The 288,358-nt window shown below is 41.4% G+C and overlaps 5 protein-coding genes and 1 long non-coding RNA gene across 19 annotated transcripts; 3 read left to right on the top strand and 3 right to left on the bottom strand.

Moving 5' to 3' along the window:
- Nucleotides 1-73,318: 73,318 nt before the first annotated feature.
- LOC125455452 (ADP-ribosylation factor 6) lies at nucleotides 73,319-76,651 on the bottom strand. Its single transcript, XM_048537490.2, has one exon. The coding sequence runs from the start codon at nucleotides 76,220-76,222 to the stop codon at nucleotides 75,692-75,694; it is 531 nt and encodes a 176-aa protein (XP_048393447.1). The 5' UTR covers nucleotides 76,223-76,651; the 3' UTR covers nucleotides 73,319-75,691.
- A 311-nt stretch (nucleotides 76,652-76,962) lies between these two features.
- On the top strand, nucleotides 76,963-91,898 carry LOC125455453 (uncharacterized). The gene is made up of 4 exons (XR_007248254.2): nucleotides 76,963-77,157; nucleotides 82,459-82,578; nucleotides 86,322-87,212; nucleotides 88,055-91,898. It is a non-coding gene; the product is annotated as an uncharacterized LOC125455453 (long non-coding RNA).
- A 29,076-nt stretch (nucleotides 91,899-120,974) lies between these two features.
- On the bottom strand, nucleotides 120,975-149,606 carry LOC125449742 (immunoglobulin superfamily DCC subclass member 3-like). Its single transcript, XM_059649145.1, has 5 exons — nucleotides 149,584-149,606; nucleotides 122,866-122,970; nucleotides 122,650-122,782; nucleotides 122,242-122,389; nucleotides 120,975-122,156 (listed from the first exon to the last, which is right to left on the bottom strand). Exons 2-5 carry the CDS (start codon nucleotides 122,942-122,944, stop codon nucleotides 122,052-122,054), a joined length of 465 nt encoding a protein of 154 aa, XP_059505128.1. The 5' UTR covers nucleotides 122,945-122,970; nucleotides 149,584-149,606; the 3' UTR covers nucleotides 120,975-122,051.
- On the top strand, nucleotides 127,215-131,980 carry cdca4 (cell division cycle associated 4). 4 transcript variants are annotated; one of them, XM_048538485.1, is made up of 3 exons: nucleotides 127,215-127,376; nucleotides 129,089-129,123; nucleotides 129,844-131,980. In XM_048538485.1, exon 3 carries the CDS (start codon nucleotides 129,850-129,852, stop codon nucleotides 130,684-130,686), a length of 837 nt encoding a protein of 278 aa, XP_048394442.1. In that variant the 5' UTR covers nucleotides 127,215-127,376; nucleotides 129,089-129,123; nucleotides 129,844-129,849; the 3' UTR covers nucleotides 130,687-131,980. The 4 variants fall into 4 exon arrangements, with proteins under 4 accessions (XP_048394442.1, XP_048394443.1, XP_048394441.1 ...); XM_048538486.1 differs by having other exon boundaries at nucleotides 127,215-127,391; XM_048538484.1 differs by lacking the exon at nucleotides 129,089-129,123.
- Nucleotides 149,607-149,858: 252 nt separating the features above from the next.
- Nucleotides 149,859-192,815, top strand: LOC125455288 (SERTA domain-containing protein 2-like). 5 transcript variants are annotated; one of them, XM_059649440.1, is made up of 3 exons: nucleotides 149,859-150,112; nucleotides 164,266-164,378; nucleotides 190,714-192,815. In XM_059649440.1, the coding sequence occupies exon 3, from the start codon at nucleotides 190,718-190,720 to the stop codon at nucleotides 191,558-191,560; it is 843 nt and encodes a 280-aa protein (XP_059505423.1). In that variant the 5' UTR covers nucleotides 149,859-150,112; nucleotides 164,266-164,378; nucleotides 190,714-190,717; the 3' UTR covers nucleotides 191,561-192,815. The 5 variants fall into 5 exon arrangements, with proteins under 5 accessions (XP_059505423.1, XP_048392979.1, XP_059505424.1 ...); XM_059649439.1 differs by lacking the exon at nucleotides 149,859-150,112 and adding an exon at nucleotides 162,638-162,713; XM_048537022.2 differs by lacking the exon at nucleotides 164,266-164,378.
- A 15,603-nt stretch (nucleotides 192,816-208,418) lies between these two features.
- LOC125455306 (uncharacterized) lies at nucleotides 208,419-255,730 on the bottom strand. 7 transcript variants are annotated; one of them, XM_048537073.2, is made up of 8 exons: nucleotides 255,205-255,730; nucleotides 251,168-251,479; nucleotides 250,063-250,968; nucleotides 238,331-238,476; nucleotides 227,753-227,879; nucleotides 213,183-213,314; nucleotides 210,409-210,519; nucleotides 208,419-208,921 (listed from the first exon to the last, which is right to left on the bottom strand). In XM_048537073.2, exons 3-8 carry the CDS (start codon nucleotides 250,963-250,965, stop codon nucleotides 208,814-208,816), a joined length of 1,527 nt encoding a protein of 508 aa, XP_048393030.1. In that variant the 5' UTR covers nucleotides 250,966-250,968; nucleotides 251,168-251,479; nucleotides 255,205-255,730; the 3' UTR covers nucleotides 208,419-208,813. The 7 variants fall into 7 exon arrangements, with proteins under 7 accessions (XP_048393030.1, XP_048393027.1, XP_048393026.1 ...); XM_048537070.2 differs by adding an exon at nucleotides 254,042-254,108 and having other exon boundaries at nucleotides 250,063-251,479; nucleotides 255,258-255,730; XM_048537069.2 differs by lacking the exon at nucleotides 255,205-255,730 and adding exons at nucleotides 254,042-254,108; nucleotides 254,953-255,184 and having other exon boundaries at nucleotides 250,063-251,479.
- Nucleotides 255,731-288,358: the final 32,628 nt, after the last annotated feature.

The following is a 288,358-nucleotide window of genomic DNA, read 5'->3' as shown; positions in this document are numbered from 1 at the left end:
CTGCTGGACATGCATATGGTCACAGAAATTTGAGGGTGCATCCATGAGGATCAATGGTCGGCACAACATTGTGGGCTGAAGGGCCTGTTCTGTGCTGTACTGTTCTATGTTCTATGTTCTATGTTCTATTTCTGATGGAGGCATTTTATACCTGGACCTTTATCTCGTGCCTGGGACTCCCCCTGTTAGATGAACAACTTACCTTGCTTTATACCCCTGTAACACTAATTTGTAGCTTACTATCTGGTGAAGTATGCATGTGTCTAGACTTTACTTGGCACCGTTCCCAATGGCATCATATACCAGCTGCTTGGGAGGAGAAAATAAAAGAAGGGGAATTAGCCTTGAGAAATTCACAGAGCCTTCTGACTGTCAAATATACAGCCAGTGATGAAGGTCATATTGTATCCACATAACATGGTAAGTTGAGAATACTAGGCATCAATCTTTATAAATATGTTACAGCCCCATGAAATTCCAGTACTACGTCAACCCATGTAGGTTAACATTCGGCCTGCTCTTCAGTGGACACCGAAGGTGTACGTGTAAATACTGGAGTGGATTGAGAAGACTTTTTGCAAATGGTTATATCCTCATCAACTTCCTGAGGTTTGGGGTCTTTTCCTTCTGCCATTCTCACAACTGAAAACATACACTTTTTTATCTAGTGGATACAGCTCCACTGGAGCTACACCTAATGTTCTCTTCACGTCTTCTCATGCTAGCAACAGACAATGTAAATCTACAATTACAGAGCTCTGACACTGATATTTCTTATGTACCTAACATGGTAGGCAAGATCTAACACAGTAATTACACCATGACCTCAGTAAAAGAAAAATCTACTCAGAAACAAGCTTTGATCCAATGTATATAGGACAGGGGTTAGTTCAATTCCAGCCCAAAGTGGTTTTAAAAAGCTCCTTTTTCAGACACGTAAGCATCTTAAGTGAAATGTATTTCAGCAGTCTCTCCAGCATTGCTGTATTTGCTGCTTCTGTACAAAAGGGGAAGTCTTCTTTTCCTTCCTACTATTAAGCTTATCAACTGGATAAGCTTAACAATTGACCAAAATAACTTACCACATTTCATGATGATTCAGTTGACATAATCAGTTTAGTAAAAGGACATACAATAGAGTGCACATAGACCGCCATTTTGATAATTAATCAACAATGTACTTCTTAGTTGCGATATCTATGAATTCTCATGCTTAGGGCATGTTCATGTGGAAAATGTTAGAACATCACCTTTTGTATTTTCGTCTAAATTACCAACCACTTGAAGGAGCAGTGTGCATTTTGACTGGTGAATATAACAAGATAGGTTGTTAGAAACTATCATCTCACGTATTATGTATGACAACACACTTGAATTATTCTTCCAGACTTCTTTAGCCCACTAACACCCTGAACATCCTGAAATAAATTGAATCAAGGAGGAGTGGTTAACCTCTTCGATCCACATTTCCCAATATCGACATCAGCAGAGAAGTATGTTTATGGACACCATTTGGTGTCCTTGAATATAAGTACTCATTCTGAGATTCAGTCTGGCTTACAGTTTCATTAACTTCTGCTCAATGTGTTGTTTTGCATTATGGGAAACTTATATTCTAACATTTCCAATATCTTTCCAATAACAAAACAGAGACTCTGGTGAATCAGGTTTCACAGAAGGTATTTCTTCCTTCCATGCTCGTATTCATCCTACCTTATGGACAAGAACTGTGTCAGTAGGTTATGTTTCCAACACTGCCCAACGCCCTGTGCAAGGAAGCATTGGTGGAATATATCACTCAAATTCTCCGTATGAAATCATGCTCTGTTTTATGAACAGGAAACATTTCCATGTGATTAATGTTCTGTTAATAATGTGGTGTCAGTCTTATTATTGTTTCCAGTGGAAGTTATCCAGGGAGCTACTGAAATGCATTCATAACATGACAATTTACCACACCAATCTAAAGATTTATGGACATTATATCATTATGATTCCCTTGCAGTTTCTACACACAGAAATGATAGGTGGTATAAGGCCAATGGACTACAAGAATTGCCAGTGAACAATTAACCTGCCAAATAAACTACTATGGGCCATAGAGTAGGTCAGAGACTGGGTATCCTATAGTGAATGCCATACCTCTCAAAGCCTCTGAATGTTCAATTACCAGGGTGGTACAACACAAAATGCTCAACGCAATGTTGCATAAAGCAGCTCACTTCATGGCTAGCCCATTTCCCACCTTAAATAGTCTCTCCTTCCACCATTATACACATAGCTACAGTGAATACTGTCTGCATAATGCAGTGCAGCAGTTTTCAATAACACCTGTCAGCTGTGACCTCTGGCACTCAAAAGGACAAAGGCAACAAGCACATGAGTGCATATCTACGTGCAAGCTCCCTCCAAGTCACACTTTACTCCTTAGTCCCGACTTATTTATCATTGATCCTGGAGCTTCCCACTTAACAGCTCTTCAGGAGTATTGATAACAACAACAACTGTTGTGAATCAAGAAGTCTCATCATGTCCTTCTCAAGTGCAATTACTGAGGCTCAAAAGAATCATTGCAACATTTGCATATTATAGTAATCAATAATAGGAAGACGATGTTGATGAGAGTGTGGAAGGATTTCACTCTACACAGCATAAAGAAGGTACAGAAAAATGAGTAGAGAGGGGTCAATGTCACCTGCGATCACAGGCATAAGTTTCAGTTGACAATTGGTTGCTATTGTGTTATGTCACTCACCAGATATAACATTAAGGGACATGCTTATGCTGTCATAACTGTATTAAAGCATAATTATGGAGCAAAGCTGTCAGGGTGGTGATGACCTAGTGGTACTATCGCTAGACTATTAATGCAGAAACTCAGCCAATATTCTGGGGATAATGAAATGTGAGGCTGGATGAACACAGCAGGCCCAGCAGCATCTCAGGAGCACAAAAGCTGACATTTCAGGCCTAGACCCTTCATCAGAGAGGGGGATAGGGTGAGGGTTCTGGAATAAATAGGGAGAGAGGGGGAGGCGGACCGAAGATGGAGAGAAAAGAAGATAGTTGGAGAGGAGAGTATAGGTGGGGAGGTAGGGAGGGGATAGGTCAGTCCAGGGAAGATGGCTAGGTCAAGGAGGTGGGATGAGGTTAGTAGGTAGGAGATGGAGGTGCGGCTTGCGGAGGGAGGAAGGGATGGGTGAGAGGAAGAACAGGTTAGGGAGGCAGAGACAGGTTGGACTGGTTTTGGGATGCAGTAGGTGGAGGGGAAGAGCTGGGCTGGTTGTGTGGTGCAGTGGGGGGAGGGGACGAACTGACTGAAAGTGTTCAGCAAGTCTTAACTCACACCCTCACCATGATAAAATGCATAGCTTCTCTGGTATCCAATGCCAGGGCCCCTGAGGGTGAGATTACTGAGGCCTCAGAGGAAGCATTGAGATGACAACCTCTTGTGCCCCTTACCAGCCCAGATTCTGACACCTTGGTGGGCACATGATTATTAGAAAGTGTTGGAGTTCAAGCAGGTAAGCACCTCACTGTGATAGTTCTGCACTTGGCTAAGGCAAAAATGCCCCAGGCTGCTGTCTCCCAGAGGACTGATCAAGACCAGGCCTCTGCTCGGGCCCAGGCAGGAGAGAGCCCTGTTGTTCTGCAATCAGGGACTTCATCTGCATGCACAGGGAGGGGAGGAGTAGCACACAAGGAGGTGGAATGCATTCGCCCTCACTGCCCAGAAGCTGGAGCAGTGCAGAGAATTATATGATTGGTTGCCCCGAAAACATGTTGGTATACAGGTATTCTGGCCCTCAAAGGAATGCTTGCTTTACATTTTTAAAACTTCAAGATACTTTGTTTGCCATTAATTGTAAATTAATTGCGTCCTTAGAACTAATAACCTCCTGTTCAGTGTTGAAGTTGTGCAAGATTACAAGGGGGCTCAGTTGTTTGACTCGAACGACTCAAAGCTCAGTTTTCAAGAGATATTCATCTGTTACAGAGACATGGAGGAGCTAAACTCTTTTGATTGACTCCTAAAGTGTAAACATCCCACATTCCTGAGGTTACGTTCCTCCCAGAGAGCAGCAGAGAATGGCAGTCACAGTACTCTTTGCACTACTCCACATGATATACATGTGATAAAAACCAAAAGAGCTGCGGATGTTGAAATCAGGAACAGAAACAAAAGTTGCTGGAATGTTCAATGTACCCCATGAAGAGACAGACATAATTGGGGTCCATGCGGGTACCCATGGCCATCCCTCTTACCTGAAGAAAATGAGAGGAGTTAAAAAAGAGGTTGTTGAGGGTGATGGTGGGTGGGGACGGTTCAGACCTTTGCTCCAGGAAGAAGTGGAGAGCCCTAAAACCCTCCTGGTGGGGAATGGACGTGTAAAGGGATTGCATGTCCATGGTAAGGAGGAGGGGGCTGGAGGCTGCATACTAGCATAAAGTGTCAGAGGAATCATGGATGTATGTAGGCAGGGACTGGACCAGGGGAGAGAAGAGAGGTAAATCAAGGTAGGAAGAGATGAGTTCTGTGGATCTACCCAGACAGTTGTGTTTGTGGATTCTCGGAAGGAGGTAGAAGTGAGCCATGCAGGGCTGCGGGACGATCAGCTTGGAAGCAGAGGGGGGAGATCAGTTACCATAGTTGATACAATGGCCTGATGTGTCATGGTGGGGTCATGTCCAGGGGAAGGTAGGAGGAGGTATCTGAGAGCTGGCGCTTAGACTTTGCAAGATAGAGGTCAGTGCGCCAGACTAATGCAGCACCACTCTTATCGGCAGGCTTAATGACAGTCAGGGTTAGATCTAAGCACACAGAGCACAGTCATTTCAGAGGGAGATAGTTGGATTGCATGAGGGCTTCGACAGAGAAATTGAAGCGACCAATATTAAATTGACAGTTCTCAATGAACAGACAGAGTGCAGGCAAAAGACCAGAGGGAGGTGTCCAGGCGGAGGGAGAGTGTTGGAGTTGGGCAAAGGGATCTGTGGGTCAGGGACAGGACTCTTGCCCAAAGAAATGAGCACGGAGGTGAAGACGGTGGAAGAAGGGTTTAGCATCATGTTGTTCATGAAATTTGCTAAGGTGGGGATGCAGAGGGAATGAAGTTGAGACCTTTACTGAGTACAGAACATTCAGCATCGGACAGCGGAAGGTCAGAAGGGGTGGTGAATACCCGACAGGAGGTAGGAATGGGGAAGGGATAGTGTCAGAGGGAAGGGGAGGACAGGAAGGATCCAGAGGGCCATAGGTATCTTTGACATGTTGCATCTTGTGTTTCTTGATGCCTGAAAGGAAAAGAAAATGTTTCTTGTTAGCACAATGAATGAGCCAGAGGATGAAGTGGAACTGTGGAGCGGGCAGCCCTGAGCCAGCGTTGGAGAGAAAGGTTGAGAGTGTGCATTTGGTGCTGCATGGCACTGAGCGTGGATCTCAGGATGTGGTGAGAGCAGCTGTCCATGGAATATTGAACATCATGGAGGTGTCTGTGACCCTGGGAGGATTCAAAACATGAGGGATAAAACTTCAGTTGGAATCCACGTGGGGTGAGTCTGAGCCAGAGGCAGTCACTGAGGAATGTGATGGGGCTGTGGAAGCGAGTTTTAGCAAATACCTGGTCAAACACCAGAAGTGGCAGTGAAATTCAAGTTGGTGGGCCAGAAGAGAGATTGGAACAGAAATCCCGTCAGAGAGAGGAGCAGAACTTCTTCAAGGTGGGCATGCCTGGAAGAGATGTGGCAGTGAGTTAAATACTAAATAAAAACTGAAAGAACTGTGGATGCTGTAAATTAGGATCAGAAACAGAAGTTGATGGAAGATCTCAGCAGGTCTGGCAGCATCTGTGAAGAAAAAAAATCAGTTAATGTTTCAGGTCTGACGACGCTTCCACAGAACAGTTGGGTAGACAAAGAAGTTGACTAACAGTCAACAGCCATTAACAGTTATTCATCTCCTAGCCAGATTCTTATGAACTCATTTGTCTATCTAATGGCTCTTTGCTCGTTTTGGGCTTTATCCTTTATCCTGTCATTCACTCCCTACCCATGCCCCTCCCTATTTTCGGCACATAAACTGACATTTTTCTAGCTACCATCAGTTCTGGGGAAGGGTCACTGGACCCGCAATATTAAGTCTGATTTGTTCTTTCCAGACGCAGCCAGACCTGCTGGGTTTTTCCAGCAACTTCTATTTTGAAGTTGTACATAAAGGCATAATTACTTGTTAGTGTTGTGAGCTGCCATTTTTGGTGCTGGATATGCAGCTTGGAGGTTTTCTCACTTAGTGGCAACAGATATCCAACCTCCCCTAAAGTATAGGCAAGTTCCTCTTGCTGTCCTGCCAATTTAGGGCCTGCTCCTCGATTGTGTCAGAAGCCTTATGTCAGGCAACCATCACTTTGCATTTGGGCAAGTTTGTGCTCATTAGCCATGCCTTTCCGCAGAATGTGAGAAGCACTAAGAGACATTAGAACGAGCTCATGAGGACTATGGTTCGTTGATAGCGACGTTAGACAGATAGAAATAAACCTCCAGAGTTGTAATTGTCCATTCCCATTACTAGTGAAAAGATTGTGGTATGGGGAAGTTAGCTGTTAAAGAGCTCTATAAGAAAATTGCTTCAGTGTTCTCAATGAGCCACAGTTGACAAAGATTAAAAAAGCAATATTTGATGCGTGTGTGTGCAATACCTGTGAGGTGCTTGTTCTGAAACCGTAATTTTTGGTTGTCTATTTGTCCCATGTAAGCCTTTGTTGAGAAGCCATCATTTATTTACATTCTCAGAAAGGTCAGTGAGTTGATGGTGCTCAGGGTTGTAAATCTTTTTATGTTTTAAGTGTGAACCTTGGCACGCATCTAAGAAGCAGAGCTATTGTGGTGCTACGATAATATCTGCGATACGGCGGCAAACATTGATTGCACATGATAATGGCCTCACCATTGACTTCACTAGCTTCAAAATCCCTACATCCTGCAGCTTTGTCCCAATCCAGCCCTTCCCCGTCTTCCCTAACTTCTTGACCTGGCCCAACTTGCCCATCTTCCTACTCACCTATCCGCTCCACCCTTCCCACGGGCCAATCACAATAAACCACTAACTGCATCCAACTATCACCAACTCTCCTATCCTTCCCCCAGCCCTACCCCTCCCTCTATTTGTTTCTGGGCTCCCCTCCCCCTCCCCAGTCCTGAAAAAGCGTTTTGAACTGAAACGTTGACTTTCCTGCTCCTCAGATGCTGTCTGACATGCCGTGCTTTTCCAGCCTCACTCCTATAGCTTCAAGTAACTGATGAAGATGGCTGGTATCCTGTAACTTCATACTCACACAAAGCACTGAGCAAACAGTGATACATAGCACATAACATTTGCTCATTAATGTTTGGTACATTACCTCCTTATGCGTATGTAATAAGCTGAGGAGAATGTTATTCAAGAAAAACTGACCTATCCCCAAGTGGAAGTCCCTCCAGTTTTTAACCTTTTAACTTAAAAGGTCAAGATTCCACCTAATGATTCCTTAAATTCTCGATTTTTTTACTGAAACTAGCCTTTTTGGCGAGATGGAATTGTCAAATACACTACCTTTGTTTGTGCATTTACTTACAAATTTCCAACATAAGGGATTAATTTTGCATTCTGTTGTGATAGTCTATGGTGAAAGTAGATAAGAGACTAATCTGACTTCTTATAGCTCCATTGAAAGGAAACCTTTCTCTCTACTGCAGTTTTGTTACAAAACATTTAAAGTAGAATCACACAGCTGCTTGATAAACCTGACAGAAATCACTGGATTCCAGCAGTTTGGTTATGCTGTATTAAGGAACAACTAAAAACTGAAACTAAAGATATTCAAACTGCAAACTACGTGAGGATATAATGGATAACAAAGTGTGAAGCTGGATGAACACAGCAGGCCAAGCAGCATCTCAGGAGCACAAAAGCTGACGTTTCGGGCCTAGACCCTTCATCAAAGCTCTCTGATGAAGGGTCTAGGCCCGAAACGTCAGCTTTTGTGCTCCTGAGATGCTGCTTGGCCTGCTGTGTTCATCTAGCTTCACACTTTGTTATCTTGGAATCTCCAGCATCTGCAGTTCCCATTATTTCAGAGGATATAATGGACATTGTTTTCCAATACTGGGTTAATATTTCCTTTAAAAACATGTTCCAAACCAATCACCTCTACCATATAGAAAAAATGGGGGCACTGTGATGAGGGGTCGTGATATATTATTGTTATTTGAGAACTTGAGTTCTAAAGTGGACTTATTTTATATTTTTATATTGTGTGCTTTAGAGGGGGACGATATACCTCCAGTTTCCTTTTTGAGTTCTCTAAGTGGTGCAGATTGTTAGGAAATGAGTTTAATGAGGCTTTCACAGGAACCTTGAGGGGAGGATAGGAGTAGAGGAGAAAAACAAAGTTGGGCTTTTGCCTAACAACAAGGCGGCCTATGACACTGGGAGACAGGCACAGAAACAGGTTTTCTTTTCCAAAAACAGAGCAATCCAGAAGATTATAAAGGGAAAAATCCTAGAGTATCAACAAGTCATGGGGCACGATGGTTCAGTGGTTAGCACTACTGCCTCACAGGGCCAGGGACCTAAGTTCAATTATGGCCTCAATCAACTGTCTGTGTGAAGCTTACATGTTCTCTCTGTGTCTGCGTGGGTTTCTGCCAGGTGCTCCAGTTTCCTTCCAAAGTCCAAAGAGTTAGATGGATTGGCCATTCTAAATTACCCATAGTGTTCAGGGGTGTGTAGGTTAGGTGCATTAGCTATGGGAAATGCAGGTTTAGGGGCATTGGACTGGGTGGGCTGCTCTTCGGAGGGTCAGTGTGCACTTGTTGGGCCAAATGGCCTGTTTCCGCACAATCGAGATCTATGATTTTATGAAGTCAGTATAGGAGTCTCCAAAACAGTCAGAGCAGAAGAAAATGGGACTAGATCAGTTTAGGATATTTGGTCAGCAAGGGTGAGTTGGACCAAAGGGTATGACTCAATGATTCTATAAACGCAATCCTCAGTGACTCATACGTTAACAAGAGACCAAATATAGCTACAAGACTTTAAAGAGAGGAAAGGCCCACATCTCATGAATGACTTTTAAAAGATTAACGATGAGCAATAAATGCTGGTCTAACTAGTAATGCTAATACTCTGAGTACTAATACATAATAAAAACTAGAAACATGTATTTCAGGCCCTGAGATTTCACAGACTCGCTTTGCAGGAGGAAGTGGGCAGCAAATTCTCTGGTCATTCATGACAATGATTGCAGATCTGTGGGAATCACTAACATAATAAGGAAAGGAAGAAAGCTCCAAGGATGTTACAGTGGTGCCCACGTTGATGCCAGCCAAGAAAATTTGACCAATCCCAATCCGCTTCACTTTAATTTACATGTGTCCCACCTTCCATATGCCAGTGTTGGGCAGTGAGACATAAAAACCAGCCCAGCGAGTCTGCAAAGCTGATTAGATGTCTCTTCTTTGGTGCTCAGGTGATAAAACAGTGTTTTCAATAAGTTTTCATTCAACGTTCTATCTAAGCAGGCTATGAGCATTTGCCTCTAAGCAGTATGAGGGTAATGAAAATAGAAAGTGCTGTAGAAACTCAGCAGGTGTGACAGCATTTTTTTTGTTTGATTTTAGTATCAGAGCACATGGGCTTGTCTCTGAGCAGATTTCTTAGGAAGTTGTATCCTGCTCTCCAAACTATTCTCAATAACCTAGAAATAAAGGACACAGCTTAAAACATTACCATCTTAAAATGTCGAGCATTCTTGTTGATAAGCAGTATGCTTATTGACTCCCTTGCTAGTGTTCTCCTAAAAGCTATCTGCCAGAACACAATAAATAGAATCATAGCTGGTCCACTGAAAATTCATGCAAAACAGAGATTCAAGGTAATTGGGGAGGCCCCTACTAATCTAGTCAGAGATAGTAAGAACTGCTGACGCTGGAGTCAGAGATAACACAGTGTGAAGCTGGAGGAACACAGTAGGCCAGGCAGCATCAAAGGATCAGGAAAGCTGATGTTTCAGGTCGGGATCCTTCTTCAGAAATGGGGAAGGGAGAAGGCAGCTTTGAAATAATTAGGTAGAGGAAGGGTGGGGCTGGGGAAGGAAGGTGGGATGGTGATATGTGAGTGCAGGTGGGCAGTGGTGGGAATTAGTCAGTGAGTTGGGAGGGGCAGAAGGGTGGGAGAGAAGGTTGTGTCAGGACAAGGAGGTGGGGATGAGTGGGAAAGTTGGTCATGTGATGAGGCCGGGTCGTGGGGAAATTTTGAAACTAGTAAAGTTCACATTGAGACCATTGGGTTGTAGGCTCTCAAGGCGGAATATGAGGTGCTACCCCTCCAGTTTCCGAGTGGTGTCGTTGTGACACTGGAGGAGGCCCAGGATGGACATGTTGTCCAGGAGGTGGGAGGGTAGTTGAAGTGGTTGGCAACTGGAAGGTGTTGTTGTTTGTCGCTGTGTTCCTCCAGATCCACACTGTGTTACCCCTACTAACCTACATGTGTGCTCTGTTTTAAAGAGAAACAAAGGAATACATAGTGACAGAGTAAACATTACAAAAAATGTGTTTACATTTCAATTTGCTCACACTTGAGAATGGCCTGAACTTGTACTGTGAAAGCATTGAACAATGTTGGGAGTTAGCTCTGAAAAGATTCTGTAATCTATTTCTACTCAGTGTGCTCTCTGCAGATGAATGCGATAAAGTCCACCATATCAGTTCTGCAGTCAAATATCATTTCTGTGATTCCATGCTGCAATACAAAACCCCAACACATCTCTCTGGCCTCTGCAATTCTGCTAGGAAAACAGTTGGGGAAACATGTTCTTCAGGGTTAGCAACCTCCTCACGCTTCTTAGTTGAAGCATGTGCAGGGTATATGTTTGTCTCATCTGTCAGTTTCTTAGTGCAATGAACAACGTCATCAAACACACCATTAATTTCCATAGTTCTCAATGCTGGAGTTTCCATGTCATCTGTCTGCAGCTTGGTTGGTCTCATCAATCTCTCCTTCAGTCTCAGTGTTTTTACAGTACTTGTTTTCACAAAACCAGGATTGTGTAAGTGGTTAGGTATCGTCACTTCATTTACTATCTTCCATGCCTTCTTCATCACAAAGCTGGCACAAGAACAAATGGGTTCTACTCTTGCTTCTAGTCAATTGCCTTGATAAGAGATTAGTTGTCATTGGTAGTTTCAAGGTTGATAAGCATTCCAATGGTGGAGTTGGCCATTGTGTTGGGAGGCAAAAAATGGCAGCTTGACACTTCTCAGGTCAACAATGTCAAGGTGTATAGGGCAATTCTCTGTAATGGTGATAATCTTCCTTGTTTTTCAGTTAGTGCACCTTCACCACTTTTCTGATGTGTGCCTCTAAAATGCTGGAGATCTTCTGGATGGTTTTGTCAGCCGTTTGCTGCATGGATAATGCCTTGGTAATATGGCTCCTTCAATGTTCCTATCACAAGAATTGGCTGCTCCTCAGTGCCATGTCTCCAGATGAGAGCAGTGACGCATTCCATGTTTCACTTTCCACCATTACACAATTTAACTTAAAACACTAAAGAGTGATCTGTATTTAAAAAACCCAGTAAAACAGTCCAGTTTCATTCATATTTAAAATGTCCCTTGTTGCATACAAGATACGGATGAACCTGTTTTGCAATCGATCATCTGTCATTGCTGCTGTAACTACTGCCTGGTCTTCACTTACCATGTGTAAGGCAATGCCATGTCTTATCATAAATTGATCCACCAACTATTACTGCAGCTGAACTCCTTGTGATTTAACCTCTTTGACAGGGCAACGCCTTTCCAGCAAGATCGGACCAGAGCTGGATATGTTCTCTGCTTGAGCTGCCTGTACTACCAGAATGGAGCTTCTTCCTTGTTTCTACAGTTTGCTGTTCCCGACCTTTTCCTTGCTGGACAAACTACTTATTGAACTGTACAAAGATTTTCACTTTGTACTTCAGAATGGTTGATGTTTCGATGGTGAAATCTCCCACTCATAGTGATCTCCACTTTACACCACAGTCCTGCTTTGCACCACAGTTTTCCACCTGCTGTATCAACATTGTTTTCAATCAAGAGCACTTTAATTCTCTCACAAGTTTAGCCATACCTGCATGCTTTCACAGACCGATTGTAATGTTGAGTGATGGCTTTCCCTTGACTTGCTCTGCAGCACAGCTGAACTCCATTCTGATTTGTTGCAAGAGAAGTTTGTGAGAGCTTGGCTTGTTGAAAGCTACAGGTCTGGGACTTTGATTATCATGGCATCCTTCTATTGTATTTCAAATCCTGAGAATGGCTGATGACTCCAATGTGATCAAGTTCTGGGCTATCCGATTGGACTCATCATGATTTCACTGTAATCAGAAATGTCCAATTCTTCAGCATTTGATATGGACTCCCTGATCAACCACTATTACACCAATGTTTTGGCCATTATGGTATATTTTAATACCTTTTTAAAGTTGATATTAAAATAAAAGAGTTTTAGTGACAACTTCACCCTTCTGATCTTCTTAAATCACCAAGCATTTATACTAAAAAGTATAATTCCTCAATCAAAGGAACTGTATCTGTGATGTTTCCATTCATTTAATACATTGGAATGGAGAACATCAGTTCCTGGACATATACATAAGTCCTATTGTTTTCTTTATTATGCTTCTTTTACTTAAGTAGAAATTGATTTCCATTGTGCACACTTTCACAAAGGAGTACCAGGGCAAACAGTAGCAATTTTTGCCTTTTCGTTGCTAAGTAACAATGCTGACTGCTCATTTTAGCATCAGTATGTTTAATACTGGATGCAAGCGTAGCAGTAATGGTTAAAATTAGAATGTATGATGTCAATGTACTATTACAGCTTCAAATATCTCTGCTCTTTTTTTAGAATGGACAGTTCTGCTTTTCACCGAAAGTGTGACAGCAGGAAATTAGTTGAGCATTTAACTGGTCCCCAGCTTCTCGACACCCACAGACTAGACTACTGAGTTCTCAATATTAAAACATTTCTTCCAAATTCTCAATTATGGTATAAAAATACACACGTTTGGTTATAAGCACCTTTGCTTATCAATCCTGATCAACGTGAGGTGAGATTTAAAGCAAAAACAAGATATTTGGAGGCCAGGACATTAGATGCCTTCAAGGCAGAGATGGGCAAATTCTTGATCTCACAAGGAATCAAGGGCTACGGGGAGAGTGCAGGGAAGTGGAGTTGAAATGCCCATCAGCCATGATTTAAATGGTGGAGTGGACTTGATGGGCCGAATGGCCTTCCTGCCACTCCTATGTCTTATGGTCTTATTGTCTTATATTTACCTAATAACTGGAGCCAGCTACATGTAGGCTATCCTGAACAATCTTAATGGTGAGCTAATAATGTTTGTTCTGAAAGTTCACTTGATTTATAATCCTGGAATATTCTGCTTTGCATTTCAGACTGGATTTCGTTTGAAGTCATGGCCACATTCAATGGCATTTTCACTCAATGTATGGACTATTCAAAAATTTTTAGGCACTATTTGAACTATTCATCTTCACTGGTGGCCCCTCATAGATAAGGATGACTCTTCCGCTCTCAGGGTGAGTACTTAGGGGGCTGTACTATCAAATGTGGCTTCTACCGACCCTGCCAGACATGGGGCAGAAGGTGGTCATGGGAAGAGGTGGGTGGGACACTGGTGTGGCAGTGCACTCCTTATGGTATTTTTGCCTGGCTTCTGCTTTTTCCCAATGATAAGTCTCGAAGTGCTCGATGCTTTCCCAGATGGCCTTCCTTCACTTTCGACTATCATAGGCCAGTGTTTCACAGATTCTGTGGGAATGCTGCACTTTGCCATTGAGGCCTTGAGGGTGTCACTAAAGTGCTTCCTCTGTCCACTTGGAGCTCACCAGACATTTCAAAGCTAGGAGTATAGCACCTGTGTAGGGAGTCTTGTGTCAATCATGTGAATGATGTGCCCAGCCCATTGCAGCTGATCTAAGGTGGTCAGTGCATCGATGCTGGAGATGTTGGCCTGGTCGAGGACATTGGTGTTGGTACGTGTGTCTTCCCAGTGGATTCACAGGATCTTGTGCAGGCAGCATTGGTTGTACTGATCCAGTTTTTCTGTAGGTAGTTCACGTTTCAGAGCTGTATGGGAGGGTGGGATCTACCACAGTTCTGTAAAACCACGGACTTGGTGCTGGATCTGCCGTTGTTGCCCTCGACCACCCTTCTCCTCCGGTGGCCGAAAGCTGCACCAGGAGTCCAGACCCGAAACGTCAGCTTTCCTGCTCCTCTGATGCTGCTTGGCCTGCTGTGTTCCTCCAGCTCCAACCCTTGTTATCCCAGCACACTGGAGGCAGTGTTGGATCTCTTCCTCAATGACTGTTTTGGTCAACAGCACATTCCCGAGGACCTTAATCATCGTTGATTCACTCCACAATGCCAGGCCAGGCTGGTGGAGGACATTTATCTTGTGGGTGTTAAGGGTGAGACCCACGTTCCCATATGCCTATGTAAAGGTACTGATGATGGTCTGGTGTTCGTCCTCTGCACATACACAAGCATCATCCATGTGCTGCTCGATGACACTTGTTGGAATGACTTCTGTTTTGGCTTGAAGGTGGTGGAGGTTGAATAATTGTCCACAGGCTCCATAGGTTAGCTCCACTCCAGCAGGGAGCTTGATGGTGGCGAGCTGAAGCATTGCAGCAAGGTAGATGTAAAACAGTGTTGGGACGATGACACAGCCCAACTTGACATTGGTCCGACTGGGGAATGGGTCAGTGGTGGAGCCATTTGTCATTATCATGACTTACAAATCATCATGGAACAGGCAAAGGACAGTGACAAACTTCATGGTGGAGCCAATGTGAAGAAAGACTCTCCATAACGCTTCTCAATTGATGGTGTCAAAGGCCTTAATACTGGGGTAGGTTCCCTACTCTGCATTTCTCCTGCAGCTGTTGCACGGTGAAAATCAAGTCCCTCTGTGGCTGGAAGCCACGCTGTGATTCCGGGAGCAGTTCCTTAGCCACATAGAGGAGAAGGTTGAGGAGGACTGTAGCAATGACCGTAGCAACAACAGGGGGATCGTCCTGCAGTCAGACTTGTTCCCTTATTTGAAAATGCTCATGACTGCGGCATCTCGGAGTTCTCCCAGGATGCTCTCCTCCTTTCTTTGAACTATTAATCCAAGTATAAGTACACAACACATAACCACTTGCCTTCAAGCAGGTTTAAGTGTTGCTCTCATTTCAATTTGTCTGATCTCCAAATTCAAGTTTTCCTGATTTAAGCCTAAACGGTCAGGACCCGAACTGATGCAATGTCAGTTATTTAATTTTCCTTTATGCTAAATGAAAAGCAAGGATTGTCTTAACAGCAAATGCAAACAGCCTCAATATCTAGAGATTCAAGCTCTAGTGCTGAGTTAACAGCTGAAACAAACACGTTCAATGGCTCAAATCTGACACTAGCAACTGTTAAAAGCTGTAGGCTGTGAAATTGGGTTTGGTAGCACCTGGTATTTGAGTGCCACTAGTTCTGTTTGGAGCCAAAATAGTGTTCCATACATTTTAGTCCTCAACACGAGTAAGCTATATTTGTAATGAAATGTAAGAAATGTCCTTTACCCACATCATAAACAGAAATTCATCCATTTGCATAGGCAAACAATTGTCTTAATTTCCAAATTTCTGGTGCCTACGAAAATTTGGTTTGGTCCAGCTGTGGCAGACAATGTCAGTGCTTTACTGTCTTTGGGAGCACCAGTGCTGGACACCATCCACACATAAGTGATAAAAAGTAATACCTACCATAATCACAGCCATTCCCAGTTACATAGAACATAGAACATTACAGCACAGTACAGGCCCTTCGGCCCTCGATGTTGTGCTGACCTGAAGTTCAAATTTTTCTGACCTCATTCCAAACTCTGAGCTTTCTACACCAATTTTCCACAAGCCTTGACCTCCTGCACCCCTTGCATCATTCTTCCAACCACACAGCAGTTCGTCCATGGTGCAAGATCTTCTAGTTTGATTCGCATCAGCACCTCTGACCCCAAGATTGTACTCCTGAGACTAATGATCTTTCTGTATTACATTAAGATCATTTAAATTGAAATCAATGACATTTATGGTGTGCTGTTCATTTTCTAAAAGTATGAACAAGGATTTCAGCAGCAGGTATAATGAATATTACAGAGATACCAGGTATCAGTTTTATGGTGGGTACGAAGAACTCAACTCAAATCTGTCCGCAATTCTGTCTGCAACAAGAGGCTGCCAGACAAGCTGATAGTGTCAGAGGCAGAACTGCACAGTTTGCTGCAGGGAGCTTAGAATAAATCAGTTTGTGGTATTAATGTCAGGGATCAGAAGACAAGCACAAACAATTCAGGATTGGATGTTGAACAGATAGGATGATATTTCTGGAGTCAATGGCTATGTCAGAAAGCTGAATTCTTCATTCCCTCGGGGGATGGTAGGCACGTATTCAATCCCATGCTGCCAGCTGGTGTTTTGCTTAGACAGCCAACTCAACTAATTCAAGGCTGGATGAACACAGCAGGCTCAGCAGCATCCCAGGAGCACAAAAGCTGACATTTCGGGCCTAGACCCTTCAACAGAGAGGGGGATTGGGTGAGGGTTCTGGGATAAATAGGGAGAGAGGGGGAGGCGGACCGAAGATGGAGAGAAAAGAAGATAGGTGGAGAGGAGAGTATAGGTGGGGAGGTAGGGAGGGGATAGGTCAGTCCAGGGAAGATGGACAGGTCAAGGAGGTGGGATGAGGTTAGTAGGTAGGAGATGGAGGTGCGGCTTGGGGTGGGAGGAAGGGATGGGTGAGAGGAAGAACAGGTTAGGGAGGCAGAGACAGGTTGGACTGGTTTTGGGATGCAGTAGGTGGAGGGGAAGAGCTGGGCTGGTTGTGTGGTGCAGTGGGGGGAGGGGACGAACTGGGCTGGTTTTGGGATGCGGTGGGGGAAGGGGAGATTTTGAAGCTGGTGAAGTCCACATTGATTCCATTGGGCTGCAGGGTTCTCAGGCGGAATATGAGTTGCTGTTCCTGCAACCTTTGTGTGGCATCATTGTGGCACGCAGGAGGTCCATGATGGACATGTCATCTAAAGAATGGGAGGGGGAGTGGAAATGGTTTGCGACTGGGAGGTGCAGTTGTTTATTGCGAACGAGCGGAGGTGTTCTGCAAAGTGGTCCCCAAGCCTCCACTTGGTTTCCCCAATGTAGAGGAAGCCACACCGGGTACAGTGGATGCAGTATACCACATTGGCAGATGTGCAGGTGAACCTCTGCTTAATATGGAAAGTCATCTTGGGGCCTGGGATAGGGGTGAGGGAGGAGGTGTGGGGACAAGTGTAGCATTTCCTGCGGTTGCAGGGGAAGGTGCCGGGTGTGGTGGGGTTGGAGGGCAGTGTGGAGCGAACAAGGGAGTCACGGAGAGAGTGGTCTCTCCGGAAAACAGACACGGGTGGGGATGGAAAAATGTCTTGGGTGGTGGGGTCGGATTGTAGATGGCGGAAGTGTCGGAGGATGATGCGTTGTATCTGGAGGTTGGTGGGGTGGTGTGTGAGAATGAGGGGGATCCTCTTTGGGCGGTTGTGGCAGGGACGGAGTGTGAGGGATGTGTTGCGGGAATTGCAGGAGACGCAGTCAAGGGCGTTCTCAACCACTGCAAGGGAAAAGTTGCGGTCCTTTAAGAACTTGGACATCTGGGATGTGCGGGAGTGGAATGCCTCATCGTGGGAGAGGATGCGGTAGAAGCGGAGGAATTGGGAATAGGGATGGAATTTTTGCAGGAGGATGGGTGGGAGGAGGTGTATTCTAGGTAGCTGTGGGAGTTGGTGGGCTTGAAATGGACATCAGTTACTAGCTGGTTGCCTGAGATGGAGACTGAGAGGTCTAGGAAGGTGAGGGGTGTGTTGGAGATGGCCCAGGTGAACTTGAGGTTGGGGTGGAAAGTGTCGGTGAAGCGGATGAACTGTCCAAGCTCCTCTGGGGAGCAAGAGGTTTTGAGGTCCGCCTGGTTTCAGTTGCTGCTGCAACTGGCCCTGTGGAGCAACTTCACCCTGACAACCCAGGACGATGGCTAGCAGCAGAAGGGAATTTTTATCTTGAATTTTAGGTACAGATAATTATTGAGCTCAATACATTCAGCTGCACTGAGTGATCTACAAAAAACTTCTTCATTTACAATAGCCATAATCTCACAATTCACTTGAATAAAGATAATTACACTTAGAAATTTATTTACAATTATGGACTGTTAGCAGCTAGTTGCATAGCAACCGGCATAAAACAAACAAGACACTATATTACGTTAGAGATAATGGGAACTGCAGATGCTGGAGAATTCCAAGATAATAAAATGTGAGGCTGGATGAACACAGCAGGCCATGCAGCATCTCAGGAGCACAAAAGCTGACGTTTCGGGCCTAAACCCTTCATCAGAGAGGGGGATGGGGAGAGGGAACTGGAATAAATAGGGAGAGAGGGGGAGGCGGACCGAAGATGGAGAGTAAAGAAGATAGGTGGAGAGAGTATAGGTGGGGAGGTAGGGAGGGGATAGGTCAGTCCACGGAAGACAGACAGGTCAAGGAGGTGGGATGAGGTTAGTAGGTAGATGGGGGTGCGGCTTGGGGTGGGAGGAAGGGATGGGTGAGAGGAAGAACCGGTTAGGGAGGCAGAGACAGGTTGGACTGGTTTTGGGATGCAGTGGGTGGGGGGGAAGAGCTAGGCTGGTTGTGTGGTGCAGTGGGGGGAGGGGACGAACTGGGCTGGTTTAGGGATGCAGTGGGGGAAGGGGAGATTTTGAAACTGGTGAAGTCCACATTGATACCATTAGGCTGCAGGGTTCCCAGGCGGAATATGAGTTGCTGTTCCTGCAACCTTCGGGTGGCATCATTGTGGCAGTGCAGGAGGCCCATGATGGACATGTCATCTAGAGAATGGGAGGGGGAGTGGAAATGGTTTGCGACTGGGAGGTGCAGTTGTTTGTTGCGAACTGAGCGAAGGTGTTCTGCAAAGCGGTCTCCAAGCCTCCACTTGGTTTCCCCAATGTAGAGGAAGCCGCACCGGGTACAATGGATGCAGTATACCACATTGGCAGATGTGCAGGTGAACCTCTGCTTAATGTGGAATGTCATCTTGGGGCCTGGGATACGGGTGAGGGAGGAGGTGTGGGGACAAGTGTAGCATTTCCTGCGGTTGCAGGGGAAGGTGCCGGGTGTGGTGGGGTTGGAGGGCAGTGTGGAGCGAACAAGGGAGTCACGGAGAGAGTGGTCTCTCCGGAAAGCAGACAGGGGTGGGGATGGAAAAATGTCTTGGGTGGTGGGTTCGGATTGTAAATGGCGAAAGTGTCGGAGGATGATGCGTTGTATCCGGAGGTTGGTAGGGTGGTGTGTGAGAATGAGGGGGATCCTCTTAGGGCGGTTGTGACGGGGGCGGGGTGTGAGGGATGTGTTGCGGGAAATATGGGAGACGCGGTCAAGGGCGTTCTCGATCACTGTGGGGGGAAAGTTGCGGTCCTTAAAGAACTTGGACATCTGGGATGTGCGGGAGTGGAATGCCTTATCGTGGGAGCAGATGCGGCGGAGGCGGAGGAATTGGGAATAGGGGATGGAATTTTTGCAGGAGGGTGGGTGGGAGGAGGTGTATTCTAGGTAGCTGTGGGAGTCGGTGGGCTTGAAATGGACATCAGTTACAAGCTGGTTGCCTGAGATGGAGACTGAGAGGTCCAGGAAGGTGAGGGATGTGCTGGAGATGGCCCAGGTGAACTGAAGGTTGGGGTGGAAGGTGTTGGTGAAGCAAGGATGACTAATAAAGTATGTCATACTGTGCTTAATGGTGACTATCTGAATGGAATGTATGAACTATGTTAATGAATTTAATGGCATATTGTGACTGTACAGCCTGACACTGGAATTAATTTTAACCAGTAAACTGACTGCTATATTTACCCTGCTTATGCAACGGTTTTTGTTCCTACACGAACGTAGTAATGTGCCAAGCCAAAAGCTAGACCAAATGCCAAAACAACAAATTGGCGTCACGTAAATAAGACATCAGCCCAGAATTTTGTTCGCTGGTGTTCCTTTCACTCTAACCTCTAATTATGATCCTTTGCAGTTTGTCTTTGACTTGCAGATTCACTGACTGCAGTGCAATTGTATTGCAATGACACGAGAGCTTGATTTGATTTGATTTGATTTATTGTCACATGTACCTAAGTAAAATGAAAAGCTTTGTCTGCAAACAGGCATATCATAGTGAGCAAGGAAAGACAGAACATAGGGTGCTTGTACAGAGTGAAGCACACAGGTTACACTGCACTGGAGGTGAGCAAAGGAAGATCAACATTATCAACATTATTTGAAGTTAGAGAGCCCAGTTATACTTCTATTAATGGCAAGGAATAAGCTGTTCTTGAACCTGTTGGTGTGTATGCTCAAGCATCTATATCTTCTGCCTGAGAGAAGAGGTTTTAGGGGAGCATTACCAGGGCGGGGAAGGTCTTTGATGATATTGGAAGCCTTTCTGTGGCAGCGAGAAGTATAAATGGAGTCTATGGATGGAAGAGGTTAAACCTGTGATCAGAGATAACGGGAACCGCAGATGCTGGAGAATCCGAGATAACAAAGTGTGGAGCTGGATGAACACAGCAGGCCAAGCAGCATCTTAGGAGCAACACAGCAGGAAGAACAGATTAGGGAGGTGGGGACGAGCTGGGCTGGTTTTGGGATGCGGTAGGGTGAGGGGAGATTTTGAAGCTTGTGAGATCCACATTGATACCATTGGGCTGCAGGGTTCCCAAGCGGAATATGAGTTGCTGTTCCTGAAACCTACAGGTGGCATCATTATGGCACTGCAGGAGGCCCAGGATGGACATGTCGTCGAAGGAATGGGAGGGGGAGTGGAATGGTTCATGACTGGGAGGTGCAGTTGTTTATTGCGAACCGAGTGTAGTGATCTGCAAAGCGGTCCCCAAGCCTCCGCTTGGTTTCCACAACGTACAGGAAGCCACAACGTGTACAGTGGATGTTCTTCCTCTCACCTATCCCCCCCTCCCACCTCAAGCCGAACCTCCATTTCCTACCTACTAACCTCATCCCGCCTCCTTGACCTGTCCATCTTCCCTGGACTGACCTATCCCCTCCCTACCTCCCCACCTATACTCTCCTCTCCACCTATCTTCTTTTCTCTCCATCTTCGGTCCGCCTCCCCCTCTCTCCCTATTTATTTCAGAATCCTCTCCCCATCCCCCTCTCTGATGAAAGGTCTAGGTCGGAAACGTCAGCTTTTGTGCTCCTAAGATGCTGCTTGGCCTGCTGTGTTCATCCAGCTCCACACTTTGTTATCTAGGGAAAGTTTAAAGAGTTGTGCAAGACATGTTTTTTACACCGAGTGTAGTAGGTGCCTGGAACACACTGGCGGGGAGGTGGTAAAGGTAGATACAATAGCAACATTTCAGAAGCACTTAAACAGCACTTGAGCAGACAGGGGATAGAGTGAATTGGCCACATGCAGGCAGATAGGATTAGTTTAGAATGGCATCTGGTCAGCTCAGATATGGTGGGCCAAAGGGTTTGTTCTTAAGCTGTACGATGTTGAAAACAATTACTTACTCCAAGAAAAATTTTCACCGGTTTCTCTGACAACTAGAACACTGGCTAAGTCCTAGGATGGCGATCCCTAAATGGATCCCTGGATGCATCCCTACTGAACATCTTCTCAAAGGAAATCGGTAATAATTAACTAGACTTCAGTCATTTACTAGTAAGTCAAATGATGGTAAAATGCTGTCAGCGTTCAAAAGATGGGTTCTCAGCCAACACCTTGGAATTTTTGATAACAAAGTGTGGGGCTGGATGAACACAGCAGGCCAAGCAGCATCTCAGGAGCACAAAAGCTGACGTTTCAGGCCTAGACCCTTCATCAGAGAGGGGGATGGGGAGAGGGTTCTGGAATAAATAGGGAGAGAGGGGGAAGCGGACCGAAGATGGAGAGAAAAGAAGATAGGTGGAGAGGAGAGTATAGGTGGGGAGGTAGGGAGGGGATAGGTCAGTCCAGGGAAGATGGGCAGGTCTATCAAACATTAGTTGATTGGATCACCAATTTCCCTTAGATACCTTTTGAATACCAGTGGCTCTACCATGTTAACATTGTGCATGAATAATCATTTACTTTCTGCTGCTTCATCATTGTGACCTATATTAGTACCTTTTAGAAGTCACCTATAATTTTACAGATAAAGCATTTTTTTAACTGCTGGGCACTGCTTGTGCCTGAGAAGATTCCTTGCTCCACAATGGCTGACAGTAATCCTTTGTATTTGCCTATCCTTTGTGTTTACTTGTCAATTTAATGATTATAAAACTTATAAACTGAATATATTTGGTTACCCTTCTCCTCTTAGGGCTTCTCTTTCTATGTAATCTAAGTAGCTTTCTACAAGTCAAATCTTTTTTTGCTTGACAGCAAATTCTCATAATTTGAACAACAATTCTGACTACTATAAATTCTGATATCAAAACTTCATTATTAAAATTTTCCACTAATCTGTAAAGATCCTGAATAAACCTATTCACAGATTTCCCTGGATCCTGAATTCCTTTGCCAAGATCTTACTCTTTGAACAATATCAATGGTTAAGAATATTAATGGTTCTCAGATTAAAGGAATTGTCAAAACCTTTTTGAACTTTGTACGTTCTTTTATGACTTGGCAAGCTGTAATGTCATCTGCTGTAGGCCCTATTGAACACAATATTGCATTTGCTTGTCCAGCTTGTGATTTAACGTCTATCTTGAAAGCAGTTCTGTATTTTAATAACCATTTTCGCCAAAATGTCCAATCTAGTGTTTTGATTTGCCAACTGCAAAATTAAATCTGCCAGGCAACATTATTTCTCCTGCTATTTCTTCCCAACATGATTATTTGTCCTTCTTCAAAGCTTCTTCAATTCTGCAATATTTCAATCCAGCTTTCCTCTCTTTCCCAGGTAGACTTTGACTCTTCAGTTTAGCAGTGCCTTTTTATTATCCTTGTTGAGCGATCCTGTACCTCTCTAACATTTATTTGGGGGCTCCCCCATGCTTTTGCAGTCAAAATCAAGGTTTCCATCTTCTGCAGCCAAATGGGCTTTCCTGTGTTCTGGAGACAAAATGGAGGTTTGCTGCTTTTCACAATTTAATAGTAGTCGTAATCTTAACAAAGAACTTTCTCACATAAAACCTTAAATCTGCAACATTAATAAACATTTCCTGCCTGAAACAAAGTTTAAGTTATGGCTCATTTCTTTACTTCTTCTTTAAACTGTGTCCGTTTATGTTTTAATTGCTTTTTTGTGGCCTTTATTCTGATTTCACAACATTATTGATGCTGTGGCCATTGTTTAAATTACTTCAAGTGGCCCTTGGATCCTCTATTAAAGCTGTGCCATGTGGTATCTGTTTCTATGGTAGCAGCACTTATTGTGAGCTGTAAATACCATTCTTTAACTTCGAGCCTGATTTGCTCCTATTGCACTGTTGAATTAACGTTTTCTCTCTGCCCAACAACAATTTTTAATTTTACTAATGGGTGTCTGATGTCTGTTCATGTTCTAGCTGTATCTCTAACTAGGATTACTCTCACAGTTTCTTGCTTCCCACTAGAGCTTCTAACTACCAGATATCAGAACTTCTCACTCACACTTGCTTCTGTGCTTCTCTTCCTGGGTCTGAAATTTTACTATTGTCATTTCCCCCTTGTTGACCTTTCCATGCATTTGTCTGCAGGCTGTTTGACATTTCAGCGGCTGTAAAAGCTGACTCTCTGGACCTATTTCTGAAGAAGGGTCCTGACCCAAAACATCAACTTCCCTGCTCCTCTGATGCAGCCTGGCCTGCTGTGTTCTTTCAGCTCCACACTGTGTTGTCTCTGACTCCAACATCTGCAATTCTAGCTATCTTTGAGTGACTCTCGGGAGTAGTAGCTTTTAAAGCCATAAAGTCTTTAAAGCTGGAAAAGTCCAATGATGTTCCTGGGTCCACTGGAATCCTCGGTTGAGGAAGAAGGTGAACATTTTGGAGGCTCCCTTGTCGAAGTTGGTCTCACTGGAACATATACGACGGAGACAGAGGAACTGAGAGAATGGATTGGAGTCTTTGCAGGAAGCATGGTGTGAGGATGTATAGACCAACGGGTTTATAGTGCATATTAGTGACCAGTTTACCCCAGAAATAGAAACAGAAATGTTGAGGAGGGGAAGATAGACCAGGTGAAAGTAGGGGGAAGAGTATAAATTGGAAGCAAAATTGATGAAGTTTTCTAATTCGAGAGAGAGGGAAGCAGCACTGATGATGTCATCGATATATCAGAGAAAGAGTTGTGGGTGGGGGCCAGAATAGGACTGGAACAACCAAAGTTCCATGTACTCCACGAACAGAAAGGCATATCCAGGGCCTATGCAGGTACACATGGCCACCTCTCTGTCCTAAAGAAAATGAGAGGAGTTAAAAGAGAAGTTGTTGGGGGTGAGGGTGAGCTTGGCCAAGCGGAGCAGGGTGGTAGTGGGTGGGGGCAGTTCAGGTCTTTGCTCCAAGAAAAGTGGAGAGCCTTAAAACCCTCCTGGTGGGGAATGGACTTGTAAAAGGATTGCATGCTCATGGTAAAGAGGAGGTGGCTGGGACCTGCAAACTGGTAGTTTTGAAACTGGCATCAGAGGAATCATGGATGTACATGGGTAGGGACTGGGCCGGGGGAGAGAAGACTGAGTCAACTTAGGAAGAGATGGGTTTTGTGGGGCAGGACCAGGCTGAAACAATGGGCCTGCCCAGACAGTCCCGTTTGTGGACTTTTGGAAGAAAGTAGATATGAGCTATGTAGGGCAGCAGGACTATCAGCTTGGAAGCAGTGGAGGGGGAAGGTCACTGGATGAAATTAGATTAGTTACCATTGTGGATACAATGGCATGATGTGTCATGTTGGGGTCATGGTCCGGAGGAAGGTAGGAGGAGGCATCTGAGAGTTTTCGCTCAACCTCTGCAAGATAGACGTCAGTGCGCCTGGCTACAATAGCACCACCCTAATTGGCTGGCTTAATAACAAAGTCAGGGCTATGTCCGAGCACACAGAGTGCAGTCAGTTCAGAGGGAGATAGTTGAAGTGCGTGGTGGGGGGGGGCGCGGTGTGGGGAGGTCAGAGAAATTGAGGCGACTAATATCAGATCGACAGTTCTCAATGAACAGATAGAGTGCTGGTAAAAGGTTGGAGGGAGGGGTCCAGGTGGAGGGAAATTGTTGGAGTTGGGTGAAGGGGTCTTGTGGGACAGGGAGAGGACTCTTGCCCAAAGAAATGAGGACGGAGGTGAAGACGGTGGAAGAAGGGTTTAGCGTCATGTTGTTCATGAAATTTGTAAAGGTGAGGATGCAGTTGGAATAAAGTTGAGACCTCTACTGAGTACAGAACGTTCAGCATTGGACAATGGAAGTTTAGGAGGGATGGTGAATACCCGACAGGAGTTGGTTGGGGGTGGGTGGTGGTTGGACAGGGGATGGAATCAGAGGGAAGGGGAAGGGAGGAAGGTTCCAGAGGCCCCTAGGTATCTTTGAGATGCTGCATCTTGTGTCCCTTGATGCCTGAAAGGAAAATATAAAGTTTCTTGTTAGCACAATGAATGAGCCGGAGGATGAAGTGGAAATGCGGAGTGGTGCAGCCCTGAGCCAGTATGTTGTGATGCTGTTGGAGAGAAGGTTTGAGAGTATGCATGTGACACCACATGGCACGGAGTGTGGATCTCAGGATGTGGGGAGAGCAGCTGCCAATGGAACATTGAACATCATAGAGAAACCTGTGATCCTGGAAGGAATCAAAACGTGAGGGATGACGCTTCAGTTGGAATCCATGTGGGGTGATTCTGAGCCGGAGGCAATCACCGAGGAATGTGATATGGCTGTGGAAATGAGTTTCAGCAAATGCTAGGTCAAACACCAGGAGTGATAGTGTTGGTGGGCAAGAAGCAAGATTGGAATGGAAATCCCATTGGAGAGAGGAGCAGAACTTCTTCAAGGTGGGCATGCCTGGAAAAGATGTGGCAGTGAGTTAAATACTAAATAAAAACCAAAAGAATCGCAGATGCTGTAAATCAGGAACAGAAACAAAGTTGCTGGAAAAGCTCAGCATCTGTGAAGGAAAAATCAGAGTTAACATTTCGGACCCAGTGAGCCTTCCTCAGAACTGATGTTGGCTGGAAAAATATTAGTTTATATGTAGAAAATAGGGACGAGCACGGAGTAAACGGTAGGATAGAGCATAAAAAGAGAGAAGAGCAGTTGGACAGACAAAGGAATTGATAATGATCAGGCTGGGTGGGTGAATATTTGTTAATGGGGGACTACCTACCATCCCACCAGCATCCACATCCAGAAGATCATCAGACACCATTTCCACCACCTCAGTGAGATGCCAGCACCAGACACATATTCCCCTTCCTCCCTTGTCAGCCTTCCTCAGGGACCATTCCCTTCAGGACACTCTTGCCTAAACTTCCTTCACCCCCACTCCCACCTCCCTCCCCACTTCCAACCCCAACAGTCCCATGGCACCTTCTCCTGTAACTGAAGAAGGTGCAACACCTGTCCATTTATCTCCTCCCCCCCCAGTATCCAAGGACCCAAACATACCTTCCAGGTGAAGCAACACCTCGCCTGCACTTCTCAGACCCTAGTCTACATTCACTGCTCATAATGTGCTCTCCTCTACACTGGGGAAACACAGCATAGACTGGGTGACCACTTTGCAGTACATCTACATGCTGCTTGCAAAAAAGACCTCAAACTACCTGTTGCCTGCCACTTTAACACACCACCCTGTTCCCTGGCCAACATCACAGTCTTAGGCTTGCTGTAGTGTTCCAGTGAAGCTCAATGCAAGTTGGAAGAACAACACCTCATTTTCTGCTTCGGGACCCTGCAGCATTCTGGACTCAATGTCGAGTTCAGCAACTTTAAGGCCTAAACTCTCCCATGTCCCAGTGCCCTACCCATGACACCAGGCCTGCCATTACATATCGCCTGTTGTTAGTCACTTATAGCCCCCATTAACAACTATTCACCCTCCCAGCCTGATCATTACCAACTCCTTTATCTGTCCAAGTGTTCTTCTCTCCCTTTGGGCTCTACCCCATCCCCCTCCCCCTCCCCCTCCCCCTTTTTCTGCATCTCAACTGATATTTTTCTAGCCACCATCAGATCTGAGCAACGGTCACCGGACCCGAAACATTAACTCTGATGTTTTCTTCACAGATGCTGACAGACCTGCTGAGCTTTTCAGCAACTTTGTGGTTGTCCCTGATTTACAGCATCTGCAGTGCTTTTCTTTGTTTTGCGGTTCAGTAGAAGCCTGATTACGTTTAGAAGCAGGTACAATTTCCCTTCGAGGAAGAAGTGTTTTCAGAGCAGCAGTAAGTGACCTCGGTAGAATACTTTTGTTTATGCAACTTTCAGACCAGGCATGTTTGTTTCAAAGTTTGCAGGCTAGTTGAAAAAGTCTAAGCTTATAGCATTGATGAAAGAAACTTGCGCAGTACACAGGACCTGAGGAGAATCAATTCTGTCACAATTAAAGTTGTACTATAGAGGTATAATTTCTCTAGATTTGAATTGCTGCAAAATGATGTATGAGAAGTAGGTTGAAAGCTTATTTTGTTGGGAGTTTTGAGATTTTTCAACGATAGTCTATACTTTTTTTTGCTTTTGTCTCGTTTGAAATGAGCATGGAATGCGTGTTTGAAATGAGAGTCTCTTTAAAACTGAACTTTCATGGTATTCTTTCTGTAGCGTGAGATTCCATGTAACTGCTGTTAAATCATTTACTGGATTTCCAAATCCTCATATATAAGGACAAAAGGAAAGTACAAAAGAAAGGTCACAAGAATCATCAGGATCTTTGAGGTCACGATACTCTGTTGAAATGAGATCAAAGATTTATCTGGTGCCACACACACCCTATTATCAACGTGATGTTTGGGAAAATAAGAAGCCTTATCTTGAGAAAGAATGATAAGCTATCTATCAGAAGCAGGTGGAAAGGGGACAGAATTAATCCACACATCATGAGTAGTTGCCCCATTATCATTGACCTAAAGGATCCAGACAAGTGATTGAAGCACTGCAAACTATCAACTGCTTGAACATCAAAGGATCATAGTTAGAGGATAGACTGTCCCAGGTGTTCCTCAAAATTGGTAGTCCTTGTTAGGGAGCTGTCTTCTCAAGACAGATGATGAATTAGAGAATAGAGTAAAGACCCAGGGAAGAGTTCCTGATCACTTTGGCTAATGAACAGGGTGTTGCTGTCACAACTTTAGCGAGACTGAAACATTCCATTCCACATCTTGTTTATCCTCTCAAACAGTGAATCAGTCTCTATTGCCATGTAATAAACTTCCATTCTGGTCTTATAGAAACCCCTGTGACTCTTTTTCAGTGAATGACCACCACATTAACTAAAAGCAAATAAGCATATGATGTAGCAAGCCAGGGTTGAGTTGTCCAAGAGTTTCAGCATTTGGGATCATAACACCGTGCAGGCAGGTTGTCAGCAGTGAGGGGTGGGGATAAAAGAATGAGTGCTTTTGATTGAGGGACTAACCATAGGGCATGGAGTTGTCTGCTGACTACAAGGCCCTCCTTTTGCTTCTGACACCCTCACCCCTCTCTTTCTGAGCAACCACCCTGGCCCAGAAAACCCTCACTCACAATTCACTCACATTACACCTTGATCCTCCCCAGTACTGGCTGTCCTACCAGGGGCAACTACAGCTATATCTGTAGTGCTGCTGAGCACAAGAGCTGTCACTCTTTGATGGGCCAGCAGCTGTCACTGTGTTAACCCCAGATGAAGGCCAGCTGCTGATAGTGCCACTGCATTGGATTCAGCAGGCCATGCCTTAGCGAGCCAACCTGGATATCTTGCCAAGCTCTCCAGCTAGCTGACAATACCCTCTACTCTTCCTCAACAAGACTACACTGCCCTAAGGAAACAGCCAAGTAGCTATAAATTCCCTAAATAATCAGGCCAATGGCAGATGAAACTTTATGTGGTTAAGTGCAAGAAATTTAATGAGAGGAACATACATAGGCTCTATGAAGAATTAATTTGAAAAAAAAGCAACAAAAAAGAAAATGTTTAACTATTTATCTAAAAATGTAAAGGGCAAGATAGAAGTCATGTTCCAACCACAGCTTGTTCTGGTGATCACTAATTCACATTGAAGACACATATTGAAGATACCATAGAGAGCCATGACTCATGAATGTGATTCACAGAGTCAAAGAACTAAGTTATGGGGAAGATAGGACATACATGAATGTAAAATTAGGCTATTTTAATTATAGGAAAAGCATCCAGAGAAGCCTGAAAATAAAGGTTTACATTTTTGCTACATAGCAAAGGTATTTCATATGATTGTTTTCAAGAGTTTTTCTTTAATATTTATAGCTGAATTTCAGTTTAAGTATTAGGCTTTGATAACCTCAAGGAGGCAACTGGAAAGGGAACTTCATAGAGAATATAACAGAAAAGGAGAACAAAAAACTACAATAAATCATAAGTATGACAAAGATGGCAGAGAGGAGCTGAGCTCTCTGAAATACATTTCAACTCTAGTTTACTAGCTATCTAAAAGCCAATTGTCAATGTTAGAAATTAGAATAGAAATAGAGGAGGAAACAGTTCTGATGTTTTGGTCCCAAAAATGTGATTGTATGTTCTCTCCACAATGTTCATACACTTGTCCTGTATTTCCAGTGGCTGTTTTTTACTTTTGTATGTTGACTCTGGCCAAAACTTTATACTGTCACTCCGTTCATCCATTTTACTGTTCCCAGGTGCACAGAGCAACACCTCCTATTGACTGAACTGACCAGACCCTATTATCTTTAATATGCCACTTTGCACTGGATTGACTGAATTCAGTACTTTTCTTCCATCTTAAAAAAAGTGCTCATTAAATGAGAAGATCAACATTTATTGTCAATCCACATTGCCCTTTGCCAAGATGGTAGTAATCTGCTTCTTGAACTGCTGCAGACTATTTGCTCAAGGCATGATCATAATGCTGCTAGGAAAGGAGCTCCAGAATTTCAACAGTGACAATGAGGAAACGATGATAAATGTCTAAGTTGAGATGCTGTGTGACTTGGAAGGAAATTTGGAGCTTGGCGGCCCTGTTGCCTTATGTCTCTGCCTAGTAGAAGCTGCCACAGCTTGTAGATGGCAAACAATGCAACCCCTGTTGTTCTGGCGGTGAAGGGAGTGTACATATAAGGTAGGGAAGGGGTGTTGATTTATCCTGTGCTTTATCCTGAATGTTATTGAACTTCTTAAGTGCTATTGGATTCACATGCATCTAGGCTAATAGAGAATATTCTATTACACTCCTGACTTGAGTCTTGAGCACTCAAGAGGTAAGTCATTTCCTACAGAAGTCACAACTTTGACCTTCTTTTGTAGCCACAGCATCTATCTGACTAGTTAAGGTTTCTGGTCAAGTGATTCAGTGATATTAAAGCCTTTGAACATCAAAGAGAGGTTGTTAGACCCTCTCTCGTTTGAGATGGCTTTTGGCATTCACATAGCATGAATATTACAAATCACTTAGCAGCTCAAGCCTTAATGTAGACAGAGAAGGACTGTCTCAATATCTGAGGAATTTCATTTGGAACTAATTGCTGTGCAATCACTGAATATCCTGCTTCTCATCTTATGATAGGAGCTGGTCATTGATGAAGCAGCTAGAAATGATTGGGCCTCAGAACTCTTACAGGGTGGAACCAAAAATGGGCATTGGTGAGCAGGATATTGCTCCAAAGCCAAAAGTCAGAGTCCCCCAGTTGCTGTACCATCAGCTAATGGTGAAAGATTTTATTTGTCTACATATATATTTGAAACTGTTGGAATCTGCTACACCTGTGGTAAATCCTCTGTGAATGTGCTTTGCTCCAAGGAGAACAATGATTAAATTTAACATCCAACGAACACTGCTAACAAAAGTAAACAAAAATAAAATTTAAATAAAACTTAAATAACTAACATTATACAGATTTCAATGGGCCACAAATTGAAGCTTATCCTAAAGAAGTTACATCTCTCACATCTAGAAATCATATAGTAACAGTCAATACTTGAATTTTTCTGCAAATATTTTCTAGGCTTTGACAAATTCCTAACTAGTTTAGGGCACTGTTTCCAATTTGTATGCATTCTGCCATTGGAAGTGTAATTGTGAAGCAGTTTTAATTACAGAAGCTCTCACAGCTCTGTTTTGAACCGGCTCAATTTGGTTAATTCTGCAATTTTTCACTTCTGGACATAAATTGACAAACAAGCCTAATCCTCCCTCCATTGACCCCTTCACATGCCTCCAACACAAGTCATCCTCCTGGACACCACCCCAAGGCCTCCTACCCTCTCTTGACCTCTTCATCTCCAACTGCCATCGAGACATTAACCGCCTCAACCTCTCCACCCCTCTCACCCACTCCAACCTCTCCCCCGCAGAACGTGCAGCCCTCTGCTCCCTCCGCTCCAATCCCGACCTCACCATAAAACCCGCAGACAAGGGAGGCGCAGTTGTAGTATGGCGCACTAACCTCTACATTGCTGAGCCAGACACCAGATCTCCGACACCTCCTTCTACCGCTCCCAGGATCATGACCCCACCCCTGAGCACCAAACCATCCACCACCTCATCACCTCAGGTGACCTCCCATCCACAGCTCCAACCTCATTGTTCCCCAACCCTGCACCGCCCGCATCTATCTCCTTCCCAAAATCCACAAACCCGTCTGCCCTGGTCGACCCATTGTCTTCGCCTGCCCCTGTTCCACCAAACTCATCTCCACCTATCTGGACTCTATTTTCTCTCCCTTGGTCCAGGAACTCCCTACCTATGTCTGTGACACCACCCATGCCCTCCACCTCCTCCAGAACTTCCAATTCCCCAGTCCCCAACACCTCATTTTCACCATGGACGTTCAGTCCCTATACATTCCCCATGCATTCCCCATGCAGATGGCCTAAAGGTCCTCCGCTTCCTCCTGTCCCGCAGGCCCGACCAGTCCCCCTTCACCGACACCCTCATCTGCCTATCCAAATTCGTCCTCACCCTCAATAACATCTCTTTCGATTCCTCCCACTTTGTACAGACAAAGGGGATGGCCATGAGTACCCGCATGGGCCCAAGCTATGCCTGCCTCTTTGAAGGTTACATGGAACAATCCCTCTTCCGTACCTACACTAGCCCTAAACCCCACATCTTCCTCCGTTACATTGATGACTGTTTCAGCGCAGCCTCGTGCTCCCACGAGGAGCTCGAACAGTTCAACCACTTCACTAACACCTTCCATCCAAACCCCAAGTTCACCTGGACCATCTTCAACACATCCCTCACCTTCCTAGACCTCTCTGTCTCCATCTCAGGCAACCAGCTAGAAACCGAGATCCATTTCAAGCCCACCGACTCCCACAGCTACCTAGAACACACCTCCTCCCACCCACCCTCCTGGAAAAATTCCATCCCCTATTCCCAATTCCTTTGCCTCCGCCACATCTGCTCCCAGGATGAGGCATTCCACTCCCGCATATCCCAGATGACCTTGTTCTTCAAGGGCCGCAACTTCCCCACACAGTGGTCAAGAAAACCGTCAACCGTGTCTCCCGCATTTCCCACAACTCATCCCTCACACCCTGTCCCCGCAATAACCACCAAAAGAGAATCCCCCTTTCCCTCACATACCACCCCACCAACCTCCGGATCCAACGCATCATCCTCCGAAATTTCCACCATCTGCGATCTGACCCCACCACCAAAGAAATTTTCCCTTCCCCACCCTTATCTGCCTTCTGGAGAGACCACTCTCTCTGTGACTCCCTTGTCAGCTCCACACTCCCCTCCAACCCTACCACACCCGGCACTTTCCCCTGCAACCGCAGGAAGTATTACACTTGCCCCCACACCTCCTCCCTCACCCCTATCCCAGGCCCCAAGAATACTTTGCATATCAAGCAGATGTTCATCTGCACATCTGCGAATGTGGTATACTGCATCTGCTGTACCCGTTGTGGCCTTCTCTACATTGGGGAAACCAAGCGAAGGCTTGGGGACTGCTTTGCAGAACACCTACGCTCAGTTCACAATAAATAACTGCACCTTCCAGTCGCGAACCATTTCAACTCCCTCTCCCATTCCTTAGTCGACATGTCCAACCTGGGCGTCCTGCAGTGCCACAATGATGCCACCCGAAGGTTGCAGGAACAGCAACTCATATTCCACTTGGGAACCCTGCAGCCCAATGGTATCAATGTGGATTTCACAAGCTTCAAAATCTCCCCTCCCCCTACTGCATCCCACAACCAGCCCAGCTCATCCCCGCCTCCCTAACCTGTTCTTCCTCTCACCTATCCCCTCCTCCCTCCTCATTTGGTACCTACTAACCTCATCCCACCCCCTTGACCTATCCATCCTCCCTGGACTGACCTAGGCCCTCCCTACCTCCCCACATTCACTCACCTCTACTGGCTCCATCCCCACCTCTTTAACTTGTCTGTCTCCTCTCCACCTACCTTCCCCTCCATCCATCTTCGATACGCCTCCCCTTCTCTCCCTATTTATTTCACAACCCTCTCCACCTCCCCCCTTACTGATGAAGGGTCTAGGCCCGAAACGTCAGCTTTTGTGCTCAGATGCTGCTTGGCCTGCTGTGTTCATTCAACTTTAACTGGTCGTTTAATTGTATTGAAGACCTGTATCATATTTCATCCAAAGTTTTTGCTCCTGTGAAAAAAATATGTCATCACTTGAGCTATTCCTCAAACCCCAATCCCAAAACCAGAGTTCTGCTTATTTCCTTAGTCAATATCACAAACTGCCAAGTTATTATGACTATACACAATTGAGGTTACAGCAAACAAACCATATGAACAGCTGCAGTTGCAAGCAGCAAGTCCTACTATTGACAAACCTAGAGAAGTTTTAAGTTAAATCTATCACAAATATTTTAAAAGTGTCTCTTCATCATTTTAAACTTCTGTTCTACATAACCTATAAAATGAGAAATGTGATACACTGTTTTCAGATTCTGAATAAAACTCATATCAAGTTACACAATGCCTCAAATAAAATTAACACAATCCCTTTTCAGGCAACAGAAACTCTAATCCGTAGTTAAAGGTCACCTTTGGGATGAGCTAATGTCCTGAGGCAGAATTGTAGAACACTGTGAATAAAGTAAATTGCAGAGAACTGCTCATAGAGATCCTTTCATATATCTTAATGAACATGTGGGTTGAGACTGAATTACACATGTTAATGAATGACGATACATCATGAATCACTCAAGCACCATCAAAAGCAGCAACACATCTCATCTCTTTAGCTAGCAAGATACATCTGAACTAAAATTGTATTAGTTCAAAGAGCAAGTTTCTTTAAAATTAAAAATTAATTAATATAGAACTGAATGACCAACAGGATGAAAGTTTCTCATGTCGGCTGTTCGGACAAGTACCCTGTGAAATCTGTCTGGCTGTTTAAATTCAGATCCCATGTGTTCCAACAATGCAAAGCTATCTTTATTTCAGGACTAACTATCAGCATTCAGATACAGGCTTTAAAATGATTCATGCATGAATCAGAATATACAACACTGGGGCAGTGGTTGAATTTCTTTGAATATTGAAGCTGAAGTGAGAAATAGTAGGGAGCTTTACACTGCATCAAGCTGCATCATACTCAAATGGGAGGGCTCAATACGAGTGCTGGCTGCTTGAAATGTTTTGTCATCCACCAATACACACTCTCCATCTGATAGATATTCAAAAAATAAAATGTTTATACATTTTAAGTGAGCTGTTGATGTGACTATTAGATAAATAAAAAGCCGCCTATTCATCTGACAACTCAAAATGCACCCTCAGAATAATTCAAAATAGATGGAATTCCACAATGCCTCAGTTTAATTGAGAAAACAACAATTATTGCATTTATATATCACAGTTAAGGTTATTGACCTTGAAATGCTAACAACGTCTTTTTCTCGAGAGATGCAGAGTTTTTCCAACATTTTCAGCTTTTATTTTCCCTCAAGGTGCTACACAATATCATATAGAAACCTGTGGTACAAAGCTATATCAGGAGCTATTTGGGCAAATGGCCAAAAACTTAGTTAAAGAGATAAGTTTTGAGGACATCTTAAAGGAGGAAAGTATGGTAGCGAAGTGGGAAGGTGAGGTCTAGAGAGGGATTTTTAAATGTTAGGGCCTAGGCATTTGAAGACACAGCCTTGAATGATAGAGCAATTAAATTCAGGAATGCTCAAGAGGCTGGAATTAGATGAGTGCAAATAATCCAGACGATTATAGGATTGGAGGAGATCACAGAGATATGGAGGAAGGAGGAGATAAATGGATCTAAAAACAAGAATAAGAATTTTGAATTCAAAGCGTTACTTAACAAGAAGCCAGTGAGTATGAAGTGATGGGTGAACGGGACTTGGCATGAATAGCAGAGTCTTCAGTGATCTTAAATCTATAGAGGATTAAATGTGGATGGGCAGTCAAGAGTCTCAAAAGCATAGATGCAGCAGCAGGTACACTGACATTTAAAGATGAATCATGCGCAGTTATTTGTTTAATTTTATGCACAATTACTTTCTGAGGGATCACTAACATATGTTCCATTTTTCAGTGGGACTTGAGAGTGACATTAGTGTCAATGATTTTTCTGGATAGAATAATTGCACCAACTTGATTGTAAAACCAAATTGGATTCAATAGAGATGCCTTAAAGTATGTATCATCAGGTCATTTACAAAAAATTGGATCTACATTCAAGCTACATTCTGTTGACAGTCCTCAACATCTAACTGCTGCAGTTGCACAATTTGTTCATGTTAATCATTCAATCCAAGACAGCTGAGAAACAATAAATGGAGTAACTGGTGAAATTCATCAATATGAAAGATCCTAAATGTGTAAGGGTAAGGTCTTATCCAATAAATAATAACTTCAAAAAGGAAAATGCTTCTAATTCTGGCAGAAGCTTTTCACAGTACCTATTACAAATCTTATTCATTTATGCTTTGAAATGAGTGATTCTATTGCATCTGTGAAGACACAATAACCTGTAACTTGCTTTGAAATTTGTCACATATACTTCCTAACCAATCAGCAGAGTAAAATTTAATAACGTCGTGAAAAATTACATGCAACATGAAGGTGATTTTCCCGGATTAATACTCAAGATTTGTTTTACCAAGTTTAGAATCCTTCATATTGTACAGCAAAATACAAAGTGGATTCCACTCCAGGTGGGACAGCCTCGAATAAGAATGAGAGGAGGTAGGTTCAAAGCTGAGATGAGGAGAAACTACTTCTCTCAGAGGGTTGTGAATCAGTGGAACACTCTACCCCAAAGTGCAGCGGAGGCATAATCAATTCGAAGTTTCAAGAAAAAAATAGACGTGTTTCTAATGAAAGGTGGAATAAAGGGCAATGGAGAGCAGTCAGGAAAGTGGAGTTGAGAGCAGGATAAGATCAGCCATGATCATGTTAAATGTTTGAGTGGGCTCAAAGGGTTATATTGCCTACTCCAGGTCCTAATTCCTACGTTCCTATATATGTGCTATGACCAACTCTAACTTTTCAATATTTGCTCCTGGAAGCAAGCACAGGAAAATTGTCTTTTCTGTTGTCTGACATATTGTGATTGCATAGGCTCCATTGCTCAAATCATAATATGTTAAGAAGAAGATAGCTTGAATGTATTACAGCACTTCTAGGAAGAAACAAAAATAATGATTAATGGCAGGTCTTGCCAAGCATGAAGTTGCTGAATAAGTCACTTTCAGGCCCTGAGCCAACATTTCCAGATGCTGAATTAGCTTTCAACCAGAGATTCTGTTTTATTTCTGTAGAAGATGTAAGTTTCAGTGTGCACACCTGCCTTAAATATTGTGGCATTAGAAATGATATCATTGTGCATAAAACTCACAGAAGTTTTACACAAGAAAATCCACCACTTGGTAGAACAATTTTCAAAATATTAAGGCTTTAATGTACCTAAGTAGCCCTGACACTTGAAAAAGTGTGAATGCATTTTATGCATTTCTCAAATGCGTAGATTCTGCACAAAACATGGCAATTGATTGTAGTCATAAAGGGCAATAGGCATTGCTTTGCTTTAGAAATTTTTTACACATCTTGAAGGTCACCACCTCACATTCAAATATGCGACAAGGCTGGGGTGGGGGTGGGGGGGGGCCTTCATAAACAGTGACAGCTGGTACAGGTACTCTTAGTAGCAATCAGCATCACACTCTGGCCCCCAGTATGTCATATTCGTGCTAGTAAAAGGAATTTCCTTTTTGATTAAGGACATTGTAGGAATAAAAAATCAGATTAGACAACAATATTGACCCAGACTGGACAAAACGGCTTTAAAAAGTTTTCATCACATATTGTATTAACTCGTGGGTAAGATAAATAGTTCTTGTGGAGCGTATAGCAATTGACATCCAATGAGAAATACAGTAATTCAGTAAGGAAAGCAACTTCACAGATCAGAATTCAGGAAAAAGGGTAGAATACACATCTTTAAACGATGAATGGCAAGCTGTTCATAGATCTACCATATGATAGTTGTTTTCATTTAGCCATACAAGAAACAAAGGAACATGACTGTATGACATATAACAATAACTTGTATTAACATGCATCTGGTTCACTAAGGCCTGGCCTCTGTCTGACTTCAGGCCAACAGTAACATGGTTGACTCTTAACTGACCTCTGGGCAATAAATTCTTGTCTCACCAGGCACGCCCTCATCTACGAAATGAATGAAAAAAAGCCTAGAACAACATTTACAGAGGCGTATGCCAATGGTAGACTGGATGAAGAATGACTTCTAGTTGCTAGAGCTGCACATTCTACAACTAACCAGAATGCAGATTATACCAAACCGTTTTGTGTAATGTGACAGAATTAGTTAACAGCCTCAGAGGAAAGGTGCCTCTAGGTAGTACGGCCCACAATACGATTGAATGTTACATCTGATCTGAAAGGAAGAAAAGTCGGTCTAAGATTAACACTTAACCTGAATAAGGGCAACTATTTGGTGTGAAAGCTGAGCTACCTGAAGTGAACTGAGATAAATGGCTGGGGAACAGATCAATAGGAAGCAGGAGCAGATAGTTAAGGGGTAATTTCAGATTAATCGTAATAAAAAGATACAAAGTTATTCCTGCCCTAAAAATAGTTTCTAAGGGAAGGGCTCACCATCTGGTTAACTGAAGAAGATTTTAAAAAGTGTCAAATTTAATGAAAAAGCATATAATTGAATGGTAATTCCAGATGATTCGACAGAATATGAAGGACAGAAGAGAATCACTAAAAAAAATCAGTTCAGAGAACTAAACTTGAGCGTTTAGATTATTCAGATAATTTATTTATTATTTAGAGTATTCAGTATCCCAAGGTACAAAGTTGCTAGGTGCTGCTGGTCACCAGTCGGAAAACTGTAGTATGCTGGTGCAACAGGTAATTGGCGAGGGTAATAGCATGCTATTGTTTATTATGACAGAACTTGAATATGAAAGTAAGGAGTTACACAGTTATGCTTCAGTTATACGGGCATTAGTGAGGTCACAAGTTGAATACTATGTGCAGTTTTGGTCAGCTTATTTAAAGAAGGATATAAATGTATTGGAAGTGTTTTACTAGACTGACAACTAGAATGCGTGAAGAAAGGTTGGACAGATTGGGCTTGTTTCTGATGGATTTTAGAAGAGTCAAGGATTGCTTGACTGAAGAACATACGATCCTGAACAGTTTTGACATTGTGGACATAGAAAGAATATCTCCTCTTATGGTGAATCTAGGGCCAGGGAACACTTTTTACTAAGTAGAGCTCACACTTTCAGGACAGAGACGAGGTAAATTTGTTTCTCCTCAGAGGGTTATACAACTTTGGAACTCTGTGCCTCAGAAGACGATTGAAGAGGTGCCAATCAATATTTTTAAGATGGAGATAGATAGAATCTTGGTAAGGCAAGGGAATGAAAGGTTATCCAAGGTAGATGGAATGTGGGATTTGAAACACAAATAGATCAACTATGCTTTTTGAATGGTGTGGCTGGATCAAGGGGCCAAATGGCCTACTTATGCTCCTAAATCATAGGTTGGTATGTTCTTGTAAATAAAAACTGGATGCTGAAGCAAATATGGAAATATAAAGGAATTTAAGTTACAAGGTTAGTTTGGAGAAGCTGGGGTTTTTCCCATTAGTAACTAAGTAGATACATAATAGGGGTTTACAACATTATGACAGATTTGGACAAGGTTGACTGAGAAAAATGTTCTCGCTAGTGTTACAAGGACTTGAGGGTACAGATTTAAGATTTCAGCGAAAGATGTGGGGAATTATGAGAAAGGATCTTTTTACACAACAAGTGCTGAGACCTGGAACTTGTTGCTTCTAAGGGTAGTGGAATCAGACAGTAAAGAATTTAATAGGAATTGGAAAGGCACTTGAAAGAAAAAAACTTAGAGCAACAAGGCATAGAGCTGGTGAATGTATCTGACTGGGCTGCTCTCTTGATGAGTTAAAATGGCCTCCTTCTGTGCTATAATTATTCTATTCCAGGAGTGACAATATGCTTGACAAACCAGGCAAGCCTTAATGCAGAGGTTCTCAAAAGTGGGCCAAAACTTTAAGAAGATATTTTCTGGTTGTGTTTCCAGGATAGTAATGGCAGATGTGGAGAGAATGCTCAGTTTTGCGACCAGTTCTGAGGTGCTCCATTGCACACATCCAATTTCTCTCCCTGCTTTGGAGCTTACTGGAGGGAGTGACCATGTTTCCCAGAGGTGAAATCAGTGGAAATGCTGCTCAGAGGAACAGGAAGTGGGGATGGATGACATGTCACAATGGAGTGAAGACAGCATGGGCCTCTTTCCAGACTACTGGGGAGTCAGTGCGTGTATAAAACTCACAAACATCTCATTGACATAGTGCTCCTCAAATCTGCAGCTGACCAGGCTGACAGTGATATAGCAATTATTCACAGAGTTTCCACTTCCAGCAATAAGCCTTCTGACTATTTGCAAGTGAAAAACAAGAAACTAGGAAACATGTTGGGAAATACAATAATTGTTTTGCTGGAACCCAACCCTTTTTTAATGTCAGCCCAAAAAGCGGGATATGACCACTAGTGAAATTGAACAACTGATTGAAATTTCATGTGATTGATTTTTTGCAAAAAAACAGTTCCAGAGTTTCTCTGACAGAATTCTGATTTGGTATAAAGCTATCTTAACATTGCATTGCACACATTGTATGTGACGGTTTCCTTTGCCAGTAAGTATTTACATGAAGCTCGATTTAGCACACTGGTCTGCATCAAATCTTGATATGCGACAGAGATAATGGGGACTGCAGATGCTGGAGAATCCAAGATAACAAAGTGTGAAGCTAGATGAACACAGCAGGCCAAGCAGCATCTCAGGAGCACATATCGCATTGGAGACTAGATGTGCAACATAAGATTCTAAGGGACTTTGTCACAGCATGCGTGTGCACAGCTCTCACAAAGATAAGCACAGTGCTCTTTAATAGTACAGCAAAAAGAAGTTTTTATTCTGCTGTTTTTTCTTTATTTTGGTATTTAAATAACAAAATAACAAAGGGCCCTTTTGCTTTGTCTTGCTTTCGCACCACACTTCACCCTAAACAAAAGCTGAAGACGTACCTCCTACAATGCTCAAAACCATTGGAGTCATACCAGGTCTGAGGCAATAAAATGAGGTCACAGCAGGGAAGTGTTTAGGAAGCTCTGTGCTACAAAGCGGTAAAAATCATCTATTAATATACAACTTGATCATATAATTTGAATACCTGAGATCTTTCATGAGCTATCATTTTAAAAAAGAAAAATGGACCTAAAATGGCTGCAGAGGTCACCTGACCACAGATTTAGGCAAGCTTTGCGAAACCAATGTCAGATAAACAAATCCATCTGAGCAAAAATTTGCATTTTCAAGAGACAGTGCAACTCACTTCTATATTGCTTGTTTTAGTTGACATTTGCTTACATGCTGGGAGATAAAAGGATGTCTGCAGATTATCCAATTTACAAAAAAGTACAAAGCTATAGAAAATGAGAGAAGGAATAGGCCAATCAGTCCATCAAACCCACTCTGCCATTGAGTATGATCATGGCCGATCTTCTTGTCAATAGCATACTTGCACTCTTGTCCTATAGCTCTTGACAGTGAGTCAAGTGAAGGCAAGGGTGATAGTGTCACGCTACTTGGCTTGGTTTAATAACAAAATGCTTTTTTCAATAGAAAATTGAGTGTAATGTGCTCTTCTGTGGTAAGGCTCTGGAATCTGATAATTGTGCAGAAAGGTTTTCTATACAACCTGCTCCTCCTTCTGAAAGTGTGGTCAAAGGTTTGAGTGGGATTTCCAGCTCAGCCTTCCTGATGGCATCATCCCATGGCAACAAGCAGCAGTGCTGATGGAGCTGCTGGTGGAACCAGGAGCAGGAGTTATAGGGATCTTCAGAGCAGCATAGGGCTAACTTCAATATTTGTTATCACAATTACCGAGAAGTTTGGGATGCTGTGATAGGCACTGTGTCCACTTTAATGAGAGCCATGCACATGCATATTGTGACAAAGTCACTTTCATTTATTGTTCAACAGCAAACAAAGACTAGTATTTATCTTCTGGTCTTCACAAAGTCAGGAACCCAGAGTACTTCACAGCCAGTTGTGAGAGCAGTCTTGGAGTTTTGTCATCCCTGTTTCCCTGAGTGGTGCTAAAGAATGCATTAGGTCACTCATTGGTCCAGTCAAGAGATCACATTCCTGTCTTAGGCAGCCACTCTGGGCATTCATTTGAAAGTCACCTGACTGAATCATTGGGAAACATCACTCAAGCATCCATAAGATGCAGGTATCAGATTCTTGATGTTAAACCTTATTAAATCCAAATGGATCAGCAATATTTTTGTTGGAGGTTATTTATAACGTTGGTTATAAATCGATATATATCAACAGCTTATGTTTGAAAATGATTTATACCTTATGATTTTTATACTAAATCTTTTGATCTTAGTGAGTTTGCACTACTGTTAGTCAGCAGTATGGCTTAGTTACTGAGGATTGATTGAGAGGTCTGGCAGCAGAAGGACTGGTGGTATTGCAGAGATAAAAGCATGTAGTCCTTATGATGGAGAGGATACAAGGTTGGTATCTTTGCTTGTGGTCAACTGAAATGCAAAGATTGTAAATGTGTTAGTTCAACCTGAGATGATGGACAAGAATGGACATTGTTTTAGTGGGTAAGGATGTGGAATAATTACTTTAAGAAATTACATTCCTTTCTTGACTGAATATTGGACCACTGTATGATTGGTCAAGGGAGATCTCGATATTAAAAGAATATATTTGGATCCTGATTCTGATGAAGGGTCTAGGCCCGAAACGTCAGCTTTTGTCCTCCTGAGATGCTGCTTGGCCTGCTGTGTTCATCCAGCTTCACACTTTATGATGTTGGATTCTCCAGCATCTGCAGTTCCCATTATCACTCTATATATGCAGGTTTGCATGTAGGTAAGAAAAGAAAACTTCAAAAGGCAAGTATGCAGATAAACAATTGCTTGAAATCTTCAGGCTGTGATTACATAGTCAAGAAAGGGGCCAAGCAAGGTGACTCCCAATATGATTCCATATCAATTAGCTCACCAGATATTGCTATTGCCTATTGCTATTGCCCATTGCTAATTGCAGAGAATGGTGAGGAGTAACCTTTGCGAGTATAGAGTATTTAGCATTGTGAGTAGTTTACCAGGCTGTTTCAAAAGACAGTTTATACTCAATGTGGCTTATTCGAATCACATGTAAGCCAGGCCACATAAGGAGAGCAGATTTCCTTCTGTAAATAGTATTGGTGAATTAGATGTGTATTCATAACAATCTGGAATCATAATGGTCACTGTGATGTATACCATAATTTGACCTTTAAATTTCTGGTTATTTATTCTAAATCACATTACGTATATAAACTTTCTTAAATTCAGATCATTATATCATATTTACATACATTTCCTTTTGTCCCCTACAGTACACAATGAAATTCTTCGTCTTCAGTTAATTAAATAAACTTGTCTGTTCCCAAAATTTCCAGGTTATATAGTGGGGAAATGCACCATTGAACATTTGCAATCTTTGTCGTCTGTATGATGGAGTGTTGCTATTTTTACAACTTCAGCAAAATTTCCAGAAAGAAATGTTCTATTCTTACCTGACTAGTGTAGCCAAAAGCATCATAACCACAAACATTGGGAGCAATGTGGGGGTTCCAAATGAAAAACAACCAAGGATCCACCTTCAGCCCCTTCCTCATGCTCCTTGGCAATACCATCCATGCCAATGACTAGGAAAGGTTTAGCAGGATATGGGACAAATGTAGGCAAAATGGGGCTAGTTCACTTTGGTAAACCTGGTTGGCATGGACAAGTTGGACTAAAAGTTGTTTCCATTCTATATGCCATCTTACATAAACGTCACCTTGTCTAAAACTCTGTCATAGAACATTACAGCACAGTACAGGCCCTTCGGCCTTCGATGTTGTGCCGACCTGTCATACCAATCTGAAGCCCATCTAACCTACATATTCCACGTACGTCCATATGCTTGTCCAATGACAACTTAAAATGTACTTAAAGTTGGCGAATTACTACCGTTGCAGGCAAAGTGTTCCATTCCCTTACTACTCTGGGTAAAGAAACTACCTCTGACATCTGTCCTATATCTTTCACCCCTCAATTTAAAGCTATGCTTCCTCATGCTTACTGTCACCATCCTAGGAAAAAGGCTCTCCCTATCCAACCCTCTGATTATCTTATATGTCTCAATTAAGTCACCTCGCAACCTTCTTCTCTCTAACAAAAACAGCCACAAGTCCCTCAGCCTTTCCTCGTAAGACCTGCCCTCCATACCAGGCAACATCCTAGTAAATCTCCTCTGCACCCTTTCCAAAGCTTCCACATCCTTCTTATAATGCAGTGACCAGAACTGTACACAATACTCCAAGTGCGGCCGCACCAGAGTTTTGTACAGCTGCAGCATAACCTCTTTGTTCCGGAACTCGATCCCTCTATTAATAAAAGCTAAAACACTGTATGCCTTCTTAACAGCCCTGTCAACCTGGGTGGCAACTTTCAAGGATCTGTGTACATGGACACCGAGATCTCTCTGCTCATCTACACTACTAAGAATCTTACCATTAGTCCAGTACTTTGCCTTCCGGTTACTCCTACCAAAGTGCATCACCTCACGCTTGTCCGCATTAAAGTCCATTTGCCACCTCTCAGCCCAGCTCTGCAGCTTATCTATGTCTCTCTGCAACCTACAGCATCCTTCGTCACTATCCACAACTCCACCGACCTTAGTGTCGTCTGCAAATTTACTAACCCATCCTTCTACGTCCTCATCCAGGTCATTTATAAAAATGATGAACAGCAGTGGACCCAACACTGACCCTTGCGGTACAACACTAGTAACTAGTTATCATCTGGAACCTTAAACTTATTTAATGCCTGCTCCACCAACACTGCTATTATTGATGATCTGCATTGGCTACTGGTTTCCTTCCCATCCATGTATCAAACTTAAAATTTTCATCTTTGTATTTGACTTTCTATTTAGCTTCAGCTTTCCCTTTTTCTGTAAATTATCACAGCCCTAATGGTTCACCTCATTTGGTACTAGGTGCTATTCCTTCAGTTTCCTCTGGAATTCCTTCTGAAAACCATGTTTCGCTCCATCTCCTTTTCTTTCCTCAAGGCTATGATTTTGCATCCAGATTTTGGGCATTCCACTTGATATCACATTCTTATACCTCAGAAGCACTCTGGCATCTTTTTCCCTATGAAAATGCAATATTACAAAAAGGAGGAACATTGCAAAAGATTTTTGTCCTTTACTCCTCATGACAAATGCAAGAAAGCTAAATTTAAAATGGCCATAACAATTTATACTCCAGTTGGCAAGTTGATCCCAATTGGCTGAGACATGGCCTGGGAGAAAGCAATAGTTTCCTCTATGCCTCCGGGTAGTTAACAAAAGGGGCAAGGCTTGAACAAATTCGTTTTTGCAGAGAAGGGGCTCATGTATCAATATACAGGAAGATACAAGTTTAAGATGATCAGTTGAGCTCATAATGTGGATCATCTGACAACCCAGTTTAGACATATTTCATAGCTGAAAATTGGAAAAAAAGCAACAGACAGATAGCTGCAGAGATAATGGGAACTGCAGATGCTGGAGATTCCAAGATAATAAAATGTGAGGCTGGATGAACACAGCAGGCCAAGCAGCATCTCAGGAGCACAAAAGCTGACGTTTCGGGCCTAGACCCTTCATCAGAGAGGGGGATGGGGGGAGGGAACTGGAATAAATAGGGAGAGAGGGGGAGGCGGACCTAAGATGGAGAGTAAAGAAGATAGGTGGAGAGGGTGTAGGTGGGGAGGTAGGGAGGGGATAGGTCAGTCCAGGGAAGATGGACAGGTCAAGGAGGTGGGATGAGGTTAGTAGGTAGGAGATGGAGGTGCGGCTTGGGGTGGGAGGAAGGGATGGGTGAGAGGAAGAACAGGTTAGGGAGGCAGAGACAGGTTGGACTGGTTTTGGGATGCAGTGGGTTGGGGGGGGGTGGAAGAGCTGGGCTGGTTGTGTGGTGAGTGGGGGGAGGAGACGAACTGGGCTGGTTTAGGGATGCAGTAGGGGAAGGGGAGATTTTGAAACTGGTGAAATCCACATTGATACCATATGGCTGCAGGGTTCCCAGGCGGAATATGAGTTGCTGTTCCTGCAACCTTTGGGTGGCATCATGGTGACTTCACCAGTTTCAAAATCTCCCCTTCCCCTACTGCATCCCTAAACCAGCCCAGTTCATCCCCTCCCACCACTGCACCACACAACCAGCCCAGCTCTTCCCCCCCACCCACTGCATCCCAAAACCAGTCCAACCTGTCTCTGCCTCCCTAACCGGTTCTTCCTCTCACCCATCCCTTCCTCCCACCCCAAGCCGCACCCCCAGCTACCTACTAACCTCATCCCACCTCCTTGACCTGTCCGTCTTCCCTGGACTGACCTATCCCCTCCCTACCTCCCCACCTACACCCTCTCCACCTATCTTCTTTACTCTCCATCTTCGGTCCGCCTCCCCCTCTCTCCCTATTTATTCCAGTTCCCTCCCCCCATCCCCCTCTCTGATGAAGGGTCTAGGTCCGAAACGTCAGCTTTTGTGCTCCTGAGATGCTGCTTGGCCTGCTGTGTTCATCCAGCCTCACATTTTATTATCTTAGACAGATAGCTGCTGCCATTTTTAATATATTTCTATTTCAGCCTGCAAGCCAGAAATTCCCTTTGATAATGATTTTATGTCACATAGAATTCCAAATCTACAATACTTGGATGAACATGAAATGATAGGCTTTCATTGATGTTAACTATTGATTATCTTTTATTCTGTCAAATAATTCACTGTTGTTGAGGAATTTGTGTTCTGTTTACTTTCTTTCAACACAAGTCTTTGCCCTTGCACAGAGTCACTGCAAGAAAATATGGCAGCACTGATCACCCTTGTATCACAGCACTGATTGTACTCCAAATGAATCAATTCTCATGGTAAATGCAAATCACTGTAGCCTCGGGTATTCAAATTAGACTAAAGTTGTATATTGATAGATGACTTTTAACACTTTGCAGCACAGACCTTCCTAAACACTGCCCTGCTGTGATCTCATTTAGAGACAATGTGACAAATGGTGGTATTCTGGAACTCCACCTGTAAGGGTGGTAGAGGCAGAAAACCTCAAATATTTATACCTCATAACAAAGTGCACTTACAATGCCAAGATATACAAGGTTATGGGCCAAATGCTGATAAAATGGGATTAGAACATTTAGGTGGTTGTTCGTGACCAACACAGACTCAATAGTTCAAAGACCCTTTTTTCTGTATTGTAAGGGTAGTCAGCATGATCTTATCAAACCATGCTCTCATTGCAGAGGGACAACTGGTGGTATTTTAACCGGAGGGTCACCATGCCTCAGGTGAGGGAGAAGTTGAGAAGGAGAACCCTTCATAGTAACCTTAGCCAGTGTGGTATTACTCTGCATCATGAACCAGCCATCCAGCCAACTGATCTCTCTATGATTCTGTGGCGCATGGAGTGTTGGATCCAAAAGAACTTGGTAGCTTGCAAATTAATTTTGGAAACTTTTACTGACAGTTATTTGAGCAGATTTTGTTAAAATTTGGAAATGTTTAACTCATTTCTCTTGAGTTTTTAAAAGCTTTTATAAGAAAGGTATTTTTAGATAAAGTGTTCTCAGTAACACGCATCTGGGACTGCTCAGGAACTTTGGTAGCACATCAGAAATGGGCTCGAGAGAAGTGCATAAATAGCACTAATGATGACAGTGTGAAAGAGGTCACCCAAATTCTAAATCAGCATTGTAAATTAGGAGCAGTGAGGTTTGAGCTATAGGGTTACAAAATACTTTTGATTTTTGAGTTTCATTCTCAAATATAGCCTTTGTTTAAGCCTCAAAGCAATTGGGAATGTAATTGCCAGCAACTGACTCTTTGAGATTTTCAGCATGAACAGGGATGCCATTTGATGCTATGTTTTTAAACTGATCACAATGGGCATGAAAGAAAAGAAACAGTGGTCCCCCTTAGTAAACAATTTCCATTACTTGCGCATCAGAAAGCAGTGCACAAAGCAAGTGCACGGACTGCTCTATTTCAGTGTCAGAAGACCAAAATGACTTGTGATCAAAACTTAAGTGAAATTTTGAAAAAAGGAGAATTGCTGTTGGTACTAAAAACGTGCTAACATACATTAAGAGACCACTAAAAGCAGTCTTTTATCTGACAGAACCATATACATGTTGCTAGCCAAGCTATTCAAGTAGAGCTGCAACATAGAGTTCTAGCCAACAATATGGAAAATTCCCAAGATTAAGCCATCCACAAAAAACAACCAAACTGAAACCATCCTGTTGGTCCAAGTTATCAACAAAACAACAGGAGGTATTGCCATTGGAGCTAAAAAGGCAGCACTAACACATGGTAACTTGCTCACTGATACACAGTTTTCATTCCATCCCAGTCACTCAGCTTCAGATCACTTTACAACCTTGAATTAAACATGGACAAAAAAAAAATTAAATTCTAAAGTCAAGGTAAGAATAATTACTTTTGGATGCGAAGACAACATTTGGCAACATTTGGCAAAATGTGGCCTCAAGGAGCCTCCGAAATATCGATGTCAATGGATATCAGGCATAAAAACTTTCCACTGCTGGGGTCATACCATTACAAAGGGAAGTGGTGGGGATTGTTTGAAGCCAATCATCTCGATGCCTAGACTTGCCAAGTGTCCCTGACAATAGCATCCTTGACCTATTGTCTTCAGTTGCCACAATGAATGTCTCTCATCATAAGGTCAGAAGTGGAGATATTCATTGATGAAGTGTTTGATTCCAGTTGTAATTCCTCAGATTCTGAAACAATCCTCATCTGTATGCAAGATAACAAAATGTGAGGCTGGATGAACACAGCAGGCCAAGCAGATGCTGCTTGGCCTGCTGTGTTCATCCAGCCTCACATTTTATTATCTTGGAATCTCCAGCATCTGCAGTTCCCATTATCTCATCTGTAAGCAGCAGGGCTAGGACAACGTTCAGGTTAAAGTGGTCAAAGTTGGTAACTCCGTGGCAGGTACTGAGCTCCCTACTTCCCAAAGTCAAGGCACAAGTCAGTTGAGTGACCAAATAAGTCTTTACTTTTGTAGATGCCCTTGGTCTTTGTGGGATAATAGGTCAGCACAAAATCGTGGGCCAGAGGGCCTGTATTTTGCTGTACTGTTCTATGTTCTACAATTTATGACTAAATGCTCAAGATGTTTGACACCATCCAGGGCAAAGAAACCTATTTAATTGGCACCCAATCGACCAATTTAAACATTTATTCCCTCACTCACTGGCACATTTTAGCAGCAGCATATTGCTACTACAAAGATAGAACTGCAAAAATTTGCCAAAAAAAAAATTTGACAAGGCTCCTTTGACAGCACTTTACCAACCAGTGTCCTAGACCACCTGAAAAGCAAGTGCATGGAAACAATATCATGAAGTTTCCCACCAAGTCACATACCACCCTGACTTGGAATTATCATCTCCATTCCTTCACTGCGGCTGGGGCATTATTCTAGAACTGCGTTCCTAACAGCATTGACTATTTGCCCACTACATGAACTGCAGAAATTTGAGATACCAGCAAACCATCTCAATAGTAACTAAGATAAACATTAAACTTCAACCTTGCCAGTGATGCTATAATTTCCATGATGAATAAAAATTACTTAATAATTAGATGCCTTTTGGCTCTTTTCTCTGATGGCAGGGAGACTTGACAGCAGGGTGAACCAGTAACAGGAAGAACTGCTTGTCTAGGCATTTGCCACCTTGTCCAAAACAAAATTGGCAACAAGAATAAGTCATGCTTTATGAGTAGCCGACAGTATTCACTTTAGGCATGAGAGATAATGGGAACTGCAGATGCTGGAGAATTCCAAGATAATAAAATGTGAGGCTGGATGAACACAGCAGGCCAAGCAGCATCTCAGGAGCACAAAAGCTGACGTTTCGGGCCTAGACCCTTCATCAGAGAGGGGGATGGGGAGAGGGAACTGCAATAAATAGGGAGAGAGGGGGAGGCGGACCGAAGATGGAGAGTAAAGAAGATAGGTGGAGAGAGTGTAGGTGGGGAGGTAGGGAGGGGATAGGTCAGTCCAGGGAAGACGGACAGGTCAAGGAGGTGGGATGAGGTTAGTAGGTAGCTGGGGATGCGGCTTGGGGTGGGAGGAAGGGATGGGTGTGAGGAAGAACCGGTTAGGGAGGCAGAGACAGGTTGGACTGGTTTTGGGATGCAGTGGGTTGGGGGGGGGGGAAGAGCTGGGCTGGTTGTGTGGTGAGTGGGGGGAGGAGACGAACTGGGCTGGTTTAGGGATGCAGTAGGGGAAGGGGAGATTTTGAAACTGGTGAAATCCACATTGATACCATATGGCTGCAGGGTTCCCAGGCGGAATATGAGTTGCTGTTCCTGCAACCTTCGGGTGGCATCATTGTGGCAGTGCAGGAGGCCCATGATGGACATGTCATCAAGAGAATGGGAGGGGGAGTGGAAATGGTTTGCGACTGGGAGGTGCAGTTGTTTGTTGCGAACCGAGCGTAGGTGTTCTGCAAAGCGGTCCCCAAGCCTCCACTTGGTTTCCCCAATGTAGAGGAAGCCGCACCGGGTACAGTGGATGCAGTATACCACATTGGCAGATGTGCAGGTGAACCTCTGCTTAATGTGGAATGTCATCTTGGGGCCTGGGATGGGGGTGAGGGAGGAGGTGTGGGGACAACTGTAGCATTTCCTGCGGTTGCAGGGGAAGCTGCCGGGTGTGGTGGGGTTGGAGGGCAGTGTGGAGCGAACAAGGGAGTCACGGAGAGAGTGGTCTCTCCGGAAAGCAGACAGGGGAGGGGATGGAAAAATGTCTTGGGTGGTGGGGTCAGATTGTAAATGGCGGAAGTGTCGGAGGATAATGCGTTGTATCCGGAGGTTGGTAGGGTGGTGTGTGAGAATGAGGGGGATCCTCTTGGGGCGGTTGTGGCGGGGGCGGGGTGTGAGGGATGTGTTGCGGGAAATACGGGAGACGCGGTCAAGGGCGTTCTCGACCACTGTGGGGGGAAAGTTGCGGTCCTTAAAGAACTTGGACATCTGGAATGTGCGGGAGTGGAATGTCTTATCGTGGGAGCAGATGTGGCGGAGGTGGAGGAATTGGGAATAGTGGATGGAATTTTTGCAGGAGGCTGGGTGGGAGGAGGTGTATTCTAGGTAGCTGTGGGAGTCGGTGGGCTTGAAATGGACATCAGTTACAAGCTGGTTGCCTGAGATGGAGACTGAGAGGCCCAGGAAGGTGAGGGATGTGCTGGAGATGGCCCAGGTGAACTGAAGGTTGGGGTGGAAGGTGTTGGTGAAGTGGATGAACTGTTCGAGCTCCTCTGGGGAGCAAGAGGCGGCGCCGATACAGTCATCAATGTATCGGAGGAAGAGGTGGGGTTTGGGGCCTGTGTAGGTGCGGAAGAGGGACTGTTCCACGTAACCTACAAAGAGGCAGGCATAGCTGGGGCCCATACGGGTGCCCATGGCCACTCCCTTAGTCTGTAGGAAGTGGGAGGAGTCAAAAGAGAAGTTGTTGAGTGTGAGGACGAGTTCAGCTAGGCGGATGAGAGTGTCGGTGGAGGGGGACTGGTCGGGCCTGCGGGACAGGAAGAAGCGGAGGGCCTTGAGGCCATCTCCATGTGGAATGCAGGTGTACAGGGACTGGACATCCATGGTGAATATGAGGTGTTGGGGGCCAGGGAATTGGAAGCCCTGGAGGAGGTGGAGGGCGTGGGTGGTGTCACGGACGTAGGTGGGGAGTTCCTGGACCAAAGGGGAGAAAATGGAGTCCAGATACGTGGAGATGAGTTCGGTGGGGCAGGAGCAGGCTGAGACGATGGGTCGACCAGGGCAGGCAGGTTTGTGGATTTTGGGACGGAGATAGAAACGGGCCGTGCGGGGTTGGGGAACAATGAGGTTGGAGGCTGTGGGTAGGAGGTCCCCTGAGGTGATGAGGTCGTGAATGGTGTTGGAGATGATGGTTTGGTGCTCGGGTGTGGGGTCATGATCGAGGAGGCGGTAGGAGGTGGTGTCGGAGAGTTGGCGTCTGGCCTCGGCGATGTGGAGATAAGTGCGCCATACTACCACTGCGCCACCCTTGTCTGCGGGTTTGATGGTGAGGTTGGGGTTGGAACGGAGGGAGCGGAGGGCTGCCCATTCTGCGGGGGAGAGGTTGGAGTGGGTGAGAGGGGTGGAGAGGTTGAGGCGGTTAATGTCTCAACGGCAGTTGGAGATGAAGAGGTCAAGGGAGGGTAGGAGGCCTGGGGGTGGTGTCCAGGAGGAGGACTTGTGTTGGAAGCGGGTGAAGGGGTCAGTGGAAGGAGGGTTGGGTTCCCGGTTGAAGAAGTAGGCATGGAGGCAAAGACGGCGGAAAAACTGCGCTATGTCCTAACCTCCGGATACAACGCATTATCCTCCGACACTTCCGCCATTTACAATCCGACCCCTCCACCCAAGACATTTTTCCATCCCCTCCCCTGTCTGCTTTCCGGAGAGACCACTCTCTCCATGACTCCCTTGTTCGCTCCACACTGCCCTCCAACCCCACCACACCCGACAGCTTCCCCTGCAACCGCAGGAAATGCTACACTTGTCCCCACACCTCCTCCCTCACCCCCATCACAGGCCCCAAGATGACATTCCACATTAAGCAGATGTTCACCTGCACATCTGCCAATGTGGTATACTGCATCCACTGTACCCGGTGCGGCTTCCCCTACATTGGGGAAACCAAGCGGAGGCTTGGGGACCGCTTTGCAGAACACCTCCGCTCAGTTCGCAACAAACAACTGCACCACCCAGTCGCAAATCATTTCCACTCCCCCTCCCATTCTCTTGATGACATGTCCATCATGGGCCTCCTGCACTGCCACAATGATGCCACCCGAAGGTTGCAGGAACAGCAACTCATATTCCGCCTGGGAACCCTGCAGCCATATGGTATCAATGTGGACTTCACCAGTTTCAAAATCTCCCCTTCCCCTACTGCATCCCTAAACCAGCCCAGTTCGTCCCCTCCCCCCACTGCACCATACAACCAGCCCAGCTCTTCCCCCCCACCCACTGCATCCCAAAGCCAGTCCAACCTGTCTCTGCCTCCCTAACCGGTTCTTCCTCTCACCCATCCCTTCCTCCCACCCGAAGCCGCACCCCCAGCTACCTACTAACCTCATCCCACCTCCTTGACCTGTCCGTCTTCCCTGGACTGACCTATCCCCTCCCTACCTCCCCACCTATACTCTCCTCTCCACCTATCTTCTTTACTCTCCATCTCTCCACCTATCTTCTTTACTCTCCATCTTCGGTCCGCCTCCCCCTCTCTCCCTATTTATTCCAGTTCCCTCTCCCCATCCCCCTCTCTGATGAAGGGTCTAAGCCCGAAACGTCAGCTTTTGTGCTCCTGAGATGCTGCTTGGCCTGCTGTGTTCATCCAGCCTCACATTCACTTTAGGCATCACTGGTGCAAACTCCACACAGACAGTTGCCTGAGGGTGGAATCGAACCCAGGTCCCTGGTGCTGTGAGGCAGCAGTGCTAAGCACAGCCACCATGCCACCCCTACTGCAAATCATTAATGGTCTACATTTAATTAAAATGTAAAAAAGGTTGTGATTTGTGTAATCTGAGTCAGCATATCTGGGAGATGATTAAGTGATGCTCATGTTGTCTCTGGAAATAAAATGCATACTGCAAGATTGAGCATGTACTTAATCATATTGATTACCTCCAACCTACTAGCCAGTGATTATTTAAGCTGATTCACTGTCATAACATGGCATAGAAACATTATTCTCAATGCAACTATGGGCAAAAGGCAGAAATTAGTTTCTGAGCAGTTCTAAAATGCTGGTCTCATTTGGTAGTTATAGGCATCATTGTAGTAAATATTTTCTACTTTGCTGGTTGGGAAGAAGCACTTGTTTCAAAACGCAACTTTCAATTATTTTAATTCTTTTCTTTCCTGTTCAGTTCTCCATGGGAAGTGTTGCTAAGAAAAAAGTCGATTTATCGGATTAAACCATGTACTAAGCAGTAAGAGTGTCCTACAGCATTTAGTATCCTAGTATAATGGAGTAATGACTGCAGCTTTCAACCACTAAACGTGCTTAGTGCACAAGCATATTTAGCTATTATCACTATACAAATAAACAGCTTTATCTCATTCTATTTTCTGCTCTGATAAGTACACCATCTTTGGAGATCTAACCCACAAGGGGACCACTGTATACGAATAATACCAAACACCAGGGAGCTTGTATTTACTAGAGGTCATAGAAACATTTACATGCCTGACTGAAAACAATACACATTAAAACAATTGGGTAACTAAAACATGGCCTCTTGGCTTTGTTGGGAAACTCCTCTAAAAATCAAAGATTAACACTAATACCTATGCAATCAATTTACATTATTAATTCTTTGATAATTTCAGTCAGAATAAAGTCTACCATGTATTGAATATTCAAAAGGTATTCACTGTAGTGCATTTCAGAATTTACAGTGCCCTAAATTACCGAATTATAAACAAAGCATTAAGACTGGAAGTTAAGATGATCAAGTTGGAGTCAGCATTTGAATGACATCCACTCTTATATTGCATAGATAATCCTTTAGACATTTTAAATCCCAACTAGTTGTAAATTCTGTTAGCACTTAACTTTTTGAAACACTTACTTGTGGAGCTTTTAAATTAAAACTGAAGTGACCTTGTATTTGCACATTTATAGTAGCAATATTGAATCTATTCTAAATGGATTGAGAATTAGCTTAATCTTGTGTGCACTGATCATAAACAATTGTAAGTGCAATAATTGGCATGTTTCAAACTGGAAATTCTTCTTTGCTGCCTATTATCCCCTAAGATTCATTCCTATTTGTTTTCTTCATCTGTTAATGCCCTGGAGAATGATTCATGCTCAGGCTTCAGCTACTGTTTCTCAGGCAATTGTTGGGAGGTTTACCAATAACAATTCTTCCTCAAAACTTCCCTTTGCTTATAACTATTGTTGTAAGATCTAGCAGAGGGAGCAATTAGATGTGGATCTCAGTTGCAGTATGGTGTTATAAAAGGCGAAAACAACATTCATTTCAAGTAGCACTATACTGGTTAACCAGATATGAAAAAGACTAAGATAATAAAATGTGAGGCTGGATGAACACAGCAGGCCAAGCAGCATCTCAGGAGCACAAAAGCTGACGTTTCGGGCCCAGACCCTTCATCAGAGAGGGGGATGGGGAGAGGGAACTGCAATAAATAGGGAGAGAGGGGGAGGCGGACCGAAGATGGAGAGTAAAGAAGATAGGTGGAGAGAGTGTAGGTGGGGAGGTAGGGAGGGGATAGGTCAGTCCAGGGAAGACGGACAGGTCAAGGAGGTGGGATGAGGTTAGTAGGTAGATGGGGGTGCGAGGAAGGGATGGGTGAGAGGAAGAACCGGTTAGGGAGGCAGAGACAGGTTGGACTGGTTTTGGGATGCAGTGGGTGGAGGGGAAGAGCTGGGCTGGTTGTGTGGTGCAGTGGGGGGAGGGGACGAACTGGGCTGGTTTAGGGATGCAGTAGGGGAAGGGGAGATTTTGAAACTGGTGAAGTCCACATTGATACCATTAGGCTGCAGGGTTCCCAGGCAGAATATGAGTTGCTGTTCCTGCAACCTTCGGCTCGTCCCCTCCCCCCACTGCACCACACAACCAGCCCAGCTCTTCCCCCCCCACTGCATCCCAAAACCAGTCCAACCTGTCTCTGCCTCCCTAACCGGTTCTTCCTCTCACCCATCCCTTCCTCCCACCCCAAGCCGCACCCCCATCTACCTACTAACCTCATCCCACCTCCTTGACCTGTCCGTCTTCCCTGGACTGACCTATCCCCTCCCTACCTCCTCACCTATACTATCTCCACCTATCTTCTTTACTCTCCATCTTCGGTCCGCCTTCCCCTCTCTCCCTATTTATTCCAGTTCCCTCTCCCCATCCCCCTCTCTGATGAAGGGTCTAGGCCCGAAACGTCAGCTTTTGTGCTCCTGAGATGCTGCTTGGCCTGCTGTGTTCATCCAGCCTCAAATTTTATTATCTTGGAATTCTCCAGCATCTGCAGTTCCCATTATCTATGAAAAAGACTACTTAAGATGTTGAGTGTAGTAGTCCAGAGCACCTTACCAAAGGCAGCTAGGGATGAACAATAAGTGCCAGCCCAACCAGTAATGCCCACATCCCTATAATGATTTATTTTAAAAAAGTTCCTTGCTCCTCTCAGGGAATCAAGCTATATGAGGCATGGACATGTTAGTGGAGTTGAAGCAGAACATCAGCTATGATTGGGCTGAATAGCAGAGTGGGTTCAAGGACAAGAGTGTCATATTGTCATACAGCATGGAAACAGATCCATCAGTCCAACTCATTCATGCCAACCAAGTTACCCGGACTAAACTAGTACCACTTGCTTGGGGTTTGGCCCATATCCCTCTAAACCTTCTCTATTCATGTACCTGTCTGAAAGTCTTTTAAATGTTGTACCTGTACCTTCATCCACCACTTCATCTTGTAGTTTATGCCACAAAGGAGGGGAACCAATGGTCAAATGGTATTATCACTAGACTGTTAATCCGGAGACCCTGATAACATTCTGGGGACCCAGGTTTGAATCACACCACAGAAGATGGTGGAATTTGAATTCAACAAAAAAAAAATCTGGAAGTGGGAATCTAAAGACAACTATGAATCCTTTGTCAATTGTCAGGGAAAAATCCATCTGGTTCATTAATGTCCTTTTGGGAAGGAAATTGCCACCCTCACCTGGTCTGACCTACATGTGACACCAGATTCACAGCAATGTGGTTGACTTTCAACTGCCCTCTGGGCAATTAGGGATGGGCAATGAATACTGCCTAGCCAGTGACACCCTCATCCCATGAATGAATAAAGAAAAAAATGCCCACTATGTGGAAAAATTGCCCAAGTTCCTTTTAGATGTTTTTCCTCTCACTTTACAGTTATGCTCCCTCATTGTGAACTCCAAAAAGAAAAAAAGACTTTTGCTTTACACCTTATTTAGGCCCCTCATTAATTTTATAAATTTGTACAAGGTAACCTCCTATGCTCCAGTGAGGAAGTCCCAGCCGATTCAGTTTCTCTTTATAACTTGAACTCTCCAGTCCCTGTAACATCCTGGTAAATCTTTTCTGAACTCTCTCCAATTGAGAGAACATAGAACATAGAACAGTACAGCACAGAACAGGCCCTTCAGCCCACAATGTTGTGCCGACCATTGATCCTCATGTATGCACCCTCAAATTTCTGTGACCATATGCATGTCCAGCAGTCTCTTAAATGACCCCAATGACCTTGCTTCCACAACTGCTGCTGGCAACGCATTCCATGCTCTCACAACTCTCTGCGTAAAGAACCTGCCTCCGACATCCCCTCTATACTTTCCACCAACCAGCTTAAAACTATGACCCCTCGTGCTAGCCATTTCTGCCCTGGGAAATAGTCTCTGGCTATCAACTCTATCTATGCCTCTCATTATCTTGTATACCTCAATTAGGTCCCCTCTCCTCCTCCTTTTCTCCAATGAAAAGAGACCGAGTTCAGTCAACCTCTCTTCATAAGATAAGCCCTCCAGTCCAGGCAGCATCCTGGTAAACCTCCTCTGAACCCTCTCCAAAGCATCCACATCTTTCCTATAATAGGGCGCCCAGAACTGGACGCAGTATTCCAAGTGCGGTCTAACCAAAGTTTTATAGAGCTGCAACAAGATCTCACGACTCTTAAACTCAATCCCCCTGTTAATGAAAGCCAAAACACCATATGCTTTCTTAACAACCCTGTCCACTTGGGTGGCCATTTTAAGGGATCTATGTATCTGCACACCAAGATCCCTCTGTTCCTCCACGCTGCCAAGAATCCTATCCTTAATCCTGTACTCAGCTTTCAAATTCGACCTTCCAAAATGCATCACCTCGCATTTATCCAGGTTGAACTCCATCTGCCACCTCTCAGCCCATCTCTGCATCCTGTCAATGTCCCGCTGCAGCCTACAACAGCCCTCTATACTGTCAACGACACCTCCGACCTTTGTGTCGTCTACAAACTTGCTGACCCATCCTTCAATTCCCTCGTCCAAGTCATTAATAAAAATTACAAACAGTAGAGGCCCAAGGACAGAGCCCTGTGGAACCCCACTCACCACTGACTTCCAGGCAGAATATTTTCCTTCTACTACCACTCGCTGTCTTCTGTTGGCCAGCCAATTCTGTATCCAAGCAGCTAAGTTCCCCTGTATCCCATTCCTCCTGACCTTCTGAATGAGCCTTCCATGGGGAACCTTATCAAATGCCTTACTGAAGTCCATATACACCACATCCACAGCTCGACCCTCATCAACCTTTCTAGTCACATCCTCAAAAAACTCGATAAGGTTTGTAAGGCATGACCTACCCCTCACAAAGCCGTGTTGACTGTATTTGATCAAGCCATGCTCTTCCAGATGGTCATAAATCTTATCCCTCAGAATCCTTTCTAACACCTTGCAGACGACAGACGTGAGACTTACCGGTCTATAATTGCCGGGGATTTCCCTATTTCCTTTCTTGAAGAGAGGAATTACATTTGCCTCTCTCCAGTCCTCAGGTACGACTCCAGTGGAGAGCGAGGATGCAAAGATCTTCGCAAGTGGCGAAGCAATTGCATTTCTCGCTTCCCAAAGCAGCCGAGGACAAATCTGATCCGGGCCTGGCGACTTGTCAATCTTAATGTTTGACAAAATTTTCAGCACATCAGCTTCGTCTATCTCTATCCATTCCAGCATGCACACCTGCTCTTCAAAGGTTTCATTCACTACAAAGTTGGTTTCTTTCGTAAAGACAGAAGCAAAAAACTCATTTAGGGCTTCCCCTACCTCCTCAGGCTCCACACACAAGTTCCCTATGCTATCCCTGATCGGCCCTACTCTTTCTTTGACCATTCTCTTATTCCTCACATAAGTGTAAAATGCCTTTGTGTTTTCCCGGATTCCTTCTGCCAAGCCTTTCTCGTGCCCCCTCCTGGCTCTCCTCAGACCATTTTTGAGCTCCTTCCTTGCCTGCATGTAATCCTCTCTAGCTGAACTTGACCCTAGCTTCCTCCACCTTATGTAAGCTACCTTCTTCCTTTTCACTAGAAGCTCCACCGCTCTCGTCATCCAAGGTTCCTTAATCTTACCCCTTCTTGCCTGTCTCAGAGGGACATATTTACTCATCACTCCCAACAACTGTTCCTTAAACCATCTCCACATGTCTATAGTTCCCTTACCATGGAACAACTGCTCCCAGTCCATGCTTCCTAACTCATGTCTAATCGCATCATAGTTTCCTCTTCCCCAATTAAATATCCTCCCATTCTGCCTAATCCTCTCCTTCTCCATAGCTATGTAAAATGTGAGGCAGTTATGGTCACTATCACCAAAATGCTCTCCCACCACAAGATCTGATACCTGCCCCGGCTTGTTTCCGAGCACCAAGTCTAGAATGGCCTCTCCCCTCGTCGGCCTGTCAACGTACTGCGTTAGGAAACCCTCCTGAACACACCTTACAAAAACAGCTCCATTCAAATCTTCTGCTCGAAGGAGGTTCCAATCAATATTAGGAAAGTTAAAGTCACCCATTACAACAACCCCACTGCGTCCACACTTTTCCAAAATCTGTCGACCTATGCTTACTTCAATCTCCCTGCTGCTATTGGGGGGCCTGTAGTAAACCCCTAACGAGGTGACTACTCCCTTGCTGTTCCTAATTTCCACCCATACTGACTCAGTAGGCAGATCTTCCTCGACAAAGGAAGCTTCTGTAGCTGTGATACCCTCTCTGATTAGTAGTGCTACACCCCCTCCTCTTTTTCCCCCCTCCCTATTCTTTTTAAATGTTCTAAACCCTGGAAGATCCAGCAACCATTCCTGCCCATGAGAAACCCATGTCTCTGTTATGGCCACAACATCATAGCACCAGGTACTGATCCATGCTCTAAGTTCATCACTTTTATTCCTGATACTCCTTGCATTAAAGCAAACACACTTTAACCGATCCCTTGGTTCCTTCCCAGGAAAATCCTTCCCACTAGCTGGTCTACCTCTTGCTACTGCCTCACCTGCATCAACGCTCACCTCTGGTATACAGCTCAGGTTCCCACCCCCCTGCCATACTAGTTTAAACCCTCTCGAACTACTCGAGCAAACCTTCCACCCAGGACATTGGTCCCCTTCCAGTTCAGATGCAACCCGTCCTTCTTGTACAGGTCCCACCTTCCCCAGAAGGCATCCCAATTATCAACATATCTGAAGCCCTCCCTCCTACACCAGCTGCGTAGCCACGTGTTCAGCTGCGCCCGCTCCCTGTTCCTCACCTCGCTATCTCGTGGCACCGGTAGTAAACCAGAGAACACTACTCTGTTCGTCCTGCTCTGCAGCTTCCATCCTAACTCCCTGAAATCACTTTTTATATCCTCAAACCTATTTCTGGCTATATCATTTGTGCCAATATGTAACACGATTTCTGGCTGTTCGCCCTCCCCTTTCAGAACTTTATACACCCGATCGGAGACGTCCCGGACCCTGGCACCAGGGAGGCAACATACCTTCCGGGAATCCCGATCATCATAGGTAGTTGAATAGACAGATGAATGGTAACATATTGCACATATTAAAAAGCAATAATCAATGGCCAGAGATAAGAGAAGACCATTGGTGCTCATGAAACGATGTCCTAGGAAAAATGTCACAGCCCAAAGATGGGAAGAGCAGATCATTGTCAAGATGAATTAAATGTGAAATACCCACAACCAAGCAAATTAACTCTTGCTAGTTTACTCAAACTCCCTATGGAAGAATTTAATAATACCCTTCCTATAGCAGGGCAATCTGAACTGCACACTGTACTCCAAAAGTGGCCTGAGCACCCCAGTGTACAGTCTCAACATGACATCCTAACTCCTATGCTTAATGGTCTGAGCAATGAAGGCAAGAGTGCTAAATGCCTCCTTAATGGCCCGACTTCTATGTAATGCAACTTTCAAAGAACTAGGTATCTGAGCCCCGAGGTCTCTGTTTAACATTGTCCATTGACCTCTAATGAACCATACAATGCCTGCCCTTTGTTTTGCTAAAATGCTATAAACTCACACTTATCCAAAATTAAAATTCCACCTGTCACTCTTCAGCCCATTGGCCCAAATTTTCTTCACAGTCCACTAAACAACCAATTTTGATGTTATCTGCAAACTTACAAATCATGATTCCTAAATTTTCATCCAAATCACTTATATAAATGCCGAACAATTGGACCCAGCACTGACCCAGAGTCTATTCCTTCTACTTATGTTCTTATACGGGATGGTACTCAGATGATATACAAAGGTGAGAAAGTGAAGTTAATAAAGCCCAAGTACCCTAAATTCAAATCAATGTTTTGAAAGAATTGCTTTGCATTTGTGTGATATATTAATGTTATGTATAATATACATAAGTCAAGACACCCACACTGCATGTTTAAATTAATTATATGCAATATCATTATTAGCTGTTTAATGAAAATGTTGAATAAAGTGGAAGACCAAACTAGAAACCAACATTGTATTATCCTAGAATTATGGTAGAAGTTTGAATTAATGAAATAATTGATTTTGAAGCCACTAGGCTCATTCTTTTGAAAATTATTTGACAGCATTGGGGTTGCCTCATAAAACCATTACCTATGGGACTGATGCTACCTGATCTTAAGGAATTAAACACTAAGATGGAGGGATTGGGTTTATAGCGAGTTTCTATGCAACTTTTGACAGCTATTGTATAGGTAATTATTTTAATAGTTAAATAAAAAGTGAAAACAACTTAGTGTTCCTGTAATCTTGTGAAATTAGAACAATAAGACAAAAGGCAACATGCCAAGTGGAAAGGGTATATGAAATAGAATATTTATGGCTGTGAAGGGTAATTGTGGAGTTTAAAGCAGTTGAGAGGGTTGATGCATTGCGCTTTTACAAAATGCAGTTTTAATGCATAGCATCTGGCAGCTTTGTGGAGAATGGAACAGTTGATTTTTCCGTTCAGTTACTTTCACCAATTCTGCCAGATTTCAAACAAGTACACAAACAGGGACAGTGAGTAGTCGTCTGCAATGAAGGGGGCACAAAGGAAAAAGATTCATGGAAGTTTTTTTAAAGTTTAGATTCCCTACTGTGTGGAAACAGGGCCTTCGGCCCAACAAGTCCACACCGCCCCTTGAAACATCCCACCCAGACCCATCCCCCTTTCACCCATGTGCCCCTGAACACTACAGACAATTTAGCACAGCCAATCCACCTAGCCTGCACGTCTTTGGACTGTGGGAGGAGACCCACGCAGACACGGGGAGAACGTGCAAACTCCGCACAGACAGTCGCCCGAGGCTAGAATCAAACCTGGATCGAACCAGGGCACCTGGTGCTGTGAGGCTGCAGTGCTAACCACTGAGCCACCGTGCCGCCCCTATATGCAGGTACAATTACAATATTTAAAAAACATTGGGTGGGTACATGAAGATAAAGAGGTTTGCACCAAACACACAGCAATTGAATTGGGACTAGTTTAGTTTAGGAAACTTGGTTAGCATGGACTAAAGTTTAAGCAAAGACAAGTATGATTTCCCAGGCACAATTAAATTTGAAAAATATGTTGGTGCAAGGCCAAAAGAAATGCTAATGGAAGTAAAAGATGAATGAGAGGAAGTGTAAGTTTAAATAGCTGATTTATCAAAGGTAGCAAGTTAGTGATCAAAGTTGAAAATGCTTATAGCCTATGAGTAAATAAGGAAAAACTACAAACAATTCAGACAGACATAATAGGTAGTTGAATAGACAGATGAATGGTAACATATTGCACATATTAAAAAGCAATAATCAATGGCCAGAGATAAGAGAAGACCATTGGTGCTCATGAAACGATGTCCTAGGAAAAATGTCACAGCCCAAAGATGGGAAGAGCAGATCATTGTCAAGATGAATTAAATGTGAAATACCCACAACCAAGCAAATTAACTCTTGCTAGTTTACTCAAACTCCCTATGGAAGGATTGTTCTAGTTGAAGTTAATTGATTCAATTAATTCACAAATTTGAAAAAATCCAAATGATATTTTACTCCATTTGCAAATTGAATATTACGTTTAAAAGTAACATTTGTCTAGCACTAAAAGACAGAATACCTATTCAACTGCAAAATGTTTTAGTGAGGATTTAAAATAAAAAAAACTCATTTGCTAAAGTGGCTAGTACACAATGTCCCACAAGTACTGGGCAGGGTCACATGTGGTTTCATTTCAATCACTGTTTCTAAACTGCAATACTCTACACAGACATGCAAGTGTGGCAACTGCTGTTTTTGTAAAGAGTGACAGTGCTGAAAAGAGTTTGAGATTTCCTTTCAATTTGAGAGATGTGTTAAATATACTAGCATCTTTTCTCGAGCTTGGCTTATAACAAATTACAAGGTGTGTTGTTTTTAATCAGAATAAGCATGGTGCAATGCTGTTGAGAAACAACTAAGGCTGACTTTTAAGGGCAGTTTGAAGGTAATGTCAGTAGGAAATGTTTCTTTGCAACTGTAAGTCATTTGTAAAAATTTCCATTTTAAAATTGGAAAACACATGCTTTTGTGTGCAATCCCTGAAACAGGCTAATATAGTAACACCATTTATAAATTAAAATTGATATATATAATAGCATAGCAGGATTAGGGATTCAGCCTTTATAGTCTGCTCTGTCATTCGACACAACCATGGCCAATCATCAATCTCAATGCTTTTTTCGTTCGTACTGACCCCATGTTCCTGAATATCATTGAGAGATTACTAAACACAAGTCTGTAATTTACATTTGAGAACATTTTATTTAGTAAAGCTTATTGCTTTTATTGCACTGTGTAGAATCTGCATGGTTAATAGTGACAGTTGCTCCATGTCCTTTTTAAATTTAATAAAGGATGAAATTTTGAAGTCACTAATTTGCTAATCTTGGTTTAATATTCCCAACAAAATATCTGAAATTCAGTGCACAGTATGTATTCAAAATCCAAAATGTACCATTTCATCTGATTACCTATGTTTCCCAGTTTATCAAGTGTGGCAAAGAATTTGGACACTTTAATCTGGAAAATGGCAAATTACAAACATGACTCCTAATGCATTGAACAGAGTGAGAGCAAAGGACGTTGTTTCAACTGTTTTCATCCCATTCCCACCAGATTTCAATAAAAATTTCAAGATTGGCTTAGTTCATTCCATTACTTGAATTTCACACTAAAGTGTGCACACCAAAAATCTAAGTCAGTCAAGATCAGGACTCTAACTTATTTTTGTTTGTTATCTTTTACTATAACAAAACTGAAGTGCCCTACGTAGAATCACCACTTGACCTAATCTCTTGTTCATGGCTGCACAATGATCAACTTGGATTACTTCATTTGGTTAATACTGAACAATTAATGTTTTAATACAGTTACATAACATTGTTTTGAGATAGATTAAATACATGAAAACCAGTATTTCTTTTGATAGAACAGTTTTGTGGACTACATACATTTACAGGATTTTAAACTTCATCTTTAATGCAGAAAACAAGTTGAGGGCATCTTCAAATCAAGTCTGTTTTCAATTTCAATAAAGTATCTTGCAAACAAACAACAGAAAACGTGTGGGACAATTGTATCTAGGTACTAAACATTTCCAGCGTTTGATATTTACACAGCATCCTTCAGTTTAAAATGCAAACAAATTTCAAGATAAAAAAGAACATGAATCTCAAGGGGACAAAATGAGTTGATAGAATGGACAGATAAGTGGCAGACACCCTTCATGCCAATTTTGAACTGATTCAATTGGTAGGATGTATGAAGGAAGTCAATATATAATTGAGGTTACAATACCAGGGGAGTGGAAGTACACAAATCATTGAAGCAGACAGGAGTGGGGACATAGTGACAATGCAGTTGATAAAGCATTAAAAGAAAAGGATTCAGAAATGTGGCTCCTGACTTGAGAATAGATTGAAACTTGTGCTGTTCTCCTTCAAAAGGGAAAGCTGAGATTTGATGGATATGTTCAAAATTACAAAAGGAGCCTGATCAGAGTAAATGGAGGCAAATATTTCCTGGTTGCAGAAGGATCGAGAACTAGAGCACAGTGATTTCAGGTGACTTGAGGAAAAACTAAACTTCATTTTTCAGCATCTAATTGAGATCTAGAAAACACAGCCAAAGTGTGATTGAGACAGATTGAAAACAGAGTTCTAAGTAATAAGTGAAAATAATTTTGCAGCTGCATTGAAAAGATTGGGGGGGGGGGCGGCGCGGTGGTGGAAGGGCGGGTTGTGGTACAAGGTTTGCCAGGCTACTGAGCGCCTTTTTTTGTGCTGTAACCATTCTATAAATCCAAATTTGTAATTTTGCACAATTAAATATTTACAGGTGGAGATCGAAAGATTTACACTGTAGGAACCAGCCTAACTGAAGCTGTTTTTTCCTCTAAAAAATGTCTTATCACTGTGCCCACATAATTAGCCTAAAATGTTCCTTGGAAATTCAAAGACTATTTCCTCTTCAGTGATTTCAAATTGACCCAAAGCGCTTTGAATTCGATTTGAAGCAGAAAAGTAGTTACGAAAAGCTCTTCACAATTATTGAAAATTGAGACCTTTTGGGTTTTAAATAGCAAGCTGTAACTAGTGGGGTGCCACAGGTTTCGGTCCTCAGCTCTAACTGATCCAAGCCATCTGATATAGATTGTATGTAGTGATGGGATAACTAGGATGCACAATAGAAAAGTTTGAAATTTGTGGTTAATTAAATTGCAATTAAGTAATAAGACAAATCGATATGGATCAGCTAGGTGAATGGGCCAAAAAGTGGCAGATGGAGTTTAACGCGATGTGTGAGGTTATCAATTTTAGTTCAAATAATAAAAAGTCAAATTAGTTAAGTGGAGAAAAACTACAAAATGCTTTGGTGCAAAGGTTAAAAAATGGCTAAATGTGTAATAAGCAGCAACGCAGAGGGATAAGACTGTTCTTGTTCATGAACTGCAGAAAGCTAATGTGCAGGCGCAGCAAGTATCAAGGAGGGCAGATGGAAACTGGCGTTTATTCCTAAAGTGTATAAAAACTGGTAAGTGTTGCTGCAACAGTACAATGCATTGGTGAGACAGCATCTGGAGTACAATTACACTCTTTCTTAAGAAAGGGACTAATTGAACTGCCTCCAATGCAAACAAGTTTCACAAGGTTAATTGCAAAGATAAAAGGCTTGGAGATTTTGAACAGTTTAGACCCAACTGTGTTTAGAAGAATTAGTGAAGATTTAAGTCAGCTATACAAGATGTTAAAGGAATTGACAAAGTAGATGTAAAGCAGATGTTTTCTGGTGGAACAATCTCGAATGAGGTGTCATAGTTTTAAGTTAAGGATGGTAGATTTTAAAAAGGAGGAAAAATTACTTCTTTCAAAACAAGGTCACAAATCTGTAGAATTTATTACCCAAGAAATCAGAGGTCAGGATAGTCAATAAATATTTGGAGAGAGATGCTTTAAATTAGTATTGGCTTAAATGTTTGGGGAGCAGGCAGGAACTTGTAGTTGAAGCTGAGTTCAGCCATGATTGTATTGAAACAGCAGAGGTAATGAGGGGCAGAATTGCCTCCTCTGGCTTCCTAACTTTTAGGAATCTGATTAGCTTTAAAAAATGAAGTTGTTATAACGTGTTAATTACAAAAGTTTTTAAAACTGAAACTATTCTTGATAGCTTGTCACTGAAAACTTTCAAAGCTGTATGGAAACAAGCTTGATACCAGATTTTTAAAATCAGCTTGTTTACATTGATTGGGTAGATTTCTCTAAAACAAAAAGCCATTAGGTTTAAAAGAAATGATTACTCTATGTCACAGTTGTCAGTTCTGCTTGACAGCATGACCTAAACAGAAGGGACAGTTGTTTCAGAATATCAACTAAAAAGAAATCAAAATACTAAAAGGCATGTTTAAAATCCTCTGCAATTGCATTTTTGTGTAATCACCAGCTTTGAATTCAATGTGATAGAATATTTTTAATATACAATTATTCTCTATTGCAAGTCATTTTCCAAAGAACCTCAATAAAGAGGTAGCTAGATGTTACTTCAGTCCTTTCAGATTGTCCTTGGCCTAATGTTTTAAGTTTCAAAATTCAGGAGTCTGGGGGAAAAGAGGAAAAACATTTCAGTTAAGATAGGGTTGGAGTAAATGAGATACACTTTCAAAACTAGTATTCTATACGCTGATCAATCATGTACCATTGGTGAAAATGATATTTACTTTTCTGAAAAAGAATTCTAAAGTGCATATAATATTTCCTCATCAGACCAACTTCTTTGCTGTAGTAGTATATTTTGTCCATTTTAGAGGCTTCGCATACCTTGTTCCTATACATTGATCATCTAAATTCATGAATAGGTCTGACAAAAACTGAAAGCTTATGCAGCTCTCAAAACCGGCAATTACCAAATGCTAGAAGTAACAAAGATCTTAAATGATATGTATTAAAAAGATAGAATTCTGACTGCAGTCAAGAGAAACAAAACCATTATTCACATTCAGTCCCTTTATTCTGATATTGGTAGCTGAATGAATAGTTTAGCAGAGTAAATCTTTAATAACCAAAAACGTTCAACAAAGTATGGGATGAGGCAACACTTTGTGCCATACTTATCTCAAGCAAGCTACAGAACTCAAGACATGTACACTTTATTACCCTCATGTTATTTGAAATCCTAGCGCTGTTAATGAAATGGTGTCAAAATAATGTTTTTTTTGGCATAGTAAACATCAGGCAAAAAAAGTTAATAAATCAACCTGTGCAATCACAGGAGTAACGATCATCCTCTAGATCAACATTAAATGGCTATTCCAATTGCCCTTAAAAAGGTGTCAAGTAGCCTTCTGCATTGTGAGTACACCTACAGTACTACTTGATAGGTGTATTTAGCCAGCCAGGAATGGAAATAACATGAGGGCATGCTCCCCACAGGGGAACTTGCAGATTTTGACTGTTCCCTTATTTTAGTTGAGAAAGATTGCAGGTTGAGGTACAGTTGACAAGTTCATGCTGTGCGTTTTAAAAATGTATACATAGCAATCATTTTGTAAATATGTTGGAGGGGATGAAGTTTAAAGGTGCAGGATTGGGGGGAGATATTGGCACCTGGCTGGCAGCAAGCTTGAATTGTTGTCAGCTGCATACACTGTACATTAGCAAAAGGTAAGATACGGCTTGAAAACCAGTCATAAAATCATTTACATTGGCAACAGAGGAGAGGAATACTGCACATCAAAAAGGTAGTAGCTTTGCTTATAGTATCAATGTATCTTGGATGTAAATTGTATGCTAAAGACATCATCTATACAAGACAAAAGCTATGTAGCATCAAGACAGATGGAAGGTGATAACACCTTGAATACATCGTGCATTAGATGAGTCTGTTAAGTATTGAACCCTTAGGGACGTTCCAATAAACAAAACCAGTGTTTTAATTACCATTACATAGTGAAAGCCAGTATTTATGCAAAAACACAGAATCTTGCACAAACCAGTTTCCAATTTCTTTCAAAAAGAACAGTACTTTTAATACATAAAAAAGATCAGGCTGGCAACTATTCAATACTCTGCTACCTAATTTAGCAGAACTATCAAGCTAAACTAAAAGCTCAACTAGTGGTGTGCACCTCATGGCTATAACATCTTAAAAGCAGTCATCTAATAATATGCCTTCAAAAAGTGATTACTAAGAAAGGCCTAGAATTCTAAATTGCATTCTTGTCACAAAGACTTCAGAAAGTACAGTGGAACATGAAATTTGCATACCGTTTGAATTTTGATTGTTTTCAGTCATTTCAAGCATTAGTTGTGTTGCATACCAGAATGAAATAAAGCAATAAAGAAAAAATCAAGCAGGAAGATAAAGTGTGGAGCTGGATGAACACAGCAGGCCAAGCAACATCTTAGGAGCACAACAACTGATGTTCCGGGCCTAGACCCTTTAGGCCTGAAATGTCAGCTTTTGTGCTCTTAAGACGCTGCTTGGCCTGCTGTGTTCATCCAGCTCTACATTTTGTTATCTCGGATTCTCCAGCATCTGCAGTCCCCATTATCTCTGATCAAGCAGGAAGAAGCCAGCTCTGAGCCTGTTGGTTACTAGCAAAATTTAAATTAGTAAGTCTGCATCATCCAAATGGGATTCTTTTGACCAGCATCCCACCTCCAGTTTTTTGGAGTTAATCAATCAATCTGTTCAGACATGTTCCAACACACTGCTGGTCCAGAAAAAAAAAAGTCAACACTATCACAACAAGATCTCTTCTACCCTTGTGTAAACCTGGTTGTCCAAAATTTGTTTGTATCTTAACTTGCACCACATCCTATGCCCCCACCATCCATTTTGCTGACTCATTCTCATTGTCAAGTTTCTCCCTATTCTCAACTATTGCACCCCACATTTTAAACTCCACAACTTTGAAATCTGCTTTCACCTAATTCTAGCACAGCACTTCAATTTTAATTATTTCACTATCAGTGGCCACATCTTTGCTGCCAAGGCTCTATAACCTCATCCCAAACTCTTACCTTGAACTCTCTAACTAACCATTAATCACATCATTTAAAAATCAAGCCACATAATAGATTACTTTTGTTCTAATGTTTGCAAAGCATCTTGGGATGTCTTACTTGAAAGCACTATCAATTCAAGTGCTTGATGTGGTGATGAAAATTGTTATGCATAAGTATACACAGATAATTTTACTTTTAGACAATGTACTATACCTGCCATTCCTGGTCTAGTTGCTGATCACTAGAAACTTCATGTATGATATCTACCTCAAATTTTATTAATCTATATTTCTTGGAGATACATCAGGCAGAAAAAATATATCTTGTGAAAAACGATTGAAGATATTCAAACTGCAGAGGTAGAGCAGTCAAAATTTTACAGGTTTACATTAATGTTAGCAGCTGTTGTGAACTAAATTTATCATGTCTCTTCAAATAGAACTGCAATCCCTGAATAAGTAGTAATTGGCTGGCATTCTAAGCTATGCTGTGCTCGTGCAAAAAGTATATTTTGCGTGTTGCTAGACATAACTGCTATGACCATATGAATGTGCTTTATCGCCCCTCAAGTTTTACCTACAGAACCCAACAGATCATCCTTTACACAGGTCAGGAACAAACAGCCCCAAGTCTTTTAAATAATGAGTTGAGCTTAGAGATTATGAAGACGTTTTACTTTAAGTAACTGGAGAAAGCCGTCTCTAGAGTACAACATTGCTACTTACAGGGACTTATTTTTTCCAAGTAACATTTAAATTGATAAAAAAAGTTTACTGATTATATAGTCAGCAAAGCCCCAATTGTACATTAATCACCAATCATGGGCTCATGAAAGTCAAGTTTACACCCTGCAGAGAGAATTACTTTCAAATATAGTGTCTTCATCTTTTCTGTAAGAAAGATTCATTGCATTCTGGACTTAGTTGATATTGGATCACCTTGCTGGAAAAATAATTAATTGCATTTTTTTATTCATTAACAGGACATGGACATTGCTGACTAGCCCAGCACTTACTGCCCATCCTAATTGCTAAGAATCACATTGCTGAGCATCTGGAATCACATGCAGACCAGATCAGGTAAGGATGGCGTATTTCCACCCGAAAGAGGTAATTAGCAACCAAATACATTTTCTTGACAATTGACAGTGTTTTCATGGTCACTATTAGACTTAATGCCAAATTTTGTTTAAAAAATTGAATTCAAGGTCCATTATTTGCCATGGCAGGATTTGAACCTAGGTGCCTAGAACATTACTTGGGTCTCTGGCTTATTGTGTTAATTTCCACAAACTATGTTTAAGTTAGTTATGTCTGAGATTTCCAAATACAATTACTAAAACAACTACTTAAACATTATTGCATGCAGCAGCCAAAATAAGACCCCTCAAACAAGACAGACATTCAACTTAGCTATCAGTGTTAGAATTTAGCTTTAAATACACCCAACAGCATGTATCGCTGTAAGTGTCAAGGGTTCAATCTTGTTCATGGTGTTCTTTGACGTTCTGCTATTGAACAATCCTGAAGTTGAACTATTACAGAATTTTCTTCCCCATTTCCCAACAAGATCCCTGCCTATCAATTAAATCAGTGCTCAAGGAAGGGTAACTAACAAACGGGTTGACAAAGAATTGCTTAATCCATTTGAGCACCTAGGATTCTATTTGGACTGTCAGAAAGCTGCAATACTGGGACTGTTTTTATTTCAGACTTCTCGTAAACTGCTGGAGAAACTCCGGCCTGACAGCATCTGCTGAAACGTAAACAGTTAACATTAAGCGTCATAGTGGGCTCTTGAAGGAAGATGTGCAAGAAAAATTTTGGAAACAGTCGTATACATTAATGAAGCTGATAACATTACATTTTCTGATACCCCAAGAAAATTTTCTGATCAACACCTCTGGAGCTGGTAGGACTTTTGAACCAAGGTCTCCTGGCTCAAGGAAGGGATACTACCATTGTTCTACAAGGACCCTCCAATATCTGATAATGGTCTCATGTTTTAGGATCTTGAACTAATGCATACAGTAAAGGGATTTCAGCTGCAAAATTACTGCAGAAAACCCCTTTCCAATGGTAATTATTGTCATCTAATTGTATCCTGCAGCAGCACAATAATTTAATTTGGTTTAACTGGCAGAAAAATTAAAAGTTTTCCAAAAAGCTCAAGTGCTATTTATGGCAACTGTCCCACAATCTTACCATGAAAATGCAGCGACGTGGTGGCTCAGTGGTTAGCACTGCTGCTTCAGATCCAGGAACCCAGGTTTGACTCCAGCCTTGGGCAACTGTGTGGAACTTGCACATCCCCCCACAGTCCGAGGATGTACAGATTAGATGGTTTAGCCATGATAGATGCAGGGTCACGGGGTAAGGTAGGACGATGGATCTGGGTGGGATGCTCTTAGGAGGGTCAGTTCAGACTTGATGGGCCTGATCCAAAATGTCAACTTTCCAGCTCCTCTCTTGCTGCTTGGCCTGCTCTGCTCCTCCAGCTCCACACCGTGTTGTTCCCATATTAAAATGTGAATCTGTTTCACAATTCGAGATTGGATGTTGTGACTTTCTGCCAAATCATCTGCATTTCAAAATACCACTCTTTAATACCATTTACTACATAAAAAGGCATGAGAAAACTTTAACCATTACTTTGGATTTTTGCACTCAGGTGAGCAGTCATCTGCACAAACACTAACTACTTTCTAACATATCTAATTTGTGAAACAACCCCAAAAAGTTTAGAAGTCAAGATGTGTGGGGGAATAAAATTTGCATATTTCTTTCCACAAGTACTTTGAAACATCAGCCTTACTTTTAAACTAAACATCAACAGTTTGACCTCAGGTCAACAGCTCCATTTTGAAGAAATGGAACAAAAGCCAAATTAAAATTGAAACAGGTTGAAGTTATACTGCAAAAACTATAACTCTTTCCAACATATGTAAGTTTTAACTCTTAAGATGCTATCTTAAGACATTACCACCCACATTTCTTTTAAATTAAATTGCTAAACAAATCAAATGAAATGTAAATTGCTGGATAGATAACAATAGGTAATGTAACAGAAACTGGGATAAAGGTTAAAAAAGGTACAATTAGCCACATTGGCTAGAGAGGCAGTAAAAAGTCCAACCCACGATATAAAAAAATCCACACACCTCAAAAACTAGAAAAGGCAATGGTTTCTATTCACAGAAGGCTCAAATTCAAAGTGGTTCAAATCTAAATCCTTACATTCAAGTAGCATGTTAAAGGGTAATCAATCAAGAATTTCTAACATTTATAGATCCAGGGTTAGCTCAGTATGTTCTGTAGAGTCATCTCCAATATCAATGCATTTTTGAACTTCAAGTGCTCAAAAGAGCATAGATTATATGATAGTTAATGAACAAAATACTTTAGAGCTGTTGTAGCAGCAAGAATTACAGTTTGTGACAGAGGGTGCAAGTTCAAATCCATCTTGGCATATTACGGTAAATGAATCCAACGCATTTAAATTATGGACTAATTGCAAGTAAAACAAAGGTCTACAGTAGAGTGAAAAACTAATTTTTTCATTCTAATCTTGAAGCAAAATACAATATATTCTCAGTCTTGTTTTTAACATTATTCTTGTTGACATGTAGTTGACTAAATGACTTGCAGCAACAAATGGCATTAAGTGATACCTTGCAAACAACGTCTGCACCCCACGAAAAATGCTGTAAAAGTGAATAGAAATGTTGTACAAGGAAAATATGAATACAATTTAAATCAGCTAAAAGATAGAAAACTAGACAAAGCTTGCTTATATCAAATTGTAAATAACTGAAGACATGCTTCAAGTTTGAGGATAAAGTTTATTTTAGTACCTTTCTACAGAAACATTTTGTCTGTCCTGTGCTTTGAACAGAGTCAAATATTTTTCTTTGAAAAAGAGAATGCTCACATATAATAATCAATGTTGAAAAAGTCGCAATATAAAATTGTGTCCACCCATACATACATTTACTCACTGCCCCTTTTCCTTCAGAAAATAAAGAACTTATTACTGAGCGGTGGATTCTTTGTTCACCCCATTTTCCATGTCAGGTCAAGACCGCAAACTAATTTCAAATTAGTTATTATGTGCTCCAACCCATTTGACAATTGTCTAATTCACTTCAAGCCTTGCTAGCCTGAAGAGGCCACTACTATTTCATTTCTCAAGTCTTAAAGGTTCAAGAATAAAAAGCTTTAATACTACTATTCTAGCCCTCTTAATCTGATATTTTATAAATTTGCACAGCTTCTCCCATCCTGGCTGTACTGAGCATGAAGTTAATGTAACAGACATTTCAGTTATATTTCTCCCCTTTGGATAATTAGCACACATACTGATTAGATCTGAAGTCTTTACCAACACAGTGGTTGTAAGCAGTTACTGTACCAATTGAATAACTATTCTCAGAATAGAGTCTGAAAAGTCTTGTCAAGGCTACAGTGCAAATTACTTGAAGCTCAAAATAATTGGTTTAAAATACAGCTCCATTTAATTCAATTGAATATAGTTGTTTTAGTACAAAATTAATTTTATGAATTTGATGATCAGTATTTCAACTAAGCATTTGAAATACTAACTGCCATCAGCTCAGTGAAAATAATTTAAATGCAAACAAAATGACCTGGTTATTACAAATCACTTAAAACCTTGATTCAAGTTTCTAGACAACATTTAGGAAATCCATGTAAGATATTAATTTGGAAAATAAGATCTAATATTTATTCAAAGTGTAAAGTGATTTAAGAAAGTAGTTTAAAGTTATTCAAAAGTTAGCACAACTATAAAAGCCAGGAGGTTTTATTAAAAACCATTTGAACAATACAATTAAGAGCAGAAATGATTTAATTCCTGCAGATCTTACTTTTTCAAAATACTGAACCTTCAAATCTGTGCTGTAATTCTTTTCCCTGTTTAGCAGCAACTTTTAATAATCAGATATAAAACTGCCCTTACCTCTCCAAGACCTTTATTCTCTCTTCTGCGGAAAACCACAGACACAGGAAATTGCATGTCAGCACTCAAAATACTAAGAAAATATCAACTGAACTATGGCTGCTTTATAGTAATCAAAGACTGCAATGCGTATCCTTAATTTCACAAATATTACCAATAATGTGTTAAATGCCTGCCTTGAAATGCAGGGCACCCCGAAGCATACATTTAGAATTTGGTGTTTTTCATGTTTCTTGACATTTGCCATATTACTCATGTGGTTTGCCCCATTATCACCGAACCTTGCAGCAAATTAATTGTTTTGCATCGGGAACCAAGTGAAACTGGAATCATATGAAAATACATACAAGTTACAACAAAAACAAATTTAGTTCAATTCATCCATGTCAGTATTTATCACTCCACATGAATAAGTAGTCACAATCACATTTCCCACCCTTTTGTCTCTTCCTTCAGCAAATGCAAATTAATTTTGGGCGTGCTGTATCTTCACCAGTGGTGGTATACAGTATGGATGTTAAAACCAATGCGTTAGAGCATTTAAAATCAGCCCTACATAAACTGATTATACAAGCATTTAGCATACAAGATTATTTTTCCATTGTATATGAATACTGAAACATTTTCTCGACACATTCACTTGCTTTGCTAGTCTGAATTACAGCAGATGGGAATACAGGCAGAAGCATACGTTTCATAGGGACACACCCTACACAGAATCAAAATGAAACATTTCAACCGACTCCACAAAAAAAAACAAGTTTAGAAATGGCAGGGCTCTTAAATATACGCTGGAGATGAATCAAAGAAACAAAGTCAAATAATTATACGTGACTAAAATTTGTTCAAATAAACTTTAAGTTTACTAATTGTAAGAGACCCAACATCGTCGCTTTTCATGAACGTAAAATCGGCGATCTAAAGCAAGGCATTAAAAAGAACTCGAAACTGAGTATAAAAAGTGTTGAAAAGCCCAAATCGAATACAGAAAGAGGAAGTCATTCAAATAATGGCAAATGGTTTAAAGAAAGACCTTTCAAAATACTTAACATTCGATTCTTGCTCAAGATTAGTTCAGCGCATTTATATGAAAACGTTCTAACGCAAAGCCAAACGAGATAGCAAAGAAATGCAGACAGGTGATTAGTAGAGTCAAGATTACTTTCGTTGATGTCCCGAGGCAACTGATTTTTTTTAAGCTAAAACAGTTTTTATGTTCATTTAGATTTGTAATTGGACGTTAGCCACGTAAGACCTTCAAACAGTCCATCTCCTGAAGTGGCACAGGACGGCTGCACATACCAATTTCTATCTCGGATGCGGGTCAAACCCAATTTCTCTTGAATTTCGTGCGGCTTCATGGCTTCGGGTAAATCTTGCTTATTTGCAAATATCAAAATGATGGCTTCTCTCATTTCCCGGTCGCCGATGATGCGCAGAAGCTCTTGTCTGGCTTCGTCTATCCGGTCCCTGTCGGCACAATCTACCACAAATATTAATCCCTGGGTCCCGGTGTAGTAGTGCCGCCAGAGTGGCCGGATTTTGTCCTGGCCGCCCACGTCCCAAACGTTGAACTTGACGTTCTTATAAGTCACTGTCTCCACATTAAAGCCCACAGTGGGGATGGTGGTTACAGACTGACCCAATTTCAATTTGTACAGGATGGTGGTCTTACCGGCGGCGTCAAGTCCAAGCATCAATATACGCATCTCCTTGTTCCCGAATATCTTCGACAGGACCTTTCCCATCTTCTAGAAAGTACATAAGAGACCACGGCAGCGAGAGGCGGGTGGAGCTGGCCGACCAAAAGGGCCTGGCCTGGGCTATGGGCAAACGCCTCAGAGGCAGCCGAGTTGTCCTGGCCACCCGTTCTGGGGTCTCTCGGATCGGCAGTTCGTTGCAGCAGTTGTCGGTGGGAGTATGAACCTCGGCCTCCCTCCAGCCGCCGAACTACAGCAGCGGCTCCGCACTCCCAGTGAAGGTCATCGAGTCCGGCTTCCCTGCTTTGTAATGACTCACCGTGCAGTCAATCTTCAGTGCAGCAGTTCCCACTAACCCTGCGGCCTGTCGTTCCGTCTCCACTCCTCCACTGTCCGCTTCAATCCGGTCCCCGTTCTCGGCGGTACCGGAAAAAGGCGCGGAACGAGCGGCCACTTCCCGTCCTATCTGCGCATGCGGCGCCACGTGACACCCGGCTTCGCGCGCAGCCTCATCACACGCAGACACGTCACAAAGCACAAGGCGCGCACTAGGGAGTGATTGACGGGCGGAGGGGCGAGCGCTGGGGTTTGTTTGAGGGACAGGCGCGCGCTTGAGTTTGATTGACGTGTGGAGGGGCGCGCGCTGGGGTTTGATTGACGGGCGAAGGCATGCGCACTGGGGGTGTGATGGACAGGCGCGCGCTGGAGTTTGATTGACGGGCGGAGGGACGCGCACTGGGGTTTGATTGACGGGCGGAGGGAGCGCGCTGAGGTATGGTTGTCGGGCGGAGGGGCGCGCGCTGGGGTTTGATGGACAGTTGGAGAGGGTAGCACGGTGGCTCTGGTTAGCGCTGCAGTCTCACAGCGCTGGGGACCCAGGTTCGATTCCAGCCTCCGGTGACTGTCTGTGTGGAGTTTGCACATTCTCCCCCTGTCTGCGTGGGTTTGCTCCGGTTTCCTCCCACAGTCCAAAGATGTGTAGGGTAGGTGGATCGGCCATGCTAAATTGTCTGTAGTATTCAAGGGTCCGTGAGTTATGGGGGAAGGGTCTGGGTGGGATGCTGCAAGGGGCGGTGTGGACCTGTGGGGCCGAAGGGCCTGTTTCCACACTGTAGGGAATCTCAGAGTTTAATTGACAGCTGCAGGGGGCGCGTACGTGGAGTTTGATTGATAACGGGTGCATTTGAATGACCGTAGGTAGGAGTGCGCACGGTGCAGTCTGATTGACAATAGGATGTGTGAGTTTTAGGGCTGGGTGTTTGACAGCGGGGTCGCGCACGGAGGCGGGGATATACTCGCATGTGGATTGCTGACCTAGTTGTTTCCACGGCCTGTGTAACTAATTTGTCTCGCTTTGATTGTAAAATACAAACCAGCTGATAAGCCGTTGTTTAAATGTTTTCGCGATCGCCGGGCTGTGTGTGGTCATAAATCTCTTTGCTCCCTCCCAGTTTGCTGTAGGAATGGATTGAGTCGGAAGTAAACTAAATCAGAAAAAAATGTCACCGATGGTGTTTCTTTCTCTCCCCCCACCTCCAAACTTTGATTGCAGGGCATTTGCAGCATTTTTTTGCTGTTGTTACTATCAGCTCATGCAGGGTATTAATAAGCAGTACCAATAGAATAGACGTCCACGTGCATCGTGTTCGCTTGTGTTGTGTCCATTTCACAGCGGCTGTTTTGAGACGAAAGGGGGCGGTAAACTTCAGCACCCACTTTGGTACAAAATATGTGCAAAGTATTTCGTGACCTCCGTAATATGGAAGCCGGAAAGAGTTGTTTCAAATTAAATTGGAACCCCACCACTGTAAAATGACCTCATGTAGACACCACCGCCAGTATTGCTGGCTAAGTAGGCGATCGCACGCAAACTGCATTGAAAAGAAAGATAAGCAGAGCGTCAACGCTGCAAATTTGAAAATAAAATTTGAAATGCACAGTATCTGTGGTGAGAGGAAGTTTAATGTTTCAGATGGGCGATCTTTGGTCCGTATCAGAAGTTAAAGATTTAAGTCTTATAACTAATTACAGGTCGGTGTAACTGACGACAGTTATCTGGCATTTGAGGTAGGATTTTGAATGGGTGAGGTTCGGTAGCTGGTATAAAAGTAGGGACCCAGGCATGTCCCATATCAGTAAAGAGAATGAGTATTTCAAATTGCACAACATTTATATAAGCAAATGGCCAGAGTTTGCCTTAAAAAAATGTATCAGAAAGTTAAAAATGTCATGATTCTGGACATTGCCATTCCACCAGCAGTCATCATTGATAATGTGTAAGTGGAAGTTTGTTGACAGCTTCATGTATGTGAGTTCTACATCAGTGAAAGTTGGAAATATCATATCTGAGATGATTAGGACAGTGTTGAACAACAGAAACACCAGATCACCATGCCTGTGTCCCTCAGTGCAATCCCTACAACAGTGAGACATAGAGATAAAAACGTGTGGAGCTGGATGAACACAGCAGGCCAAGCAGCTTCAGAGGAGCAGGAAAGCTGACACTTTGGGCCTAGACCCTTCTTCAGAGTAACAGTTCCTACAGTCTCTGAAACTATAGTGAGACGTGTTGGACATGTCTTGACAACATAAGCTATGTTAGAGAAAAAACTAATCAATTTTCATCTCTGCTGTCTTGGATATATCTCTTGGATATATCTCTTGGATCTCTTTGCAGGATAAGGTCACCAATTATTGGCCTCAGAGTCTGCTATTTTCATCAGCGTACACTCATAACCAAGTACTGGCTTGGCAAAGATCTTCAAATAGACCAGGTACCCTAAAACCTTTTGTACTGTGAACTGGGTCAGCAGCTACTGATCAAACAGTTCTCCTATAACAGCACAATATCCGTTTCTGGCCTTCCTAAGGAGAAATTCACTCTTTCTCTACCTTCTTGCACAACTATTCTCTTTAGACATTTAGAATATTAAAAAACAAATCCAAGCCTCTGCTTAAGGATGCAAATGAGATATGAAGATTACAGCCATTGAATATAGAAACAGGAGTAGGCCATTCAGCCCCTTAAGCCCGTTCTGTCATTCAATTAGATCATGGCTTAATGATAGGATGAGGCTAGAATTGGGCCAGTGGCACAACAGGAGTTGAGTACGTAGGTAATCAGATCCATTTGGTAAGATGTGGCCTAACTCCATAAATCTGCCTTTAATAACAATAATATAATAATCCCTTGAGACTGACAACTGGGAGACACTGTCATTGTAACCTTTAGAGGCTATTGTTTGAAGGAATGTTATAAGAGCTGAAGAAGGAGAGAATTTAACTGAGTGTGCCCAGAGGAAACAAGAGGCCACCAAAATCAGTTTCTTTGCAGCCCACTGCCTTCATCTGCGGTACAGATCTAAATCATTGCGTTTTTTGTCTCTGACAGCTGTAGGCAGATCTGCTGATTACTACTGGCATTTTCTACTTTAATTATGAACCTTGAGGAGTCTGGGACATTCATTGATAATGATAATTAGAGAAGTTTTTGGCTGCTTGAGTAGTTAGTACGACAGCTCTTGTAACATTAACCCCAGACACTATAGGTTGGACAGAAATACTTTTTCAGGGTTAACTGAGCTGGGTGTGCCTTCATTGCTTCATATTTCAATGTATCAGACTGTGCATTTCTTCATATTAGAATGACAGAGGTCTACAGCATGGCAACAGTCCCTTTAGCCTGTACTGCCCAGTTTTCACTATTAAACTAGTCCCGTTTGCCCATGCTTGGTTCATATCCCTCCATACCTATCCCATCCATGTGGATGCTTCTTAAATGACAAATGTTTGTTCATACCACTACCTCTGGTTGCCCATTCCTGACACTCACCACCTTCTGCATGAAAAATTGCCCCTCTCGATCATTTTGTATCTCTCACCGTAAACCCATGCCCTCTAACTTTACACACCCCTACTGTAGGGAAAAGCTGTTCGCTATCTACCTTATCTATGCCTCTCATGATTTTATTGACCTCTATAATGTTACTCCTCAGTCTGCTACCCTCCAGGGATAAAAGTCCAAGCCTACCCAACCCCTCCTCATAATGCAAACCTTCCAGTTCAGGTAGCATGCTAGTAAATCCTGCACTCCTTCCAGTTTAATAATCGTTCCTTTGTAATGCGACCAGAATTGCATGCAGTACTCCAAACATAGCCTCACCAATGTCTTGTACAGCTGCAACAAGACAGCCCAATGCCCACACTCAGTGCTCTGACCGATGAAAGCAAGCATGCTAAAAGCATTCTTCACTATTTTGTCTATGTGTGATTCACTTTCAAGGATCTCTTTGTTCTATAGCACTTCCCAGGGCCCTACAATTGACTGTGTAAGTGCTACCTGGTTTGACCTTCCAAAATGCAACACTTTGCTAAATTAAACTCCATCTGCCATTCCTCAACCCACTGGCCCAGTTGATCAAGGGCTCACTGCATTCCCAAATAACCTCTTGCACAATACCACCAATCTTGGTGTTATCCACAAACTTACTGACCATATCTCTTAAATTCCCATACAAATAATTGATATAAATGACAAATAACAGTGGACCTGCATCAATCGCTGTGGCACATCACTGGCTGCAGGTCTCCAGTCTGAAAAACAACCCTCTATCATTACCAGAGATAATGGGAACTGCAGATGCTGGAGGATCCAAGATAACAAAGTGTGGGGCTGGATGAACACAGCAGGCCAAGCAGCATCTCAGGAGCACAAAAGCTGATGTTTCGGGCCTAGACTCTTCATCAGAAAAGGCGGATGGGGAGAGAATTCTGAAATAAATAGGGAGAGAGGGGGAGGCGGACCGAAGATGGATAGAGGAGAAGACAGGTGCAGAGGAGCGTATGGGTGGGGAGGTAGGGAGGGGATAGGTCAGTCCGAGGAAGACGGACAGGTCAGGGGGACGGGATGAGGTTAGTTGGTAGGAAATGGAGGTGCGGCTTGAGGTGGGAGGAGGGGATAGGTGAGAGGAAGAACAGGTTAGGCAGTTGGGGACGAGCTGGGCTGGTTTTGGAATGCAGTGGGGGGAGGGGAGATTTTGAAGCTTGTGAAATCCACATTGATACCATTGGGCTGCAGGGTTCCCAAGCGGAATATGAGTTGCTGTTCCTGCAACCTACAGGTGACATCATTATGGCACTGCAGGATGCCCAGGATGGCCATGTCATCTAAGGAGTGGGAGGGGGAGTTGAAATGGTTCGCGACTGGGAGGTGCAGTTGTTTACTGCGAACCGAGTGGAGGTGTTCTGCAAAGTGGTCCCCAAGCCTCCACTTGGTTTCCCCAATGTAGAGGAAGCCACACCATGTACATCTCACCCCCTTGACCTGTCCGTCTTCCCCGGACTGACCTATCCCCTCCCTACCTCCACACCCATACTCTCCTCTCCACCTACCTTCTCCTTTATCCATCTTCAGTCCGCCTCCCCCTCTCTCCCTATTTATTTCAAAATCCTCTCCCCATCCCCCTAAGATGCTGCTTGGCCTGCTGTGTTCATCCCACACTTTGTTATCTATCGTTACTATCTGTCTTCTACTGTCAAGCCAATTTTGTATTCAGTTGGGTAGCTCTCATTGAACCCCATGAGATTTAACCTTACTCACCAACCCTCCATATGGTACCTTATCAAAAGCATTTCTAAAGCCCACGTAGATAATGTCAACTGCACTGCCTCATCTACTTCCTTTGTAGCAGTTTGATACTATTGAGTGCTGTGGAGACAGCTAAGCATCGACAGATATTGCTATGGGATTGTAATCATGTATGATCAGACAAAATAAGGAAAATTTCCTTCTTTAAAGGACAGTTAGAAAACAAGTATGTCGTGGTGTGACCAGATGATGTGCATGCATCGCTGGGCCTGATTTTCAGCAGCAAAAGAAACACTGACCAATTCAGATTTTAATCATAGGTTTGAATTTTCATTTATTATTGTGGGAAGGACTTAATCATTGGGTTGATTGTAACTGGACTAATCTTTGCAAGGTCAGTAATAGACGTCAGTATAACAGTTTGCAGTCTGTTGAGCAATAATGTCATAAATCAATAGCTGATTTGGGTCATAAATTAATGCTGTTCACTAAGAGCAAGATTACAACCGTACCATTGTACCTAATTTCCAACAACTTTTATTATCCTACCGTACCATAGCAGCACATAATTATCAAGGACCATATTTTATAATTAGAAGGTCTTCCACACATTTGTAATTAAAGGCTGTGGTGTTGGCAAACTGTGTAAGTTTTTGGGAATTGTCATTTAGCTTTACTTTATGTGGAAACTTTACAGGGGCCTGAACAAGATAGGCTATGCGAGAAATGAGGCAGGATTGCATGAGAAGTCTGGAAAGGTGTATCATGATGTCAGGAGTGACTCGCAGCATCATTTAATTGAATTCCAAGTGCCAAGGTAAGATTCTTGCTAAGGAGTTGCGAGTTGCCTATTGAGCGGTCATGATTCCTTTTTAACTATGCAATTCACCCTATTAATATGCAGCTTCCTATCCTGCCACTTATCATGAGCAGACAAGACACCAGGGTTTCTCAATTTGGCAGAGTAGGTACTTGGTGACTTCATCTCACTGCTGTTGAAGTGTTCCAGGCTGGAGATTAAGCTGTACAGAGGCCATGCAGGCTAGTGGTGTGGGAGGTTGGGCACATAAGAACAACTGAGGGAAAGGTTTACATGCCAGTAGTGAAAGATCAATAATTTTGGTGGGAGCTGGTTTCATTAGGAGAGGAAGTGTGAGGCAGCAGAGACAAGTGACTGGCATTTACTTTAGTGGGAGAAGAGGGCCTTCTGCCATTGCTGGGTGTTCTGTGGAAACTGCACTGATCTGGATGCTGACCTTGGACCAGGCTCTAAGGTCTGCTGGCAAGGCTTCCTCTGCCAGTCCTCCAGCAAAAAGATGCCCCTCCTCTGCATCAGTCTGTCCACCAGTTCCTTCAGGTCTTTGTTGAAGAATCACAGCACCATTTTCCCCTTTTCTGATGTCTTCAGATTAAGTGTCCATCACTAAGCAGGCAATTCAAAATGCCACTTCTCATCCGGGTGGACAACAGCCTTTTAAAGATAGAGTAGGTTCCAGGAATAGCGATCTTTGAATAGATATCTGGTGAGGGAAGTGTTATTCCAGGAATGATGAGTGGTACAATGGGGCTACAATTGGGCAAGAGGGGTGCCATAGGAATGGGACAGCTAGTTAATCAGGCGAGTTAGCTAAGACATGACAAGAGAACTCACTAGGCCCTGTGGTGAGAATGAAACTGACACTGTTCAAATAGATCTGAGACTTGGTCCTTTTTTTTAAATGTGTGCTTGTTTCATTAAGAATTAATTCAAAACAATTTTAAAAAACATTAAAGTTCCTAATCTTGTGGAATGGACAAATAATTGTCAAATGTAGTTCAAGTGATAAACCTGAGGTACTGTGAAGAATATGGAGCTTATTTAATACATAGAAGTGTAAGTCTAGGTGGACTAAAGGAACGAAGGTACTATAATACAAAAAATACAAATATGCCAATAGCTAAACTTGCCAATACCAAGTTCAGATTAGTAGCAAAACAAGCACTTGCTTATATCTAAAGAGATTTGAAAGCTAGGGATATCATTCCAAACTATAATGAACCTTGGTTAAGTGACACATTAGAGCACTGTGCACTACTGTATGCTGTTTTATAAAATGCTACGGAGCCAGCGGAGAGGTACAGAGAAGATTTATGACGATGATACCAGAAGTTCCATATGAGGAAAGTTTGGATGTATTCTCTCTTGAAAACTATAAGTTGAGGGATGACCAATAGAATTATTTAAAATTATAAAATGTTTTTATAGAGATGACGCAGAGAGAATGTTTCCGTTTGTCAGGAAGAAAGGAACCATCAATATAAGACAGTCATCAAGAAATCCAAAGTGGCACTCAAGAAGGAGTAAGAATCAGGAACTCATTACAACAGGGACTGGTTGAAGTGAATAGTATGGATTCATTTAAGAGGGAGAAAGGGATAAAGGTTATGATAATTAATTTTGATTGAAAAAAATGGGAGAAGTGGAGCATAGACAGCAAAATGGACTGGTTGGGGCTGAATGAACTTTTTCTGTCCCAGTTCCCAATTTAATCGACATGGTCTTAAGGATGGGTGATACAAGAGAAAGAAATCAAAGGCTTTGTTGATGGCATTATCTGAAGTAAGGAGGCTTAGGCGGAATTTAAAGAAAAATACATCTGTTAGACTGAATGGATTGTTCCTGTGTAGTTTTATAAAAGGTTCTGTTGTGTAACATCTATAAATAGCCCAGTGGGGATGGAGATATATAGAGAAGAGAGAAACATGGGCAGAGAAGCACATGGAATAGACATAATAGCTTTTGGCAATGGAGCTTAATGAAGAGTCTTCCTATTATGTAACACTAAGGTTAGGTCTTGGAATATCTCCGATTACACTGTATCATAGGGTTTATTCATAATATGAAATAGATTGGTATTATAAAAAAGTCCAAACCTGAAGTCAGTTCCTTGCTTTCTCCTCGACCAGTCTGTCTTGAACCCAAACTCATAGATGTGGGCATAATATGACACAACAAAAGACATTCAATCCTTGATTTGTGTCAGTTGATCTCAATTGGACTTTATGTCCAATACAACTGGGCAGCATGATCTACAGCACTTCAGGAAGGTGGCTCACTATCATCTTATTTACTGCCAATAACAAGTTCAGATTAGTAGCAAAGCAAGCAGCTGCTTATATCTAAAAAGAGAGATTTGAAAAGTAGGGATGTCGTTCCAAACTGTAATGAATTGTAATGAAATACTGGCCCTGTCAGTGATGCCCACATTCTGACTGAATTGTTTAAAATAGAAACTCGCTTTGTGTTAGGGAGAAAATATATGCCTCAGATGCCTATTCCTGACAAATTCCAGTTTTGTCCACATTATGGCAGAAATAGATTGGACTGGATTTATTGTCATTGCAGTAAAATAAGCTGCCAACACACAGACATCAAGGCTTCCTTGTGTGTAATGTTCACATGTAAAGAAGCACCTGCCTCTTGTGATGCCAGGGTAGTGTCCCTACCTCTGACCCTGGAGGCCTGGGTTTGAGTCCTGCCTGCACTAGAGTTGGGTATTTACCTTTCTGCAGAGACTGATTAGAAAATATCAAGAAAGTGTGATCAGATTGTGAAAATTAGCAAACAAGAGTTTGTATGACTTTTTTTCAAAACTACTCCTTTACAGAGAAGTGCTCTACATCTCATTTATGAAACATTTTCATTGTGGTAAAATGTAAAAATTCCTGTCCACTCATTGGGGTATTTTGGAAAAACTTAGTATCATCATTGTTACTATTTAGCAGCATATGTTTTTGATGAAGTACCATAAACATAGGAGTCATCACAAACATTACACAAACAGATTGAATCCTGATAGCTACACAGTGAGCTACACCCAAAGTGATTACTGATGTCATATGCTTTTGTTGATTATAAATTAAAAGAAAGTTAGTAACTACTGATTTCTGATGTTTTCAATTCTGATTTTTCTAAAAGGCTTCATTGTTTCAGATTCACATCATGGAAAACTCAATTTTTATTTTCAATTGCATTACATCACAGAACGAATATAAAGGAGCTAAAATGATGAAATGCTTATAGCGTGCACAGTACAGAAAGATTGAGTCACCTACACTTTCGAATCTGCAAACATTTTAGTCAGCATTGTTACATAGTTTTAGTTTGCTTTACATGTACCAAAATCTACTTTTCACTGATTTTTTAAAAAAGTAGTAGCGGTAAATATACAGCCTCAATATTTATCTTTAATGTATTCTAAACAAGTTTTGGAATACCTCTACCACTTAAAAGGTTTTTACTGCATGAGGTGTTCTGCATTCTTACAGGTGCACATCTATGCTGTTTCTAACAGTCGTGAAGCATAGTAAATGTGCATATGTGATAGTTTAACCCTATCATAGTATCCTAAGCCCTGGATATGCTTCAGCATTTAATTTTTTTTTGTCAGTTGTTAATTTTAACAGATTATTGAAAGACTAATGACAAGTAGTTTACAATTATTATCTGCAATTGTTAATAAATAAAAGAATATTTGCATCTGCATACATAATCAGATTTTTCTACGATTCAACCAACAGTGCCTGCCTCTGGAAGTGTCCAGGGTTCGATCCTTGTGCAGTGTTCTGCTTCAAAATTCGGCTGCTGTTCTGGTGTTGGATCCTTGTACTAATTTTTGTCCTTTAGGTTTATGATGTAATATTATTGACAATTCTTTAGATTCTTCCATCCACAAAATTGCAGGTCTGCAGCTTGCCTTCTTATCAGAAATAACTTCTTTGTTCATTGTTACATTCGCTATTGACTGTGTTTGAAGTCACAGCTTTCCTGCAGTTAACACTTTAAATTCTTCTGCACGGCAATCATTCGTTCTTGTGACAGTAAGATTTTTTAGATTGAGATGTTAATGTCACAAAGTACAGGAATACAGTGAAATGTTTTCAATGCCACCGCACATACCAAGAGCTTAGGTACAAACACCTAGGTACAAAAACTTACGAACAAGGTAGAAAGAAATAAGGAACAACATTAAAAGTTAAACATTGCAGACACTCTTGGTCCAGCGTAAAAAATAAAGAAATAAAGTTAAAACTTAAACATTACAGTCCTTCTTAGTATTGTCTTTCTTAAATGCTTAGCCATGCTGGGACTGCACTTCCAACAAGGGCTCGATCTCCTCCATTTGGCACGCTTTCCCTGCACTGCCTCGATCTCCCCTACTCTCATCGTCGCAGCAGGTACCAGGGGAACTTTCATTGTTGCGTTGGGCTCGCTGCTGGGATCTCAGGCCGCCGAAGGCCTAATCCAGAAGCTGTCTGCGCAGGACCTCGGCCTTACCTTTGATCCGCGCGCCGGGCATCGGGAACTCATTGAAAATCCCGGGTCAGATCCCCAGCCGCTGCCTTGCATTGGACATGTAGTCGACTGCCCAATTCAATGAGCCTGATACCACTGCTACCACTCTCCAGAAGGTAAGTTAGCAGAAAAAAAGCTAAAAAAAACTGGAATTAAACTAAAAAAAACAAGGGAAAAAAGAAAGGGTAGAAGAAGACCAGATGGAGTGGTTGATCCTACTCCATCACAATCTTTCAGAAAGCAGCCAGTTATCGAGCAGATGTCAAAACAGTTTGATACATGTAGCGTTGACTCCCACTTTCTCCAGACATGGCTAATTGCTTTCAATTCCCGTATAAGTTTGTCCATGTCCCTTAATACTTTATTCCAGGCAGAGTTATTGCTGCTGCTTTTTGTAACAGTTTATCTTAGATTGAAACAATCAACAATGAACAGTTACTAAAGTTCTGAAGTTTACACTATTACACCGTCCTTGATTGATCAGTGCACTTCTCTTCCGAGAGCACCTTTTCTCAATTTCTGCCAACATTTTAGAAATTCATGCTCATGTTGTTTGTTTAGTTTTCCTTTATTGCGACTGGAGACATATAACAAAACCAGTGACTTAACGGCATCCCATTCATGAAATCTGACCTTCCATATTTAAATTTGGGCGACAAAAACGAAAGAAAGCTAAAACGTCTGTTTTTCAACTATTCTAACTCAGAAAGGGAGTTTGCTATAATTTAAGTTAAATGAGCGATGTTTTTGAATGAATGATTTTATTATCATTTGTACTTTACAGTTAAAAAAGCAGTGAAATAGTGAAAAGCTTTTCCATTGTCACTATGTCGCAGTGCCATTTTGAATAGTTTTAAGAATGAGAACGAAAATAGAAAAACGTAGCCTAAAGAGAGGCAATTGGTCCTGACTCCTGTGCTGCCATCCTGACTCCACCACCTTGCTGTCACCCACACAGGACCCAATCAACACTGAAGTTGCTATTCTTCAGGCACCAATTCTCCTCTGCCATTGCCTGTGCCAGTCCCACCATCTCTTACTGCTGGGCCGACTTGGCTGGTGTCCCTATGTTACCCTTCCACCACTGCTGCCAGGACTCGACCCAACTAATGACCAAGTCGCTGATCCTCAGGCACCATCTTTCGCCACAGGCCCTACCTCGCCGACATCGCCTCCGCCAATGTAGCAGTCTTTGATACCAATGCCAGGTCCTGTGCACACCCCAGATAGGTAAGTAGGGCCTCATTCAAGTCCACGCTGGGCTCAATCACCGCCAACAATGCCATCTGTGCTCAGAACAAGAGGTAAATAAAGGAAAGAAGAAAAAAAAACAAGAAAAGAGAGAGAGAAAAAAAGAAATAATTTGGAGCAGACAATCCCCAGCTCAGGAGCCCTACTCCTCTGCCATCTTAATGATGTTATCTTATGCTTTTATGTTAATATTTACTTTCAAGAAGTTCAATTGACAGGACTACCAGGTGCAGTGCAATTAGATCAGCCTTTACATTAAATGCTTATTCAGTTGGCTTTGAGCAATGGGTACAATACACAAAACAAAATCATCCATAACTTGGAGATTGGAATCCCTTATCCCTCCAGACTTTACAAGATCTTGATTTCGTGGGGGGGAGGGGAATGTCCAGATGCTGTTGTCCATTTAGCTTTACTGATAAGTTCATGGAGTTAATACCAAAAGCTACAAAAACACAAGAATTACATGTTTGAGAGCCAGCTGGGAAGAGTTGCTGACTCTGGATATGTTTTATTTCTGGAGGTTTTAGCCTTATGATCATCCTGCTATTTCATCCTAGTCCTACTTCAGATGCAAGGTGCTCTTCCTTCCCACGACAAACAGAAAGGAAATGATATCTTTGTCACCTAATTTGATTAATCTTTGCTGGTTTAAGAAACGGTTTTCTTTCCCCCATCTTCACTATTCTTACAACTAATAAGTGAACATGTTCAAAGTAAATTTAAAAGGACAATTACCTTTTTTTTTTGCCTTGGTTGCTTGCTGCAGTGTCCAAGCAAGTAATCTTCAATTTCTGAAGAGTCCAAGATAATCCTGGTTGGCTATCCAGTGCTACAGGAAAGTGACTCGGATCTAATATGGAAATTTAAAAAACAAGAGGTAGGTTTCAAAAAGGAGTTAGCCAAAAAGAGAAACAGGATTTACTATTGAGCCTGCTTATAAGATAGTGTGTGATTTGTTGCTTGTAAGTATTATGTGATGTTGGGGTATGGCAGACCTACTATCAAACATGTGAAATATGCCTGAGATGCTACAGAACAAGCTCACACTCAATAGAATAAATATTTCAAAAAAATGCCTTGCATTTAACTAGAACTTTTCCAGGTTACCAGGTGTCGAAACATGCTTTCCAACCAATAAAGTATTTTTAAAAGTGTAGTCATTGTTGTAATGTCAGAGAAGCAGCAATTAATTTTTGCTCGGCAAAGCCTCCACAACAGCAGTGTGAAAATGAGCAGATAATCTGTTTTATGTGATGTTGATTGAATGTTGAGTATTGGCCAGGACCCAAGGAACAACTCCCCAGCCTTTCTTCAAAATAGTGCCATGGTATCTGTTGCATCCATCAATCCAAGCAGACAGACTGGAACTCTGTTTAACAAGACAGTTCCTCCAATAGTACAGTGGTCCCTCGACTGCACAGTTGTCATTTTTTTTATAAATCCTAGTAACTTGTTTATTAGTGGATCCCTTAAAGGTGGGAAAAGTAGGCCTGGAGGCATTTGTGAGAATCCCGAGATACAGTTCATATAGATTAGATTAGTATCAACAAATTCCTGAATGTAAGCTGTTAGCCTGTTTACACCAGCTTGAGACAAAGTCTAGAAAGACCCTGAAATACAGAAAAATCCTGTCAACAAAAACAGTTACAGATTCATAGAGTCATAGAGTCATACAGCAGAGAAACAGACCCTTCGGTCCATATGGTCCATGCCAAACATGATTCCAAACTAAACTAGTCCCACTTGCCTGCTCCTGGCCCATATCCCTGCAAATCTTTCCTATTCATGTACTTATCTAAATATCTTTTAATTGTTGTAATTGTAACCCACATCTACCACTTTCTGAGGAAGCTCATTCAACACGCGATCCTCCCTCTGTGTAAAAAATTTCCCTCTCATGTATTTTCTAAATCTCTCTCCCCTCGTCTTAAAAATGTGTCCTCTAGTCTGAAAATCCCCCATCCCAGGGAAAAAGACAATGACCATTAATGCTATTTATACCCCTCATTATTTTAAAACACACAAAAAGTGGGAGCCACAGAAGTGAGACCTTTTTATTCATTCAATTCGCTAGAATCTATTACACACACGATGTATTTCCATATTTTATCTCTTTGAACCAATAAAGGAGTTTGATTAGCTTTCAGTTTTCAATCCCAGGAAAGGAACCCTTTTTTCTGAAATGTTAATACTTTTTTTATCTTTACAAATGCTGATTCACTGACTTATCTGTTGTAGAAGTATCTCTCTCTCTTTCTTTTTAATTTACGAATACGGAGTTAGTGTCCATTGAACTGGTCTATTAGTAAGTGCTGCAGTGGCCTTCCATTCCCCTCTGCAGTATGGTTGAATTGGAAACTTGCAGCTTTTACTAATAATCTTCAGGAGTATTTGGAGGAATAACAGTCTGATAATCAATCTGTTTGGAGAGACAATTAATGCATTTTCTGTGGTCAACAAATCCTGAAGTGGAACTTCAACCCAGAACCTCTTACCCCAGAAGTATGGGCACTATAATGGTACTACAAAACCTTTATTGTATGTATCTAACGTTTGCTAATTATTGTCATAAATATATATATATATTTCATGATCATAAAAATGTATGATTATTATAATTCTATGATGGAACTTAAAATGTTGGACAAGTCTTCCATGCATATCACTTTTGTAAATTTGTATTTGTAAGAATTTTGGAATAATTTGCTCCTCTTTTATATACAAATTCACTTCAAATATGTTTTTAACTTGTATATTAATTATCTCAATGGTTGTTAAATGTTTGTATGGTTGAGTTGACATTGTCTTTTGAACATTAGAAGTGCGGTGGTGGATAATGTGTGACTTTTTAAGCAGAGTTCTTACTTTCTGCCCTCTTTCGCTGCAGTGAAGTCAGGACCCTGGAAATTCATGGGCTTGGTTTTGCAGTGGATTTTTAAATTTCATGCTGACATTAGCATTGCATTTCTAGGTTTCCCAATCAGTCCAAGAGTCCAAGTGTGAAAATAGCCTACACATCAGTTGAAATAACTCTGTTTAAAAGGTTCCATTGTGGAAGTATTAGTGAAAATGTAATGATGTAATTGTAATGGACATCGTCCTGGTTCTGAGGTATCTTTAAGGACAGAGAAGTAAAGGTACAAAACCATTCAGCTATTCTATTCAATACATATTTTCAAATCATCCTGTTCAGGGATGTTATTACACACACTTTTGGAGCAGATGAGCCTTCTGGCTCAGATGTAGGAACACCACGTCTGCACATCAAGTGCCATTCAATACAATCATGGCTGATAACTGACATTAATTCCCCACATGAACCACTCTCTATTGCTTAGCTATATCTGTCAATTCTTGAAAGTAAGAAATAATGGGAACTGCGGATGCTAGAGAATTCAAGATAACAAAGTGTGGGGCTGGATGAACCCACCAGGCCAAGCAGCATCTTAAGAGCACAAAAGCTGACATTTTGGGCCTTGACCGTTCATCAGAAGTTGCTTACCCCAACTCAAAGACTGCTGTTGTGAGAGCATTTCTTCAGGTTCATGCTTTACTCCCATCGCCACTAAAATAACTCCACAGAGGTTCGTATCCCATCACCATGTCACCCTTTATTGGCATACGAATAGTCCTTGACTCTAGTATTGCCTCTTCAGAGTCAGCTATCAGCATGGCAGAATCTCTGACACTTCTCGTTTTATCTGTCAGCCAGGGATCCCTGATTGGACCAGGTTGACATCTCCAATCAGGGAACTCATATTCTACAGGTCCAGCTGACGGATCTTGTATCACAACAGCCCTCACCCCTTCTCTTCCTTCCCACAACAGCAATAGGGTCCCCTGGCCCTCATTTACCACCCACCAACATTCACCCAAAGGACTACTGGTCATCATTTCCACTACCTCCACAGGATGCCACCACTAGACACATATTCCCTTCCTCTCCCTTGTCAGGCTGGGTTTTGCTATGGATTTTTAAACTCCATGCTGATACTGGCATTGCATTTCTAGGTTTCCCAACCAGTTCAAGAGTGCAGGTGTGAAAATAGCCTACACATCAGTTGAAGGAACTATACTTAAAAGGCCAGTATGGTTCCATTGTAGAAGTATTAGTGAAGATAGAGAAAATGCAATGATGTAATTGTAATGGACATGTCCTAGTTCTGAGGTATCTTAAAGAACTAAAGAAATAAAGGTAGAAGACCATTCAGGTCTGCCATTCAATACATATTTTCTAATCATCCTATTCAGAGATGTTATTACACACTTCTAGAGCAGATGGGTCTTGAACCTGGGCCTCCTGGCTCAGAAGTAGGACACCACCACTGCACCTCAAGAACCCTCCTTGCACAGGGACTGTTCCCTCTAAGACACCCGGTCCACTCGTCCTCCACTCCCAATACTTCCCTACAGCCATCCGTTAGGGAAGGAAATTGCTATCCTTACCTAGTCAGGCTAACATGTGACTCCAGATCCACAGCAATGTGGTTGATTCTTAAAACTGGAGATCAATTAGCAAATGCCAATAAATGCTGCCCTAACTGGTGACGTTCTCATCCCATGAATGATTTAAGAAAAACCTCACCGCACCTTCCCATGAAACTGCAGAAGATATAACGTCTGATCATTTGCAGCCTCCCTTCTCACTATCCAAGACCCCAAACACACCTCACAGGTGAAACAGCAATTTACCTGCACTTCACTCAATGTTGTCTATTGTATTCACTGCTCACAACACGGTCTCCTCTACACTGTGGACACAAAACACAGATGAGGCAACTGCTTTGCAGAACATCTACATTCTGTCTGTAAAAATAACCCTGAACCCTGTTGCCCGCTACTTCAACACATCATGTATTTTCTGCCCAAGATCTCTGTCTCAGGTTTGCTGTAGTGTTCAGGCAAAGCTCTGTGAAAGTCAGAAGAACAGCATCTCACTTGCCACTTGGAGACCCTACATCCATCAGGACTCAAGATCAAGTTCAATAATTTTAGGGCTGTTTCTCCCATGGCCTTACCTCAAACCCCCACACACCAGGAGTCAATGAACAATACAGATATTCTGTGGCTTTCTCCGTTTCTTGACATCACTTTTGACAGTAGACCAGCATCTGTAGCCTGTATATGCAACAACTGCATCAAACATCATGCCTGGTGCTGACAGAGCTCACTTTTCTCAGTCATTCCCAACTTCTCATTTCAAGAACTGCCTGGAATTTTGTTATAGCTAGACCCACCTTGTTACCATAGTTTTGGCAGAGGTCTGGTATGGAGTAGACTAGCTTTGAGCAAAATCTAATGTTTTGTTTTAACTTAAAACATTGTCCAGTGACTCAGTCTGAAACCAAAAAAAGTGTTAACGTTACAGCAAGAAACAACTTGAGAAAATCATGTCAGTTTTAATGCATCAGACAGAAACCGTATTAACATGGTAGCACAGTCCTTTATGCCCTAGTTACTCACTCATGGTGCATGTTGCTATGTTTCCTCTAGTTTCGGTTTTGCTGCTTTAGACAGTGGTGCAAAATAACAGTTTTGATCTTCTGATGTACAGAAATCATCATCAGATTGCTGCTCCACATAAACTTACCCGACCTGATTGCTCCACTTTTCGTGCCAGATCTTCTAAACTTGGCTTTCCCAGAATATGAAGGACAATGTTGCTCAAAACAGTTGAATCAGAGACAGAGGAGGAAGACAGGTACCTCAGCATCACTACCATATTGGAAGTTTGAAAGTTCATTGTGAATGTTAGTGACTGAATGAATTGATGGATATAAGTGAATAGTGGCTGAAATCATAGATGGGTGAGATTATCCTCAGACTGAGAGTATTTGGTGTGGTGCGGCTTACATAACTGAGAGAACAGTGTGTTGGAGTCATACAGCACGGAAACAGATCATTTAGGCCAATTCATCCATGCCAATCATGTTTTCCAAACTAAACTGGTCCCATTTGCCTGCATTTGGCCCATATCCCACAAAATCTTTGGTATTCATATACCTGTCCAAATGTCTTTTAAAGTTATAACTATACTTGCATTTACCATTTCCTGCGACAGTTTATTCCATATACAAATCACCTTCTATATGAAAAAGTTGCCCCTCAGGACCCCTTTAAATCTTTCCACTCACACCTTAAAATTATGCCGTTTAGTTTTGAACTCCCCGACTCTAGGGAAAAGATCTCTGCTATTCAACTTATCTAAGCCCCTCATGATTTTATAAACCTCAATAAGGTCACCCTTTAACCTCCTATGCTCTAGTGAAAAGTGTGCCAAACCCTCCATCTCAGTAACATCATTGTAAACCTCTTCTGCACTCTTTTCAATTTAATAATAGAATTGAAAGAGCAGGTGGACTTGGTAGAAGTCAGGGGTGAATATGGAGTTGTAAAGGGAGAAGAGTTGTGAGTGAATGGTGACATTTGAGAGCAGGGAGCCAGTTACAAGTTTGGGAAAGGAGTTATGATAGAGGATGAGTCATGACAGCAGGGAAGAAGTTGAGATTTGGGATGTTGCGCAAGCAGTGGGGGTTATTCATAAGAAATGGGAAACAGGAAGCAATTTTTCTCACAATGTAGAGACAGTGGTTGGGCCTCACTGCTGATTTTTTTCAGCTACACACACCAAACCAAGGCAAAAATGAACAGTACATGAGTATATCAAAGGATCTCAGAGCTGCAATTGATCAAATTGAAGTGGTTTAGAGAAAGTAGCTCATCACCACTTTCTGAAGGGTGATGAGGAATGGGCACAAAATGCTGGCCAAGCCATGAGACATCCTCAGCTAAACAGGAAGCATCTCATAGCAGTGGCCCCCAGTTCATGCCTGCATATCAGTAATATCATGCCACTTGGATGTGCCTGTTATATATATCACATTGGAAATCAATTAAGCAACTGGGCATGTTGCATGCAACCTTAAAAAAAGCATTGTTTCCATGTGAAAAGTGGCACTCAAGCTCAATGGGTAGAGAAATTTTGCTCCTTAAGTGGATCCCAAAAGGGGCAAGGGGTCACTGACTGCACCCACAGGCTCACCAAGGCATTGATTGACTAGTTGAGAAGATTGCTCAATTGAAAATATATACAATCCCCAAACAAGCAACTTTTTTTTCTTTATTCATTCATGGGAAGAGGGCTTCATTGTCTAGGCCAGCTTTCATTGTCCGTCTCTAATTTTCCAAAGAGCAGTTGAGAGTCAACCACATTGCTGTTGGTCTGGAGTCAGGCCAGGTAGGAATGGCAGTTTCCTTCCCTAAAGGACATTAGTAAACCAGATGGTTTTTCCAACAACTGACAGTGGTCATCATTAGTCTCTTAATTCCAGATTTTTAAAAATTGAATTGAAATTTCACCATCTGCTGTGGTGGGATTTGAATCCCGATCCCAAGAACATTATCTGTGTCTCTGGATTAACAGTGTAGCAATAATACCACTTGGCTATTGCCTCACCAATGTCAGCAACTGGTGAGCAACCAAAGCAGGTATGTGCATGCTAGCCTGGAAGCTACCAGGCTTCGATCTGATGGCAATCACAAATGTGCAGTTCTACTGGAGATATTGGTAGTCTGTCTATAGATGTTAGCAGATGAAGCTTATCCTGTGAGGAGATGGTTGACTCCAGTGTATTAGCCAGTCTTGGAGGCAGAAAGACACCACAACCAAATATCTATGGTATGTTCAGTTATTTTATGAAGATGAGTGTCAGGTACCTGGCCAGTTTGGGTGACAGCCTCCAGTACAGCCAGTCAAGGGTCTTTCATATATTTGTAGTCTACTACACACTTTGTGACTTGGCTCTCCAGAGAAGTGTTGACCTCTAACAGAGAGAAATTCTGGCAAGACATAAAACTGGTGGTATAGTCGACAATGAAGAAGGTTATCTAAGGTTACAATGGGATCTTGATCATTTGGGCCAAAGGGCTAAGGACTGGCAAATAGAGTTTAATTTGGATAAATGTGAGGTATTGCATTTTGGTAAAACAAACAACGGCAGGACTTATAAAGTTAATGATAGAGCCCTGGGTAGTGTTGTCAAACAGAGAGACCTAGGGATTCAGTTACATCACGGGTAGACAGGGTGGTTAAGAAGGTATTTAGCACACTTGCCTTCATTGCTCAGACCACTGAGTATAGGAATTAGGACATCATGGTGCGAATGTACAGGATGTTGGTAAGGCCACTTTTGGAGTATTATGCACAGTTCTGTTCACCTGCTATAGGAAAGGTATTATTAAATTGGAGAGGGTTCAGAAAAGCTTAACCAGAACATTGCTGGGTCTGCAGGGTTTGAGTTATAGAGGCTGGATAGGCTGGAACTTTTTTCACTGGAGCATAGGAGATTGAATGGTGATTTTATTAGAGGTCTATAAAATCATGAGGGGCATAGATAATGTGAATAGCAAAGGTCTGTTGCCGAGGGTGGGGGAGTTCAAAACTAGGGAGCATAGTTTTAAGGTGAGAAGGGAAAGACTTAAAAGAACGTGAGGGGAAACCTTTTCACGCAGACTGTGGTTCATATTTGGAATGAACTGCCAGAGGAAGTGGTTAATGCACATGCAGTTACAACATTTAAAAGACATTTGGATAGGTACATGAATAGGAAAGGGTTAGAAGGATATGTGCCAAATACAAGCAAATGGGATGAGTTCCATGGGAAACTTCTCTGGCATGGATATGTTGGACCAAAGGGTCTGTTTCCATGCTCTATGCTTGTATGACTCTAGGAAGTGGACAAGGATGAAAATGAGGTTATGGTAGGACTGGAGAACAGCCTCCATTCAAGAAAGGGGTTTCGATGTTGTAGGCTCAAGAGATGGAGGTTTAATGAGGATGGCAGGGACAGTAGAGCCACTTAGATAAAGATCTATTTCGCCTGAGCTTTATTTAGACTTCTTTTGAGAGTTGATTCTCCTTTGCCTGAGTGAAAGTATACATCGGTATAAAACTAAATTCAACAACCTTCTAATGACAAAAGCATTGCTTTGCTAACCTGTATTTGCCATCCAGCTTTTCATCGTGACAATAAAGTCTGCCTTAGTCCAACAACATGCCCAGTTGCTTATTTGAATTCTAGCACAATATTATTTACAATAGGCACATCTGAGTGGCATGACATTACTGGCATCAAAGCCTGAGGTGGAGGCCACTTCTAAGAAATGTTTCCTGTCTGGCTGAGGGTGTGTTGAATGCAAACCACTTGCAAGTGCCTGTTTAAGCCTGAGCTATACATGGCACTAGGTTTCACTATAGAGGTACCAGAGGATTGCTTCTGAAAGCTGCATCACTGAAGCGCCAGCCTCTAGTGCGTACCTCTAGAGATCCTTTATCCATTGAAGGGGCCATGGAGGCAGATGATGAGGAGGCCTCCTCACTGCCACTTCCTCAGCCATATCTTGGTGCCCACCAGCTGTGACCACTCCATGCTTTATTTGCCCAATGACTGATCATTGTTACAGACTACAGCATGTATTCTACGCATTTTAGTGTGCCACTGCTGCATTCATTTTGTGTGATGCTGCACATGATTCTCTAAGAGGCAGGCCACTCTTTTTTTGGAGGAGTTAGTGCACATCAAAACACTGAGACATTGTGGAGCACGTGAAGTGAGATATATGGACTCCTCTATTTTCATCCACTTATTCCACTGTGCCTTGGGAACTGCCATGAGGGCCACACATCTCACTGATTTCCCAGGTACAACCATCTGTTTTGTGACTCACCAGGCTCTACACCTCTGGCCTACTGAGCTGAGCAAACGGCAGTGGACAGAGAGAGTCTCTCTCCCAGGGCAGCTTCGCTCCTGGCCCCCACCATGCACCTCACTGGTGATGAATGGAGAAAGAGTCTGTTCCATGTCAGCAGCAATGGAAGGCCTGCATGTCTGTGTTCCCAGAATGTTAACCCGGCCCATGGATTACAAGAGTCCACTACGCTATACTGTGCTCACTACCAGCTGAAAAGACGAACTAGACTCAATTTCAGAAGGGACCAATTTTGTAAAGTGGCCTGCAAATAGCAGAAAGGGAACAATGAAAAGCAAGTGCTGAACATTGAAAGAAGCTCAAATATCTCAATGTTATTTTGTCTACAGGATAAAAATAAGCACTTATTTTCATTTGTTTTTTCTGCCAACTCGTTTTCTAAACTAAACTAATTCGACTTGCCTGTGTTTGGCCCACGTCCCTCTAAAACTTTCTTGTTCATGTATCTGTCTTTTAAATATTGTAATTGTACTTGCCCCTACAACTTCCTCTGGCTATTCGTTTTATATATGCATTACTCACTGCATGAAAAAGTTGCTCCTCAGGTTGCTTTTAAATCTTTCTCCTCTTACCTTAAACCTATGCCCTCTAGTTTTGGATGAGACCTGGGCTATTCACCTTATCTATGCCCCCTCATAATTTTATAATCCTCTATAAGGTCCCCCCTTCAACTTTCGATGCTTGAGGGAGAAAAGTCCCAGCCTATTCAGCCTCTCCTTACAACTCAAACCCTCTAGTTCCAGCAACATCTTTGTAAATCTTTTCTACATCCTGTCCAGTTTAATAATGTCCTTCCTATAGCCACAAAGAGGCAAATCCATTATGGATAACCTGCATTTTTCTAACCTTGAATATTTTAGCTATGTATTAGGTGTATTCATTTGTTCTGAACTCTCCCTTCAAACTTGAAGTGTTTTCTGAAACACTAGTTCCAGTGGCGTTCCCTTTTCACAAATAAATCTCCTGGACAGGGTCCAAATAGCTGGTACTAAACAAAAATCCTGTAATTTTAAGAGACATAGCCAGCTTTATAGTGACAGAAATCCTGCCTGAAATCCCAAATCCCTCACTGATGAACAGTGGAAAACTCCTGGGTAGCACACAGGACATAGGGAGACAAAGATGAGCCAACTAAAATATCTGAAGCTTTTACACATTTCTTTGGGGGATTCAGTCCTCAAATTTAAAATCAATCCAAGAGCAAAAAAACTCATTGATATTTTGCTAATAATTATTGCAATGTACTAAAGTGAGCATTTTTTCAATTTCATGAAGTGTTCCTTTATGGAATAATAGAATAAATTATATTCCAAAATACTAGAACTTTCACCAAATTTAGTTTCAGAAAATGACTTGCACTGTCTAGATGTGATTTCTAAAACTGCCACTAAAACACCACACAGACTAAATCTGAACTAGTCAAAATTTTGTTAGTTTGAATGACTATGGAAGATTCTTTCATATAATCCCTACAGTGTGGAAGCAGGCTATTTAGGCCAACGAGCCAACACTGACCCTCCAAAGAGCATCCCACCCCATCCCTGTAACCTTGTGTTTCCCACGGCTAATCCACCTAGCGTGCACATCCCTGGACACTACGAGCAACTTAGCATTCACATCTTTGGACTGTGGGAGGAAACCCAAGCACCCAGTGGAAACCCATGCAGTCACAAGGAGAATGTGCAAACTCCACACAGACAGTTAGCCAAAAGTGGAATCAAATTCAGGTCCCTAGCGCTGTGAGGGAGCAGTGCTACCCACGAAGCCATAAAGCCATCCCATGAGACATAATGATTCAGAACGTTGTAAAAGGATTGGAAAGACAGAAAATGGAGCCAAGAATTATTAAGTGAATATACCCTAATGTAAAAATAATTTAAATAAAGTTTTGAATTATATGCTTTTTTAAAAATGGCAATTGCTACTGTCTCAATTAATACTGATTTTCTTAAGTCATATTATGACTTGTGCTCTTGTTTCTCTTTAGTTATTTAAGCAGCTTATTCCACCATAAATTGTGAGGAATCACAAGATCATTTGTGTGGCCGTTTGCTTGCATTTGTGATTCAACATTGCCAAAACAATCTAGCCCTTTCATGGCGCGGTGGCATCATCCCAACCCCTGGACCAGAAGGCCTGTGTTTAAGTCCCATCTGCTCCAGGGGTGTGTAATAATATGTCTTATCAGGTTGATTAGAAAAAGAGGCTAATTTTAAAAAAAGGGCTGATGTAATCTGGCGTTTCAGCTAGAAACTTGCATTTTTTTCATCTTTGGTGCCATCAAGTGGTGATTAAAAACAACACAACTATTCGGATGAATTTTTAAAATTTGTCCATTTTGTGATCCAAATGCAGTTTTGTGGGTAAAATGAAGCAGAATCCCTGCTGCCAAACTCTCTTCCTAAAAATTATCACCTTAATTTTCCTCTATTATATCTCCTCTGTTACTTTGCCTAGTGGACCTTTTTTTTTACTTTAAATGATGAATTTGACAAATGCTTAGCCAATATTACAGAGATAAAGGGAACTGCAGATGCTGGAGAATCCGAGATAACAAAGTGTGAGGCTGGATGAACACAGCAGGCCAAGCAGCATCTTAGGAGCACAAAAGCTGACGTTTCAGGCCTAGACCCTTCATCAGAAAAAAAACATGATGAAGGGTCTAGGCCCGAAACGTCAGCTTTCGTGCCCCTAAGATGCTGCTTGGCCTGCTGTGTTCATCCAGCTCCACACTTTGTTATCTCTTATTATAGCCAATATTATAGTCTGTTTTGCACTCACTTACTGCCATTGAAAATCACTGCCATTGAAATGATTAATTACAAGGAAGTAATAGCATTTGGAAAATCATAATCAGACCAAATCAGCATGGCTTCATGTCCTGTTAGGGTGAAGCGCAAGGATGGTCAGTGTAGGGAATGCTGGATGACTAGAGAAATTGAGCTTCTGGTCATAAAAAAGAAGGAAGCATATATCAGCAGGGATTGAGTGAATCCCAAGAACAGCATAAAGGCAATAGGAGTATACTTCAGAGGGAAATCAAGGGGGCAAAAAGGGGACATGAAATAGCTTTGGCAAACAGGGTTAAGGAGAATCTAAAGGCATTCTACAAATACATTAAGGGCACTAGGGTAACTAGGAAGAGAATAGGGCCCCTTGAAGATCAACAAGGCCACCTTATGTGTGGAAGCCCAGGAGATGGGGAAGATACTAAATGAGTATTTTGCTTCAGCATTTACTGCGGGGAAGGATATGGAACATACAGAAGTTGAAGAAATAAAGAGCAACATCTTGAAAAATGACCATATTACAGAGGACGAGATGCTGGATGACTTAAAACGCATAAAGGCGGACAAATCCCCAGGACCTGATCAGGTGTACCCTGAAACTCTCTGGGAAGCGAGGGAAGAGATTGTTGGGCCCCTTGCTGAGACACTTGTATCATCGATAGCTACAGGTGAGGTGCTAGAAGACTGGAGTTTGGCTAATGTTGTGCCACGAATTAAGAAAGGTGGCAAGGAAAAGCCAGGGAACTATAGACTGGTGAGCCTAACATCAGTGGTGGGCAAGTTGTTGGAGGGAATCCTGAGGGACAAGAATTACACCTATTTGGAAAGGTAAGGACTGATTAGGGATAGTCAACACGGCTTTGTGCATGGGAAATCATGTCTCGCTTACTTGATTGAGTTTTTTGAAGAACTACGAATAGGGTTGATGAGGGCAGAGCAGTGGATGTGATACATATGGACTTCAGTAAGGCATTCAACAAGGTTCCTCATGGTAGGCTGTTTAGCAAAGTTTGATCACATGGAACACGGAGAACTTGCTATTTGGATACAGAACTGGCTCAAAGGTAAAAGGCATAGAGTGGTGGTGGAGGAGAGAGACAATGGGAACTGCAGATGCTGGAGAATCTGAGATAACAAGTGTGGAGCTGGAGGAACACAGCAGGCCAAGCAGCATCTTAGGAGCACAAAAGCTGATGTTTCAGGCCTAGACCCTTCATCAGAGAAGGGTTGCTTTTCAGACTGGAGGCCTGTGACCAGCTGTGTGCCACAAGGATTGATCCTGGGTTTACTGCTTTCTGTCATTATATAAATGATTGGGGTGTGAACATAGGCGGTATGGTTAGCTAGTTTTTGATGACGCTAAAATTGCAGGTGTAGTGGACAGTGAAGAAGGTTACCTCAGAGTACAATGTGATCTTGATCAGATGGGCCAATGGACTGAAGAGTGGCAGGTGGAACTTATTTTAGATCAATGTCAAGTGCTGCATTTTGGAAAAGCAAATCAGGGCAGGACTTATACACTTAATAGTAATGTCCTGGGAGTGCTGCTGAACAAAGAGACCTTGGAGCGCAAGATCATAGTTCCTTGAAAGTGGAATCACAAATTGATAGGATAGCGAAGAAGGCGTTTGGTATGCTTTCCTTTATTGGTCAGTGTATTGAGTATTGGAGTTGGGATGTCACGATGCAGCTGTGCAGCACATTGGTTTGGTCACTTTTGGACTATTGTGTGCAATTCTAGTCTCCCTGCTATAAGGAAGGATGTTGTGAAACTAGAAAGCATTCAGAAAAGATTTATGAGAATGTTGCCAGGATTGGAGGGTTTGAGCTATAGGGAGAGGCTGAACAGGCTGGAGCTATTTTCCATGGAGTGTGGAGGCAGAGAGTGACCTTAAAGAGGCTTATAAAATCATGAGGGGCACAGATAGGGTATTTAGGCAAACTCTTTTCCCTGGGGAGGGGGTGTCCGCAACTAGAGGGCATACATTTAAGGTGAAAGGGGAAAGATTTAAAAGGGACCTAATGGATAATTTTTTCATGCAGAGGGTGGTGCATGTATGGATTGAGATGCCAGGGGAAGTGGTGGAGTCTACTGCAATTACAATATTTAAAAGGCATCTGTATGGGTATATAAATTGGAAGGGTTTAGAGGGATATGTCCCAAGGATTTATGTTGGGTATTTGGTTAGCCTGGACAAGTTAGACAAAAGGGACAGTTTTCATGCTGTATATCTCGATGACTCTATGAAAGGGAAATTGTGTCTGACTAATTTATTGGAGTTCTTTTGAGGGAGGATCAATCAGAGTAGATAGTGAGGAACCAATAAATGTGTTGCATTTGGACTTCCAGAAGGTGTTGGGCAAGGTACCTCACAAAAGATTAAGTCATAAGATAAGGTCTCACACTGTTGGTGGTAATATATTGGCAGGGATGGGGAACTGGTTGATGGGCAGGAAACAGCGAGAGAGGATAACAAATTCTTATGCAGGTTGGCAACCTGCAATCGGTGGGGTGGAATCAGTATTGGGACCGAAACTATTTACAATATGTATTAATTATTTTGGGGAAGGAAGTGAATGTCCTGCAGCTAAATTTGCAGACAACTCAAAAATAAGTGGAAAGGCAGGTTGTAAAAGGGATACAAATTGTTTACAGAGAGATATTGAAAGGTTAAGTAGTGTTGGCAAGGGCAGTATAATGAGGTTGTTCATTTTGAAAGGGAAAACAAAAGAACTGTGTTATTTACATTGAAAATAAACTGCAACGCAAAGGGACTTGGGGGTACTTATGCAAGAAACACAGGTATAGCAGGCACTCAAGAAGCCTAATGGAACGTTGGCCCTTATTTCAAGGGGTTACATTTAAAGAGTATGGGAGTCTTACTACAACTGTACAACATGTTAGTGAGACCACAAATGGAGTATTGTGATCAGTTTTGGTCCCTTTACTTAAGGAAAGACATTGTTTCATTGCAAGAAGTTCATCAAAGTTTCACAAGGATGATCTCCAGTACAGATTGTTTATCTTACAAGCAAAGGCTAAACAGGTTGGGTCCCACTGGAGTTTTGAAGAATTAGAGGTGATCTCATTGGCACATTTAGGGTACCTAAGGAGCTTGACAGGATAAATGAGGAGATAATGTTTTCCTTCATGGGGAGAATCTAGAAGCAGAGGGCGTAGTCTCAGAATAAAGGGGTACCAATTTAAAGAGGAATTTCTTCTCAGAGGATTATGAATTTTTGGAAACTCCCTGCCACGGAGAGCTGTGAATACAGAATCCTTGTTGAATACTTAAGGCTGAGATAGATAGATTCCTGATCAGTAGAAGAATTAAAGGTTATGGGAAAAGGCAGGAAAGTGATTGAGGAATGTCAGGTTAACCATGATTCTGGTAAGATGGTGGCAGTGTAGGATGCTCCAGCCAAAGCTCCTCTGCTCTGCCCATTCCTTTTCTCCTTTTTCTTTTTTCTCCCTCTCTCCCCTACCCTCTTTTGGCCTCGGATAGCTAGACTTGGCTGGGTTTGGCAGTCGGCAGAGCGCCAGTGGCTGGAGAGAGGATGCCAGTGGTTGCAGCAGGGATGCCAGCAGCCGGAGCAGGGAATGCCGGCAATCAGTGGCTGGAGCAGGGATGCCAGTGACCAGCACCCAGAGCAGGTACACTGGTGAGCAGTGGTCTGAAACAGCAACTCAATGTGGACCATCGTGGCAGCCAGTGGTCAGACTACATGGAGGCCCCCTGCACTGGTCTGCTGCAGAGAAACTTTGGAGGGAGACTGTAATGTTTGTCTTTTTAAATTTGCTTCTTGTTTTTCTGACCCATGGCTGTACTGTGTATAGCTGTAATGTAACATTTTTTCTTCATTTTTCTATTCTGTAACTAAGGATTATACCTGGTTACCATTGTACCTAAGATGGTATGGTAAGTGGCGATTTATAAACTGTACTCATTTGATTACATGAGACAATAAAGCTAATTCAATTCAAGTTAGTCCTATGAATGGCGGAGCAGGCTTGAGGAGCCAAAGGGTGTCCTGTTCCCATTTCTCATGGTCTTATGGTGGTGCAGCCCATCTTTGTTGTGCAAAGGTATATATTATTTAAATGGACTTTTGACAGAAAGTCATGCCTGCTTTTTTGAAATTGCAATTCTTGGATATTTAAAGATGCTTTGCAAACTTGAAAGTGCATCAATAGAATAGAAATCAACCTGAATCCAAATGAGTGAATTGGCAACAAAGCATCCATCCCACAAACTAATGTGTGCTCATCTAAGGCCAGAGAGAAATCAAACATTGACCTCATTTAACTGATGAGCTGCAGTCACTAAATAGGCTCCCACTGAAGATCAACACTGTGAGAAATTGTCTGTCTTCTAGCTTGAGCAGATGAACCTTTTGGGTCTCGGAAAGGAGCAATGCCAATCATGCCTTCCTCTGGCCCACAAACTCTCACTCAAAATGTCAAAATCTTTTTTGCATGCCCTCCTAATCAATATTCTTCTGGGATTTTTATTCTTCCTATGCTTTCAATGAAGGGCAGTAGCAAAAAATGAAAATCAATTGAGTGCAACCATGTCACAGGTTTCAATGCTATGGGTTCAGTAGACCACAAGGTGCTCTCTTTCAGTCTGGAGAGATATCAGTTCTTGGAACTTCTGTGATTTTTCTGCTGTTGAACTGCCTTGTTTGAGGCTGCGATATTGCTCAAATCAGATCAAAACACCTTCAGACAGCCTCTGATAGCACTGGTTAGAAAGTCAATTTTTATTCCTTTCTTAGGGATATCACATGCTCAGTTCAAACGCATCTGAGTTCTACGTGAATCCACCAAAGAGGAGAGAAATAATCTCAGAGACAATCTGGTACTTCAGGTAGCTAAATTTCTATAAATGTAGGGCTTCATTGAAATCACCGGAGGAAACAGGAGCACCCGGAGGAAACCCATGCAGATACAGGGAGAACGTCCAAACTCCACATAGACAGTCGCCCAAGGGTGGAACTGAACCCAGGTCCCTAGCACTGTAAGGTGGCAGTGCTAACTGCTGAACCACCATGCTGAACCCCCAAGTTCACCCAAACTTTTTTTAAAATTTATGGCTGATATATTTATAATACCTTCTTTTGGACTCTCCCACAAAAGAGAACATAGAAGCAGGAATGTCTTTTCTAATGTCTCCTTCACATGTTCATGTCCATATACTTTCTCTCATTCTAATGTCTAAATTCCACCCACACTGTGCTATTTAAACTTTGTGAAGTGCAGCTCCATCAGATTTGCTTCAAGGTTCTGAAGCCCTTAGACAACAGTTTCTTCCCTGACTTAGGAACAGATCTGTCTATATCAGAGTTGATCTTTCTCTTCACCTTCTCTGTAGATGTAACACTATATTCTGGATTCTGTTCTGTTAACCTGATGTACTTACGATTTGTCTGGTTAGTACACAAAACAATACTTTTCACTCTATCTTAGTACATGTGATAATAAATTAAATCAAAGCAACACAGTAGGCTATTCTGCCCCTCGAGCCTGCTCTGCAATTTTAGGTCATGTCTGATGTCCTATCACAATGCCATAATTCCCGTGCTATCCCCACTCCTTTGATGTCATGAGTAACTAAGAATCTATCAGTCTCTGACTTGAACATACTGAAAGTTTGAACTTCCACAGTTCTCCAGGGTAGAGAATTCAAATAATTTCTCCAATTCCACGCAACCTTTTTAATCTTAAAAGCTTCTATCAGGCCTCCTTTTCATCTCTTTTGTAAAGAAAATGTCTCCAGTCTAAGACTGTGGTGGAGGTAGTCTCAGCTGAGGCTGTCCAAAGGGAATTTGATCATTATTTCAAAAGTTCATTATTTAAAAATCTTAGTGCCATGAGGAAAAGATAGGAGTGTAGCAGTAATTGTACTGCTCTTTTTGAAAGCCAATACAGACATGATTGCCAAATAGCTTCCTTCTGTGCTATAACCTTTCCATTTTGTTCACAATCTGTCAATGTTTCCTGTCGGTCATATTCTAATAACACCTTAATAAATCTTTTCCTCATTTTCTCCAGTGCACCAATATCTTCCATATAACATGGAGGCCAGAAATGTACATGTGACTCCAAGTGTACTCTAAGATCCTGTGTAAATTTGACATTGCTTCCCTGTTGTTGTACTTCAGTGCCCTGAAATGAACATGTGCTTTATACCAGAAACAGAAGTTGATGGAAAAGCTCAGCAGGTCTGGCAGCATCTGTGAAGAAAAATCAGAGTTAATGGTTTGGGTCTGGTGACCCTTCTGCAGAACCAGTCACTGGACACCCCGCCCCCGCCACAACTGCCCTAAGAGGATCCCCCTCGTTCTCACACACCACCCCACCAACCTCCAGATACAACGCATCATCCTCCGACACTTCTGCCATCTACAATCCGACCCCACCACCCAAGACATTTTTCCATCCCCACCCCTGTCTGCTTTCCGGAGAGACCACTCTCTCCGTGACTCCCTTGTTCGCTCCACACTGCCCTCCAACCCCACCACACCCGGCACCTTCCCCTGCAACCGTAGGAAATGCTACACTTGCCCCCACACCTCCTCCCTCACCCCTATCCCAGGCCCCAAGATGACTTTCCACATTAAGCAGAGGTTCACCTGCACATCTGCCAATGTGGTATACTGCATCCACTGTACCCGGTGTGGCTTCCTCTACATTGGGGAAACCAAGCGGAGGCTTGGGGACCGTTTTGCAGAACACCTCCGCTCGGTTCGCAATAAACAACTGCACCTCCCAGTCGCAAACCATTTTCACTCCCCCTCCCATTCTTTAGACGACATGTCCATCATGGGCCTCCTGCAGTGCCACAATGATGCCACCCGAAGGTTGCAGGAACAGCAACTCATATTCCGCTTGGGAACCCTGCAGCCCAATGGTATCAATGTGGACTTCACCAGCTTCAAAATCTTCCCTTCCCCAACTGCATCCCTAAACCAGCCCAGTTCGTCCCCTCCCCCACCCACTGCATCCCAAAACCAGTCCAACCTGTCTCTGCCTCCCTAACCTGTTCTTCCTCTCACCCATCCCTTCCTCCCACCCCAAGCCGCACCTCCATCTCCTACCTACTAACCTCATCCCACCTCCTTGACCTGTCCATCTTCCCTGGACTGACCTATCCCCTCCCTACCTCCCCACCTATACTCTCCTCTCCACCTATCTTCTTTTCTCTCCATCTTCAGTCTGCCTCCCCCTCTCTCCCTATTTATTCCAGAACCCTCACCCCATCCCCCTCTCCGATGAAGGGTCTAGGCCCGAAATGTCAGCTTTTGTGCTCCTGAGATGCTGCTGGGCCTGCTGTGTTCATCCAGCTTCACATTTTATTATCTTGGATTCTCCAGCATCTGCAGTTCCCATTATCACTGGACTCAAAGTGTTGTCTCTGATTTTCCTTCACACATGCTGCCAAACTTGCTGAACTTTTCGAGTAACTCCTGTTTCTGTTCCTGATTTACAGCATCCGCAGTTCTTTCTGTTTTCATGTATTCTCTGAACACATGCACTTGATTTCCACTAGGTGGAGCTGACACAGTAAATAATTCGAGTCTACTTTTAGGATATTATCTGATCATTGAGGGAATGATTAATAACAAAGATATTCTTCAGAGTTAAGATATGACAAGAAATCTCAGAAGGCCTTGTGATGAAAAACCCTCCAAAAAACTCGATGCACCTAGCCAAAAAAAATGAGATTCAGCCCTTCGTGTCACTTCCTAATATGCCCATCCTGAAGCTTTTTGAACTGTATGCATCACTAGATACACAGATCAAAACCCAATGCAGGACTTGAGGACAGAAATGTAAAGCACACCCATCAGTGCAGTTTTGAGGGAGTGTTGCATTTATCAGAGATGTTCTTCAGATGAGGCCTTAAACAAAGACCCGGGTTCAAACAGTCATACATCACAGAAACAGACCCTTTATTCCAACTGATCATGCCAACTAGACTTCCCAATCTGACTTAGTCCCATTTGTCAGCATTTGGCCCATATCCTACTAAACCCTTTCTATTTATATACCCATCCAGATGCTTTTTAAATGATGCAGAAGTACCCACCTCCACCATTCCTCTGGTAGATTGTTCCATACAGCACCACCCTTTGCATGAAAATGTTGCCTGTTGGGTCCCTTTTAATTCTCTCCCCTCTCATCATAAACCTATGCTCTCTAGTTTTGGACTCCGCTACCCTGGCAAAAAGACCTTAGATATTCATCCTAACCATCTCCCTTATGATGTTATAAACCTCTATAAGGTCACCTTTTGGCCTCCTACAATCCAGGGGGAATAACTCAGATCATTCAGTTTCTCCCTTTAGCTCAAACGTTCCAATCCCTGTAATATTCATGTAAATCTTTTCTGAGCCTTTTGAAGTTTACAATATCTTTTCTGGAACAGGGAGACTACTGAACACAGTATTCTAAAAATGGCCTAACCAGTGTCCTGTACAGCTGCTACCAATTTCCCAACTCCTATTCTCAATGTACTGACAAATGAAGGCAAAAAGCCTTCTTCACCACCCGTCTCATCTTCCCATTACAAAACTTGAAAGACGGCAGCAAAGCTACTGTGGTTTCCTGACCAATATTTGGTCCTACAAACAGCATCACAAAATCTGATTTCATGGTCATTATCCCATTGCTGTTACTATCCATAAACTGGGCATATTTTTCAGTGAAATACACTTCAAAAGTGCTTTATTGGCTGTAAAGTTGTGAAAGATACAATCTAAATGCAAGGCTTTTTTCCCATCATACTATTGGATAGAAAGGTAATTGAGAAACATTTGATTTTCAGTGTAAAGATACTTTCTAAGATAGACTAGTTAGTTGTTTAGTAGATCAGAACTTGACATTTTCACAGAATCAGAGAATACCCACAGTACGGAAGCATGCCATTTGGCCCACTGAGTTCGCACTGACCCTCCAAAGAGCACCCCACCCAGATCCATACCGTTACCCTATCCCCATAACCCTGCATTTACCGCGACTAATGAGCCTAGCCTGCATGTCCCTACATACTCTGTGCAATTTAGCATCACCAATCCACCTATTCTGTGCTTTTTTGGACTGTGGCAGAAAGCTGGAACACCTGGCGGAAACACACACAGGCACAGGCAGCATGTGCAAAGTCCACGCAGACAGTCGCCCAAGGTTGGAATCAAACGTAAAGCTTTTTATCTTGCATACATTTGGATAATTTGCAAGAATACCAATTCAAGGGGAAAAGCTATATTTGAACATAGATATATTTATGATAGAAGAGTACTCAGTTGGTATGTAGAGGTATTACGATGAAAAATACCTAAGTATTTGTCACTGGAGTAGAATAACAATAACCATATTGTAGTAGCATCAGCTGATTCATCTTCTAATTTGCTTCGATCACTAATGGGAATTCTTGGTTTACTTCTTCAATATGACCACTTCAATCTCTCTGTATATTCAGGGTAAACTCTGGTGAAAGTTTTCATCCAATGCATCTTCCTTGTTTTATACACATGCTACCCCTCAGCAGTATTATTTTTATGTTTAGGACAGTCTTTTATAAGTATGTGTAAAACATCCAATATTGCCTTTCTGTTCTGTTCCACTATTGCTTGCTGAATGTCATTTGTCTTAAACATTTTCACTTTTTCTTCTTTTCCCCACAGCTCATCTCCTCCCTTACTCCTCTCATGATGATAATTACTTCTTGCTAGACTACAATTCTACAGCACTGCTCACTCTCTCTTCGCCGAGTTATATTTTATAAGTCTTGGCACAGTACCAAATCTAATCTGATCCTCATCCAACACTCATATTAACTGCATACTTAGCAGAGAACCTGGGTAGTCATTGTGAATGGGATTTATGACTGATTCTACATATCTACCTAAGGATGTTGAGCCTTTCTTTGCCACAGATGCTAATTTCAGCCAACTCAGCACTGATTAAATGATGAATGTGGCTTTGCATTACTTTACCAATTGAACCATTGGCATAATTAATTCAATTTGTTTCATGATAGTTGAAGTCTTTCTACCCACTTCACTATCTTAACAAAAATATAAATTTTGTCAGTAAAATGTTAGCAAGATCACAATAGTATCACAATACTGTATCTCTGATTCTTCCATTCCCTTCCTCAACATCTCTGTTAAAATTTCTGGGGATAAACTGGCCACTAATATCCCTATAAACCCACAGCTACCTCCTCACACATCATCTCACCCTGCTGCATTCTCCCAGTTCCTCTGTCTCCATTGCATCTGTTCTGATGAGGCCAACTTTAACAAGGGAGCTTCCAAAATATTTACCTTCTTCCTCAACTGAGGATTGCCCAGCACCATTGTCAACAGGGTTCTCATCTGGGTCCATCCCATCCCTCGCACTTCCACCCTCACCCCCCACCTGCCCAACTTCCCTCCCGCAACAGCAATAGGGTTCCCCTTGTTGTTACCTACCATCCCACCAGTGCCTGCAACAAGGAGATCATCAGATGTTATTTTTGCCACCTCTAACAAGATGCCACCACCAGACACATAAGCCCCTCCTATCCCTTGTCTGCCTTTCAGAGGGGCAATTCCCTCAGAGACACCATGGTCCACTCCTCCTTCAACTCCAACAATACCCCCACAGCCCCAAGGTATCTTCCCCTGCACCTGCTGAAGGTGTAACATCTCCCCATTTATCTCCTCCCTGCCCAGTGTCCAAGGCCCAAACATACCTTCCAGGTGAAGCAGCACTTTACCTGCACTTCCCAGAATCTAGTCTACTGCATCCGCTGCACAACATGTGGTCTCCTCTACGTTGGGGAAACAAAGCATAGACTGGGTGACCATTTTGCAGAACATCTACGTTCTGCTCGTAAAAAAGACCCTGAGGTTCCAGTTGCCTGCCACTTTAACATACCACCCCGTTCTCTGGCCAACATCTCTGTCTCTGGCTTGCTGCAGTGTTCCAGTGAGGCTCAACACAAGCTGGAAGAACAACACCTAATTTTCCACTCGTGGACCCTACAGCCCTCCAAACTCAATATTGAGTTCAATAATTTTAGGGCCCAAACTCTCCCATGTCCTAGCCCCCTAGCCCACACACCAGGTCTTGTTATCACAGCCTGCCGTTACACACTACCCATTGTTAGCAACTAACAGTGTCCAATAGCAGCTATTCACCCTCCCAGCGAGATTGCTATCAACTCCTTTGTCTGTCCAACAGTTCTTCTCTATCTTTGGACTGTATCCCCACATATCATTTACTTCTTACCCCCCTCCCCAACCCTATCTTCTGTTTACAATTGGAAATTTTCCCAGCTACCAGCGGTTTAGAGGAAGGGTCACTGGACCTGGAACTCTGATTTCTCTCCACAGATGCTGCCAGACCTGCTGAGCTTTTCCAGCAACTTCTGTTTTTGTTTCTGATCACAATGTTGTACTTCTTTGACAAAACCAAAACGAGCAATGGAATGTGTAGTTTATAAAAATATATACTTCCTGTTTGTCGTTATTACAATTTTACCTTTGCCACTTGAATTTTTGGAAAGTTGAAAAACAGGTTTTGTTTTTACCAAACAAAACAGCTCATATTATTTTCCTGTAGTATTGACTTGATATACTAAGCATTTACTGGGGTGAACAGATTTGTCTATAATTTGCCGGAGTACAACATCTCACTGTTAACCCCGTACAGGTTTCTCCCGTTTTCTTGTTCTCATCACCTGCCCTGCTGATAGCAGTATGCTGAGGGCACCATGGACCTAACAGGTCCACAGCAAAGTCATTTCGCTGCCCCTGCACTCATCCCTGGAACATCTGGACAACAAGGATATGTATATCAGATTCATATTCATCAACTACAACTCTGCCTTCAACACCATAATCCCCTCCAGACTGATATCAAAACTCCAAGACCTTGCTCTCGCCTCCATCCTCTGCAACTGGATCCTCAGCTTTCTGACTCATTGACCGCAATCAGCGAAGGTAGACAACTGCACCTCCTCCACAAGAACACTCAACACTGGAGTGCCCCAAGGGTGCACTGTCAGCCCCCCTACTGTACTCCCTGTACACCTATGACTGTGTAGCCAAATTCTGATTGAACACCATCTACAAGTTTGTTGATGACACCACCATGGTAAGACAGATATCAAACGACAATGAGTCAGAATACAGAAAGGAGATAGTGGGCTTGGTGTCATGGTGCAATGATAACAACCTCTCTCTTAATGTTGGCAAAACAAAAGAACTGATCAGTGACAGTAATAAAAGAGGAGGACACTCCCCATCTACATCAATGGAGCGGAGATTGAGAGTGTCAAATCTCTAGAAGTGACGATAACCGACAATCTGTCCTGGATTTCCTGTAGAGATGCGATGGTCAAGAAGGCACAACAACACCTCTTCTTCCACAGGCGGCTTAGGAAATTTGGCATGTCCATAAGGACCCTCATCAACCTTTACAGAAGCACCACTGAAAGCATACTGTCCGGGTGCATAACAGCCTGGTATGGCAACCACCCTGCCCAGGACCATTAGAAACTACAGAAGGTGGTGTGCACAGGCCATCACAGAAGCCAAGCTTCCATCCATGGACTCCGTTTACACTTCTCGTTGCCACAGAAAGGCTGCCAACATAATCAAAGACTCCTCCCGCCCCGGTAATGCTGTCCTACCACCTCTTCCATCAGGTAGAAGATACAGAAGCTTGCACTAACTTGTTCAAGAACAGGTTCCCTGCATATTAGTCCAATGGATGGACTCTCTAACTTCAAATAATGTTGATCTTGTTAAAGTTGATCTTGCTTCATGCACCTTCTGGGTGGTGTAACCTGTGTGCCGCACTCTATCTAAGCACCCTATGATCTGTATGTCCTTGCTTACAATGATCTGCCTGTACTGCTCACAAACCAAGCTTTTCACTGTACTTAGGTACACATGACTACAATAAATCAAATCAAAGGGTATTTGGGACTTTAGTGAATACTGCAACCAATGGTCTGCCATTCTAAACAAAAGGATTTAAGGAATATGAAAGAAACAGGAAGAATGGAGAATAATACCACGTTGGGTAGAAAAGAAGTTAAAAGGAGAGAGAAAGAGAATAGCAGTGATGGAAATGAAAATAGGATTTTGTGGAGTCCTCCAACTTTGGCACCACCTTCTGTTCTACACCTGACTCTTGTCCACTTCCTGGATTTTCACTATTACCTGCATCAGTGCATCCTACAATACCTACACTTAAATAGTTTATGTTGATTCCTCACTGTTTCCAAGCTTAGACAATAATTCTGTGATGCTCTATGCTGATTCTGCTCTTCCTAATCACTATTCGACTTCCAAATCTAACTGTGAGTTCCTCGTATTAATACAATTTATTTCCTATTGCCACTTTATATCATATTCAAATAGTTTAACTTGTATTCTTCCTATATCCACTCATGTGTGCATTTTGGCTACTGGTCAGAATCAATGCATTTCTACTTTTTGATCTTTTAAAATTGTTGTTCTCTTTACACTTCCTAGCCTCCCTTTTACTTACTCACGCGCAACATCGAGGGCCGAAAGGCCTGTCCTGCGCTGTAGTGTTCTAACTCTCAGATACTCTGCCTTCCCAATTCCGTACTCTTTCAGCACTTAACATTCATGCTTTCTTATTACCATACCATATGTGCCATCTTGTTAGATAAGCCTACAGCTTCCCTCTGTACCTTTCTTTGACATCTATTGACTGGCTCATCAAGACACGCATGAACCATTTTGAGAAACAACTCCAAATGACCTACCTCACTCTCTCATTGATCTATCATTCCATGGGCTTTAATTTTGACAATTTTTCAGTCCAAACACCCTGCCACTGTTGACCCCATGGATTCTGCCAGCAGATCAGTTTCACAATCCCCCTACATATTTCCCTTCAGACTATCCTTTACATGTATACAAGGCCCTTAGCATTCATAAATGTATTGAGGTTGATTGCATTAATATTTTGGATTTAATGGAAACCTGGCTGATGGGGAGACAATACATTTTCTCTTAATGAAACGTCTCCACTTGACTGTGGCTTTCACTACTTGGCCCACTAATCAGCTGTGTGGCACTGATCTGTAAATCTCACATTGCCACAGGAGAAGGGATGTGGTCACTGTCTCCTTTGTAGCACCTCACTTTCTTGCACCCCTTTCAGCTCATTTTCAAAGTCTTCGATGTGTACCATCCTAAATCACTAAAATTTCCTCACTGCGTTCCTCCCTCAGCCATTTCACTTCGCAAATTTACATCCTTGATGAATTGAGATGGAAGTTGAAATCCAAATGTTCTCTCTCCCCTGTTACGCACTGTGCTTTTATCCACATAAGCCTCTCTTCCCATCTAAACTCCCCAAAACCATATTTATAAAAAATCATTTGATCATATTATGTGCTATTCTATATGGTTTTATTTGGGATAGAAATACAATACTGTACAAATCCTGTATCATGTGATCACTAGCATATCTTGAGTCAGTTTCAATAAATATCTATAGAGGCAACGTGGTTCTGGATTGAACATGCAGCATGCTGTCAGAGGTGAAGCTGAGATTGAGTGTTGCGTCATTTCAAACAGAGACACAGGAATGTTCAGGGCTATGAAAATTGCTGAAAAAGAGCAAAGGAACAAGCTGAAACACTGGAGTGTATCTCAACGGTGACAAATTTTCCCTGCTTAGCTTCAGTTGAAATGACTCAAAACCAGTGGTTTTTCCACTTGCAATGACAAATTTACAACAGATCCACTTAACTAATAATAGCTTATCATCTTTAGGGACCGTTTGAAAGTGTATTCCACCTTAAATTGCTGAAGAAAAATGCAGAGTGCAGAAACTTTGAAAGTCTTGAAAGTATGCTTTGAACATAAGGTGAGTTGAATGCAGCTTTTCAATGCCAATATTAGGGTGTAAGGTGAAAAAGAGTCATTGATAAATGTGATGGCCGGAACATAGCTTGTAGAAATTTGCATAAGCGTACTGTTAGTACATGTGCAGCAATGCATAGTTGTAAATCAGCAGCTACAAGACGTTTATGGCAGAATAGAACAGGCCTTATATCAGCATTGTACACACTCACAATACACACAACAAAACCAGGTACACAGAAATGCTCCAACAAGTGTAAGGACTTCTTTGTCACTAGATTGAGACAATCCGATCAGCTGACACTGCTGTGAGTCAGAATCAGAATAGCCTTTAGTGTCACTTGCACTCAAATGTGTGCAGTGAAAAGTTTGTAATGTCGCCTCTCAGCACCATCTTAGGTACAGATACTTTAAGTGTTGTTACAAATTTTTAAAAAATGGTTACCATGGAAACAGAGTTTAAAAAGTCCAGAATGATAATAAAAGTGACCATAAATGCTCAACTTCCAGTCCCTTCCCAACATCAGTCCATGCCTGCTGGCCCCAGAACACGAGGCCATGCTGCCTCTACTTGCAACTCTCCGTCCAGGACTTGCTTGGCCGCTGCTCCGACTCTGGCCCATTCCACCATCACACCAGGACTTGGCCTGCTTGCTCCACTGCCACTGCAGGACTTGGCCTGTGCTCTGTCTGCCCATGCCATGGGACGGACTTGGCACGTGCATAATGGAGTGGAGATGAGGCGGTGGCAGGAAATTGTCAAGGTGTGAGAGTAATAGTTTCATTTCCACTCTGTTAAGACAAGGAATGCAGACTTAAAATGTAATGGTAGGAAACTGGTTTTACTATCTACTGCTGAATCTGGTCGGACCACTTAAATACTATCATGTCGTATTCTCAACTGTTAAAAATGCTTGCTATGCCAAGAACATCCTGGAATGAAAAAATAACTTCTGACATTTCTTCATTGAAAATATTTTTCTTAAACACCTTTCCCCTGTTCCCTCCACCCTCAATCAACACCAGGTACACATGAATACTCCAATAAGTGCAAAGACTTCTTTGTCACTAAGACTGAGACAATATTTGGCTAATACCCTAATATTGGCATTGATAAATTGCATTCATCTCAACTTAGGTTTGAAGCACACTATCAAGATTTTCTGCAGTCTGCATTTTTCTTCAGCAATTTCAGGTAGAATACGCGCTGCAACAATCCACAGCAATGATAAGAGTGTTGATATTATTAGTTAAGTGGATCTGTTGTAAGACTTTCATTGTAGGTATATTGTGTAGATTGTTAATGAGATTGTGTAAATTGTGATGTTAACATAGGGTCTGGAGTAAGGTTGTGGCAAGGAGGATAGGTGACAGCAGAATTCAATGCCTGGGATGGATGGGTGTAAACAGGATGCTGGGATTGTGTAATGTAAAAGGGAACATGGATGCTCAGGTGACCAAATAGAGCCCAATGCTGACAGTGCTCACCAAAATCTGCCTTCCCTGCCGTGACTTGCCATTCTTTAATGGCAAAATGCAACCTGGAGTGGCTGAGACAACAGCATAGTCAGTGTCAGTTTGGGTGAAAGCGTGGAACGCACATCTGCTGGATACTAGGACATTGAAGGGGCAAACAGATTAAGCATACATTAGTAAACTACAACTACATTTAATTTGTAATTATTTCTTTACCCATTTGCAATGCATGCAGAGTGAACGTGTTTAGAGTGCAAATACTGCTCTGAGGTGATTTACACCTTGTCATTGGTTCTTGCAAATTGAAAATTGACATTTTAATGATGTAGACGTTTGCAGTTAGTGACTTAAAAGGAGACAAATGCTGGCCAAAAACAACCTATAACTTGTGAAACTTCTAAGGATGCTGTCGGAAGCAAAGACCACCACTACATTATCTGTCATATAAGTGAGAAACTGAATGATTGATGTGGGTCTGGGCCCTCAAAATGACCAGGTACATGACAGCGTTCCAATATGTAGAAGCCTTGGCAGCTGTCAGGGCGAGTGGACTCAAAGCTCCAGGAAGTGGAAATGGTGATCACAGATTACCTGAACATCCAAACAGGTTAAATAAGATAACTACCCTGAGAAAAACCTGCACTATGGTCCTCAAACTGCAACGATTCACCTCCCAAATCAGAGTATTTCCCCTGATTCCTAGCAATTATACTTTTGCCAAGGTTCCTTGACACTAGTCAAGAAAAATTAATCTAATCTCAGCTTTTTATTTCTGCTCTTTTATCTGTTTTTGTAGCAAGTCTGCATTGAGGTTAGCATTTAGGTAGCCCTAGTTGGCATAGTTCTTCTTTCATTGTCTTTTTTTAATATTGTCTATCGGAGACTTTTATCATATTTACCTTTGCCAGATCTATGTGTACTGTATTGAAAGTGCCTTTTGCCTGGCTTGTTATTTCATTCTTTGTCCTCCCCTCACCATGAGTATGTCAACACTTCTATTTCTGGCAGCCAGATGTCTAGAGAAAAATCTATGCTCTTAACTGGCTTTACCAGCTTGTCTGGTCCAGATGGTCTATCATTGCAGGGTGAAGTAGGCCTTGTGGTGGCAATTCAGACAAATGAATAAGAGATATACTAAGAACTGATGATTAAACCCAGTATATTACAGTCCTAAAAAAACAGACTATTCAGACCATCATATTCAAGCAAACTCTCTACAAGAGCAACTCAGCTAGTCCCACTCCCCTATCCATTTCTCAACTGCTTGTCTAATGGGTCCAAGCAGGACGAAGAGAAATTATGGGAATTCTTGTGCCTACATGAGAGCTCCAAGGAACGCAAGCTGACCAGGAGTCCCAGAAACAAATCGCAACTACAGAAATGACTTCCTGTGCTTCCATGCTTGAAAGCAACCATCAAAATTCCAGATGTTCCAGAGGCACAAATTCAGGGACCTACCCACAGTGTGACCAGTGGCACTGTGATGTCACAAACTACAAGGTGAAGCAATAATGCTGGGTGATGAACCTGGGCCATCTAAAAAGAAATCAAAAATATATAATTTTCACCCAGAATGGGAAAATAAGTTTCTGTTCACAACTGTAAAATATAAGACTGTTTGCTTTGTACATCACCAAAGTAAAATCAGTAATTAAAAAGCGGAATTTGGAACAATACCACACAACAATGCACAGCTAATTCAAGTATTCCTTTGAACAGTATGCTTCAGCCAAAGATGTTTGATAATGTGAAGGCAATTTTGAAAGGTCAGTAGTCACTTTTTTTCTAAGCCACTAGCAAAATGTAAGGCCTGCACTCAAGCACTTTTTTTTTCATGTTTGCCATCTTTAAGAAAAATCTAAGAAAGAATTTGTTCAGAGATGGAAAAGTAATTAAAGAAAAATATTACTACGGCCACTGACTCCTTATCAAAAGAATTTAAGAACAAAAAAAGAAAATAACATCAATACAGATCATGTCACTTGGCACTTCCCTCCTTGGTCAATTACCACTGTACAACCTACTGGCTAGCATTAGTATGTAAAGTTATGGACATTCTCTTGTAATTACATTTGTTAACATTATAAACTGTATTTGAGCAAGAGGACTGCAGTGTCACTTGTTTAAATCAACAAACTTGATGCACTTACAGTGATCCAGTCCTCCATATGTATATGACAAATTTAAGTTAAGGTAAGGTGCTGCAAAGACTTTTAGACCTGATGCCTTAAATGTCTTTTCTTGAATCAAGAAATGAAGTGCGCAGCGAGTTGTCAGATCATGTGTGGTTGCTCAACCACAGGTTCCTTACAGATATTATATCAAAACTGAATGAGCTGAACTTTGAAGTGCAGGAAAAGGACAGTGTTGTGAAGTCATAGAGATGGACAGCATGGAAACAAACCCTTTGATCCAACTCATCCATGCTGACTAGATATCCTCAATAAATCTGGTCCCATTTGCCAGCATTTGGCTCATATCCCTCTAAACCCTTCCCATTCATGTACCCATCCAGATGTCTTTTAAATGTTGTAACTGTACCAGCCTCCACCACATCCTCTGGCAGCTCATTCCATAAATGCACCACCCTCTGTGTGAAAAAGTTGCTCCTCATGTCCCTTTTAAATCTTTCCCCTCTCACCTTAAACGTATGCCCTCTAGTTTTAGACTGTCCTACCCTGGCAAAAAGACCTTGACTATTCACCCTATCCATGCCCCTTATGATTTTATAAACTTCTATAAGATCATGCATCAGTATCTGATGTTCCAGAGAAAATGGCCTCAGCCTCCTCCTACAGCTCAAACCCTCCAACTCTGGCAGCGTGCTTGCAAATCTTTTCTGAACCCTTTCAAATTTAACAACATCTTCCTATAGCAGAGAGTTGATAATTGAACGCAGTATTCTAGAATTGGCCTAACCAATGTCCTGAACGGCTGCAACTACCTCTCAACCCTTACACTGTCCAATGAAGGCAAGCGTACTAAATGCTGTCCTCACTACCTTGTCTACCTGCGACTCCATATTCAAGGAACTACAAATGTGTTCTCCAAGGTCTCTCTGTTTGGTAACAGTCCCCAAGTCCTTACCATTAAGTGTATAAGTCTGCCCTGACTTGCCTTTCATCTGCCTTTAAACTTCGTCTGCCTGTCCTCAGCCTACTGGCCCATTTGATCATCGTCCCATTGTACTCAGAGGTAACCTTCTTCACTGTCCACTACACTGCCAATTTTGGTGTCATCTGCAAACTCACTAACTATACCTTCTAAAATTACACCTAAATCATTTCTATAAATGATGAAAAGCAGTGGACTCAACAACTTGTGACATGCCACTGCTCACAGTCCTCCACTCCAAAAAGCAACCCTCTATTGCCACCCTCAGTTTCCCACCTTCAAGCCAATTTTGTTTCCAAATGGCTAGCTTTCTCTGTGTTCTATGTGACTGAGCCTTGGTAACCAGTCTGCAATGCAGAACTTTGCCGAATGCCTTACTTGAAATCTATATAGATAACATCCACCAATGTAGCATATATGATCAGTACTTTATTGCGTTTAAATTGAAACTGGTTCTGTGCTCCTCTCCACATGAAACACTGCAACACTTCTCAAGTCTAGAGAAAATACTAGAAAAAAATCAAACACAACATAAAATGGTTCCACCCAGAAAACTTAAGAATTTATCTGAGGATGTTAGCCAAAGAACCTCAACAGGCAATTTCAGGAATTAAATGTGATGGAACAAATCATCATGTTTGTCTCAAATCCATTTGGTCAAGTGGGTATTGGTGTAGTGATTAGCAAATTCCATCAGCTGTTGGATTTACAAGGCAATGGAGTTGATATAAAGACAATTACTGTGCAAAATGGTATTAAGCTAAAACTCTGATCAAGTGACCGCAATTTTTGGGGACTTGGGACTGGAGAAAAACAAATACTATCATCCCGTGCTTTTAAAATTAAAACTTATTTAATTCCACAGAATTCTCTCCAATGAAGATAATCGAGTCCAAGTATTGCACCCGACTCATAGGTACTCATTTGATGGACTGTATATGACTTAACAATCTCAAACTACAACCCAGACTTAAAAGCAATGGCAAAATGGTCTGAAGGGTGTAAGGAACACGCCTCTCTCTCTTTCTCTCCCACCAAACACTGAGTTTTCTGGCTAACAGATCAACAACAGCCCTGTGGAGCAGTGCGAAGGGAGTGTGGAACCTCAAGAGTCAGAACTTCAGAGCGGGGTGGAAAACAGTGAATAATTACTAAAGGATTAGGAAGCTGAAATGTGGAATTACTGGATACAAAATAAGATAAATTCAGTTTCTCCTAAATCTCTAAAATCTTTGGATGCTTTTCAGCCTGTTTAAAATATTTAGTTATTTTATGGAGGTGTTTAACTCAGTCCGCAGAGAGACAGTGTGAGACGATCTGTCTCATGCTACGGTTTGAACCAGTGACTCTGGAGGTAGTTCTGTCAGTCTCTTGGTCACTGGATGTGGAGATAGTTTTCAAAAATGGCTAACATTTAAAACATTCATGTCAGTTGAAGTAGGAATCTTTGGAGTGTCCGATCGCATCGGGTTAGTACCGAAGAAATTCAGTTAAAGCTGGTTCTAGACTTGTTAAAATCCCAGTTAAACCCGATTTTGTTTTTGTTTAAAAACCTGGTTACAAACCCACGTCAGATCTTTGGCTCAGGGAAAAATTAAAGAGGAAATTGAAACTTTTGGATGCTGGAGCTGCTGTCTCTGCCAGAGGCTCTCAGGGTTTGGGTCCTGTTGGGTGTTGTTCAATCACCACCTGAAGCTGACTGGAGGAATGTTCCTGATCACAGCCGTTCACTGAAACTGCACCTCCATTCTGAAACTTCAGTTAAAGTGAGAGGAGAGAGGTGTATCAGGATGATGCACAGACACAATTGAGGGATAATTATTGTGAAAATTGGACTCACCCCATTGACAAACTCTGTCATCTCCATCACTGTGCCAGCTTCATCCTTTTTATCCAGCTCCATGTGACCATTCTGTCCCTCTTGTGTCATGCTCTGTCCAGCCTGTGGGACTGTCCAACTCTCCTTGATGCCCTTACATCCGAACAGACTACCAGACACGGAGACAGAATGAGCACATTAGCTAATTTCTTACCTTCTACATGTTTTTCACAGTTCTCTTCCTCTGATCCTTCACCAAGTTTGGGTAGGGGAATTCGAGTTGGGCCAAAGTGTGTACGTGCTGCCTGACTATGATCTTCCCAAACTCAACCCTCACTTCGTTTCTCTCCCCCTCTTCATCACTCCACTTTCCCTCCCTCATTTTATCTTCCCCGTTCTCCACTCTATCCTCCCACCACGCCCCATTACCTTCTCTGGTATCCGAGCATGAGGATGAGAACACAGAAGATGATACAGGCCATTCCAATATGAATCCCAACCACGATGCCAATCAGTGGGCTTTCTGTTGATGCCTTACAGTCACAGGGGGGAGTCTGCAGGGCTGTGAGCATTGATATGGCTGTTAGTGAGTTGTCATTGTACAGACAATTAAAATAGATGCACATATAATTACAGGACACGTGCCTGGCATCTCAGCATTGTCCCTCAGAGACACGTATCGCTCTGTGCTGTTACCGTCTCCATGCTGGTTAAAGGCTGACATCTTGATCTCATACAATGCCGCAGGTTCTGCAAAAAAGACAAAAAAAAAACCCCACCTCAGGTAGACCAAAACAATTCAAAACCCTGTCAAACAGGAAAGCACTGTGAAGGCCAGGCACTATCAATATTAACTGCACCTGTCTAAGGGCATGTTCCACTGTTGGAGGGTCATGGCTTAGAGAGTGCTGCTCTGTCAGAAGATCCGCGTTCAGGAAATGGGCACTGTTGGAAGGTCAGCACCGAGGGAGCGGGCACTGTCTGAGGTGCTGTCTTTGATACAAGATGTTGGCTGTTACCTGAGATGGAGGTGAACAATCCCTTAGATCCCACTGGAGTGAACAGTGTGATGTATTCTCCCCCTGTGCTGCAGTAATGTACAATTCATTAAATAAGAATCCAAATAAGTAGCCACTGCTATCTGGTTATAGAAAGAATTCTGAGGGATAGGATTTATGACCATCTGGAAGAGCATGGCTTGATTAAATGCAGTCAAAACGGCTTTGTGAGGGCCAGGTCATGCCTCACAAACCATATCGAGTTCTTTGAGGATGTGACTAGAAAAGTTGATGAGGGTCGAGCTGTGGATGTGGTGTATATGGACTTCAGCAAGGCATTTGATAAGGTTCCCCATGGTAGGCTCTTTCAGAAGGTCAGGAGGAATGGGATACAGGGGAACTTAGCTGTCTAGATACAGAATTGGCTGGCCAACAGAAGACAGCGAGTGGTAGTAGAAGGAAAATATTCTGCCTGCAAGTCAGTGGTGAGTGGTGTTCCACAGGGCTCTGTCCTTGGGCCTCTACTGTTTGTAATTTTTATTAATGACTTGGATGAGGGGATTGAAGGATGGGTCAGCAAATTTGCAGACGACACGAAGGTTGGAGGTGTCGTTGACAGTATAGAGGGCTGTTGTAGGCTGCAGCGCGACATTGACAGGATGCAGAGATGGGCTGAGAGGTGGCAGATGGAGTTCAACCTAGATAAATGCGAGGCGATGCATTTTGGAAGGTCGAATTTGAAAGCTGAGTACAGGATTAAGGATAGGATTCTTGGCAGTGTGGAGGAACAGAGGGATCTTGGTGTGCAGATACATAGATCCCTTAAAATGGCCGCCCAAGTGGACAGGGTTGTTAAGAAAGCATACGGTGTTTTGGCTTTCATTAGCAGGGGGATTGAGTTTAAGAGTCGTGAGATCTTGTTGCAGCTCTATAAAACTTTGGTTAGACCGCACTTGGAATACTGCGTCCAGTTCTGGTCGCCCTATTATAGGAAAGATGTGGATGCTTTGCAGAGGGTTCAGAGGAGGTTTACCAGGATGCTGCCTGGACTGGAGGGCTTATCTTATGAAGAGAGGTTGACTGAATTCGGACTTTTTTCATTGGAGAAAAGGAGGAGGAGAGGGGACCTAATTGAGGTATACAAGATAATGAGAGGCATGGATAGAGTTGATAGCCAGAGACTATTTCCCAGGGCAGAAATGGCTAACACGAGGGGTCATAGTTTTAAGCTGGTTGGAGGAAAGTATAGAGGGGATGTCAGAGGCGGGTTCTTTACACAGAGAGTTGTGAGAGCATGAAATGCGTTGCCAGCAGCAGTTGTGGAAGCAAGGTCATTGGGGACATTTAAGAGACTGCTGGACATGCATATGGTCACAGAAATTTGAGGGTGCATACATGAGGATCAATGGTCGGCACAACATCGTGGGCTGAAGGGCCTGTTCTGTGCTGTACTGTTCTATGTTCTAATATGCAGATGCAGGCATCACACTGCGACTTGGTGAATAAAGGATGAAATAAATAACTATAAACCATAGAATCACCAAATTGTTATGGCACAGGGAAGGCCATTCAGCCCACCATGCCCACAGCAGCTCAAAAATCAAGCAACATTACCTAGTGCTGGAATCCTGCTTTTTCGTCTGCCCTTGCACATTATTTTTATCCAAATGATTATCTAATGCCCTCTTCCATTCCTCAATTGAATCTGCCTCTTCCAGGCAGTGCATTCCATACCCTAACTACACACTGAGAGAAACAGTTTTTCCTCACTTCACCTTAGCTTCTTTTGCAGGTCACTTTCAGTCCATATCCTCTTGCTCCTTTTACAAGCACAATTCCTCCCTACCTGTTCTATCCAGCCCACTCATGATTTTGAAAACCTCCATATCACCTCTTATCTCCAAGAACAGTCCCATCTTCTTCATTCTATCCTCACAATGAAGTTTCTCATCCTTGGAACCATTCTTGTAAACTGCCTCTGCACTCTTTCCAATGTGTTCACATTCTGCTTACAACATGGCAAACAGAATGGTACACAATATTCCAGTTGAGGTTTAATAAGTGTCTTATGCAAATTCAATATCACTTCCTTGTTTTTTATTCTCTATGATTCTCTCTAAAATGAACTCTGAGGGCACTGTATACTTTACTTACAATTTTGTCTACCTGTCCTGCACTTTCAATGATCTATGCACATGTACACCCAGATCATTCCGCTCCTGCACCCCCTTAAAATTGTACCCATATGTTAATTTATTCATCTGTGGGATGAGGGCATCACTGGCTGGCAAGCATTTATTGCTTGTCCCTGGTTGCCCTTGGGAAGGTGGTGATAAGCTCCCTTCTTGAACCGCTGCAGTCAACCTGCTGTGGGTTTGTCCACAATGCTATTAGGGAAGGAATTCCAGAATTTTGACACAGCAACAGTGAAGGAACTGCAAAATATTTTTAAGTCAGGATGGTGAGTGGCTTGGAAGGAAACTTGAATGTGGTGATGTTTCCACGTATCTGCTGCCCTTCTCCTTCTAGATAGAAGTGGTCGTGGGTTTGGAAAGTTCTGTTTGAGGATCTTTGGTGAATTTCTGCAGTGCATCTTGTAGATAGTACATACAGCTGATACTAAGCATTGGTGGTGGAGTGAGTCAGATGCTCGTGGATGTAGTGCCAATCAAGTGGACTGCGTTGTCCTGAATGGTGTCAAATTTCTTAAATGTTGTTTGGGCTGCACTCATCCAGGCAAGTGGGGAGTATTCCATTACACACCTGACTTGTGGCTTGTAGACAGTGGACAGGCTTTGAGGAGTCAAGAGGTGAGTTACTCGCCACAGTATTCCTAGCCTCTGACCTGCTTTTATAGCCACTGCATTAATGTGGTGAGTCCAGTTAAGTTTCTGATCAATGATAACTCCCAGGATGTTGATAGTGGGGGATTCAATGATGGTAACACAATTGAATTTTAAGGGACGACTGTTAGATTGTCTCTTGTTGGTGATGGTCAGAGCCTGGCATTTGTGTGGTGCAAATATTACTTGCCAAAAGTCAACCCAAGCCTGGATATTGTCCAGATCTTGTTGCATATGGACACGGATTGCTTCAGTGCCTAGGAGTCATGAATGGTGCTGAACATTGTTCACCAATGATTGCACATCCCCATTTCTGACCTTATGTTGGAGGAAAGGTCGTTGATGAAGCAGTTGCAGATAATTCAGCTTAGAACACTACCTTGAGGAAGTCGTGCAGAGAAGTCCTGGAGCTGAGATCACTGACCTCCAACAAACACGACCATCTTCTGATGTGTCAGGTATGACTCTCACCACTGGAGAGTTTTCCTCTTGATACCCATTGATTCCAGTTTTGCTAGGGCTCTATAATGCCACACTCAATCAAATGCAGCCTTGATGTCAAGAGCTGTCACTCGCACCTCACCTCTGAAATTCAGCTCTTTTGTCTATGTTTGAACTAAGGCTGTAATGAGGTCAGGAGCTGAGTGGCCCTGACAGAAGCCAAACTGGGTGTCACTGAGCAGGTTATTGCTGAGCAGGAGCTGCTTGATAGCACTGTTGACCACTCACACCTTCCATCACTTTACTGATTGATATGTAATTGGTTTTAAATAGATGTAGCGTTAAAAATGAACTGTTTGTTCTGTATTTTCTTCGAGGTACACTTAAATTCAAAAAGTTATCTTGTTCTTATAAAGGTTAGAGACGAGAGTTCTGGAGCTCTGGTCAGATGTACCCTTTCTCTGCTATTACGCAGTCTACGTTTGGATAATCAAAGTCCCTTATTCTAAGTATAATTTTTGCACTTCTTTGTTGGTGATAGGAATAACATTTCACGCGTTTTGTTCTATTCTCCTGGTGTTCCTGAGTGCAGCGCTTGTTAAGAACGGATTGCTCTCCAGCACATGCCCGGCTCAGAGGCACGCGCCTTCCCACGGGGGCGGGATTAGCGCTCAGCGAGGCTGCCAATCAAACCACGGGGAAACCATGGCAATCGGGGCCTGCCAGCTGTCCATCACAGGGCAGCGTTTCCTGCTGCCGCGGCTGTGATTGTCTCAGTTCCAGTAATTCGCTGTCTCCGGTTCGCGCCTTCTCTTTCTTTCCCCCCTCTCTGTCTATTCTTTATGCTGGCCATTTAATATATTATCCAATGCAGGTGAGCAAACCCCGGGTACGTTTAGTTTTTGTTTCTTGTTATTTTATCGGTGTTTAGACTTCGATGGTCCGTTCGGAGAGGAATGAGTTAGCGAACCTAAAATGGCGGCCGTTATCGCTGGGCGAAGATTTAAACTTGTGTAGTTAGTTCTGTTCGTAAGGGGTGCGACGCCCACTAAAAACAGCGGCATTGCGCGCTTATTTAAGCGTGGCTTTATTTGTCGGGTTACTGTTCGGTGATCCCGAAGCCTGGCCGTCTAGGCCCCTAGGTCACGTAGCTTCAACCCCTACACATCCACCCCCCCCCCTCCCCCCGAACAACCCTGTAACGTCACCGAGAGCTCAGGCTCTTAAAGCGGCAACGTCCTGACCGAAGGACGCCTACCGCCGTAAAGACACCCCCGCCCCCGGTAGATTCCCTCCAGGATCGGAGGGGGTCACCTACGACGTGGGAAGAGGATGTGGTGAGGGAGGTGGCTCGGTGGGTTTCACACTCATGGGAGAGTATTGACGGGGTAAGGGAGTGTTTGTGGGTCTAATGGTTGAAGGAGAGAGAAGCAAAGCGAAAGAATTTGCAGGGGTTGGAGCTCGGGTGAGGCAATAGGAGGAGGAGAGGTTAATGCTGGGGTAAAGGTTTAACTTTGTGGAGCTGACTGGAGTCAGAATCATTCAGCACAGAAGAGGTTGTTTGGCCCACTTGAGTTTATCACCGAAACTACTCTAGCAAAACTAGTCAAACTAGTCCTACTTGACCTATTAGCCTTAAACGTTATCTCTTTACATGTGCTCTTCCAAGTGGGGTTACCTGACCTTATTCCCCTCCCAGGCTGGTGAAGAGTAAAATAGGTGTATATAGGGGGACAATAAGCTAAAGAGGGAAAATTGACTTCTTTTGGTTAATTAGTTTCTTGGGGAGTAATCTCTATACAAACAGTAGTTGAAACCAATAATTTAGTTGTTCATGTGTCCTGTTGACAACCTTTTTATCCACTTATCCAATCTAGTCTGGGTGTTGAGGGTCGAAGGTGTTAGGACACTGCGGGTTATATCTCAGCACTTTTTTCAATGTGGATCTGTGCTGAATGACAACAAATTATTATGCTTTTTAAATGGAAAGCAGTTGAAGGTAATTAGATGGCGGTTACCTGAATGTGTAATAGGAATCTCATCTATTTTATAGGTATGTAGCAGTTTCTTCATTTTGAGGAGAAGCAGAAAACAGATGATGGAAACTGATTGGATGTAGTGCACGTTGAGTTTGGCAGTAAATTGGGTAGAAGGGAGAAAGCAAAAACTAATAATTAAGGTGTGTTTTTTTAGTGGTCAGAAGCGGATAATGTTTCTCGGATTCAGTTCCAAAGTTACTTCCGTTCATTGTGCATTCTAGTGATTTGGGTATAGATCTAGGAAAAAGTGCTCATTCATTAGGAGCAAGGATTTTTTTTCTTAAAGTCAAAATAACCTGAAAAATGATCTTGGTAGAAATGAGTACATAAGTCGTTGCCAGTGAATTTCAATGTAACTATGAAGTGATGCTTTTTTAAAACAAAATCAGTAATTACATTGAATTAGGTTTATTATAATAGAGCAGAAGGAATTCAATGAGGTTGAAAATCTGGGTTTTTTTTTAAGAGAATGTTGACTTATATAATAGTGTTTAAAAGTTTGGAAGACTGGATACAAGCAGACTATTATTGACTTTTTTTTTAATAGGCTTTGAGGAGACATTGACACAAGACTTAGAGAAGGTAAGAGAACCTTTTTAAAAAGCTAGGTTATGAAATTCGCTTCCAGTGTTTGAGACTATTCAAGGTTAGGTTGGATAGATGAATGAAAGAAAAGGGATTGAAGTAAGTTGGAACAAGCAAAAGAAATTTACAACTATTTACTTTGTATGAAGATGTATGCCAATCAAGTGATGGGAGTAATTGTCTCGTGTTTACATACAAACTATAATAAGCTTTACTGATTTTTCTCAATTTTCCTTTTATTCAATGCAATGTTGTTCATTTCACAGAACCAATTCAGGAGTCACCTCGGATACCCTCTTTTAGTGGTTGATGCAATGTACTTGTACTTCTCTCTGACTATTCTGAGGGATTAGAATGATCAGTCCAGAAGTTGCATTTCACTTTGATTCTTTTTCACTATCACAATACTGTATTTCATTTAGTCTGGAAGTAGTAATGAGACAGATGGGATAAAATTAATTGGTGAAATTAAGAATGTGCCGCAATCAAAACTTGCATTTAAAGTAGTTAATAGAACATGTTTGCTTAAGCATTATTTGACAAAACACTAGTAACAAAGTATGACACAACTTGACTATTTATTCATACAATAATTCTAAATTATTGTATCTACCAAACTGTATGTTAATAAAATGTTCTGTACTCATGGTTAATTCCAAAGTATCTTGTCTTGAATTTTGAAGTATAAGTCTTCATTGTGATAACTTTGTTTTTTAGGTCAACATGTTGGGAAAAGGCACAAAGCGTAAATTTCCTGAGGAGCAAGTTGTAGATGCCTGCCCTGAGTATGTTGGTAGCAGTCTGAGTTTACCATATAACTTGCAACGTCAGTCACTTCTAAACATCTCATTGTTCAAACTTCAGCTCTGCAAGATGGTGGTGGAACCAAATCTTTGTCGTTCAGTGCTTATAGCCAACACAGTGCGACAGATTCAGGAGGAAATGATACAAGACTGCACTTGGCAGGGACAAACGGCTTTCACAGGAAGTGATCTATACATAGGTCATACTTCGTCAGATAGTCTAATTGCCACAGAATTTTTATGTAGCCCAAACAAAGAGCTACGTGTAGAAAGTACCACCGCTCCCACTCGCAATACCGACACACTTACTAAAAGCAAGGTAAACTGTTCATCTTGTGAAAATATTACTTGTTCTTCAGCTACTGCTTCTGCTAAAGACACCAGTGCTGTAAAAGATTTGGTCCATGCACATTTTGAAAATGATCTGAATATGCTGGAATCTGAGGAGCAGCAAGTGGATCTGAAGGAGTGTCCAAAGCCCTTGGATCAAGTATTCGGGAGTTTTGAGATTGGAAATTACTCCAGTTCTCTCACAGATATGACAATAGATGACCTATTTGCTGATATTGACACTTCTTGGCATGACCTTGACTCGGTGATGTCTGGGCTGATGACTGGTCCAAAAACGACACCAGTCATATTTGAATTACTAAATGGTTTACCATCTCACACATCGACACCTATAAATTCTCCCCAAAACTGCAAAACAGACTTAAATGAACTTGATCACATCATGGAGATTATTGTTGGCTCCTAAATTTTTAAGTTTTTCTCTGTTCTCTTGATAGATAATTGTAAAATACATAGCTACCTGGTTCTATTTTCAATTATATCTTTTCTGCAGGGTTTACTGTCTTCAAAATATTACTAATGTTCAGATAATGCCTTTTGCAGGCAACACTTTCATTGTGTTTGTTCTATTTGTGGTTAAAACTAAAATGGTACATATTTTCATACATTCTGAATATATTTTAATACAGATTTTTACAGTTTCAAGTCTCCTGTTCAATTTTTATTTGAACGAGTAGTTTTGAAATACTGTTCTATAATCAAAGTATGATTCAAAGAAACATAAAATGTCTTCCTTAGCAGTGCCAAGTAGAGATTACCTGCTGTGCTGTCTAAATGGACCAGTCAAATTTCAAATTGCTGAATAAATGGAATCCTTTCATCTCCATGGCAAATCCCAAAAAAAATTTTAAAAGGAGATTTTCAGTGTACTTGCATTATTGTCTTACAAGCGCAGTTTTCCTAGTTATAATCTTTAATCATTGGATGAAACTTTTATATGTGCTATAATGGTATTGAATTGTTTCCTTGCTAGATTCTCTGTGGACTTGACATGAAAATGTTCCACTTTGTTCTGTGTAATCACAACAGTACTGTGAATCTGGGCACAGAAGACAACGCTCGCTAAGGATTGAAAATGTAAAGATTTATTATCTTAAATTGCAGCATTTATAATTTACACTTTGAGGTGCCTATTTTGTTTCAAATTAAGCCACTTGTTACATTTTTATTAAAAAAAGCCATATTTTCTGATGGTTGGATAGTTAGCACAAGCTGAATTCTAATTGGGACAGATGATCTAAGTTATTACAAGTGTTATTTATTTATTTAAATGACTGTCATACAATTGTGAAGTTTTTTTGGGTTGCAGTAAGCACCTAATTATAATTATGAATCCTGATTTGGATGGCAGTTTTTAAACTTCTTGGGAGCTATTAAGGGGTCAGAATTCTTTTTTTCAAGCAGTATTACATAAAATTTATATCTTTAGTTAAAAGCTTTAGAAAAAAATACAGTATATTAATAGCAGTAACTATTGACTTAAGTCCCAGCAAAAGAAACTGCATTTAGGTTATATTAAATGTTAAGACTAATCTATTTTATATTATTCATTAACAAAGCACATTTTATTCATGTTTAAGCAATAACATAAAGCCTGAACCATTAACATGTACTTTAGATATTTGTAACTGTGTATGCTAAGTGTTTTTTGTACTGAGAAATGGATTTGTTCAATAAAAATATACATGTGTATTTTGTTATTTACTGTGTTGCTTGTTATTACACACAAATGCAAGTTTGTTTTTTTGCCTGTACCTGTATGAACAGATTATTTGGCTTTTGTCGTACAAATTGGTCATTTTCAATTCTTATTTGCAGTATCTAGTTCTAAATGTTTTGCTAATACAAAAGTCTTTTTTTCTCTTCCATGGCTGTGAAAAGCTTCAATTTCTAATCTTTTTTAGCAATGTTTAAAATCATATTAAGCCACATGTTAGAAATATTTTAATCCCTTTACCTTGCCTCACAGGTTGCAGAGCAGCCAAAGTGTCTCTAACTTCATATGATTTATACCTTTTTTCTAAATACCCTTTGACTAACAATCAATTAATGACAAACTTAACTAATCTGGCATCAATTTGCCATTTGCAGAGAGATTTCTAAACTTGTTTTGTGCTCCCTAATTTCTGCCATGAAAAATTGGATTTGTGCCCCTTAGGCCTAGCCTCACTACCCCAAAAAAACTTCAGAGAGGGGGAAATGTATCATTTAGAAAACTTCAATTTTAAATTACCATCAATCCCTTCTATAAAAAAACAGGCTACGGCACATTGGATGCAGTACCTCCGCAGTTTAGCATCAAAAACAATTAAGAATAGCTTCACAATCTCTACAAAACTGAAGGTATGTTTCCACAAGCAAAGCTGGTTTTAAGTAAACTTTGACTAAATACATGCTCCAGCCTGGGATTTCAGTAGTTGCAAGATCTCTAAATATCAGCTGCTTCAAATTTCACCAATTATTTTCCAGCTGGGGCAATACATTGAACCCAGAATCTGGCAGCTGGTGTTGTTACTCTTTCTATGAAGACCTTGCTGTAATATCCCTGGAGATTACCCCACAGTACAGGGTAAGTTGTGTCAAGAGGAAAAACCATGCTGCATAAGGGATAGGATATATCATCACAGCTCTTGCTGTCTCGCTTGCTCGAGACAGGAACAATGTTAATGGCTGGGGTCCCATGATTTCACTGAAGTGTCCCTGCTAAAATCAACCAATCAGCACTCACTGTTCTATTTCTTTGAAGTAAAATTTGTGCAGAGGATTCATTTCACTGAAATATTTAAGCAGTCATAGAGACCACTTTAAGCAAATGTAATTTTTATTGCAAGTTAGAGGCAGCATGGTGGTTAACACTGCTACCTCAGCACCACGGACCCAGAATCCATGTCCACTGTTGGGTAACTGTCTGTGCAACTCTACAGATTCTCCCCTCGTCTGCGTGGGTTTGCTCCGGCTTCCTCCCACAGTCCGAAGTTATGCATGTTAGGTGGACTGGCTATGCTAAATTGCCCTTCAAGTCCAGAGATGTGTAGGCTAGGTGGGTTAGCCATGGAAAATACAGGGTTACAGAGATAGGGTAGGTGTCTGGATGGAATGCTTTTCAGAAAGTTGGTGTGGACTCAAAAGGCCAAATGGCCTATTTCTACACTAGGGATACTAGTTTTGAAAGAGGGAAATGGTGATTCTCCTTGTGGGCAGCATGCTCAAGCAGAATGGTTTCTTGATACAGCAGCTTGGATACAGGCCTCAATGCCAAAAGCAACAATTCATACTGAGGCCTACAGCAAAAGCTGCTTCCCCAGGTTGTCTTTTATGGCCATCGGTTAAGGTGCACCAAGTAACAAAACACCTGAATGGATTCAGAGATAATGGGAACTGCAGATGCTGGAGAATTCCAAGATAATAAAATGTGAGGCTGGATGAACACAGCAGGCCAAGCAGCATCTCAGGAGCACAAAAGCTGACGTTTTGGGCCTAGACCCTTCATCAGAGGGTCCTCTCTGATGAAGGGTCTAGGCCCGAAACGTCAGCTTTTGTGCTCCTGAGATGCTGCTTGGCCTGCTGTGTTCATCCAGCCTCACATTTTACACCTGAATGGATTGTTTGCTATGTGTAAACATTGTATATGGAAGGAGGCTAACAAAAGATTTAGTGGGGAAGATGGGAAGCTTCACTCCTATTAGATTCAAAAATATTCAGAATAAGAGTTCATGATGCTGATGGCCTTACAGAGGCAGTCACAGCCAACAGTAACCTACTTAATTACTTTGTTGATATAAGAATTCCTGAACTAACTATTTGCTGTGACTTTACTTACCTTTCTTGGATGGTGGTTTGTTCTCATGCATTGCTTTTAAACATAGTAAAAGCATGCTGAAGAGAATCATTGAGCTTTTACAGCATAGAAAAAGGCCTTTCTTCTCATCATGCATGCCTGACTCATCAAGCAGGTATCTAATCCCTTATACCGTTTCTAGCACTTGGCCTGTACCTTTGTATGCCATTGCTTTTATAGAACATAGGAAAGTACAGCACAATACAGGCCCTTCGGCCCACGATGTTGTGCCGTGGAATAATCCTAATCTAAAAATAAAATAACCTAACTTACATTCCCCTCATTTCACTGCTGTCCATGTGCATGTCCAGCAGTCGCTTAAATGTCACTAATGACTCTGCTTCCACGACTACCACTGGCAAAGTATTCCGCGCGCTCACAACTCCCTGGGTGAATAACCTCCCTCTGACGTCTCCTCTATACCTTCCTCCTAACACCTTAAAACTATGACCCCTGTGGCAGTCAATCTTGCCCTGGGGAAAAGTCTCTAGCTATCGACTTTATCCATGCCTCATTACCTTGTACACCTCGATCAGGTCACCTCTCTTCCTCCTTCTCTCCAGAGGGAAAAGTCGGAGTTCAATCAACCTCGCCTCGTAAGACAAGCCCTCCAGTCCGGGCAGCATCCTGGTAAATCTCCTTTGCACCCTCTCCAAAGCCTCCACATCTTTCCTATAATAGGGCGACCAGAACTGGACACAATATTCCAAGTGTGGTCTCACCAGGGTTTTGTACAGCTGCAGCATAACCTCGCGGCTCTTAAACTCGATCCCCCCGTTAATGAAAGCCAAAACACCATATGCTTTCTTAACAACCTTATCCACCTGGGTGGCAACTTTGAGGGAGCTATGCACTTGAACACCAAGATCCCGCTGTTTTCTAGGGCTCCACTAAGTATTTCTTAAATGTTTTGATGGTTCCTGCTTCTATCACCCTCCACCCTCCACACACTCCCCTTTTTAGGCAGAGTGAGTTTCAGAAACCCACCATTCTCTAGGTGAAAAAACTTCTCCATGAATCCCCTCTAAATCTCTTGTCTTTACCTTAAAACTGTTTCTCCACTTAGGGGAAAATTTTATCCCTGTCTATGTGGTCTGCACCTTTCATAACTTTGTTCATCTCAATCAGGTTCCCCCTTAGTCCCTCTGCAAAAATACTCAAAGAAACACAAATGTTTGGATGAAAGTATGGACTGAACTTTCCCATTTTCAGGTAATTTCATGGCAGATGTCTGGTTGTGGCTCACAATAACTTTTCTCACACATCTTCCATGCATTATAATTTATATATTTGGGCTCCCTGATGCCCATCACATGCAATCATGTGGCAGATGCAGTTACTACTGCTGGACCTTGTCTTGCTCATGTTGCTAGTACCACATTTGAAGCCCAATTGTGTGCAATCTCAAATGCTGCAAACCAAGAATTGTTGTCACACTGTGATGCTCCACTCTCTATCCCTCTCACTCACGCACAGGTAGATGGTGATCCCACTGTATTGGTCATTAAATTATAGCATAATAAGTATGATAATGACCATTAGGATACCTTTTTCTTTTGTAAAAATTCCATTTGTTCACTAGTGTCCGTTAAGGAAGGAAAACTGCCCACCTCAAATGGTCTAGCCTACATGAGACCCACAGTAACGTGGCTAACTTTTAACTTCCCCCCCACTCCCCCAAAATGGCTTTGCAAATCATTCAGTTGTGACAAGACTGCTATAAAGTCTAAAGAAAATATGAATCATATGGACCACCTGGCACTCATTGAGGTGCTGGAAAAGAGTGGCAAACCCAGTCCTGTTGACCCTACAAAGTCTTCCTCATTAATATCTGAAGCTCGTGCCAAATTTGGGAGAGCCATTATAATAGACTAGTCAAACAACAGCCTGACATAGTCTCACTCTTAAAGAAAAAAAATCTCAAACAACACCATCACCATTCCTGGGTATGCCTTGTCCCATCAGCAGGACGAACACAGCAGAGTTGGGGGTACAATGGTATATAGTTAGAAAGAATCGCCTGTGACTCCTCAACATTTACTTGGTCCTCTATGAATCCTCAATGCATCAGGTCAAACATGAACAATAAAACCTTCTGGTGATTACCACCTACACCATGGCCCTACTGTGCTCAATGAATCTGTACTCCTCCATGTTGAATACCACTTGAAGGAAGTACAGTGGGTGGCAAAAACACAGCTATGGGTGACACCAAGAGTGGTTTGGCTCAGCAGGTGTGGCAGCATCTGTGAAGAGAAAATCAGAGTTCACGTTTCGGGTCCGGTGACCCTTCCTAGAACCAGACCCTCACCAGACCAGAGGTGTTAACTCTGATTTTCTCTTCACAGATGTTGCCAGAACTGCTCAGCTTTTCCAGCAACTTCCTTCTGTTTTTGTTCCTGATTTACAGCATCCACAGTTCTTTTGGTTTTTTATCAAGAGTGACTTAGTGGTTCCACTACTGACCAACAATTAGAATGCCTTACATTGTGCTGTGTGGCACTACTACCATGAAAAATGGACAGATCTTGAACAAATCTAGCAACTCAAGACTGAGGATCCACGAGTGCGGTGAGCAGTCAGCAGCAGCAGCAAACTTGTGCTCCAATTCAATCTGCAAACTAATAGCCAGCATGTCCACCACTCTATTACTAACGAGCCAGGGGATCAACCCTGGTTTGATGAAAAGTGCAAGAGGGCATGTCAGGAGCAACCCCAGGTGTTACTGAAAATGAGGTGTCAACCTGGTTATGCTACAACACAGAACACATTTGAAGCCAACTAGCATAGACAGCACAATGATAGACATGGATAAGCAACTCCATAATCAGGGAGTCACATCTAAGCTCTGCAATCCTGCCAGGTCTAGTTGTGGATGATGGTGAATGATTAAACAACTCAACAGAGCAAGAGATTCCATAAACGTCCTCAAACTCAAAGGCAGGGGAGCCTAGTTCATCTGTGCAGTTGAACAATCTTCAGCCAGATGTGTCAAACAGGTGATTCACCTGCTCCAGAGGTCCCGATCATCACAAATCCCAGACTTTGGCCAATTTGATTCACTCCAAGTGATATCAAGAAATGGATGGATGCACTGGATATGCTAAGCCTCAGGCCCCGAGAACATTCTGACAATAGCACTGAAGACTCGTGCTCCAGGGCTTGTTGCATACTTAATAAAGCTATTCTGGGATAGCTATAACACTAGTATCTATGTGATAATGTGGAAAATTGTCCAATTATGTCTTGTACCCAAAAAGACAATCTACCCTGACCAATGATTGCCCATCAATCTACTACTGATCATCATTCAAGGCAACATCAAACAGCATTTGATTTGCAATAACCTGTTTACTGCCACTCAGTTTAGGTTTCACCAGAGCCAAACAGTTCCTGACTTCATTACAGCCTTGGTCTAAACATGGACAAAAGAATGATCTCCAGAGAGGAGGTGACGGTGACCACCCATGGGGCAGCAGAGTAGCTCAGTGGTTAGCACTGCTGCCTCATAGCACCAGAGGCCCGGGTTCAAATCCAGCCTTGGGTGACTGTCTGTGTGGAGTTTGCACATTCTCCTCGTGTCTGCGTAGATTTCCTCTGGGTGCTCCAGTTTCCTCCCGCAGCCCAAAGATGTTCAGGGTAGGTGGATTGGCCAAGCTAAATTGGCCATAGCACCCAGGGATGTTTAGGTTAGGTTAGGTGAGTTAGACATGGAGAATGTCTTCAGAGGGACAGTGTGGACTTGTTGGGCCAAATGGCCTGTTTCCGCACTGTAGGGATTCCAGGAAATTCTATCTCTGAAATGACACAAGCCTGCATTTGACCAAGTCTGGCATCAAGAAGCTTTAGCAAAACTAGAGTCAACAGAAATCCGTGAAAACTCTCCACTGTTTGGAGTCAAACCGAACACAAAAGAAGATGGCCGTGGTTGTTGGAAGTCAGTTACCTGAACTCCAGGACATCTTTGTAAGAGCTCCCTCAGGGTTGTGTCCTAGGTCCACAGTCTTCAGCTGCTTTATCAATGATTCCCCTTTGTAAGGTCAACAGTGAAGACGTTTGCTGATGATTTGCACAACATTCAACACCATTCCTGACTCCTCAGACACTGAAGCAGTCTACATTTAAATGCAGCAAGACCTGGACAATATTCAGGCTTGGGCTGACATGTCCTCAAGGTATATAAGAAATATTCAAATGAGCACTTGAAACACCACAGCACACGAGGCTACAGGTCTAGTGCTGGAAAACACAATTAGAATGGATAGATGTTTGATGACTGGTGTGGGCACAATGGGCCGAAAGACCTCTTCACATGCTGTAAGAACTTGATGACTCTATGACATGTGGCAAGCAACATTTGCTTCGACAACTACCAGACAAAGACCATTTACGACAAGTGAAAATCTAAACATTATCCCTCAACAGTAATGCATTACTATCACTGAACACCCCGCTTGCAACATTGAAGTTTCCCACTGACCAAAAACTGAACTGGACTAGCCATATAAATACTGTAGCTACAAAGAGCAGGTCAGAGGCTATGAATCCTGCAATGAATGGCTCACGTCCTGACTCCCCAAACCCTGTCCACCATCTACGATGCCCAAGTCAGAAGTGTGATGGAATATTCTAAACCTGTCTGTATGTGCAGTTCCAACGCTGAAAAGGCTAGACACCATCCAAAACAAAGCAGCCAAATGGATTGGTGTTACATTCACAAACATTCACTCCCTCCAACACTGACATAAATAGCAGCAGTGTGCAACATCTACAAGACATGCTGCAGCAATTCACCCAGCTACCTTCAACTGCACCATCCAAACCAACAACCTCTACTACTGGGACAAAAACAGCAGATACATTGTAACACCTAACACCACTAGGAGTTAGAGTTAATGGAGATTTCAGCAATATCACCAAGTGAGAACTCACTTCCTAAAAGGGTGATAAAGGCAGGAACTCTCAAAACCTTAAGAAATATTTAGATAAATATTTGAAATGCCCATACAATTGAAAGGCTACAAAAGATCAAATGCTGGAAAGTGGAATTAGAATAAATGGTCTGAAGACCTCTTTCCATGCCACAAAAACTCTTCAACACTTTCAAGTACCACTCACCACCAAACCACACATCCCGCCCTCCATCCCGCACACCGCCCCCGACATCCTCATCCCCCACTGCACCCCCCCGCCTCACCACAACACCACCACATCCCCATCTCAGGATGAACTATCAGCACCAATGAGCCATGGACCTGTCCTCTGGCAGAACACTAATGGAATAAAATGCATCCTGGCATTTTGAGTCCATCTTTTTTGGAGTCTTTATTTTTAAAGAATAAGTATGTTTAAATCAATCTGTTTCGAGATGACCTGAATGAAGAGGTGGGATTTGAACCTAAGCTTTCTGATCAAAAGGTACTTACACTACAACTGCTCTACAAGGGCCCTAGGCTGCATTTTCTATGACACAAGCTGGCCTGCTGTGTTCTTGTTCTGTTAGTGATTGTTCAGAGATGCTTTGGTAAAAGAAATGTGTCTCTCTCCAAAAAGCATTACATTTTTAAAACTAGAATGTAAATAATATAATTTGGAATATATCCCAAAGATAAATGTTAGAATTAAAATACTAATTTACATCCATCCCTCATTTTAATGCATAACCTTATTTGATATTTGAGTCAGCAACAAATGACTCATCTATCCCTTCCATCACTCAGTCACTCACCCACACACTGTTTTGCCCATAGTACACTCACTAACGTAATGCTGAAATTTCACACTAGCATTTGCCTCCCAGATCATTCAGTAACTTCATCCATCTTGGTAGCTAATTATACCAATAGTTTAAAGACTACAACAATGTTTTTAAAAAGGTATAGAAATGTAAATGTTACAAAAAGAAACTTTCCTTTCAGAAATTCTTCCTTTACAAAAATAATTATTAGCAAGAACACAAAAGTTTTTTTTTAAACACTGAGGAAAGTGTAGAAAACTGAAAAATTATTGTGTGTTAGATTATTGATTTAGCTGTTTGATTACTATTAACAGCACAAAGGGTTGAAATCTTAGGTTTAGTCAGAAAATGCCCCTTTGACAATACGTTTGCCAGGATTTGGCTGTCAGCTGTAAGTGTATGTTTCTTCCATTAGTCCATAAGAAATAGGAACAGGAGTAGGTTGTTCCATCCCTGAGCCTGCTCCACCATTTAATAGTATCATGGCTGACCCCACATTCCTCCATTTTCCCCACAATCCTTGATTCCTTCAGCCTTTGATATACTGAAGGACTCTGAAGCACTCTTAGGCAACGAGTTCCAAGTACTTGTAACCCTCTCTGGGAATAAATTCCTTATTTAAATTTAAATTTATGCCCCTTTATTCTGAGACTATGCCCTCTCCCCTCGAAGGGAGAGCCCTACATCCTTTCAGCACTTACCCTGATAATCCCCTTAAGGTTCTGAGGTGTCTCAATGAGATCACCTTTTCTTCTTCTGAACTCCAATAACTAGAGTCTCAACCTATTTAGCTTTTGGTCATAAGACATTCCTTCCATTCCAAAAATCATCCTGGTCAACATTGTCTGAACTGTCTCCAATGAAATAACACCCTTTCTTAAGTAAGGGGACCAAAACTGTGATGTTGAAAGCTGTCTGCAGACTTCTTGTGAGCTTTTGAGAACAATTATGGCCATGAAGACTTTGATACACTGAATCAATATTCACAGGGGACCTGTGTGATTAGAGAAAGCACTGTGTTCTTTCAACCAATCAGACTGAAGAATCCTTTTGATGCCTCAGAGTCTGAAGCCGAAAGTTTATATTGGAATATTTAATTCAATTACAATTGTGCACAGAAAAATAGACAGTGACGGAGAATGATGAAATAAAGACAGAAACAAAACATAAGGAAAACATTAAAAATTGTAATGTTAGGTTATTTTAAAATCCTAATAATTAAATCCATATAAAATTAGACTCTGCTTTCATATAAGTAGATTGTTCAGAGCTAGAAAGGCTGTATATTTAGTTATTACGACTTCCAACATCATTAAAAAATCACTAATGTTTGATGGTTAAGACTTAATCTTTTCTGACATATGATAAAACCATGGAAATGATACAGCAGAAGGGGCCTTTCAGCCCATGTTGTCCATACCAACCCAGGCACCCAGATGAATTTTCAAATCCCATCTTCCTGCAGATGGCCCGCAGCTCTGCAGTTTACAGCACTTGAAGTGCAGAACAAGGTACTTTGTAAAAGAGTTACAGGTCTCTGCCTCCACCACTAACTAAGGCAGTGAATTCCAAACATTCACCACTGTCTGTGTAAAAAGGTATTTTCTCACACCCCCTCTAATCCTTCTGACACTTAGCTTGAATTTATGACCCCTGGTTTTTGAACTCTCTGCCAAGGGAAACAGGTTCCTCCTGCCTACTCTATCTTTACCCCTCATAATTCTGAATACCTCAAACATGACGCCTCTCAGCCTTCTCTGTTCCAACGAAAACAACTCCAACCTCTCCAATCTCTCCTTGTAGCTACAATTCTCCAGACCTGGCAGCATTCTAATAAATCCTCTCTACTCTCTCCAGAACAAGTACGTCCTTCCTGTAATGCGGTGACCAGAACTGCACACAATACACACCTGTGTCTTAAACAGTTTCATCACTATACCCCTACTTTTGTATTCTATACTTCTGCCAATGAAGGAGAGCATTCCACATGCCTCCTTTACAACCTTGTTCATCTGCATCACTACCTTTAGGGACCTGTGCACTTATATGCCAAATCTCTCACTTCATCTACCCATCTCATTGTATTCTGTAGTCCCTTTTACTGTTTGATCTCTCGAAATCATTTCCTCATACTTATCACAGTTGAACACTATCTGCCACTATCCTGCCCAATCCACAAATTTACCTGTATCATTTTAGAGATTACAGCTATCCTCTACACCATCCACTATGTGGCCAATTTTTGAGTTGTCTACAAATATTGCAATTGTGACCCCTACTTTTAAGCCCAAATCATTAATGTATAAAACAAACAGCAAGAGTCACAATACTGAGCCCTGCAGATAACCACCTGAAACAACTTTCCATCCACGAGGGCAGCTATCCATGTGCAAGCACTACCGCAACCTTCGATAGCTGGTCACTTTAATACAGTGTCCTGCCCACTTCTCTGTCCTTGGCATGTTGCAGTGCTCCAGTGAATCACAGTGCAAAATGGAGAAACAGCATCTCATCTTCAGACTAGGCACTTTACAGCCTTCTGGACTTAATAATGAGTTCAATGCCTTCAAGTTGTGAACACACTCCCAATCCTTCCCTTTCCTTTAGCTTTACTTGTTACATTCTGTCACCAGGTCTTCTCTCCCCTTCCCCACCCCAGTGGGGCTGTCTGTTCTTTCCAGTCTGGTACTGAGACACACCATTGTTCTTCCATTCTTGCATTCCGATCACTTAATCAGAACTATCTAACTTGCTTTCTCTCCGTGGATGCTGCTTGACCCACTGTGATCTCTAGCACTTTTTGTTTTCAGTATTGACCATTACCCTTTGTTTCCTGTCACTAAGCCAACTTTGGATCCAACTCAACTTTTCCTGTTTTGATCAGTCTGCCAGGTGGGCCCAGTGTCAAATGGCACTACCTTCATTGGTCTTCCTTGTTATTCCCTCGAAGAATTCAATCACATTTGTAAGGCATGACTTTCCCTTAACAAAGACATGCTGATTATTCCCGACTAGTCCATGGCCTTCTAAGTGACCATTTTTCCAATTTCTTAAGATCCATTCTAACAATTAGCTTATCATTGAAGTAAGACTAACAGCCTGAAAATGATTTGGCATTTCTTTCATACTATTTTTAAACAATGGAACCATATTTGCATTCCTCCAGCATCTCCCCTATGTTCAGTAAAGATGGGAAAATAATTATCAGACTATCTGCTATTTCCTCCCTCATCTCCTTCTACACCCTAACGAACAATCCATTCAGCCCTGGTGACATATTCACTTTTCAAGGATTCCAACTCCTCTAACACTTCCTTTCTTGTAACGATTATTTTGTCCAATATTTCTCACTGCTTCTCTTAAATTACTATTCCATATAACCCAAAGCCCTTTGTGAATGCAGAGACAATAATTGTGTGAAAATTCTTCCCATATCCTCTGCATCTTCACACAAGTTTCCTTCTTCATCTATGATGGGTCCCACATTTTCCTTAACTATCCTTTTGCTCTTTATATACTGGTATAGCATCTTTGGGTTTTCTTTTATCTTTTTCGCGTGTGTTCTCTTTAAAAATTTCCTTTTTTGTACACTTGATCCCTGTATTTTCTATACTTCTCTAGGCTATCTGCAGTGTTGAGTTTTTTTTGTGACCATCTAAGCTTTATTTTTGTGTTTAATCTTCCCCAATACTTTTCTAGACAATCAAGGGGGTCTGGGTTTGGCAGTACCATTCTTTTTTTGGAGGGAATATATCTGCATTATGCCCCACGATCTCACTGTTTAGTGCCTCCCACTGCTTTACCACTGATTTATCCTTTGGTAGTCCTCACCAGTCTGCATCAGCCAAATCACTTCTCAGTTTTGTAAAATTTGCCTTCTCCCTGTTTAAAACTTTTACTTCTGATTTATCAGAGTAATACTAAACCTAACCAATTTGTAGTCACTATCCTCGATATGGTCGCCCACTGTCTCCTTAACTCCTTGCCCATCTTCATCTCCCAAAACTAATCCAGAATTGCATCTCCTCTTGTTCAGCTTGTCATATGTTATTTTTTAAAAAATTCTAGACACAGTACATTAATTTTTCACCCTCAATGCACCTTATACTGTTTGAAATTGAGTTGATATTGGGATAGTTAAAGTTAAATTGGGATACTATTATTGCCCTCTTATTCCTACAGGCAACAATTTTGTCTCCATATATATTCTTCTACCTCCATTCACTATTTGGGTGTCTGTAGTATATTCCTAGCAGTACTACTTTTGTTATTTCTAAGCTCAACCCATAAAGCCTCATTATTTAATGCATTTAGTGTACCATCCCTTCTCACAATTGTCATTGACTCTTCAAACAGAACTGCTTCAACCCCTCCCTTTTTGTCATCCACTCTATCCTGCCTGAAAACCATATCCAGGAACGTTGAGCTGCAAATTTTGCCCCTCTTTACAGCCAGGTTTTTGCTATAGCAATAACATTTTGCTGCCACATGTATATCTATGCCTTTAGCTCATCTGCCTTGTTTATAATATTTGATGCATTGAAGTATAAGTAAATCAACCCTGTCAATTTCCTTTGCTGGATGCTTTTTAATCCTTGTTTTTTTTTGTCTTTCTGAGTCACTGACTAATGCTCTACCTCCCATGTCCTGATCTGAAACTGACCCATTTAAGCCTACACTTTGGTTCCCGTTCCCCTGCCATATTAGTTTAACATGGCACCAGTGGAACTAGGAAAAGACCCACATGAGGATATCTGTCCCAGCTCTGTCCAGGTGCAACCCATGGCTTGCCTAGGCCCTCCTATATGGCTCTGAGATGTTGACTGTCTGCAACAGACACCTCAAGACACTAGAGCAGTACCACAAACGCTGCCTATACAAGATTCTGTGAATCTGCTGGGGAGGAAGACGCACCAACACCAGTGTCCTTGACCAGGCCAACATCCCCAGCACTGGGGCAATGACTACCCTCCATCGGCTACGATGGGCTGGGCATGTCATCTGAATGATTGACATGAGACACCCCAAGCAGGTGGTCTAGACCCAGCTTTGAAACATCATATTCATATTCATATTAGATTCCCTACAGTGTGGAAACAGGCCCTTTGGCCCAACAAGTCCACACCGCTCCTTGAAACATCCCACCCAGACCCATCCCCCTATAACCCACACACCCCTGAGCACTACGGGCAATTTAGCACAGCCAGTCCAGCTAGCCTGCACATCTTTGGACTCTGAGGAAACTGGAGCATGTGAGCCCCAGATGGACAGAGCAAGCACTTCAGTAACACGCTGAAGGCCTCATTGGAGAAGTACAGCATTCTCAAAGATTCTTGAGAATGACTGGTCCAATACCATCTAAAGTGGAGGAACAGCATCCAGGAAAGCATTGAACATCTTGAGACTTGCCGACGGGATAAAACAGAAGCCAGGGAAAAACAGCAAAAGGAATGCACTACCACACCATTGCCCCATCTCCTCCTTCCATCAACAATATCTAAAGAGGTACATCTATTGGCGAGGGGGATGACTACAGGGGACTCCTACACTTCCTTCCTGAGCCTTTTACTTTGTCTGATGGTCACGCATTCCCATTTGACCTATGTAATCTCATCCTATGGCGTGACCACCATGCTAAATATGCTGCCCAAGACATGAATGATTAATGATTTATTGCCACTTGTATTATAAGTTAAAAATACAGTAAAATACAGTGCAAAGCTTCAACTGTTGCCACAATCCAGCGCTATTTTGAATAGTTTAATAAAAACAACTAGCTGAAAGACAATCCACCTTTGTTCCACCGCTCTTCCACCACCTCGTAGCTGCCTGTAACAGACTAACCAACATCAGAGTCACCATTTTTCAGGTGCCATATCTTCATTACTGGGGTCACCTCACTGCCACCGCTGCTGATGCAGGGTCCTTTGATGGACCCACACTCAGCCCACAACCAGTCCCCTGCTCTGCTGCTTCCTTGCTGATAACCAGGAGACCCCAGTTCTGGGCCGACCACAACCAGGAGTCCCTGGCTCCGCAGCTTCTGCCACCTTGATGATGTTTGGAGTCCCTGCTCCAGGTCTACTACAACTCAGCATTGTGGATGACCCACCTGCAGTTTGAGCTCTGAAAGCCATAAGACAGCAGCTGCAGATGGACACAATTCATGCACATGTTGCTGTCAGGGACAGTGTCCCTCATTTCCCACATTGTGCAAGAGGTGAACACCATGGGTATCAGATTTCCTGTCATATCTTCTTTCCAGATTAAGTTAACTATTCCCTTTAAGAAAATTTAATTAAGCTAGAGACCTTCTTTTGTTTCAAACATTTTTATTTTAATCAAAAGACTCTATATTTATTTAAGCTAATATATTATGCTTTAAAATCTGTAAGGAAATACTCTGCAGGTATCGTTTACCAATTAGTTGTTTTTGTTGGGACCATGTAACTTTCTGGATAGCCTTGACTGAAACCTAGCACTGTACTCAGTCTTTCAGCTTCACTACTGCCTGTCTCACCTACCTCCCTGTTTTCAACCAACTTCAAAGCACTCTTGTTTAGCCAAGCAGTACTCAGAGCAGCGTGGTTATCTCGTGGGTCAGGACCATAACCTCATGTCTTTTGTATATCTGTAAATTTTATAGGCGAGATACTGGTGCAGTGAAGCTTTTGAAGGAACACAGCAATCAGACACCAATTTACTGATTTCCAGATTTAGCTACATGTGTGGGGAGGCACAAAGCTGCTGTCCCATATTCAACTCAATACATCACAAAACGTCCTATGGCATATAGAATAGGATGGGATACCCTCAACTAGAAGTGAAAAAATATAGTGTTGTAGTAAAAAGCAAAAGCAAGTAATTAACTTTTTAAAGTGTGGGGAGAGGTAGCAAGATGGAAGAATCTATAAATAGAACTTTGAACTACAAAGGCATTTTGACTGAAAGTTACATAAATGTATGAAGCAGAGACAGGGAGGAGATAAGAGTTGTCTTGCTGGTGGTGAAGGTACTAGGGTGATTTTAACCAAGGATATCAATTGTAATTTGTAGGCATTTGTGAATCTGGATCCAATGTAGGTCACCTACAATACAGAGCTTTTTAAAAATAAATTAACTAAATTGACAAATTCTCACAAAGAGGATATTAATTTTATTGTAGGGGTGTTTCCAAAAGCAGTCAGAAGTTAGGAGGAAAGCTGACTTTTATTTTAAAAGTATGCACGTAGCAACAAAGGATAGTATGTCCTCAACCATCAGAGATACATATTTCATCAATGGCCATAGGTGAGGTGCTGGAGAACTGGAGGGTGGCTAATGTTGTGCCTTTATTTAAGAAAAGGCTGTGAGGAGAAGCCTGGGAACCATACATTTGTGAATCTGACATTGGTAATGGGTAAGTTGTTGGAGGGAATTCTGAGACATAGGATTTACATGTGTTTGGAGAGGCAGAGACGGATCAGGGATAGTCAGAATGGCTTTGTGCCTGGGAAATCATGTCTCACAAACTTGATGAAGTTTTTTGAGGATGTAAGCAAAAAGATTGAGGGCACAGCAGTAGGCATTGTCTAAACAGTAAAGCCTCTGACAAGGTTCTGCATGGTATGCTAATTAGTAAAGTTAGATCACATGGGATTCAGGGAGAGCTTGCCAATTGGATACAAAATTGACTTGATGGTAGCATGGTGGTGGGGGGTAGTTTCTTGGATTCGAGGCCTGTGACCAGTGGTGTCTTGTAGCAAAAACAAAGTTGCTGGAAAAGCTCAGCAGGTCTGGCAGCATCTGTGAAGGAAAAAAGACAGAGTTAACGTTTCGGGTCCGGTGACCCTTCCTCAGGACTGATGGTGGCTGGGAAAACTTGTAGCTATCGGTGCCAGGTCCGTTTTTGTTTCTCATTTATATGATTTGGGTGATAATTTAGGAGGCATTGTTAGTAAGTCTGTGGATGACACCAAAATCAGTCGTTTAGTAGACAGTGAATAAGGTTATCTAATAGGTTTAGCATATGATGAATGGCTAAGGATCCTGGGATTGTACTCGTTACAGTTTAGAAGGTTGAGGGGAGTTCTAATAGAAACTTACAAGATAATGTATGGTTTAGAAAAGGGTGGACGCTAGGAAGTTGTTTCTGTTAGGTGGGGAGACTAGGACCCGTGGGCACATCCTTAAAATTAGAGGGGGTAAATTTAAAACGGAAATGAGATGACATTTCTTCAGCCAGAGAGTGGTGGGCTTGTGGAATTCATTGCCGCAGAGTGCAGTGGAGGCTGGGACATTGGATGCCTTCAAGGCAGAGATCGACAAATTCTTGATCTCAAAAGGAATCAAGGGCTACGGGGAGAGTGCAGGGAAGTGGTGTTGAAATGTCCATCAGCCATGATTTAAATGGTGGAGGGGACTTGATGGGCCAAATGGCCTTACTTCCACTCCTATGTCTCATGGTCTTATAAAGGGATCTTGATCAATTGGGCTAATTAGCTAAGGAGTGGCAGGTGCAGTTTAATTTGGATAAAGGTGATGTATTGCATTTTGGTAAAACAAACAAGGGCAGAGCTTATACAGTCAATGAGTAGTGTTGTCAAACCAGGAGATCTAGGGGTTCAGGTACATAGTTCTTTGAAATTTGTGTTACAGGTGGACAGGGTAGTTAAAAAGGTGTTTAGCACGTTTGCCTTCATTGCTCATATATTTGAGTCTGGAGTTGGGATGTCATTTGAAAGTTGTACAGTACAATAGTGAGGCCACTTTTGGAGTACTGTGTACAGTTCTGGTCCCTCTGCTATAGGAAGGATATTATTGAATTGGTTCAGAGATAGTAAGAACTGCAGAAGCTGGAGAATCTGAGATAACAAGGTGTAGAGCTGAATGAACACAGCAGACCAAGCAGCATCAGAGGAGCAGGAAAGCTGATGTTTTGGGCCTAGGCCCTTCAAAAAGTTCCTGAAATTTCTGAAGAAGGGTCCAGGCCCGAAATGTCAGCTTTCCTGCTCCTCTCATGCTGCGTTCATCCACCTCTGCACCTTGTTATCTCTATTACTAAACTGTAAAGGCTCAGGTAAGATTCACTAGGATGTTGCTGGGACTGGACTGTTCAAGTTATAAGGATAGGCTGGATATGCTGTGACATTTTTCCACTGAAGCGTAGAAGGTTGAGGGATGACCTTATAGAAATCTATAGAGTCCTGACGAGCACAGTAAAGATGAATAACAAAGCAGATTTCACTAGGGACTTCAAAACCAGAGGCATATTTTCAAGGTGAGAGGAGAGAGATTAAAATGGACAGGAGAGGCAACTCTTTCCACACAGAGAGTGGTTCGTGTGTGGAATGAACTGCCAGAGGAAATGATAACTGCAGGTACAATTTCAACATTTAAAAGATATTTGGATAGCTACATGAATAAGAAAGGTTGAGACGGATATGGGCCAAGCGCAGGCATGTGGGATTAGTTCAGTTTGGGAAACTTGGTCGGCATGGACTAGTTGGACCGAAGAGTCTGTTTCCGGGCTGAACGTCTCTACTGATTGCCCCGGAGAAACACAGGACCTCGGGCGACACAGGCAGCTTGAGAGAAGGCTCCTTCCAGGGCACTTCACCTCCAGTCACTCGCTGGCCATTTAACTAGCTCAGCCCCTGCGCACATTGGAGCACTTCGAAATGAGAAACCGAACCCGCTGACAGTGACCTGGGAGTGTAAAGAAGTAGCAGCACATACACTGCCTATACCTCGATGCGATAAGATACAGCTCCCGGAGAACATTCAACACAATGCGCCCTGTCGATGGTTAAGGAGCAGCCCACGCTTCCGGTCACTCGGCGGGCGAGCACGCGCTGCCTTGCGACACACACTCCCTCTCCGTGATTGGTCAGAACGCGGGGCGGGCCAACCCACTGATGCCAGCAGTTAACCAATAACGTATCGGCTCTTGTTGCCCGGGCGACGTTTCCCTCCAATGAAGGAGCCCGCACCTGACGAGCTGTCAATCACCGAGTATCTTTCCCGTAGTTTCGACGCTCTGAGCCCTGGAGCGACGAGCCTGGGATCTCGGAGCTTGTTTGCAGCGCAGCTTGTCTGGAAATCTAACGGAGGTCTTTGGAGGCAATCTGCAATGTAGACTCAAAAATGTATTCGGGCGAATGTCTCCGTGACACTGCTTTCCCATGAACATAAAGAAGATCTGTCAAGAATCGGTTTCCCTGCTCAGTCCTCCGTTAGTCGACAGAAGGAAGTTGCAAAAGTCTCCTCTGTATTAAGGTGGGTGTTGGAACTGTAGAGAGACGTTGGATTGATTTTCTGGTGTGTAAGCATTTCCACAGGATTAGAGATAGAGAAAAATGCGAGACTCCTTATAAACATATAAGACATATTTGTGACATTACACGTCCTAAAATCATCGTGACAGTCATTTGAGGTTCCAGTGCCAAGGTTAACGTGAAGACTTCATTCAGGAAGCTAATATGTCGAGCCTTTTACTCAGTACAATTGCTTACAAAGTGCCCGAGCTGTTTAAAATCGGTGTGATCTGCGGGGAAGGGAACAGTTGTAAGCGTTTACTAAACTGACATCGGCCTTCGAAACTACGAGCGTAAAATGAGCTTCATTTTACAATTCTTAACTAATACTTAATCATACACGCTTATTCTCTTGCAAATTGTGAAGTTTTTATGCTAGTTAAACTCAGGCATCTTTTTAACATTGTGTTGCTTTTCCAGCCCATCCGACTCCGAAGTGGTTTGGGAGAGAACTGGTTGTTCCGCTTGATTTGATGTACGGGGTCCGCCAGAATGACAGTTTGGCGGATACATGAGTTTGATGTTCAATGTCTCAGCAAAGATTGCCACTTTTCCCCAAATTCAAGAAAGAATAAGGGGCAAAACGAGGATTGGGAAATGTAGGGATTATTTTCTAGACAGATTACGGAAAGGAAATGAAAAGTAAACTCGTACATTGTGCAATACAGAAATGTAAAACGAGTCAATATAATCCAGGAAGGATTCTATTTGATCCTACACTTTCTTAAATAAATTACTTCAACCAGAGTACAGTACTGGGACTTTGTCACGCTTGGGGATTTCGAACTGTCTCTTGGTAAAAGGGAAAGCCACTTTGTTGGAAAACACGTTTTTTTAAAAAAAACTAATTTTAATTTCTTAAGGCGTCTCAAAATGTGCACTGGTTTTCAGTTGGAGTTTCTGGCCCTGTGTCTCGCAGACATGAACGTTGTTTTAACTTCCTTGTCATGATTTTTCACTCGCATTGCTGTTGTAAAGGCTATTAGCAGAGACGTTGTCCAAGTTAGACTGGTGGATTCCTTTTTGGGGGTGGAGTGTAGGGTGTAGACTTAAAGCTGACATTGGAATTAAGTCTGAAAAACTGGGCAATTGAGTGTGAGAGGAGGGGCTGTAGGAGGTGGAGTAAGGGGAAAAAAAAGCTGAAAGTAAACCAAGACGTCCCTCTGAATGGAATGTAAACTTCATTATGCAACGACAATTTGTATTAATGACATAAGTAAAACTAATTATGACTTGTATCTATTCTGCACTTTAAGTCTTGTATGAATCTTGACTCTGGAAATTTGGATAACCTATAATAATAAAGCGGTGCAGGCAATCAAGGACTTATCTGCTGATGGTGGGATTTAGAGTGACAGGTAGTCTTGAAAGTGATGGCTGAAATGATATGGAAGCTAGTATGTTTATGTTTAATATTTTGATATTTTCATTAAAATGAATGTTGCTTCAGGAACATTATGATAAATCAGTCTTCTGGATTTGGTGGATATTAGGTGTGATACATCTGTATTATGTGACCAAATGTCATGTTGAGGTTTGTCACTTATATTCAGTCTTCTCAAAAAAGAGAGCTTTAAAATCAAACTGACAAAATACAGTAAAACAACACTATGGAGCTGGACCTTTCTTAAAAATGAAAAAAAAACCTTGTAACTCACTACTGCTATTTTCCTAAAGCTATAGATTTATGTAAAACATTTTTGTAAGAGTAATGCTACAACTGCCAACTTTTAATATCAAAACATTTTAAATGCAAGTCACGGTTATAATGCTTTACTCTTTTACAACCTATTAAAACGTGATTTTGCATGGTACGTACCTGCACTGAAATATGCATCAGTACAGAATTGGTACTCCATTTTTTTTCTTGGCTCAATTATTGTTTTAGCATTACAGTTTATCTGGAAATTCACAAGTAGAACACCATGGAGGTGCTCATAATACTTTTGATTTAAAGAAATCAACTGCACACAACCACTTTTGTGAATTAGAGATAGTAAGAACTGCTGATGCAGCGATAACACAGCGTGGAGCTGGAGGAACACAGCAGGCCAGGCACCATCACATGAGTAGGAAGGTTGATGTTTCAGGTCGGGACCCTTCTAATTTGTGAATTAGTTGCTTGTAGATAATCTTTAAATCTGTTACAACAACATGACTTGCCGGTATTTTTATGTACAATGTAAGAATGTACATAAGACCTATAGTAGCATTTAGGATTCTGGATGGATAAATTAAGGTGGACTATATTGTTCAGTTAATTTCTTGATACAGTCAGCTGGTGAAGGAGACGAGAATGAAATCTTTATTCAGTTTTAGAGTTATTCGCTAAGTGAGACATTACAGATGCATAGCTCCTAACTCCAATGTCAATAAGTATCCCTTGATACTCATTTAAATATCAATAACATTTTTAAAAAATCAGGAGTGTGAAGCTGAAGTATAATCAGAACATGAGGAGTAGCCCCATTAAATAATGTAAAAGTGGCTGCCACCTTGTACATCTCTTTCAAGGTTCCTATTTGGATACATTGTGGCACACCTCTGGGGTAGGTGGAATTAAACCCAACCTCTTGCGTAGAGGTAGGGATGCCTTAGACCCTCAAAGACAAGAACATTTACTCTTAAAAAATGTTTAATCAGCAGTTGCTAAGATGTGTCTCTGCCACAAGTGGGACTTGTCAATACATAGGGTTACTTCTACTGTGCCACAGATCCCTCAAAGGTAAGCACATGTCTTCGTATGCACGCAATTATTACCTAGTAAGTACTCCCTGACGTGTAGATACTTAATTTACACATCTTTATGGCATCTTGTGATCACAGCATATGGCCTCAGTAAAGCTAAAATAAATGAGTAAGTTGATCATTTGTATTACTTCTATATGGAGCTTCTGCCGCCAGGATTTCTGCTTGTGTTATTGTGTATTGTTTGTCTCAACATAAACCCTACAACAATCTTAAATCACAAATTTGTTTTCTGTAATCTATCACTAAACAAAAATATTTGAAGATTTTAATTGCTATTTGATCGTTTAAGTTGTGTTTTCCAGAATGATTTTAAAACAGCCAGCTATTTGGATCAAAATTATCACAAATATTTTGTACTACTATAACATTCTATACTTTTAACTTGACCAGAAAGAAGATGTAGAGAATATCTAATTGAGATTGAATCACTTTATTCAGTACTATATTAATAAATAGAGGTACCATAGTCTTGGTAACAGTGACTATACTGTGAAAATCTTTGGTGCAGAAATCAAGTGCTGGAGAAACACATTAGCGTTGAGAGAAAAAAAAGTTAACATTTCAAGCCCACTGTTTGTTTGTTTGTTTGTTTGTCAGAACCCCTTCCTTCAGAACCTGAGAGATTCTGACGAAAGGTAACTGGGCTTGAAATGTTAACTTTGGATTTTTCTTACAACTGGTGCTGCCAGACCTGCTGTGTTTCTCCAGCACCCTGTTTTGGTTTCAGATTTCCGGCATCCATCCATTTCTGTGTGAAATTCTTTGAGAAGCTTGAGTTTGTGAAAAGGAGATATACAAGTTCAAGTTCTTTTTCATTTATTTTCTTTAATTGCTAGGGAATTATTCCCTGGTTAAACAAAGTGATCTGAATTATGGAATGCACTAATAGAAAGAATCAGTAGAATTATTTTCATTTATTAAAGTGGCTTGGGTGACATGCTGATAAAGTGGGATCTGATAATTGGCTGGGCTGGGGGAGATATAATCAAAGAACTAAACTTTGGAGATGATTCAGACATCTCCAAACATTTCCATACATCTAATCCTTTATACTGAAAATGTTGACTAGTTTACTAATGGAATGAACACCACAGATAAATGAAAATTGGTACTTCATGTTATTTGTTTCTGTAAGCTTTTGTGTGAGCTCCACTAATGTTCTTGATAATGTAACCAGTTTCAGATCCTTGCATGAAATGGTGAATAAACATCACCAAAAAATGGTTGTTTTTGATCTTGAACATATGTTTTGATAAACTAATAGCTATAGTCGCCGACCTGTGGAGTTGTAGAATGTCACAGTACTAGAATGTGTTTTGTGACCAATGGTCATGTTTACCACGTCAGTTTTTCTCCATATAAACCACAAAGTCAAATCCTGTTCTCCTGTTCGATTCCCATATCATTTAATATTTCTCTTCATAAACAAAACTACTTAATCTTCTTAACTGACTGCTTCAATAACAGTTTCTGGTGGAGAATTTACATTCTTGCACGCTCTGTCTAAAGATATTGTTTTCTAACATTTTCTCCATCTTGTGGTTGTCTTAAATTTCTGCATTCGCATTGGAATCTTACTAACAAGTGAGAAAATAATCACACAGTTTATCTTATCATAATCTTGAGCGCCTCCATCAAATGAACCCTGAAATTTCCATGTCGTAGTTGAACTAAGACCTGTTCTCTTGGCCCCAGAAAGACTTGCACTCAGTTAGCACCTTTCACATTCTCACAGGTTCATAAAATAGTTTACAGCCATTAAAACATTTTTTGTGGTGTTTGTAATGTGAGAAACACAGCAACTAATTTTATACAAATGTTTCCAAAAACATACAAAAAACAGAAATATGCAATTTTTTAGTTGTGTTGGCTGAAGGATTAACATCAGTCACAACACTGGAGAAAATTCCCTTGTTCTTCCTCAAATCACACCACAAAAATTTTTTTACATCGACTCTTTCTTGATTTACATCGAAGCCAGACAGGGACTTTGTTTAATGTTTCAATTTGAAAGGCAACGCAACCCTCCTTGGGACAACACTGAAGTGTCCATTTGCAATTTATGTTAAGGTCTCTTTTATTTGGATTTAAATTTACAACCTTCAGATTCAGAACTGAAGTGTCTTTACAAAGTCTTGGTTGCCATCTAACCCTGCTTGACTTCCAAGCTGCATGTTCGCTAATATTGTAAATGATTTCCTCTTTTCTGGTGCTCTCCTCCTTTCTATTCAAAACAATCATTCTCAACTCCTGGTCTTTGCAAAATTCTCCTCCATTTCTGAATTTATTTTTCTCTCAAGACGTTAAATGACTTGCTCTCTTCCCAATCTCATTCTACCTTTCCAGAGAATTTTGGGTTAAACCGTGGGACTCGGGATCCTGTCCCAGCTAAAACTGATCAAAGATAGTTGGAACTGCAGATGCTGGAGAATGATTGATTAACAAGGCGTAGAGCTGGATGAACACAGCAGGCTAAGCAGCATCAGAGAAGCAGGAAAGCTGATGTTTCGGGCCTAGATCCTTCTGATGGTGCTTGGCCTGCTGTGTTCATCCAGCTTTACACCTTGGTATCTAAAACTGATCAAACCTGTTTCCTGGATAGCAGTGTGAGTGACTGGAACTGTTAGTGCAGTGTAGTACACACCAACTACCTACAGTATCTCTCCTACCCTCAATTGATTTCATTCTTACCTCACGTGTCATATCTGCAGCATCTTCAACAATTACTTATTTTCCTTTCCCTGCAGTGTACCCTCCGGAATCTCCAAAGGACCAATCCTTTCTTGGTTCCACAGATACACTTATAATACACAGCTCTACCTGGCTACCATATCTCTTGACCCTTTTCCATCTGTAAATCCCACTGATTGCTGACATTACTCTTGGATCAACTGCAGTGCACTCCACTGTGAAGTTAGATGCCACTAATTTCAACCTCGTCCACAAATCCATCCTCCACGCTGCCCACTTTTTCAAATTGAGCTACACTATTTGCACTCTTAATGTCCCACTCAACCTTGAGCTGAGCTTTTGATCCTGTTTTCCATCCCTGATAGAAAATGCCTACTTTCACTTCCAAGTATAGCCCATTTTTCATGTCTTTGTCTCATATCATGTTAGCTTTTCTAATATTCTCCTGCCTTCCACACACTTTTGAAATTCATCTCTACCAAAGCTCTGTTGTACCCCACACCAAACCGCCTGCAGCTCATGAAATTGATGATTGTGAGATCAACCATGATCTCATTGAATAGCCATGCAGTCTTGGTGGGCTGAGTGGCCTACTTCTATTCCTATGTCTTTTTGTCTCCAGGTAACAACTTTTCTTTCTGCTGATGACTGCCTACAGCTGTTTGAGCCTTATGTTCTGAAATTCCCTTCCTAAAACTCCCCTGTTGTCCTCCTTCCACTTATTAAAACCCACTTTTTAAAATCTCTGCTACTAATGCGGCATTGGGGTGGCACGGTGGCTCAGTGGTTAGCACTGCAGCCTCACAGTGCCAGGGACCCAGGTTCGATTCCAGCCTCGGGCAACTGTCTGTGCGGAGTTTGCACATTCTCCCCGTGTCTGCGTGGGTTTCCTCTGGGTGCTCCGGTTTCCTCCCACAGTCCAAAGATGTGTAGGCTAGGTGGATTGGCCATGCTAAATTGCCCGTAGTGTTCTGGGGTATGTGGGTTCTGGGGGGGATGGGCCTGGGTGGCTTGCTGCAAGGGGGGTGTGGACTTGTTGGGCCGAAGGGAATCCCTACACTGTAGGGAATCTAATCTAATCTAATGCCTTACATGTGGCTAACATTTTTGTTTAGGTCTGCATTAAATGGCAGCGGTATACTATCTATGTTAAAAGATTTCTCTGAATGCAAATTGTTGGTGAAAGAAGCTGTAGTTTCTTAAATATCCCTCCATTAGAGCCACCTCTTAATCCTTGTTTTATAGAAAAAGAACTGAATTTCATTTCTACATCATAGGTGTTATTAATAAGTTGCTTATGATATTGAAAGATTAAATGTTTTTATGCAAAATCTTAAAAATCTTCCATTGGGTATTTTTTTTCCCTCACAACTCAGTTGATAAATTAAAATGGAAAATGCTGCCATAATGAAAAAAAATCTCTTTCATGGGTCACTCAGTTGAAGTGCAATTCCTCAACTCTCCTTCCATATTCTCAAATCTAGTATGAGGTGTAAGGCCGAAGAAATGATACAAGCTCACCTGGCCTCATCCAACGGACTCTGTGCAGTATTTTATTTTTAGTTGTTTTCTTAAAGCCCCGACAAAAAAACAGTCTATCTGACCTGAATCCCTAACACAAAGTGTGTGATGAAATTAATATGCTGCTGTTGGTAGTTTGACCACTGCAGTCACGGGGGAGAAGAAGTGTCCCATTGTGTTGTGTGGGACTACCGCTGTGCTAAATGGGACAGACTTTGAACAGATCTAATGACGTTTAAACTGGCATTCTTGTGGTTGTATTCAACCATAATCTGACCCTATTACCTGATATATCCTTTATTTTATCATTACTAGCAAGCTGTGAAATCAATCCTGGTTCAATAAAAAGTGCAAGAGAGCATGCCAGAAGCAGCATCAGGCATACCTAAACATAAGATATCAACCTGGTGAAGCTAAAACACAGTATTACATACATGTTAAACAGTAGAAATAGTAAACAGTAGGCAGGGGATAAGCAACCCCACTACCAAAAGATCAGATCTAAGCTCTTGAGTCCTTTTATAGTTTGTGAATTATGGTGGAGCCAGTACATCATTGCTAAAGAAAAGGCCAAAACATTTACATCCCTCTTCAGCCAGAAGTGCCAAATGGATAACTCATTTTTGTATTCTCCTGAAGCGTCTAGCATCTGTCTTCAAGCAATTTCATTTACTCCATGTGATGTCAAGAAACAGTGAAAATATGGGATATTGTAAAGGTTACAATACAGATCAGCTTCACAAGAAGAAAATGGTGCTGTTGAATACCTAGACCATGGCCAGTTTTAGGAGTATGGATAAATATGGTGCACACACAGTTGGTAAAGTGGGGAATTATTGTTGGTGTTGGAAAAAAAGCTGCAGATTTCATGATTGCTTTTCCCAGTAACACAGGTATTGGACACTAAGTAGTTTATTACTCAGAAATTTTAAGTTAAAGGTGACATGTTCCTTAAATGTTCAAAACTAAACTGCAGGTTATTAATTCAAATTATTTGCTTTATGGGGAACTTAACCTTTCCTGTGATAATGTCAAAGAAGTTTAACCAATTAGATTCTGAAATGTTTGTGAAATATTCAAAAACATCTTAGTGAACCAAAATGACAACCTTTGTTCTGTTACACAAATGTTACATTATCGTTGCTCCCTCTTCCATTTTACGTGACTGCAATTAAAATACACCAACATACAACATCACCTCAATTATCTGCTCATTATAACTTGTATTTGCAAGTGCGTGCAAGCAAGACAGATTGAACATCGGCCTTTCCCCTTCAGGACCACAGTTTTATACCTGTGATGGATGTATTTTTCATTTCTTCATCATGGAATTTAAATTCTATTTATTTAAAACTGGAATTGTAAGTTCATCTCAGTAACAGTGATCATGTAACTATCATCAGTCGTCCTATAAATCCATTCATCAGATGGTTCACTAATGCTTCTCAGTGTAGGAAATCTGCCATTCTTACCTGGTCTGATCTACCTGACTGCAAACCAGCAGCTTTCTGAAGTGAGCCACTCAGTTAGGGCAATTAGGAATGACCAGTAATTGCTTCCCTTACCAGCAACATTCATAGCTAAAGAACAAATAAAGAAAAAGAAACATGGGATGCAGGTGGTGCTGGACAACTCAGACTTTATTGCTCATCCCGAACTGCCCTTGAGAACGTGGTAGTGAGTTGCCATCTTGAACTGCTGCAGTCCTTTGGGTGTAAGGACACCCTCAACGCTATTAGGAAGCAATGTCAAAGGACTGAAATGATTGGCTTCCAAAAACCACAACCATTTTCCTATCTGCTTGATATGACCTCAACCAGTGGAATATTTTGCCCCTAATTCCCATGAATCCAATTTTGCCAATGCTCCTTTAATTTAGTCAAATATTGCTGTTGATTTTTCTGTATTTTTAGTTGTGGGCTGAAGTGTGTAAAGGACAGTCTTTAAACTGTGGCTTGTGGAAGGAATTGGTGCACATTTTAAAACATTTTTCATTTTAGTGACGCTCATTGTAAATTGTGTTTACATATCTTTGCTTTGTTCAATGAGGAAGACAGTTTGCAGATAGGTGAGTATCAGGGAGTGTATATAGAGTGGGATTCAGCCGGCAACTGGTAATTTACTGGTTTGTGCAGTTGTGACCAGTCGTGGATGACTGGGCCATCAACCTGGCAACAACTATCAATTGGCTTCTGGGTAGCTGAACTGCTTCGGCTGTACACAGTACAAGGGAAGCCTTTGGATCTCTAGAAGGGGAGATAGTGTACATTTCTCTTCGGTAAAGTACCTAAAATCTGAAGGAAACCAGTTTACATTCCCTCACCAGTTGCTGTAAGCTGTGGCTTTAACTGTTAACTAAGAGATTTTATAGTTCCTGCACTTCCTATGTAGAGGTGAAAAGGAAGAAAGATTGAAAATCATTAACAAAAGGATCATCTCAATGAACCCTGTGACTTGGGAAATTGAATTGAGTTCAGACTTTTCCATCCATCCATAACACCAATATTTTTTGTCTGTCTTTACGTATATTTAGGGGACTTTTAGCTGGGGGTTAGAGTTTAATCGGTTGTTATATGTTGACAGTTCGTAGTTATCTACCTGTGGTTAGAATAGATATATTTGTAATACATTCCTGTTAAGTGTGGAAACCTGGACTCTGTTTTCTGTTAATGTAAGTCTATCAAACAAGTAAACTGGGGACTTCTGTGTACCTTGATAAAATTTTTAAGGTTAATAACAAGTCTGGGAATAACAGGGCATGATTTCAAGCTCACTGCCTCAGTGAGATGTGTCACTGTCTTGATGTCAGGAGTAGTCAGTTTTGCCTCCCCTCTTGGGTTCAGGACTTTGTCCGTTTTGGCACCTAGGCTGTAATGAGATCAGGGATTGATTGACCCTAATGGAACCCAAATTGAGTGTGAGTGAGTAGGTTATGATAGGTATGTAGGTGCTACTTTTAAGTTAATGACACCTTCTATCACTTTTGCTAATGACTGTGAAGAGGTACCATGGAGACATTTAACACTGCGTAGCATTTGTTGCCAAAGGGGGAAGCACCCGGCCACATCAAGGGAGAAAGTCCTACTTCAGAGACTAGTTGGTTAATCTGATTGGATTGCACCTTTTTTATTCCCAACAGCATCACTGGGAAAACTGGCCACTGCTGGGACTACGTTCAGTCCCTGCAAAGATGAACCAGGATTCTGATCAAAGGTCAGAACTGGTTCTTTCAGGGGCACTTGGGTGGGAGGCCCTATGAGACGAGTGGGGCATTGTTCCAGGGCTGTGGAGGAGACACTTGTAAGAAGCCCCCGAATGGGGGAGGGTGCCTGTAAGAGAGCCATCCTACCACCCTTGTTGCCTGAGACTCGACCAGGCTAGCCTGCTGGGAATCCTCCCATCCCTGACCTACTCCCACCAGCTTGGAAATGGTAATTGGGTGGGAAATGGCATTTAGGAGAGTAGACCTAGCCTCTGTAAAATAGAAGCCAGGTGGGGATGAATAGCTAGGCAGAAAGCGTGCAGACTTTTATAGGCCTCTCTCATCTCAGTCTGCAAATCCACTGGCAGGGAATAATAAAGTTTTTTTGTCCCAGGTGTCAAGCCCAGAGTTTATGGCTTCCCTCCAATACAGGCTGTTCCAATTTGTAATGAATAGATTCTCTGAGAATCTAAGGAGAAATGAACTGTTTTGAAAATATTTGGCAGTTCCAAGTCCAGCAGGCTAAATGCACTGCTTGAGCCTGACATTAAATTGTTGAGTTGACAAAAATCCCATGTTCAGTTTCAAAGGTTGTGTTAGGTCTCAGATGTGACAAAAGTGGAGGTGCATCAGTTCACATCAGAGCCCTAGACTTTGAAAGGATAAGAAAAATAAGCACGATACCTTGCTGCTGACTGCTCAGTGTGGGTATTGAGTGAGATATTTTTGGGCTGCTGCACCTGTGGAACCATGTCAAAACCTTCAAGAGCAGGCGACAACCTAATGCAGACAAAACAAAGGAAAAATTGCCCCTCAAAAATAATTGTTGCTAAAATATGACTAATATTTTTGTTGCTTGTAAAATGGAGGGCAGGGTTGCTCTGCCAGTATTTTTTTTTTGTCTCCCTTAAAGCATGCTTGCTGGACTATTGATCTACAAACATTGTCTGATATTTTGCCAAATTGGTCATGACTTGTGTGGTGTGGTGACACCTGAATAATTTTTCAAAAGCTGGCCAATTAGTTTCCCAGATGTACTTTTTAAATCAAACTGTTGAACATGTTATGACACACACACACACATTTGTAAGAGCGATGTGGAGGCTTGTAGAGAGTTTAAAAGAGGTTTATCAGGATGTTGCCTTGATTGGAGTATATTAGTTATAAGGAGAGGCTGGACAAACTTGGATTGTTTTTCCTAGACTGTCAGAGGCTGAGAGGCGATCTGATTGCCATCAGCCATGTTCATAATGAGTAGTGAAGCAAGCTCAAAGGGGCCAAAATAGCCTATTTCTGCTCCTATTTTCTGTGTTTCTACAGCTGTTATTCTGGGGGACCGTAGTGGAAGTCACCATTCCTCAAAAGGACTACATCACTCAGTCTGATTATTAACTGCATTGAATTGTATTGGACTTCAGGAATTGGCTGTAGCTGGGTTTCCCTGGATTTCCAGTCAGCCACTGGAATCATCTTCACAGCCATTATGTTTATCCCTTTAAAACCAACTTATACCCTGTAACCTAACATAGGTAGATTCCTTAGTTCCTTTTCTAACTTGGAAATACACCTGGCTTCAGAAAAGTACCTGATCTGTGCTTAAACTTCAGTGTATTGATGGTGTCCTGCTTTTTTCTATTTATGCAATCAGTGTGACCCTTGCAAAGTTTTTAGTCAAGTTCTTGTTAATTTGCAGCTATTTCATGTTAATTTCACTGATATGAATAAATCTTATTCTTAGTTACCAATTATCTCTGAACAATATAGTCATGCTAAAGACATTAGTTTACAAACTCTGTCATAAATGAGCACATTTTCTTTCCATTCCCATCAATATTCATACAAAATACCTACTTTACATTTTAATGGTGATCATTTGTGCACATGTAGTTACATAATATTTTCAAAACATAAGCAAATGTGCATTGACATGAAGTTGTTGCCACAACTGAACACAGGTTAATCTTTGAATGTTTATTCTTCAGTATTAATTAAGTATATTTTGGGCACTGAAGGTGAAACTGTAGGAATTAAAAGATGTTTGTAAGCATGTGCTGTATCAAGGTACTATTGCCATGAAAGGACTCAAGGCATTTTAAATCACCACTGTTACAACAGGGCACCTTCACTGTTACTTGTCTGGCTGCGGATGTTTAAGTTTACCCACTTAAATTTCAGTAGATCACTCTGGAGTCTCTTGTAAAGGTCTTCAAATCAGTATTTTATGTTCTGTTCTCCTTCTGAACAACCATATTATACATGGATTTCCTGTAAATAATTAAGTCTAGCTGATCTACTTTGGCAGTGGAGACACTCAAAGATGCCCTGAAAGCCGACATGAAGAATGGCTTTGATCTGGGAAGACAGTGCAGTGGACCACCCGTCATGGCAGTTCACCAAGGTACAGCTGGCTTTGAAGCAAGGTGAATAATGAATGCCAAAGATGAGAGAGTGAAAGGCAGCTCAAGAAGGCATACAGCTCTTCTTTAACTATAGTCTGACCAACAGACTAACTAATGACTGACTGCTATCATAACACATGGGCAATGTTTTTTGTCTGCTTTTAATGCCTGGGACATTTCAAGAATTAAAACAGTTTTTAAAACCAGAGAGAATAGCGAGTTTTGAGAAGATTTGTAGCTCAGGTTGAGTTTCTGGATGTGAGTTTGTTCGCTGAGCTAGAAGGTTAGTTTTCAGACGTTTCGTCACCATTCTAGGTAACATCATCAGTGAGCTTCCGCTGAAGCGCTGGTGTTATGTCCCGCTTTCTATTTATCTGTTTAGGTTTCTTTGGGTTGGTGGAAATGACATCACCAACCCAAGGAAACCTAAACAGATTAGTAGAAAGCGGGACATAACACCAGCACTTCATCGGAGGCTCACTGATGATGTTACCTAGAATGGTGACGAAACGTCTGAAAACTAACCTTCCAGCTTAGCGAGCAAACTCACATCCACAGGAGAGAATGCTGACTCCAGATGAACACTGCAGACATCTTACTGGGTTGAACCAAGCTCATAGCCAGAGACTATTTCCCAGGGCAGAAATGGCTAGCACGAGGGGTCATAGTTTTAAGCTGTTTGGAGGAAAGTATAGAGGGGATGTCAGAGGCAGGTTCTTTACGCAGAGAGTTGTGGGAGCATGGAATGCGTTGCCAGCAGCAGTTGTGGAAGCAAGGTCATTGGGGTCATTTAAGAGACTGCTGGACATGTATATGGTCACAGAAATTTGAGGGTGCATACATGAGGATCAATGGTCGGCACAACATTGTGGGCTGAAGGGCCTGTTCTGTGCTGTACTGTTCTATGTTCTATGAAACCAATGCGTGATAAAGAATGTCAGTTTGAGCAATTTAACATTTTACAAAAGGTAAAGAAACATGGTCAGGTGATCTATTTTTGATTTTACTTTCTGGGATGAAGGTAATCTGCAGATTATCCATCTTGAAAGAAACAATTATGCTGCAGCTGTAATTCAGGCAAATGCAATGTGGGCAGAAAAGAAGCAAAGTGGAGTTGTAACAACAGATTTAGAGGACCCTCTCTCCTGACCCCCTCTCCTTCCTCCCTTGCCTGTTTCCCTCTTAAAAAAACAGCACCCCAGTGAAAAAGCAACTTGATCATAATCCTCCCATGTAGAATCTAGATTCCGTATTTTTTGAATGTTATTTCACTGTCAATCTTTTACTTTATGTTCCCTTTTACATCTCCTTTACATTTCACTAATTTCACTCTTGCACCCTCTTTCTTTTATACAACACAATTACAATACAATACAATTCAATACAGCATAGGTACAGGCTCTTTGGCCCACCAAGCCTGTACCAACTCCTAGTCCTTATTTAGACCCGCTACTGATTGCCTAAGTACGGTTTCTATCCCTCTGTGCACCTCCCATTTGTATGTCAATCAAAATATGCCTTAAATGTTGCTAACGTGCCTGCTTCCCCCAGGTTTGATTCCAGCCTCGGGCGACTGTCTGTGTGGAGTTTGCACATTCTCCCCGTGTCTGCGTGGGTTTCCTCCGAGTGCTCCAGTTTCCTCCCACAGTCCGAAGGTGTGCAGGGTAGGTGGATCAGCCATGCTAAATTGCCCGTAGTGTTCAGGGGTGTGTCGGTTATAGTGGGATGGGTGTGGGTGGGAGGCTTCAAGGGGCAGTGTGGACTTGTTGGGCCAAAGGGCCTGTTTCCACACTGTAGGGAATCTAATCTAATCTAATCTAAAACTCCACTGGCAGTGTGTTGTGGGCACCCACGTATGTGAAAAAATTTTCTTTTCTTTGTCTCTTTCACATTGGGTGTAGTGAATACAATCTGATGAGCTTTTAAGATCCGACTATATAGGGAAAATATCAACAGCAATCAACAACAAATTTTATTAGAGTTTCGAAATTTGAGCTGAAGTGGAAGAAGAAGTTGAAGAAGCTGCGGAGAAATAGAGGACTGTTTTACAAAGACATTATAAAGGTATTGAGCGAGCAGGAAAGTGTTCCAGCACATCATGAATAAATGTAGAAAAAAGGCTAGAAACCAATAACAATTCGAGAAAGGACTGCAATAATTGAAAACTGTCACAGTTTATGAGGGAATAAGAAATCAAGCGAGGGATAAGGAAAACTCAGAAGGATAATGAAGAAAAAATTCACAAAAGGAACAGTATGTGATATGATGAAGAATTTGTTGAAAATTCATTTGTGCGATGTGGGCATCGCTGGCTGGCCAGTATTTATTGCCTGTCCCTAGTTGACTTGAGAAGGTGGTGGTAAGTTGAAATTGGTGGTGAATTGCAAACTGATGTGGAATTCACAAGAAGAGACCATGATCACAATTTGAATAACGGTTTTAAAAAAAAATTGACACAAGTATTTTAAAAAATTTCTCATCAGTCTTTAATAAAGAAAATCACTTCAGAAGGAAGTGAATGTTGAAGTGGTTGAAAGTGAGATTAGTAATATTCTACATAAAAAGGCATTTAAAAAGCAGTAAAATTCAGGGGAGACATATCACCAGGGTGTGACAGGATATATTTTAGGTCCTGTGGGAGTTGAGAGAAGAAATTTCAGTGGTCTTAAAGATTTGATTTCAAATATTATTGACAAATGTAATTACATGTCATACCATGTGAAATATGCATCGGATTATTAACTTTTTCCACAAGTATAATAGTACTTAAATTATAAACAACTAGATGAGTAAATGGTTTCTTCTTATACACATCGAACTTTGATCATGATACACATTTGTTTCTGAATCTGTTCTTATAACTGACATAAAGAATCCTCACAAAATGCTTGATGCTATGGAACTGCATTAATTGTATTGAGTAGGATTGTTTCAGACAAAACATGGTTCAGTGAATTATATTTAAGGAATAAAACTGAAAAAGGAATTACATCATTTGAAAGTAGTTTTAAAAATGTGCAGATTAAGTGACAACCCAGATGAAAACAAAGTTTTTAAAATCATAATTCCCCAAACAAACAGCAGTAATAGATGAGTTCACTCGACTATGGCACACTGTCACAAAAAGGCAAATGTATTTCTGCCATCATAAAGCACTGACGTGTTGGTGTGACATGTGCTTTTTGCCTTTTTTTAAAAATCTCCTTTTACTCCTCCAATTGTCTGGCAATGGAATTTAACAGTAATTAAGTTGGACTGTGATAATTCAGTACCTTGCTACCTGAATTCTCCATGAGTGATTGGTGGGCGATGGGAAGTTGAGGGTTGGGCATTAATTTCTTTGTTAAACTCATATATAAGTCTGAGTTTTTTTAAAATCAGAAGTGATTTGGAAACACACTATAAATGTTGCATCATCTTGTGGAGAATAGGTGAGGAGTGGAATCTTAATTGTATACTTTAAGCATTTATATTTCAGTGCTATGCATTTTTCAGTGCTTTGAGAAGTTTTATTGCAAAGTGATATATCCCGAAGGAGATGCTTATACCTTTTTGCCTTTTTTAGGTGAAAGGAGGGATACGATAAACAATATCATCTCAGCAGTAGTGAGAGAGTTGTTAGACTGTGTCCAGGTTTGAAAGATCATGATTGAGGGATGTAAAAGTAAGATTAAGAATCAGAGATTTGGAACAGAAAGCAGGATAAACCTTAATGCGACATGTAATATAACTATGTGGAATGCGCTTCTACAGTTGGTAATTGGATCAGAGACTATGTTAACTTTTGAGGTTAGATTAGGTAGTACGTGGAAAATAAGGGTATATGAGAACAAGCAGCCACCTGGGACCATGTGGAGGATTAACACCAACAAAGAACAGGTTGGATCAAATGGTTTGTCCTTTAAATGTAATTTGATATAATATTGTATTCAAGAAAATATTATTGGTACACCCTGTTTTGAAAATTACTTTTAATATAATGCATTTTGAAATAGCCAGCGAACTTACTAAAAAACAGTTTGAGTATTCTACAAAATGTGTGCTAGCTCAGTCATCACTTCTAGTTTAAACTTCTTTTTAAAAGCCATGGCAGAATTTGTAACTTGGTGACTAACATAATGGTACGTGTAGATGAGTCATAATCGGCAGCTGTTTCACTTACTGATATAGACAGCAATGTCTTTCAGCTTGTAACTCTCCTTTAATGGTAAAACAGTCCTAATGAGAAGAATGGCTGGTGATTGGCCTGTCCTGAGCTAAAGTGCAACCCACTCAAATGCAGCTTCCTACGTGGCTAAAGCATCACTTATTTCCTGTCATTGGCTTATTTCTTTGTCGAGTCACAGCCAGTGAGAGGCTGGCTTATATTCCTGCCCTAAATGTGTAATCCGTGGGAGTCATACTGCCAAACACCTACTGCTTGCCACTGCATCACTGAGTCACACGTAACAATATTTCATCCAAGGTGGCTGAATTGTACCAACAAAATGTTAAAATAAAAATAGTGTTGTGCACAGTAGGAAGCCTTTACATGTTGTCTAATTTTGACTTCCTTTTAGCTAAAGGGAATTAAGCCTTTAAAATGTGGTATTCAAAGCCCTGCACATTACTTTTTTAAAAATAGAGCCGATGGACTATGTAAACAGTCATACTTATCCTTTTACTAGCATTGTGGATCATGTATACTTTGAGATTCTCGTGCTGTCTAGTGAGATATGCTGTGTGCTCTTCCTATTGGTTTAAGAATTATGTAAACAACTAGACAACCACTGATGAATTACCTTGTTTGAAAGGAGAGAGATTGTTATTCTTTTGAAATAGGAAATCATTTGATACTTGAAAGGCTGAATGCTATTTGAATCTCATTCAAAGCAACACAAATGAATTTGGCATTTGTATTGTAGAGTTTGTGATATGTTTATTGTTTGTAACAATTTTACAAGGGTAATGATGCTTCTAGTCCTCGTGATAGCACAATGAATTTGGACTGCAACAAAATGATCTACAGGGACCTGAGTCCAAACAGAGGTCTCTACTGAAATATTGAAGTGATGGTCAGAATATTAGAACTGACCTGTGTGTTCTGGGTAAGACAGAAAAAAATGCCTAGATTTCTTGCTTCTTATTGAGGTTATTGGAAGTGGGAAGCATTGCTGTGTATTTGTGTGTGCATGAGTGGAGATGTGGCAAGGGTAGGGCTCGACTCTAAGGTCCTCATGATAAAACAGCTAGCCACAAATGTTGAACTCCTGCAATTATGGCCGTAAAAAGCAAAGGCCACTTGATTTATCTGAAACAGTGTGTTTTGAGAATCAGTGCTTCAAGAGAAAAGATGAGAAAATTAGTCAGAAAAGAATACGTTAGCATTGTGTGTATATATAGGTTTGTGATGTCACTGTATACATCTGGCTAAAAATAATTGATTGGTCCACAGGTTGATAGTCCTTCATATAGCCACTTGTAATGTACAATGTAAATATAAAGTCCAACATTGATTTGAAGAATTGTTCTAAAATGTGCTTCAGCATGGGTTAATACTGAACAAACTTGGATATATTTGTTAATTGAACGTTTGAATGTGACAGAATAGTAATTGGGTATAACTAAGCAGCTAAATAAATAAGCTTAAGAAGGGGTCTTGTGGCACACCTGATAGTGTCCATATATCTAGGCCACAAGATTTGGATTCGAGACATACCTGTTCTGAAAACTGTGTCATAATATGTCTAACCAAGGTTGATTTTATAAAAATATATAAGCATATCAATTAATGCACATTTGTGCATTTATTAATTCTAAGTGTCTTTTATAATCATACAACATTTTTTGAACAAGTAAAACTTCTGATGAGATACAAATTTTAATTGAAATATTGTGAAATAATCTTACAATAGAGAAGCATTTTATTTAACATTTGTAAATCCTTCAGCAACATCAACTTAACTTTTATCATATGCATGTCATTGCATGTCCAAAGTATAGCCAGCTACACACTAACACAGTGTGGTCAGTATCTGATACCTGTACATTTAACATTATTTGGAATAAATAGTTCATCTACCATGGCATTAGACATGTGAACTAGGAGCATAAGCAGACTATTTCAACCCTTTTGAGACTGCTATGCTAATAAATAAGGACATGGCACATGTATTTGTGTTCCCAATCCACCCTCTCTCCAACTCCTGATATACTTTGATTCTGTTGCCTAATAAGCATCTATCTACTTCTGTCTTAAAAACATTCAATGTCTCTACCTCCACCACCTTATGAGGTGAAGAGTTCCAATATTGCGCACCTCTCTGAGCTGTCATGACCCTGGTAGGAATAATGTGTCAGAATAATTAAGCCCTGGAATTCCAAAAGTTGTCACAAGTGTGAAATGTGACCAATTTAATCTCTAGGATGCTTGACTTTGACCACTTTTGAATACAAAAGAACCCCTCACTGGTTTTGTCAATGAACTAGAAGACAAAAATGTATAACAAGTCCATCCTCAAATGGACAAAAACAAATTATTAATGTCCATATTCAAACCGTGTCTTATTTAAACCCAAACACCCACATATTCATTCACAAACATGAGGTGGACAAGGCAAGCAGTTATTTTTCAGAAATATCATGGATGAAATGTTATAGGCAAAAGGGTACAAAGTCTGTGGATCAGAGTTCAGAAAAAAAGGGGTGGAATGGGGTGACTTTGTTCGTAGTTAATTTTTGCTTGTAGTGATGATACCAAATTGTGGACTGTGTGACACCCCTCAATTCATTAGCTGGACAGTTGAATATGGACTTTGGCATGTGTTAACTGTTTCTTTTACTAAAGTCATTGAATGTTATTTCTTCCACGCCGTGTAAGAGATAGACAGAGAGAGAGAGAGAGAGTGCAGAATTCTTCAAGTCTGTGAACAAAGTGGGCAATGACGACTCAGTTAGGAAAATATGGTGAGATTGGGAAAATGAGATTGTCTGAGTTGTGGAAGAGAGGTCAGATTTTCCACCCAAGATTTAAATAATAAAACACCAGTCTCACCAGTAAGTGGTTAGAGGATTACTTGATTTGACTTGATTTCATTTATTACTGTCACATGTACCTACGTAAAGTGAAAAATTTTGTTTTGCATGCAGTATAGGCAGATCATAACATGCGGAGATCATAGGGTGATTGTTCAATGTTATAGCTGTAAAGAAGGTGCACAAAAAGCAAGATCAACATTAAATTTGAAATTCGACAGGGCCATTCAAAACTCTAATAACAATGAGGAAGAAACTGTCCTTGAATCTGTTGGTATGTTTGTTTGAGCTTTTGTATCCTCTGCCTGACAGAAGAGATTGGAAGAAATTATAAATGGGTTGGGAGGGGCTTTAGTGATGCTGGCTGCCTTTCCAAGGCAACTGAGAAATACAGATTGAGTCAATGTATTGTCTGATGGACTGGGCTGATTTAACAACTCTCCGTGGTTTCTTATGGTCTTGGGCAGAGCTGTACCAAGCCATAATGCATCCAGGTAGAATGCTTCCTATGCTGTAGCTATAAAAGTTAGTGAGAGCCCTTATGGATGTATCAAATTTCCTTAGCCTCCTGAGGAAGGAGAGGCGTTAATTAGACAGAAATTGCTGGAGAAGCTCAGCAGGTCTGGCTGCATCATCTGTAGAGAGAAATCGGAGTTAATATTTTGTGTCAAATGACCAAGTTCCTCGACTCAAAACATTAACTCAGATACTGCCAGACTTGCTGAGCTTTACCAACAATTTCTGCTTTTATTTCTGATTTACTGCATCATAATTCTTCCAGTTTTCATGAAGAGGCGACATTGTTGTGCCTTTGTGATCTGGGATCAACACGAGTGGACCAGGACAGATTGTTGGTGAGTGTTAGTCCTGGGAACTTGATGCCCTCACTCATCTCCACCTCAGCTTCCACTGATGTAGCCAGTGGTGTGCCCTCCCCCTTGCTTCCTGAAGTCGACGATCAGCTCTTTAGTTTTGCTGACGTGGAGGGAGAGATTGATAGCTTTATACCATGTCACCAAGCAGTCTATCTTTTTCCTGTACTCTGTCTCATCGTTGTTTGATTGCTGGCTTACAGCAGTGGTGTTGTCAGCAAACTTGTAGATGGAGTTCAAATGAAATTTGGCCAAACAGTTGTGAGCGTACAGGGAATACAGTAAGAGACTGAGTACGCAGCCTTGCGGGGCGTGGGTATTGAGGATTGTCATGGAGGCGCTGTTGCCTATTCTCACTGATTGCAACCTGTGGGTCAGAAAGTCGAGATCCAGTTGCAGAGGGTGGAGCAGAGAACTAGTTCTCGGTCAGAAGGTCGAGATCCAGTTGCAGAGGGTGGAGCAGAGACCTAGTTCTCAGAGTTTGGAGATTAGTTTGGTTGGGAATTATAGTATTGAAGGCAGAGCTGTAGTCAATAAGTAATTTGCATGCATTAACATTTAAATATTACCTATTAAATATTCTGCTGCATTTATATGTAGTTTACTATTCTCCCACACAGCAGAGAGAAACTGGATGGCGACAATTCCCAACATGAACGTCAGAGCTGGTACCTGGTGGATCCAGTTTGCCTATTCACCTCTCGGCCTCCATCTTAGCCAGCAGTTCCTTGCATCTCAGTGTACGCTCCATGGGTCATGACTGCCTAATCCTTGTCCACGGCTGTTACATTAGACATGTACTCGCCTCACCACATCATCATGGTGCACCTTCTACCCACTTAGAATTTGATTATCCACCTCTTCTGTTCTACACTTTGAATGCTGTGATACCTTGTGATATAATACTGTTACCAGGCCACTCTGCATGCAGGAACGAGCACATTGTTTGGGGCAGGGTGCGTCTCAGGGCTCCTAGGTTGCTCACTCTGCACTGACTCACTTTGCGCTTACTGAGAGGTTCACAGCATCACTGCTTTGCCTCATCTCATCTTACCTAATTTCACTTTGTTGCCTCTTTCAGAACATACAGGCTCACAGTATCTCTGTCTAGCTTTGTCTTTTAGAGCAGATGCAAAGTGAAGTAGCGTGTCACGTTGGCCAGCAGTGATTAGTTGTGGTCGTGGGGAGAGTTGGGGGTAGACACATAGTTGTATGGCATCATGGTCTGTGTGAGAGTCTGAGCCTGAGACTCACTCAGCAAAGTGCTGTCTAACCTTACACCCTCATCCAAAACACAGATACACAATCAAAATGGAAAATAGCTGCTGTCACACCAGGAATTGGGAGGATTCAGTGTGTTTTTTTCCTATTTCTGTGAGGGAGCTGGCTCTACTGTTGTGTGAGGCCCTTCAAGGGCCAATAGCATTAAATAAACAGGATTAATGTAATCTGTTATCACATAATTCTGTAAGTGAACCTCATGCATTTGCCTTGTGTGTTGACTAAAAGTCCTGGCTGTAAACAGTCTTGGCCATATCAATTCAAAATTTCAAATCAATCCTTGAGGCACATGTAGTGCCAGCTAAGCTATAAAGGTTGACTTTTTTAGTTTCAAAAATTGCAGTCAACTTCCGAGGTGCCATAGCCTGCACAGGGAGCAGGAGCTGCCCACTTCACATTTTGGATACTTTACATTAAGTGTCCACACTGTTCTCCTATATGCAGTACTTTTTTGGGTAATATGTGGGTTGGGGAAGCGATTCTTACTACAATATTTACGATCACCTAGTGTATGTGTGCCAAAGGCTTGAGCAAAAAGAAATAGAACATAGAACATAGAAAAGTACAGCACAGTACAGGCCCTTTGGCCCACGATGTTGTGCCGTGGAATAATCCTAATTCAAAATTAAAATAACCTAACCTACATTCCCCTCAATTCACTGCTGTCCATGTGCATGTCCAGCAGTCGCTTAAATGTCACTAATGACTCCGCTTCCATGACTACCATTGGCAAACTATTCCATGCGCTCACAACTCTCTGGGTGAAGGACCTCCCTCTGACGTCTCCTCCACACCTTCCTCCTAACACCTTAAAGCTATGAACCCTCATGGCAGTCAATCTGCCCTGGGGAAAAGTCTCTGGCAGATCTATCAGGCATACGATTGCCCTTCTCGTCAGAAATCTCCATGTCTCAAAGTTTGGAGGATATTGTTCAAATATTATTTGTGTGTACTTACTGTGACTGCAGAATAATTTCATTACTGAGGAGCTGCTTTGTTTTTGATATAGCCCACATAGGCTCAGAGGAATCGTCCCCAGTGGATCCAAACACAGAAGCTGGGGTCATCTCTGTCGCTAATGCATTAAGAGCATCCACATAGATGGATGAGAAACACTGGTGCCTCGAAACCAAGAACCAGCATAAATCTCCAACAAATGTGGAGCTGCTTCTTAATGCAGTTCCCAGCCATAGGTGCCCTGATGATGTACCAAAGGAGAGCCACAGTCAGTTGTCTTCCAAGGAATGCTATGTAAATGACAGTAACACCACACTCTGTCAGATTGGTCATCATTTTTTAATTCATTTGTGGATGAGTGCGTCGTTGGCTGGGCCTGCATTTATTGCCCAGAGAGCAGTTAAGGGTCAACCACATTGCTGTGGGTCTTGACTCTCATGGAGGCCAGAGCAGGTAAGGGTGGCAGTTTCCTTCCCTAAAGGACATTAATGAACCAGAAAGCCATGTCATAATATCCAGCTTTTCTGCAGTGCAACATCTTCTTGCACTAAGGCAAATAAATGTCACCAGGTTTCCATACAGGCTAGTCTGGGTGTTTGTTGCAGCACCACACAGACAGAAGGCACCATTTGATCCCAAGAATCTCTGCTCCAGACAACTGAAGGACACACTAAGGCTATATGATGTTTTCTGAAAAAATCGTTAGGGCATGAGCGTTGCTGGCTAGACCAGCACCATTTGCTATCGCTAAACGCCCAGGGGTCAGTTAAGAGTCTACCACTTGGCTCTAGAGTCACCAGGTAAGGAGGGCAGATTTCCTTCTCTAAACAAGACAAACAAACCAGATTTTTAAAATTATAATTGGCAATGGTTACATGATTGCCACTAGGCTAGCTTTTTTTATGGACATTGGCGATCTGAGAGCAGCAACAATGTACCGAGTAAGAAAATGAGGATGTTACTCCACAAGGAACAGCACCCTCAGCCCAGTAATGTTGGCCAAAGTAAAGCAGGAAGGACTATAATTGTGAACCTCCATTTAATGGAACTGATTTGAGTGAAGTCATCTTTCACTGACTGCAAATGTTTTGCTGAGGCCAGCATCCCCTCTGTAATTCCAACTGCAACTACAGCTTGCTGCTTTTGTTCTAATTATACTTTTCCTGTTGATTAATAAAAGTTAAGGTTCCAAAATAATAGAAGCCTTCATAATATCTGATGCTTCCACATTCAATCATGATGAAGTTCCATGCCAGTATGGGTACAGTGGAAAGGATAGCTATCATTCAGACCGAGTTAGAATATTGTATGGTGCAAAGGACGGCTAGTCTGTCCAACTTCATGCTTGTAGCTGTACCTAAAATGACAGTCAGTCATACAGCTGATGATTAAAAATGAAAATATTTTTACAAGTCTGTTTACAATGGAATTTCACCTCTGTCACTTACATGCCCACATAAAGTTTTGGTTTTCCTTTCCTCCCACCATATCGAGGTGCACCCTGGGGTCCACAGTTGGGATGGAAGGAGCTATCCCTAGATTGGAGCCTGTTGTCTTGGAGTTTTGGGTGGGCGTACCCAGAGTATTTGTGACTAGAGTATTCAGATATGTAGGGAGTGTCCTGCCCAACTGCAGGTTGGCTTGAACTCCCATAGATTTGGGGATTGCAAGCAGGGTGAATGTGGAAAGGCCAGGCATCTCTGGTCAATTCTGAAACTAGACTTCTGTATATAATTCGACCTCCGGCTCCTATCTTCTTGTAAGGAAGCAGCACTTGGAGTGAAGTCAAGGTCGCTCACCTTTGTCGTCTTGTTGTTTGTGCTGAGCACCAAAGACAAGAATAATGGAGTGCAGGTCCATTTGTAATCTGGCCACACAAGTATGCCAGATTTGGCGGTCCGTGGCAGCTGCCAACCTGTCCTTGGATGTTGCCAGATGCTCTGATGCCAAGGTAGCACAACACTGATAGCGTTGGTGGATTCTTCCACCTCCCAGACTCTTTGACAAGTCTGCCTGCTGTTCCTGTGTATGTTTGTGCATTTCCATGGAGTCTTTTCCTTTCCTGGGGCTGAGCAGGTGCCTGGCCTCTGATAATCTTCTGTATGTCAATGACCTGGAGTGTTTCTTTCTTATCCACCACATGCCAGTGATGTGCTCACCAGAATATGCTCCCCATTCTCATGTAACTAACATATAAACTAAGGTATCAGTATGTGAATTGGTGGAGAGTACGAAGCAGCCTTGCCTGTCGTTCCTGTTGGGGATCAGTGGCTTCTTAATTATGTTGAGAATACCTTACAATGTTGGTAATGGGAGAGCGGGGCACACTTGACAATGAATTTTACTTGGTTACCAGGGTGTAGATATCTCGATGGTATCATGAGTGGTCATGCCCTCTCCGCTTGAGCAAGGATTTTCTCCTTGTAGAGGATGAGGATATAATTGTTTCGCATTACCTGCCTTGCCTCTTTCTGCCCTGCTGCGGATCATTTTCTGCCAGGAAAAAAAAACAAAGTTAGATGAAAATGGCCTGCACAGCTGTCAGTTCTGATCCATGTCGGAGGAAGTTGGTGAGGTTTCCTCAGTGAGTGCACAGGTCTTGGAGAGGATATACAGGATTAATAGCTTGGGGCGCTGGGATGGATGAGATCAAACTCTGAAAATTTTGCATGCAATACTGAGCCTTGGTGGGAGGTAAGTGCAGTAGCAGTGCAGAAGTGCGGGAATCAAGCAATCAAGCCCAGTGCAGGGGAGAGATCAAGCCCTTTTGGGAAAAGCCCAGTTTGGAGCAACTGCAGGTGCATGGCTAAAAAAAGGACTGTAATTTGTAACTTTTCACTTTATTCCTTATTTATTACTTCATACTGAGAAGAACTGTAATGTTAAAGTTCTAACTTATTTTTCTTTTTCTGCTTATTACCTAAGATTTAGTACTTACCTTGTACCTATGATTGATTGATTTTATTGTCAAGTGTACTGAAATACAGTGAAAAGTTTTGTTTACGAGCGGTACAGGCAGATCACAGCAAGCAAAGGGTGTACATACAAAAAGTCTTCTAGATATACAGGTTACATTGCAAGTTACACTATTTGAGGCTCGAGTCTATTCAGAAGAACATTATTAGTAATTTTTACAGATGTAAAATTTAAGTTTAAAAGTGTAGAATGATTGTAAGAAACCCTACCATTAGATCTGCTGTAGGAGCTTGCAAGGAGTCATCTGGTTTTGGCACTATCTTGCATGGCACTGATTGGAGACGTTGTAAACTCTTTACTGTGCTCCTGTATCCCTGCTCTTGAATACACATGGCAAGGAAACCTAATTCTAATTCTAATTCCAATTCTAATTCTAGTAGAGTTAGAGCATGAGAAAGCCATGAGAAAATGGTGTCACTCATCCTCGTGGAGCACAGATGATCATTAACCTTTTTCCCTGCACTGCTGAGTGTTCCTCTGGACCACAGATACTGACTGACCCACACACACACAGAGACAGATACATGTCCAGTCAGTGGCAGTGGGAGCTAGCAAATGGGTTTACGGGGCCAGTTAATGGTCCAGTCGGAAAATGGAGGAGGGAAAATGGGTAAGAGGAAAATTGGGGGGAGGGGGTAGATTGGTTTGTTTCAACTAGTGGGCTGGATATTTCACACTGGCCTTCCCTTCTCTCTTGTAAATGGTGGATGGGTTTTGAAGAGTCAAGAGGTGAGTTATTTGCTGTAGAATTCCAGCTCCTAACCTGTAACCACAGCATTTATTGGCTGCTCGATGGTAATTCCCTGGTTGTTGATAGTTGGGGATTGAGCGATAGTTACACCATTTGAATGACAAGTGGAGATGGTAGATTCACTCTTGGAGATGGTGACCAACTGGCAATTGTGTGGTATAAATATTACTTGCTGTTTATCAGCTCAAATCTGAACATTGTCCAAATCTTGCTGCATGTGGGCATGGACTATGCTGGTACCTGATGATTTGCAAATGGTATTAAACATTGCAATCATTAACAACATCCCACATCTAAACTTGTGATTGAGGGAAGGTAATTGATGAAACAACAAAAGATGTTTGAGCCTAGGACTCTACCCTGAGGAACTCCTACAGTGAAGCAATAGGACAGAGATGTTCTGCAACTTCAGCATTGCTGTCATAATGTTAGACCTTGGGATAAATACCGGTGCATTTGAAATAATGGTTTAGTTACGTTTAAGTTTTGTAAAAGTGAATGATCTAACTTGCAATTTCAGACCTAAATCAAAACTGTAATACTGACGAGAATGTAACAATTGTGCTCCCTAGGTTTTCTACATTCTGTCTATATTACATAATTTGAAAGAGATTTATACTTAAAATGATTTCAGCTTTTATATGCTTAATAACTGAAAATGTTTTTCTGGTGCTGCCCGAAACAGGGTAAGAACAGGTTAACCTACTGCTTGTTCGTCTTAGCCCATGAGGAAAATGAGAGATGAAACAGTAGATTTGTTAGGAAAGCACAGTATCTTTCTATTTGCGAAGAAAGCAACAGCACTGCCTTGTGGTTCAGAGAGACTTATTTTGATGTGGAAAATTAAAGGTTTTGCTCATGGTCTTCTGTGCAATGATCCATTTTCCTCCTTCAGTATCTGGAAATGCTACAATGCACAGAGAGGTCCTTTGTTCAAGGACTAAAGGTATTGTTGCAGAAAATCATAAGCCAGAGAACATGGTGGGAAGAATGTGGTAATAAGCAAAGATACTTAAAGAGAAAGTTTAATTAGTTAATGTTTGGTGAACAAACCTAGCACTCTCGGGGGACAATTGGTGGGTTTGCCATATCTTCCTCTATCTCTTAAGGTTCCACCTACTCTTTATCTTTTGTGAATCCATGGCGTAGTCAGTGAGCAGGTATTGTATGGCCATGATTCAGACTGAGACTTGTTGAGACTTTGGAAGTCCTATTTGATCAAACCTATCCTCTGTCATACGAAAGGGCAATTTCATAACTTATGTTTGGGAGTCTGAGCATGAACAGATGAAACTCAGTGATGCTGTCCTGAATTGATGCGTGAATTGTAACAATTGAAGGAAGAGTGTGGTAATCTGCCCTTCTGTTCTCTAGCAATGGCCAGTCAAGAAGCCTAAATATGATAATGAGACATGAAGTTGCCTGCTGCAAAATTACATCTGATGCAAGGAATATTGCCCCTGTTTACACGCCAGGTTTCATTGAACTTGCACCTCACTGAGGCACCTCTGATACAGCCTACTGTAAAAACCCACATGTCCCCTAATACTCTTCAGAAACTGGACCTGCTGAATCTGACCTGTATTTGACATCAGTGCCAAACTATGGTTGACAATTGGCACCTTCTGAAGTGTACTAAAAATCTTTTTTTTAACCAATGTTGAAACTATGTAAAGGATGGATTATAGAATTAGTAGGATGTTCCTAGGGGTGGGAGGCTATCGGTTTGATAAAATTGCAAAAACTGAGGCTATATTCAATGGAGAACAAAAGAGTTTGAGGTGGAATGTAATAAGAGAGAGAAATTGATAAACTCTTGAAAGCATGGAAAAGCACAGGGAAAACTATGTTGTGTAAACTGAAATATTTATGACACTATTCTAAAATCATGGAATCCCTACAGTGTGGAAAGAGGCCATTCAATCCATCGAGCCTGCACTGACCCTCTGGGTTTGGGTGGGACGCTCTTCAATCTACCACCCAATCCCTGTAATCCCACATGGTTACCATCACGAATCTACCTAGCCTGCCCATGCCCGGACACTACATGGCAATTTAACATGGCCAATCCACCTAACTACATATCTTTCGACGATGGAAGGAAACTGGAACACCTGGCAGAAACCCACACAGGCACAGGAGAACTTGCAAACTCACACAGTCACCCAAGACTGCAGCAAACACAGCGCTGTGAAGCAGCAGTGCTAGCCACTGTGCCACCGTGCCACCCAGACTGCCTGAAGTTCAGTTATTGGTTGGTGATGCATTTGCTGATCCCATATTGCCTGTGACTGTAGAATATGTGTAAGAGAGTGAGAGAGAGCATGAGACAAAGTGAGAAATGGAAGTAGGGGATCAAACATTATCAGATTTCAGACCACACCTGCATACCAACACTGTCACCATCAAATTTCCTCTCAGGATCTCACAACATAGTCACAGAGATATACAGCACAGAAACAGATCCTTTGGTCCAACCCGTCCAGTGCGACCAAATATCCTATATAAATCTAGTCCCATTTGCCAGAAATTGGTCCATATCTCTCCAAACCCTTCCTATTCATGTACCCATCCAAAGTCTTTTAAATGTTGTAATTGTATCAGCCTCTGCCACTTCCTCTGGCAGCTCATTCCAGATACGCATCACCCTCTGCATAAAAAAAGTTGCTCCATAACTTGATGTCTAGAGGGACTCGAAATCAAACAGCAGAGGTGGTGGATGTGAAAATTCATTGCTGGGTCAGACAGCAGTGTATGTTTCTTTCTCCACTGATTCACTTCCCACCATGCGGTCACTGCCTTTGTCTCCTTTCCTCCTTTTTTAAAAGTGCCATTGTTTTGATTTTTTTCCCCAAAAGCTCCAAAACAATGCAGCAGCTTATAAAACAGTAATTACTGCTCCTAGAATTTGAGGAAATCTGCTCCAACGCCGAATATACCTTCAAAAAGGAGCAGTTGTCATAGCCACAATTTTTTTCCTGTCCTCCATCTTGGATTGCCCAGAAATCTAAAATAGGGTTGCACCAGGAAAGATTTGGAGGGCACCCATTGTACAATTATAAATATATTTCTTCTCTCCATTTCTCTGCGTACCATTTTAAACTTCTTTCCCATAGATTCTAAGCATAGATGCTGTTTCTTAGGGTGCTGGCTTGGAATCAGCCATTATCATACTGAATGGTGATACAGCCTTGAGGGGCAGGATAGCCTACTTCTGTTTCAATTTCTTATGGAATGGCTGTAATTTATTTTTTCAACTAACGTAGTTAATGTTGAATAATTCTTATTTATGACTCAATGCATGTTGGTTCAGCTCACCTGTTTAATTTGAAAACCCAGTTCCTTTAGCCCAGTACACTCAACAATGTGAAAAACATTGACTGTTTAAATGAAGTTCTAACAGCAAAACGAAAGTGTTGACATAAATGCTTTGTCATTCTCTTTCTTTTTGAGGAAGGGTTTAAGGATTCTGCAACTCTTTTTAAATGCCTTTATGTTTTCTACTATAACAGAAATGAAAGGGAACTAGATGAGAAATAAGTTTTTAATTGTCCTGTAGTTTTGCCTTAGGCTCCTTTATTCTAGTAATGTTTTACAGTAGCTAAATAGATTGCAGCGTATAATGCTTCAACAAACTCCTGTTAGCGGACACGGCAGAGACACAAAAAATTTCTGGAATAGCACAGTTGGGGCCCTGTCTGTTTGTTGGGCAGTTCTCTGACTGTTCACCAAGCTGGAGATGGACACTACTGCAAGCCACAAAGCTCCACCCACTTTTTCAAGCTCCACTCCTTTCCACGGCAGCTTAGTGCTCTGCGTCATTGTGCTTGTGCAGTTGCTGTTTGTCAGCTGTCTGAAAAAAGCAAGACAGCTGCATGGCAGTTTGTGCAAGTGAGAATTCTAGCTTGCATTCAAAAACTGGTCTAAAAACCAGACGAGGATTAATTCACTTTCAGTTGAAATGTTCAAAATGTACTGTCAGAGTAACTCCAAAGATTTAGAAGTAAATACTGTGGCACTTTGGAACAAGGTAAGCTCTTATTGTGTAGCATTTGCCCTAATTATCACAAAAATATCTGATTCTTTGTTAGGTTGTTACTTTGTTTACAGCAACATTATGGGGAAACCTAAAATGAGTCAGTATAGTGCAAGCAAGGACATTGCAAATTCTGTTTAGGCTTTAAAAAGATTCAGTCAGACAGACTTCTTTGTTTACTATACACCCAATGTATGTGAAGGCATACAGTAATCTTGGTTGGAATTGTTCTGTCTGGATTTCACATACAATTGATCATTAAAAGAAGCATGGCAGTGCTTTAGTAGGAGGCACCGGTATTGATTTTGAATACTATGAAATGCGTATAAAGGCAATAAAGAGTAACCTGTAAGTATCAGTAAATTGAGTAGTTGAAATCCTCTAAATAATGTTTTTCCTAATTTCTACGCATCAGATCAAATTATTTGTACAGTTATTATCCTATGGAGTTGGGAGTTACTGAATGTTATTTTATCATTGATTTGGAAAATGTGTAAAAATTCTGTGGAAATGCTCTGAGCTTCTGTTATTCAAATCTGTAGCCCAGTCATATTTAGCTGCTTTGTTAAAGTTCTAACATTTGTAACAGACCATAATTAAGTGAGTTTTTATGATTTCACCTAAACTGTTCAGGACTTTTTTTATTCATAACATTATCAAGTATTTAAGTGCTGACACTGCAGTAAGCAATGTAGCTTCAACACTCAAGTGATGCAATTAAATAAATCGGGGATTTAGTAAACTTCCACTCTACTGCCTGGATTCACTTTTTCCCCCCCAGCTTTCTAATCCAGAAGTTTTAGTTTACTATACTAAACTAAATGTATGTGCAATCAACTTATTGACATTCTGCAACTTGACTGCTGAGATCATTAGTACAGGGTATATGTTGAGAATCTATATGCATTATTTTTAAGACTATTTATTGATCTGGAAACTGAATTCAAATATAAAATTAATCCTTCATACAAATTGTATCGATTGAAAATTGTCTATTATTACTGAAGGTGAGGCAATGCAACCTTCATTGAACTTATTAATAAAACTAAAACCTGCAGGTTGGCAAAACACATCAAATGATTGCTGGAGAACACAAGAGTAATTATTTTTCTGATGTAGCTCAATAGATCTGGTAGACAATATACAAATTAATTTAGAAAGGATTAGGTTTTCTGTTACAGGAGAGATGCTTGCAGACAATCTTCTGCAAAAACCAAATTCTTAATCTTAAATCGTAGTGTATGGTTACAGCGTATGCTGAAAATGTCTACCTTGCTTTGGGGAAATGGTACAAAATTTTGCTGGTATAGAAATAGATTGAAGAATTAATAGCTGGAAAAATCTTAAATTGTGTGTAATGTATCCCATGTTTAAAGTTTATGTTTTAAATGCTTTTTTAAGCAGATGTTAGATTAATGGCTGACTATAAATCACTCAAAATTTTCTTTTAATCTCTGTCTGTCACGTTGTAAATGGTATATGTGTGTATTTAAAATGGTAGCATTTCCACTTGATTGCGATTGTATTTCCAGTACTGAAAATTGACCAAACTAGCACAAAAGCTCACATAAGTTCGAACAGGTTTATGTATTTGTCTAAAAGTATTGCAATGGAACCAGTCTTGTCCACAAACTGGCAATACCCCCAGTCGAATTAATCACCACAGTGAGTTTCTACTTATTGAACCCGTTTGCAGGCCTTCAGAGGCTCTTAAAATTAAGCTTTTTTTTTAAAGACTTAAGTGCATTAATAGGCGTCTTTTAAAATAGTTTTCTTAACTTACTGAGCGACTGACTACTGTGTACTGTTGAAACAAGTAAATGGTTCCATCTAGTTAGGTAGTGTTCAGAGGAGAGTGCTTATTTTTGTGATCATTCTATTTTTAGTTGCATGAGAAAAACTGCACCTTAATATATTGAGGACATTTTTTAACACTAAAAATGTTACATCTAAAATGCTACCCAATTGCAGTGGTTTTCTGGAAATGTTTGATTTCGGTATATATGCAAAGAAAAATGAGCAGAAAACCTGGGTTTAAAAAAAAGTTTTAAGCATAGACTTAAAGGAAAAACATACTTTTTAAAAAAAAATTCTATATTGTTGAACCTACATTATAGCTATTAGTTTCAGCACATTGTTTGTATTTTGCAATTTCATAATTGTTGACTTACCTAATTATTGCATGTGTTGGCCATCACCTGAATTGCTGTGATAATCTTCCTGATTAAGAATTGTGGATAAAATGTGGCAAGAATATTATTTGCCATCTAAGTGCCAGGCAATCACCATCTGCAACAAGACAGAATTTACCATCACCCCCTGACGTTCACCCTATCCATGGACCTCGTGATTTTATAGACATGAAATCTGGTTACTGGTTGGGCTGACATTTATTGCCCATTCCTAGTTACCCTTTCTATAGGCAGACTCACAATGCCATTAGAGAGGGAATTCTAAGATTTTGACCCTGAAGGAATAGCATTACTAAAAACCCCCACTATCAATATCCGTGGGATTACCATTGACCAAAAGCTGAACTAGGCTAGTTATATAAATACTGCAGCTACAGGAACAGGTCAAGGTCTAGAAATTCTACAGCAGGTAACTCACCTCCTGTCTCTCCAAAACCTGTCCATCTACAAAGCACAAGTCAGAAGTGTGATGCAATTATCTCACTTTCCTGGATGACCACAGCTCCAAAACCACTCAAAACTTGTTAGCATTTGGTGCAAAGCAGCCTGCTTGATTGGCACCACATCCACTAACATTCACTCCTTTCATCAAAGCAGTAGCATCCACTATTTACTGCAGGTGCTAGAAATCTGAAACAAATACAAAGAATTTTTGAAACTTGACCGGTCTGGCAGCATCTGTGGAGCGAGAAACAGAATTAACGTTTTGAGTCTGGTATGACTCTTTCTTTCACATTTTCATACTGGACTAGGAATGTCAACTCTGTTTCTCTCTCCACAAATGCTGTCAGACATGCTGAGTTTCTTGAGTATTCTCTATGTTTGTGCCATCTACGAAGTTTTCTGCAGAAATTCTCTAATGTTTCTTAAACAGCACACGTTCAAAACCGACAACTATCACCACCTTGCAGGATAAGGGCAGCAGATGTATGCGAACGTCACCACCTGCAAGTTTGCCTCCAAGCCTCTCACCGTGCTTACTTAGAAAAAAATTGCTATTCCTTCAGGGTCAAAATCTTGGAATCCTGCCTCTCTAATGGCATTGTGAGTCTGCCTATAGCAAGGGTAACTAGGAATGGGCAATAAATGTTGGCCCAACCAGCAGCCAGATCTCTTGTCTATAAAATCATGCGGTCCACGGATAGGGTGAAAAGCCAGGGTCTTTTCCCAGTGCACGGGAGTTTAATACTAGGTTTAAGGTAAGAGGGGAAAAGATTTAAAATGTGCCTAAGGGGCAATTTTTTTCATGCCGAGGGTAGTACTGTATGGAATGAACTGCTGGAGGAGGTGGTGGAGGCTGCTACAATTACAACATTTAAAAGACATCTAGATGGGTATATGAATAGGAACAGTTTAGAGGGATATGGGCCAAATGGGACTAGATCAATTTAGAATATCTTGTTAGCATGGACGGGTTGGACTGAAGGTTCTTTTTCGGTGCTGTACACCTCTACGACTCTATGAATATTAAATAAAATTCAAACCTTTTGTCAAACATGTCATCTAGCTACAGGGATGAGCAGTCAGCCAGCAGTCAGAAATATACTAAACAGTGCCAGGGCATTTTGTATATGATGTGCACATTCCAAATTACAGAGCAGCCTTAAAGGGATTGCACAGCACAATGAGGTGTACGCAGTAAGAGGAAATGAGAGGAAACATTACTCCCAATATAGTTTTCACACAGAACCAACCTTCATTACAGCTGCTTGATTAATTCAATGAGAGTGATATTTAGTGACTTAATAAAATGATCCTCTAATATTTGAAAAGAAGAAGGAAACTATATTCACTATTGATATATTTGTTTGGCTGAAATTCCTTTTAAGAGTTTGCTTTCAGTGATCACTAAGGCTTTTTAGCCAATATAGAAAATTGGAAAAATCCAACATGTGGCCTGTACATGTGAGTTTTAAAAATAAAGAAATATTCAATATTCATTCCTCACAGCCTGAAAACTACATTCACTGACCCTCATTCCAGAAACTAAACATTTGATTCAGTTTTTCAGGTGTTTCTCATCATAAACTGTTGCTGAAATATTGCAACTTTTTATATTCTCTCATGGGACATGGGCATTGCTGGCTGGCCAGTATATAATGCTCTCCCTAGTTGCCCTTGAGAAGGAGGTGGTGAGCTGCCTCCCTGAACTATTGCAGTCTGTATGTCATAGGTACACCCACAATGCTGTTAAGGAGAGAATTCCAAGATTATGACCCAACAATGGTGAAGAAACAGCGATATATTTCCAAGGCAGGATGGTGAGTGGCTTGGAGGACAACTTGCAGGTGGTGATGGTCCCATGAATCTGTTGCTCTTGTCCTTCTAGATGGAAGTGGTCACGAGTTTAGCAAGTGCGATATAAATATCTTTGGTGAATTTCTGCAGTGCATCTTGTAGGTAGTACACAGTGATGCGACTGAGCATTGATGATGAAGAGAGTGGATACTTGTGGCTGTGGTACCAATCAAAGTGTGCTGCTTTGTCTTGGATGCTGTCAAGCTTCTTGAATATTGTTGGTATTTCACTCATCCAAGCAAGAGAGGAATATTTAATCTCGCTCTTGACTTGTGCCTTGTAGATGGTGTACAGGATTTAGGGAGCCAGGAGATGAGTTACTCACTGCAGTATTCTTAACCTCTGACCTGCTTTTTCTTTAACACTGTGCTGAAATGGTGACTACAAGTCGATTTCTGCTCACTGGTAATCCCCGGGATTTTGATGGGGAATTCAGTGATGGTAGTGCCGTTGAACTCAAGGAGCAGAGGTTAAGGTGTCTTCTATTGGAGATGGTCTTTGTCTGACATTTGCACAGTGTGAATATTACTTGCCACTTATCAGCCCAAACCTGAATATTGTCCAGGTCTTGTTGCATTGGAATGCGGTCTGCTTCAGTATCTGAGGTGTCGCAAATGGAGTTGAATATTAAGCAATCCCTGGTGAACATCTCTATGACCTTATAATGGAGGGAAAGTCATTTAGTGAAGCAGCTGAGGATGGTTAGATCTAGGACATTACCCTGAGGAACTCCTGCAGAGATGTCCTGGAGCTGAGATAACTGATCTTCAATGACCATAACTGTCTTCTATGTGCCAGGTATGATTCTAACCAGCGGAGAGGTTGCCCCATTGATTCCAATTTTGCTAGGGCACCCTGATGCTACAGTTGGTCGAATGCTGGCCTTAATGTCAAGGGTCGTCACTGTCACCTCTGGAATTCAGTTCTTTTCTCCAGGAACAAAAACAGAAGTTGCTGGAAAAGCTCAGCAGATCTGGCAGCACCTGTGAAGAAATATCAGAGTTAATGTTTCAGGTCTGGTGACCTTTCCTCAGAACTGATGGTAGCTAGGCATGCAGGGGCAAGTGCTGTAGGGCTGTGGGGGTTTTGAGAGTGGACGGAGAGTGGACCAGGGTGTTCCGGAAGGTCCCCGCAGAAGGCGGACATGGGAAGGGAAGGGAATATGTGTCTGGTGGTGGCATCTCGCTGGAAATGGCAGAAATGCTGGCTTTGTCCTGCTTTTTGTGTACAGGACATAACTGGTCAATTTTCCACATTGTCAGATAGATGCCAGTGTTATAACAGTACTGGAATTTCTTAGCTAGGGGTGCAGTAAGTTCTGGAGCACAAATATTATTGCTGGGCTGTTGTCAGGGCCCAAAGCCTTTGCAGTATCCAGTGCCTCCAGCCATTCTTTGTATCATGTAGAATCCAATTGGCTGAAGACTGCATCAATGATTCTGGGGACCACTGGAGGAATTAAGATCCATCTGCTTGGTATTCTGGCTGGAGAGTGCTGCAAATTCATCAGCCTTATCTATTGTGCTGGGCTGTTCCATCATTGAAGATGGGGTTATTTGTGGGACTTCCTCTTCCAGTTTAATTGTGCACCACCATTCACAACTGGATGCGGCAGGATCACAGAGTTTAGATCTTAACTGCTGGTTGTGGGATCACTTAACTGTGTCTATCACTTGCTGCTTATGCTGTCTGGTATAGAAGTTGTCCTGTTTAGTAGCTTCACCAGGTTGATACCTCATTCTTGGGCTTTTCTGGTGCTGCCCATGGCATGCCCTTCTGCATTCTCCATTGAACCATTGACAGTCTTGTTAATGTTAAGGTAGCTTGTCTTTATTCTGATAATAGAATTTATTATTGATTTTAAGAGGATTTGTTTATACTCTAAATATTATGGTAGCATAATGGTTATTTACTGGACTAGTAATACAGAGATGTGTGCTAATGAACTAGAAGCATGAGTTTGAATCCAATGGTGGTAGCAGAGGGCTTGAAACCTAAATTTTGTTTTAAAAGTCTGCAATTTTTTTTCTTTTACTGGAATTTGACTGTCTTTAACCTACTGCGGCTTATGTGTGCTGAATACAAACATACAAATTAGGTGCAGGAATGGACCTTTCACCACCCTGAACCTGATCTGCATTCAGCATGATCCTGGTTGATCCCTTGGCTTTGAATTCCACACTGCCATCTACTCCTGATAACCTTTGATGCCCTTGGCCTAACAGGAATTTATCTACCTCTGCCTTAAAAATATACGTAATGACCTGGCCTCCACTGCCTTCTGAGGCAGAGCTTTTCTAAGGCGCACAGCTGTCAGAAAAAATAAACGCTCTTCCTCTTGGAATGGTGGCTCAGACACTGCTGCCTAACAGTGCTAGAGACCCAAGTTCAATTCCACCCTTGGTGACTGTGTGGAGTTTGCACATTCTCCTTTATTCAATTTTCCTTTATTCATTCATGGGATGAGAGTGTTGCTGGTTAGGCAGCATTTATTGCCCATCCCTAATTGCCCAGAGAGTGGTTAAGAGTCAACCACATTACTCTGGATCTGGAGTCACATGTAACCGGATGAGGTCAGGATGGCAGTTTCCTGCCCTAAAGGGCATTAGTGAACTAGATGGGTTTTTCCAACAATCGATAACTTGCGGGAGATTCATCGGTATGTTAGCTGGAATTATTTTAGCTACAGGTTAGCAATGAAAAGAGGCTCGATAAACTTGGGCAGTTTTCTTCAGAGCAGACCAGGCTGAGAGGAGATCTGTTTGAGGTGTATAAGATTACAAGAGGCACAGACAGTGTGGATGGGAAACAGCTTAGTTCCCCTTAGTTGAAGCGTCAGTAAGAAAGGGACATAATTTTAAGGTGAATGGCAGGAGGTTTAGAGGGGATTTGCAGGTTTTGTTTTTAACACAGGATGGTAGGAATCTGGGATGCACCGAAGGGTAGTTGAGGCTGGAAACCTCACAATTTTTTAAAAAGCATTTGGATGAGCACTTGAATTGCCATTACATACAAGTGCTAGGAATTGGGTCTAGTGTAGACTTTTGTCAGTACAGATGGTCGAAGGGCGTGTTCTGAACTGCATGATTTCAAGGGAAACTGGCTTGGCCAGCTGTCAACCCCACGACCCATGAGTGAATTAAAAAAAAAATTCTGTCATCCTATGAGAGCTATCAAAACACATCTTAAACTTAATAAGCTGGGTCTATTTAATTTCAAGCAGCATAGATTTACGGACAACTTGTTAGAGACCTGTAATATTCTGAAATATCTATCATACCATATCTATTAATAGATTTGGAAGAAGTTTAATCCTACAAAATGGGTGGGTTTTGGTTGGACGGCAGAGAGTTGTTAGAGCATGAGATATCTGTTTCCTGAACTCAGTTTGCCTTCAGCCCAGCCATTTCCAGGATTCTGATGCTGAAAGATGGTGCACCCAATCCAAACAGATTTGTTTTGTTTATTTTTATCGATGACAGTGAGGCTGTGTGATATTGAGACTGTGAGCCCCATTATCATTGCACTTTTGGAACTTGACTGCTGCTGAGTGGGTTACCTGAATGTCATTGCCTCAGCTTTGTCAAAGTGTGGGCTTGCTGAGTCCAACCTTTACATCTACCTCTTAGATCGAGGTGCCTGCCTCTGTAATTGGACACCACTGTTAACCCCCAACCCCAACTCCAAATGAGGTATCTCACTTACCTCTTCAGGACTTCAGTCTCTCTCCCAACCTCTGCTGGAGTCACTGGATTGACTTGACCCCACCTTCATAATCCTGCATGATGGACAAACCAATGTTTTTCTGCTCATGTTGGCCAGGTATGTAACAACAGTTTTGTCCCATTATTTCCGGATTAACAGATTGAGAAGGACTAAGCAACAGGAGTTCCAACCACATGAAGTAGAAATAGATTGGATATTAATGAGTTTCTCTTTTAGTAGGCAGTTGTGAGCCTCTGGGACACACTATTGTCTGGCATTGTTGCTGACTGTTTGTACACCTTTAAAGAGGGAAACAGTCCAATTCTTGGCTGGAATAATGATCACCTCACATTGTATTTAAGTAACTTTACGAATAACACATAGTCCACATGATATTCTGGACTGGTTCATTTGCCTGAGGAAAAAGAAGAGGAATTTCCTGAGCTATTTTCCCCTTATTTACTGTTTATTTTTCTAAATCAATCTGTTCAGAGATGTCATTACACAGTTCTGGAGCAGGCAGGACTTGAAGTCTGGCCTACTGATCCAAGGCAGGGTTACTACTATTGTAGCACAAGAGCTCTCTTTACTATGGTGTTACCTGTTATGTTAGTTCCACAAGGATATTTTTCTGCGTTGGAATGGGAACTGTCAGGTTCTGATATGAGAGATGAGTTTGTTAGTCATTACCTCATCATCAATTTTGAATGTTATAACTTTCTGCTCGTGCTAAGATGGGAGAACCATTAGCAAACTTAGATGCAGGGTTATACACTCCTATGTTAATTATAATGATATAGTCATTTCAAATAAAAGGCAAATGGTAGTTTCTGGATCATGCTGCTGCTGTACTGTGGTAAACTCTTGTAAAGTTCTCTGGGCAAAAAGTTTAAAAAACAGGAATTATGGTAAGGTAACATTATACAAGCCAAAGCTAACTTATACTGTAGTCTGATGAATATAACCAGAAGATTATTGCATGTGACAGCAGGAATGCAGCTTGATGTTGTAAACAACTAGGCTACTAGTTTTCTTTGAGTTTGAATGTCTCTTATAGCCACTAAATAGGCTCAATGAATGATTGAGCTTAGTGATTACGAATGAATGTCTCTTATAGCCACTAAATAGGCTCAATGAATGATCCTTCAAAGCAGAATGGGGAAAGAAATTAGCATGCATGAGATCTTTCATGATATTACTGGGAAAGAGTAGATTAGAAGTTTTCGAACTGGACTCCAGCTCTTAATGAATCTGCAAGGTCATCAAACTTAAGCTGTATGATCACATTTCTACGTCTTCTCTTGTAGTAGAATGTTATTTTTGTTGTTGCTTACTTTTCAGAAGGCTGATATCCTTTTAAGAAGCTGATAGTTGATAGTTAGGGCATGGGTTCCCAGAACTGATTTCTCTGCATAGAAAAGTTTGTAACCCACTGGATTAAGAGGCTCAGAATCTGGAAAATGATGGACTGAATTCAAAAACGGGTACCAGTTTTGAGTTATACTCCTCCAATGAGCTTTGCATTTTGGGATCTGTACCAAATAGTTTCAATGGCCAGAATCATGTGTGAACTGCAGTTGTGCCACATAATCACCTGTTGGGATATGCTTATTGGTGGGAGCACAAATCTGGAAAGTTAACGTCAGTGCTTCTGTAACAGAGAAAGCTATTCTCTTAAGTCAAATAGAAAATGCTGGAAATACTATCAGGGCAGGCAGAGTCTGCCAATAAAGAAACAGAGGTTATGTTTCAGGTTTATGATTTGAAAATTGCCTTAATTGTGAATTGAAATTCTAGTTTACTGTGTGTTAATGAGTACAATTTCTTCAAGTCTCTAAACAGCAAAATAACTAAAAAAACTATAAATGATCATACTGTGTTAGAATAGATACTCAACTTTTCTCCTCTGTGTTCTAGATTCATGTTGGCTAAAGGACTGAAGCGCAAGCTTAGTGATTACGAAGAAAATATGGCTGGTGTTCCTGGTGCCTTTGATTCTAACCCAGGGCTGCCCTACACTTTGCAGAGACAATTGGTACTTAATATGTGCCTTATCAAATTGCAAAGCTGTAGGATGCTGGTGGAACCAAACTTGCACCGGTCTGTCCTCATCGCAAATACTGTTCGGCAGATCCAGGAGGAAATGAGGCAAGAAAGTAGTCTAGAAGGATCTAATATCTGCAATGGAGCAAGTCCAGTTCCAGACTCATATGCAACATCTCAGGCCAGTGTTGAGTTAACTGGAACACCATCATCCATTCAAAACAGCTGTCCAGATTTGAATATTTCATCAGATTTTTCAGAAAACCAGATTGAGAACTCTTTAGTAGTTGTTTCAGATGATGACATGTCATCTGCCATTTCATCAATCCTCAAAGATTTGGACTTCATGGAGGATATCAGCCCATCTCCTTGTACTGCACCTGCATGTGAAGACAACATGAATACAGACATTTTTTTGGTAGACAGATCACAAGAACCTAGATCTCCAGAAACTGTGTTTGGCTCTTTTGAAATCACAAATTCAACGAGTTACCTAACAGATCTTGCTTTTGATGACATATTTGAAGACATTGACACGTCCATGTATGACTCAGATCTGTGCTTACTTCCATTGACACCGACTAGATCACCACCAGCTATTGTGGATGATGTTTCAAAACCCTTTCAATTATGCAACTCTGCATCAGTGAACACCATTCAGATCTGCAGAGTAGATTTGAGTGACCTGGACCACATCATGGAGATTCTTGTAGGATCCTAATTCATCACTGGGATGTTTCAGAGTTTTGTATGCTTGTCTTCCAAATTAATTAAAGCAGCTGTATCAATACCATTAGAGATGGAAACAGCCAGTGTAATAGCAAGCTGTGTTCAACCTTACACATCTTTGAAGGGTTTAAGTAATACAATTTTCAACTTTAAGTACTTCAACAAGAAGTTGGAAACAAAATACTACAGCAAATATTTTGACAATTAGCATGTGAATCATGGCAGGGGAACTGTTGGCTAGTAATGATAACTTCTGGCTTGCTATCCACAAATATGCCTGTAACCACTTGGGTTATTTTTTTAATGGGATAAGATTGTTTTTAAGAAATGAATGGACTGCTGAAACACGCCGAACATTAACTTAATCAACTAAACCTTTAATAGAGACTGAACAGTATTATGTGTTTCTGTACATCTTTTTAATAGTTATGGTTTTTCAGTGTTTATATCTGAAGTGTGAGAGGAACTAATTATCCGAAGGACATTGTGAACAGGTTTATTCTATTGACTGAAGCACACAGTATGTTTTATTTCCTTACAGAATGTTTTTATATGGTATTCTTGAACCAACAAAGACATCTTTATCAAAGGTTACAAAAATGTTTTATATGACATTTAAACTATTTATTTTTTTAGAATTTTATACTCTAAATCTCTATGTTTGATGTTTGTCTAATTTGGTTTTTAGTTCCAGAATGGCAGGCTTTGCTGTTGGATTTGACTTACACTACCTCTCCTAAGATCTAACAATAAAGCTTTGATTTAAAAAAAGTGCTGTACATGAACGGATGCAGCTTCTGTTTTTCTTAATTAAAAAAAAATGTATGTGGGGAGTGGAATCTAATGTATCCAGAGCAAAGTAACTTTTGTTTTCTTCTTAAATGTGAGGCTGTTGAGATAGATTTAAATATTTATGACAAGACTAGTTTTCTTCCAATCCTACTTGTATGCTTCAATTATCTGAAAACATGTTGACTGAGTATCAGGACATGTTTGATTCTGGGGTTTTATTTTGAGCTGAGTGTTTATGTTAGACAGAATTATTCAATATCAAAAACTAGGTACTTTATCAGAAGACTTCTCATTTAGTGATCTCTAGGTATTTCTGACATCTGACCTTAAAACAAGGAAATAGATAAAAATGAAAAGGCAATATGCTTTTTAAAAATTCATTTATGGGATGTAGGTGGTGCTGGCTACGCCAGCATTTATTGCCCTTTCCTAATTAGCCGGAGAGTAGTTTAAGAGTCAACTGCATTGTCATGGATCTGGAGTCACATTGTAGGCCAGACCAGGTGAGGATGGCAGTTACCTTCCTTAATGGATATTAGAGAAGGACACTGCTAACCTCATCTGGTCTGGCCTATATGTGACTCCAGATGCACAGCCATGCAGTTGACTTTTAAACTATCCTCTGGGTAATTAGGGATGGGCAATAAATGCTGACTTAGCTAGCAATGCCCTTGTACCGTGAATGAACTAAAAAAAAAATTCTTGCAACATGAACTAATCTAAGCTGTTGAAAGACTACTACAAGGAAATCTATATTGAAGATGGGAATGAGAAAATTCATATGAAAGCTGCACAGGATTTGCACACAGTGGCAATTATAATAATTGGGTGAACCACATTTTGTAATTTGTACACTGATTCAGACAATGCAACGCACTATGAAGACAACACTATCACTATTACTGAATGGTGAGATGAAAAAGATTGCTAATGTTAATATTTTATTTTTCTTGGTTAAAGTGATGTTTCTTTATGTTCCAAATTTCTATATGAACTACGAATTTCATGAATGGCTTTATTGTTAAACTCAAACAAATATAGCTTTGGAAAGGAATAATGATTGTGTAAAAACAAAATTGAATTATACTAAAAGATTGATGCCTCTATAGGCATGTCCAGACAATGTTGACTCTTTCCTCCATTGTACTGAAACATTGTGTTTAGCAATGCCGGAGGAAATATGGAGGAGTTCCCTGATCAATAGAAAGATGTTTAATGTGAGCATCCATTTACGATATTCTAACAAACCTGTACCCCTACAAAAATCACTGATTTTAAGTATATAAACATGGTTGACAGTTCATTTCATTACTGAGGGAGAGCTGTATTCCTGAAGTTGGCAAGATGTTAACATTAGGCCAAATTTTCCAAACTTTTTCACATTGTTTGGGAAGCCCTGACTGAAGATGTAGTCAATAAAGACTTTCATTGTAAAGAACTGGGAATGTAGACTTGTTTATTTGTTCTTTCTTTCTTTCTCACCCTTTGTGGCCTTCTGCTTGATTCATTAACCAGCTTAGTTTGTCTTCTCAGGTGAATATAGAAGATCCCATGTTGCTCTTCAAAGAAGAGCAGGAGAATTTCCCTGGTACCCTGGCTAAATTTGATCTCTTAACCTCTGATCGTGAAATCATTATGACTACAGCACAGAGGATGCCATTTGGCCCTTCTTATCCATATGTGCTGTCTACAATAGCAACTCTGCTAGCCCCATGCCACTATACTTTCTCATTAGTCCAGCCATTTTTCTCTCTTCAGATAATTATTCCATTCTCTTCAGAAAACTATGACAGAATCTTCTTCCTCTATTTGTTCAGTATGTGCATTCCAGTTTCTAATCTGTATTTAAAAGAAAATACTTTCTCATGGTGTTGTCGATTCTTTTACCATTCACTATGAATCTGCCTCCTCTCGTTTTGGACCTTTCCACCAATTGGAGGTTTCTCTCTACCCACTCTATCTTGACCAATCATGACTTTGAATACCTTTTAGCAAAATTGCTATCAACCTTCTTTAAGAAGAAGTCCCAGATTTTCCAGTCTCTCCATAGAACAGAAGTCTGTCATCCCTGAAGCCATTTTTATAAATCTGTTCTGCACTGTCTCTAATGACTTCATACCTTCCAAACTATAGTGTCAAGAATTGAACACAATATTCTAGATGAGGCTGAATTAGCCTTTTGTAAAGATTCACTATAACTTCTTACGCCAAATTTTAAAGCCCAAAATTTCAAATGCGTTATTAAGTACTTTCTCAACCTGCCCTGTTCAAGTTCCCTGATTTATATGCATGTACCCTGTGCTCCTGCATTTACTTTATAATAGTTACCTTTATCTTTCATAGCCTTTCCTCATTCTTCATATCAGAGTGTATCACTTTACACTTCTGTGCTTTAAAGCTTATCAACTATTTGTCTAACCATTCCACAAACCTCTCTATGTCCTCTTGTTGACTTTCATTTTCCTTCTCGTAGTTCACAATACTAACAAGTTATGTGTCATCTGCAAAGTGTGAAAAGCTCTGCAAGCTCAGATTATTAATATACTTCAAGAAAAACAGTAATCCCAACCACTGGGGAAACCTCACTTTAAAATTTCATCCGATATGAACAACAACCGTCTGCCATTACTCTCCATTTCGTGTCACTTCATCAAATTTGTTTCCATAGTTATCACTGTCATTTAATCCTTGTCTTTAACTTTGCCGACAAGCTTGGCACATGGTACACGATAAAATGTCTTTCAAAAGCACATCAACTGTATCATCCTCATTAACCCTCTCTGTTGTCTGATCCAAAAAAAACAAACTTGATTAAAATAATTTACGTTTGACAAATCTTTTGCAAATCATCCTGCATTTGTCTAAGTTATTATTGTCCTAAAAGTTTTCCCACCATTCAGGTTAAACTGATTGACATATAGTTGTTGCGCTTAACATTATACCCTTTTTTTGAGCAACTTTTACAATTCTCTAGTACATCCCTATATCTTCGGAATACTGGAAGATTATGGCTGGTTTCTTCACAATTTCTATCCTTCAGTATCCTACTATGTAGCTTATCTGGCTCAAGTGATTTTAACAGCATCTTCTTCATTGACAATGAAAGATACAATATATTTATTTAGTATTCAGTGATGTTCCCTGCCACCACGTATAAACTACCTTTTGCTCTATAATTGGTCCCTCTCCACTTTTGAGTATTCTTTTATTATTTATGTGCCTGTTGAACATTTTTGGATTCCCATTTATACTAGCTGCCAGTGTCTTCTCCTGCTCTCACTTTGCTTCTCTAAATTTTTTTACACTTCTCTCAGCCTGGTTCTCACCTGGGTTATCAATCTGACCAAGTTTGGAAAAAAGATGTACATGTCCATTTTTCATTCATGGAATTTTGCATTGTTAGCAAAGCCTACATTTAGTCCATTGTTAGTTGCTTAAGAAGGTGGTGATGAAATGACTTCATGAACCGCTGTCTGTTGTATGTACTTTGGTGCTGCTGAAAGGAGTTCCAAGATTTTAATGCGGCAATAGAAGAATGATGATATATTTCCAAGTCCAAATGTTGTGTGCCTTGCTGAGGCAACCAGGTGTTTCCATGTACCTGTTGTCATTTTTCTTCTGAGTGGTAGAGGGCTCTGTTGAAGTGGCTTGCTGAGTTGCTGCAGTGAATCTTCTAATGCTTCACACTACAATCAAAGTGTGTTGGTGGAGGAGGGAGTAAGTGTCTAAAGTGTGGACAGGATGCAAAAAAGCTATTGCTTTGGTGTTGAACCTCTTGAGCGTTGTTAGCTCTGTACTCATCAATGCAAACAGACAGCAACCCATCAAACTTTCACTTGGTGCCTTTATAGAGTTAGATGATGAATTTATGGAGTCAGGAAGTGAGTGATTTGCCATGGACTTCATAACCACTGAACTTGTCTTGTGGTCACAGAATCTATGTGGCTGGTCTAGTTAAGTGTCTGGTCAGGAATAACCCCAGGATGATGTTCATGGGAATTTCAGCAATGAATACCATTGAATGTCAAGTGAGGATGCTTAGATTATCTCTAGTTGGAAGCGGTTATTGCTGTATACCATTTAGCGGCCACATTTCTCTCCATGAGAAAACTAACTACAGTCCAAAATGACTGAATAGAATATCCCAAAGGCATTCACAGCAAAAGGTAGTTGCAAAGCTGTCAGGACTTAGCAAAGCTTCTGCTATACCCAAGGACAGCAACTAAGAGAGCCTGATTGAGAGGTCGGGTTATCCTAGCCTCACTGGTGTAAGTGAAAGTATAATGTTGATAATAATAGCATTAATTAAACTTATTTAGTTAAATTCTGGATAGTCTATTGCTGATTTCTGTGAAGGGGTAGGAGCAACTGTGAACCTTGAATAAAATTAAGCCATTCATCACCCAGGTAAGTATTACAGAAATGTTCAAAAACAATTTCCGAATGAATAATTTGGCATACTGTGTTAACCTTTAAGTTTCAATGTTTGATAGTTTATATTATTTATCTATTTTGCTTTCTGAGCAAGGATATTAGCATGAACTTAATTGGCATCTGCCAAAGTAAGTCAGACTGAGATACGCATGAATACGTATAGCGGGTGATTGGCATCGGTAAATTGGATTGTTGTTGTACACCAGAGGTCAAATTGAGGCACTTTTTTTCCAGATGGATTGCTATAATTTCTCTTTTCCATTATTTTAAACAACAATCGATTACAAAGCATATTTAACCACAATAAGCCTTTGTATAATTTATTGTCAATTTACTAAGGTGCATATCCCCCTATCAATTACTAAAATCATGCAGGATCTCTTACTTTGATTACACGTATCTCAAAGAAGCAAACACATTTTATCATTTGGTTTTCATTGAACAGTGTGTATTTTCATTAGTTGTCTATCCTAAAGTTAGTTTTAAATACTTATGGGTTAAATGTTTAAATTGTAGATTTTGGAGAAACTTGTTTACATATATTATTGTTGCTTCAGTGAACCTGGAACAAAACAGTATGAATTTTAAAATTTATTATGATAATATATTGTATCTTAAAGTAGTTGAGATTTGTTTTCAAAATAGTGTTTAATTAGATGTGGCACTTAACAGGAAATTGTTGTGAAATTATTAAATCTCTTCTATGTTTTACCATGATGGGTGGAGAAAGCAGAACATCTTAGTAACTAATTAGAAATTGATTAGTTAGAAGAAAAATATTTTAATACTTCTGTAATTCTGAAGGCTCATTATGTTAAAGAAACAATTATACTGTAAATTCAACATTTTGGAGAAACATTTGTAACAATTGATGTGAAGGCTCAAATGTGCAAATTGTAACTTTCAGTTATGTATAATTTCATGTTATGTATAATTATAAAAATAACCTCAGTGTTGAAAGGAAGTCTGTGGGAGTTCTGACTATACATTGACAGGAAGTGACAACTTTTACATTTCCTGAGCTACTTAAAACAGTACTCTCAACTGACCATTTAGAACTGTACCGCAGTCCCATTTCATGTACATATTTTCACCTTCAGATTTCACGATCCTTAACCAGTTCAAATAATTTTGTTCATGGTGAAAGCTTACTGCAAATTAAGTGTAAACACACCTGTCTTATTCCTTTCCTGAAGGGTATAAACTCATTGCTTGCAGTTTCATTGTTAAGAATATTACATTTCATAATGAAATCTGAAAAACCGGAATTCAGAGGAGAAAGCTAGTTCCATTATTACACTGCAGTTTAAACAGAAATTCCAGCATGTTTGCATTACAGATTTGTTTTAGTTGGTTCCCACTTATTCCAGCAGAATTGGAATTAAGAATGTAGTAAATCATAATAATTTGCTGTTGTGGAAGAAATGATATGCTGAAATGTGTGTGGTGTGACTGTAGATAGTAATGCAAACTCTGTTCTATTTTTAAATGAGTAAATTTGAATAAGAATTGTAGCACTGTCAAAGACATTTCTGTCTTTATTTTCTCCTTTTGCAATCTGTTGTAATAGGTCAGTTATACCTAAAAACTTGCATTTTTCAAAAATTGTGTTGAAAATAAAGTTTAGGTAAACCACTAATTTGTAATTGAAAATATTTTCACACTTCTTTTCCTTCCGGGACTTTTCAAAATGAGAGCAGGTGTGGACCATGAGACATAACACTCCTGCCTCAGACATCATGACCTGGGAATGACAAATGACGACAATGGATGGAGAGAATTCAAGCTTTGGTGCTATCATGAGATTTACATAACTAATGTCGTCTTTCGGAACAAACCATGTTATAGATGTCCTGCAGGGGATTGGTACCAGCTAAATCTGATCATCACCAGATATCACACTCTGAACAGGATTCTCAACACATGCAGCTGCCATAGCGCTAAGGTGAAGGTGCAACATTTGAAGAATGTTCTTTCAAAGCAAAAATGCTGTTCTTGTATCAACATCAACCATACTACCTACCCAGATAAAACAAAACAATTTTGTGACTCAATTGAATGGGTGCTGTCCAGCATTTCCAGAGAGAGCATAGAAGCCAAAAGGAAGACATTTCAATTCCATTTACAATATAAGCAACATACAAGAAGCAACAGCGAAAAATATTGACTTCGTAAAGACTAATATCACTGTGATGGAGTCGTTATTGGTGATTGATTCTGAATGCACCAAGAGCAAATTGAAGTTTTACCAAACAAACTGCCAGTGACTACTAGTTACAAATCTTCCAGAATATCCAGTTGGTCTTTGATGCAGAAAATGGCAGGGGCGTGCATAAAGAGATCTAAAAGGCTACGATACATCAGTAAGGATACCAATTCCATTGAAAACAAAGGCAGGGGACGTCATCACCTGTAACAAACAGTTGGAGAATTGGATGATGTATTAACTTGTGGTGTACTTTTTAAGCGAAAACACTGTCATAAAGGAGGATCTAGCCACCAAAGTTTGCCAGACATGGGAGAATGAGCTATTACACCACAGTGGAACAGCTTGATAGCATTATTGATCTTCATAGAATCTCTACAGTGTGGAAACAGGCCATTCAGCCCAAAGAGGTCTACACCTATTTGAAGACTACCCCACCCAGACACATTTCCCTACCCTTTCCCTATGACCCTGCATTTCCCATGGACACTTGCAGGGTAAGTTAGCATGGCCAATCCACCTAACTTGCACATTTTTGAACTATTGACCTTCTTCCCAGGGGCCAAGCTCCAGGAGCTGATGCTATACCACACGAAGCATGAGAAACTGCATCTTGTGCAGTAGTTGCATGAACATCGTTGGCTCTTCTGCAGCGAGGGCAACAGTGTCTTGGGTCACACAAAGATTCAGACTAATCACAAGAACAAGTGGCAACTGCAGTGATTGCAACACCAATCAATATATTGCCCTGCTGAGTATTGTGGGAAACACGATTGCTCATGTTGTCTTTGTCAGACTGCAGATCTTAGTTGAACACATTTATCTGGAATCCCAGTGTTGTTTCAGAACTAGATTATATACATTTGACATGATTATCATAGTTTGACAGCTGTAAGAAAAATTGTGAGCAAAGAAGACCACTACACGTTGACTGAATCAATTTCACCAAAGCATTTGTCCATGTGAGACGCAGTGTTCTGTTTAAGCTGCTGGCAAAAATTGGTTGCCAACGAGCAGTTCAATATGATGTCATGAAAAGAAGACAACATAGCAATGATTAAGTTCAACTACGATGAAACAAATCTAAACTCTTTGTTTGACCCAACTGTGGATTTCAATGTTGTTTTCTGACATTAATGGTCTTCAACACTTTGTTGTGTTTGCTGCTGGCATATGCCTTCAAGATCTACAGCAGGTATCTGCTAATGTATAAGTAGTAATGGAAAGCTGTTCAGTTTTGCCCATCTAAGAAAAAAGACAAAGGAGCAAGTTCTCCTCAAAAAGTTGATCTACAGTGATGAATCCAGACCAAAAAAAATCCATAACCAGAAACATCAACATGAGCAAAGAAACTGACAAATTTGTAGCTCAGGTTGAGGTTCTGGAAATGCTGACAAATGCCTGCAAAGAATTTCGTTTGATCACTAACATCAAAAGAAAAATAGCATGGTCTAAAGTCTTACCATAATACCACTTGGCAGTATTGATGATGTGATGTTGGAGATTTTTTTATAGCTCCACATACCTAGGCTCCATAAATCATCAGCAATTTGTTGTTTGATGAAAATATCAAGGATCAGAAAAGCTACAAGTGTTATGTGCAAGTAAGATAATGTGGAACAATTTCCAATTGTGACTACCAAGCCTGCATTCTCCACGCACTCTAGAATGATGAGATGTAAACAATTTACGTTACAGAGGAGAAAGTGCAGAACAGTTTCCAACTTCGCTTTCACAGATGTAACCTCAATTTCTTTTCTCAGAACAAGGTCACCACTTTGGGGGTCTTGGGCTGTGCTAATTCCATAACTATACATTCATAACTAGGTCAATAGCATTCTGTATTGGATCAGCTACTTTCATTGAATGGCTGACAGCTATATGGTGAACTGGCAAGTGGGTCACAAACTCCTGGTCCATATCTCTGCCAGGTGATTATGAAATGAAGATGACAGACTTTGACTACTGCCGCATCAGGCGCTACTTAACAGAGTTACATACCCTGGTGCAAACCACTGTCTTGGGAGATGGAAAGCTGTATATCATCTAATTGGAAATATTTTATAAAATAGATAGAGTTGTGTAAGTTCCAAGTATTTCAATGAGTGCATTTCAACCTTCTTTTCAACAAATTAAACACTAAATGAGTGTTTCAGAATGTTTTAAGTTCACGTCAGATACACTTCCTTGTCCCCAACACAAACAAACATTCACAAACAGGTTTGTACATGCTATTGAAATGAAATGAAATGAAATGAAATGTGACATTATGTGCAAAATAAGCCAGGATCACAGACTGCAGGATGAACAACAAGCTGTGCACTATAGGTAATGACAGCTCACGCTGTACAATGTTGATTTTCTACCAGGCACATGAAGTACATCCCCACCACTTCAACTTAAATCATTGTTCTAAATCAGTAGGTAGTGGTAGAATTATCGTTCAATTTGTGAGAAGTACACTTGCAGCTTTATGCTCCACTGAATTATTTACAATGTCTTCTGGTCCAAAACATGTGGAATCCTGCCTTGAAGGCATGCTCCCTGTGCGCACATTGCTTTGTGCACTTTGATTCTGCTACAACATCATGCGCTGTGCAGAAAGCTTTAGAGTTATTTGTCCATCAGACATACAGCCTTACCAGGTTGGTTGTGTCTGACAACATTGGCTAAAATTCCATACAATCTTTTCAGGCAGCACTCATACTTGTTTTGACCATTGCACAGCTGAAGCACTTATGCCGTAAATAAAATAAAACATGTTCACAGTTAATAATGCAAATATAATTTATACTGAATTCCGGAATTGACATGAGTGTGACTGCCCTTGATGTCAGTGCAGCATGTAACAGTGAGTGACATCAAGGAGCTCTGACAAAATTGAGTGGAAATTAGGGCAATCGTCTCAGTTCCAGAATGTCAATGGTTAGGATCCTAGGTCCAACCACTTTCTGGTCGAGGCTGGATGCAAATACTTCAACCCTGCCTTTTCACTGGCATACTTGGGCTTCCCAGTTGTTGAGGGTTGGGATATTTGTGGAGCCTTCACCTCTTAGTTGTTGAATTGTTTATCATCATTTATGACTGGAAATGGCAGGACTGCAGAGTTTTGATCTGATCCACTGCTTATGTGACCATTTAGCCCTGACTGTTGTATATACTTGTTGTTTGGCGCAGAAGTATTTCGATGTTGTAGCTTCAACAGGTTGACACCTCAAGGTGATGTGACAGTCCCTGATCTTGCTATCAAGGCAGCATTTGACTGAATGTAGCATCAAGGAACTTTAGTAAATCTGGAGTCAATGGGAATGGGGGGGGAGGGGGGGAGGAAGTGAGTGGTAAGCTGTCCACTAGTCAGCCATACTGGCAAAAAGGAAGATGGTTGTGGTTGTTGGACGTCAACCCTAGGAAAACATGGCCAAAGTTCCTCCGAGTGACCCTCAGTGTTGTCATCCAAAAGCGATGAACTTTACTGCAATGTGTTTATTGAAGGCACCCAGACCGAATTCACCAGCACAGCTTTCAGTTCCTCCCCGTGCGATAGGTCAAATTACAAGAGACAAAGCAGGTTTGCTGTCGAATGCTCTCCATTTGATTGATTAAGTGCAGCTCTAAAAGCATTCAAGAGGTTCAACACATTCCATGTCAAAGCGACCCATTTGATTGGCACCCCATCCACCATCTTCAAAATTCATTCCATCCACCAACACCATGCAGTAGCAGCACCATATGTTGTGTGTACAAGGTGCACTGTAGTGACTCACAAAACTACTGAGATAGCACCTTCCAAACTTACAACCCATACCACCCAGAAGGACAAGGCAGCAGATGCACAGAAACTTTTCGACTTGCAAGTTCCCTGTAAGTCATAATACATTCTTCCTTGGAACTACATCACTGTGGCCTTACTGCTGCTGAGTCAAAATCCCGACACATGCTTTCAACAGCATTATGGATGCACCTAGGCATTATGAAGGCAGCTCACCATCAAGAACAAAGTGGCAAGGACAATTAAGGATGGACAACAAATGCTGATTTTGCCAGCAGCATCTACATCTTATGAAAAATGTAAACTTCTCTTTCTCCTGTTACATCTGAAATCTATCCTGTTTCTCCTTTTCTCGTCCATATGCTGGTCCCCAACCAGATCAGCCAAAACCAGGCAATTAGATTTCCCTATAACCACTAAAGGCACACAGACCTACCTCTTCACGTCTCCTTTCTCAACTCCTTCGTGGTCACTGAACTGTCAACCTGCTCATATAAACATCTAATACTGGATGAATAGCAATTTCCTCCAATTAATTACTGAGAGAACCAAAGTTATTGTCTTCAGTCCCTGCTGCAAAATCATTTTGCTTGCCATCCAATCCCTTGGACTCCTAACCTTGGACTGTTATTTTCACATGAGGTGAGGTGACCCTCCAATCACATATCAGCCCTACACCAGGAACATCATTCCACCTCCGCTTCAGGTCATCTGCTGTTGAAACCTTGGTCCAAGTCTATTGTTACCTCCTGATAATTGTTCTGATTCTTTCCAGCCTGAGCTCAAACTTTTAAAATGTCTATAAAACTAAACAATGACACCAAAATTGATGCCTATTTTCTAAACAACACCAAGCGACATTTATCCAGCAGCTTGTGGGTGCTGATCGGCACTGGCTTCCACTCCAGAAATTCCTCAACTGTTAATGTTCTTATTCTTTCGTCCAACTCCCTGTATTGTCTCTCTTCTCCCAACTTTGTATCCACCTCCGGTGCTCCAACCCATCTAGATTTCAGCACTGCTCTGACTCTGGTCTCTTGCACATCACTGAATTTAATTGCTTCCTGTGTTTCACATTGTTCACATTGACTGTGTCTCAAGCTGTCTACAGCCCAGGCTCCAGAATTTCTTTCCCCCACCACTCCGACCTCTCCTTTCCAGGCATTTCTTCAATGCTACCCTGTCAGATATCCCAGTATCCTTAGGAGATTTTACTATTTAAAAGGTGCTATATAAATGCAAATTGTTGTTGTACAGGTCTGCAGATTGGACTGCAACAATTTATCTAATTCTACTCCCCCTTGCCTCTCTAGCAAGAAGGACTACGTTGTCAGGTGCATGAGACCAACATTAGCTGAAGAAAGGGTCACCGGACTTGAAAAGTTAATTCTGTTTTTTCCTTTCACAGATGCTGCAGGACCTGCTGAGCTTCTCCAGCAACTTTGTTTTTGCTAACATGATCTCAATGTTTTTCAACACGTTGAACATTATTCCCAATCTAGAGATGTATCACTGTTCTTTCACCTTTACTATAACAGTATCATGAATGTCATCATCATGCAATTCACTGAGGTCCAAGACAGCAGTTCACCATTTCCTCATTGCAACTTGCAATTAGCAGTCAGTGCGGCTTTGCCATGTCTCCATACGTTCTGACAAGAAACAACTTTTTATGAAGACAAAGACCCAGCAACTGTCAGGTCAAATTTAAGATTTATTTTTCCTCCACATCAGTATGTACAATTACTCACATATTGTATCAAAGGAATAAATTCCTACTTTTAAAATAGTAGAAGTCTAAATGATTTATTTAGGTTTTATAGTAGACAGAAACCTCTTTAAAAGAAACAGGCACCAACAAAAATGTTATTACAAACTCATTTGTTATACTCTACAGAATGAGGAGTGAAATGGTGATCTGAAGATAGTAGCACAGAACTTGCAGTTCCAATAACGGTAAATGCTGAGAGGCTCACTGCTTCTGAGGACCATAACAGAACCACAATTTCCAGGGAGCTGATTTATAATCAAATCCACAAATTGCAATTTGCCAGAATGAGCTCATGCAGATGGTTGTGCTGGAACCTGGTAGTGTGTAATTTATTTTAATCAATCCATTCAGACATTTTATGACACACATGTGGAACAGGTGGGACTTGAACCCAGGTCTCTCGGCTCCAGGGTAGGACACTATCACTGTGCCACAAAAGCCCTTTTGTTTACATTAGTCTGAGGTGCTGATTTACTAATCTGGTAACATTACAATGACACCACTGCCTTCCCCTTTTCAGGGTGTGAACTTGGGCTTTTTGCCTTGTATTCAGACTGTATATCCTAGTGAGTAGGGCCAAGGTTGGGAGTAATTGGAGGTGCAGGGGATTTGGTAGGTGAGTGGTAGCAGGGATTAAGGGAGGTGGTGAGTAAATATAGAGGCTTCAGGGGAAGGAGAGCAGAGCTCTTGCTGCCAGAGAAGGGGCTGGTGCTGGGCAGTAGCCAGAATGAGAACACGTTATTAGAAAGCACTTAAAATAATTAAAAGTACTCACCTGTTAACTGAGCTAACTGCAGACCTTAAAGCCTCCATGTCTTCAGCTTGTGACACAGAGCTAGGCATGACTTTCCTGGAACTGTACCTGATCTGTAAGCCTCCCCACTAACCTTGTTAATGGATCTATGCTGCAGCTCAGAGAATAAGTTCATGCTGCAGCCAACGCAAAAGGAAAGAACGTATTTTAAATGGAATCAGCAGGATAAGTCTCCACTACAATAGACAATAGGTGCTGGAGTAGGCCATTCGGCCCTTCGAGCCAGCACCACCATTCATTATGATCATGGCTGATCATCCACAATCAGTATCCTGTTCCTGCCTTATCCCCATAACCCTTGATTCCACTATCTTTAAGAGCTCTGTCTATCTCTTTCTTGAAAGCATCCAGAGAGTTGGCCTCCACTGCCTTCTGGGGCAGAGCATTCCATATATCCACCACTCTCTGGGTGAATAAGTTTTTCCTCAACTCTCTTCTAAATGGCCTACCCCTTATTTTTAAACTGTGTCCTCTGGTCCTGGACTCACCCATCAGCGGAAACATGCTTCCTGCCTCCACAGTGTCCAATCCCTTAATAATCTTATACGTCTCAATCAGATCCCCTCTCATCCTTCTAAATGCAAGAGTATACAAGCCCAGTTGCTCCAATCTTTCAACATATGATAGTCCTGCCATTCCAGGAATTGACCTGGTGAACCTACGCTGCACTCCCTCAATAGCAAGAATGTCCTTCCTCAAATTGGGAGACCAAAACTGCACACAGTACTCCAGGTGCAGTCTCACCAGGGCCCTGTACAGCTGCAGAAGGACCTCTTTGCTCCTATACTCAATTCCTCTTGTGATGAAGGCCAGCATGCTATTAGCTTTCTTCACTACCTGCTGTACCTGCATGCTTGCTTTCATTGACTGATGTACAAGAACACCTAGATCTTGTTGTGCTTCCCTTTTACCTAACTTGACTGCATTGAGATAGTAATCTGCCTTCCTGTTCTTGCCACCAAAGTGGAGAACCACACATTTATTCACATTAAACTGCATCTGCCATGCATCCATCCACTCACCTAGCCTGTCCAAGTCACCCTGTATTCTAATAACATCCTCCTCACATTTCACACTGCCACCCAACTTTGTGTCATCAGCAAATTTGCTAATATTACTTCTAACACCTTCGTCTATATCATTAATATATATCGTAAACAGCTGCGGGCCCAGCACCGAACCTTGTGGTACCCCACTGGTCACTGCCTGCCATTCCAAAAGGGACCCGTTTATCACTACACTTTGCTTCCTGTTAGCCAGCCAATTTTCAATCCAAGTCAGTGTTTTTCCCCCAATACAATGTGCCCTAATTTTGTTCACCAATCTCCTATGTGGGATTTTATCAAAGGCTTTCTGAAAGTCCAGGTACACTACATCCACTGGCTCTCCCTTATCCATCTTCATAGATACATCCTCAAAAAATTCCAGAAGATTAGTCAAGCACGATTTCCCCTGCGTAAATCCATGCTGACTCTGACCTATTCTGTTACTGCTATCCAAATGAGTCGTAATTTCATCTTTTATAATTGACTCCAGCATCTCTCCCACCACTGACGTCAGGCTAACTGGTCTATAATTTCCTGTTTTCTCTCTCTCTCCTTCCTTGAAAAGTGGGACAACATTTGCCACCCTCCAATCTGCAGGAACTGATCCTGAATCTATAGAACCTTGGAAAATAATTACCAACGCGTCCACAATTTCTACAGCCACCTCCTTAAGTGCGCTGGGATGCAGACCATCAGGTCCCGGGGACTTATCAGCCTTCAGACCTAACAGTCTATCCAACACCATTTCCTGCCTAATATAAATACCCTTCAGTTTGTCCATTACCCAAGGTCCTTCAACGACTATTACATTTGGGAGATTGCTTGTGTCTTCCCTAGTGAAGACAGATCCAAAGTACCTATTCAACCCTTCTGCCATTTCCTTGCTCCCCATAATAAATTCACCCGTTTCTGACTTCGAGGACCCAAGTTTAGTCGTAACCATTTTTTTTCTTTTCACATACCTAAAAAAGCTTTTACTATCCTCCTTTTATATTTTTGGCCAGTTTTCCTTCATTGCTCATTTTTTCTCTGTGTGTTGCCTTTTTAGTTATTCGCTGTTGCTCTTTAAAAGCTTCCCAGTCCTCCGGCTTCCCGCTCATCTTTGCCATGTTATACTTCTTCTCTTTTATCTTTATACAGTCCTTAACTTCCCTCGTCAGCCACGGCCGCCTCTGTCTCCCCTTAGGATCTTTCTTCCTCTTTGGAATGAACTGATCCTGCACCTTCTGCATTATATCCAGAAATACCTGCCATTGTTGTTCCATTGCCATCCCTGTGAGGGTATTGTACCACTGAACTTTGGCCAGCTCCTCCCTCATAGCTCCATAGTTCCCTTTGTTCAACTGCAATTCTGACACTTCCGATTCTCCCTTCTCCCTCTCAAACTGCAGATTAAAACTTATCATATTATGGTCACAACAGAAACTACACTACTGACCACAAGATTCAGGCCATTGTCTGCCAATAGCAGCACATTCCTCAAGGTATAAAAACAAAAGACGTTATATTATTCACAAAATGAATATATATTCTGGAGTGCCGCATTTTCTGCTGTACTGCAGTCATATTCTGATTAACAGTGTATTGGTCCACCAGTCAAACTGAGAACAGCAAGAAATACACTTGACAAAACTTTGATATTTTGCATCTAAAATGTGATTATTTCTGACTTGTAGGAACCAAGGACTTAAGGTGCAAGAATATACCTGCTTGTCCTTCAAGCCATCAAAACAATCATGGTGTCATATTTGCATACCATTTGTCCAAATGCATCTCCCAATATGTAATTTCATTTTGTTTTACCATGCTCTTCTTTAATTCCAACAATGTATATTGTTATTTATTCTCTTGTTTGTTCTACGTCATATATACAATAACCAATGTACCTCAGAGCAATGCAGAATTAACACCAAATCTTGCATCTAAAATATGTTTATTTCAATTACTTACAAATATTTTAGCACTTAGAGTATGACAATACTGATGGTATGAGTTCAGATTGCAGAATCCTCTTTACTGGTGTCAGTTGTCCAAGTCACCAGCTCTACCCGCAGACCCAAATAATCAAACAACCACACAGATCAGTGAACAGACAAAAACACAGACCAGTGAACAACCAATACAATGGACAGACAGAAACCACAGATCAACCAACACAGTAACCAACCCATCTTTTTCTCCGTTTTAACTCAAAACATCATTTTAAAATGTAATCATCCTAAACAACAAATAGTGCACGGTGGCAAAGTGGTTAGCACTGCTGCCTCACAGCACCAGGAGGTTCGAATTCCAGCTTTGTGCAAATGTCTGTTTGGGGTTTGCACATTCTCCCCTTGTTTTCATGGGTTTCCTCAGAGTGTCCAGTTTCCTCCCACAGTCCAAAGATGTGTAGATGTTAGGTGGATTGACCATGTTAAATTGCCCTGCAGCGTACAAGGATTTGCAGGCAAGGTGGGTTAATTATTTTGCAGATTTGATGTTCTAGAATGGCCTCTATCAGCATTGTAGGGATTCTGTGATTCTATAAACAAATGTACATCAAAGAATTTTTTATAGTTCAATTTGTCTGTTTTCTTAAGTATATTAAAAAAATCTTTGAGACACAAAGGTCAATGCAGGACAATGACCAATGCCACCTCCACAAAGTCACACTGGGGCATTTTATTTGCCAAGGGACTGGGTCGGCTCTGCAGCCTGAGCAGTAAGATTTGGAAACATAATTTGGTGTAGGTTGCCATGAACTGCATGTGGCCCTGAACGGGCCACATTGTAACACTGTGGCATTCATCAACAGGAAGGAGAGTGTGAGAGTGAGAGTGTGTGTGTGTGTGTGTGTGTGTGTGTGTGTGTGTGTGTCTGTGTGTGTGTCTGTGTGTGTGTGTGTGTGTGTGTGTGTGTGTGTGTGTGTGTGAGAGTGTGTGAGCAATACAATATAAATGAAACTTATTTATGACACAATGAAATCTACATTACCACTTCTGATTTTATTTCTATTGCACCAAGTGACTTCACATGGCAATTGCGATTACAGATTTTTTTTTCATCAGTACAAACAGAAATATAGGAAATATCTACAAGTACTCACTGCTTGAATTTCCTATATTTTGATGTAGCTAAATAAAGTTGATGTTGATAAAAGAATGCAACTGTACTTTGGTCCATTAAGGCTACAGTTACATCACATACTGCAAAGCTCAAACCCTTGAACAGTAACCTTCCTTAGAAAGGGCCTCACACCTCAGCTTTATTGTGCTGGGTATTCTCCTGAGTGATATGATTCTGCATTGATAAAGTATATCACATACAATATCCACATTACAATTGTAGCGAAGTAGACACAAATTAAATGAACGCCCAAAACATCATGGGTTTACAGGAGTGTATTGGCTGTTACTGAACTACAATACAGAAACTGTACTGTCAATTCAGCAGGTAGGAGCTCAAATGCTACCACAGTAGCTGAGAATTCAAATACAGCTTTTAAATATTTGGAAATAAATATCAATAAAGCAACCATTCTGTTGTCTGATTTTCAGTCAATTCACCCATATCCTTTAGGGAAGGAAAGCTGACTTGTGTACAACTCCAATCACACACTAATGTTGACAAGTCAGCTACTTGTCAATTGGTCAGCAGCATAAAACTGCTTCTGTGGTTGTCGGAAGGCTCTACCACCTTCTCAGAGCAGCAAGGGATGGATGGCTAACAGAAGCTATGCAAATGACATCCTTGTCCAGAGAATAAAAGTTTCTTTAAACAATTAAATGTAACTTTAGTCAAACTGTTAAATTATATTTGTTTTAGTTCTCATGCTGTAACCAAATTGCAATAAATTCAGATGTACTAAACATTCTGAATTTATATATAGTGTGAAATGATCATAACATAGAAGTCAAACATTTGGATGGACAGTTTGAAACAAGTTGGTGTTAGTGAAAAAGTGGAGGGTAAATATAAAATGTTAACATTTTTAATTTTGTATTAAAGAAACAATGACTTTTTCCTGACCCTTGGCACCTCTCTGACTCTGTTTCCATTCATCTGTAACCACTGGATAACTACAGTCTCAACACGATGAGTAAAACTTCGGCTGGTTCTTGGAGGAGGGGTAGCAGGGATCTGAAATAAAACAAATTAAAGATGATGGATACAAATCAGCAGGACCTTTACAATATAGAGCCCTGAAATGTTGACATTTACTGCAAAGTGCAACTGTAACCTTTTAGGTACAGTCCTTTATTTTTCAAAATAGTGTACATTGAAAGAATTCTTCTTTTTGCCTCATCGTGAAGTAATTTCTATTCGATTTCTCCATTCAAGAATTTCTTCCCTTGATCCAGGGAGATGCCTAATCTGATTAACACAACATGAACAAAAATCAAAAGTTTACCACCTGGGGAAAACATGTTGGTTAAATTACTACATTGATGGACAGGAAAGAAACTTTAAAAAAAAGTTGGCTTGGTTAATGTTTAGGACTCCAGTTCCTGGACCATTTTAACTGATTAGGAAAAGTACATCGGAACATACAATATAGTGAAATTTATTCTGGATGTAAGTTTGCTCGCTTGCTTCCAGAACCTCAACCTGAGCTTCAAATCTTCTCAAAAGTGAAATTTATGTACTCAATCCAATAGAGAGACTTTAATCAGAAGATGGGGAAGCTAAACAGGCAGCACGGTGGCTCAGTGGTTAGCACTGTTACCTCACAGCGCCAGGAACCTGGGTTCGATTCAAACCTTGGGCACTGTCTTTGTGGAGTTTGCACGTTCACCCCGTGTCCACATGGGTTTCCTCCAGGTGCTCCCGTTTCCTCTCACAGTCCAAAGATGTGAAGGCTAGGTGGATTGGCCATGCTAAATTATCCAAAGTGTCCAGGGATGTGTAGTTTAAGAGGATGTCAGGGTAGGATGCTCGGAGGGTCGGTGTGAACTTGTTAGATCGAAGGGCCTGTTTCCACAGTGTAGGGAATCTATGATCTAAACGAAGGGGGACTTAGCCTTACTCTTTCTGTACGCAAAGGGTATAATTTTTAGATTCTGTTCTTTGCCTACTTACGCAGATAGCAAAATCTACTGCCAAATCGTTGCAAAAATTATCAAGTGTTGCCTATTAAGTAGAATGAAACAGTATGGAGATGAGGTATCTCCCCACCCCTTCTTACTCAGCAGGACATGAACAAGTCTCCTTTTGATGTCTTCAATAGTGTTGAAATTGGAAACTCTTCAGTAGAGACTGAACTTATGATATAATAGCTACTACCAATTCACTCAATATAGAACAAAATAAACCACATTTGACAAGTTTGAACAATTTGGGAGTTCGAGCCAGAATTTTCAATACAATTTTGAATAGGATCAATGGATTGTGTAGCAATTTAATGCATATTCTTAATAAATATAGGATTTTAAATCAGGCTAAAAACTTTAATATTCATTGCTGCTCATGCTTATCTTTATTTGCTTTCCAATTAAGGTATAATAAATACAAATAAAGAGCAAGCATTTAATTTCAAACTAAAGGAAATAGACTCCATAAGGTAAGAGGCTGCACATAAATGTGTGTGCCATCCTCGAGAAAATGTTGAAAACTCCGTCAGCTGGAATGAACACTATACGATCTGTCGTGGAAAAATGTAAAAAGTGGTTGAAGCCAAGAATAAAGAGCTGTCCTGATGGTTGTAAATCATCTGAATACACAGCCATTGAAGGCTGGGATAAAGCCATCCGTTGTTTTTCATTTGATCACCAATCTCTGTAGAAGTATTGACATTTAAGGAACATCTAGATCATTCTTGCCGAAACTATTTCCAGCAAACTTAAACATCTTAATTTCAGGAAGAGTTAGCCGACTTTTGATGCACACTCATTGAACAATGCACTTTAAATTAGGTATGCAAACATCCAGACATTATTACAGAGCGAAATAAGAACTATGAAGTCACTACCTGACAGTTAGATCATCCTGTAGCTAGAATGTTTGAAATTACCAATAGGTTTACATAACCTGTGAGTTTCACATTCACTATCGCTCATGGCTTCATCTCTTCTTTATCTAATTGCCTTTAGCCTCTCATCCACTAGACATCTGCACTCATCTAATTCAGGCCTCTTTGATATGTTTCATTGTAATCATTGCTATACTGGTAACATGTCTTCAATTACCAAAGTGTTAAGATCTGGGATTCCACCCCTTTAAACAACTCTGCCTCTCTCCCTCATTTAAGATGCTTTTTAAAACTTAGTTCCTTGACCAAGCTTTGATCACCTGGCCTAATAGTTTCCATATGAGGGCTGAAGTGACTGTCTTTGACATCAAGGTCTCATTTGGCAATAAAAACGGAGGTTGCTGAAATAGCTCAGCAGGTCTGGCAGCATACATAAAGAAACATCAGAGTTTCGGTTCTGGTGATTCTTCTTTTGTCTGAGATATGGTCACTCAACCTGAGCTGCTAGCTGATTTCTCTCCACAGATGCTGCCAGACCTGCTGAGCTTTTTCAGCAACTTCTGTTCATACTGCCATTGATTGTCAAGGGAAGATGATTGGAATTTCTTGTTGGAGATGCTTATTGCCTAGCACTTGCGTAGCATTGATGTTATTATTCTCAGCTACAACTGAAGTAAAACATTTCTGAAATCTTTGGAAATAGTGGAAGACTTCAAATATCCTTACAAATAAAATAAACATTACTGAGTATGGAAATTTTAAACTTAATACACATTTTATTAAAAAAAAGGACAGCAATTCAAATTTAATAACTATCTATGCATTTTTCTTTTACCCTGGTTTGGATTAGTGCTCTGTTGCCATTTTCAGGGACCGTAGCAACTTCTGGTAATGCACTGGTCCTCTCTAGATCTGAACCGCAGGCCACTGTCTCCTCCAGAAACTGGAGCTTGCTTTGTCCAACGTCCTATAGAAACAGACACAAAAAGGAGAGGGGAATATAAAGTGTAAGTCAATCTGAACAAAAGTATGCAAAATATTTATAATCTATACTAGTTAATGGATAACAAATTTGATCCATGGGTTATAGTTCTATGGGTAATAATTTACCTATTGAGTTACATCATTAAAGACGTGATGCAATAAATTTATAACTTTGGGAGAAAGGTCAGATTCTTCAGCCGCAAAACTAAATATAAATGTTCAAATATATATTGTGGAATGTAAAATAAATTTGAAAACTTTGCACAGAAGATACTTAATCATTTTACTGGTCAAAGAAAATTCACTTTCACAAGTTAAATTCTGCTAGAACGGCATTAGTTTAAAACTAAACTGGGAATGAACAGGCATGGAACAAACTTCATTTACTGCTAAACAGATTGTTAAAATAATCTGAAAATAATCAAAATGCAATAGGAAGATACAATCATACATAGAAGGAAGCCATTTGGTTCATTGTGTCAGGACTGGCACTTGAAAGAGGTAATTAGTCTCAAACCACTGCTCTTTCCCTACAGCTTTGCTGTTTTTCTCCATTCATGCACCTATCCATGTTACCTTTTGCAAGTTATTATTGCATCTGCTTCCACTACCCTTTCCTAAGCACCAGATTTCAGATCATAATCACTCGTCATGTAAAAAGCATCACCTCTTTTGCACCCTGTAGGCAGCCAGAAACCCGTGTACATTTTAGAAACAAAAACAGCCTAGGTAACCCATCTGTATCTTCAAAGATTTATGGTTGTAAACCTGTGGGTCTCTGTTCCTAAGCCTCCTTTAAAATTGGACTTAATTATTTGTTATTTTTCTTCAATTGTCAATTTAGGACCAAAATGTTTGCATTAATCATTTTAAGTACCATCCTTTCAATAACAAAATTTCAAAGCAAGATTGTCCTGTGTGTGTCCTCAATGCAAAATATAATCAAAATATATAGTAACATAGGCATACTGCAACACAAATTTTATGCTTAACTGGTTAATCCTGTGCTGTGAAGTCTCGGCCTGTATAGAATGAGTAACAAATATTTATAATGTATTGTATTTTGAATAAAGGTCTGTTAATGCTTCTTGTTAATACTACGGTAAATTGTTAGCTATTAATAATGAATGAACAATATTAATATTTAATTATGACCATTCACCTTAAGTGCCAGACATTACTGAGTGAAGGCAAGATTCATAGTGGTTTGGTTACAGGAAACCAAAAGGTCAGTTAAAGAAAATTAAACTTTACTGCATTCGATTTTGCTGGATAAAGGGAAAGAGTGGCACGACCCTTTAATGTTTCTTCTGGGTTTTCCACAGAACATTGCTATCAGTGGGTTATTTGAATTTTGTGGTACGTTATTTCCCCTGTTTACACAGGTCCACCAACAACTAGATTGAAGAATTCTTCATTAGCAGCATGGAGTCTGTCAGTTGGAATTGTGAAGTGTCAAACTGGGTACAGAAAACAAGAGGCGGGGGGTGTGGTCAAAAATAGTTTGGATTTAAGAATGCCAGAGAGGCAAAGTAAACATTAATTAAAAACTGAAGGAATAAGATGAGATGTAGATATTCATTTCCAGGACAGAGGGCTCGTTTGGAAATAATTAAGATGTACCATACTGCTAATAGCTCTAACGGTCAAGCCCTAATTTTTATATTACAGTAAGCAAAAACAATGTCTTCAAAGTCACTGCATGAACTATCTATCATTCAACACATTTCAATGGGGAGCCAGAAGGTGATGTTCACCTTTTGCACAGCTCAGGTAGGGAGAATGCATTATGTATAGCTACTTCAGGTGTTTTACATTTAGCACTAAATGCCTAATGTCACTATCCAACTTGTGCATAACAATGAAAACAATCAAACTAATCAGAGAGAGGGGCTCCAAAAGCTTCCTCATCCCTAATGATGGCAGAGCCCAGCACGTAAAAGCAAATGACAAGGCTAAAACATATGCAACCAACTTTAGTCAGAAGTGTTTTGGAGAACATCCTTCTCAGCCTCCTCCTGAGGTCATTTTTAGAGGCCAGTTTTCAGGCAATTATCTCTCCATGTGATAACAAGAAATAGTGTAAGGTTATAAAAAACAGCCAGGTGTGTGGGAATAGGTTTCAAACTCTAGTTTGAGAAGAGGTCAGAGTGCCTTGGAGTCTCCGGGACTTGAAAATTCATCTCCAGGGCACTGAGTACATATCAAATTTGTTTTCTTGGAACATTCCTCATTGCCAGGTACAAAAATATTGAAAATGGTGAAAAAAGAAACTGCCTGTTTGACAATCAGGCAACCATCATCCATTTGGGTAGTGAAGTTGAAGCTTTTCACTTTTGAATTGGCATAGGAAGGCCACGAACCACATGGGGCAAATCAGATGATGAAACCTTTTGGAATACATTTGATCCGAGTTTGCAACACAACTACGAGTCTTGAAACCATTCTGGTTGTGATAGTGAAGAATTGTTCTCTCGAACTAGCCAAGTACTTAGCGAGCTGTTTCAATACAGACAGAATATTTGTGTCCACCACATAATGTGAAACATTTCCCACATATGTTCTGTCCACAAAAAGCCAGACAAATCCAATCTGAGTAATTATTACCCCAAACAGTCTACTTTCAGTGATGTGAAGTTTCACAGGCAGTGCTGTCAAATAGGTTTAAAGTGAGAGGGGAAAGATTTAAGGAAGATCTGAGGGACAACTTCTTCACGCAGAGAATAGTACACATGTGGAATGGGCAGCCACAGAAATTGGTTGAGGCAGGTACAATAGCAACATTTAAAAAATATTTGGATAGGTACATGGATGGAAAGGGTTTGAGGGGGATATGGGCCAAATGTGGGCACTGTGGTCAGCATGACCCAGTTTGGGCTGTAGGGTCTGTTTCCATTACTCTATGGCTATCACTGTAAATGGCATTTAATCAGCCACAAGTTGCTCACCTAATCTCAGGTACATTTTTGGTGTGGACATTTTGCACTATACCTCATTTACAAAGTGGACAAAAGAGATGAACTCTAGAGGAGAGCGTCTCCACCTTTGCCATCAAAAACAGAATTTTCCTGAGTGTGGCTTCAAGGAACTATATCTAGCACAAAGGCAAATGGCTGTGCCTGTCGGAGGTCAATCCTTGAAGTTCCAAGGATACTGCATGAGTTCTTCAGAACAATGTTACAGGTTCCAAACATCTTCAGCTGGGTCACTAACTTTCCCTCCATCACAAGGTCAGAAGTTCCTGATTGACAACAGCAATGGTCAGCACCATTCACAATGCCACTGACACATAAATATTCCATGCTTGTATTCAACAAGACTTAGCTAACAAGGTGTAGAGCTGGGTGAACACAGCAGGCCAAACAGCATCAGAGGACCAGGAAGGCTGATGTTTCAGGCCTCCCTGGGTCTAGGCCTGAAACATCAGCATTCCTGCTCCTCTGATGCTGCTTGGCCTGCTGTGTTCATTCAGCTCCATACCTTGTTATCTCAGATTCTCCAGCACCTGCAGTTCCTACTATCTCTGAAACTTTGATAACAGTCCGGTTTAGGATCTTAAGAGGCAAATAAACACAAATCCCACACAAATACCAGGCAATAAGCATCTCCAACAAGAGAGATTCCAATCATTTTCCCTTGACAGTCAACAGCAATATGATCAGAAGCAAAAACAGAAATTGCAGGAAAAGCTCAGCAGGTCTGGCTGCAACAATTTTGGGTCGAGCGGCTATTCCTCAGAACTGAGGAAGAGTCCCGAAACGTTAACTCTGGTTTCTCTCCACAGACGCTGCAAGGTCTGCTGAGCTTTTCCAGCAATTTCTGTTCCTGTTTCTGATTCTGAGTTACAGCATCCACAGTTCTTTTGGCTCTTAACAACATGGTTCCTGAGACCCCTACTAACAATAGTCTGGGATTACCACTGACTAGAAACGTGATGAGACCAGCTGTATAAACATCATGGCTGTGAGAATAGAAATTCTACAGTGAGTAACACACCACCTGACACCTTTAAGCCTGATCATAACTTGACATTTAAATTCAGTCACAGAATGTGGACATCACTAGCTTGGCCAACATTCAGTGCCCATGAGAAGGTGGAAGGGTGTCGTCTTTTTGAAATGATACTGTCCCTATGGCATAAGCATACCCAAAGAACTGTTAGAGAGTGAAATCAGGATTTTGACCCAGCTACAGTGAAGAACGATCTGCAAAACACAAGTCAGAGTCTGATGGAATACTCCCCAAAACACCAATAAAAAAGCAAAACGGCCTGCTTGATTAGTACCCCACTCACTGTTTTAAACTTTCGCTCCATTCACCAGTAGTGCACAGTACGCACTGCTGCCATATCTAGAAGATGTGTACAGCAACTCCCCAAATATCCCTCGACAGCACCTTCCAAACTGGAAGCCTCTCCTACCGAGGAGGAGATGGGCAGCTGAAGGATGCAGCACACAAGAAAACGCGTTTTCATTTTATACTGAGCAGATAAATCAAAATCCCATCTTCACGCTTCAATGTCTCAGTTTCAAATTCATTTCAATTCTCCACCAAAAGCTTACCTTGTCTGCTTAGTAACCAATTGCAGAGTCCAAGGTAGAATTTATCAGAACAAATCTGAATATCTGAGACAAAAACAAAGTTGCTGGAAAAGCTCAGCAGGTCTGGCAGCATCTACGGAGGAGAAAAAGAGAGTTAACGTTTCGGGTCCGTGACCTTTCCACAGAGGAAGGGTCACTGGACCCGAAGGCCCGAAACGTCAGCTTTTGTGCTCCTGAGATGCTGCTGGGCCTGCTGTGTTCATCCAGCCTTACATTTCATTATCCTGAGCTTTTCCAGCAACTTTGTTTTTGTTCCTAATTTACAGCATCCACAGTTCTTTTGGTTCTGAATATCTGAGCATTGGTAAGACATTACTGTCCGCTCTAAATTACCCTATATCTATCAGAATATAAATAAATCTGGTATATTTAAATGCTTAGATCAGAGGGGGGCCCTCATGCAGGATTTCCTCTTATACATTTGAGTTTTAACTTTTTGCTTGATCATGAAATGGTTAAGTTTCTGTATATATTAAAACAAAGCTAACATCTGTTATGAAGTTGGGTACAGTATTTGTAGATTAGGAGGAAGGCAGTTAGACTTTAATATTTGTGAAATGCTAAAGGAGAAAACACAGCATGGTCCCTTCAAAAGATGTGCTTAGGGAGTAAAATGGATGCCTGTGAGCATGCGCTTGAAAGTTTTAAAATACATAGAGAACACCTGAATTGAAATGTGTGTATCAAAAGACCATACAGTTAGCAGACCAAGTAGCAGGTTTTGCCAAGACAACAAGGTTTTGAAATTAGCCAAATCAATTTGAACCAGGCACTTTAATGCCAATAACCAATTAAATTTAAATCTGATGGTTTTGACTAAATAGGACCAATCCTATTTTAAGAAAATTGAAATGTGATCAAGGGTATAAAAGAAGGGGTCAGTTGGACAAAGACAGCAGAACTAACTGCATCCACCAGAGTTAACAGTCCTCAGCTCTCAAGCGCGAATCGCTGGCTCTCAGTCTCCTAAGTCTTACAGAAAGCACCATCTAAATCTAAGCACCAAAGTTACCCACAGCACAATTAGTTAGCATTCATGGCAGAAGAACTGACAGAGAAGGCACAGAACATTCTGGGAGACATGTAACCCGGCTGTAATTTCAAAAGACTAAAGTTTTTTTAATATATATAAGTGGTACTTGTATTTACTGGAACATCATACCACTAGAATCTTGTTTTGTTAGGGAATGGTTAGTAGTTAGAAGGGGTTTATCCGATTTTTTTAATAGTTTAGTTAATTTGTTCACTGTTAGAGTTTTAAAAATAAAATTGTTAATTGTTGATCTTAAAGCAAGTGTCAGCAGTTTATTTTATTTAACCACCGAAAGTTGCTGAAAGGCGGGCTACACCACTTTTTATGCTCCTTTTACAGATTATAGGGCAAGGTGCTCCTCTTTGGGGGTTTCGGTTTTAGTCCTCAGAGGAGGGTCAACCTCCGCTTTATAACAGATTGGGGGCTCATATCTGGGATTTGGATGGATCTGAATTGATTTGGACTGATCTAAACAATTTTAGGGTGTGAAAGGTCCCAGCAGATTTCAACAGGCTTGGGGACTAATGCCCTAGATCTTTAAATAAAACTTACATAAGTAGTGGAAAATCTGTTTAACTTCAATCATTTGTTGATGGTTAAATCAAGAGTGGGGAAATGACTCTTAACATTGCCAGAGAGGTTCTGAGGATTGAAGATGTTTTCCAAATTTGCCAAAAAAAATTTAGAAACTTTTTGATACTTACAGAATTAGCAGATGGACTAAAATTGGGTTTAACTAGTTATAGTAAGAAAGCTGAAATGGTAACGGAGTTAGTCAAACATTTAGGCATATCAAAGTAAGAGTCAAGTGAGTTAGAAAAACATTAAATTGCAAATGTGATAATTGGAGTTTGAAAGTGAACTTAAAAGGCTGGAGATAGAGCAAGAAAGGGAACTGAAACAGTCTGAAGTACGGTTAAAAAGCAGAAGAAATAGAAATGAAAAAAAATTGCTCTAGCAGAACAGAAAGGAGAATGAAGAAAGGGAAAAAGAAAAGTTTTGAACTTCAGAAGTTGATAATTAGACAGGAAAGTCAACGTAACAGGATGGAGGTGAAGGTAGAAGGTAGGCTTAGTGAGGAGGATAGTGACGATGAGCAAACCCATCATAGCCAAAGGCCTGGTAGAGATGTGTACAAATCTGTCCAAATATTACCAAATTTGATGAAAAAGATGTAGAAGCCTTTTTCATTCCTTCGAGAAATTGGCTAAACCGATAAACTGGCCAGAGATTATGTGGGTAATGTTAATTCAGACCAAGTTGGTAGGCAGAGTCAGTGAGGTTTTGCAGCACTGTCAGAGGCAGTGTCTGGAGAGTATGAAGGAGTAAAACAGGCTATTTTGAGTGCCTACAAATTGGTACCAGAAACATACAGATAATAGTCAGAAATACAAAGAAAGGAACTGGTCAGACTTATATCGAGTTTGAATGCATTAAACAGAACAACTTTGATCGATGAATGATAGCATTAAAGATAGATAGGAGGATCTCCAAGATATTATTCTGCTGGAGGAATTTAAAAAACTCACTTCCAGAAATGATCAGAACTCATATTGAGGAACAAAGTTAAAACAGCAAGGTGAGTTGCAGCGATGGCAGAGGAATACACATTAATGCATAAATCGAAATCTAGCTTCTGAAAGCAATTTCATTCCATGAGGGATAGAAATCGGGAAAGAGGCAGATCTTTCAATGGAAACAAAAAGTAGATCACACTGGGAACAGTCTATCACATGTGAAGAGAGAAACTAAGAGGGTGGAAAAAAGGTGAAAGGTGTCAGTTGGACAAAGATAGCAGAGCTAACTTCTATTTGCCAGAGGTCGCCCATAGCTCTCAAGAGCAAATCACTTGCTCTCTCAGTTTCCTGAGTCTCACAGAAAGCAGCATCCAAATACAAAAGGTCCCCATGGCACAATTAGCTGATATTCGTGGCAGAAGAATGGACAGAGAAGGGACAGAGCACTCTGAGACATGTAACCTGATTGTAATTTGAAGAGACCAAAGTCCTTTTTTTTGTAATCTAAGTGGGACTTGTATTTATTGGAACAACATACCACTAGAATCTTAGATAACAAGGTGCAGAGCTGGATGAACACAGCAGGCCAAAGAGCATCAGAGGAGCAGGAAGGCTGATGTTTCGGGCCTAGACCCTTCTTCAGAAAATCAGAACTTTCTGAAGAAGGATCTAGGCCCGAAACATCAGCCTTCCTGCTCCTCTGATGCTGCTTGGCATGCTGTGTTCATCCAGCTCTGGACCTTCTTATCTCAGATTCTCCAGCATCTGCAGTTCCTGCTATCTCACCACTAGAATCTTGTTTTGTTTGGGAATGGTTAGTAGTTAGAAGGGATTTATCCGATTTGTTAATAGTTTGGTTAATTTGCTCACTGTTGGAGTTGGATAAATAAATTATGAATTGTTGATTATAAAATGAGTATCAGGGGTTTATTTTATTCCAACACTAGAAGTTGCTGAAAGGCATGTTACACCACTTTTCATACTCCTTTTTACAGATTATAGGGCAAGGTGCTCCTCTTTACCAGGGTTCCAATTTTACTTTGGAGGGGGGTTAACCTCTGTTTTATAACACATCTTAAAAAGTGAAAGGAGTTGGGAAGGAAAGTGGAAAACTCATTCCATGCTCAAACCCTTCGCCAAAGGCCCCACAAACAGCAGTGGGATAAAAACTAGACCATTTGCTTTTACTGCTGTGAATGTTATGCTAGTTTGTTATTTGGGATTGCTAGGCAATCAATTTTAGGTGAAGGTTCTTTTTTTAAGTAATTTAAATCCCAATGTCTCTGGTAAGGCCAACGTTTGTTGCCTGTTCTAATTTCTCTAGAGAAAGTAACGGACAGTGGTCTTTGCAAATCGCTGTAGTCCATCTGGTGTTGGTGTCCAGTTGGGTACAGTTTTGGGATTTTGATCCAGTGACAGTGAAGGAACAATGATATAGTTCCAGGTCACGATGGTATATGCCTTGAGGGTGAACTTACAGGTGGTGGTATTCCATGATTTTGGCGCCCTTGTCTTTCTAGATGATAGAGGTGACGCGCTTAGAATGTGCTGTGAAAAAAGTGTTTGAGAGTTACTGCAGCTCACCTTATAGATGGTACACATTGCTGCCCCATTGTATAGAGATGGAGAAGAGAATGTTGAAAGTGGTGGTTGGGGTGCCAGCTAACAGGGCTGTTGTGTCCCAGATCATTTTGAGCGGCCTTCAATGAAGAGTGTTCCATCTAACTCCTGACTTGTGCTTTGTAGATTGTGGATAGGCATTGAGGAGGTAGAAAATAAATTAGCAATTTTAAATTCTTAGCCTCTAGTCTGATCTTGTAGCTACAGTACCTGTATGGCTTGTCCAACTCAGTTTCTGGTCAATAGTATCAATATTCTGGTTGTTAATGGAGAATTCAGCAATGGTAATGTCTTTTAACATCAAGCAGCAATGATTAGATTCTCCCTTGATGTAGACAGTCATTGCCCAGCACTTGTACGGGCAAATGTTATTCACCTCTTTTGGGCTGATGCATAGATACTGTACATGTCTTGTTGCATTTGAATATGGACTGCTTAAGGATCTCAGGAATTACAAATGGTGACCACTGAAATCATCAACAAACGTTCTACTTCTGACCTTACTTTCTATGGATGGTCATTGCTGAAGTAGCTTGGGCCTAGGACAGTACCCTGAGGAACCCCTCCAGCAATGTCTTGGTGCTGAGATGATTGATCTCCAACAACCAAACATCTTTCTTTCTGCAAAATAGGATTCTAGCCAGCAGACAGCTTCATCTCACCCCCCAATTCCAACGGACTCCAGTTTTGCTAGGCCTCCTTGATGCTTCACTTGTGTCAACTACAGTCTTGATGTCACAGTCTTACATCATCTTGAGGGATCAACCTGGTGAAGCTACAATGTAGGATTACATGCATGCTAAACAGCAGAAGCAGCATGCTTTTATAGGGCTGAATGCCCCCAAAAACCAACAGACCAAGGTCTAAACTCTGCAATTCTCCCACATCCAGTCATGAATGGTAATGGACAACTAACAGGTGATGAAAGCTCCATAAAGACTGTTACTTCAAGAGGTGGGGGAGCCCAGCTCAGCATAAAAGATAAAGCACTTGCATCCAACTTCAGTCAGAAGTGGAAAGTAAATAATCCACCTCTGCCTTCTCCTCAGGTCTCACATTACGTATGCCAGTTTTCAACCAACTAACCAACAAGATAACAAAGTGTGGAGCTGGATGAACCAACTGAATTCATTCAACATGAAGAAAAAGCTGAAGATGATGGAACAACGAGCAGACTGGTGCTTGGTTTGGGTTGCTCCAGGACGCCTCAGACATCAGCAAAAAAGCAGCAACAGTTACAGGAGGAAAACCATGTTCAAGCAGCGAGTGGTTAGAATCTGAATTGCTCTGCCTGAATGTGTGAAGGAAACAGGTTCGATCAAGGCATTTGAAGGGAATTGGATTGACATCAGAGAAGGTAGGAACTGCAGATGCTGGAGAATCTGAGGTAACAAGGTTTAGAGCCCGAAACATCAGCTTTCTTGCTCGTCTGATGCTGCTTGGCCTGCTGTGTTCATCCAGCTCTACACCTTGTTATCTCAACATCAGAGAAGGACAGGTTAGCAGGGCTACAGGACAAGGCAGCAAGCTGACCCAAATACAACTGAGGCTTCACCGTCCTGTTATCTATGATCTTATTAGCCCTTTTTGATTTATATGCATCAATCTGGAAATCCGAATCATGGCCAATAACTTAGTCTGCATCGAGAGCTGACCTTGGACATGTATGACGAGCATTGGTTGTTTATTAGGTATTAGTGCAGAATAAACAGCAGAAGCAGCATGCTTGATGGCTGTAGAAGAGGCATCTGTCACAAGCACAGTGCAGCAGTTTCAGCATGAAAGGGTTCAGGATCAAAACTACAGCTTTGATCGAGTCTTTGAGGACGGGACACCCAACACTTTGTCAGCTAGAATAATAGTGTTTTCCTGGAGCCAAGAAAACCAGGTTACCCTGATAATGGAAACTGCAGATGCTGGAGAATCCAAGATAACAAAGTGTGGAGCTGGATGATCACAGCAGGCCAAGCAGCATCTCAGGAGCACAATGCCGCCTGGCCTGTGTTCATCCAGTTCCACAGTTACCCTGATATTGTACAAGTCTGTCACGTAACAGGACTTACATTTAGAGCAAGGCATGGAGTTTGTAATTACTCTTTTGTTCACAATATACTCAGAAGAGAGTCATGAGAAGTTACCCCAATTTGTTACCCTCTTTTTAGCATTTAGCTTTGGCTTTTCAGTGCTCCATTGACCAGAGTAAAAGTCAATCACCTGCCAGTGTCAGGGCTGTATTTTCTGGGGGTCAAGAAGGAAAAAAGAACTCTTTGATTTATATAATCTGACAGTAAAGTTGTTTGTATTATGACACAGATATCCTTTGACCTTACTTAAAAAACAGCAAAGGAACTATTTCACAGTTATTGTGTAGTTAGGCCTCTTATTAAATCCAACCTTAAAACTGTGTGGTCCATCATACAGCATTAAGTAGCTTTACTTTAACAATATAAACCTCTATATTTAAATCCCTACTGTCTTTGTACATCAACTGGTTTTGTGTAATTATTAATAGTCAAAGAAATTTCTACATTTATGGAAATGTTTAAAATTACGTTTTGGTTGCTCTCTGATGGCAATCGCCTGCTATGGTGCCAAAGAGCACCACCTTGTGGTAACGAGTGGATTACAGCCAGTCTGTATTTCTATTCAACAACTGTTTTGGAAACATGCCATAAAGCCCTGCCCTTCGTGTTTTGCCTTTCAAGAACTTGCTTATCCACACTAAATGTCCCCTGCACCTCTTTGTACATTGCAAGTCTAACCTTCACTTATCTTCTGCTTTAAAGCAAAATAATTAAAATAAAACTTCCGTACTGGAGTAGAAAATGCTTCTAGTGCACGCGCAGTCTGTCATGTTTACCGAGAGTGAAAATCATTGTTTTACCGGGTTTGGAGAACGTAAGCCCTGCAACCAGCAGGACTTTATTGTTTATTAAAATTATGGTAATTACTCAAAGCATGGAATCATAGAATCCCTACACAGTGTGGAAGCAGGCCACTCAGCCTACAGAGTCCATACCAACCCTCCAAAGTGCATTCCTCCCATCCCTCTTTCCCCACATTTCCCACAGCTAACCCACCTAGCCTGTACACCACTGCACACTACGGGCAATTTACCATGGCCACTCCACCTAATCCGCACATCTTTGAAATGTGAGAGGAAATTGGAGCACCTGGAGGAAACCATAGCAGACATGAAGAGAATGTGAAAATTCCACGCACACTGTCACCCAAGGGTGGAATCGAACCCAGGTCTCCGACACTGTGAGGCAGCAGTGCTAGACACTGAGCCACCATGTATTTTTAAAAAGAATACATCAGACATGTTTTTAAATAGGACATTTATCAGCGAAGACATGTATATTGAGAAAGGTGCATTAGTTAATTATGAAACAGTAATTTGGTTGGATAAAACTTAATGAATTATACTTTTCATTCAGACAGCATTCAGTACACTGTTAATTCAACATTATCCGAATCAAATTCGTACATATCTCGTGTGTTTTGGACAGCATTCTTACCTTGCTGCTGTCTCTATATTCTCTCTCCCCTCTCTCAGATACAACCACTAAAATTAATCACTCAATTTTGTATTTGAATTGCTTCATGGCACTATTCTTCCCAATTCCCAAACTTCTTAAGCTTTACAATTTCACTATTTCTCCATCTTGTCCTCCTGACACCCATTTTACTTCAACACTGGTAGCTCGCAGTCACATCCAGCTATCTATAACCATCTAATGGCTTAGTCCACAATAGGTAAAGCCAATGCATCTATCATACTGGCCAACCATGGGTGCTGGGATCAAGCCTTACTAATGTATCACGGATGGTCGCTATATCCCAGGATTTTCCTGCTACCTCCAGGATTTAAAGATTAATCTCCAGGATATTCTTGGAGAAAAATAACAATGGCATTAAAGATGGCACTTTCTTAAAAATAAATGAACAATTCCATGTTAAATCTCAAAACCTATTCAAACATTCTGTGTTTACTTAATGTGTCAATAGTGAGAGGACCAACTGTTGATTGTACCTCGTTCCCTAGATGTGGCATTTAGACTTAAGAAAACTTAGCACTGGCATCATATGTTAGCTATGTCCTTCAGGTAAACTTTGTGTAATTGGATTTACTTTAGATCTGGCAGAACTGGACTGTACCAGCGCATGCATGTCATCGTTTGTTAGTAATTGTTAAACAGTTACAGTTGAATGTTGCAGTTTCATGTATGAGGTGTCAAATGCACAAAAATTTGGGATACCTTGCCCTTCCAAAGTAATTTTAACTGAGCACATTTTTAGGTCCAAAAGTAAGAATAAGAACCAGATAGTCAGTTTCAGTTTTGGTTGTTAGAAATAAATGATGGTTCAAAAGCCAATTCATAAAGTGTGGAAGTTCACTTTATTCCATTCATGTGAAATTTGAATCAACTGCAGGGATTTTACATTAGTGTCGTAAGATTGGGTGTCCAAATCCCACTCCAGGGCATATAATCTGCACTGTCACCAATGCATGAGACATTAAATCAAGAAACTGGTTATATAAAAACAGTCCCATGCCACGACATGAGAGTCCTCTTGGTTTTTGAACCATCATTTATTTCTAACAACCAAAACTGAAACTGACTATCTGGTTCTTATTCTTACTTTTGGACCTAAAAATGTGCTCAGTTAAAATTACTTTGGAAGGGCAAGGTATCCCAAAACTGGGACAACAGGCCAAGTTAATGATATCATCTTGTTAGAATGCAGTATCAACATGAATGGTATTTTTGGAAATCCTTTCTGCACTCTTTCCAGTTTAATAACTACTTTCCTATAGCACAGTGGCCAGAATTGTGCAAGGTATTCCAAAAATGGTCTCAGCAATGTCCTGTATAGCCACAACATGACATCCCAACTCTGAAATTCAATGCTCTGACCAATGAATGCAAGTGTGCCAGCTGCCACATTCACCACCCCGCATAGCTGTGACGCTACTTCCAAGGAACTATATATCCCTGAATCCCTAGGTATCTACTCAACAACACTCCCCAGGCCCAAGCATTAAGTGTACAGGTCCTTCCCTGGTTTGGCTTACATTTATCCAAATTAAACTCCATTGGCCCAGCTGATCAAGGTCTCCTTGTACTCTTAAATAACTTTCTTCACTGCCATCTATATCACCAATTTTGGCACCATCCACTAACTTACTAACATACCCCTTATATTCTCATCCTAATTATTTATGTAAATTCCAATGCAATGTCAGATACATAGGCCATATATCTCAACAACTGGCAGATCATTTCAAACATCTCAATTTAGATTATTTATACTGGCTAGAAGCTACACAGGCTCCTCTGCAGGAAGGATAAGAACATGCTGAGGCATTATGCCCTTTCTTTTTAAATTAAAGATGTATTCACCATGGCAACACCTTGACCACTGCCAAACAGTCAGCATTCTTTTCCTATGCTGTAGGAAATTGCTATTCCCTTTGAAATATGTATTCTTACATCTGTTTTTAAGAGTGCAAGTTGAAGAGCCTTGTCAGCACATCTCTTAGCAATGACCAAGCACTGAAGATATTAAGAAAGGAGTGAGCTGAAAGAAACATAAACATGAGCATTGATACATTATATTGATGAAATAAAATGAATGTTCTTGCCTTTTGATTTTGATCAATTCCAAGTGTAGAGAAGAGCTTCTCTCGACTGTGAGATACATTCCAGCTAGATCTTAAGGACAAGCTATTTAAATCTTGAATGTCTTCCCACATCGTTGGAAATTCAGGGCTGAAATAGAAGAACAATACTAAGAAATACACAAAATAAGAGTGTACTGTGTGGTTTAATATTCAGTGAGTGGACTGAGTTAAGGTGCGGGTTGGAGGAGCTGGGATTTGTAATTAGATTGTTCAAACAGTTCTCCTGAATTAAGTTTGCTGGACAAATATTGACAAAATGGAACCCTGCAATGGAAATACAAAATGTGGCATTCCGATCCACTGCTGATAAAGGAACAGTGTTATATATATCCAAAACATTGTGCTCAAACTCTTAATTAACAACACTGACCTCAGTTATTAGTGAATTAAAATTACTTTTGAAACTCTTGGAACACAGTTATCCTTGGCTCCTTGAATTTCACCCTGTTGACTACTGTCCATAGTCTTTTCTCTTCCAGTGTCAATGCCTGTTTTATATGTCTTTCTGTCTTTGTTAGTCCTGTCCCCTTCTGTTTCTCTGCAGCTCATTGTCTTGTTTTGCAGTGTTAAGAATAAATCTTGATGTCGCCCAGCTCCCAATGGATTTGAGAATTTGAAGCAGGGCAATCTTTAATAAATGAATGGGTAAAACAGCCTATCATCCTTTATGGGTTTAACTGAAGACTCCTTTCGAATAGGAGTGAATGGGAATTACACAGATTGATGTGATATATACTAACGTGTTTCAGTAAAAAACACCCTAACGTTTGTGATAGCTAGATTCAGAAATAAGTGTAAGATTTTCACTCAACAACAGTAGGAGCTGCAGAGGCTGCAAAAAAAGGGGTCAGGCAAACAGGCACAGACACCATGAGAGAAAAGAAAAGGAGCTAGAGGGGAATTCTGTGTCTTAAGATGTTTTACAGGACTCCAATTCATGATTAACTGAAGTCAATAACATGGCTCAAAACTCTGGAATTCCTGACCTCTAAAAATGTTTTACGCAATTAACAATGCAAGAAATGCAGCAATTCATGTAGAAGAAGTAAACAGCATTGCCAATAAATATATTAATGAAAGATTTAAAAAGAAAAAAGGTTGCATTATACACAAAAGCTGCTAAGATCAGTCAGCTGAGGACTTGGGACCTGTGAGAATGGCACGAGTGAAAGCTGTTTCACATATTGGGTTAAGTAAAATGCACCCACCTAGATTTTTGTTTAAAAAGGGCAGTATGATTTAAAAGGAACCAGCAGGGGTTCGAGCTCCATTGCAGGCATTGCTGCATCACAGCTCACAACCCCAAAGTTCTGGCTGCAGACCCCACTGAGGATCATGATGCACAGTTTGGTCTCAAGGCAGTTTTTCTGTTCAAAACTAGGGATCAAAGTAAGTGAGCAGAGACAAACTTTCAGTATGATTTTGCTACAGTATAGCCACATTTAACTATGTTGTTCAGGGAAGATACAAGTCAATGTGCAGGAGTTTCACAGTCAGAAAATTACACCTTCTTGGCTCAATTTTGGACAGGAATAAACATTTTCTTATTTTTTTTTCAGCTGTGCACTAAGTTATAATCCAGGGGAGGGAAGTTTACCTGCTTTGTTTCAGGAAGCAGTCACAGTGTTTAGGCTGGGTCCCTCATTTGACCCATGGTCAGAGACAAAAACAGGAGCTGGTGCTATAGTAGTAGTACTGATAAGTCACTCTTGGCGGTGGACATTGGAATACCCCAGAATATATTTTGTGCCCTTGCCACCCTCAGCGTTTCCTCCGAGTGTTGTTCAACATTGAGGAGCACTGATACATTAGCTGAGGGAAGATGGTACATGGTAATTAGCAGATTTCCTTGTGTATGCTTAACCCGAAGCAGCTCCCTCCTGACTACATACCACTGTGCTGCCATCTTTGCTGAGTCTGTTCTGTCGGTGGGATGAGATGGTGGCGTCTAGGATATCATTTGTAAGGTGTGATTCCTTGAGTATGACCATATCAGGCTGTTGCTTGACTAGTTTGCGAGACAGCTCTCCCAATTTTGGCACCAACCCACAGAAGTTAGTATGGAGGGTTTTGCAGGGTTCACAGGGCTGTTTCTGCCTTTATCTTTGCAAGGCCTAGGTCAATGCAGTTTCATTTCTTTGCTGAGGCTTCTTAGTAACTGATACAACTGAACGGCTTGCTGGTCTTTTTCACAGGGCAGTTCAGAGTCTACCACATTGCCGTGGGTCTGGACGTGTAGGCCAGACCTTGTGAGGATGGCAGATTTCCTTCCCTGAAAGACACTGGTGAGTCAGATAGGTTTCTCTGATAATCAACAATGGCTTCATGGCCATCAGCAGATTCTTGATTCCAGATGCTTTTTATTGAATTCAAATTTCACCATTTGCCATGACAGGACTCGAATCCAGGTGCCTTGAAAGTTAGCTGAGTCTCTGGATTAATAACCCAGATTAATACTAATAGGCTATCACCTCCACAGGCGAGACTTCAGAGGATTGGAGACAAATATTATATCATTATTCCAGAACTGAGATTGTAAGGCAGTCAGTCTGAAGTCAGTGCTGGATAAATTACTAAAATCAATATTGAGAGACTGGATTAACTGTTACTTGGCGAAGCTCAGATTAATCAAACTCAGTCGGCATGGTTTTGTTTAGGGAAAGTTGTGTGATTCTTTCTTCATTGACGTTTTGAGGTAGTAACAAGGAGGATTGATGAGGGTCATATATTAGATGTTGTCCCTGTGGATTTTAGTAAGGCACATGACAAGGTCCCACATGACAGACCGACACATGGAATATAGTGGAATCTGACAAGTTGATTCCAAAATCAGTTACTGGAAACAAAAGGGTAATTTTGTTGCAGGAATGATTTTACAAATGGAAAGTGGTTACAAGTGGTATTCCATCGGACTTGGTTTTGGTCCCTTTGCGGTTAATATTAATGGTTCGGTCTTAAGTATGGAAGGCATGATTGGAAATCTGTACTTGGCACTAAAGGAGGTCAGGTCTTTGATCTTGAAGAGATGGTTGTTGACTGCAGGGTGACAAATGGTCTGCTTGAGTGGGCGGAAGAATGAGCAAACAGAATTCAATCCAAATGCATCTGGGGAGAGCAAACGAAGCAGAAGAGTTCATGATAACCGAGAGTGGTAGAGGAAATAAGAGACTGTGGAGTACATATCCACAGGCCTCTAAAGGTGGCAGTACAAATAGACAAGATGGTAAGGAAGGCACAAGAGATGCTTTCCTTCAGTGGGTGGGATATTGAATACAAGGAGATGACATACTGGAAATATACATGCTACTGCTTAGTACACTCTTGGTGTTGCGTACACAGTTCTGGTCACCATGTTACAGGAAGTACATATTTGCTGTTGGGAGTATGGAGGAAATTCACAAGAATGTTACCAGTGCTTGATAACTACAGCAATGAGCAAAGATTTGATAGCTTAGGATTGTCTTCCTTAAAACAGAGCAGGCCGAGGGGTGACTTAATTGAGGTGTAACATGAGGAGAGATTGGCCAGAGTGGACAAAGACCGGTTTGCCTTAGTGGCCAGGTCAAGTATCGGGGGCACCAATTTAAACTGACTGATACAGGATTATAGGGGACAGAAGGAAAAAACACTGACTCAGAGGGTAGTCAGGTGGCTGGAGTTCCCTGCCCAGCTTGGTGGCTAAGACAGAAACCCTCAACTTATTTGAAAGGAACCTGGATCTGCAACTGAAGTAATATAACCTGCAAGGCCATGGACCAGAAGCTGATGAATCAGGATTGAAATGGACAGCCAGGTTATTTAGCTAAAGCAGCAAAGAAGGGCTGAATGGCCTCTTTTTATACCGTAACTTTACGATTTTATCAAGGGAGGAACTGACAGCAGATCACAACCACAAAAAAAATCACCAGGAAAGCCAATGGGAAGAAAGGAATGTAAGCCCTGATGGTATGCATTCAGGATGTACCTTAAAGGACATTGTAGTGGTAGTGGATACATTGGTTGTAACCCTAGATTCTGGAAAGATCCTACAGGATTGTGTTATGATCCCAACTGATGTAATTACTGGACAACTCAGATCCTCACCTGAAATCTGAGTATAAAAAGGAGGAAGATTTGCCACAGTTGTGCAGGGCATTGGTGAGACAATATTGTTTTTGTCTCCTTACTTAATAATGGATATACATGCATCGGAAGTAGTCCAGAGATGATTCACTAGGCTGATTCGTGGGCTGAATGTGTTGCCTAACAAGGAATAGTTGAAAAGTTGGGTCAACACATTACACTTCAGAAGAACAAGAAGTGATCATAATGAAACATATGCTGAGGGGCTTGACAGTGTGAATGCTGGGAAGATGCTCCATCTCACAAGGGAATCTAGAATGAAGGACAAAGTATAAAAATAAAAGCATCTCCCATTTAAAACAGCAATGGGGAAGAATTTATTTTTTCAGAGGGTTGTTAATCTCTGGAATGCTCTTCTACAGGCTAGGTCACTAAACATATTCAAGGCCAAAATAAATAGACTTCTGAACTACAAGGGAGTTTAGGAGGAGGAAAGAAACTGGAGTTAAGACTAAAATCTGATCAGTCATTAACTTATTGAAATGGCGAATCAGACTCAATGGGTTGGGTAGCCTATCCTGCTCCAAATATTTATGCTTTCTTAACAGTCACTCACTAATTCATGGAAGACATTTTTGATGCTTCCCAAATTTACTCATTTACGAATCATTCAGGCTAAGTGTATTTTTGGACCATGAGAATGACATTTGTTTTTTGATTATGCTACAAGTAAAAAAGTAAAAGTTCTGTTTTGAGCTTTAAAAGTGCATGAGCTGACAAATAGTTATCGTTACTGGAGTCTATTAACTACAGTAAAGGTTTTAAAGTCATGTGACCATAACCAAGCAAGATTTAAGGTAACTGTGGATAAGGGCAAAGTTTGACTGGAAGTAAAGATTCTGCTTTGGGAAAAGGACAATTTTAAGACAGGACAGGATCTGGCCAAAGTGAAAAGAAAGCAGCTACACACAGCAAAATCCACATCAGACCAGGAGGAGACATCGAAAGTGATAAGAGTGAGACTGTAGGGCCAACATGTTCCCATTAAAAGCTGAAAGGTGGGACCAACAAGTCTAGGAAATCCTGGATGTCGAGAGGTGTATAAGATTGGATAAGGAAAAGGGAAGCCAACTGTAAATACTGAAGGCATAACAGTAGATATCCTTCAGGAGTGTCAACAATAGACAGTGCTGCTTAAAAAAGAGAAATTAGGAGACTGAAGAGGGAATATGAAACCACACTGGCAGGTATCATTAAGGAAAACCTAGTGGCATTTGTGTGTACATTAGGGATAAGAGAACAACTAGGAAAAGAATAGGACCCATTAGGCATCAAAGTGACAATCAATGTTTGGGAGCTGAAAGGCATAACTGTGGTTTTAAATAAATACTTTTTAAAAATCGGTATTCACCCTACAGTAGGATTGGGGTAAAGAAATTAAAGAAGAGGGCTTGTGACATATTTAAAGGAATTGGCATTGAGAGATTGTATTAGTGGCTTTATTAGGTTGGAAAGTGGATGAATCCCCAGGTCCAGATAAAGTGTATTCCAAAGCTGCTTTGGGAGACAAAGGAAGAGACTGTAGAGACTCAGACATCAACTTTCTAATGCTGCCTGGCCACAGGGGGCCTCCAGAGCACCAAAAGCAGCTGATGTGGTACCATTATCCAAGAAGGATGGTTGGTAAAAACCAGGAAGCTACAGGCCTGAGAGTCTTACATCAGTGGTAGGGAAACATTTGAAAAAAAATCTGACTTGGAGAGGCATGGATTAATCAAGGATAGTCATCATAGCTTTGTAAGGGGAGATCATGACTAACAAATTTGATTGCAGTTTTCAAGGAGGACACTAGGTGTGTAGATATGGGTGGTGCAGCTGATGCAGTCTACATGGACTTCAGAAATGTTTTTAATGAGTCCGCCATGTGAGACCTTGTCACAAAGCCAAAACCTTTTGGCATTAAGGTAATTTGGCAAATTGTAACAGAATTTGGCTTTGTGGCAGGAAGCAGAGGGTGATGGCTAAAGGTTTTTGAGAGTGGAAGCCTGTGTGCAGTGGCATACTACACAGTTCAGTGCTGGGCTCCTTGCTGTTTGTAGTGTACGCGAATGATCTAGACATGAATATAGGAGATATGATCAGTTAATTTACAGATGACATGAGAATTGATGGTGTGGTAAACAGTGACGAAGAAAGCCTTAGAGTACTGAACACTGAAACTTAATACTGAAATATCTGAGGTGATTTATTTTGGAAGGACTAATAAGGCAGAGGAGTACACATTGAATGTTAAAATGTTAGGAAGTATACAGGGACCTTGATGTGGGTGCCCTTAGATCCTTGAAGGAAGCAGTACAGGTACATAACGTGGTCATGAAGGCACACAGATACATGCCTTTATCAGTTAAGGCACTGAATGCAAGAAAAAGGAGTTATGATGGAGCTGCATATTGTGTTAGTTAAGCTGCGGCTGGAGTACTGTGCGCAGTTCTTCTCACCACACTGTAGGAAGGATACAATAGCACTAGGGAGGTGTGTAAGAGATTTACCAGGACACTAACTGGGCTGAAGGAATTCAGCTGTGAAGAGAGACTAGATAGAAAGACCTTTGGTTGCCAGGGGGTGGGGGGGGGGGGGTGTGGTGGTGCATTTGATGAGGGTGCAGAGTTCTGATGGGATAGACATGGTAGACAAAAAGAGAGAACCCTTTCAGCATTAATGGAAAGGTCAATAACCAGAGGATATTAAGGTAGATAGCAGAAAGTCTAAGAGGGTTAGAGTTAATGAGGAAAAAGGCGTTCACTTCAAGGATTTTGGGTATCTGGACCTCACTGCCTGACAGGGTGGCAGAGATAGGAACCCTCAAAACATCTAAGAATTATTTAGATGAGCACTTGAAATGCCATGACATACAAAGCTATGGGCTATGTGCAAGAAAGTAGGCATGGAATAGATAGATGTTTGATATATGACATGGACACTACGTACGGGCCAATGGCCTCTTTCGGTCCTGTAAAAAAAAATCTATGACTTTAAACAAAACAGGTTGATGAGGGTCGAGCAGTGGATGTGGTGTACATGGACTTCAGCAAGGCATTTGATAAGGTTCCCCACGCCAGGCTCATTCATAAAGTCAGGAGGTTTGGGATACAGAGTGATTTGGCTGTCTGGATTCAGAATTGGTTGGCTGACAGGAGGCAGAGAGTGGTTGTAGATGGTAAGTATTCTGCCTGGAGGTCAGTGCTGAGTTGTGTCCCGCAGGGCTCTGTTCTTGGGCCTCTGCTCTTTGTAGTTTTTATAAATGACTTGGATGAGGAGGTTGAGGGGTGGGTTAGTATGTTTGCTGATGACACAAAGGTTGGAGATGCCGTTGATAGTATCGAGGGCGATTGCAGGCTTCAGTGAGACATTGACAGAATGCAGAGCTGGGCTGAGAAATGGCACATGGAGTTCAACCTGGATAAATGTGAAGTGATGCATTTTGGAAGGTCAAACTTAAATGCTGAATATTGGATTAAAGGCAGGATTCTCAGCAGTGTGGAGGAACAGCAGGATCTTGGTGTTCAAGTGCATAGTTCCCTAAAAGTTGCTACCCAAGTGGATAAGTTTGTTAAGAAAGCATATGGTGTTTTGGCTTTCATTAACAGGGCAATAGAGTTTAAGAGCCACGAGGTTTTACTGCAGCTCTACAAAACCCTGGCGAGACCACACTTGGAATATTGTGTCCAGTTCTGGTCGCCCTATTATAGGAAAGACGTGGAGGCTTTGGAGAGGGTGCAAAGGAGGTTTACCAGGATGCTGCCCGGACTGGAGGGCTTGTCTTATGAGGAGAGGTTGACTGAGCTCAGACTTTTCTCTCTGGAGAGGAGGAGGAAGAGAGGTGACCTCATTGAGGTGTACAAGGTAATGAGAGGCACGGATAGAGTCGATAGCCAGAGACTTTTCCCAGGGCAGGAGTGACTGCCACGAGGGCTCATAGTTTTAAGGTGTTAGGAGGAAGGTATAGACGAGACGTCAGGGGGAAGTTCTTCACCCAGGGAGTTGTGAGCGCATGGAATACTTTGCCAGTGGTAGTCGTGGAAGCGGAGTCATTAGTGACATTTAAGCGACTGCTGGACATGCACATGGACAGCAGTGAATTGAGGGGAATGTAGGTTAGGTTATTTTATTTTTAGATTAGGATTAGGCCTGTACTGTGCTGTACTTTTCTATGTTCTATGTTCTAAAACAAAACCCCAATTTGATTGCATTGTTTTAGGTTCCCACATGAAGTAGCAGTCTGCCTCTTGTGCTCCTTTTACTAAGGATTTGGATTTTAAAAAATGTACCTGCTTCTTTAGCTGTTTGCTCCCCGTTTCATCTGAATCGTGCTCATCCCTTTGCTTTCCTCACTGTCCCTTTACTCATTTATTTTTCTCTCAATACTGTCGCTTGTCCTCCACTTTGATTGTTCACATTTTACCTTTTTGCTCAGAGGGTTCAGCATATGTGCTCTTTCCTCCATGGACTTCTCAATGTTTTCACTGAGTTTATGATGAGCATTGTCTCTGTACTCCGAGTTCTCACATGCACTCTCATCTCATTGTATCATTATTTAACCTCTGTCCTTCACTTTTCTATCTCAAATTTGTGAGTCTACCCTCTATCCCAGCTTGATATTTTTCCTGGACTCAGTCAGTTCCATAGTCTGAAAAATGATAGTGTTACTCAACAACCTCATTGTTACAACGTCAATGAAGCAAGCTTTGGAAAAAAAAACAACTCACCAACCTCCAAAATGATAATCAAAAAATGATTTTGAGGGGCTAATAATTGCCACAAAGTATGTATTATCTAATAATTGTACAGCAGAGTGAGCACCTGAACTTTTAGACTCTGCCTGTCCTGAAGAGAGTGGCAAAACCCAAAACTTATACACCACCCTTTCCCTCTGTTACCCTAAAGTTACTACATCTCATTGGCTAATGGTAAAGTTGCTTTTATCTCAGAAATCATTACGCCCCTCCCTTAAATTTCATTTTACCAATCATTAAATAATTTTAAAAAGTACCTTTGTCCTCCTCCCCCACTTCCATAAAATCAATCACACACACACACACACACACACACACACACACACACACAATTTGTTTCCTTATCTGGTTATTGAGGGGTGGGGGGGGATAAGTGATGTTAGCCATTTCATTTTTAAAATCGAACGCTTTATTTCATTTGTACGTTTTAAAAAGTACTAACCACAGAGTTTTGCTTACAAAGACATAGTGCAGATCACATCAATTTTACTTTGAGGTAGAATGGTTGGGGTGTGACCCAAAGATTAGCTTGATGTTACAGCTCTCAGCAACTTTGTAGCCTCCTCACAAACAATTATTATTTACCAATGGGCTTGTTGGGCCAAATCATGAACGTTTACAGACTTCCAGACCTGTACAGCTCAGTATTAATTGACAATGATGATAGTTCAATGGTATCTATTTGAAATGAATGATCCTTTGCTGAGAGTAGACTATCGTTAAATTGGTAATTAAATGCTCCAGTTTAACAGACTGCACAAACAGCTCTGCATAAACATCCTCATTAATTGGACAAACATTAGCTCTCATTTCAAATGTATGGTAGGGCTCCTGTATGGAAAGGTGGCACAGCCGTAGTTTCCCTGCCTCAGCCAAAAGGCTTGGTTAGTGGAGATGGGTCACGTAATATCTTGATTCAAAATACTTATCACTACAACTTAGATGTTACAGAAAATATTTAAGTTTTTGGGGTTTTTGTGTGAGCGTCCACATCTTCTGGACCAGGAAGTCTGGGTGCAAGTCCCACCTCCTCCAGAGGTGTGTATAGTAATGAGTAGAAAATATCTCAACTGAACAAATGACAGCTGATTGTAAACATGTGTCAGGGCTTCTGTATTAAAAGGCTCCTGTGGTGCAGTAGTAATGTCTGTACTTCTGAGCCAGGAGGTCCAAGCTCCTAAATAAAATTAAAATTTTATCAGGCTCCTGGACTGCAGTTTTTCCCCTGTCAGGCCAGGAAATATTTGAGCATTAGCCAGGAACTTGCCTTCAGTTTGAGAAAAACAAAACTCCAAAATCTGTATTTGTCAAATCGGATATTTTTGTGACTGAGCTGATTACAGTAAGAGCAAAATATAACAGTACAGCACAGAGGGAGACTTTTACCCATTGAGATTCCCGCTCTGTTAAGAATTTTGTTTCTGTAAGGCTCGTTCACAACAGGCTTTACAATCTTTGGACAGTAATTGTTGTTGTTTACTTTTTGTAGTCAGATGATGAGACATTATTTTGTGCCAGAGTTACCACCTAAATTATGTAGATAACGCAACATTTCAGTGGTCAGTGTACCCGCTAAAATTAAGGCAAGTTCCTACAACTGTACTATCTAGTTCTTAGCTGGTGAGTTACAAAATTCCACTTCACAGTTGCTTTAATAGTTTACATTTCCAGTAATATCAATTACCTGGTCTTTGCTTTATTAGCATCACATTCTTTGCCATTCACCTCGAGAAGCTTCTCAAGTGTTGGGATGTCTTCAAAGGAATGTTTAATCGGTTCAGATGGGAAGGAATTCTGAAGAATGTTTATCAAGTGGTTCCTTGTATCAGCCTAAAGAATTAAGACAGTGCAGATGAAATATTCTTTGAAGTTTCACTTTACAAGATTTCAAGATAATTGTGGATTAGAAACACTCATCTTAACTGCTTTCGGTCCATGTGACAGAGTTGGTGCCAACTTCCAGATGTATGCTGAGGAGGATTAGCTCTCCCTTCCTGTCAATTTTCCTGACCTCAACTTCCTTTATGTGATTAAGCAGCTTATCTGACATTCCATCTTCAATAAGCTACAGTATCTTCCAAATGAGCATTAGAAGGGCTTCTCTCTTACTCACCAAACTGAACCAGGCTGTTTTTAAATCAAGGTCATTTATTCAAATTCATGCTGAACTTCAGACTCCATTCTATATTCTTTTCAGTATTTATTCATATCTCTAAGTCCACTTACTGACACTACCATTCATATGTCTCTTGCCTCTAAATTCAAATATTTCAATTCTTATCTGAATGTGCCACTTCCCTCAAATATTAGCTTATCCAAAACTATGGTGCAAATGTCCTTCATCAATGCTCACTGGACACAATCCTGGCCCTTGCTGTGCTACACTGGCTCCCAAGTTCTCCAATGCCTCTAATAATTCTCTTTTGCTTTTTTGCCTCTTATTCCTCCTCCTTAAACTCATTTCTTTCACCAAGGTTACCGGGCTAAAATGTCATTTTTGACTCAGCTACTGAAGTGCTTTGAAACAAGTCCACCCCTGGAAGTTATAATCCCATTGCAAAGCCTCTTCTACGGATGTCTACCTTGAAGAAGTCATCCTCCTCCCTCCAGAAAGATCTCTGTGGATCCCTCTCCCACCGCAACCCTCTGGTAATCTCTTCAGCCCTGAAACTGCTACCATTTCAACTCCCACTCCCACGGTGACAGGTCCATCTTGGGCTGCCTCCAGTGTCACAACAATGCCACCCAGAAACTGGAGGAGCAGCACCTCATATTCAGCCTTGGGAGCATACAGCCCAATGGTCTCGATGTGGACTTTACCAGTTTAAAAAATCTCCCCACCCCCCGGGCCTCATATCATGACCAACCCACCCTGTTATCCCCGCCTAGTGGACGTGACACAACTTGTCCACCTTCTCTCCCACCTCACTGACCAATCCCCACCACTGCCTACCTGCACTCACTTAACAGCGTCCCACCTACATTCCTCAGCCCCACCCCTCCTGTCTATGTGTTTCCCAGCTCCCTCCCCCCTCCCCATTTCTGAAGAAGGGTCCCAACTGGACACGTCAATTTTCCTGCTCCTCTGATGCTGCCTGGCCTGTCGTGTTCCTATCGCTCCACACGATAATCTGACTAGGATATTGGCAGTTCCTACTGTCTCTGCTTGCTTTACTCATGACACTTAGTCCAGAAAATGAATTGACAAAATTAAGTTGAATATTAAGTTCATTTCCACTTTCTAGAAACGATGCTTACAATCAGCACAACAGCCTCCAGTTCTGGCATTTTGTGTTGCTTCCAGCATTCACATTTTTACATTTCATTGTCAGTTTGTCTTGTTTCACATCCGTACATATTTCTCATTAACTTTAACTTCATCCACGTCTCTCAGGATTTCTTCACCTCCTCTATTGCCTGATCTGCTCATTATCTTCCACTTTGCCTATCCACATTAAATGACCCTCAATTACTACATAATAACTTTACCTCCAAGTTTCATTGTCTATCTCTCCCATCAGCCCTTCACCAAATGGTTTAATTGCTAAATAGGTCATTAATATGGATAGGAAGTCTTTGGCATTGTTAAGTTACATCCCTCATATTCAAGAGCAAACTTATGACCTAAAGCTTTCAATATTGATGGACGGCTATGTATCCCCAAGGCCTTAGATCACGTTTACTGGTGCACTTTCAGCAGAAAACAGTTTTTTGTACAGCAGAGCTGCAGGAAAATTTGCCTTCAAAACTTCACAAACAGGCCGTGAAAAATCAAAGGTAGGACAAATTTGCAGTAGATTACTTTGTGGAGAAATAACGTCAAAGAATGATTGTTCCCATGCATACAAAGTAACCTCAGGGCTTTAACTCGTCCATCAGTTGCCAGAATTATTTTTTTTAGTTGGATGCATAAGTCTCAGACTCACCATTTGTGATACCGTAGCAGTACAACATGCTGTGTAGCTGTTAGTGAAGAATGCAAGGTATCTTTAATGGTTTGGTTGAGTGAGCAGAAAAGTGGCAAATTGAATTTAATCAGGAGAAGTGAGAGGTCATATATTTGGGAAGCAAGCAAGGGGCTGGAAAGTAAATGGGAGGGTATTAAGGGGATAAAGGAAGTGGAGGCATTAAGAGTCCATGCCCATAAAATGCCACACGAAGGTTGCAGGAAGAGCAACTCATATTCCACTTGGGAACCCTGCAGCCCGATGGTATCATGTGGATTTCACAAGCTTCAAAATCTCCCCTCCCCCACCGCATCCTAAAACCAGCCCAGCTCGTCCCCACCTCCCTAACCTGTCCTTCCTCCCATCTATTCCCTCCTCCCACCTCAAGTCCCACCCCGATCTCCTACCTACTAACCTCATCCCGCCCCCTTGACCTGTCCATCCTCCCTGGGCTGACCTATCTCCTCCCTAACTCCCCACCTACACTCACCTTTACTGGGTCCACCCCTGCCTCTTTGACCTGTCTGTCTCCTCTCACCCTATCTTCTCTTCTATCCGCCTCCCACTCTCTCCCTATTTATTTCAGAACACCCTCCCCTCCCCCATTTCTGAAGAAGGGTCCAGGCCCGAAACATCAGCCTTCCTGCTCCTCTGATGCTGCTTGGCCTGCTGTGTTCATCCAGCTCTACATCTTATGGAATATTTCACTTCATTGGGCAAGGTATTAAATACAAAAGCAGGGCTATAATGTTGGAACTATACAAAATGTAGGTTAGGTCACAGCTAGAGTGATGTGTACAGTCCTGGTCAATACAGGGAGGACATAATATCTTTAGAGACTCAACAGATGGGACTTACAAGAATACTGTCAGGGATTGAAAAATTTAGCTATGAGGAAAGATTTGATAGGTTATGGGTTTATCTTCCTCCGCGACACGGTAGGCTGAAGGACACAAGTGAGGCGCTCAAAATAGTGAAGGGTTGGTTAGAGTGGACAGGGAAGATCTATTTTCCCTAGCAGACAGGTCAGTCATGAGGGGGAACATATTTAAAGCAAATAATAGGTAGAATAGAGGTAACGTGAGATAAGTTGCTGTCACCCAGTGGTGGTTAGGTGTCTGGAAGTCATTGTCCAGTTTGGCGTTTGAGATAGAAACACTCACCTCATTTAAAAGGATTTGCATCTGAACTGTTGTAACTTGCATGGTTTGGTGCTACAAAGTTTGATAAGAACGGGTGGCCAGTTTACTCAGCCAGCACAGACAAGATAGTCTGAATGGCTCCTTTGTGCCATAAATTTTCTTATGGTTCTTGGACCTGCTGAACCAATGCTGAGAAGTTGAGTGGCCGTTTCAAACTCGTGTGTTGGCTGCACCTTGTGTTTTGTATCCAGTTCAAAGCATTATAGTCTCACTGGGATTGTTTGCTCTCTCAAATCAGGCAGCTGTAAAGTTAAACAGCATCTGTACTTTAATATTAAATTGCCCTTCCCCCCGCTCCACCTCCCTCTCCAAGTCTGGGCTGTTTGTTATTGCATATGTTTGTTTCATTGAGATCTGATAGCTCACTCTTCCCTTCTCTGGTTTCTAACTTGAGCCTCATAGGTTGTGGAAGACAAATTTAACATGCGAAATGAAAGTGCTAGCCCTCCAATGACAATGTGAGTAAACAGAGAATGCATTCTTCCCAAATTTAAATGTGTATGGGTTTTTGCTCTCAATTTTCTCGGGATTCCCAGCAAAGTACAGATCTGTAAATGTTACATTGCAGGGGTATGATTGTTGTCAGCACTGAAGTTTTTAATTCAAAAGAGGTATATCAAATGGCGAATACAGGTTTGAATGAAACTGATAGCAAGGGTGGGTCTAAAACAATTGCAGGACAGAATACTCAAAATTCTAATTTCATTTACAAATTAGGTATTTTCCTGACAATCCAGGAAAAACAGAACCTAATAGAATGTGTTGTATCTCATCACTCCCATGATAGTGAGAGAAGCAGCACTCTGACGCTTGATGGCAATAATTAATATGAGTTTACCTTACTAAAGGCAAAGTTGCCATAGTGACACTGGGCCATAGAACTGCTCTCTCATTCAACAGACATGACTGGCAGTGGTTTACCCTGAAGGTCACCCCACGTTAGGTGACAGGAGAGGCTGAGAAGGAGAGTCCTTCATAGGAGCCTCAATCAGTGTGCAACTGAACTCATGCTGCTGGCATCATTCTGCATCACAAAGTGTCCAGGGACTATGGTCTGGTAAGAATTTGGTGACTTTACCTTTACCTTTACAATTAATGCTAATCTCTTGTAACCTACAAGGCCTTGGCAGGTTACACTCCAAGCCACTTATTACCCCAACTTGGAACTAGATCCCATTCCTTCACTCTCATTTGGTCAAAATCCTGAAACTCCCCAGTCAGCAGCACTGCAAGTGTGATTACAGCAAATGGACTGCAGAGGTTAAAGAAGGCAACTCACTACGATCTTCAAAAGGACAATTAGTGATGAGAAAAAAATTATCCCAGCCAGTAAAGCCAACATCCCTAAACAATTTTAAAGAAGCAGAAAGGAAAACACCACAAGAGGCATCAGTAGCTCACAATGAAATGCACAGAACATGTGTAAGTGTACGTGTGATAATGGGAACTGCAGATGCTGGAGAGTCCAAGATGACAAAGTGTGAGGCTGGATGAACACAGCAGGCCAAGCAGCATCTCAGGAGCACAAAAGCTTCCATTTCGGGCCTAGACCCTTCATCAGAGAGGGGGATGGGGAGAGGGAACTGGAATAAAATAGGGAGGGGGGGGGAGGTGGACCGACGATGGAGAGAAAAGAAGATAGGTCTGAAGAGATTACAAGAGAGTTGCAGTGAGAGAGAGATTCCCTGAGGTTGGTCTGGAGGGAGGAGGGTAACTTCTTCAGGCTAGGCGTCCCTGGAAGAGGCTTTGCTCTCCATCTTCGGTCCGCCTCCCCCTCTCTCCCTATTTATTCCAGTTCCCTCTCTGATGAAGGGTCTAGGCTCGAAACGTCAGCTTTTGTGCTCCTGAGATGCTGCTTGGCCTGCTGTGTTCATCCAGCTCCACACTTTGTTACCTTGTAAGTGTACGTGGGTGTGTGTGTGTGCGCGCGCATGTGCACATAGCTAATGACATAAGACAGACCCAAAAATCAAAAAGTAGTTCACAACAAAATTGATCTAGGCAGGTTTTTCTTTCTCAACAAGAGAACATCAAAAAAAAGAAAATTACTTTATGAACTGGTTTCAACCAATCCGACACTAAGTGGCAGCCTGTTCTACAATGCAGATAGATACTTATGTCATGGAGATTCTTCCGCGGATGGGAGTAAATAATTGGTGCGGCTTTAAGTGCAGAAAACTCTCTTTTTCATAGCTTGAGTCCTTTCCTGGTGACACTATATATTCAGTTCAGATGTTGTACAGAGGTGAATCCATTAGCTGGTAATGACAAGCATTCAGTATTATGCTCTTTGAATACTCCAATCAATGACCTAGGTTCTAGGCAGGTATAGGCATGTTCCCAATTACTGGGTATACGAGATCTGCTTACAGGTGTGGCCTTCGATGACAAAATATCTTGCCTTAAAGGTCAAATGTGACAAACAAAATGAAGGCTTTTACCTTGTGTAAATCATTGATCATTTGGACATTAGATTTTAAAGCAGTCTGCAGCAAATAATTAGTGAGTAAAATGCATAGAATCTCTACAGGCCATTTGACCCATTGAGTCCACTCTGAACCTCTGAAGAGCATTCTATCCAAAACCACACCGCACCCTATCATTATAAACCTGCATTTCCCATGGCTAATCCACCTAGTTTGCATGGCCCTGGACACAATGGGCAATTTCAGATGGCCAAGCCACATAACCTGTGCATCTATGGACTGTGGGAGGAAACTGGAGGACTGAAAGGAACCCATGCAGATATGGGGAGAACGTGCAAACTCCACACAGACAGTTGCCGAGGCTGAGATCAAACCCAGGTGTCTGGTGCTGTGAGGAGGCATGCTAACCACTGAGCCACAGTGCTGCCCAAACTGTGGCTCTGCTCTTACGTGTATACACTCATGATCCATGGAGACACATTAATGGATAAAAAAAGTAGTGTTTTTAAAAACGAAAATCTCCTTAATCATGTAAATACTTTTCAAATTCCTATACTTTTACACTTCTACTACAAATTGATATTTACTTTTATAGTGGTCGCAATATTGTTGGGTTCCAGGCCAAATTAAAACTGGTCTTTACTGCCTTCAATCTTTAACCCAAGAACTTAGCAATGCAGCCAAAAATATCTTCCATCATCAGTAGCCAATTCCAACTGAACTTTCGCAAAGAGCATGCTTCCTCAATACAAATGCTGACAGATTTACAAAGGAGAAGTTGCTCTGTTCCAAAAATTTATGAAGATTAGAAGACTTTCAACAGATTTTCCTTTAATTTGTGGAGGCACTGCTGTTAACCACATCAGAAGCATTTCCTTCCGTACAATTATCAGGAAATGTCTCTGGAAGAATGATAGTTTTCCCAGTGCAGAAGGTCAACATTATTTATGTAACTTAATTTTCAGTGACATCTTTATTCTATTGCTGGAATACATGAGGTTTGAACTCACCTTATAGCTACAATAAAAACTAAATGCCGAGGAAACTCAACAGATCTGGCAATATCTGTGGAGAGAACTGAAGTGGAGTCAGTTCAACTTTTCTTAGGAACTGCCAGAGTCGTCATATTGGACAGAAAATGTTAACTCTGTTTCTCTCCTGCAGATGCTGCCATACCCGCTGAGCTTTTCCAGCATTTTCTGGTTTTTAATTCAGATGGTATTAAACACTAGACTATTAATCCAGAGACGCAGGTAATGTCCTGGGAATCCAGGCTTGAGATGGCAGATGGTGAAATGTGAATTTAAAAGAAAAAAAAATCTGTAATTAGGAATCCAATGCTGACCATGAAACCATTGACTAATGTCATGGAAAAAAAAATTGTCTGGATCATTAATGTCCTTTAGAAAAGATAACCATTTTGCACAGTCTAGCTTAGATACGACTCCAGACCTGCAACAATATGGTTGATTCTTAGCTGCCCTGTGTAATTAGTGATGGGCAACAAATGCTGGCCTAGCCAGTGACACTCATCCTGTGGATGAATTTTTAACAATCTACAGCATTGAGACATCAATCGCCTCAACCTCTCCACCCTTCTCACCCACTCCGACCTCTCCCCCACAGAACGTGCAGCCCTCCGCTCCAATCCCAACCTCACCATAAAACCCACGGACAAAAAAGGCACAGCTGCAGTGTGGACAACTGACCTCTACATTGCCGAGGCCAGATGCCAGCTCTCTGACACCTCCTCCTCCCACCGCCTTGATCAAGACTCCAGCCATGACCAGCAAACCATCATCTCCCAAACCATCCACAACCTCATCACCTCAGGTGACCTCCCACCCACAGCCTCCAGCCTCCAACCTCCAACCTCACTGTTCCCCAACTCCGCACCGCCCGCTTCTATCTCCTTCCCAAAATCCACAAACCTGACTGCCCTGGTTGACCCATTGTGTCTGCTTACTCCTGCCCCACCGAACGCATTTCCACCCATCTCAACTCCATTTTCTCCCCCTTGGACGAGGAACTCCCCACCTACATCCATGATACCACCCACATCCTCCACCTCCTCCAAAACTTCCAATTCTCTGGCCCCAACATCAAAGTTTAGTCATCACATTGTATCTGTTCTCTGCAGATTTATTTGGGCCCAAAATGCTCCAAGAGATTTGCCATGGCACAAACTTTGTCACATGGGAATTGATTTGAGTGAAATGCTCATTATACGTAGACATGAAGCTGTCAGTCAACTTTCCTGTTTCAGATGTTACATAGAATCTTCCCCAGCTGGATCATTATTAATTAAAACAAAAGCACGGTATGGTTGATTGAGATCATGGGAATTGTTGTCACATCCCGCAAGATAAACCTATTAATAAACCTTACTATTTAATCCTGGATAACAAAAATATTGTATTGTAACAAGTCAAAATTTAATTTGTCAACAAAATTCTGTATCATGCTGAGTGGCAGAAATTCTGGTGAAAGCAGCAATTTTGAATTAAGAACATCTATAGAGTGAAAATAGATTTCAGTCTTTACATTTCGGACAGGCCGTAACATTGAGCAGAACGTAGTTTGAGAGAAAGATAGAAAAAAGGTGCTTTTATGCAAGTAGAGATGAGAAAGCAGAAAAAGGTAACAGGGTAACAATAGCATGGTAACAATGCAGAAATTTTACCAAACACCCAAGTTAAACTGTCTTCTCCTGGTTGATGAATGTCTGTTTAGGATATGAAATATTTTATTTAGGTTTGAGCTAAATATCCATATCCAGTTTGATGAATGAAATGGAAGCATTCATCTCATTTTGCCAGGAGGGGGATGGAATAGAAGCACAAAATGAGACATCCCATAATACAAACCAAAAAGTTTGAACTTAAGCATGATAAGGACACAACTCATCACTTTTTCCAAAAACAACCATCTTACAGTGAAGGACTTTGTACATAACGTGGCACAAAGTTCTTCAGTTGACTCAAAATAAGCATGCTTCCAAGCTTAGAAAAATGCAGTCTCTGCATTCATGAAAAGAATGGAGTAATATCTTGTGCTCACACTATTCTCTGTCTGTTCATTTCAGCTACGTATTTTGGTTCTGAAAGAGCTCAGATTGGAATTCTTGAATAGATTGGAGCTCCATATTTCCAATCAAAAATAATGAGCAGAGTGAAAATTCAACTCTGACTGCCACTCCTTAGAATACCTGGGCCTATATATCAATATAACGTATTCTTGGTCAACCTTCCAAACCCAGTTTTCCTTCTGCACTTAAAATCGCTGGAAAAAAAAAGACACCTCCCCAAATCGCTTAATTGCTCTTTCACATTCTAAATAATTTAGCCTTTGTCTCTTTCGTTTATCACAATATTCCTGCAGCAATTAATCTGTTCAACCATATTCTCTCTTGCATCTTTGATACACTCATTCCTTGTAATTTCTCTCTCTCTCTCTCTCTCTCTCTCTCTCTCTCTCCCCCTACACCCCACCCCACTTCCCCAGCTCCTAGACCTGGTACAACTCAATTTGTTCACGAAGCAGAGTTGAGCACGTTTGGTTTACAATTGATTTATCGATTTACTGTCAAACCTGGCTTGGCACAGCACCATCAGATCTCGCTCTGTCAAAACTGTTTAATCACTCCAAAATCAGTTTGGAAAGTAAAATTGCTTATTTTCTCCAGTATGCCCTCTCCTTAAATCCTGCTTCTTCAATTGGACAATTACTCAGTCATTAAGATTGAAACTATTTAATAGCCTCTCCCCTTCCCCAAAAAGTCATAGATCTCTTATATAGCTCCTTCTTTGATCCCAAGCCCACACTTATCCGTAATGCCACCCCCGCCCCATTTGCTCCTTTGACTCCCACTAAACTGTGGACCAATTAGCTTCCCTTCCTGGTTCCCTCATGCTATTTTACATTACAAATGGATACTTCCATTCAACTAGTGACTGAAAACGTTTCAGAACTGTTGTGATCATTCTCCTGTCAAAACAACTCATTTTAGATTGATCTTTCCTTCCAAATAATTACCCCCATCACCTTTTGATAGGTAACAGTACTGTAATGGCCTGAATCAAGATCAATGATGTCCTCGGTGACGATGATCAAGCTACATGTTCTCATGTGGAAGCTTAATGCATTGAGATCATGGGTCTGGGTGGTGGTGAAACACAACCTTCAGCATAAAGTCAAACACTGTCCTGAGATGAAATTCACAGGCAGCCTATAAGATGCCCAGAATGTCACACTCAAAGGAGATTGACACTAGGCAATTGAGCTAAGGTGGAGGTGTGGAGGGCTGAACGATCTCCTTCTGAATCCAAACAATTCAGAGATTTTCCTCCTTTACCTTCCTGCAGCTTTAACATGGTTGACCATTCAATCCTCCGTGGTCTTTCCGCCATGTCCTAGTTTGGCGGGACTGTCCTTGGCTTGGTTCTGCCCTTCCCTTTTCAATCAAAACCAAAGCATTTCCAGCAGTAGCATCAATTACTGCCACTAGATTATTACTTCGATAATTCCTATACATCGGTCCTTGGCTCTCCTCTTGCTAATCTATCCCATTGCTCATTTCTAACATCTTCCAAAGAATACAGCTTGGTTCAAGGGGGTCACGTTCAGCTCCATTTTCCAAAATAAAACAATTGAATTGGACTCTGCCATGAACTGCATATCCTGACATATCCCTGTTTCCGATATCACAGGTTAAATCAGGCTGGATGCAACTTTGGTGCTATACTGGACCCCAAACTGTTTCTAACTCCAATTAATATCTAAATATTGCCAGTCTGTTGCAAAATTCCTTAACCATGGCTTTGAAATAGTTTTTTAAAAAAAGGATAAAATTCTCTTGGTCACTCATCTATCATTAAACAACTTGTTCAAAACTTTGAGCTCATATGCTGACCTGGTTTGTATAAATTAGAAACAGTAGGAATCCCACACAGGAGAAAGAAGAATAGGAGAAGTATAAGTAGGTGCTCCATACAGGAACTCTCTCCAACTTTTGAACATTACACTAGTAATTTGCAACTTTGATCTCGTCCAAATTTCAATTTTACCATACTTCCACACATTCAAATCTGCTCTGTGTTACTCTTCCACGTTTTCTATTCTTACTTTCCCTTTAGCTATTTTCATGATTTTGAAAAAGGGTTCAGCACTAATTGTCAACTCGTATTCTCAAAAGATGCAGCCTGACTTGTTGAGTAATCCAGTATTTCTGATGTAATTCTCTACTGCTCATTTCAACATTTCTTTCTGTGTACCAGTTATATCTTGGTTAGTTGGTGGGCTCAGAAAGTGCTAAACTCCCATATAGCACTTATCTCAAAAACGCCACGTAGATAATAAAGAATTAAATCTATTTATTCTCCCATAACAGGGCATATCTTTTGGCAACATTACAGCCAATTCATCAGAAAAACAAGATTTCAACTGTGAAAACACAGTCGTTTAAAAGATACAAATTTGTAATTCTACTCGCTTTTTCCAGATAAACTAGAGACTATAGCCTTGCAACTCATTCCATTATATTGTTTTGTTCAGCACATTATAAAAATATAAGCAGGAATGTCACTATCAGCATCTTTTGCAATACCAGCTTTAAAATTATTTGAGACCCTTATTGACTGGTTTGTTTTTGAAGATTTTTCTTTGATTTTTACTGAAAAATCGCAAGTGCGAGTGATATCAGCACTGGTTGAAAGATTTTTGTGGGTAGATATTATAAGTGAGTAAGTTAAATGAACAGTTAAAATAGAGTCATTTCTCCACTTATCATTTTCGCTGCAACTAATCAAAACATTTATCTACTAAAGAACTTTGGCCACTCACCTTCAGAGCTGAACTTGCAGAGAGGATTGCCTGGTTTTCTGAAAATGGAGGGTTGACAGGGCACAATTCTCCAGGTGATCCAAGGCCTGAAAATTCAGTTTCATTCCAATTAAGAGTCTGAAGTGTGTCGTTAACTAATTGGCCATTACTTCCAAATGTCCAATTTATTGCAGAATCTGCAAAATTGTTATTCACAAAAACTGCAGGTTGGTCCAGATTGCTGTATCTAAGTAAATCTTCCTCAGCATTCACAGAAGAGTTTAATTTTAACATGCTGCACTGTGGAGCAGAGGCATTGATAACAGAAGCAGAGGTTTGCAATTCATTATCATGTTTGTAATTTGTAGGGTTGTGGTGATGGGTTGGAAAGTGATGATTTGCAAAGTTGTCATTTGGAATTTTGGAGCTGTGACACTGGAAACTCTTTTCAGCAGAACTATCTTCCCTCAAAGGCAGTTCATGAAGAGTACCAAAAAACTGCTGTTGTACAAGAGATGTCTGACCGTAACCTGCAAAGTCACTCCATAATTCATTGTTTTCTTCATCTTTCGCCATGCACAATGTTTTACTTGTTGAGGCATTAAGCAACATATCCTTTTTCATCCTCATTAAATTAGCTCCATTTAAGATATGTTTCCTGTTGCTAATAGGATCCCTCATACATCCTATTGTGCTGTCATTAGTTGAATCATTAGGATCCAACGCTTCTGAACTGAAAGCTTTTTCTGTGGCCAGTATAGTTGTGGTGTCTCCTTGGTTTTCGAGAACTTTGCAAAGATCCTGTTCCTCCATACAATTTTGGTTCACACAAGGATTTCTGACATTTAATCCACAATCATCGAAAGGAACAGAGATTTCCATATTTCCATTTATGCGCTTCTGCTTCATTAAGCATTCAACCATGTTCTGGGGAAAGTTATTTGTATCGTCATTTTCTTCATCCTGTCGCAAACGTACAGCCGCTGATCTTTCTTGACAGTTTATAACAACAGTTATCATGTTGACAGAACATAGTTGATGACTGTACTAATATGTACAAAAGTAATTCAGAACACCTTTAGCTCAAATGGGACTGACTGGGTGTTAAGTAATAATGAAAATTTACCTCAGTTACTGTCTTCTGTTTCCAGCCTGTGTGTGTGTCTCAGTTTAAAATGTTACTGATGAACTAGCTTTCAAAAAGGAAAAAAAGAGGCCAGCCAGTTTTTGTTTACTGTATTGTGTTTCAGATTGCATATAAATATTTTTAACTAATTTGCACACTATGCCTGTGAAAGTGTGAACACATACTTGATATCTTTTTGCAATTCATGGTTTTATAGATGAAGCTGTTTTCCCATCAAGACTAGTGCTGCTTTCAGATGACTTTCAACTCTTTCCAGGCTGAAGGAGATAACTGGCACGAAAGAAATGAAATCTATGAAAGAAAAATTTAAAAATTAAGCGTTCTTTCAATTTTTGTTTTATCAAGCATGGTATTACACAAACACACAAAAGGCTATTATACCCAGACCAACGTAAATTCTGACTTATTTGACATGTCCATGTGGCAAAAAAAGGTAAAGATTGAAAAAAATATACCCAAAGTATTTTTGGTTGATACGGTTCCTAGCCTACTATGTTAGAACAAAGGAGTTAGTTTCCACTCTCTTCTTCCTTACTCTGACAGCAGGAAAGCAAATAAAGATATTAATGGATAGGCCCGGAACGTCAGCATTCCTGCTCCTCTGGTGCTGCTTGGCCTGCTGTGTTCATCCAGCTCTACAACTTGTTATCTCAGATTCTCCAGCATCTGCAGTTCCTACTATCTCTGAAATTAATGGATAATTTGTTTTGGGGTGGTGTCAGCTGAAAAAAGAATGTTGACTTGGATACTGAAATAACTCTATACTTTAATAATAATGCCATGAAATCTCCTACAGCCAGTGGTATAGTAAAACAAGATCTTAAATTTATGTTATCTGAAAGGACGGATCCCCGACAATGCAGCACTCCCTTAGCGCTGCATATGAAACCAGATTCCAATCCATGATCTTCAGATTAGAAGAAAGAGTGCTACTGCTGGGTAACCTGATCTTCTTCAGCATAAAATCTTTGTTACTTTTGAGTTTGGAAGAAAAAGATGTAATAATCTAAAATTAAAGCTACATTTTGTCTAGTCTGCTGGACATAGCAAAATCCCAAAATTCATATAAACGTTTTTAAATAGCTATTTGAGTAGTAGCTCATATATGGCTGTCATGCCTTCACAGTATCTTGGGTTGACCAGAACAATGACCTCAATATTGGTCTCATCTCACCTCGAGTCTTTGGAATTTTGAGCACAGAATCACTACAATGTGAAAAGCAGGCTATTTGGCCCATCAAGGCTACAACAACCCACTGAAAAGCATCCCACCCAGACCCACCCTACTCCCATAACCCTCCCAACCTAGCCTGCACACTACTGGGCAGTTAGGCATGACCAATCCACCTAACCTGCACATCTTTAGAGTGTGGGAGGAAACCAGATATGCAAACTCCACACAGGCAGTCACCCAAGGGTGGATTCGAACCTGGGTTCCTGGCACCGTGAGGCAGCAGTGTTAACCATGGCGTCACTGTGTACGATGCATGGCAGCAACCATTTTGATTGGTCAATTATACTTAAGAGTAGCCAGCTCTCAGTGAAATAGAGTTCACACAGAAATCCTTCCTAGCTGGTGAATGCGGAATTTTGCTTTGCTAAAATCTGTCACATGCAAGTCTGTTAATCTGGTTCAAAATGTGTTACAGACAGAATGTTTCAAGGGACGCATTGTCCATTACTCCCTGAACAACCAGAGGATTCATGAATTAATAAGAAGTACATTGATTACTAAATTCTAAAGTAGAGAATGATCAGATTTGCAATAGGCAGCACTATATTTTGAAGATTTATACATTCAATTGGCAAGTACATTGTAATTAATGAGGATTCATATTGTCTGCACGCAGTTGGTTAACAGACAAGAGGACAATGATCTATTCATGACTATAACTTACTATAAAGATTAAGGAGGCAAGGCTGTGCTTATCCCTGTGAATGTGAACACTAATGAGAAGTTACCAAATAAAGTAAAAAGGGAGAGGTGATATTTCCATGCAATTAAAAAAATGACCATGGCCTGTGAAAAAAATAAATGGCCAGAAGATTCAGCAGCTCATCCTAAAATTTACTGTTTTTCATCATCCATTCTTACTAAAGGTGTGTCTAACATAAAATGATTAAATTACATCTCCCGGTGTATATATTCATCCTTGCAGTGTAAATTAGTTAAACGTAAACTACATGTTCCACTTCATTCCAGGTTTGAGCCTGTAGCTTTTATTTCTCAAGTTTGTGACAATTTAACTTTTTTAAAATATATGAACAGTAGAGCTGAAAATACTTTAAAAATTCTTCAAACGTTATTTCAAGATCTCTTCAGTAAACCCAACTTTCTGTTTTCATTCCAACTGCTCATTTCTCCCTGAAACATACGTTGTTCCTACTGCAGATGTAATCATCCTTCCTCAAGGTCGGATGGTTTTACATTAAAGCAGCGAAATCTTCATTGTTGGAAGTATTTACAAATAACATTTTAGGTTTAAGCATAAATCTATTTCCAATTTAGAAACTATGCATATTTAAGAAATTTCCCAACTGACCAAATGGAATGAAAATTTAATGCATTATTCCAATGTCAATGCATCAGTGTTTAGTTACACAGTAAAGAATGAGTTGTCGCATTGTCAATTGTTGTAATCCACCCAGTTATAAAACAGTAAGAATCATTTATAAAATAACTTTACAAAATATGCTTTGCTAATTGTTTGAAGTTGGTTCTGCAAGCAGATAAATCTGGTCACGGAAACATTGATTAACAGTTTTGTATTGTCTTAACTACGATTCTTATTTTTGGAATGTATAGTAGTGACTGAATACAGTAATGAGAAATAAGAACAAAAAGTTACAGACCCCTTTGGAGGTTTAGCTGAGATTCACAGAAATCCCAAATTTTTCACGCTTAATTCCCCCAATCTCTCTGTCAAAAATAAATTATGCCATTACTGATGATTCAGCTGCATGTGCACGTCAGATACATAAAACAACGTTCGCTTTATTCATCTTTTTCTTATCACACTACAAGAATCAAAAAGCTCTCAAATTGTGCACCTCAAAAATGTAACAAAAGACAGGTAACTAGTAGCTAGGCAAGTTAGCAAACTTTTTCTTTGCTGGACTTTTCGTAAGGCTCTCGATTTATAATTTGAAATATGCTACTTCAACACTTCAAACCCACCTTGCTTTAAAATACGAAAAACCTTTCAGTTGATAATGAAGTCTATTTTAGTTTCCAGCACTCGATTTACAAACAGTTTAAAATCGTATATTTACTAGTAATATTGCACGAATAGTGACACATTTAATTCACCACGACTGTCATTAGCAACTCAGACCTTGATATCGGATTAATAGGAATGCAAAACAAAAAAAAACGCATTTGTCAGACAGAACGTGCACATTAAAATTACTTCACACCAGGAAGTAACAACGATTATCACTACAATTGCACAATGCGCTGTCGTGGGATTATTTTACAAAAAGACTGAAGAAAAACATATTCATAACTGGCAGGAATGGAAATGATAACAAACGAACAACACCCTCGATTAAGAATTCCCCAAAGACAAATCTCTTTTTTAGTGCTGTGCACTCAGTTTATTCCTATTCATGTTCAAAGCTACATGTATAAACAGCACAATTTCACACAGGGCCGCTACATTTCAACGGCAGTCTCCCAAATAAAACAGAGCTGCTAATTCTCATTCATTTGAAGCGAAATGGTTGTTTTAAACATAACACGAAATCATTCTGACAATATTTACATCTGGGTTTATTCTCCCTCTGGTTCGTCGAGTCGAATTCATTGGTAGACTTTTCCAATGTCATGTCCATTAGTAAAACGTTCCCAAACTGCTTTAAAACTCCAGCAAGAATGTTAATCGACGTCCAGAAAGAGATGTCGAATCCAGCAACAGACCCCGCTTTCATCAGGGTCCACCGTCTGAGAACGGGAGAAGCCGGCAGATCATTCAGCCCGAAAAGACGCTCAAAGAGTTAAAAAATAAGGTACAAACCCCAGAAACCAGGAGAATGGAGCCCGAAAAGGTGCAAAGGAATTGCTTGGTACCTGCCGCTCCAGAGGGTCCCGGTGAGCAGGCTCGGACCGCAGCCGGAGAGTCCCGGTGACCGGGCTCAGACTAAAGAAGCTCCCAGCTCTTGCCTTGCACTTCAGGCTGTGTTCCGCACGTCAGCAGCAGCGCCTCCCCCTGCCAGCGAGCTCCCTGCTCCCTGAGCATGAACCTGCAGTACCCCTGCTGGCAACGTCAGTTATCCCTTCAGCTCGCTGACCATACAGCAGAGCAATCGCACTCACTCAGTTGCTGCCACGCTCGCTGAGTGTTTTCACCATTTTCTGTTTCTGATTTCCAGCAGTCTCAGAGTTTTGATTTCCTGTTTGAGGTGTTGAGTCACAAGTGCCAGGGCAAAGCGTGAATCTCTGCTATCCGTCTGTTTATCGTTCCACGGTGCTGCTTGAAGTGCTAAATGTTTCCAGCTTTGCATGATGCTACCTGTTGCAGCAAGGTGCACACAGGTTCAGCGACTGCCCCACCCCGGAGTTGTTGCTCAGCTGTGGGGGTGGTAGCTTGGTTAACACCAGTTGATCTATTGGGCAATTCGACTCTTTTGTGCGTCAGCATATTACCAATCTGCAAAAACACACAGGCCAAAACCTTAAACATGGAACAGGTTAGTCAACATCTGGGAAAGAAAAGACAATACAGGTGAACATATGATGCTTCTCACCAGTCTGTTGCAACAGACACACTGTAACGGAATACATTACACCTGTATTTTGATTTACTTTTCCACAAGTACCCATTTGATTGTTATCAAAAGTTCAAAGTTAAAAATCCAGAATATGTACATATGAAAATGGCTACAAAAGTTTGAATCTGTCTGCAATTCTTACCCAAGTTTAGTACATTTGTGTATTTGCACTTAGGAACTGTAAAGACAAGCAAACCACTCTTACACACACAGGTCATGCAACAGATGGCTGCCAATGGTGAAGTGATGTGAAAGTGTCAAGGGAAAATGATCTTAAAAACCAAATGTATTATGCAATATATAAATCAGCATTATCATTAAGGCTGGCATCTCAGAATTTATTTGCATAGTGTAGTTTGTGGTGGTACCAAGCAGGCTTAACTGCAGAATTGTATAACAGGAGACACTGGCTGCTTTGTGTGAGGTAACTGGTGTACCAAGTTGAGGTGTGTGTCCTCTAGATATCTAAAATCATGGGATGTGCATGACCAAATTGTCACTGACGCCAATGGGTTTATACAGTAGATACCAGTCTTCAACAAATTTGCTTCAGTCCCTGTGACATTTAGAACAGCTGAAGGCACTGTGTAGTGTAAAAGTTACAGGCCTTAATAAACAGTATTGGCAATAATACTGAAGATTTATCCTCTAAAACTTGCCATGCCCCTAGCCAAGCTATTTCAGTACAGCTACAACATTGGCATTGACCTGACAGTGAGGGGAAACTGCCCACGTATGCCCTACATTCAAACAATAGGACAAATCCAACCATGTCAGTTATTGCACTAACAGTCAATTCTTGAACATCAGCAAAATGTTGGAAGGGGGATCAGTGCTATCAAGGTGGACTTACAAATAAGCCATCTGCTAACAGATATTCATGGGATAGGACTTGCTAAGCAAAACCTTCCTTCTCCTCCATCCTCACAAAGTTGTCCTCTCTGCTTTCTCCTATTCATGCTTTTCTCATGACCAAGCATGTGGATGAAGGCAGGGCAGTTGACATGGCGTACATGGACTTCAGTAAAACCTTTGATAAGGTTCCACATGGTAGTCTATTGGAGAAAATGCGGAGGCATGTGATTGAGGGAGATTTAACAGTTTGGATTAGAAACTGGCTTTCTGTAAGAAGGCAACGAGTGGTGGTTGATGGAAAATATTCAGCCTGGAGTCCAGTTACTAGTGGTGTGCCTCAAGCATCTGTTCTGGGACCACTGCTGTTTGTCATTTTTAAAAATGACTTGGACGCAGGCATAGGTGGATGGGTTAGTAAGTTTGCAGATGACACTAAAGTAGGTGGAGTGATGGACAGTGTGGAAGAATGTTGCAGGTTGCAGGGAGACTTGAGTAAACTGCAGAATTGGCTTGAAAGGTGGCAAATGGAGCTCAATGCGGATAAATGTGAGGTGATTCACTTTGGGAAGAATAATAGGAAGACACAATACTGGGTCAATGGAAAGATTCTTGGTAGTGTGGATGTGCAGAGGGATCTTGGTGTCCATGTACATAGATCCCTGAAAGTTGCCACCCAGATTGATAGTGCTGTTAAGAAGGCTTACGGTGTGTTAGGTTTTATTGGTAGAGGGATTGAGTTCGGGAGCCGTGATGTCGTGCTGCCACTGTACAAAACGCTAGTGCGGCCTCATTTGGAATATTGCGTGCAGTTCTGGTCGCCCCATTACAGGAAGGATGTGGAAGCATTGGAAAAGGTGCAGAGGAGATTTACCGGGATGTTTTCTGGTCTGGAGCAAAAGTCTTATGAGGAAAGACTGAGGTACATGAGTCTGGTCTCATTGAAGAGAAGAAGGTTAAGAGAGGATTTAATAGACACATACAAGATGATCAGAGGATTAGATCGGGTGGACTGAGGATGATGACGTCAGCTTGTATGAGGGGGCATAGCTGCAAATTGAGGGGTGATAGATTTAAGACAGATGTCAGAGGCAGGTTCTTTACTCAGAGAGTGGTAAGGGCATGGAATGCCCTGCCTGCTAAGGTAGTTAACTCAGCCACATTAGGGGCATTTAAACAGTCCTTGGATAAGCATATGGATAATGATGGGATAGTGTAGGGGGAGGGGCTTAGATTAGTTCACAGGTCGGCGCAACATCAAGGGCCTAAGGGCCTGTTCTACGCTGTATTGTTCTATGTTCTATGTTCAATGACACTAAGTTGAACTGTAATTACTATTGTTTTACCACTGTAAAGCAATGTTATTTTTTTGCCTTTCTGTGGTTCATATCCAAATTCCTCAAGCAACTTAACACAGTGCTTCTTCAAACATGCACAAACAAGTCAGAAGTACTGTGTTAAGTGGGCCTGTAAATGCCGGATGAGGGCATTTATAAAAATCCTCGTGGGCATTGCTACCTGGCCAAAAATTATTGCCAATCTCTAGCTGCCTTTGAGAAGATGGTGGTGAGTGGCTTTCTTGAACTGCTGTGGTTCACGTCCTGTTGTTAGACCCATAATGCCATTCGTGGGAGACTTCCAGGATTATGATACAGCAGCAGTGAAAGAACAATGATATGTTTCCAAGTCAGGATGGTAAGTGGCTTGGAGGGGAACTTGCAGATGATGGTGTTCCCATATATCTGCTGCTCTTGACCTTCTAGACAGAAGTGGTTGTGGGTTTGGAAGGTGCTATCTCAGGATCTTTAGTGAATTTTTGCAGTACATCTTGTAGATAGTACACACTGCTGCTACTGTGCATCGGTGCTTCTTGGAGTGGGTGCTTGTGGATGTGGTCCCAGTCAAGCGGGCTGGTTTTCCTGGATTATATCAAACTTCCTGAGTGTCGATGGAATTGCACCCATTATTTTGTTTAAGCTATAAACTTGGTGGCTAGTATCAGTTATTCACAAAGCCTGGGATTGGTTATTCAAAAAAGACTAGTTATGGACTAATGGGGAAATTTTGAATGTTATTAAGTATTTTCATTTTACAGTGTTGCAGGTACAGGGATAGGGAAGCTAATATGATTTGGCTGCCTGCCTCTATGTCAAAATACTGAAACGTTACAAAACCACAGGGTGAACAAGCTGCTCAGTTTACACAATGAGTTCACTGTAGAACGATCACATCAGTTGGATGACACAATTTAAGGAAGGAGCTGACTATTGGGTGAAAATATCAGCATAGATAAGAAGGATAATTTTGATCCATTTTCAAGTCCCTGAAAGAGAAGTAGAATGACACATTTCCTGACCAGATTATAAAAAGAAATCAGAATTATTATGCCTTCATTATACAAAAGCCTTCAAGCAGCATATTTTTGCATTAAAAGTAACATGAAGTGAGTGCTTATCTGTAAGTACAATTATCTCAGTTTTCGGTGTCCTGAAGCCAGATTCCAGAAAGACACCCTTGTAGGTTCGGCCCAAGAGACAGTATATATCAGATAGCACCTACTGTTCTAACTGCATCATTGGTAACAATACAGAACGTCACCTGATTAAAGAGCTGCGCTTCGAAAGCTTGTGATTTCAAGTAAACCTGTTGGACTATAACCTGGTGTCATGTGACTTATGACTTTGTCAACCACAGTCCAACACCATCACCTCCACTCATTAGTAACAATATAGCAATGGCACGTCGTTATTTCATAAGTGAATTTGGAGGATGTTCACTGCACATGTGCAGGCCAGTTTTTAAAAAAAAATTGTTCATCATATGTAGACATTGCTGGCGAGGCTGCTGGTGGCGGTGAGCTGCCATCTTGAACTATGCTGTTCTTGGGATATAGGGTCACTGGCAGTGCTGTTAGGAGTTCCAGGATTTTGACCCAGTGACAGCGAAAGAATAGTGATATATTGGGATATATTTCCAAGGCAGGGTGGTGTGGGGCTTGCAGCAGAGCTTGCAGGTGGTGGTGTTCCCATGCATCTGCTGACCTTGCACTTTTAGACGGTAGACATCATATGCTTAGAAGGAGTGCAGTGCCTCTTGTTGATGATTCACACTGCCGCTACTGAGCATCGGTGGTGGCGGGTATGAATGCTGGAAGTGGTGAAGGGGACAACAGTTTGGCAGACAGCTTTGTCTTTTATGGTGTTGAGCTTCTTGAGAGCAGTTGGAGCTGCACTCATCCAGGCAAGCGTATTCTGCCATACTCCTGACTTGTGTCTTGTAGATGGTGGAGAAACATTGAGGAGATAATGTGAGTTACTCACTGCAGAATTGTTACCTTTTGATCTGTTTTTGTAGCCTCAGGGATTATACGACTGGTCCAATTCAGTTTCTGGTCAACATTATCCTTGGGATGTTGACAGTGAGTGGATTCCACAATGGTAATACTATTGAATATCAAGGGATGATGTTTGGATTCATTTTTAGGGGAAATTTTCGTTGCCTGCTGCTTCTGTGTCAGGAATTTTATTTGCCATATATAATTTCAAGCCAGGATATTGCTTAGGTCTTATTACATATTGATATGGACTGCTTTAGTATCTAAAGAAATACAAATTGTGTCGAATAGTGTGCAGTCATTAGCAAATGATTGAATAGCAAATTGAAGGAAGATCATTAATAAAGCAGTTGAAGAAAATTGAGAGTACACTGAGGATTTCTGTAGTGATGAGTTGGAGCTGAGATGACTGACCTCCAAGAGCCAGAACTATTTTTGTACTGCTAGATTGGACTTCAACCAGTGCAAGCTTCCCCTTTGTTTTCCATTGAGTCCCATTTTGCCAGGGAAAAATGATGCTATACTCAGTCAAATGCTGCCCTGGCAGTAAGCGCTGTCACTCATGCCCACGATTGAATTCAGTTCTTTGTCCAAAGTTATAATGAGATTAGGAGCCAGGTAGCCTGGCAGAAGCAAAAATGAGTGTCAGTGAGCAGGTCAAAAGGGATCAAAACAGCAGAATCTCAAAAAATCTGCAAAACAAAGATTCTTCAAACCAACTGTTCAACCACCCATGTCAACACCGCTGTTAACCTCCCATGTAACGTTCGCAGCATTCGACTATCTACTGTCTGTGGCTCGGAACTTCCCTCAGGCCCAGATCCCTGAAGATTTGAGTCAGCAGTGCTAACCACAGAGCCACTATGTCACTTTTTGTCAGTCAAGAATCCCTTTCTCAGGATATCAGTGACCTTCAGCATATTGGATTGAATGAGTTAAGATGTTTAATTGACCTGTGTCTCACCTACCAGAAAGCTCCCAGTGGCAGCAATCACATCATGCATCCAAACAAAACATGTCTCATTCTTGAGTCAATAAATGTGGAGCTGGAAAAGCACAGCAGGTCAGATAGCATCTGAGGAGCTGGAAAGTCAATGTTTCAGGCTGAAACCCCTTGTTAGTCCTAATGAAGGGTTTTGGCCTGAAACATTGACTTTCCAGCTCCTCAGATGCTGTGTGACCTGCTGTGCTTTCCCAGCGCCACATTAGTTGACTCTAGCTTCCAGCATCTGCTGTCCTTACTGTCTCATTCTTGTCCTGCCCAAGGTGCACATTACTGGATTACTGCTCAAATGTCTTGAAATTTGAAGAAAGGAGTTAGCAGCGACAGGTTTCATTCTTTATATTTTGGGACTATCAACTGAAAATTCAAATAAGTTAATTCTTGTTAGACTGTGTTTCGGCTTCTTTTGGTCTGATATTGAAGTAAGTTTTCAATTCCGTGCACAGGGCAAGGTACAGAAATCTTACCTTTAATTATTAAAGCTATTCACTCTCTTGTGCATCTTTAGGAATTTTCTTCCATTTGGTAAAAGTAGTAGAATTTTAGAACATTTAGATTTTTAACTAATTAGTTGAAGAAGAGGTGATAAATTAGACCATATTCGCTGTGTCTTAATGGCTAGTATATGTGTCTCTAAATTACAAGTTGTAATGGAATATTCCTGTACCTTGAGCAGTGTAATCTATGCTCTTTGACCTTAATTCTTTCAAGACTACGTTATCCCTTCAGGGCTTTGCTTTGGAGCTCAGGGAACATCTAGTACTTGTGTGCTTTTGCCAGTTTATTGCACTCAGGGACACACACACATCTCATGTATCTACATAAGATGCAGATAATGGCTTTTGCTTTCTTAGTGATCACTCATTGTGTGAAATATTTTGAGACTGCATTGTCTTGCATTATATTTTAGCATATAGGGACAGGCAGGCAGCTTGTAAGGGTGGGATGCACTGAACAGTCAAGTTCAGTGGACAGTGCAGCACCATGCTAGGTCAAATCACACCTGCAGCATGTACCACCAGCTGATGTGGCAAACATATTTCATATCCTTCAAGCAAATGGCCATCTGAAAGTCAAAGTAGAAGCAGGCCATTTTGGAATCAAGAGGAAGAGTGGTCAACAGGGGGCAATGCTCCCTTCCTTTTTTTTTCTTCTTCGCAGATCTCCGAAGTTTGTGCACGGCAGTGACTACCGGGACCTGAAGCTTCTGATAAACCACAGAAAAGCAATAACAATATAAAGTCAAGCATAGTGCCTTTGTGCAATCATTTGGCTCTACATGTACACATATGTACAAAGTTAAACTGGAATAGTGCCCAATACAAAAGAATATACAATATAAAATTCTTTGATTGTCTTTGAGGCATGAGGTTTGTACTGGAGGATGATGTCGTCTAGTTGCTTTCTTGGAAAATATGGCATAAATGAGAATAAAAATCTTCTTCCTCTAACGTTACATTCTGCAGATCTGGGCACCACTTAGAATCATAGAATCCCTATGGTTTGCATGCAGGCCATTCAACCCATTGAGTCTGAACAGCCCCCCTCCCCCCCATCTCCTAACCTATCCCTGTCACCCTACATTTCCCATGGATTATCCACCTAAACTGTACATCCCTGCTCCTAAGATGCTGCTTGGCCTGCTGTGTTCATCCAGCTCTACACCTTGTCATCGTACCTGGACACAATGGGCAGCTTAGCATGGCCATTCCACCTAACCTGCACATCTTTGATTTGTAAGAGGAAACCAGAGTACTTGAAGGAAATCCGCACTGACACGGGGAGAATGTGTAAACTCCATACAGATGTCACCCAAGGCTGGCATTGAACCTAGGTCCCTGTTGCTGTGAGGCAGTGGTATTAGCCACTGAACCCACCATGCCAACAAATAGAGAGGCAGCCCTTATTCTGGATGTTTCTGCAAATTCCTGGTTACCACTGTATGTTTTGTAGGTGTCTTTGTTAGAAAATCGACAGGTCTATAAGTGAGGCTTTACAAGGAAGTGGGATTTCATTGTATGAATAATAATAATGGAACATTAACACACATAATTGCATTCACTCTGTCATCGCTTTTAGGGTCAATAGAGAGGTAAGAGTTTGTTAGCTCTTAGGACCTATTGCCTGATTACAGAATTCTGGTTAATTATCATTAAGGTACCTCAGGATCTTACTACAGCAGAGGTTATAACTTTGGGAGTGGCAAATTGTTGTTATGCAAATTAACTTTAATTAAGCTATGCTATCTGTCTGAGTATTAATTATTTATTACCCAGTGCTATAATGTTTGTACCTAATTCAGGCATTTTTACAAATTTGATTTCTACAAAGTTAATGGGTGATATTTTGATTTTGCCCCACATGGGGTCTTCTCCTCACTCTCATCACGGTTTGACTAATTGAGGCTAGAAACTTTGGTTTTGTTCCTTTGATCTCTGAGTAGGTAACTTTGCCTTTAACTTGTACCTAGCCAAAAAAAGTAAGATTCAGCTTAAAATCATTTATGTTTGCTTACCACTTTGAAAAAGTAATTTATTGGTTGTAAGGTAATCCTTAAAGCAGTGCTATATAAAGGTAAGTGGATTTTACTCTTGTTGTTTAATTATTTGCAGAATGCTTTGATATTGTGTTTTGCATTTTCTATGACCATTTTTGTTGTTGTTTTTATGTCTCTGATCTCTCTTTTCAAAAAAAAATAGCAATTTAGATCATTTGCAACTGTTGTTTAATCAAGAGAGCAGCAACAGAATGAAAGTAACAAAAGTCCAGAGTCTGTAAAAAACTTAAACGTCATAGAATCATAGAATCCCTACAGTGTGGAAGCAGACCCTTCGTCCCAACAAGTCCACATTGAACCTCAGAGGATTCCAAACAGACTCATCCCTCTATAACCCACCTAATCTAGGACAATTTAGCATGGCCAATTCAGCTAACCTGCACATCTTTGGACTGTGGGAGGAAACTGGAGCACCTGGAGGAAAGCCACACAGACATGAGGAGAATGTGCAAACTCCACACAGATTGTCACATTGTACATTAGAAATGCATTAGTTCAGGTAAGGTAAAATTGTCATAGTCCCAGAAGACCATAGCGCTGCTCTTTCATTAGAGAGAAATAACTGGTGGTGGATTAACCTGAGGGTCATTATGCCTTAGGCAATGAGCTGTGGTTGAGAAGTTGGGACTTTCATAGTGAGCTTAGCCAGCACAGAATTGAACTTATGCTATTGGTGTCACTCTTCATTGCAAGCCAGCAGTCCAGCCAAATGAACCAACCCACAATATCCTGGGCACAAAAATAAAGGACAAATTCAATCCAGACAATTACTGGCCCATCATACTATTTTTGATCATCAGCAAAGTTATGGAAAAGGTCATTTACTTTGCTATTAGGTGGTACTTGCTGAGTAATAAAACACTCACCAATTCTCAGTTTGGGTTTTGGAAAGAGCATTCAGCTTCAGGCCTTAGCAGAGCTTTGCTCAAAAATTGGGAAAAGGAGCTGAATTCCAGAGCTGAGGTAAGATTGACATTAACGCACCAAGTCACTGAGTGTAGTATTGAGGAGCCCAAGCAAAATTACGGTCAATAGGAATCTGAGGATAAAGTTCTGCACTGTTGAAGACATGCAATGCACAAAGGATGTTGCTTGTGGCTGTTGGAGGCCAATAATCTCAGCCCTAGGACATTGCTGTGGAAATTCCTGGATGGTGTTCTCGGTTCATTTCAGTGTCTTATCAGTGGCCATCCTACTTCATAAGGACTTACGTTTGCTGACTTCCCAGTACCATTTGCAACTACTCGAACACTAAAACAGTCCATACCCACAAGCAGCAGGACCTGGACGACATGGAAACTTTGGCTGATATGTAGTAAATAACATTCACGCTGAAGAATTCCAGCTGAAGTTTCATCCTTCGTGCTTGGAATCCACCCAGGAGTAGCAGGTAACTCTGTTGTGTATAACAGTCCTCAGACAACTGCTCTTGCTGCATCCTGAGATCCAAATTCAGTTCCATGGGCCGCGATATGCTCATTTTTGATCTCCTGTCTCCATCAGCACTGCCTCATACTGTCTCAGAGCTGTCCTGGTTCCGTTACATTCTTAGCTTGTTCAAAGTTCGATCAAGAAACATTTTTGTCTTCCTTTCAGGCATTAAGGAACACAAAATGCAACAACTTCAGAGGTGAACACACCCGGCTGAAACTTTCCTCCCATTTCCTTATCTCTAACTTCATCCCTTCTCCTAACCCCACCTTTTGGCAGATATTTACCAGACTGACTAACCTTTTGCTCTTTGACGCTGAATGTTCTGCACTCCAAGGTCTTATTCCCACCTCATTGAAATTCAAGCATGACATGTCATTGAACTCTTCTTCAGTTGCTAATACCCCTCTGCCCATTCTTTTGGACAAGAGCCCTCTCCCAATCCCACAGATGCCTTCACCCACACCAACAGTCTCCTGCCACCTGGACCCACCCTCTGGCTTTTTACCTGCACTCAACCTGTTCATTCAGAACTGTCAATGTGACATCAGTCGCCTTAATTTCTCTGCTCCCTGACCCATTCTAAGCTATTAACTGGTTCTGAGGAAGGATCACCAGATTTGAAGTACTTACTCCATTTTCTCTCCACAGATGCTGTCAGACCTGTTGAGTTTCTACAATAATTTTTGTTTTTGTTTGTTTCTCCTAGTACACAATTGAACCTGCCATGTAAATACTGTAGATGTAAGAAAAGGCTTGAAGTTCTGCAGCCAGACACTCAACTCCTGTCTCCCCGAATCCTACCATGTTATTAAAGGACATGTCAGGAGTGTGATGAGTTACTGTCTACTTGCTTGGATGGACGTAGCTCCAACAATACTTTACAACCTCAACACCATTGAGGAAAGAGCAGCTTATTTGATCAGGATCCCCACGCAACACTATGTACATTAACTCCTTTCACCAATGGTGTCCAAAACAGTACTGCATCATTGAAAAATATATTGTGACAATTCATTGAGTCTCCTTTGACACTAACTTTCAAATGTAAAACCTCCACCACCTAGAAGGACAAGGTACTTTGGATCACCAGTCGATGCAAGTTTCCCCAGCAAGTGATATACCATCTTGAACTGTATTGCCCTCTCTTCGTGATTGCTGTGTCAAAAGTTAGAATGGACTCTGACCTCAAATAATGTAACCTGCAATGCAACCTGTATGCCTCTAAGTCTTTTTGATCTGTACATCCTTTGCTTGTTGTGATCTGCCTGTACTACTCGTAAACAAAGCTTTTCACTGTATTTTGGTACACCTGACAATAAAATCAATCAATAACAGAGCTGTGGGACTTGCCTGTACCAGATGGGCTGCAGTAGTTCAAAACAGCAGCTCATCATCATTTTCTCAAGGGCAGTTAGATACAGGCAACAAATGCTGGCTGTGCAAGCGTGCATCCTGGATTTCATAAAAAGATACGTTTGAAAGTCCATTGCAGCTATGTTTTTGTTTGGTCTCATGTTAAACTTGGCTTTTTGATCTGGGGAAGTTGATGTAATATGTAACTCCTTTTCTACTGTGTGCAACATTTTATCATGCAATATATTGAAGATCATTAATGTATTTGCGTCAGTTTGTGGTATTGCATGTAACCTTTGACACTGAAGTAACCTCTTCAGAAATTACTTGCTCATTAATTTGTTGCATTGCATTGCTGGCATGTTATTTAGTGCTTAGAAATTCTTGCTGTTCACTTTGGGATGATGTACTGGACACAATAATTTTATTCACATAAATTTCAGAACAATGTAGCAGATTGTAGGTTCTTATTGTGTGTCTTCGAAGTTCAATGTCATTTCTCATTGCTTATCAACTGAGTCGTGAAAAATTGTCCTTTGAACTTGTTAGCTTCAGTAGTTAAGACAGGAAGTTTGAATTAATGTATAACTGATTACTGTCTACTGGAGGAACTTTCAGTTTGGTTATATTAAAAATCTTTGTGAAAATAGTTTGGCTGTATTTGCTCCATCATTTTTTTATTCCTATACAAAAAAAGCTTTTTATCCATCAAATGTTCAAATAGTAACCACATTTTGGAAATTGGAAATTTAGCACTTTCAGATTAAGAGCGCATATAACACATGCCATTTGGCCCCTTGGCCTGCTCAGTCATTCAATAAGGTCAGGATGACCTGATTGTGATCTTAACTTCACTTGTCTGCCTGCTCCCAGTTAAATTTGATTCCCTTATTTTAAAAAATTCTGTACAACACATTTATCAAGTGATTCAATGACCAAGCCTCCACTGGCTGCCAGGGAAGAGAATTCCAAACTCTGATGATCCTCAGAGAAGAAATTTTAACTCTGTCTTAAACGTGGAACTCCTTACCTTGAAAATGTGCCCATTAATCCATTGGGTTTCCCCAATAAGAGTAAACATCGTCTCAACATTGACATTATCAAGACACTTAAGAGTCTTACACATTTCACAAAATTACCACTCATTCTTTCAAAAACCAATGCTCAATCTCTCCACATAAAATTACCACTCATTCTTTTAAATACCAATGCTCAATTTCTCCACACAAGGGAGATTTGAGGGATCTGCCCAGTGAACCTTATCTGAATTACTTTCAAATCAGTCTGTTAATGGGTAAGGTGATCAAAACTTCACACAGTACTCCAGGTGTGATCTCACTAATGTTAATGGTTACAGCAAGACTTCCCTAATTTTATGCATGACTTAAAAACTTTAAAAATGCATTTGGAATTATACATATTAATGAAATCCATTTTGACAATATACAAGATTTACAACACAATATTAATGTTGGGCCTAAACGTGACCCATAAAATATGAATAGTTAACTATTATGAGTTTTAAAATCAGTAGTACCTGTGGCTTTCCCTTTATTTCAGGTCAATTTTAAGTAGGTGTACCGAGATGTTTTTTCTTTTTTATTGTCAATGCAAGAGAACCTGCACTGGGAATTATATTTGTTAATTGTTTGTGAATTTGAAAATTACAGGTGAAACCCAGGTAAAGTCTTTGAAATCAATTTTGCACCTAGTCATTTTTTGAAAAAAACTTTTGTAAAAGTCTTTGCTTTTACAATGGGGTTGCTTTGCTGCCACTTCAAGTTCTCAGTGGTGCAGTGATAACTCATTATACTCTCAAACTATGTAAATAATGGCATTTGGTATCATTTTCCAAAAGGATATTGACCCATTTTGTTAATTAAAAGAGGAAATTAAGGACCACATTTCCATTGTTATTTCTCAATACCTCAGCAACGGTTGTTCATAAATAAGTACAATGATATAAGCTCGAGTGTGTATTCGACAAGAAATAACAAAGCAGAAAGATATTATAACTTAAAAATGCAACGTGTACTGATTTCTGAGATGTAAGTTACAGAAAATTTAATTAGAAGACCATATGGCTTGCAAAATGTTAAAGATGAGAAATCCCATGTAAGCTTTCGATAGTAAATATGGACCTGTTTTACAACTGCCTTACCAACCCCTGCCAAGACCCCAATCTCATGCAATTCTGGTCTCTTGAGCATCCTCAGTCTTAATTACACCACCACTTGTAAGGTGAGGGGCATTGGTGCTGTGGTGGTGTGGTGGTATGGTGCTGGCCGCAGATTTCTCCAGCCCCTAAATGACATGGCATTAGAGAGGTAGTTGAAAAAAATCATGTAAGATCCGCCAACCAAGTGTTGAACAGTGAGATGAGATTCTTGCTATCAAATAGCAGAAGTCTATTTGTATCCTTTTACATGCATTAACATCACATTATTAGTTGACTTCACCTCAATGACATGTAGTTTTCCTCAGTCCACTCACCAGATAGAAAGTAGATGGCAACAATTCCTGATATAAAAGTACAATGCAGCTACTTAATGACTCCAGCTTGCCGTTTACTCCTCCAGCTTTCTATCTTGGATAGAAGTAACCAACATCTCAGGGCAGTGACAATCCACACCCTCACCAAACATTAATCAGGGTGTGTCTTAGGGATACTCGCTTGTTCTAAAAGTGCTCACTAGTTTTGCCTACTTTAATTCTCATTGCCATCTCTGCCAATGTCCTATCTGCCCTAACTTACCTTGCCTTATCCATTTGCTATTTGTACTTTATCCCCTCAGCCACAGCTTGATGATTCATATTCCCCTGCCTTCTCTTGCCTTTCAGTTCCCGCGCATATCCAGACAGCTTGTTGAGATTGTCAGCAGTGACCAGATTAGAAGATGGACATAACATAAGAATATAAGAACATAAGAAAAAGGAGCAGGAGTAGGCCATCCGGCCCCTCGAGCCTGCCCCACCATTTAATAAGATCATGGCTGATCTTTTTGAGACTCAGCTCCACTTACCTGCCCACTCACCATAACCCTTAATTCCTTTAAACCTAAACAGATAAATAGAAAGCGGGACATAACACCAGCACTTCGTCAGAGGCTCACTGATGATGTTACCTAGAATGGTGACGAAATGTCTGAAAACTAACCTTCCAGCTCAGCGAGCAATCTCACATCCAGAACCTCAACCTGAGCTAGCTTCAACTGCTCCACTGGGCAGGGAATTCCACAGATTCACAACCCTTTGGGTGAAGAATTTCCTCCTGACCTCAGTCCTACATCTGTTTCCCTCTTTGAGGCGATGTCCTCATAGTCCTAGTTTCACCTGCTAGTGGAAACAACCTCCCTGCCTCCACTTTATCTATTCCCTTCATAATCTTATATATTTCTATAAGATCTCCCCTCATTCTTCTGAATTGCAATGAGTATAATCCCAGCCTACTCAGTATCTCCTCATAATCCAACCCTCTCAACTCTGTCAACCCAGTGAATCTCCTCTGCACCCCCTCCAGTGCTAGTATATCCCTTCTCGAGTAAGGAGACCAAAACTGCACACAGTACTCCAGGTGTGGTCTCACCAGGTTCCTATACAGCTGCAGCATAGTCTCTCTGTATTTAAACTCCATCCCTCGAGCAATGGCAGACTAAATTCCATTTGCCTTTTTAATTACCTGCTGCATCTACAATCCTCCTTTTAGTGATTCATGCACAAGGACACCCAAGTCCCTCTGCACAGCAGTGTGCTGCAATATTTTATGATTTAAAACATAGTCCATTTTGCTGTTATTCCTACCAAAATGGATAACATCACACTTATCAACATTGTACTCCAACTGCTAGGCCTTTGCCCACTCACTTAGACTATCTATATCCCTCTGCAGACTTTCAGTGTCTTCTGCACACTTTGCTCTACCAGTCATCTGCAAATTTTGACACACCACACCTAGTCCCCAACTCCAAATAATCTATGTAAATTGTAAACAATTGCAGTCCTAACACTGATCCCTGAGGCACACCACTAGCCACTGACCGCCAACCAGAAAAACACAAATTTACCCCTACTCTTTGCTTTCTACTGGTCAACCAATCCTCTATCCATGCCAATACAATACCTGTAATACTATGCAACTTTATCTTATGTAGCAGCCTTTGGTGTGGCACCTTGTCAAATGCCTTCTGGAAATCCAGATACACTACATCCACAGGTTCCCCATTGTCCACCATGCAAGTAATGTCCTCAAAGAATTCCACCAAATTAGTTAAACCTGACCTACTCTTCATGAACTCATGCTGGATGTTCCTAATGGGAGAACTTGTACCCAGATGTCTTGCTATTTCTTCCTTAATGATAGATTCAAGCATTTCCCCCATTTCCGAAGTTAAGCTAACTGGCCTATAGTTATATGCTTTTTGTCCACTTCCTTTTTTAAACAGTGGTGTCACATTGGCTTTTTTCCAATCTGTGGGAACCACCCCAGTGTCCCGTGAATTTTGGTAAATAATTACTAGTTCATTTGCTATTTCTCCCATCACCTCTTTTAATACCCTGGGATGCATTTCATCAGGGCCAGGAGACTTGTCTATCTTTAGATTATGTGAGTAAGCCAGTTCGAACTATAAAAACAGGCAGCAAAAATTTCTATAAATATGTAAATTTACATATTCCTGTCTCATTGCACAGGACTAGATCTAGGATAGCTTGCTCCCTCGTAGGTTCCATTACATATTGTTCAAGGAAATTATCGTGGGTACATTCTATGAACCCCTCCCCAAGGCTGCCATGACTAACCTGGTTTGACCAATCGACATGTAGATTAAAATTCCCCATGATAATTGTTGTACCATTTTTACACGCATTTGCTATCTCTATGTTTATTGCCCGCTCCCATCATGATGTCATCATTTGGTGGCCTATAGACCACACCTATCAGTGACTTCTTCTCCCTGCTATTCCTAAATTCCACCCAAATGGATTCAACGTTTTGTTCAGTAAAACCTATATCATCTCTCAATACCGCCTTGATATCATCCTTAAAAATCATATTCTCACCTTACCTTCCTGCCTGTCCTTCTGAACAGTTTGATACCCCTGGATATTTAACTCCCAGTCATGACCATCCTGCAACCATGCCTCTGTAATGGCCACTAAATCACACCCATTTGCCATGATTTGTGCTGTCAACTCATCTACCTTGTTTCGAATGCTCCGAGCATTCAGATAAAGTGCCCTTATGCCAGTTTTTGCACATTATTTTTGAATCCTATCATCTCCATTACTAACAGATCTTGAGTTCTCCTTCCCTTTAACTTTTTTCCTAATTTTCAATGGAATTGAAGCTTCCTCGTTACCTGCTGCTTTGACTTACATTAATTGTTATTCTCCCCCATATGCTCATTCCTCCCTTCCCCCCTACTTACTAGTTTAATGTCCTATTGGCAACTCTATTTACACTTTTTGCCAGAACACTGGACCTGGCCCTGTTCGTGTGGAGTCCGTCCCAGTCCTGTCCCAGAATTGATGCTAGTGCCCCCATGAAAAAGAAGTGCTCTTTCCCGCATCACTCTTTTAGCCACAAATATTGCTGTCCATCACAGTTCTATGTCAATTTCACACCTGCATCCTGTGCCAGCAGTGAATGAGACAGAGACATTGTATGCCCATCCACCAAATGGACACATCTCAAAGTCTAAGAGGTGAAGTGCTCAGTTTTATTCAGAGAGAAACCCTTTAGTCATAGGCTTCCAGTTCAGTAAGACAACAACAATTTTCATTATTAGTCCAGGAGCTTTGGATGTTTGGGGCAAGCAAGGTCAGGGACTCAGTACCTCTACCATCTGGCTAGTGGGCCATGGATTGCCCTGTATGTCCAGTGCATCCAGCCTGTGGCATTGCAGGAAGTTAGCTGGGGTGCTGCACAGATATCAGTCTGCAGTCTGAGCACACACCAACACGGTCACATGAGCGGGACATGTCAGTACTGGTGGCCGGACCACTAAAATTCAGAGGTGGTATGATCAGAGACCACTGCTGCAGGAGGGAAGTTGGGGAGCCAATTGTTGGGATTGGAAGCAGCATGCTGGGATGTAGAGGGGATCACAGTTCTGAAAGGAGTAGCTCAGTATATAAGGCAGGAAGATGACTGAGCAAAGGATGGAAAGAGATAATATTCAAGGAGGGCCATTGACAGTTAGAACCACCCTGTCTCCAGTGGGGAGGGACATTGTGCTACAATGTCTGGCATGCTGACATGGTATGCCTCAGACTAAGAGCTAATGTATGGGGAGGTATTGTTAAATAAATGGATTGAGACAGAATGTGGTCTAAGCCAATGGTATTTACAGGAAGGGGAACTAAAAAGGAAATACAAAGATATGGGTGGTCACCTAGACTGAGAAGTTGAGTTTTCTCCAGAGTTTGGCCATTTGTTTCTTCCATCCTCATCCAAATTGCACATGTGCAATGGGGATGAAAATGGCTGCCACCACAACCAGACTGGGCATGTAGATGTTTCATTCTGTGAGGCAGGCAGCTCCACTGAAATGTGATGTGAGGCCATGCAATGGAAAACAACATTAAACAGATATCCACACTGTCCAGGGGGAGGATACCGGTAATCACAAACTACTATATATAAATCTCACATGTTAACGCACTGTGTAGAGTATAACTCCTGGCCCCAATCAATCCCACACATGACTGTGATTCACAAGCACTATACTGCAACCTGGAAAGATTCAATCTAATTTTCAGAGTAGCAAACACCTTCTAAGATTTCATAACCATCACATGGTGCAGGACCTGCCCACATTACATCTTGGACCATAAGACGGTGTGTGGTGCTAAGGATGGGTAGCCTCTGTACCTTCATCCTTGTAGTTACAGCTAGAATGACGATTGTATTCACAGCTGATGACAAAAAGTGTACGTGAAATTTCAAATGTGAGAACATATTTACAATGAAGTGTCACCCATGCCACCCATGTGCCCTCAGAAGATCTTTTTCTTCTCCTTCCCACTACACCTTGTCCCAATCCCTGGCTCTGCAGCTGGGGTGGATGGAGCATAGGTGTATGTTCCTAACCCTAACCTAGCAAGAAAGCTACCATGATATTGGTATCTGAGCTGATAGAGGCTGCAGGAGAGCGTCTTGCCTGTATTTCCTGTGAGGCAACATGCTGTCTTCCTCAGAGGTGGTGGAGGGGTTCCCACATGAGGCTGCTGTCTTGGCTGTGGGCACTATCAGATTCCACTGGCACCTACAGGAGGTACAAGAGAGAGTGTGTTGTGAAAATGGGGCAGACATTTGGACATGTTAAGAAGACATACATAGTGGCAGAAATGGGAGTGCAGTGCAGCAATAGGCAATGACTTGTATTCAGTTTATGAGACATGGAGAAATTACCACAGAAAAGGTCACAGTCCTCACAGGACAGGGCTAACATCCTCTCACCATGGAGGGTGAGGAGCTGAATCTTGGGCATCCTCGATTCACCTTGGCTCCCTCTCTCTCTCCTCCCATTGAAGGCTGTTTTCTCTGAGACAAAGGGAAGGATTGAGTGAGATGGAAGTAGCTGGTATGCTGCCACTGGGTGCAGTGTCAGTGTGCTGGTGCTGGTAGGCGAAAGATGGTGGGGCGTCCCAAGTCTTGGGAGTGGGGGTGGGCATTGTGGCATGTGGAACCAATTGAAGAAAGATGTTGCAAGTGATAGTGAGAATGATAGACAATGTGCCTTGGTGTGAGGTGTGTGCAGAAAAAGAGATAGTGTGAGCATGAGGTAGCAGAGAAGATCATTGACTTTTCTCCTACACACGTGGACACTCATCGAGACTTTCAGATGAACACTGAACTGGGTGGCAACATTGGACTAGTGTGTCAGGGTCTGGTGTTGTGGCCTCCTCAACTGGTCCTAAGGGAAGAGAATGGCCCTTGTCCGGTTCCACCCTCCCCACCAGAATCTCCAAGTTGCTGTTGCTAAAGCAGGCCACCAATTTTACTTTGTCTGCTAGGTCCTGGGAAACTGATATGAACTATACAGGGCAGCTCTGGATTGACAGTACTTGACCTGGAGGACAACTGTATTTTAATTGCAGTCCTGTCAGTGGTGGTTATTTCCAGCATTTCCAGTTGTAGGGAGAGGGAAAAATGGGATGAGTGAGGAGCCATCAGGGTGTGGTGCATCGTTATTGAGGTGAGCTTCAGAAATTAGCATAGGAAATCTTGCCAGACACCACAGGGGGAACCCTTTCAAGAAACTTGACAAAATTACTACTTAGCCGATTTCTGGTAAAATTCACCCATCTGTCTTCAGCTGGCTAGACCTCAACCACTGGAAACTTCGCTACTGCTCCACCTCACTTTCCTCCTTTACAATGCAACTCAAAACTTATCACATTGACCGAGCTTCAAGACCTGTCTTAACATTTCCTTATGTTTCTTGGTGTCCAAATGCATTTGATACCTTTCCTGTGAGGTGCCTTGAAACATATATCTACAGTAGAAACATTAAGTAAAAGAAGTTGTATAAGTGTATATGACATTTTCAGTGTAATGCAAAGCTCTAATACTTCTCACACAGAACTGAAATAAATAACTGGGGATTGTTAAAGCCGCTGTAACCCTATTGCATTGTGCTTCTGGATTTATTTCTATGACATTTATTAATTTTAAAAAGTCTACATTATATACCATTTGAAATATTGCAATCCAGTTCAAGGATGCCAACAGGCAATTGATTATGATATTAATAAAGTATCAGAGATAATGGGAACTGCAGATGCTGGAGATTCCAAGATAATAAAATGTGAGGCTGGATGAACACAGCAGGCCAAGCAGCATCTCAGGAGCACAAAAGCTGACGTTTCGGGCCTAGACCCTTCATCAGAGAGGGGGATGGGGGGAGGGAACTGGAATAAATAGGGAGAGAGGGGGAGGCGGACCGAAGATGGAGAGTAAAGAAGATAGGTGGAGAGAGTGTAGGTGGGGAGGTAGGGAGGGGATAGGTCAGTCCAGGGAAGACGGACAGGTCAAGGAGGTGGGATGAGGTTAGTAGGTAGATGGGGGTGCGGCTTGGGGTGGGAGGAAGGGATGGGTGAGAGGAAGAACCGGTTAGGGAGGCAGAGACAGGTTGGACTGGTTTTGGGATGCAATGGGTGGGGGGGAAGAGCTGGGCTGGTTGTGTGTTGCAGTGGGGGGAGGGGACGAACTGGGCTGGTTTAGGGATGCAGTAGGGGAAGGGGAGATTTTGAAACTGGTGAAGTCCACATTGATACCATATGGCTGCAGGGTTCCCAGGCGGAATATGAGTTGCTGTTCCTGCAACCTTTGGGTGGCATCATGGTGACTTCACCAGTTTCAAAATCTCCCCTTCCCCTACTGCATCCCTAAACCAGCCCAGTTCATCCCCTCCCCCCACTGCACCACACAACCAGCCCAGCTCTTCCCCCCCACCCACTGCATCCCAAAACCAGTCCAACCTGTCTCTGCCTCCCTAACCGGTTCTTCCTCTCACCCATCCCTTCCTCCCACCCCAAGCCGCACCCCCAGCTACCTACTAACCTCATCCCACCTTCTTGACCTGTCCGTCTTCCCTGGACTGACCTATCCCCTCCCTACCTCCCCACTTACACTCTCTCCACCTATCTTCTTTACTCTCCATCTTCGGTCCGCCTCCCCCTCTCTCCCTATTTATTCCAGTTCCCTCCCCCCATCCCCCTCTCTGATGAAGGGTCTAGGCCCGAAACGTCAGCTTTTGTGCTCCTGAGATGCTGCTTGGCCTGCTGTGTTCATCCAGCCTCACATTTTATTATCATGATATTAATAAAGCCTTGTATGTTGATGTGAGAAAATGTATGTACATATCTGTTGCATTTACTCAACTTTTAACTGGAAAATAGCTGCAGGCTCAGAAAACCTAACAGCGTGTTCGTGAATGATTCACAAGAAAGAAATTATTTTAATAGGTTTGCAGTGAATTTAAATGTACAATGGTTTCTGTGCTTTTGAGAAGATGACATAGACTGGAACTTTCTTACCATCAGGATTCCTCAGATTGACAGTTGGCAATATTAAAAGTTACTTCTCAAGTTCCTGTTCCCACTTTTCGTCAGTTGTGATTATTTTATCTCCTTATCTGTAAGCATCACACCAAAAATGAGAACAAACAGGAAATCCCTCATTGCAGCATTTCCCAATAGACCCAGGCTTATGATTGTCCGCCACATAAACTTTGAACATCTTTATGCAATAACAAGTTTGTCATTACTTTCAGAAATGGGAAAGCAGCTCACTAGATGAATATTTGGTGAATGAAAGTGTGGGATGGTTTACACAACACAAAATGCTTACTGATGAACCTAAGTCCTGGCGTGATTCTTCCATCATTTTTCCATCCAGCTTTTGGAGATTGTTTCACATTAGGTTTTATTAAATGAATAAGTCTTCTGTTAAATGATTTCTCTCTGACCTGATTTTTGATTTATTTATGCATTTAATTAAATCCTCTTCCTTTGCATAGCGAATGGAGAGTATGATGTGATGCAATGGTTTGACTCTATTGTGGCTGAGACTCCAGTGGCAAATCAATAAACTTTGGCCTGAGGATCATAAAAATATTGCAGGGAAGAAGACCATTCTACTCATTTGGTGGCAGTAGTTGTTTAGAATTACAATCCCACTCAATTGAACTTTCTATTTATGCCCCCAATTCTTATTCCTGCAACTACATATGTAATTCCTTTTGAAGGCTGTGATCGAACCTGTGTCCATCAGGTAATGGAACCTAAAACTCTTCATTGCATTAAAAGTCCTTCCCTTGTCAGATCTGTTTCTATTTCTCTTACCTAAACTCTGCTCATTTGTTATCAACCATTGGAAAACATTTTTATTTTGTCTAGCTAAACCCTTTACAGTACTAAACCTCTATAAAATCTTATCTTAGCCACCTTTATTCTGAAGAGAAATCCAGTTTCTCCAGTTTCACCATGAAATTAAAATTCCTCATCCCTGTGGTAATTGTTGCAAATCTCCTATACCCACTAAAATCTTCACTTTCTTTCTAAAGTGTAGATCCTAGAATTGCGCACAATAATGTAATGAGAAACATAATCAGAGACCCAATTAATTAATAACTATGCATTTTGTTGGTACGCGCTTCACAAAACAAGGATTATGCTTCAGGTCCATGGCAGTGCCATTGTGAAGCCATTAAACTTTGTCCCAACAGTTATCATGAAAATGCAGTTTGGATCTGAAGTTAGAGCTTTACCTGTCACAAGGGGTAGAGTGAAATTATTTGGAAATGCTATACTTTGCAGTTGGTTTAGGCCTTAACATTCACTTTGCACTTTATGTTTAGAGTTGGTGCAAAGCTATCCTCCTGTGTCAACCAGCTGCAGTCTATGACTGGAGCTGTCTTCAACTGGTCCCATTCCAATCTGGTCTGGTCATTGTCAGAGAATCAGCTGCAATGGTTTGCCTTCCTGCTCTCGAAGCATTACCTCTGGAGTCCTCAGATCATTTTCATTTACTGCTGCCCCTCAGCTACCATCAGAAAATAGAATAGAATAGAAATTTATTGTTACATGTACTGTTACATTAAAAATATAGTGAGAAGTTTTATAAGTCACTGCACCATGATGCCTACATCAATGACAAAAGTTATGGAGAAACTGATTAAGGAACAATGAAATACCCTGAAGATGCAACTGGGATGAGAACGCCACACTGGGATGAGTGCTCGACTGCTGGAATACTAGGCCAGAAGCCTTTGCTGAAGAAGACTGCCATGCTGGGCCAAGACCACCAGTCTGGGTTGAGACTGCCATGCTGGGCAGCTGGAAGCCATCTTGTCGCTGTGCTAGAAAAAGCCTCCTGTTCCCCATCCAATGCTGCTCCAGATGCTGCTGCTGATCCACCGTCTGTCCCTCTCGCTAATATTTCTGCTCCTTCGAGCCTCCATTCCTAGCTGCGGACCTGGATCCTGGCCTAGCCTGCGTATCTGGGCCAGGAAAGTGAGCTCAGCACTTGCTATCACCATCCTATCACCAGTTCTACTGATGCTTCTACTGTCTATGATTTGTCACAATTCTTGTTCAATACCCATGAGCAGAAATTTCTTCCAATGACATCAGGAAGACTGAAGCCACTGTCTTCAGTGCCCATCAGAGTCTCTGTTCCTTAGCCACCAACTCTAGCCCTTTTCCTATTAACTGCCGAGAATGCACCGAAACATCTTAAACTTTAGTGTTAGATTTGATCTTGAGTTGGACTTCCAATCACATGTCTACTCAGTCACCAAGACTGTCTACTTCCATTTCTGTAATAAAACCAACATTTGCACTTGTTTTAGCTCATCTGCTGTGGAAATTCTTTGTCGTGCCTTTTGTCCACTTGACTCCTCCCATGCTCTCTGAGCCGGTCTCTCATCTTCCATCCTCTACAAGCTTGAATTAATTTAAAACTCTACTCTACTATATTGCACCAAGTCCCATTTACCTATCACATCACTGCTCACTAACCCACTGTGGCTTCTGAAGAACTTTAAGTCTCTAATCATTTTAATACTAATTTCTTTAATCTTAAAAACCTTGAAAATGCTTATTTTCAATCCTGATTTTGTGTCTTTGTGATCTCTTCTAAAGGCTGCAACCCTCCAAAGTCCTTACACACTTCTAATTCTGGTCTCTTGAGCATCCAGTGAATTGAATTGCTCCAACCATTTAGTCATCAGGTCTTCAGCTGCCTGTACCCTAAGCACTGGAATTCATTCCTGAATCAAGAAAGCAGAATGCTGAAGATCTTATAAATCTGGAATAAAAACAGAAAATGCGAGAAATATTCAGCAGGTGGCAGTACCTGTGAAGAGAGAAGTAGAGTTAATGGGCAGAAATTTCCATTGTTGTTAGCTGTCTCAGTCATCTGACGAAATGTTGGTGAGATAACTGAGTTGACTCTTCAGAGGAAGAGTTGCCATACCTAACTCAAATCAGGCAGTTCAGGGGCAGCAATGGGTCTTTCACCGAAATCACGTCCCCGAGGTTGAAAGGCCCACTCAGCGAGAGCTGTCAGTCAGAGGTGTCACACTTAACAGCGTCACTGAGAAGGTTGTGGAATAACTGCCAAAATTATGAGGATGAAGGGAAAGAGCATTTTTGGGTGTGGAGAGAGGGCAGGTCTCTCAGTTTGGAGGTCACTGGGAGAAGGAGCAGTGGGGAGGAAACAAGGCCTGAGTGCTAGCCCCAAGCGACCAGTCTAATTTCTCTATCATGCACAAATTAGTGCAGTTTGGCCAAATGACGGGGTGTGATTCAACTTCATTTTATCCATTTATTAGCCACAACAAAAATTTTTAATTCCTTACAGTGTGCAGTTCCATCACATTTCATTTTAATTGAAGTGTTAGTCAAAATTAATGAGATATATATGATGTTTTTTTGAGTGAAAGAAAGTGGCTTCATTGCTTATAAACCCCTAAAGAAAAATGATAAACTGTGACATCAAAAAAAACACACACAAACCCAGGTATCAAGTCTAAAAAGGGAACAGTATCTACTACAAAAAAGAAGATAGCGAATAGGCAGTATAAAAGTTCCTTAGGGTCTTTGAAGTATTAGCTTTTAACCTGAGACCATGGTTGTTTAACTGATACCTTGTATCCTCAGTAATGGTGACATTTGTAGATCACCTTAAGTTTTCAGCCTATGTATGTTTCTCCCCTCACTTTACCACTGGGAACTGTTTTTCTAGAGGCTGAGAGAATCATGGAAAAAGACTAAGAAGAGCAAGCCAGTTCTTCTGTAACAAATCCACTTTCTTCTCTGTCTGCTTAAAAGCTGTCACCTGCAATACAATTCCTTTTGTGTTCCCTGTCTTGGCTTCCTTGTTTGTTGCAAAATGGAAAATTTGAAGGTAACTTTCATCCACATAGATGAAGGTTTCAGAAAGATATACATAAAATAGGAGGTGTGGATTTCAGAGACTGGTTTTGACATTTTGATGATACCTTAATTTCAGTTTGGATTAAGTGTTGTTTGTTGATAGTTTCATGAATTTAGCTCAATCTGGTCAGGTGACTACTGCGGCCACTGTAAGTATTTTTCCATATTTAAAAGCTATTTTATTTGCTTAGAGGTCCCAGGTAGTAAAATTAGGTGATAGTTGAAAATTGATATTCATTTTTCACCACTTTTATAACAAATTTTGGGACCCGCCCACATACCCTGCATCACCAAATGCACACACTGTCTGCATTGGTTAGCCAGGTAGGTGGACTCCTTCATTTTAGCAAATGCCTCAGCTGAGATAATTGCAGCCCAGGCAGGAATAGACCCTTAAAGCCGTCATTCATTGATCTCCTAAAGACGTCAATTAGTAGCAGAGCATAAAACTTGATCTTGGCCTATCCCGTCCAGAACTTAATGTTGGTGAAAAGTAGGAAGGTGGTGGGGCTCTGGGACACCATCACCTCCTTAATGAATTAAATTGCCTTCCCGCTTCCAGGCGTACCACTTCCAGGACTGGAAGATTCCACCTCCTTGACCTGTCCGTCTTCCCTGGACTGACTTATCCCCTCCCTACCACCCCACCTATACTCTCCTCTCCACCTATCTTCCTTTCTCTCCATCTTCGGTCCGCCTCCCCCTCTCTCCCTATTTATTGCAGAACCCTCACCCCATCCCCCTCTCTGATAAAGGGTCTAGGCACGAAACGTCAGCTTTTGTGCTCCTGAGATGCTGCTGGGCCTGCTGTGTTCATCCAGCCTCACATTTTATTATCTTTCATTTCTCTGACCTTGCTTACTGGGTATTGAGGGGAAAGTAAAATTACAAGTGATAGGCCTTGAGGACTTGTAACTAAAATCATTACTTGTTTCGTCTGTATGCCCAGTGATGTAATCATGTATAACTGCAAATGATGTCAGTTCAAAGAAATGTTTTATTCCAACTTGTCACAGAAATTCTAATTGTTCAGCTGATAGACATACATTTGTGACAACGCATTGCCACCTAGTGCTCAGTAGTCCATTTTACATAAGTTTGCTTCAGAATTTTCTTTCAGATCCATTTTGTAGCTGAAATGTCCTGGGAAACTCTGGTGTCATCAATACGTATTATCATCACAAGAACTGCACCATGGTCACAGCTATCAATTTATAATGGACAGGATGGTTTGTGCAGAGCTCAGGTCAAATACTTACTCATATTATTTCTTCCATAATCTGTCACAGGTCTTGTCTGGCAGATATATCCTTCAAGACGTGGCCAGTTCAAGGTAGTGATACTATTTAGCCTGTATTGATAATGCACATAAAGTCATCTGTCAAGTGTACAGTTGTGTTCTTCTTTCCCTTATACCACTTTCCAAGTGGTGTTCAACATCGGGTTCATCAGATGTGGGACACAGAACCTTGTGGGATGGAAACGTCAATGGAGAGGACTTCTAGGAAGTGACCACTCATACGAAATTTCATAGTATTGCTCCTGAGTTCTTTACTTCACACTCCAAATGTTCTCGATTTGAATGGTCAAGGTTTACTAAAACTGTACAGTTGAAAATTATTACAGATTAGTGTAGCAATTACATTGAGAAAGAACACCTACAGCTAAACTATCAACTGAACACCAGGCAGGTACATTGACATCTCCAAATCATCCAAACCAATTTTAGATCACTGAATTCTGTATCTTGTAAACTTGCTCAATTCAGTAAAGTGCAGCCAAAATGTTTTCACACTCATGGCTGCAGAATCAGCCTTATAGTACTGATTTAATCACGATCATGTAAAGAAAAGTGAGTTTTAAGGCTTATAAAGGATGGCATCTTTCACAGAGCTGATCAGCTACTTTAATACAATAATGTCTCCAATAAATTGAGGTTGAAGGAGAGAAGGACCCTCCTTGAAGAATGGGTTTATGTCTGCTTTGACTGATCTTGATGTGAATTGATTTTTATGCTTAGGAGCTCCATAAAGCCAAGCTCAGAGTACCAGAAATTACATGTTATTGATTTCATCGATCTCACAAAGGCTACAGTCTCGACCATTTATATTTCAGGAGTGACAAGGGGTGACATTGTATCAAGCTGTAGGTGAAGGAACTAGGATATCAAATGCGTTATCAAATGCAGGGAATAGGAAGGGATTCTGAATAGCAGTCATACTGGACTCAAAAAGTTAACTCTGTTTCTCTCTCCACATATGCTGCAAGACTTGCTGAGTTTCTCCAATATTCTCAATGTTTGTTTTCAATTTCCAGCATTTGCAGTATTTTGCTGTTATAGGAGGAGAGTGCTGATTTGATTGTGGACCATCTTTCTACTCATTTAATATTCAATGTTAGTGAGAAACAGAAAATTCCAACTTATTTAAGGGAAACAGTTGTTGAAGGATGTTGGCTGTCTGAATGATATTGTCACTTGTCAAGGGGTTCTCTGGCTGTTTCCCTCTCTACGCCCAAAATGAACCACAATCATAAAATGGCAGCTATTAAGTTTTGAGAATGCCTCCATCACTAGGTATATCGTAATAATGATCTCAACAAATACAGCAGCAGTAAAACATATTTTTTAAATTCAGAAATTCAAAACTAGAATGTATTCTTTAACCTGAGCAATGCCTGCCAGAATCAGTGCTCCCATTATTATTTTGAGAATGGATTACTCCTGATCTGCACTTTGCGCTATGTTTTATTATTGTATTCTGGATATTAATTTGCATTATGCTTGCATCTGTTGGATTCCCATAGTACGCTAGAAAAAACAGAAATTTACCTGCAGTACTCATTAGGAACAAAATAAGAGAGAAGGATTAGCACCTATTCTTCCTCTATATTTAAGGCAAAAGACAGATTTTTGAACAATAAAGGAATTAAAGGTATGGTGAGTGGGCAGGTTAGTGAAGCTTAAGTAAGTGAAGTAAGTCCATGAAAACGTCAGCTATAATCGTATTGAATGGTGCTGCAGGCTCGATGGGCCTACTCCTGCTCCTATTTCTTATGTCTTTATATTGCACCCACTTTGGGAAGATGACAATTGATCTTTAAAAGAGTTATAGTATGATGTGTGATGTTGGGTTACAAGCCCTGGTGGCCTGTGGTTGGGTTAAAGTGCTGCCACCAATCCTCTATCCTACACTTGTTTTGGGGCTGTAAGTAGTTGGTGATGGAGGATGGACCACAAAAAAAGTGTCAGTGGAGGAGGTTATTGTTTGAGGTAGCAAGGCAAGTTAATAACATCACAGTAACTATATACAGGTTACAATAACTCTGAGACATATTAACTATCACTCCTTAGAGGTAGTTAGGACACTTGTAGATCTAATAGGAGATTGTGCTAAAGTCCAACTGTAACTGCCTCATCACACCTTCCAAAACTCACTTCTCCACCCAGTACCTGCTTTATATTTTAGCGTGGGTGGAGATTCATCTTAGGTCATAGATTAACTCTTTCACATCCATTTTCTTACACAACAATAGGTGTCTGCACCAAATGCTCAATGATGAATTCTGACTGTGTATGCTCACCACCGATTTTTGATAAGTAGTAAATTTATTTAATTTTTATTAAAACACTTTAAAAATTAAGAAGAGCTCTAACCATTTTTTCTTTTCAACTACATATTTTTCCTTTTATTATTTCTCAGGGTCTGATCAGTTTTTACTCAAACTATTTCAATTTTATTTCAGAGATTTCCCTGCTACTTCATATCTTCCTGGGTCTCAGAAAATACAGCCTAAGTAAAAACAGTTTCAAACCACAAAATGACAGCTCGATGTCATCATTATTCTGTGAGCTCTGCCATCTTGGATGTTGACATTACAGAACAAAAGTGAAGGAAATGTACCGAATGTAGACAGCAATGTGTCCAGTTACTTTAAAACTTACCTTAAAATCTCAAAAGATATACACAAACTATAGCACAATTTAAGATAACAAGGTGTAGAGTTGGATGAGCACAACAGGCCAAGCAGCATCTTAGGAGCAGAAAAGCTGACGTTTCGGGCCTAGACTCTCTGATGAAGGGTCTAGGCCCGAAATGTCAGCTTTTCTGCTCCTAAGATGCTGCTTGGCCTGCTGTGTTCATCCAGCTCTACACCTTGTTATCTCAGATTCTCCAGCATCTGCAGTTCCTATTATCTCTGACACAGCACAATTTACATTCTTTCAAGTTTAGGGAGGCTCCCTTTCATGCCAAGCAATTGATTCTTCATGGTGTGTGGTCGGAAAAAGGATAATTTAAATTTTTTAGTGTTGGAATATTCATTCAGAAAGGCACCAATAAACATTCTCAAGAATCAGTAGATGAATATGATTGAACCCAATTACACAAAATATGTAGTTATAAAGGTACCTGATTGATGTTTTATCAAGAAACTACTGGTAAGAAGAAGGTTGTGGTTGTTGAATGTCAGTGATATCAGCTCCAGGACATCTCTGCAGGAGATTCTCAGGGTAGTGTCCTCGGCCCAACCATCTCCAGCTTCATCAATGACCTTCCCTCTATCATAGTCGCAGAAGTGGGGATGTTCGCCAATGATTGCACAATGTTCAGCACCATTTGTGACACTTCAGATACTGAAGCAATCCGTGCTTAAATGCAACAAGGTCTGCACAATATCCAGGCTTGGGCTGACAACTGCCAGGCTATGACCATCACCAATAAACGACAATATAACAACTGTCCCTTGACATTCATTATGTTACCATCACTGAAACCCCCCTTCCCCCACAATGAACAACCTGGGGGTTATCATTGAACAGAAACTCAACTTGACGCACCATATAAACACAGTGACAATAAGACCAGGCCAGAAGCTGGGAATACTGCAGTGAGTAATTTACCTCCTGACTCTCAAAGCCTGTCCGCCATCTACAAGGCACAAGGCAGGAGTGTGATGGAATATTCCCCACTTGCCTGGATGAGTGCAGCTCCAACAACACTCAAGAAGCTTGACACCACCCAGGACAAAGCAGCTTGCTTGATTGGCACCACATCCATAAGCATTCACTCCTTCCACCACCGATGCTCCGTAGCGGCAGTGCGTACGATCTACAGGATGCACTGCAGAAATTCACCAAAGATCCTTAGACAGCACTTTCCAAACCCACAACCACATCCATCTAGAAGGACAAGGGTAGAAGATATATGAGAACACCACCACCTTTAAGTACTACTCACCATCCTGACTCGGAAATATATTGGCGTTCCTTCGCAGTCACTGGGTCAAAATCCTGGAATCTCCTCCCTAATGGCATTGTGGGTCAACCCAAAGTAGGTGGACTGCAGCGGTTCAAGAAGGCAGCTCACTACCACCTCCTCACAGGCAACTAGAGGTGGGCATGGAACACTGGCCAGCCAGTGATGTCCACATCCCAAAATGAACAAACTAAATTAATAAACATTTAAAATTTTCTCAACACTGACTTGACCCCACCTTCCCCTCTATTTCCCCCTTTTCTCATTTACCCAGGAGGATAAGACTCTGCACAACAACTGTGACCAGATCACAGACAGATAATAGTGAGGAATGAGCTAGCAATCCAATTAAAAGGCCTTTAAGAATTAGGTATCTTAACACTGACTTCTATTTTTGGGCAGAATCACAAAATAAATTCATTTTGATATAAAATTTAAATGTTTAACTAAAGTCAACCTGCAATGAAACTGTTAGCGGTGAGAGTGGCATAGATACATTGGACTAGTAACCCAGATACCCAGACTAATGGTATGGGGAACAAAAACAGAATATACTGCAGCAACTCAGCAGGTTGGGCAGCTTCTGTGGATAGAGAAATAGAATTAACGTTTCCAGTCTAATATGGTTCAATTCTATTCTCGCTGGACTGTGTACAGCTTATACATTCTCCCCGTGTCTGCATAAGTTTCCTCCCTGTGAGCCAGTTTCCTCCCACACAGTCCAAAGATGTGTAGGTGGATTGGCCATGTTAAATTGTCCACAGTGTTCAGGTATGTGCAGACTAGGTGGGTTAACCATGAGAAATGCATGATTACCGGGAGAGGGTGGGTGGATTTGGGTGGGATGCCCTTCAGAAGGTTGGCATGACCTTGATAGGCCAAATGGCCTGCTTCTATACTGTGATTCTAAAACTCTGGAATACAAAACTACATAATGGTGACCACGTAACTGATTGTCATAAATACATATTTGGCTTACTGTGGCACGGTGGCACAGTGGTTAGTACTGCAGCCTCACGGCACCAGGGACCCTGGTTCAATTCCACTCTCAGGCAACTGTCTGTGTGGAGTCTGCACATTCTCCCTGTGTCTGCGTGGGTTTCCTCCGGGTGCTTCAGTTTTCTCCCACAGTCCAAAGCTGTGCAGGTTGGGTGGGTTGGCCATGCTAAGTTGCCTGCAGTGTTCAGAGATGTGTAGCTTAGGTGGGTTATAGGCAGATGAGCCTGGATGGGATGCTCCAAGCATTGGTATGGACTTGTTAGACCGAAGGAACTGTTTCCACACTGTAGGTATTCTATGATTCTACTTACATTTACCCAAAGGAACATGCTGTCTTAATCTTTTCTGGTGTACATGCAGATCCAGATCCACAGTGTTTGACTCCTTAAGTCTCTCTAGGCAATTAAGGAATGGGCAATAAATGCTGGCCTTGTCAGCAATGATCTCAATCCACAACAACAGAATTTCAGGAACCAGCACTTGTTACAGGCCACTTAGTTATTTATATGAGGACTGATGTTTCAATGAGTTGCAGAGCACGATTGGAATAGCTGTTCTTTCATGCCTGATGGACACATGTGTATTATAAGTTGTCACTTTCCAACCAGTAAAATGCAGAGGAGAGAGCTTGTATTGTGAATCGGATTTTTTGGCTTCATTGTAGTTGGGGGGAAGGGGCCAGGTGGTTGTGTGAGATGAAAGTAAAGCTTGATCAATGTTAAGAATAGAACATGGTGGAAATATTGCTTTGCAGATATTTCAATATAGAATCATGGACAGACAGAGTTTAATTAATGTTTGAGGTTATATGTAAGGGGGAACGGAACCTTATAGTAGTGACTTGAGTGACATGGGTTAGTGTGAGATGCGTGGCAGGATTGGGTAACAATTGTGACAAGGTTCATCTTGAAGTTGAGATCATCTCACTCCATCCTTTATGCTGTTCACAAGCAGCGCGGTGGGATTCTCACTAAATATTGGCAGTGAGATGACAATTGATGCTTATTATTGCTTATTAAATGCCTTGTTAATGCCACAAATTATCGGATTAATATTCAGACTTCTATCTTACTAAACTTGTCAAATGAGCTAGACATCAGGTAGACATGACAGGGAAGCCAGAGCGAGCACCTGTTGAATTCAGCTCACTTCTTGCTTCAAAGAAACCCTATGTTACAAACTGGAATACAACATCTTGGGCACGTACCACAGGCACGGCTACATGCATTGCACTTCCAGGGACATTGGCATCTGACATATGCCAGCCTCAATGACCATTTCTCATTCGCTTACTGGTTGTAAAGGCAACTATCATCGTAGTAAAGAAACATAGGAATTAGGAGTGGTAGAAGGCAATTCAGCCCTTCAAGCCCACTCCATCAATTAACATGATCATGGCTGATCTTAGATAATAAAATGTGAGGCTGGATGAACACAGCAGGCCTGATCTCATGGCTGATCTTATCCTGGTTTCAGTTTCACTTTCCCACCTGGTCCCTATCACCCTTTATCCACATTTTCATCAGAAACATGTCTATTTCTTTCTTGAATCTGTTGATTGATTCTTCCTCCGCTGCACTAGGGGGAGTAAGTTCCATTGATTCACAACCATCTGAGAGGAGTAGTTTCTCTTCATCTTAGCTTAGAACCTATCTTGCCTCACCTTATA

This window comes from Stegostoma tigrinum, chromosome 10 (assembly GCF_030684315.1).
Source record: "Stegostoma tigrinum isolate sSteTig4 chromosome 10, sSteTig4.hap1, whole genome shotgun sequence".
Taxonomy (NCBI): Eukaryota; Metazoa; Chordata; class Chondrichthyes; order Orectolobiformes; family Stegostomatidae; genus Stegostoma; species Stegostoma tigrinum.
Note: the sequence above shows the minus strand (reverse complement) of the source record. Positions and strands in the feature narration are given on the sequence as shown.

Bases quoted from the DNA above. Each gene is read 5' to 3' on its own strand.
- LOC125455452 (XM_048537490.2), bottom strand. From the start codon at position 76,222: ATGGGAAAGGTCCTGTCGAAGATATTCGGGAACAAGGAGATGCGTATA.
- LOC125449742 (XM_059649145.1), bottom strand. From the start codon at position 122,944: ATGTCAGCCTTTAACCAGCATGGAGACGGTAACAGCACAGAGCGATAC. The intron at 122,783-122,865 runs GCACGTGTCCTG...CAATGCTCACAG, and splicing joins GGACAATGCTGAGATGCCAG to CCCTGCAGACTCCCCCCTGT. The intron at 122,390-122,649 runs GTAATGGGGCGT...CGTGTCTGGTAG, and splicing joins ATGCTCGGATACCAGAGAAG to TCTGTTCGGATGTAAGGGCA.
- cdca4 (XM_048538483.1), top strand. From the start codon at position 127,371: ATGCAGGTGAGCAAACCCCGG. The intron at 127,392-129,843 runs GTACGTTTAGTT...TTTGTTTTTTAG, and splicing joins TGCAGGTGAGCAAACCCCGG to GTCAACATGTTGGGAAAAGG.
- LOC125455288 (XM_048537022.2), top strand. From the start codon at position 190,718: ATGTTGGCTAAAGGACTGAAGCGCAAGCTTAGTGATTACGAAGAAAAT.
- LOC125455306 (XM_048537067.2), bottom strand. From the start codon at position 251,061: ATGATAACTGTTGTTATAAACTGTCAAGAAAGATCAGCGGCTGTACGT. The intron at 238,477-250,062 runs GTGAGTGGCCAA...TTAATTCTTTAG, and splicing joins CTGCAAGTTCAGCTCTGAAG to GCTGATACAAGGAACCACTT. The intron at 210,520-213,182 runs GTAAAAGAAAAA...GTTTTATTTCAG, and splicing joins GAGCACTAATCCAAACCAGG to ATCCCTGCTACCCCTCCTCC.